Source organism: Mustelus asterias, chromosome X (genome assembly GCF_964213995.1).
Source record: "Mustelus asterias chromosome X, sMusAst1.hap1.1, whole genome shotgun sequence".
NCBI classification, from domain to species: domain Eukaryota; kingdom Metazoa; phylum Chordata; class Chondrichthyes; order Carcharhiniformes; family Triakidae; genus Mustelus; species Mustelus asterias.
The window spans coordinates 17,026,235-17,314,592 of NC_135834.1; the positions used below are offsets into that span (position 1 = coordinate 17,026,235).

The following is a 288,358-nucleotide window of genomic DNA, read 5'->3' on the forward strand; positions in this document are numbered from 1 at the left end:
CACGGAGCAGGTGAACGGTTTCTCCCCAGTGTGAGTGTGCCGATGATTTACCAGCCTGAACTGGTCATAGAACCCTTTCCCACAGTCTTCACATTTCCACAGTTTCTCCCCGGTGTGTCTGCGCCTGTGTTTCCACAGGCCAGACGATCGGCTGAATCCTTGTCCACACACAGAACACATGTATGGTTTCTCCCTATTGTGAACGGTGCTTTTTCCTTCCATGTTCAAAATCCAATGATATTCAGGTCATAGTAAATTGGGTGAATCTGTCAGATCCTGGTGTGATGTTTGGTTTCAGTTTCCCAACTGCAGATCCTGCCCTTCTAACACTCTGTGAAATTGATTGAAAGCAGAAAAAAGGGAGTGAGAGAGAAACCACAAAAACAGAAAGGCAGGTTGTGAAATGAGATGAATGAATGAAACTGGTAATCTGTGACACTGAGAAAAACACCATCACCTCCAAGTCACATACCGTCCTGTTCTGTCTGACATCCAGTACCGGATAAACAAAGAATTCCTCCAGTTAAATATTGAGAAGACTGGAGCCATTGTCTTCAGTCCACACTACAATCCCCACCCCCATGGACATGGACTCCATCCCTCTCCCTGACAACGATCTGAGGCTGAACCAGACTGTTCAAAACCATGGTGAAAATATTAAATCCAAGGTGAGCTTCCAACCCCATACCCACATCATCACCAAGACCACCTATTTCCACCTCAGAAACATTCCCCGACTCCACCCCAGTTCCAACTCATCTGCTGCTGAAACTCTCATCCATTCCTTTGTTACCTCTAGATTTAACTATCCTAACGAACTGCCGACCGGCCTCCCACATTCAACCTCCCTGTCTTCTTGAGCTCATCCAAAACTCACTAACCCACACCAAGCTTTGTTCAGCCATCGCTCTCTGACCTACAAAGGCTCCAGGTTCAGAAATGTTAAAATTCTCATCCTTCTTTCCAAACTCCTGAACTTCCCTGATTTTAACTGTTTCACCTTTGCTGGCCATACCTTTCGGTGTCAAAACTCTAAACTGTACAATGTCCTCCCTGAGACAAGGTAGACAACAAAAAGTTAGATCATTAAAAGATTATGAGTCACAAATTCAAGATTTTGGGCAAATTAAGTGGATATGAAGAGGAAATTTTACACAGAGTGAAAATGACTAGTAACTTACAATCAAAACGCAGATAATATCCAGGTCCTGATGAATTGAGTGGCTCTGTACGCTTTTGAAGCGATACTCGAGTTTCCTGTTTATTATCTAATATCCTGCAAAAGCGGTATACGGAATTCACTGTCACCCCATAACAGAAATTAAGACACAGATATTTTCTTTGATTAAGTTTTGTGTGTGTAAATCTTCCCCTTATCCCCTGTGAAAGGAGTTTCCAAAGCCATCAGCGTGAGTCAGTCTTTTTGGCTCAATCGAAGAGACTAAATCAAAGTAATGAAGGGATAAATTAAAAGGGGCAGCTCCCAAAAGGGGGGGAACTGCTCGAAACAAAAAACAACGAGGAAAGGAAACTTAAAACATCAAATTAAAATGTGATTAAAGGGGTTGATAACGCACTCCAGATCCTGCGGTGCCCAACAGGCACGGAAGGCCTCCACAATGCCCTTGGACACCACATACTCCCTCTCCAGGGACACCTGGTTTCAATGTGAGTCAATCTTTTTATCAAACAGTTTACGAATACAAAATACATTACACTTTCAAATTACAAACCAGAATACAATACCATCTCACAATAATAAATTATGGAGATGACACCCAATGTAAAACAATAAACATGCCATTTTTAATATAATAGCACAGTAACAAACAGCTAGTAGACAGTGTGAGTTATCCACAACCGGCCTTCCAAGGTTGCAAACACCTCACAACGACTATAAACCAGCAAGCTATAATATAAACACAATACCGACAGCTAACACGCCGTCCTTTAACCAATAACAAACAACTCCCTTACAATAAGAAAGGGGTTCACTAAGTTATCTACAACTTTCCGGGGCTTTGCCCTCCGTATTTTCCTCTTCCGAGGGTTTCACCTCCGGGGCTGTGCTCTCGGGACTGCACTTTCCCTCTGGGGTCACACCATGAAATAATAAATCAACAAACTTATATAAACATGATGCAACAAGTAATAAACCCCTCTTAATACAATAATAAACATCTCTGTTGGAATGAAATAACCATTATGAGTTCTCTGCAACCCTCCAGGGTTCCACCCTCCAGAGTTCGCCTACCGGATTAGCTTGCCTCGAACCGGGAGTGACTTTATCTGAGGGGTACATCGTCCGGGCTACAGACAGTCCACAATGATAAATTATAAATCAATAACTAAGATTAACACAATAATATACCCTCCTTAATAGTGCAACAAACAACTATATTACATTAAAAGTGAATCATCTGCAACCCTCCAGTGCCTTGCCTCCTGGATTTTCCCCTTCCGGGGAGGGGGCAACACTCCGGAGGTACTCTGTCCAGAGGTGACACCTTCAGGATTTTCAACCAGGAGGAATAGGCCACCAAGGAGCTCCTCTGTCCGGACCTTCCCTTCCGGATTCTCGGCCCAGGTGGGGTGGGACCTCTGGGGTACTCTGTCCAAGGACAACCTTCCGGATTTTCCTCCAGGGGATGGGAACAATCTGGGGTTACTCTGTCCGGGGATTTGCCTTCCGGATTTTTCCCGAGCCGGAGTTTACACCCTCCAGGGTTACTCTGTCCAAGAGGACGTCCTCTACGCCATAAATAATACAAAAAAAATGAGAAAGTAATAAACCAACAAACTGATACAATACTGAGACCTAATAATACAATAACAGACAATCCCTTCACAACAACAGAGTCCATTTGAATTAACAATAGAGTCCATTGTAAGTTATCTTGCAACATTCCAGGGGTTTCACCTTCCAGGGCTTCAGGCTTACACCTTCCAAGATTGCAAATGGTTCATCCAAATACTTCCAAGGTTCCATCCCACCAGGCCAGAACTCCCAGGGTTACACCTCCCTGAATTGCACCTTCCAGGGTTGCACCTTCCTGACTTATATTTTCCTGGGCACACTTTCTTGAGTTATGCCTTCTGGGACACACAAGTCTCACATCGAACATCACCTCACACATTTGTGATCCAGCCGGGGACAAATGTTCTTGCACGAGTCCCAAACAAGACCCTTTGACCCTTAGACAGGAATCAAAGGGAGGCCCAGGAGGAGGAATTTACTGAGGCAGAGGGGTGGTTTTGACTCTGCTTCATGGAGATTGCTGTCGCCAGATGTCAAAGCAACAAATAATTCCAACTAACACCAGTACTGGGAACTAAACTCTCACTCTTTCCATAGAGAGAGACACTCCAAGCACAGAATGCAATGCAAACAGGGCGAGAAACATCGGCCACAGCAGCACCCAGCGCCATCAGTGAGAGTCCAGGAGCTTGGAGCAAAATGATCGCGCATGCGCCCTGCTGCACATTGCCCCTATAAAGATGGCGGCCGGTAACCTGGGTTTGAAGCCGTCATTCCGCAGCTCTTGCCGCGGGACCAAAAGGTACTTACCAGAGTTTCTACCTCAGTACTGGGTGTTTATGAAGCCTCTTCAACCGCTCCACTGCGTCTGTTACCTCCCTAAATGCGCAATTTCTCTCCAATATTGGAGCCAAAGTGACTTCCAACCGCCATCTGGTGTATTGCAACAGCGCATGCGCTACTCTCCACTCACGACCGCGTCTGCGCAGGTGTGTGTGTGTGTGTGTGTGTGATCGAGTCGATTCCCATTCGCCCTGAATGCTGGGTAAGAGCCCTGCCATTGACAGTGAAAACACCTTCAATAGTTTATTAGGATCTATGATCCCATTATAATCGGAGCCAGAGGGCAATGCAATCCAAATTTATCCACCATAGTTATGTCCTGGATGTAATTAACGGCAGAACAAACACCAGTGTATATTAATGGTTTGGATGAGGGAACAAAATGTAACATCTCAAAGTTTGCGGATGATACTGAGCTGCGGGGGAGGCTGAGCTGTCACGAGGATGCAGAGATCCTTCAGCATGATCTGGACAAGTTGGGTGAGTGGGCAAATCAATGGCAGATGCAGTAACATGTGGATAAATGTGAGGTTATTCACTTTAGAAGCAAAAAGAAGAAGGCAGATTACTACCTGAATGGGTGCAAATTGGGAGAGGGGAGTGTGCAGCGGGGCCTGCATGTCCTTGTGTACCAGTTGCTGAAAGGTAAGCATGCAGATGCAGCAGGTGGTGAAGAAGGCAAACGTTATGTTGGCCTTCATTGCAAGTGGTTTCGCATACAGGAGCAGGGATGTGTTGTTGCAACTATGCAGGGCCTTGGTGAGGCAACACCTAGAATATTGTGTGCAGTTTTGGTCTCCTTTTCTGAAGAAGGATGTTCTTGCTCTCGAGGGAGTGCAGCGAAGGTTTACCAGATTGATTCTGGGGATGGCGGGACTGATGTATGAGGAGAGATTGACTAGGTTAGGATTGTGTTCGCTTGACTTCAGATGAATGAGGGAGGAATCTCATAGAGACTTATAAATTTCGAACAGTACTGGACAGGGTAGATGTGGGAAGTGCCACAAGCAAGTGAGGCTAGGAACAGGGAGATTGTACAGCTGAACGCGTGGCTAAAGGACTGGTGCAGGAGGGAGGGTTTCGAATTCATGGATCACTGGGAAGTCTTCAAGAGAGAATGGCACCTGTACAAGAAGGACGGGTTGCACCTAAACTGGAGGGGTACGAATATCCTAGCTGGGAGTTTTTCTAGTGTGGGTCGGGTGGGTTTAAACTAATGTGGCAGGCGGGTGGGGATCAGAACAATAGGTCAATAAGCATAGAGGCTGGGGACGAGGTTGGGGCCAAGACAAGGCTCTCTGAGAGGAAGAGCATTCTGGGGGAGGATGACCTCAGTGGGCCTGGAGGTCTGGAGTGCATCTGCTTCAATGCAAGGAGCATCATGGGCAAGACAGACGAGCTTAGAGCCTTAATGCTTGCACGGAACTTGGATGTGGTTGCAGTGACGGAGACTTGGTTAAAAGAAGGACAGGACTGGCAGCTGAATATTCCAGGGTATAAGTGTTTAAGGCGAGACAGAGGAGGGGCGAGGAGAGGTGGGGGAGTAGCAATGCTAGTTAGGGAGTATATTACAGCGGTACAGAGGGTGGACAATATGGAAGGGTCAGGTAACAAGTCACTGTGGGTGGAGCTCAGAAACAGGAAGGGCGCAGTCACTATGCTGGGGGTATATTTCAGGCCTCCCAACAGCCCACGGGAAGTTGAGGAACGGATATGTAAGGAGATTATGGACAGGTGCAGAAAAAATAGGGTTGTTGTCGTGGGAGACTTTAATTTCCCTTGTATCGACTGGAAATTGCTTAGGGCTGGGGGCCTGGACGGGGAAGAATTTATAAAATGCGTACAGGAAGGTTCTTTGGAACAATATGTTGACAGTCCAACTGGAGAGGGGGCTATACTGGACCTAGTACTGGGTAATAGAAACATAGAAACCCTACAGTGCAGAAGGAGGCCATTCGGCCCATCGAGTCTGCACTGACCACAATCCCACCCAGGCCCTACCCCCACATATTTACCCGCTAATCCCTCTAACCTATGCATCCCAGGACTCTAAGGGGCAATTTTTAACCTGGCCAATCAACCTAACCCGCACATCTTTGGACTGTGGGAGGAAACCGGAGCACCCGGAGGAAACCCACGCAGACACGAGGAGAATGTGCAAACTCCACACAGACAGTGACCCGAGCCGGGAATCGAACCCGGGACCCTGGAACTGTGAAGCAGCAATGCTAACCACTGTGCTACCGTGCCGCCTAATGAGCCCGGTCAGGTGATCAAAGTTGCAGTAGGGGAACATGTGGCAAATAGTGACCACAATTCTGGAAACTTTAGGATAGTAATGGAAAAAGATGAGTGTTGTCCTATGGGTAAGGTACTGAATTGGGGGAAGGCTAACTACAGCCGGATTAGGCAGGATTTGGTGGTTGTTGATTGGGAGAGGCTGTTCGAGGGTAAATCCACATCTGGCATGTGGGAGTCTTTTAAGGAGCAGTTGATAGGACTGCAGGACAGGCATGTGCCTGTAAAGAGGAAGGATGGGAAAGGTAGGATTCGAGAGCCGTGGATAACCAGTGAAATTGTGGGTCTAATCAAAAAGAAAAAAGAGGCATACATGAGGTCCAGGCAGCTAAAAACAGATGGAGCACGGGAGGAATACAGAGAAAGTAGAAAAGAACTCAAACAGGGATTTAGAAGGGCAAAAAGGGGTCATGAAATGTCCTTGGCAGACAGGATTAAGGAGAATCCTAAGGCGTTTTATACATACGTTAGGAGCAAGAGGGTTGTTAGGGAAAGAATCGGACCTCTGAGGGACAAAGGAGGGGAATGATACTTAGAACCAAAGGAAGTAGGTGAGATCCTAAACGAATACTTTGCATCAGTATTCACAAAGGAGAGGGACATGTTGACTGGTAGTGTCTCAGAGAGATGTGTTGACCCGTTAGAAAAAAATCTCAATTACAAGGGAGGAAGTGTTAGGTTCTTTAGGAAACATTAAGACAGACAAATCCCCAGGGCCAGATGGCATCTATCCTAGACTCCTCAGGGAGGCAAGAGATGCAATTGCTGGGCGTCGAACAGAAATCTTTGTCTCTTCACTGGACACAGGTGAGGTCCCAGAGGATGGGAGGATAGCAAATGTGGTCCCATTGTTTAAGAAGGGTAGCAAGGATAACCCGGGTAATTATCGGTCGGTGAGCTTGACGTCCGTGGTAGGGAAGTTGTTGGAGAAGATTCTTAGAGATAGGATACATGCGCATTTAGAACTGAATAATCTCATTAGCGATAGACAGCATGGTTTTGTACGAGGGAGGTCATGCCTCACAAATTTGGTTGAGATTTTTGAGGAGGTGACAAAAATGATTGACAAGGGAAGGGCCGTGGATGTCGTCTATATGGATTTTAGTAAAGCGTTTGGCAAGGTCCCCCATGGCAGGCTGGTGCAAAAGGTTAAATCTCACGGGATAGAAGGTGAGCTAGCTTAATGGGTGGAGAACTGGCTTAGTTGTTGCTTTGTTGCTTTGGAGAAAGGCAGAGGTGTGACTGGTGACAGGATTTTTGGGGTAAGATTTAATTTAAAGTACTTTTTCGCGGGTGTTAGTTATTTATTTAATTGTTTTTAAATTTTGGCGCGAAACCGGCAGTGGCCGCGGGGTTTACTGGGAAGGGTCTGTTGAGTTTTTTTTAGTGCACGGGAGGTTTAAAAGGCAGGCCCCACTATCTAACGGGCAGCGTTGGGAGTGGGCAGTGGTGTGAGAGGGAGCTGAGTGAGAACTGAGGGGCTTTGGCTCATCGGGCTTAGGCAGAAAGGGCGAGCAGGGGTGAGCTTTTTTTTTAATTTATAATTTACTTTTCTCTGTGTACCTCGGAAGAAAGGGTGAAATATGAGTGTTAAGCCAGTGTGGTGCTCGCAGTGCAGTATGGGGGAGGTCCTGGAGGCACCTGGCCTCCCGGACATCCACATCTGTGAGGGGTGTGTCGAGCTGCGGTTCCTGAGGGCCCGTGTTAGGGAGCTGGAACTGCAGCTTGACGATCTTAGGCAGGTGAGGGAGAATGAGGAGGTGATAGACAAGAGCTATCATCAGGTGGTCACACCAGGGCCACGGGAGGAGGCCAAGTGGGTGACAGCCAGGAAGGGTAAAACACGGGTGATTGAGAGCACCCCGGTGGAAGTGCCCCTACATAACAAGTACTCCTGTCTGACTACTGTTGGGGGGGGACAGCCCATCTGGGGGAAGCAGCAGTGGCCGTGTCTCCGGGGTGGAGTCCGGCCCTGTAACTCAGAGGGCTAAGGAAAGGAGGAGGAAGGCAGTATTAATCGGGGACTCGACAGTCAGGGGGACGGACAGGCGATTTTGCGGAGGCAGGCGGGAGTCTCGCATGGTGGTCTGCCTCCCTGGGGCTGGGATCCAGGATGTCGCTGGGCGAGTCCCAGAAATCCTGAGGTGGGAGGGAGAGGAGCCGGAGGTAGCGGTACATATTGGTACCACTGATGTGGGTAAGAAGGGGGAAGGGAACATGAAAAAAGAGTATAGGGAATTAGGGAGACAGCTGAGAAGGAGGAAAGCAAAGGTAGTAATCTCGGGATTGCTGCCTGTGCCACGGGAAGGTGAGGAAAGGAATGGAGTGAGGTGGAGGATGAACGTGTGGCTGAGGGAATGGTGCAGGGGGCAGGGATTCAGGTTCCTGGACCATTGGGACCTCTTTAGGGGCAGGTGTGACCTGTATACTAAAAACGGGTGGCACTTGAATCCCAGGGGGACCAATATCCTGGCAGGAAGGTTGGCTAAGGCTACTGGGGAGAGTTTAAACTAGATAGGTTGGGGGGAGGGGATCAAAGCGACGTGACTGAGAGTGAGGAAGGTAGCTCACAAACAGAGAAGGGTTACAGGCAGTGCAAGAGGGCAGGTGGACTGGGAACAGAGAAGGGGAGAGGTCAGACCATAGGATTGAGAGGTGTCTACTCTAATGCCAGGAGTATAGTGAATAAACAACTAGCTAAAGGAGGAGAGGGCTTGGGAGATGTTAGTAGCGCTTCAACAAACCGGGTCCAGATAAAGGCTGGCATAAAGACACTTTGCCTGAATGCACGAAGCATTCGAAACAAAGTAAATGAGTTGATGGCACAAATCCATACAAATGAATATGATCTAGTGTCCATCACAGAAACGTGGTTGCAGGGTGACCGGGACTGGGAACTGAATATACAGGGTTATCAGGCATTTAGGAAGGATAGACAGGTAGAAAAAGGAGGTGGGGTAGCTTTGTTAATAAAGGATAATATCAGGACGGTAGTGAGAGACGACATAGGCTCTCAGGAGCAAAACGTGGAATCGTTGTGGGTGGAGATGAGGAATAGTAGGGGGAGAAAGACACTGGTAGGCGTGGTCTATAGGCCCCCAAATAATAACTTAGAGGTGGGGAGGGCGATAAACAAGCAAATAATGGATGCGTGCAAAAGTGGAACGGCAATAATCATGGGGGATTTTAACCTACATATTGATTGGTCGACTCAAATTGGACGTGGAGGGCTTGAGGAAGAGTTCTTGGAATGCTGTCGGGATTGTTTCATTGAACAGTATGTTACAGAACCTACGAGAGAGCGAGCTATCTTGGATCTGGTTCTGTGCAATGAGACAGATAGGATTAAGGATCTTCTTGTGAAGGATCCTCTTGGGATGAGTGATCATAATATGGTGGAATTTCTGATACAGATGGAGGGTGAGAAAGTAGGGTCCCAAACCAGTGTCCTCTGCTTGAACAGAGGGGAGTACGATAGGATGAGGGTGGAATTGGCTAATGTAGACTGGGCGAGCAGACTGGTAGGTAGGACAGCTGAGGAACAGTGGAGGATTTTTAAGGAGATTTTTTTAAGTACTCAGCAAAAATATATTCCGGTGATAAAGAAGGACTGTAAGAAAAAGGATAACCGGACGTGGATAACGAAGGAAATAAAGGAGAGTATTAAAATAAAATCAGATGTGTACAGAGTGGCCAAAAATAGTGGAGAATTAGTGGATTGGGAAAGCTTTAAAGAAAAACAAAGAACGACTAAGAAAGCGATTAAGAAAGGAAAGATAGATTATGAAACTAAACTAGCTCAAAATATAAAAAATGAGAGTAAAAGTTTTTACAAGTATATAAAAAGGAATAGAGTGGCTAGAGTGAATGTTGGACCCTTGGAAGATGAGAGGGGGGATTTAATAGTGGAAAACGAGGAAATGGCTGAGACTTTAAATAAGTTCTTTGTGTCGGTCTTCACGGTGGAAGACACAAATAGTTTGCCGAATATTAGAGATCGAGAGTTGGTGGGAGGGGAGGTCCTTAATACAATTACTGTTACTAAGGAGGTGGTGCTTGGTAGACTAATAGGACTGAAGGTAGACAAGTCCCCGGGCCCGGATGGAATGCATCCCAGGGTACTGAAAGAAATGGCTGAGGTAATAGCAGATGTGTTAGTAGTAATTTATCAAAATTCGCTGGACTCTGGGGTAGTGCCGGCTGACTGGAAAACAGCTACTGTTACGCCGCTGTTTAAAAAAGGAAGTAGACAAAAGGCGGGTAACTACAGGCCAGTTAGCTTAACGTCCGTAGTTGGGAAGATGCGAGAGTCCATTATTAAAGAGGAAATAACAGAGCACCTGAATAAGAATGGTTCGATCAAGCAGACGCAGCATGGATTCATGAAGGGAAAGTCGTGTTTGACGAATCTACTGGACTTTTATGAAGATGTCACTAGTGCGGCTGACAGAGGGGAACCGGTGGATGTGGTGTTTTTAGATTTCCAGAAGGCGTTCGATAAGGTGCCTCACAAAAGGTTGCTGCAGAAGATTGGGGTACACGGAGTTAGGGGTAAGGTGTTGGAGTGGATTGGGGATTGGCTATCTAACAGGAAGCAGAGAGTTGGGATAAATGGGTGCTTTTCTGGTAGGCAGTTGGTGACCAGTGGCGTGCCGCAGGGATCGGTGCTGGGGCCTCAATTGTTTACCATTTACATAGATGATCTGGAGGAGGGGACTGAATCTAGGGTATTCAAGTTTGCTGATGACACGAAGTTGAGTGGGAAAGCGAATTGCGTGGAGGACGCGGAAAGTCTGCAGAGAGATTTGGATAGGCTGAGCGAGTGGGCGAGGATCTGGCAGATGGAATATAACGTTAGCAAATGTGAGGTTATCCACTTTGGAAGAAATAATAGTAAATTGGAATATTATTTAAATGGAGAAAAATTACATCGTGCGACTGTGCAGAGGGACCTGGGGGTCCTTGTGCACGAATCGCAAAAACTCAGTCTGCAGGTGCAGCAGGTGATCAAGAAGGCGAATGGAATGTTGGCCTTTATCGCGAGGGGGATAGAATATAAAAGCAGGGAGGTCTTGCTGCAACTGTACAAGGCGCTGGTGAGGCCGCAACTGGAGTACTGTGTGCAGTTTTGGTCCCCTTATTTGCGAAATGATATATTGGCCTTGGAGGGAGTGCAGAGAAGGTTCACCAGGTTGATACCGGAGATGAGGGGTGTAGCTTATGAGTAGAGATTAAACAGATTGGGTCTGTACTCGTTGGAGTTTAGAAGGATGAGGGGTGATCTTATAGAGACATATAAGATAATGAAGGGGCTGGATAGGGTAGAGGTGGAGAGATTCTTTCCACTTAGAAGGGAAACCAGAACTAGAGGGCACAGCCTCAAAATAAGGGGGGGCCGGTTCAGAACGGAGTTGAGGGGGAACTTCTTCTCTCAGAGGGGAGTGAATCTCTGGAATTCTCTGCCCATTGAAGTGGTGGAGGCTTCCTCGTTGAATATGTTTAAATCACGGGTAGATAGTTTTCTGATCGATAAGAGAATTAGGGGATATGGGGAGCAGGCGGGTAAGTGGGACTGATTCGCTTCAGATCAGCCATGATCTTGTTGAATGGCGGGGCAGGCTCGAAGGGCCAGATGGCCTACTCCTGCTCCTATTTCTTATGTTCTTAGCCATAGAAGACAGAGGGTAGCAGTGGAGGGGTCTTTTTCCGGTTGGAGGTCTGTGATTAGTGGTGTTCCGCAGGGCTCTGTACTGGGACCTCTGCTGTTTGTGATATATATAAATGATTTGGAGGAAGATGTAACTGGTGTGATCAGTAAGTTTGTGGATGACACAAAGATTGCTGGAGTTGCGGATAGTGATGAACATTGTCAGAGAATACAGCAGGATATAGATGGGCTGGAAAATTGGGCGGAGAAATGGCAGATGGAATTTAATCCAGATAAATGCAAAGTGATGCATTTCGGTAGATCTAATGTAAGGGGGAGTTATACAATAAATGGCAGAACCATCAGGAGTATAGACACACAGAGGGACCTGGGTGTACATGTCCACAGATCCTTAAAGGTGGCAGCACAGGTGGAGAGGGTGGTGAAGAAGGCATGTGGCATGCTTGCCTTTATTGGACGGGGCATAGAATATAAAAGTTGGCATATGATGTTGCAGCTGTATAGAACGATGGTTAGGCCACACTTGGAATACTGCATCCAGTTCTCGTCACCACACTACCAGAAGGACGTGGAGGCTTTGGAGAGAGTACAGAGAAGGTTTACCAGGATGTTGCCTGGTATGGAGGGTCTTAGCTTTGAGGAGAGATTGGGTAAACTGGGGTTGTTCTCCCTGGAAAGATGGAGGATGAGGGGCGACCTCATAGAGGTGTATAAAATTATGAAGGGCATAGATAGAGTGAACAGTGGGAAGCTTTTTCCCAGGTCGGAGGTGACGAACACAAGGGGTCATGGGTTCAAGGTGAGGGGGGCAAGGTTCAACACAGATGTCAGGGGAACGTATTTTACACAGAGGGTGGTGGGGGCCTGGAATGCACTGCCAAGCAAGGTGAGTGAGGTGGACACGCAGGGATCGTTTAAGACTTATCTAGATAACCACATGAACAGACTGGGAATAAAGGGATACAAAAGAATGGTCTAGTTGGGCACATGAGCGGCGCAGGCTTGGAGGGCCGAAGGGCCTGTTCCTGTGCTGTATTGTTCTTTGTTCTTTGAAGGATGTTCCCGATGGTGGGGGTGTCCAGAACCGGTGGTCACAGTCTGAGGATACAGGGTAGACCATTTAGGACAGAGATGAGGAGACATTTCTTCACCCAAAGACTGGTGAGCCTATGGAATTCATTACCACAGGAAGTAGTTGATGCCAAAACATTGAATGTATTCAAGAGGCGGCTGGATATAGCACTTGGGGCAAATAGGATCAAAGGTTATGGGGAGAAAGCAAGATTTGGCTGTTGGAGGATCAGCCATGATCGTGATGAATGGTGGAGCAGGCTTGGAGGGCCGAATGTTCTCCTCCTACTTCTATCTTCTATGTTTCTGTAAAGGTGAAATATTGCAGATGCTGGATTCTGAAACAAAAACAGAAAATGCTGGAAACCCTCAGCAGGTCTGACAGCATCTGTGGAGAGAGGCTCGAAACGTTTGCTCCACTATCTGTCCACCACAGTTGCTGTCAGACCTGCTGGGATTTTCCAACATTCTCTGTTTCTGTACCTACAGTAAGATGTGAATTTATTGCAGTCGCAGCAGTAAGCGTGAACTAGTGACTTCCCCCATATACCAAACGCGTAAACCATTTCTTGCCAGTAAGAAAGTGCTGATTGTAAATCAAATCCTTTGAATTTTTTTTAAAAAATTGATTGTTAACACACGGGGAAAACTGAGGAACTGGCATTCCACACGTGTAGAATCTGAATTGTCTTCCTCCAGTATGATTGTGCCACTGTTTCAGTACTTTGGACAACCCAGTGATTCCTTTTGCACTTTCAGCAGAGAATGGTGTTTTCAAGATGGGATTTACTCCTGGGTTTCCAGCTCAGACAGGAATCTTGGACGCTCCTGGTACTGAGTTCCACATTCTCAACTCTCTCCAGGTAAATGGAAGCAAAATACACTCTATAATGTCTATCGGAAATTAAAACAAAAAAATGTTGGAGTGCACAGACTAGAAATGTTCGCTGTTATATAATGCACTGATGTTGCCAGATATGCTGAGTATTTTAAACACTTTTTTTAGATTTTTACCTTCAGTTAATGAAGTTGCTCCTGAAATGCATATTAAATGCAACGATAGGACCTGGGTAGACCTGTTGTTGGTGCAGGCATGATGGGCCCAATGGCCTCTTTGTGCACTAGTGATTCTATTCGAAATATCTCTGCGACTGAGTTATATTTATTCTTGTCCATCCACGCAAGTGGAAGCATCTCCCATTGATCCTCCTGTCAAACCCTTTCCTAATCTTTAAGGCCTCAATCAAATTAACACTCACTTTTCTTTTCAGAGGAAACATGTTTGGCATGTCCAATCTTTCTTTATAAAAATGTAATTCCAATTCTGGCATCATTTTAGTGAATCTCCATTCAAACACAACAGATACAGCACCTTCCCTTTCATTTCCTTACTTCCCACATTCCAGTGCCCCAAACACACTTTCCAGATGACACGGTATGATGTTGTTTCTACACCGAGGCGAATAAATTTAGATTGGGTGACTGTTTTATGGAACATAACCAGTCTTCAGACATGATCCTAAGCTTTCAGTCATTTGTCTTTCTGATTATATGGTCCCGTCCCAGTCTGACCCCTCTATTCTTGAAATTCTGCTTTGTTCCAACAAAGTTCATTGGAAACCAATGAAGCAGCATCTCATTTGTGGATTAAGCATTTTATGATCTCAACATTTCACTAATTTCAGATGATAACCACTGGTCCCATTTTGTTCAGACAGTTGGTGTTGGTAATGCTTCCACTGTTACCATTGGTCCCTCCTCAGGACGTATCTTTTGTTTCTTCTCTTGTCCCATTAGTTTATTTATTGGCTCATCACCCAGTGTTGCCTTCCACTATCTTCTCCTTTGTCATTTAACCACTCCAGCCTTCCTTCCTATCACAAGGTTGTTTGTTCTTTCCTCCTCTCCCTCGCTCTTTTCCTTGACTCTGTGCTTGTTTTTGAATCATTAAATCTCTCAATTCTTCTAGTTTGGATAAGCAACCTAAAGCATCCACTCTTTCACTCTTCATAGAAGTTGTTTGACCTGCTGAGTGTTTCCAACATTTTCTGTTTTGAGGTGGGATTGTTTTTGGGTCAGTGGGTCAATTTTCTCTGACTGAACCTTACCTGTTTGAATAGGTGAATGGTGAAAGTTTCAAATAATGAGACACCAGTTTACACCACCATGTTTAACGCAAAATACATTAAAATTTGATTTGGTCATTTTAATATATTCTTTCATGCAATATGAATATCAATTTTAAATCATTTGTTAACCATCCCAATTTGACCTTGAATTCAGTAGCTTGCTTGGTCATTTCAGAGAGCAGTTAAGAGTTAATCATGTTGCTGTGAGTCTCGAGTCCCAGATAGGCTACACTGGGAAAGGACAGCAGATTTCCAAAGCTGTCCAGATGGCGTACTAACTGAGCTATTAACACCAATATATTACCTTGCCCCACCATCTCTCTTTGCAGCCTATCTCATTCTGCCTCTATTTGTTCCTGACCTGTTGCAGATGTGACATTTTCAGTTGTGATGTGAAACCACTAATCTCATTCCACTGATTCTGGTCAATCTGTTTTCTGTATTAGATCAGGATGTCATTCAAGTTTGTTTCAACAGGTTGCAGAAGAGCAACAAGTCTTCATTCCGTGACTGGGAATGGAACTGGCCACGGCAGTGAAAACACCAAAATCTAACCACTACACCACTGTGGGAGCTGTATGTGAGCTTTTTAACCTGGCTTATCCAAGATGCTTTTGACTTTTTTTCTTTCAATTCCGACATTTTTCGCCAGAGAATAGTATCTCCCACAAAATGTTATGTGTAGGTGGAACACAAATTACTACTTCAGCTGGAACATTAAATCAACAGTGAGGTGAAATAGTCCCATCAAACTAACCACTGTGGTTCCTCTGAAACTTGCAAGGTAATGTGGTGATATAAACAGGGCCTAGTTTTAAGGCTGATAAAATTGGATATCCTAAATTAAAGAATTGGGCATATTGAAATCAAACACAGTCAAACCTCAGGCAGGCCAATTGTACAATACACAAATGTGTCTGGGCCTGACCCATCAACCACCCATCAAAGGTCGTTACACTCTACTTGAGACTTAGCAGGAGATCATGGCACCTCATTGAAATGCATCGGTCTATTGTTAGAAGCCCAGATCGGGCCAGACTTTCTGTCACCAAGAGATCCTGTAGAAACCTTACCTGATAACAAGTTCAACAACATGGAGATGGACACCTGGGGGGCGGACCCTGGTGTCCTGTCAGGCAGACATCAAGAAACCCACTGGGTATTGGAACCCCCTTCTGGGACCTCATTGGCTGGAAGCCAGAGAAGTTTCTGGAAAGGCAAGCAGGCTGGGGATAACGGGACACACTCAGAGGCACACTGCAGCGAAGACTGGACAGGGGAGACGGCCGTGACCATTCGGAAGACTGACCAGAGAAGGAAGGAAGGAAGAAGCGGCCATCGAGACTCACCTTCGTGACGACAGACCAGAGGGACTCAGAGAATCGGGCCTGCAGTTTAACCAAACCACCTTTACGGGTAGTATACTTGAATCTGGGTATCCTCTTGTTTTATGTGGGTAATTTAAGGGTTAATAGTGTTATTATTAATAAACTTGTTGAACCTTTACTTGTGTTTGTCCTTTGTCCCTCTTGCAAATAAGGGCACCGGGGTAAAACCTTTGAGTAAGCAAACTGGTTGAAAGTATCTGAGAATTAACAGGTACAACAGTGGCATGGACGATTTGGCCCAATTGCTTATGCTTCCCGCATACTAACTCCAGTTGAACAAAGTTTTTCGGTGTGCGAAACCCACTTTTTTTTAATACTTTTCCAATTCAATCAAATCAAATCCAATTCAGAGTCTCAACAAGTTGAGACATTTCAGATCCAGGCTGACAAGACAGGACGGGAGACCAAAACCACCCTGTCCTGGGCCTGATCTACATGAGTCAAGCTGATTGGAGAAGGGGGAGGATCCTCCTCCAAGACTTGAGCTCATTTGCATCTTAGCCAAAAGGCCGAGATGCCGCTTCTAAAAATTGCTTCATATGAAACATATGAAGCCTCAGCGTAACCTAATGACCTCAACCAAGTGCAGGCGATCCATACTACACTTGATCTTAGCCAAAAGGCGGGAAGTGCGAAACCCACTTATAATCAGTTTTCTGGGCAGTGCACCGCTTTAACTACATAGTCGGCTTGAACCCCCTCACTATACTTACAGAACACACCCCCATACAACTACTGCTGAACGGCCAAATTAAAGATGGGACGGTTAGTCAAAACCGTATTGCACGGTGGACACTGATGTTACAGGGTCGAGACATTGCGGTCAAACACACCCGGGTCCCCACATTCCTGGCAGCCAACCTAAGCTACGGTGGGGAGCCCCATGAATGCCAGGTTCCGGCAATAAAAGGCCCCAAGGGGCCATTTTTGCCAAAACAAAAGGGGAGAGGAGCCAGGGGAATCAGCCAAATCCAGGCTCAGGATAGTTTAAAAATTTTTGTAGATGGGTCATCCATGGTGGAAGAGGGAAACAGGAGGACAGGATGTGGGATATATGTGGAAGACCAAGAAGGCAAGCCCCTGAGGGAGATAGCCTTAAAACTTCCAGCACACATGAGTGCACAAGCTGCAGAACTGGCAGCGATAGCATACGTAGTCAGCCATCCTGAGCTGTTCCCCACACCCGCGGACATACACTCTCATAGAAATCATAGAAACCCTACAGTGCAGAAGGAGGCCATTCGGCCCATCGAGTCTGCACCGACCACAATCCCACCCAGGCCCTACCCCCACTCTGATAGTATGTATGTCTGCAACAGTTTAACAGACTTCATGCCCCTATGGGAAGCAAGGGGATTCATATCTGCAGCTGGGAAACCTCTGCCATCAGCCCCACTGTTCAGATTTATTTTCCAGGCTGCCCAAGACCGGGAGTATGGCATAACCACCGCACCTCCCCACTTGGGAACATAAGGGCGGATGAATTAGCCAAACAGGGTGCGAGAGAGGGGAAATTTTGGCAACCAATAGTTACAGAGCGAATTGAAGCTGCGACTGTTAGTCGGACCAAGGTTGAAGACCTAAAACAAGCCCAGAGCAGTGACCAGGACCTGAAACAAATTCAGGAAGGGGCAAACCCCGCTTCCTTTGAAAAATGGCGGGACGCAATATTGGTACAGGATGGGCTTGTCCTTAAGGACGGCCTATATGTGGTCCCAACCAGGGACCGTAACCAAATCATTTTCCAAAACCACGATGTCCAGGGCCATCAAGGGGCAGGAACTACAAGTGAGCAAATCAAAGGATTGTGTTGGTGGCCAAACCTGAAACAGGATGTGCGGCATTACGTCGATAATTGTATCATCTGTGCACAGAACAATCCTGATAAATATCCCCACAAAGGGGAACTGAGGCAGACTCGCCCTGTGGAAGGTCCCTGGACAAATCTCCAGATTGACTATATTGGTCCCCTACCACCCGGAGTGGGAGGTTACAAATACATCCTGGTCATCGTAGACACTTTTAGTAAATGGGTGGAAGCTTTTCCAACCCGCACTAACACAGCCAAGGTCACGGCTGACATCCTAGTGCAGCGTATATTCACTAGGTGGGGCCTTCCCCGCAGCATCGACTTGGACCAGGGCACTCACTTCACTGCCCAGGTAATGCAACGCGTAATGGAATTGTTCGGGATAAAGCAACAATTCCACATTGCTTACCACCCCCAATCTAGCGGTGTAGTAGTGAGGATGAACCGTACCCTCAAAGATATGATCCATAAGACCGTTCAGCAGAACAATCACTCCTGGAACAAAGTCTTCCCCTTCATATTAATGATAGTGCGCAATTCCGTATCTAGTTCCACCGGATTCACCCCCCATGTCCTCATGACTGGGCGACCTATGCGAGGAATTGAACCTTTACTCGGGCTGGATCTGTCTGGGCCTGAAGTCACGGCCCTCACCCACGAAAATGCCGTGAGAGCCATCCTAGAAAACATACAGGCCGCACAACAGGCTGCAGCTGTTAAGATAGGCAAACGGAAGCAGCAAAGTAAGGCCTATTTTGATGGTAAGGTAAAACCCATCGAATATGAGGTTGGGCAACAGATAATGCTCAGAGTCTTCCAGCCAGGAACGTTCTTGTCCCCCAAATACCGGACCCTATCCAGTGGTAGATAAGGCCAGCTCCTCGGTATACAAGGTCATGGTCGACCACAAGAAAGCCGGGTGGTATCATGTGAACCAAATGAAGGCATTCGGCTCCCAGCAAAATTTGCACCAATACCATGTCACCTTGGAAGGAGTCTTTGAGCCACAAGGAAGCCCCAACCCTCACCCCACAGCACCGGACCTAAACGACGGTCCACAACCTGTACCCCAGGTTATCAACCCCCACCCAGTGTCCCCAGGAACAGCACACGCAACCTCGGACCCCACCCCAATTTACAGGGCTTCAGGAATAAAACCCCGGCCCAGGGGACCCCGACGGAAAGGATGGGGAACCCGCAAACCTTACCCCCTGTGGCGCCCCTGGTACCGGGACTCCCAGAACCGTTTGACCCGGAGCTCACTACCAGAGGTGGGAATGCAGTGGGTACCTGGCAGCCAAAGCCCGCCCATATAGGTTCCCTCCACTAAGAAAGAATCAGGACATTACAGTCCAAATTGTAAATAGCTTTATCCGTCCACTCCACGCATCACCCAATTGAAAAGGGTTTCTTATCTGCCCACATTATACTGCGTCATAATCTTCCGACACACCACAGTTTGGTTGTGAGATGAAGAATCTATTGTTATACTGTGCCATAGTCCTCCAACAACAAGGACACGTGCCACATAGCCAACATTTTATTTTCACGCTCTGCAAACTCCTTACCCCACTACCCTTCGTATGACACTATTGGGCCTTTATTATTCCTTTACTTATTTCTTTGTTTTTTTTAGAAAAAAAGAGAAGTCATACGACATTCTAGTAAAGAAAAGGAAAAGAGAATCAGATATTGATAAGAATTAACAGGTGCTACTTTGATCTTCCCCAGAATGAACTACATACTTCCCTGTTATCTGGGACTCCTTGTCGCAGACCGAACCACAGACACCACATCAACCAAAGACCAGAAGATCAGCCTACGATACCCCGGATATATGTGGTTCACCCCACGCCCGATGGAAGTACACTCGTCAGAGGTCAACCTTTTGGCACCCCTTAGAAACTTTCTGGAAGGGGACTACAGAACAATATCTAAAGAATGTAAACTCTTGCAGAATAAAAGACTTGATTTAGATGCAGCAAAAAGCAAGACTGAAGAAGGCAAAGGTCTCAGAGGCCCGTTCAGCAGCAGAACAGGAAATGCGAATTACACAAAGTGAATTCGATCGCCAGGCAGAGATCACAAGACCTTTGCTTGAAGGAATTAGCAGTACACATGTGCATCACCTTTGTTGCCCGCATGACTATGTTGGTGCCCAGTTGACCTACTACGCTCAGTGTTACCAGTATATGGTTGATTTACAGAAGCAACTTGGAAGTTTTCCAACCATGTTTTCTTCCAACAACAATCAGACTGCTCCGGCTTCTCTATCATCCTAAGCAATTTCGGCAAGGGCCATCCGACATCGGGACAGGCTCTACAATCAAGAGCCTTGATACTCTCCCATCTTGGTCACTTGTCATTTTGTACTGTTTATTGCTTTGTTTTGTATATACCCAATTGACGTATTGTTTCTTGTTGTTTTTAAAATCATTTTACTTCATTTTGTACTGTTTATTGCTTTGTTTTGTATATACCCGATTGCTTATTGTTTTTTTTAATTATTTTACTTCATTTAAATTTGTTATTACTATTGTGGGTTAGGGATGATACTGTCAACGCCAGATTCGGGGTACTTTCTTGTTCAGATGGTTTAGTGAGAATTGTGTGATCCGGTTCGCTGACGTTCATTGGATCAAGAGGAGGGAACGTGGTGAAATAAACAGGGCCTAGTTTTAAGGCTGATAAAATTGGATATCCTAAATTAAAGAATTGGGCATATTGAAATCAAACACAGTCAAACCTCGGGCAGGCCAATTGTACAAATACACAAATGTGTCTGGGCCTGACCTATCAAAGGTCATTACACTCTACTTGAGACTTAGCAGGAGATCATGGCACCTCATTGAAATGCATCGGTCTATTGTTAGAAGCCCAGATCGGGCCAGACTTTCTGTCACCAAGAGATCCTGCAGAAACCTTACCTGATAACAAGTTCAACAACATGGAGATGGACACCTGGGGGGCGGACCCTGGTGTCCTGTCAGGCAGACATCAAGAAACCCACTGGGTATTGGAACCCTCTTCTGGGACCTCATTGGCCGGAAGCCAGAGAAGTTTCTGGAAAGGCAAGCAGGCTGGGGATAAAGGGACACACTCAGAGGCACACTGCAGCGAAGACTGGACAGGGGAGACGGCCGTGACCATTCGGAAGACTGACCAGAGAAGGAAGGAAGGAAGAAGCTGCCATCGAGATGACAGACCAGAGGGACTCAGAGAATCGGGCCTGCAGTTTAACCAAACCACCTTTACGGGTAGTATACTTGAATCTGGGTATCCTCTTGTTTTATGTGGGTAATTTAAGGGTTAATAGTGTTATTATTAATAATCTTGTTGAACCTTTACTTGTGTTGGTCCTTTGTCCACCTTGCAAATAAGGGCACCAGGGTAAAACCTTGGAGTATGTAAACTGGTTGAAAGTATCTGAGATTAACAGGTACAACAGTAACACAGGGCAAATGTTCATCACTGAAAGAACCAAGATGAGGAGGAATTTCTTCAGCCAGAGGGTGGTGAATCTATGGAATTCATTTCCACAGAAGGCTGTGGAGGCCAGATCATTGAGTGTGTTTAAGACAGAGATAGATAGATTCTTGATTGGTAAGGGGATCAAAGGTTATGGGGAAAAGGCAGGAGAATGGGGTTGAAAACTGTATCAGCCATGACTGAATGGCGGAGGAGACTCGATGGGCTGAATAACTTAATTCTGATCCTCTATCTTATGATCACATGACGATCTTAAAGCAAGTGACACATTCAAAATCTTAAACACTTCATTTTTTATCCGTTACTGAACTGTAGTGATAGTTACATTTTCATACGTGAAAAGTCCCTCTTCAGAACTCGGCAAAAACATTATTCAAATTTACTCATCTGAGTGTGAGGGAAAGTTGCCTCATTCGGCTTCTTGTTAAATATTAACTGAATACATTATCTGACAGCCATGTGATATTTACACTTGCCCAAGTTTTAATGATATTCTGCTGAAGCAGTGTTATGGAGAAGCAAAAATTGGGACGAATGCCATTTTATGATCCAAATGTTGGACCAATTTCTGTAACGTGTTGCAAATCTTTTCAGCTGCATTGCACTTCCACAGAACAAGGTGCTGAAGTGCAGCATCACTTCACAGGTCGACATTCTGAGTCGGTGGCTTTGGTCGTGGGCAGGTTTTCATAGTGCACTGGTTATCAGGGCCACTGCCTGGCCTGAAACATTCTCAAAATTCACTGTTCTGATGTTCCCCAACTCAATTAGTATTCTTGAATGTGAACTGAATTCGGTATCATCGAAATATTGAATATTTGTTCTTGACCATTTCTTAGAAAATACACACAGCAAAATTGCTTTTCTGGCAGCAGGTGTTGGGAGGGTGCAGGGCTGGAATTTTGCTGCTTTTCCCTGTCTCACGCACCGTGGAGCTGAGGAAGAGAAAATAATTGATGGTGTTGTTTGAAAGCAATAACTTCGTAGATTTCTAATGGTTTACAGGTCGATACATATGAAGTCTAATAGCATAGAGTCATAGAGGTTTGCAGCATGGAAACAGGCCTTTCAATCCAACTTGGCCATGCCGCCCAGTTTTTACCATTCAGCCAGTCCCAATTGCCCACGTTTGACCCATATTCCTCGAGACCAATCTGTAGCAGGCGATACAGAAACCCTTGCTTTCTGAGACTATTAAAACAAAGTAGATTAGTTTAAAATAGGGACCACAGTGCGCCTTATACATCAAAGGTATCATCACAATGTGCCTCACTTAAATACTATATGAAAGTATTGTCTGTATAAGCACATATATAATCATTTTTGAACAAGGATTATAGATTTAAAACTGTATTTTTGTATTTTCTTGTGAACTTTGGCCAACAAGCAGTTTACTGCTTGGCATAATGGGAAATAAGTTTAATTAGACAGATTAGGCATTCTTTTGGAACAATGAAGCATAGAGTGTATATCCTATTATTCGGGGCAGGCCAGGCAGCTACAAGCTATCAAGGTTTTTGAAGTGAACAGAAAGGTTTAACTTCTAGCTGCAATGAATGGATATCTTCAACCTCCACTGATAAGGGAACAGGAACTAGAAAAGAAAGATGACTGCCTTCTCGTTCCCATGATTGCAGGTGTTAGGTCCGACCCTGGAACCTACCGGATTTGTGTCGGTAAAGTTATTAGGCAACAGTGGGGGGGGGGAAGAATCTCTGGGTTTGATGACCAATTAATTCCCAATTCTGCTAAAAGGTAGAATGCTACAGGCCAAAGTAAATAAGGTGCATTAATATATTTTGACCGTCCAGCTTGGATAGGTTGGGCAGGTGAATCGAATCTTCAGAAATGTATATCTGTTGTCCTCATGTGACGTAACGTCAGAGAGAAGTTGGAATCCTCTGACTGTCTCTCTCCCAATACGTGTTGGTCAAATAAAGAACGTCTTTAACTGCACACTGTCTCTCACAAGTCTTTGTGTTAACTGTGATTGGCTGAATACAAGACCCACCCCCCCCCCCAAACCCCAGTCCCAGTGGGACATTCCGAGGAAATACTGAGGCTCTGGCAGTGCGACACTCCCTCAATACTGACCCTCTGACAGTGCGGAACTACATTGATATTATGCTGGAGAGTCAACCTTGCTTCCTGTGTTAAGTGGCTGATGTGGGACTTGAACTCACAACCTTCTGGGTCAGAGGTGAGAGCTCCCTACTAATGCATGACTCACACAGCAACATTCTGCCACACTGACACTCTCATCAATTGCAGCATTTCATTACAAATATTTATTGAGTGGATTTCAAATTGAACCAGGTTTACAGCTGTGATGTTCAGTTCATACATCAAGGGTGAGAAATGCTGTGGGATGGACACTGAGTCCAGCAGCTGAGAGCGATGAACAGGCTGGGTTTAGTGATCCCAGTTGTGTTCCCGATAATTTCCCTGGGTTCCAAGGCTTGAAGCGACACTCTGGAATATGGGGAGAGTTGGAATTGTCCATCAGAGTAACTGAAGGTATGAAAAATGGAATAATCTAGGGTTAGGAAGGAGAAGGGTGGCACAGTGGTTAGCACTGCTCCCTCACGGCACCAGGGACCCAAGTTCGATTCCTGGCTTGCTTGGGTCACTGTCTGTGTGAAGTTTGCACGTTCTCCCTGTGTCTGTGTGGGTTTCCACTCGGGCTCTGGTTTCCTCCCACAGTCCAAAGATGTGCAGGTTAGGTGAACTGGCCATGCTAAATTCTCCCTCAGTGCACCCAAACAGGCGCCGGAGTGACGATGAGGGGATTTTCACAGTAACTTCATTGCAGTGCGAATGTAAGCCTACTTGTAACTAATAAATAAACTTTACTTTAGAATAGATTCAGTCCTGGATATGGTTTTCAGTTGCAATTGAATCTGTTTTCAGGTAAAGTGTGACTTCGCTGTGTCTCAGCAGGTGATGTGGACAAGTAAATCTCTTCTCACACACGCAGCAGGTGAACGGTCACTCCCCAGTGTGAGTGCTCTGGTGTCTCACCAAATCGGATAAGTGGGTGAATCTCTTCCCACACTCAGAACAGGGGAATGGCTTCAGCCCTGTGTGAATGTGCTGGTGTTTCAGCAGATCAGATGAATGGGTGAATCTTTTCCCACACTCTGTGCAGGGGAACGGCCTCTCTCCAGTGTGAGTGCGCTGGTGTCTCACCAGATCATATCTTCTCTTAAAGGTCTTCTCACATTCAGAGCATTGAAAGGGTCTCCAATCAGAATGAACACGTTGGTGTTCAATGCACTGGGAGGATTGACTGAATCCCTTGCCACACACACAGCAGGTGAACGGCCTCTCCCCAGTGTGGGTGCGTCGGTGTTTCTTGAGGTCGGATGACTGAGTGAAACTTTTCCCACACTCGGGACAGGTGAATGCCTTCTCCCCAGTGTGAACAGACCGGTGTATCTGCAGGTGATGTGGACAAGTAAATCCCTTCCCACACATGGGGCAAATGTACGGTTTCTCCCCAGTGTGAAGACGCCTATGAATCAAAAGGTTGCATGACCGAGAGAATGTTTTCCCACATTCGGAGCAGATGAATGGCCTTTCCCCAGTGTGAACCTGTCGGTGTGTCAGCAGGTGGGATGACATTGTGAATCCCTTCCCACACTCGGAGCAGATAAATGGTCTCTCCCCAGTGTGAATTCGCTGGTGTTTCAGAAGATCGGATGAACAAATGAAAGCCTTGCTACACATGGAGCAGGTGAATGGTCTCTCCCCAGTGTGAATGCGCTTGTGTGTAAGAAGGTGGATTGAAAGAATGAATCTCTTCCCACACACAGTGCAGGGGAACGGCCTCTCCCCTGTGTGAGTATATTGATGTCTCAACAGGTCACTGCTTCTTTTAAAGCTCTTCCCACATTTGATGCATTTAAAATGTCTCTTATCTGAGTGAATTAGTTGGTGGTCAGTGTATTGGGAGGAATGCGTGAATCTCTTCCCACACGGAGAGCTGCTGCATGGCTTGTCCTTGGTATGAATGCTCTGGTGCTCAGCGAGATGCTCTGACTCGCTGAACCTCTTCCCACACACAGAGCAGGTGAATGGCCTGTTGCTACTGCGAGCTCGCTGGCGTGTCAGCATGTTTATTGGCAGAGTCAATCCCTCCAACAGGAGGAGCTGGTGAACGGCCTCTCAGCAGTTCCCAGCTCAGTGTGTCTGTCTCGGTGCTGCCCCAATCACACTGATATTTAAATTGTTTCCCACAGACAAATATTTTCCCTAACACATTCAAAGGACGATGATATCCTGGAGATTGTTTTTACTGTGTCAGATCTTGATGTGATGTTTGATTTGATTTTCCTTTCTGTAAATCCTCCCGTTCTAATATCCTGTAAAATAAATTGAAAACAATTCTCACTCTAAGAACAGACACAAATTCAGAACAATTATAATTTCTGTGGAACATAATTTCCCCAAGTCTCAGTCTTTCACTCTCATAGGGTGAGAAAATAACAATGAAACAACCTCTTTTCATGCCCCTTTCTGCAGGGTTGCACACAGCAATGTCCTGCAGACTGATCAATGCCTAGAGTCTCCAGATTTGGCAGCACGGTGGAACAGTGCTTAGCACTACTGCCTCGCAGCAGTTTACGGGACCCGGGGTCGATTCCCGGCTTGGGTCACTGTTTGTGCAGAGTCTGCACGTTCTCCCCGTGTCTGCGTGGGTTTCCACCGGATTTCCTCCCATAGTCCGAAAGACGTGCTGGTTAGGTGCACTGGCCATGCTAAATTCTCCCTCAGTGTACCTGAGCAGGCGCCGGAGTGTGGCGACTAGGTCAGTTTCACAGTATCTTTATTGCAGTGTTAATGTAAGCCTACTTGTGACAATAAATACATAAACTTAAAACTTGCCCCAAAATGTGTAGATTCGGGGGATTTGCGGGGTGAATACATGGGGATACGGGGTAAACCTGGTTAACAGTCGGTGCAGAGTCCATTGACCGAATGGCCTCCTTCTGCACTGTAGGGATTCTATGAAATCCGGGAGTGGTTGGGAACCGCAGCCAATCTTGGGAGACACCTGAACCGTCCAGGCTCAACCCCGCCCCTCCTTCACTCCGATTGGCTGGAGGACCAACCGCTCTCACACAGTCCTCCTGCCTCGCTCCCGCTTCCTATTGGTCTGGAGCTGCCGTCAATCACCGGGCCATTGTGAACTGTGGCATGCGCAGTGCTGTTCCTCAGCCGAAGGGAGACAGACCCGGGAGAAGTGGATGGGATGGGAGAAGTAGAGCGAGTGGATTGGAGGCTTCATAAACACCCTTCGTAGTCCCCAACTCGCAAATACCGACCAAGCCGGCGCTGGAAGCGACGCCATTTCCTCGCGTTTTGCGCCATTTTGAGAACGGGCTGTGTGTGGTAGAGCGCATGCGCAACCAGTGAAGTCAGTCCCGGCTCAGGCCCGCCCCTCCTCCACTCCGATTGGTTGCAGGACCAGCCGACCCGGCTCGGTTCCCCGTTCCCTCCTTCCTATTGGTCCCACTCGGCTGTCCATCACAGTCCGGGCTTTGTCAGGTCGAGGAAGGGAGAAAGCTTTGATTGCCGGAAATAAATGTTGGAGCTGTTGTGATGGGTTTGGAAATTAGCACAGGAAATAGAATGTGTGGAATGGGGCATGATCAGTTTTGGAAAAAGAGATAAAATAAATTCCATGCAAATTACAATTCGTAGAATTGTCTGCACTGACTGTGATTATGTTTGTAAACTCTTACAGGCCTCAGAAATGAAAGATTTGGAGATGCAGCTGGTGAACAATCTGTTTGCTGTGTGAGTTTAACTCTACATTTTAAGTTCAGACACAGATCTCAAACTGATCTGGGAATGCCTTCCACATTCCTCGCACTTTACTGCTATACCCACTGCTCCATTCCTGAGGAATTGGGATAGTGAGCTTCAAGACAGCAACAGATTTCCAGCAGAGTCCCAGCTGAGACAGTCCTGCCACCGGATTAGAGGCTCCAGGACGTGTGTCTATTTTCTTTTTGATGGTTTGGGAGTCGAGAGAATGAGATTTGAGGCCTCGTCACTGACTCCTTTGTATAGGTTAGTGAGGAATGACCCCACCTCCCCTATTCTGGCTGTCACAACTCTTCACCCCCCCCCACCCCCTCACAATTCTTAACCCCTCTTGCTCCTCAAAACCCTTACATCCTCGGTGTTTCCAGAACTTACCTGGTCTCAGTCTGGGGTCTGTATTGTGTGCTTCAATTTATCTTCTACTCCAGGGAAACCTGCCTGAAGGAAGACAGCAGAGTAACTGAAAATAGATGCGAGTTTCTGGTCTAAGACAGGAGAACATTGGAGACAATTTGCCAGTGGGCTAATGGAAGAGAAGGAAGCAGCAGAGGCAGTTGATAGGATTGTCTCAATCTTATTGACAAAGAAGCTCTATGAGCTCCTCACTCTTGTTGATGGAGGAGACAGGGGAGAGGGAGAGAACTTCAAAAGGAACTGACTGAGATATTAAAAACATCAGACACTGTATTTAACACAAAGCTGATTTATGTGACTTTGACCAAATTCCCCACCAACTCGATTTTCAAGTTTGCTGACGACACCACTGTAGTAGGTCGCACCTCAAACTCTGACGAGACAGTACAGGAATGACATAGAGAATCTGGTGCGGTGACAATAATCTCTCCCTCAATGTCAACAAAATGAAGGGAGATTGTCATCGACTTCAGGAAGCGTAGAGGAGAACATGCCCCTGTCTACATCAACGGGGACGAAGTGGAAAGGGTCGAGAGCTTGAAGTGTTTAGATGTCCAGATCACCAACAACCTGTCCTGGTCCCTCCATGCCGACACTATAGTTAAGAAAGCCCACCAAACGCCTCTACTTTCTCAGAAGACTAAGGAAATTTGGCATGTCAGTTATGACTCTCACCAACTTTTACAGATGCACCATAGAAAGCATTCTTTCTGGCTATATCACAGTTTGGTATGGATCCTGCTCTGCCCAAGACCGCAAGGAACTACAAAAGGTCATGAATGTAGCCCAATCCATCACGCAAACCAGCCTCCTATCCATTGACTCTGTCCACACTTCCCGCTGCCTCGGCAAAGCAGCCAGCATAATTAAGGACCCCACGCACCTTGAACATTCTCTCTTCTACTTTCTTCCATCGGGAAAAAGATACCAAAGTCTGAGGTCGCGTACCAACCGACTCAAGAACAGCTTCTTCCCTGTTGCCGTCAAGACTTTTGAACAAACCTACCTTGCATTAAGTTGATCTTTCTCTACACCCTAGCTATGACTGTAACACTACATTCTGCATTCTCTCGTTTCCTTCTCTATGAACAGTATGTTCTGTTTGTGTAGTGTGCAAGAAACAATACTTTTCACTGAATGTTAACTTAATGTTCGATCAATCAGACGCAGCATGGATTCATGAGGGGAAAGTCGTGCTTGACGAACATGTTGGATTTTTATGAAGATGTGACTAGGGCGGTTGATGGAGGAGAACCGGTGGATGCGGTGTTTTTGGATTTCCAAAAGGCGTTTGATAAGGTGCCCCATAAAAGGCTACTGAAGAAGATTAGGGCACACGGAGTTGGGGGTAGTGTGTTAAAGTGGATTGGGGACTGGCTATCCGACAGGAAGCAAAGAGTCGGAATAAATGGGTGTTTTTCCGGTTGGAGGAAGGTGACTAGTGGCGTGCCGCAGGGATCGGTACTCGGGCCGCAACTATTTACCATTTATATAGATGATCTGGAGGAGGGGACGGAGTGTAGGGTAACGAAGTTTGCAGACGACACAAAGATAAGTGGAAAAGTGAATCGTGTGGAGGACGGAGAAGATCTGCAGAGAGATTTGGACAGGCTGAGTGAGTGGGCGAGGATATGGCAAATGGAGTATAACGTTGAGAAATGCGAGGTTATACACTTTGGAGGAAATAATAACAAATGGGATTACTATCTCAATGGAAACAAATTAAAACATGCTACCGTGCAAAGGGACCTGGGGGTCCTTGTGCATGAGACGCAAAAGCCCAGTCTGCAGGTACAACAGGTGATCAAGAAGGCAAATGGGATGTTGGCCTATATTGCGAAGGGGATAGAATATAAAAGCAGGGATGTCTTGATGCACCTGTACAGGGCATTGGTGAGGCCGCAGCTGGAATACTGTGTGCAGTATTGGTCCCCTTATATGAGGAAGGATATATTGGCATTGGAGGGAGTGCAGAGAAGGTTCACCAGGTTGATACCGGAGATGAGGGGTTTGGATTATGAGGAGAGGCTGAGGAGATTGGGTTTGTACTCGTTGGAGTTTAGAAGGATGAGGGGGGATCTTATGGAGACTTATAAGATAATGCGGGGGCTGGATAGGGTGGAGGCGGAGAGATTCTTTCCACTTAGTAAGGAAGTTAAAACTAGAGGACACAGCCTCAAAATAAAGGGGGGTCGGTTTAGGACAGAGTTGAGGAGGAACTTCTTCTCCCAGAGGGTGGTGAATCTCTGGAATTCTCTGCCCACTGAGGTGGTGGAGGCTACCTCGCTGAATATGTTTAAAACGCGGATGGATGGATTCCTGATCGGTAAGGGAATTAAGGGTTATGGGGATCAGGCGGGTAAGTGGTACTGATCCACGTCAGATCAGCCATGATCTTATTGAATGGCGGGGCGGGCTCGAGGGGCTGGATGGCCTACTCCTGCTCCTATTTCTTATGTTCTTAAATCTAATCACTCTAGTTAATTGTGAATTTGTTGGCGTCTCAGCAGGTTGGATGAGGTGAGGAATCCCTTCCCACACTCAGAGTAGGTGAATAGCCTCTCCCCATTGTGACTCCGCTGGTGTACAGTGAACCCAAACGATGCTTTGAACCCAGACCCACAGTCAGAGCACCTGCATAGTTTATCTTTAGTGTGAACATGTTGGTGGGCCATCAGGCTACCAGAATCTTTAAAACACTTCTCACAGTCTGGGCATTTGAAAGGTTTCTTGTCAGTGTGAACTCGTTGGTGTCTCACCAGCACGGATGACTGAGTGAATGCCATCCCACACTTGGAGCAGGTGAATGGTCTCTCCCTGGTGTGAACTCGCTGGTGTATCAGCAAGTGAGATGACTGAGTGAAACACTGTGGCACAGTGGTTAGCACTGCTTCCTCACAGCGCCAGGGACCTGGGTTCAATTCCTGGCTTGGGTCACTGTCTGTGCAGAGTCTGCACATTCTCCCTGTGTGTGCATGGGTTTCCTCTGGGTGCTCTGGTTTTCTTCCACAGTCCAAAGGTTAGGTGGATTGGTCATGTGAAATTACCCTAGTGTCAGGGGGACCAGCTAGGGTAAATACATGGGGTTATGGGGATAGGGCCTGGGTGAGATAGTGGTCGGTACAGACTCAATGGGCTGAATGGCCTCCTTCTGCACCGTAGGATTCGATGATTCTATGAATGCTTTCCCACACTTGCAGCAGATAAACGGTCTCTCTCCGGTGTGAACTTGCTGGTGTATCAGCAAGTGAGATGACTGAGGGAATGCTTTCCCAAACTTGGAGCATTTGAACGGTCTCTCCCCTGTATGAACTCATTGGTGTACAGTGAGCTCAAATGATGTCTTGAACCCCGACGCACAGTGAGAGCACCTGAATAGTTTCTCTTCATTGTGAATACATTGATGGCGTTTTTAATTCCTGAGAACATTTAAAGTTTTCCCTGCAGTCTGGGCATTTAAAAGGTTTCTCCCGGTGTGAACCCTCTGATGTGTCACCAGATGGGATAACTCAGTGAATCTGTTCCCACACTTGGAGCAGCTGAATGGCCACACCCCAGTGTGAACTGGCAGATGTGCAGTGAGTTGTGATGATCGCCTGAACCCAGCCCCACAGGGAGTTCACCTGAATGGTCTCCCTCCAGTGTGAGTGAGCTGGTGTTTAATGAGGTATGATGACTGCCGGAACCCAGCTCCACCGTGAGAGCCCTTGAATCGTTTCTCGTCAGTGTGACCACGTTGATGGATTATCAATACACCAGAAATTTTAAAGCACTTCCCACAGTCTGGACATTTAAAAGGTCTCACACCAGTGTAAACACGTTGATGGCGCATCATTTCCCCAGAACTTTTATCAAACTTGCAACAGTCTGAACATTTGAAAGGTCTTTCGTCAGTGTGAACACATTGATGGGACATCAGTTCCCAGGAACATTTACAGCACTTCTCACAGTCTGAGCATTTAAAAGATTTTGTCAGTGTAACATCGCTGGTATTTCACCAGGCTATGTGAGGTAATAAATCCTTTCCCACATGTGGAGCAGGTGAACGGTCTCTCTCCAGTGTGGCTATAGCGATGAGCTTCCAGTTCAAATGAATAATTGAATCCCTTCCCACAGTGCTCACATTTCCACGGTTTCTCCCTGTTGCAACGGCATTTATGTTCTGACAGGTCAGATGTTCAGCTGAATTCTCTTCCACACGCAGAACACGTGTACAATTTCTCCCCACTGTGAATGGTGCTTTTTCCTTCCATGTTCAAAACCTGATGATATTTAGTTTACAATAAATTGGGCAAACCCTTCAGTTCCTGATGTGATGTTTGATTCCAGTTTCCTGACTGCAATACCCTATGAAATTGGTTTGAGACAAAAAAAAATGAGTGAGAGAACTGTCAAAAACACAAAGGCAGGTTGTGAAATTGAACTGAATTAATCTGATAATTTGTGAGGCCGGCACTAGGAACAAATGACCATGAAAGCTGCTGGATTGTTGTAAAAACCCAACTGGGTCACTAATGTCCTTCAGGGAAGGGAAGCTGCCACCTGGTCTGGGCCTACATGAGATTCTGGTGTCTGCCACACAAGTGGGAACCGGAGAAACATAGATCGAGATACACCATTAGCGAAGGACAAACATTTCATATATCTATAATGCAATAAAATCTTTGATGGAATCTCCCAAACATCCCCCCAATCTTCACCACCAAGGACCAGGATAGCAGTCTTAATGTGTTTGAAATCAAGTGATGAAGAAGCAAACATTTCCTGTATTTATTATTAGGAAGACTGAAACCATTGCCTTCAGGCCCCGCTGCAAACTCAGCTCCCTAGCCACCGACTCCAGCCCTCTGTGCAGGAAATTCCTGATGTGCAAACATATTGTTCACAACTTTTAAAATCCTATATCCACATCATCACTAAAATGCCACCCTCCCATCTCAACAACATCTCTGCTTTGCAGTCTCAGATCACCTGATGCTGAAACTCTAACCCATTCTATTGTTACCTCTAGATTTACCTATCCTAATGCCCTCCTGGCCGGCCTGCCACATTCAACCTCCCTGTAATCTTGAGGGTATCCAAAACTCTGCTGCCCGTGTGCTTACTCACACCAAGTCTAGTACACCCATCACCTTTGTGCTCTCTGACCTACAAAGGTTCCTGGTGAAGGCGCATCAAAACATTAAAATTCCCATCTCTTATTTCATCCATTGTCCTAACCATCCCTATCTCTGTAAACTCCTGCAGGCGCACACCCTCCGAGATCTCTACACTCATCGAATCCAAATCTCTTCAACATTCCTGATTTTAATCGCTCCACAATCACCAGGCAAGACTGTTCTCTTCCTGTTGGGGAGTACTTCAGCGGTCACGGGCATTTGGCCTCTGATATTCGGGTAAGCGTTCTCCAAGGCGGCCTTCGCGACACATGACGGCGCAGAGTCGCTGAGCAGAAACTGATAGCCAAGTTCCGCACACACGAGGATGGCCTCAACCGGGATATTGGGTTCATGTCACACTATCTGTAACCCCCACAGCCTGCCTGGACCTGCAGAGTTTCACCGGCTGTCTTATCTGGAGACAATACACATCTTTTTAGCCTGTCTTGATGCTCTCTCTACTCACGTTGTTTTGTTTCTTAAAGACTTGATTAGCTGTAAGTATTCGCATTCCAACCATTATTCATGTAAATTGAGTCTGTGTCTTTATATGCCCTGTTTGTGAACAGAATTCCCACTCACCTGAAGAAGGGGCTTGGAGCTCCGAAAGCTTGTGTGGCTTTTGCTACCAAATAAACCTGTTGGACTTTAACCTGGTGTTGTTAAACTTCTTACTGTGTTTAATCGCTCCACCATTGGTGAATGTTTTAATTTGCTTGGGCCACAAGCTCTGGAATTTCCTCCTTAAACCTCTCCACCTCATTTTCCTCCTTTAAGATTCTCCTTAAAACCTCCCTCTTTGACCAACCTGCCTGGAGACTCCTTATGAGTCACGCACCATCCTGACTTGTCTGACATCCAGCACTGGACAAACAGAAATTTCCTTCATTTAAAAATTGGGAAGACTGAAATGATTGTCTTCAATCCCACTACAAACTCCTCTCTCTAACCATCAACACCACCCATCTCTCTTACAAATTTGAGTCTGAACAAAACTGTTCATAATCTTGGTGTCATATTTTAAAGTAAAAAGTTTATTTATTGGTCACAAGTAAGGCTTACATTAACACTGCAATGAAGTTACTGTGAAATTCCCCGAGTCACCACAATCCGGCGCCTGTTCGGGTCGATGCACCTAAGTAGCACGTCTTTCAGACTGTGGGAGGAAACTGGAGCACCTGGAAGAAGCCCATACGGACACAGGGAGAACGTGCAGACTCCACAAAGACAGTGACCCAAGTCAGGAATCGAACCAGGACCCCTGGCGCTGTGAAACAGCAGTGCTAACCACTATGTCACCGTGGCGTCCATGTAATCCATGCAATGAAATAATAATATTTTACCCCAAGCTGAGCTTCTGACCACATATCACAAAGACCAAGTATTTCCACCTCAGTAACTTTGTCTAACTTCACTTCTGCCTCAGCTCATCTGTTGCTGAAACTTTGTTCCCTTGAAACTGGAACATTCACAGCTGCCCACATAAAGATGGTGTAGTCGGGCTAACCAAGGGGGTGTGGGCCACAGCAAGAGAGGAATGAATGGAAAGGGTTAAACAGACAGCACTGTGGTATCCACGCTCACTGCAGGCAGTCAGGACAAAATACAAATAACGACATCTCAGATGGCACTAAAACAGTCACACACCAGGTGGTATCGCTCCAAGCTTTCAGCAACTATAAGAGAATTGATACCAATTATCAAGGCTCCAAAAGGGCGGGAGGAACCATTGCGCTTCTGAAAACTTATCCAGGAGATGGGACAATTAACACCACATCAAAATCAGTTTGACAAACACAACACATCGATATTGTGAACAGGTGGACAGGAGATGCCCACAAAGTGATGAAGGCTGCATCACCCCCAAGGCAATGGAACCGCAGAATGTAATCAAAAACAGAACTGTAACCAATTCAAGGTAACAATCTGATGACCTAATCGAAATGTAACACATTGTAATGTAAAGAAAGGGGTATAAAGAATGTGTAAGACCCAATGCTCAGTAGAGTAGCTCAGAAGCAATCTGTAGTTACAGCCACGAGTTCTGCTCTCCTTCATGCATGTTGAATGAAGCCGTTTTTGTTGAAATTCTGCACGATCTCTGAAGACTCAATTCGTCCATTCCCTCCTCCAGATGGGATCATTCAAAACTATGCTTCCCGTGCCCTTACTCCCACTAAGTCTCATTCATCCAACACCCCTGTGCTCACTGAGCTCTGATGTGGAGATGCCGATGTTGGACTGGGGTAAGCAAAGTAAGAAGTCTCACAACACCAGGTTAAAGTCCAACGGGCGGCACGGTAGCACAGTGGTTAGCACTGCTGCTTTACAGCTCCAGGGTCCCGGGTTCGATTCCTGGCTCGGGTCACTGTCTGTGTGGAGTTTGCACATTCTCCTTGTGTCTGCGTGGGTTTCCTCCGGGTGCTCTGGTTTCCTCCCACAGTCCAAAGATGTGCGGGTTAGTTTGATTGGCCAGGTTTAAAAAAATTGCCCCTTAGAGTCCTGGGATGCGTAGGTTAGAGGGATTAGCGGGTAAAATATGTGGGGGTAGGGCCTGGGTGGGATTGTGGTCGGTGCAGACTCGATGGGCCGAATGGCCTCCTTCTGCACTGTAGGGTTTCTATGATTCTAGGTAAATTGTACCTGTTAATTCTCAGATACTTTCGACCAGTTTACTTACTCCAAGGTTTTACCCCGGTGCCCTTATTTGCAAGATGGACAAACACAAGTAAAGGTTCAACAAGTTTATTAATAATAACACTATTAACCCTTAAATTACCCACATAAAACAAGAGGATACCCCAAATTCAAGTATACTACCCGCAAAGATGGTTTGGTGAAACTGCAGGCTCGATTTGCTGAGTCCCTCTGGTCCGTCGTCACGAAGGTGAATCTCGATGGCAGCTTCTTCCTTCTTTCCTTCCTTCCTTTTCTGGTCAGTCTTCCGGATGGTCAAGGTCGCCTCCTTCGTCGAGTCTTCGCTCCTGGTGTGTCTGAAATTTGTCCCTTTATCCCCCTGCCTGCTTGCCTTTCCAGAAACTTCTCTGGCTTCCGGCCAGTGAGGTCCCAGGAGGGGGTTCCAATAACCAGTGGGTTTCTTGATGTCTGCCTGACAGGACACCAGGGTCCACCCCCAGGTGCCCATCTCCATGCTGTTGCTTACATGTAACCTGTTATCAGATAAGGTAACTGCAGGAACTCTCGGTGACAGAAAGTCTGGCCCGATCTGCGCTTCTAACAATAGGCCGGTGCATTTCAATGGGGTGCAATGATCTCCTGCTCAGTATCAGTAGAGTGCAACGACCTTTGATGGGTCAGGCCCAGACATGTTTGTGTTTTTGTACAATTGGCCTGCCCGAGGTTTGATTGTGTTTGATTTTAATATGCCCAATTCTTTAGATTAGGATATCCAATTTTATCAGCCTTAAAACTAGGCCCTATTTATATTATCACATTTATTTGGTAGCACAAGCCACAAGCTTTCAGAGCGCTGCTCCTTCATCAGGTGAGTGACCTGATGAAGGAGCAGCGCTCTGAAAGCTTGTGGCTTGTGCTACCAAATAAACCTGTTGGACTTTAACCTGGTGTTGTGAGACTTCTTACTGTGCTCACTGAGCTCCACAGACTCCTGGTTGAACAGCACCTCAATGTCAAAATTATCATCCTTGTTTCCAAATCCTATGGTCACCTCTCCCCTCACTACCTCTATAAGTTCTTCAAATCTACATCCCCCCAGATATCTGAACTCATCAAATGCTGGCTGATTGATGTTCTGATTTTAATTTATTGACCGTTTGTGACCATGCGTTTAGCTGCCCAGGCCAAAAGCTCTGGAATTCCCTCCTTGGACCTCTCTGTCTCTCTCACTTATTAATCTTCCAGATTATCTATAATACCTCCCTCCTCGACCAAGCTTTTGGTCACCTGCCCGAATGTCTCCTTATGTGGCTCAGTGACAAATGTTACTTCGTCACATTTCTGTTAAATGCCTTAGAATGTGGCATGGTGGGACTGTGATTAGCACTGCTGCCTCACAACACCAGGGACCCAGGTTCAATTCCAGCCTCAGGTGACTGTGTGGAGTTTGAAAAGATTGAAGAACATTGGGCGGCACGGTAGTCGTGGTTAGCACTGCTGCCTCACGGCGCCCGGGACCCGGGCTCGAATCCCAGCTTGGGTCACTATCTGTGTGGAGTCTGCACGTTCTCCCCGTGTTTGCGTGGGTTTCCTCCGGGTGCTCCGGTTTCCTCCCACGGTCTGAAGATGTGCACAGTAGGTTGATTGGCCGTGCTAAACTGATCTTAGTGTCAGGGTGATTAGCAGGGTAAATATGTGGGGTTACGGGAATAGGGGCTAGGATTGTGGTTCGTGCAGACTCGATGGGCCGAATGGCCTCCTTCTGTACTGTCGGGATGCTATGATTGCCACCAATAAACATGGCGGCCACGCATGCGTGAGATTGTACATTGCCCTTCACAAAGATGGCTGCCACGCATTAACCCTGCAGCATATTCCCCCCATAAAGATGGCTAAACATGGCTGTCGTTAACTCAAGTTTAAGTCGGAACAAACTGCGACCCGATTCCGGGCAAACGAAGGACGGGGAATTCTTTTTCGGGGTTAGCGGTTTTCACAGCATGTTCACGAAGCCTCTCCTCCCACCCGCCAGATCCATCGCTCCCTCCTCTCGCCTTTTTTAGTACTCACCGATCAGCAATCCGAAACAGCAGCATGGCTATTGTTTATACTCCGCATGCTCCACTCCCAGACCCGCCCTGATCCTCATTCATTCCGGTGGGAGGGCCAGCCGCTGCGCTCGGTCTTCCAGCCCCGCCCCCTCTGTTCCTATTGGCTCGCAGCTGCCGTCAATCAGCCAGAAGGCGAAGCAGCTGATTGGATTGCCTCATTCTTCGTGAGAAAGAAGCTCCATGAGCTCCTCACACTTGTTAGAGGTGAGGATGGAGGAAGCAAGGGAGAGACCTTCAAAAGAAACCAACTTGTATTAGAGATAAAGTTAAAGTTTATTTATTCGTCACAAGTAAGCCTTACATTAACACTGCAATGGAGTTACTGTGAAATTCCCCTAGTCGCCACACTCCGGTGCCTGTTCGAGTCAATACACCTAACCAGTACGTCTTTCAGTCTGTGGGAGGAAACCGGAGCACCTGGAGGAAACCCACACAGACACGGGGAGAAGGTGCAAACTCCACACAGTGACCCAAGCCGGGAATCGAATCCGGGTCCCTGGTGCTGTGAGGCTGCAGTGCTAACCACTGTGCCACCATGCGATATTTAAAAAATTCAACACACTTTATTTAGCACAAATCTGATTTATCTAATTCATCCAGAACATTAAAACCTATTTGGGCTGGAGTGTATTCACGTTGTGGAGATGGACTGGGGTGAACACAGTAAGAGTTTTAACAACACCAGGTTAAAGTCCAACAGGTTTATTTGGTAACAAATACCATTAGCTTTCGGAGCGCTGCTCCTTCGTCAGATGGAGTGGAAATGTGCTCTCAAACAGGGCACAGAGACACAAAATCAGGTTACAAAATACTGATTAGAATGCGAATCCCTACAGCCAACCAGATCTTAAAGATACAGACAATGTGGGTGGGGGGAGCATTAGGGCGGCCTTCACGACACACGACAGCGCAGAGTCGCTGAGCAGAAACTGATAGCCAAGTTCCGCACACATGAGGACGGCCTAAACCGGGATGTTGGATTTATGTCACATTATCAGTAACCCCCACAGCTTGCCTCCTGAGCTTGCAGAATCTCACTAGCTGTTCTGTCTGGAGACAATACACATCTCTTTAACCTGTGTTTAATGCTCCCTCCACCCATGTCCCGAGGCATGGTACATTGGGGAAACCATGCAGACGCTACGACAACGGATGAACGAACACCGCTCGACAATCACCAGGCAAGACTGTTCTCTTCCTGTTGGGGAGCACTTCAGCAGTCACGGGCATTCAGCCTTGGTTCTTCAGGTAAGCATTCTCCAAGGCGGCCTTCAGGACACACGACAGCGCAGAGTTGCTGAGCAGAAACTGATAGCCAAGTTCCGCACACATGAGGACGGCCTAAACCGGGATGTTGGATTTATGTCACATTATCAGTAACCCCCACAGCTTGCCTCCTGGGCTTGCAGAATCTCACTAGCTGTTCTGTCTGGAGACAATACACATCTCTTTAACCTGTGCTTAATGCTCCCCCCACCTACATTGTCTGTATCTTTAAGATATGGTTGGATGTAGGGATTCGCATTCTAATCAGTATTCTGTAACTTGATTTTGTGTCTCTGTGCACTGTTTGAGAGCACATTTCCACTCCATCTGATGAAGGAGCAGCGCTCCAAAAGCTAATGGTATTTGCTACCAAATAAACCTGTTGGACTTTAACCTGGTGTTGTTAAAACTCTTACTGTGTATTCACGCCAACAGAGACTGACCAACAAACATGGCTCTGTGCTGGGTGTGATTCACAGCAAAATCCAATTATTGTAGTTAAATGTGAACTCGCTGGTGTCTCAGTAGATGTGGTGGGTGACCAAATCCCTTCCTAGACACAGAGCAGATGAAGGGTCACTCCACAGTGTGAATTCGCTGGTGTACAATGAGGTCTGATGATGTTTTGAACCCATTCCCGCAGCGAGAGCATCTGAACGGCCTCTCATCAGTGTGAACTAATTGATGGGATATTAAGTTCCCGGAACTTTTAAAACACTTCCCACAGTTTAGGCATTTAAAAGGTCTTTCATCAGTGTGAACTCGCTGGTGTTTCCGCAGGCTAGATGAATGACTGAATCTCTTCCCACACTTGGAGCAGGTGAGCGGTCTCTCCCCCGTGTGAGTGCGCTGATGCACACTGAGGTCAGATGACCATCTGAACCCAGTCCCACAGAGAGAGCATCTGAATGGTCTCTCATCAGTGTGAACACGTTGATGGAGCATCAGTTCCCCAGAACTTTTATAACACTTCCCACAGTCTGAACATTTAAAAGGTCTCTCATCAGTGTGGACTCGCTGGTGTGTCTGCAGGTGGGATGATTTAGTGAATCCTCTCCCACACGTGGAACAGGTGAAAGGTTTCTCCCCAGTGTGACTGCGCCGATGAGTTTCCAGCTCAAATGGATATTTGAATCCCTTCCCACAGTCCTTACATTTACACGGTTTCTCCTCAGTGTGACTGTATTTGTGTTTCGACAGGCCAGATGATCGGCTGAATCCTTGTCCACATACGGAACACATGTACGCTTTCTCCCCACTGTGAACAGTGCTTTTTCCTTCCATGTTCAAAATCCGATGACAGGCAGATTACGATAAATGGGGCGACTCTGTCAGATCCTGATGTGATAATTGATTTCAGTTTCCCGACTGCAGATCCTCCCTTCTAATACCCTGTGAACTTGATTTAAAACAGGAAAAAAAGGAGTGAGAGAGAACCCATAAACAAAAGGCAGGTTGTGAAATTGAGCTGAGTCTGTAATTTGTGGGGCTGACACTGGGAAAAAGTGATCATAAAGCTGCTGGATTGTCATAAAAACGCAACTGGTTCGCACATGTCGTTCAGGCAAGGCAACCTGTCACCCACTCTGGACCAACACAAGATCCTGGCCTCTCTGGGAGAACTGGGAGTGTCTTTGGGAGTGGCAGGGGTTGAAGGAGAGGTATCTACATCTCAGCCAGAATCATAGAATCCTTACAGTGCAGAAGGAGGCCATTCAGCTCATTGAGTCTGCACTGACCCACCAATAGACCATCCCATCCAGGCCCTTTCCTGTGTAATCCCATGTATTTACCCTGCAAATCCCCCTAACCTACGCATCTTGGAATGCTAAGGGGCAATTTAACATGGCCAACCGACCTAACCTGTGCATCTTTGGACTGTGGGAGGAAACCCATGCAGACACGGGAAGGACAAGCAAACTCCACACAGACAGTTACCAAGGCCGAAATTGAACCCGGGTCCCTCGCGCTGTGAGGCAGCAGTGCTCACCACTGTGCCACCATTTGACATAATCTGTGAAACCCTCAACCTCCACACCAAGGAGGAGCAGGAGATGAACAGCATCAACTCCAAGTTCTACTTCAAGTCACACACTGTCCTGCTCTCATTATGAAATTGAGCTGAATGACTTTGGTATATTGTGGGAGCAGCATGACAGAAAATTGACCATGCAAACTGCCAGATTGTTCAAACAGTCACAAAAACAGAGAATGCTGGAAACACTCAGCAGGTCTGGCAGAGTCAGCAGAGAGAGGAGACAGATGGCCCAGTGTGGGAGGAGCAGGGGAAGGGAATTTTTTTGCGTTTTTACAATGAATGTATGGAATATAAACTAAAGGTTTAAGATGGAGGAGAAAGGTCACTGTCTGGAGTTGTTGAACTCAATGTTAATTCCTGAGGGATGTCACATGCCCAATCAGAAGATGTGATGCTGCTCCTCCAGTTTGCACTGGGCTTCACTGGCCCAGGATGGACAAGTGGGCATGAGACCAAGGTGCTGAGTTAAAATGACAAGCAAAAGGAAGTTTGGGTTCATGTTTGTGGACTGAAGGAAGATGGTGTGCAAAGTGAAATGCTGCTTAACCTGAAAGGTGCATTTGGGGCATTGAAACGTGAAGAGGAAGGAGATAAAGGAGTAGGTGTTGCACCTTCTGTCATTCCAAGGGAAGGTGCCATGGGAATATGATGGGGATTTGGGTGTGATGGTGGAGTGCACCAAGGTGTCACAGAGAGTGTGGATCCTGCAGAATGCTGAAAAGGGGAGCGAGGGGAAGATGTGTTTAGTGGTGGCATCATGCTGGAGTTGGTGGAAATGGAGGAGGATGATCCGTTGAATGCAGAGGGTAGTGGTGTGGAAAGTGAGGACAAAGGGGAACCCTATCCTGCTACTGGGAAGGAGGAAAGGGTGAGGGCAGAGTTGTGGAAAATGGGTTGGACCCAGTAGAATATCCTGTCAAACATAGGGGATGGGAGTGGAATCACAGTTAAGGGAAAATGCAGACATGTCGGAGGTGCCATTTCCGAAGCTGGCATCATCACAACAGATTTGACAGAGGCGGCAAATCTGCGAGAATGGGATGGAGTGCTTACAGGGAGTGGAAGGTGAGTGGTGAGCTGTCGTCGAGGTAGTTGTGGGCATCAGTGGGTTTGAAATGAACATTAGTGGTCAGTCTGTCACTGGAAATGGAGACAGAGAGGTAAAGGAAAGGAAGTGTTGGAGATGGACCATGCGAAGATGACAGAGGTGTGAAAATCGAAAGCAAAATCAATATTTTGTTTTCCAGGTCCAGGTAAGGGTTGTTGTAAAAAGTCAAATGGTTCACTCATGACCTTCAGGAAAGGAAATGTTATCTTGTCTGGACTGGAACAAGATTCTGAAGGGGAGAAGAGTGGGAGGGAGGGCTGGGAGAGGTAGAGGGTGAGCGAGATAGATTCTAAATCTCTACAACACAACCAAACATTGACAGAATTTCCAAAAACCTCTCATTACACAGCCGAAAAACAGGGTAGCAGTTGTACATGAACATCAGGGCGGCACGGTAGCACAGTGGTTAGCACTGCTGCTTCACAGCTCCAGCGACCTGGGTTCGAATCCCAGCTCGGGTCACTGTCTGCGTGGAGTTTGCACATTCTCCCTGTGTCTGCGTGGGTTTCCTCCGGGTGCTCCGGTTTCCTCCCATAGTCCAAAGACGTGCGGGATAGGTGGATTGGCCATTCTAAAAAAAAAATTGCCCCTTAGTGTCCTGGGATGCATAGGTTAGAGGGATTAGTGGGTGGATATGGGGATAGAGCCTGGGTTGGATTGTGGTTGGTGCAGACTCGATGGGCCGAATGGCCTCTTTCTGCACTGTAGGATTCTATGATTCTATCATCAGCTTCAGGTTCCCCTTGTATTCAGTCCCCAGATCAAACTCCACTCGCTAGACACCCACCCATCCTACCCCCCTGACCCCTGCCTGAGGCTGGACCTGAATGTTTGAACTGATGGGGTCACATTTGACCCTGAGATCAGTTTCCAACCAAATATCCACATCATCACCAAATCCACCTCAATCACATCACCCAACTCTCAGCTCATCCATTCCTTTGTTCCTTCTAGATTTAACCATCCAAACCACTCCCGCCCGGCCTCCCACATTCAACCTTCCTGTAATCTTGAGGTCATCCAAAACTTTTCTGCCCATGTGCTTGTTCACACCAAGTCTTGTTCACCCCTCACCCTGTTCACCCCTCACATTTGTGCTCACTGATCCACAAAGGTTCTTGGTTAAGAATCACCTAACTTTTAAAATTCTCATCCTTATTTTCCTCCATGGTTGTGACCATCCTTATCGCTGAAAACTCCTCTCGCCACACACCCACCTGACATCTCTACACTCACTTAATTCCAGCCTCTTGAAGATTCCTGATATGGATCATTTCTCCATTGGTGACTGTTCTTTCATTTGCCTGGACCACAAGCTCAGGAATTTATTTCTTAATCCTCTCCAGCTCACTTTCATCCTTTAAGATTCTCCTTAAACCTCCCTCTTTAACCAAGCTTTTTGTCAACTGACCTGAACAAAGAACAAAGAACAATACAGCACAGGAACAGGCCCTTCGGCCCTCCAAGCCCGCGCCGCTCCCCGGTCCAGGATTGAATCCTGAATCCAGGATCCTCGCCCAATTTTCCAGCCTATCTACATACCAATATCCTATCCACCGAGCTGTCCCTCACAGCTACGATGCTTTGTTCATCACAACCTATTAACTCACCCCCACCCCCCCATTCCAGACCATGTGATCTCCAGGGAGAGGCGAAAACCCAGAGTGAAAACCCCAGGGCCAATATGGGGAAAAAGAATCTGGGAAATTCCTCTCCGACCCCCTGAGGCGATCGAAACGGGTCCAGGAGATCACAATGGCCCTGATCGGAAAATGCTTCCCAACCCTAGTCATTTCTACTTCCACGAACACCATATGAATTCCCTGCCCCCGAGACAGGTTCCCAACTATCCGCAGTCTCGCTCTGTACTGGCACCAGCAAGATGATCATAGAATGAAGCCTTGAAACGAGAAACAAGGAACAATTAGCCCGCGCCGCTCCCTGGTCCAAACTAGACCACTCTTTTGTATCCCTCCATTCCCACTCCGTTCATATAGCTGTCTAGATAAGTCTTAAACGTTCCCAGTGTGTCCGCCTCCACCACCTTGCCCGGCAACACATTCCAGGCCCCCACGACCCTCTGTGTGAAATATGTCCTTCTGATATCTGTGTTAAACCTCCCCCCCTTCACCTTGAACCTATGACCCCTCGTGAACGTCACCACCGACCCGGGGAAAAGCTTCCCACCGTTCACCCTATCTATGCCTTTCATAATTTTATACACCTCTATTAAGTCTCCCCTCATCCTCCGTCTTTCCAAGGAGAACAACCCCAGTTTCCCCAATCTCTCCTCATAACCAAGCCCCTCCATACCAGGCAACATCCTGGTAAACCTCCTCTGTACTCTCTCCAAAGCCTCCACGTCCTTCTGGTAGTGTGGCGACCAGAACTGGACGCAGTATTCCAAATGCGGCCGAACCAACGTTCTATACATCTGCAACATCAGACCCCAACTCTTATACTCTATGCCCCGTCCTATAAAGGCAAGCATGCCATATGCCTTCTTCACCACCTTCTCCACCTGTGACGTCACCTTCAAAGATCTGTGGACTTGCACACCCAGGTCCCTCTGCGACTCTACACCCTTTATGGTTCTTCCATTTATCGTGTAGCTCCTCCCTACATTATTCCCACCAAAATGCATCACTTCGCATTTATCAGGATTGAACTCCATCTGCCATTTCCTTGCCCAAATTTCCAGCCTATCTATGTCCTTCTGTAGCCTCTGACAATGTTCCTCACTATCTGCAAGTCCTGCCAGTTTTGTGTCGTCCGCAAACTTACTGATCACCCCAGTTACTCCTTCTTCCAGATCATTTATATAAATCACAAACAGCAGAGGTCCCAATACAGAGCCCTGCGGTACACCACTAGTCACAGGCCTCCAGCCGGAAAAAGACCCTTCCACTACCACCCTCTGTCTTCTATGACCAAGCCAGTTCTCCACCCATCTAGCCACCTCCCCCTTTATCCCATGGGATCCAACCTTTTTCACTCGCCTCCCATGAGGGACTTTGTCAAACGCTTCACTAAAGTCCATATAGACAACATCCACGGCCCTTCCTTCGTCAACCATTCTGGTCACTTCTTCAAAAAACACCACCAGGTTAGTGAGGCATGACCTCCCTCTCACAAAACCATGTTGACTATCGTTAATGAGTTTATTCCTTTCTAAATGCGCATACATCCTATCTCTAAGAATCTTCTCCAACAACTTCCCCACCACGGACGTCAAGCTCACCGGCCTATAATTACCCGGGTTATCCTTCCCACCCTTCTTAAATAACGGGACCACATTGGCTATCCTCCAATCCTCTGGGACCTCACCTGTGTCCAGTGACGAGACAAAGATTTGCGTCAGAGGCCCAACTATTTCACCTCTCGTCTCCCTGAGCAGCCTTGGATAGATTCCATCAGGCCCTGGGGATTTGTCAGTCTTTATATTCTCTAACAAACCTAACACTTCCTCCTTTGTAATGGAGATTTTCTCCAACGGTTCAACACTCCCCTCAGAGACACTCCCAGTCAACACATCCCTCTCCTTTGTGAATACCGACGCAAAGTATTTATTTAGGATCTCCCCTACTTCTTTGGGCTCCAAGCATAAGTCCCCACTTTTGTCCCTGAGAGGTCCGATTTTTTCCCTAACAACCCTTTTGTTCCTAACATATGAATAAAATGCCTTGGGATTCTCCTTAATCCTGTCTGCCAAGAACATTTCGTGACCCCTTTTTGCTCTTCTAATTCCCCGTTTGAGTACTTTCCTACTTTCATTGTACTCCTCCAGAGCTCCCTCCGTTTTTAGCTGCTTGGACCTAACATACGCCTCTCTTTTCCTTTTGACCAGTCCCTCAATTTCCCTGGTTATCCACGGTTCTCTAATCCTACCCTTCCTATCCTTCTTTTTTACAGGCACATGCTTGTCCTGTAGCCCTAACAACCGTTCCTTAAAAGACTGCCACATACCAGATGTGGATTTACCCTCAAACAGCCTCTCCCAATCAAGAGCTGCCAATTTCTGCCTGATCCCAATAAAGTTAGCCTTCCCCCAATCCAACACCTTACCCTTGGGACACCACTCATCCTTTTCCATCACTATCCTAAAGCTAACAGAATTGTGGTCACTATTTGCCACATGTTCCCCAACCAAAACTTTGAAGACCTGACCGGGCTCATTCCCCAGTACCAGGTCCAGTATAGCCCCCTCTCTAGTCGGGCTGTCCACATATTGTTCCAACGAACCCTCCTGTACACATTTTACAAATTCCTCCCCATCCAGAGTCCCTGCCCTCAGCGATTTCCAGTCTATACCAGGGAAATTGAAGTCTCCCACTACAACAACCCTATATTTCCTGCACCTATCCAGTATCTCCTGACATATCCATTCTTCCACTTCCCTTGGGCTGTTGGGGGGCCTGTAGTACACCCCCAACATAGTGACTGCGCCTTTCCTGTTTCTAAGCTCCACCCAGAGTGACTCGCTACACGACTCCTCCGAATTGTCCTCCCTCTGCACCGCTGTAATATGCCTGATATCTTCTTATGTCTCAGTGTCAAATGTTACTTTGTAAAAGTTCTGAGAAATTATTTGGAAAGTTTTATTACATTAACGGTACAATATAAATTACTGTCACTGACTTGAAAATATATCAATGTGCCTTATCAATAATGTGGAGATGCCGGCGTTGGACTGGGGTAAACACAGTAAGAGTTTTAACAACACCAGGTTAAAGTCCAACAGGTTTATTTGGTAGCAAATGCCATTAGCTTTCGGAGCGCTGCCCCTTCATCAGATGGAGTGGATATCTGCTCTCAAACAAGGCACAGAGACACAAACAGTGACACAAGGTGTGCCTTGTTTGCAAGCAGATATCCACTCCATCTGACGAAGGGGCAGCGCTCCAAAAGCTAATGGCATTTGCTACCAAATAAACCTGTTGGACTTTAACCTGGTGTTGTTAAAACTCTTAGTGTCCTTATCAATAAGACATTGTAACTCAATGTGAAGCAGTTTGATGGGACAAATTGTTCAATTTTGTCATTGAAAACATTGAAGCACTTTGCCCCCAATAAACATGGCGGCTGCGCATGCACTCTGTTGAACATTGCCCATTGGAATCACAAAGATGGCTGCCGCACATGCGCTCTCTGGCTCATTGCCCCTGACGAAGATGGCGGCCGTTAATTCGGGCCTTTGCCTGGCGACCCGAGGGGCGGCTCCGAAGCTCATTCCCCTTTCGCTGCTGAAGTGAGAATAGGTAGTTTTATTATCTCGGTTTAGGAATGTCCACGGGATGGTCATGAAACTTCCCCGCCCACTCTATTGGCTCTATTCTCCTGCTCCCCCGCTCACCGGCTCCTTTATCCAACCGCTCGCCATTGTTTCATGTCCGTTCCTCGCAGCTCGCGACAGCTCGTAACACGCAGGCTCCAGTCTCAGCCGGGCACTGCGCCTGCGCCAGCGGTGAGAACGGGGCATTTTCTGGGTTTCTGATCCGGTGTCTGCTCAGTCAAGACAGTTCACTCTCCGTTCTCCTCTGATTCCGGTTCCCAAGGAGTTGCTGAAGGTTCACAAAGCTGGAGACTGGGTTTTCTGGTTTGGTTCATTCTCCACCTTCCCCACCTGACAATATTTTCCAAAATCTCCTCTCAGTCCTGCACCTTGCATCATGATGTGAAGATGCCGGCGTTGGACTGGGGTGAACACAGTATGAAGTCTCACAACACCAGGTTAAAGTCCAACAGGTTTATTTGGTAGCAAATACCATAAGCTTTCGGAGCGCTACTCCTTCGTCAGATGGAGTGGAAAGTTTGCACTCAAACAGTGCAAACAGACACAAAATCAAGTTGCAGAATACTGATTAGAATGCGAATCCCTACAACCAGCCAGGTCTTAAAGGTACAGACAATGTGGGAGGAGGGAGCATTAAACACAGGTTAAAGAGATGTGTATTGTCTCCAGACAGAACAGCTAGTGAGATTCTGCAAGCCCAGGAGGCAAGCTGTGGGGGTTACTGATAATGTGACATAAATCCAACATCCCGGTTTAGGCCGTCCTCACGTGTGCGGAACATGGCTATCAGTTTCTGCTCAGCGACTCTGCACTGTCGTGAAGGCCGCCTTGGAGAACGCTTACCTGAAGATCCAAGGCTGAATGCCCGTGACTGCTGAAGTGCTCCCTCACAGGAAGAGAACAGTCTTGCCTGGTGATTGTCGAGTGGTGTTCGTTCATCCGTTGTCGTAGCGTCTGCATGGTTTCCCCAATGTACCATGCCTCGGGACATCCTTTCCTGCCATCCTTTCCATCCATGAGGACGGCCTAAACCGGGATGTTGGATTTATGTCACATTATCAGTAACCCCCACAGCTTGCCCCCTGGGCTTGCAGAATCTCACTAGCTGTTCTGTCTGGAGACAATACACATCTCTTTAACCTGTGTTTAATGCTCCCTCCACCCATATTGTCTGTACCTTTAAGACCTGGCTGGCTGTAGGGATTCGTATTCTAATCAGTATTCTGCAACTTGATTTTGTGTCTGTTTGCACTGTTTGAGAGCACATTTCCACTCCATCTGACCAAAGAGCAGCGCTCTGAAAGCTTATGGTATTTGCTACCAAATAAACCTGTTGGACTTTAACCTGGTGTTGTGAGACTTCTTACCTTGCATCATGTCCAGGGATGAGGTAATTCAGTAACCAGAGTACTGGGATTGAACATAATTATCGTGCCTTTCCCAACCAGTGGGATTCACAATGAAGTCATTGTGGTAATGCTGGGTAGGTAATCCACCATTGATACTCATGTTATTGAACCGGGCGGCACGGTGGTTAGCATTGCTGCCTCACAGTGCCAGGGCCCCAGGTTCAATCCCCGGCTTGGGTCACTGTCTGTGTGGAGTTTGCACATTCTCCCCGTGTTTGCATGTGTTTCCTCTGGGTGCTCCAATTTCCTTCCACAGTCCAAAGATATGCTGGGTTAGGTGGATTGGCCATGCTAAGTTGCCCCTTAGTATCAGGGGGACGAGCTAGGGTAAATGCATGGGGTTATCGGGATAGCGCCTGAGTGGGATTGTAGTCAGTGCAGACTCCTTCTGCACTGTAGGATTCTATGATTCAAAGTTATGATTGGGGATTGGGTTACAATCGGAGGCAATTGCCAAGGTACAGAATTAGTAAATCAACTGATACAGCAACTGGAAAGTACATACCCTCCACCATAGTTCTGTCCTGAATGAAATTAGCAACACTGACAGTTAGATGTGAATTTATTGGATCTTCAGCAGGTGGGGTAAACAGTGATTGATTTTTTTCCCATCAACAGACTGATTAAACAGCCCCTTGTCAAAAAAAGTAAAGTTTAAAAAAAAGTTTATTTATTAGTCCCAAGTAGGCTTACATTCATTCACACTGCAATGAAGTTACTGTGAAAATCCACTTGTCACCACACTCCGGCGCCTGTTCAGGTACACTGAGGGAGAATTTAGCATAGCCAATGCACCTAGCCTGCACATCTTTGGACTGTGGGAGGAAACCGGAGCACCTGGAGGAAACCCACGCAGACACGTGGAGAACATGCAAACTCCACACAAACAGTGACCCAAGTCAGGAATCGAATCCGGGTCCCTGGCACTGTGAGGCAGCAGTGCTAGCCACTGTGCTACTGTGCCGCTAATAGTGGATCAAATGATTTGTACCTTGAACACTGCAATCTTAAACAGTGGGAAAACTGAGTGAATCACCTTGCATATCTGAAGTAAAGGTAAAGGTCGCCATATTTCCAGATGACCATAGGTGCTCTCCACTTTGAGGAGGAGAGCTATCTGGTGGTGATTTAAACTGACAATTGCCACACCTCAGACAAGGAGCAAGGTTGAGAGCCCACTCTGGTTTACGGTGCTGATCTGTCTGCTCCAGGCAGCCTACATGTTGAGAATGTAGAAGCATAATGGACCTGAGGTAATAAATGGGGTGTTTGTTTTGATCTGAGCTAGTGCAGTTTTGTTGGGTTTTCCCTTGCGGTTTCTCTGCCTCTCTCTATCTTCCCCTCTCTTCCTCTTCAGTTCTGGAGGCTTTCAGTCTAGCAGCCCACACACCAACATGTACACCAGTTATTTGCTGATTGGTTTTGAAAAGGTGTTTACGTTTGTGAGCAATATTGTTTAAATTGGAACAAGTAGAGATAGGCTAGCAATTAAGAATTGTATTTTGTCATGTTCAAGTATTTCAATTGGGAAAAGTTACACTAATTACTTTTCTTACAATTAAACTGGATTGTGAAATAAAGTTTGTTTTAACAAAAGCTTCCGAGTTGGTCAATAGAATCACACCTGGAGTGATTTTATGCTCATATGAATACCAAAATCAAAAATAGTTGGAGTTTAGTCTAAAATGCCATGGGGTTTCTGACCTGGTTTCTGCTCAGTCAGACAGTTCACTCTTCATTCTCCTCTGACTCCGGTTCCGAAGGAGTCATAGAGGTTTCCAGCATGGAAACAGGCCCTTCGGCCCAACTTGTCCATGCCGCCCTTTCTTTTTTAAAACCCCTAAGCTAATCCCAATTGCCCGCATTTGCCCCATATCCCTCTATACCCATCGCACCCATGTAACTATCTAAATGCTTTTTAAAAGACAAAGTTGTACCCGCCTCTACTACTACTTCTGGCAGCTTGTTCCAGACACTCGGCACCCTCTGTGTGAAGAAATTGCTCCTCTGGACCCTTTTGTATCTCTCCCCTCTCACCTTAAACCTATGCTCTCTTGTTTTAGACTCCCCGACCTTTGGAAAAAGATATTGACTATCTAGCTGATCTATGCCCCTCATTATTTTATAGACCTCTATAAGATCACCCCTCAGCCCCCTACGCTCCAGAAAAAAAAGTCCCAGTCTATTCAGCCTCTCCTTATAACTCAATTCATCAAGTCCCGGTAGCATCCTAGTCAATCTTTTCTGCACTCTTTCTAGTTTAATAATATCCTTTCTATAATAGGCTGACCAGAATTGCACACAGTATTCCAAGTGTGGCCTTACCAATGTCTTGTACAACTTCAACAAGACATTCCAACTCCTGTATTCAATGTTCTGACCAATAAAACCAAGCATGCCGAATGCCTTCTTCATCACTCTGTCCACCTGTGGACTCCACTTTCAAGGAGCTATGAACATGTACCCCAAGATCTCTTCGTTCTGTAACTCTCCCCAACGCCCTTCCATTAACTGAGTAAGTCCTGCCCTGGTTCAATCTACCACAATGCATCACCTCGCATTTGTCTAAATTAAACTCCATCTGCCATTCGTCAGCCCACTGGCCCAACTGATCAAGATCCCGTTGCAATTGGCGATAACTATCTTCACTGTCCACTATGCCACCAATCTTGGTGTCATCTGCAAACTTACTAACCATGCCTCCTAAATTCTCATCCAAATCATTAATATGAATGACAAATAACAGTGGACCCAGCACTGATCCCTGAGGCACACCGCTGGTCACAGGCCTCCAGTTTGAAAAACAACCCTCTCCAACCATCCTCTGGCTTCTGGCAAGAAGCCAATTTTGTATCCATTCAGATACCTCACCCTGGATCCCGTGAGATTTAACCTTATGCAACATGTGATTATTTATCAAAACTCGTTGCATTCTGGGGTAGTGCCGGTTGATTGGAAAACGGCTAATGTTACGCCGCTGTTTAAAAAAGGAAGGAGACAAAAGGCGGGTAACTATAGGCCGGTCAGCTTAACGTCTGTAGTAGGGAAAATGCTGGAATCCATTATTAAAGAGGAGATAGCAGGGCATCTGGATAGAAATGGTTCGATCAATCAGACGCAGCATGGATTCATGAGGGGAAAGTCGTGCTTGACGAACATTTTGGATTTTTATGAAGATGTGACTAGGGCGGTTGATGGAGGAGAACCGGTGGATGCGGTGTTTTTGGATTTCCAAAAGGCGTTTGATAAGGTGTCCCATAAAAGGCTGCTGAAGAAGATTAGGGCACACGGAGTTGGGGGTAGTGTGTTAAAGTGGATTGGGGACTGGCTATCCGACAGGAAGCAAAGAGTCGGAATAAATGGGTGTTTTTCCGGTTGGAGGAAGGTAACTAGTGGCGTGCCGCAGGGATCGGTACTCGGGCCGCAACTGTTTACCATTTATATAGATGATCTGGAGGAGGGGACGGAGTGTAGGGTAACGAAGTTTGCAGACGACACAAAGATAAGTGGAAAAGTGAATCGTGTGGAGGACGGAGAAGATCTGCAGAGAGATTTGGACAGGCTGAGTGAGTGGGCGAGGATATGGCAAATGGAGTATAACGTTGATAAATGCGAGGTTATACACTTTGGAGGAAATAATAACAAATGGGATTACTATCTCAATGGAAACAAATTAAAACATGCTACCGTGCAAAGGGACCTGGGGGTCCTTGTGCATGAGACGCAAAAGCCCAGTCTGCAGGTACAACAGGTGATCAAGAAGGCAAATGGGATGTTGGCCTATATCGCGAGGGGGATAGAATATAAAAGCAGGGATGTCTTGATGCACCTGTACAGGGCATTGGTGAGGCCGCAGCTGGAATACTGTGTGCAGTATTGGTCCCCTTATATGAGGAAGGATATATTGGCATTGGAGGGAGTGCAGAGAAGGTTCACCAGGTTGATACCGGAGATGAGGGGTTTGGATTATGAGGAGAGGCTGAGGAGATTGGGTTTGTACTCGTTGGAGTTTAGAAGGATGAAGGGGGATCTTATGGAGACTTATAAGATAATGCGGGGGCTGGATAGGGTGGAGGCGGAGAGATTCTTTCCACTTAGTAAGGAAGTTAAAACTAGAGGACACAGCCTCAAAATAAAGGGGGGTCGGTTTAAGACAGAGTTGAGGAGGAACTTCTTCTCCCAGAGGGTGGTGAATCTCTGGAATTCTCTGCCCACTGAGGTGGTGGAGGCTACCTCGCTGAATATGTTTAAAGCGCGGATGGATGGATTCCTGATCGGTAAGGGAATTAAGGGTTATGGGGATCAGGCGGGTAAGTGGTACTGATCCACGTCAGATCAGCCATGATCTTATTGAATGGCGGGGCAGGCTCGAGGGGCTAGATGGCCTACTCCTGCTCCTATTTCTTATGTTCTTATATCATGTGGTACCTTGTCAAAGGTCTTGCTAAAGTCCGTGTGGACAACATCAACTGCATTGCCCTCATCGACCTTCTTGGTTACCCCTTCAAAAAACTCAATCAAATTTGTGAGGCATGATTTTCCACTCACAAAGCCATGCTGACTGTCCCTAATCAGTCCTTTCGTCTCTAAATGCCTGTAGATCCTGCTTCTCAAAATACCTTCCAACAACTTACCCACCACAGATGTGAGGCTCACTGGCCTGTAGTTCCCAGGCTTTTCCCTGCAGCCCTTTTTAAACAAAGGAAGAACATTTGACACTCTCCAATCTTCAGGCACCTGACCCGTAATTATTGGTGATTCAAATATCTCTGCTTGGGGACCTGCAATTTCTTCCCTAGCCTCCCACAACATCCTGGGATACACTTCATCAGGTCCCGGGGATTTATCTACCTTGATGCGCTTTAAGACTTCCAGCACCTCCTTCTCTGTAATATGTACACTCTTCAAGAGATCACTATTTATTTCCCCAAGTTCCCTAACATCCATGCTTTTCTCAACAGTAAATACTGATGAGAAATATTCATTTAGGATCTCACCCATCTCTTGTGGATCCGCACATAGATGACCATGTTGATCCTTAAGAGGCCCTACTCTGTCCCTTGTTACTCTTTTGCCCTTTATGTATTTGTAGAAGCTCTTTGGATTCTCCTTTGCTTTATCTGCCAAAACAATCTCGTGTCCCCCTTTTGCCCTCCTGATTTCTCTCTTAACTCTACTCCTACACCCCCTATACTCTTTAAGAGATTCACTTGACCCCAGCTGCCTATGCATGTCATGTGCCCCTTTCATCTTCTTGACCAGGGCCTCAATATCCTGACTCATCCAGGGCTCCCGACTTCTGCCAGCCTTGCCCTTCACTCTAAGAGGAACGTGTTTACCCTGAACCCTGGTTAACACACTTTTGAAAGCGTGCCACTTACCAGACGTCCCTTTGCCTTCCCACAGACTCCCCCAATTAACCTTTGAAAGTTCCTGCCTGATCCCATCAAAATTGGCCTTGCCCCAATTTAGAATTTTAACTTTTGGGCCAGACCTATCATTCTCCATCGCTATCTTAAAACCAATAGAATGATGGTCACTGGTCCCAAAGTGATCCCTCACTCACACTTCTGTCACCTGCCCTACCTTATTTCCCAAGAGGAGGTCAAGTTTTGCCCCTTCTCTAGTCGGGCCATCCACATACTGAATGAGAAATTCCTCCTGAATACACTCAACAAATTTCTCTCCATGCAACCCTTTAATACTATGGCTGTCCCAGTCAATGTTGGGAAAGTTAACATCTCCGACTTTTCTAAAGATTCACAAAGCTGGAGACTGGGTTTTCTGATTTGGTTCATTCTCCATCTTCTCCACGACAACTAACAATATTTTCCAAAAACTCTTAATCCTGCACCTTGCATCATAATGTGGAGATGCCGGAGTTGGACTGGGGTAAACACAGTAAGAAGTTTAACAACACCAGGTTAAAGTCCAACAGGTTTATTTGGTAGCAAAAGCCACACAAGCTTTCGGAGCTCTAAGCCCCTTCTTCAGGTGAGTGGGAATTCTGTTCACAAACAGAGCTTATAAAGACACAGACTCAATTTACATGAATAATGGTTGGAATGCGAATACTTACAACTAATCAAGTCTTTAAGAAACAAAACAATGTGAATGGAGAGAGCATCAAGACAGGCTAAAAAGATGTGTATTGTCTCCAGACAAGACAGCCAGTGAAACTCTGCAGGTCCACGCAACTGTGGGGGTTACAAATAGTGTGACATGAACCCAATATCCCGGTTGAGGCCGTCCTCGTGTGTGCGGAACTTGGCTATCAGTTTCTGCTCAGTGACTCTGCGCTGTCGTGTGTCGCGAAGGCTGCCTTGGAGAATGCTTACCCGAATATCAGAGGCCGAATGCCCGTGACCACTGAAGTGCTCCCCAACAGGAAGAGAACAGTCTTGCCTGGTGATTGTCGAGCGGTGTTCATTCGGCCTCTGATATTCGGGTAAGCGTTCTCCAAGGCAGCCTTCGCGACACACGACAGCGCAGAGTCGCTGAGCAGAAACTGATAGCCAAGTTCCGCACACACGAGGACGGCCTCAACCGGGATATTGGGTTCATGTCACACTATTTGTAACCCCCACAGTTGCGTGGACCTGCAGAGTTTCACTGGCTGTCTTGTCTGGAGACAATACACATCTTTTTAGCCTGTCTTGATGCTCTCTCCACTCCCATTGTTTTGTTTCTTAAAGACTTGATTAGTTGTAAGTATTCGCATTCCAACCATTATTCATGTAAATTGAGTCTGTGTCTTTATAAGCTCTGTTTGTGAACAGAATTCCCACTCACCTGAAGAAGGGGCTTAGAGCTCCGAAAGCTTGTGTGGCTTTTGCTACCAAATAAACCTGTTGGACTTTAACCTGGTGTTGTTAAACTTCTTACCTTGCATCATGACCAGGAATGAGTTTTGTGGAGAGATTATAGAGATCGGGAGTGTTCTCTTTAGAGCAAAGAAGCTTGAACAGAGCTTTCATGGGGCTGTTCAATATTATGGGGGTGGGGCAGGTGGTTTGATATAACAAGATAGGGAAAAACTGTTTCCACTGATGGGGATCAGTAACCAGAGAACTGGGATTGAACATAATTCTCGTGCCTTTCCCAACCAGTGGGATTCAGAATGAAGTCATTGTTGTAATGTAGGACAAATAGCATAATAATGTTCCTACATCTTATGGTCTATTCCATTGTTCGTTCAAAACTGGACGAATCCCAGCCTCTCACATAATGATGAAACAAAAAGCTGATTTATTTGATTTTTGCACAGAAGTTTAACACCTAACATTGTGTTCGAAATAACCAGACCCCAATAAATACTGTTCAGTCCTGTATGTGATTAGCAACAAAATCCAATCGCTGTAGTTACTTGTGAACTTGCTGGTGTTTCAGCAGACGTGATGACTGAGTGAATCCCTTCCCACACTGAGAACAGGTGAACAGTCACTCCCTAGTGTGAACTTGCTGGTGCACAGTAAGATAAGATGACCACCTGAACCCAGTCCCACAGTGAGAGCCCCTGCACGGTCTCTCATCAGTGTGAACACAGTCGATGAATTTCCAGCACCGGTTGACAATTGAATCCCTTCCCACAATTCTCACATTTCCATAATTTCTCTTCATCATGACTGTGCTTATGTTTTAAAAGGTCAGATAATCGGCTGAATCCTCGTCCACACACAGAAGCCGTGTACACTTTCTCCCCACAGTGAACGGTGCTTTTTCCCTTTCATCATCAAAATCCGATGATATTCAGGTTATGGTGACTCCATCGGATCCTGATGTGATGTTTAGTTTCAATTTCCCAACTGCAAATTCTCCTCTTCTGACATCCTATGAAATTGAATTAAAACAGAAAACAGGGAATGAGAGAGAACCCACAAAAACACGAAGGCAGGTTGTGAAAATGAGCTGAATAAACCTGGCAATTTGTGGGGCCGGCATTCGGAAAAAATGACCACAAAAGCTGCTGACTTGTCGGAAAAAACCAATTGGTTCACAAATGAGCTTCAGGGAAGGGAACATGCCACTCTGGGCCTACACAAGAATCAGGAGGAGAGAGAGAGGGAGTGGGAGCAGAGGGAGAAAGGTGCGGAGGCAAGGGAGAAGGTGTGGAATTTTATAGCCAGAGGTTTCTGACTGTTCACGCCAGCAGGATTTCCCCATCTCACTGCAGTGAACAGGGATTTGACTTGTCTTGATCTCAGATAGAATTTCCCGAACCCACAACCTCCAGCACCTAGAAGGATCAGGGTAGTACATCTATGTCAATACCATCAGCTCCTTCCAAGTAACACATCATCCTAACTGGTCTGACATCCAGTATGGGATGAACAGAAATTGCCTACATTTGAATATTCGGAAGACTCACGCCATTGTCTTCAGTCCACTGCAATCTCCTCTCCATAGCTTCTGACCCCATATCTCTCCCTGGCAAACGTCTGGGGCAGAAGCATACTGATAGCCAATTTGGTGTCATATTTTACCCCAAGTTGAGCTTCCAGGTATGCATGCGCATCAGCAAATGGCAAACAAGCAGTGGCGAGACCTCAGCCTGCGTGAGACACAGTCAAAGTGAGTATGTTTGGGAATTTAAATCAAAGTGGGAAATCAGTACATTGGGGAAAGACCATGAGACCATAAAACCAGAGGACATAGGAGCAGAATTAGGCCACTCGGCCCATCGAATCTGCTCTGCCATTCAATCATGCTTGCTATTTTTCTCATCCCCATTCTCCTGCCTTTTCCCCATCACCCCTGATCTCCTTACTAACCAAGGGCCTACCTATCTTGCTCTTAAAGCACTCAATGACCTGGCCTCCGCAGCCTTCTACGGCAAAGAGTTCCACAGATGCACCACTCTCTGGTTGAAGAAATTCCTCCTCATCTCTGTTTTAAAGGATTGTCCCTTTAGCCTCAGGTTGTGCCCTCTGGTTCTCGTTTTTCCTACTAGTGGAAACATCCTCTCCATGTCCACTCTATCTAGGCCTCGCAGTACCCTGTAAGTTTCAATAAGATCCCACCCTCCCACCTCATCCTTCTAAACTCTAACGAATACAGACCCAGAGTCCTCAACCGTTCGTCACACAACAAGCTCTTCATTCTAGGGATCATTCTTGTGAACCTCCGCTGGACTCTTTCCAAGGCCAACACATCCTTCCTTAGGTATGGGACCCAAAACTGCTCACAATACTCCAAATGGATTTTGACCAGAGCCTTATACAGCCTCAGAAGTACATCCCTGCTCTTGTATTCTAGCCCTCTTGACATGAATGCTAACATTGCATTTGCCTTCCGAACTGTAGACTGAATCTGCACGTTAACCTTAAGAGAATCTTGAACAATGACTCCCAGTCCCTTTGTGTTTCTGATTTCCTAAGCATTTTCTCATTTAGAAAATAGTCTATGTCTCTGTTCCTCCTTCCAAAGTGCATAACCTCACACTTTTCCACATTGTATTCCATCTACCCCATCTTTGCTCACTCTCCTAACCTGTTCAAGTCCTTCTGCAGCCCTCCTGCTTCCTCAATACTACCTGTCCCTCTACATATCTTTGTATCATCTACAAACTTAGCAACAGTGCCTTAAGTTCCTTTTTCCGAATCGTTAATGTATATTGTGAAAAGTTGTGGTGCCAGCATTGATGCCTGAGGCACACCACTAGTCACCAGCTGCCATCCTGAAAAATACCCCTTTGTTCTCACTCTCTGCCTTTTGCCAGTCAGCCAATCCTCTATCCATGCCAGGATCTTAGCCTTAACACCATGAGCACTTAACTTATTTAACAGTCTCCTTTGCGGCACCTTGTCAAAGGCCTTCTCGAAATCTAAATAAACCATGTACACTGGTTCTCATTTCTCTAACTTCCTTCTTACCTCCTCAAAGAACTCTAACAGATTTGTCAGACGTGACCTCCTCTTGACAAAGCTGTGCTGACTCAGTCCTACTTTATCATGCACTTCCAAGTACTCTGCGATCTCATCTTTAATAATGGACTCGAAAGTCTTGCCAATGACCGAAGTCAGGCTAAACGGCCTATAATTTCCTGTCTGCTGCCTCCCTCCTTTCTTAAACAGCAGTGTTACATTAGCTACTTTCCAGTCCTCTGGTACCCTCCCTACCTCCAGTGATTCCTGAAAGATAACCACCAATGCCTCCACAATTTCCTCAGCTATCTCGGTTAGAACCCTGGGGTGTAGTCCATCCGGTCCAGGTGATTTATCCACCTTCAGCCCTTTCAGTTTCCCCAGAACCTTCTCCTTAGTGATGGCCACTACACTCACCTGTGCCCCTTGACTCTCCTGGTGCTCTGGCGTCCCACTGGTGTCTTCCACCGTGAAGACAGATGCAAAGTAGCTATTCAGCTCCTCTGCCATTGCTGTGTTTCCTATTAGAACTTCTCCAGCCTCCTACTAGTGGAAACATCCTCTCCACGTCCACTCTATCCAGGCCTCGCAGTATCCTATAAGTTTCAATAAGATCCCGCCTCATCCTTTTAAACTCCAACGAGTACAGACCCAGACTCCTCAACCGTTCCTCATACGACAAGCTCTTCATTCCAGGGATCATTCTTGTGAACCTCCTCTGGACCTTTTCCAAGGCCAGCACATCTTTCCTTAGATATGGGGCCGAAAACTACTTACAATACTCCAAATGTGGTCTGACCAGAGCCTTATACAGCCTCAGAACTACACCCATGCTCTTGTATTCTCGCCCTCTCAACATGAATGCTAACATTGCATTTGCCGACTGAACCTGCACGTTAACCTTAAGAGAATCTTGAACAAGGACTCCCAAGTCCCTTTGTGCTTCTGATTACCTAAGCATTTCCCCATTTGGAAAATGGTCTATGCCTCCATTTTTCCTTCCAAAGTGCATAACCTCACGCTTTTCCGCATTATATTCCATCTACCACTCCTTTGCCCACTCTCCTAACCTGTCCAAGATCTTCTGCAGCCCCCCCCCCCCCACCCCCTCACCCTGCCGCTTCCTCAATACTACCTGTCCCTCTACATATCTTTGGAAAGAGTTTAGAGTCCACTATTAAAGATGAGATCGCGGAAGTCTTGGATGTGCATGATAAAATAGGACTGAGTCAGCACGCCTTCGTCAAGGGGAGGTCAGGCCTGGCAAGTCTTTAGAGTTCTTTGAGAAGGTAACAAGGAAGTTAGAGAAAGGAGAACAAGTGGACGTGATTCATTTAGATTTCCGGAAGGCCTTTGACAAGGTGCCACATGGGAGACTTTTAAATGGCAGTCGCCTCTGCAGCACCTTGGTGTTAAGGGTAAGATCTGGCATGGCTAGAGGATTGGCTGACTGGCAGAAGGCAGAGAGTGGGGATAAAGGGGTCTTTTTCAGGATGGCAGCCGGTGACTAGTGGTGTGCCTCAGGGGTCGGTGCTGGGACCACAACCTTTCACAATATACATGAACGATTTGGAAGAAGGAACTGAAGGCACTGTTGCTAAGTTTGCAGATGATACAAAGGTATGTCGAGGGACAGGTAATATTGAGGAAGCAGGGGGGCTGCAGAAGGACTTGAACAGGTTAGGAGAGTAGGCAAAGAAGGGGTAGGTGGAATACAATATAGAATTTATATAGAAACCCTACAGAAAGAGGCCATTCGGCCCATCACGTCTGCACCAAACACAATCCCACCCAGGCCCTACCCCCATATCCCTACACATTTACCCACTAATCCCTCTAATCTACACATCTTAGGACACTAAGGGACAATTTTAACATGGCCAATCAACCTAACCCGCACATCTTTGGACTGTGGGAGGAAACCGGAGCACCCAGAGGAAAGCCACGCAGACACGAGGAGAATGTGCAAACTCCACACAGACAATGACCCAAGCCGGGAATCGAACCCAGGTCCCTGGAGCTGTGAAGCAGCAGTGCTAACCACTGTGCTACCGTGCCGCCCCGTACCGTACCATGCTCTTGTGAAAAGAAATAACCAACTAACCTGGTCCAGGTCACTACTGATGGTCTATCGATCATTCTAATGGTGACTACCAGTTCAGATGTGGCTTGAGATATAATGGACATATGCTAGTTCAGTTCAACAATGTGGAAAAATGTGAAGTTTTGCACTTTGGAAGGAGGAATGGAGGCATAGACTATTTTCTAAATGGGAAATGCTTCGGAAATCAGAAGCACAAAGGGACTTGGAATCCTTGTTCAAAATTCTCTTCAGGTTAACGTGCAGGTTCAGTCGACAGTTCGGAAGGCAAATGTAATGTTAGCATTCATGTCGAGAGGGTTAGAATACAAGAGCAGGGATATCTTCTGAGATTGCATAAGGCTCTGGTCAGACCCTATTTGGAGTATTGTGAGCAGTTTTGGGTCCCATACCTAAGGAAGGATGTGTTGGTCTTGGAAAGGGTCCAGAGGAGGTTCACAAGAATGATCCCTGGAATGAAGAGCTTGTTGTATGAGGAACGGTTGAGGACTCTGGGTCTGTACTCGTTGGAGTTTAGAAGGATGGGGATGGGGGTGAGGATCGGGGGGGGGGGGTGGCGGGGGGGAGTGGGGGGGGGGGTTGGGGGGGGATCTTATTGAAACTTACAGGATACTGCAAGGCGTGGATAGAGTGGATGTGGAGAGGATGTTTCCACTAGTAGGGAAAACGAGAACCAGAGGGCATAATCTCAGGCTAAAGGGATTATCCTTTAAAACAGAGATGAGGAGGAATTTCTTCAGCCAGAGAGTGGTGAATCTGTGGAACGTTTTGCCGCAGAAGGCTGTGGAGGCCAGGCCATTGAGTGTCTTTAAGGCAGAGATCGATATGTTCCTGATTAATAAGTGGATCAGGGGTTATGGGGAAAATGCCGGAGAATGGGGATGAGAAAAATATCATCATGATTGAATGGCGGAGCAGACTTGATGGGCCGAGTGGCCTAATTCTGCTCCTGTGTCTTATGGTCAGCTTCCCGGCTGGTCCAGTGGTTAGGATTCGGCATGTTCATCACTGTGGTCTGGATTCAATCCCCAGCCAGAGAGTAACTCTTCTGTGTTGCTGTGTGAACTGACACCATGAAAAAGAATTCTTCGTTGAATGAACCCAGATCTGGCAGCGTCTGTGGAGTGAGAAACAGATTTAATCTTCCAGCTGGATGATCGTTCCTCAGAGCTGGAAAAGTCAGAGATTCAACAGATGGAAAACAAGGGCTTGGCTATGATTCCAAAATATTGCGAGGGGCTCGAGGGGTGAAATGTTTTATGCCAAATTCCAATTAAATTATAACGTGCCAATACCACACCGAGCAATAGTCATCTTAAAGCTTCGCGTCGTCCTGTGGACGTGTTATCTAAGTCGCTGTATGTTACTTCCAGCTTCCAAGGAAGCGTGGATTCAAATTCTATCGCTGCTACACGGCCCATTGTTCAGTGAGTGACATTTTGTTAAGAAGGAAAACGAGAGGGAGGGAAGTTACAGGATGACCTCCGAGGGCAGAATGTTTCCATTCAATGATTTAATACGATGAACACTGGCACATTAACACCGGCTGTAGTGCTGTCCAAATGGTTAAGGCGGTGGATTTGAAATTCATTGCTGTTTTCTCAAGAATATTTTAACCTCACCACTACATTGCTCAGCATTCAATCCTTTAAGTGACTCCAGAATTAATTATTCATTCAATGGAATCAAAACCTTCCAAATATTCCCATCGGTTTTTCCGCATTGCTTCATTTCTGTTCATCAGCGAGAATTCGCCAAAACTCCATCCAGAAATGAATCAAAACTGAACCCAATTGGTGATATTCTTGATTTATGGGTGTTTGTGCCTCCTCAGGTCTCTGTCAGTCTCGGTTGCTGCATGTGCTCCTCTATGTGCATCAATGTGATTCAGTGCCCCGAGAGGATGAAAATATTGTTGCCATCACAAACTGCATTCACTTATTCATAGAGCTTAATGGTAAATGGTACAAAGAATAACAGGTTTGAAAGTTGCGAGACAGCTTGACCCATTCTGACTTTTATTTGGAGTGGATATTGGTTATTGACTCAGCGCCCATATGTTGCACAGCAGAGCACGATTGAAATTTTCACTGATCAACTTTTAAAAAGACAGTGAATTGACTCGTTGTGATGATGGGTTCCAGTTCTTAATCTGCAATCACAGCATCAATCTCTATCAGTTATTGTGAACCCACAATTTCTAATAGGTTGGAAAAATACTGCAGCATGGCCGAATGTATCTCCTTTTATTTGAAATTAATATTCATAGATCTATTTTTATGGTAATTTACTAAATAACAGCAAGACTGCAAAGTTTGGACAATATTTCCCTGTTGCAGGAGGACACAAAATATATCTATGTCGGGAAAATAAGTAGAAGCAGGAATAGAGGGAGTCTATTTCGCTAGGGGGTGGTCTCAAACTTCCGCCCTTTCAGTTGGCACCTACATTTATGAACAAGTTTACAACAAAAATACTACAGCAGTTTAAATTCAGGGCTTTCACTGCCTGGATTCAATTCAATTCCCTGTCTCAATTTTGTGCTAATCGTTGTAACTCAGGTTCAGTTACTGGTTTGAAAAGAGTCTTATTGGACTCGGAACCTTAACTCTGTCTTGCTTCACATTTGTTGCAAGACCTGCTGAGAACTTCCAGTACTTTCTGTTTTCTTTTATTATATCATGAATTACTGGCTGTATCATACAAATGAACACAATAAATAGGAGCAAGGTTAGACCACCCGGTCCATCGAGCTGGTTCGCCATTATATACCATCATGGCTGATCTTGGTCTACAACTTAGTTTTTCCACCAGCGCCCCATATCCCTGAATTCCAGAGAGAACAGAAACCTGTCTGTCCCAACCTTAAATTTGCCCGATGATGGAGCATCAGCAACTGTCTGCTGCAGTGTATTCCAAAAATTCACACCCCTTTGAGTAAAGTAATTTCTCCCTATCTCAGCCCTAAATGATCAGCCCCTTATGCTGAGACTGTGCCACCGTGTGTTAAATTCCCCACCAACAGAAAACAAATCTCAGCCTCCGTCCCATCAAATCCAATCAGAATTGTGTAGGTTTAATATGAGCGCCTGTCATTCTTCAAAACCCCAGAGAATTTCAGCCCAATTTGCTCAGCCTCTCATCACAGGATAAATCACTTGGCCAGGGACTAAGCCAGTGAACCTTCTCTGTACCGTTTCCAATGCAAACAGATCCTTTATTAAATGTGGATACCAAAACTGCACAGAGTATTCAACATGTGGTCTCAACATAACCAACTGAAGCAACATCTCTTTATTCCTGTACTCCCGTCTGTCGGCATTAAAGACTAAAATGTAACTTCCCGTCCTATTTTTTGCTGCACCTACAAGCTATCTTTATGCATTCCTTGCACAAAACGCACGTATTTTGTTTTGAATATCAACATTTAACTTTCTCACCTTTTCAAATATGTCCTGCTCTTTCTATTTTTACGAAGAAGAGAACACCTATTCACTTTCCAAAATTAATCGCGATCTGTTATCGTGCCCACTTATCTCCTCTCACTGTCTCGGTGTCTTCCCTACAGCTCTCATCAGCTTAAATTTCACCGACAGGCTCCGGCAAGAACTGGGTTTGCAACCCATGGTTAAAAAAGGCCTGTGCTCTAACCACTGAGCCGCGACCTAATTACTACAAAGCTCTCAGAGTAATTGTGCAACAGGTTGAGTTTTCAGGGAGAGTATCATAGAAATAGAAACAATTTGGCTAGTATGTTTGATGAATGTGAAAATGTCTGATATGGAAAGCAGGAAGTTAAAACATGCAACTTAAAAGTGGCATAATTTGACATGTGTGTCATGTGATTCTTCTTTATCGTTAATATTACAGCATGGGGCAGCATGGTCGATGCAGGCTTGGAGGGCCGGAGGGTCTATTCCTGTGCTGTATTTTTCTTTGATCTTTGTTCTATCTCTGACTTTTCCAGCTCTGATACAAGTACAACCATCTGGCTCCCTTCACAGATGCTGCGAGGCGTGTTTTCGTTAAATGAAGAATTAAACAAAAAGTTATTCACTCCGTGACTGGGAATCTAACCCGGGGCCATTGCGCTGAATCCTGAACATTGTACCTTCAGCAAAGCTGAAGTGAGAGATTTGCAACAAGGTGATTATCTCTTCTCATTGTTTCATTTCAAATAACTTTTACTGAAGACATAGTAACAATGAGGAATGATGGGAAGCGTACGTAACAGGATTTGAAAGAGTTAGAAAAGCCCAGTCCATCTCCTGGACCGGGAATACAGTCTCAATGTTTGTAATCCTGTTGTTAATATCGGCAGCCAGACAGTTATTCAGCCTGTGTTCCCGTGTGTGCTCTCTGTAGGAGCAACTCCATTCATTCCACACACGCTCCTTTACCCAAACAAATGTTTACATCGGTACTGTCTCTCCTCATTGCTCCTGCCAAAAAGGACACCGTACAAACTCCTGCATTCAATCTGAGCCGTTAGACTTTAGCTGCAAAGACCAAAACTCTACTGCGGCAGCGATGGGTTCGAAACACCGCCTTCACAGAGACTGGAAACTTGACCCAGATAGGTTTCCAATATCCTGCCAGAAAAGACAAGAAAAATTCCTGTGAATTTACTTAGGGCCTTCACTCCAGAAAGGACAGGACACGAGACGAGACTAACATTTCTGTGTTCCACTGGGAAACAACTGATATTGTTTTCACGCTTTGGAAGAGAGCACTGCACACTCTCCTGCATTCAGAGCTGTTCGACTTCAACTGCAAGAAGGAAAACTCAAATTAGTGTTGGCATTCGAACCCACGCCCCCATAGAGACTGATGCCTAAATCCAGCGCCTTAGACCGCTCGGCCACACTACCACGCGGAAGAAGCTGCTCATTATAAGACCATAAGACATAGGAGCAGAATTAGGCCACTCGGCCCGTCGAATCTGCTCCGCCATTCAATCATGGTTGATATTTTTCTCATCCCCATTCTCCTGCCTTTTACCCATAACCCCTGATACCCCTGTTAATCAATTAATTATGTCATTTTCTTGTATTGATGCTAAAATATATCAGAACCGACGGAGTTGGGATGGGCTGTTTGGAACTCGAACCACCAATTTGCTTTATCCACGCTCCTTTTGTTATTTTAATTTTCACGCCAGACCACTTTCAACACAAATTTCTCCTGCAAAATGACACGTTCTGCTTCAACACCAGTAATGTATTCATCACACGCTAGTACAGTGGTTCGCACTGCTGCGTCGCAGCGCCAGAAGTCTCTGTTCGATTTTCAGCTTGGGTCACTGAATGTGTCGAATTTGCACGTTCTCCCCGTGTCTGCGTGGGTTTCCTCCGGGTGCTCCCATTTCCTCCCTCATTCTGAAAGGCGTACTGGTCAGGTACATTGACCTGAACAGGCGCCGGACTGTGGCTACTAGGGGAATTACACAGTAACTTCATTGCAGTGTTAATGAAGCCTTACTTGTGACTAATAAATAAATTTACTTTACAATGACAACATGCAACAAGCACACCACTATAATCATCACTTTCGCTACCGACGGTTCGAAACCGGACAAAAATATTTCCAAATGCTTTTCATTGCAGTGTGAGGATAAAGTTTCATAATTCACTGTCAGTCTGAACAGTAAAATCTGCCCCATTACCATCCAGATTTTACATTGCTTCACCATCTCTATCGACAGCGTTTTGCAGCCTATCACTGTCCTCTTTCCGTGTTTGCTCTTGAAACTGTTGCACATGTGATATTTTCAGCTCTGCTGTAAACTTGCAAACCTCACTTGGCTAATTTTAGTCGATCCGCTTTTGATCAGAGAATGAATCTGGTTATTTTACATAGTTTGGCGAGAGAAACAAGTCTTATTTTCCTGAGCGGAAAGTGAACCCAAACATCACTGGGGGAGTGGTGAACCCAAACCACATGACTACCAGGGTAACTGATGAACTCTGTTTCTCAAACTGACTTACCCTGTATCCCTTTGCTTATTATTTTAATCTCATATAATTTTCACCAGAAACAAAATTCTCCTTCAAAATGTCATACTTGGACGGAACATAAGCGTCTCATTCAGCCAATGACAACACCGATTGAGTTCGCTGGGAAATGAAATCGACAGTAAGGTGAAATAGCCTACAGGATGTTGAAGTTTAAAAGGGTGAGAAGGGATCTGATCGAGGTATATAAAATTCTAAAAGGGATTGATAGAGTAAACGTAGGCCAAATGTTTCCTCTGACTGGGCAATCTCGAACAAAGGGGCACAGGTATCGGTTGAGAGGCGGTAGATTTAAAACTGAGATGACGAGGAACTACTTCTCGTACAGTGTGATGAATTTGTGGACGTCGCTGCCCCATAGCACGGAAGAGTCTGAATCATTAAATGGTTCAATGAGAAGATAGATATATTTCTAATGGAAAAAACGGGTTAAACGAGTATGGGGAACAGGTAGGGAGATGGATTTGAGACCAGGGGGAGATCAGCCATGATCTGACTGGATGGCAGAGCAAGCTCAAAGAGCTGAATTTGCATACTCCTGCTCCTAATTCCTATCTTTCAAAGTGTAAGTTTCAATTTTCAACAGTTTCGCGAACGGTGGCTCGTTGATATAGGTACATGATTCTCGCAAAGTCCACAGGTTTGCGAGCGATTCCAGGTGATAATCTTGGACAAATCCTCATTTTTCTGGTGTTCGGAAAGGCCAAAACGTTGCTTTTGTTCATTTAATTCCCGTGCACACGGCGGGATTGGTTCACATGGGGTTTGGTTTGAGAACCTGAGCTCACACTGCAGGGAATCTATCTGCACAGCACGCTCACAAGCAAATCAAGACATATTTAAAAGGTGACTATGCTTGCGGACATTTGCTTTATCTCTATCACCAATTCAGAGGACCCCATGCTTGTGGGTTCAGACAGAGACTGCATGTATATTGTTACTCATGGGTTGTGCGTGTCTGCCCCAATTTCTGTCTCTCTTTGTCACTGTATACCTGCCTCAGTCTCTTTCACTCAGTCTCTCTGTCGGTGTATCGATCACTGTTCCTTCTTTTGCTCTTAGCTCCCCCTATTCTCTGTTTGTGTGTAACCAAGGTTCACTGGATTGATTTCTGTGATGAGGTGGTTGTCCCGGGAGGAGAGATTCAGTGGGATGAGTCTGTTCCCTCTGGAATTTGGATAAATCAGAGGCGATCTGATTGAAAAGTCTGAAACTGGGAGAGAGGTTGACAGTGTACATGCTGAGAGGCTGTTCCCCCCACTCCTGGGTGGAGTATTTAGAACAAGCGCATTAAGGTGAAAGATGTTAGAGGAGTTTGCAATGTTTGGAAGGAGATGCAGCTAAGAAGTGGAAGATGTGAATGAAGTCATTAATGATTGAGAGCAATGCATTGTAAGCTTGGGGATTCTGTAGGTCAATTAATTGCAAATTTTGTAATCAGGACAACCCGAGACACCCGGTGGAAACACCGTATTTGTCACCATGCATTTTAGGATATGGACTGCTGCGTCCTCCATGTGGCCGGCTACTCAGTGGGAATAAGATGAAACTCTCAACCTCAGGGTCGGGGGAACATTGTTTTAAACTTTTTCCCATTCCAGCTCTCCATTCCTCCAGCAATGTCAAAGTTAGTTTATTAGTCACAAGTAAGGCTTACATTAACACTGCAATGAAGTTACTGTGAAATTCCCCTATTCGCCACAGTCCGGCGCCTGTTCGGATCAATGCACGTAACCAGCATGTCTTTCAGAATGTGGGCGGAACCAGAGGAAACCCACACAGGCACAGGGAGAACGTGCAAACTCCACACCCGGGCCCCTGGCGCTGTGAAGTAGCAGTGCGAACCACTGTGCTATCGCTGCGTTAGTGCAAGTCGAATAGTTTAAAGCTTAATTTAGCAAGACGTTTTCTTCTCATTTTGCGCGAGATTTGAACCCAGATCTGGGAGATAGTGTCAGTAGAAACAATAATCATCCCCATTATCATTTAATCATTCCAGCCTTCCATCCTATCACAAGACCATGTGCTCTTTCCTCCCCTCCCTCCGCCGCCCCCGCCCCCCCCCCCCCCCCACCCCCCGCCCGCCCTATTTTTCATGACTCTGTATTTTCTTTAAACCATTATTCTTCCAGTTTGGATAAGAGATCAGCCACCTGAGACATTCACTGTGTTCCCCTCTCCATTGACACTTGTTTGACCTGCTGAGCGTTTCCGGCATTTTCTGCTTTGAGGTGGGATTTGCAGCAACTGTGATGTCTTGTTTTTGGGTCAGTGTGGATCAGTTTTCTCTGACTGAACCTTACTTGTTTAAATAGTTCAAGGGCAGAGGTGTTAAATAATAACACATCAGGCTATGTCACCTGTTTCACATGAAATGAAACAAACTGAGAATTAATCATTCCTAAAATATTACGAGTGTAATATGTGTTTCGTTGCCAAGGCCAGCATTTCTTGGCCATCCCTATTTCACGTTTAACTGAATATTTTTCTGGGCACTTTCAGAGGGCAGTTAAGAGTCAACCACATTGATGTGGGTCTGGAGTCCCATGGAGGCCAGACTGGGTAAGGATGGCTGATTTCCTTCGACAAAAGGTCCAGGTGAGTTTTTGTGACAGGGAAAACTGTCGAGGGAAAACCAGAGAAAATGGTTGAGGCAGGTACAGGAGCAAAATTTAAAAAGCATTTAGATAAATTCATGGGTTGGAATATATTAGAGGAATATGCTCCAAACGTGGGCAATTCGGATTAATTAGGGAGGCACCATAGTTGGCACGAATCTGTTGGGTTGAATGGCCTATTTCCATGCTGTATTGCTCTATGACTCTGTAATTTTTGAAAGGTTATGGAGAAGGTGCTGGAGAATTGGAGTGGCTTAATATTGTGACATGGCTATGGGCAGAGAGCGTGACTGTGGGATTTGTGTTATATAGGGAGAGAGAGAGAATCCTGTACCGGGAGGGAGGGAGAGATAGAGAATCCTGTACCAGGAGGGAGAGAGAATCCTGTACCGGGAGGGAGGGAGAGAGAGAGAATCCTGTACCAGGAGGGAGGGAGGGAGAGAGAGATTCCTGTAAAAAAAAATTTTTTTTTAAGAAAAATTAAAGCTATATGAACGGAGTGGGAATGGAGGGATACAAAAGAGTGATCTAGTTTGGACCAGGGAGCGGCGCGGGCTAATTGTTCCTGGTTTCTCGTTTCAAGGCTTCATTCTACGATCATCTTGCTGGTGCCAGTACAGAGTGAGACTGCGGATAGTTGGGAACCTGTCTCGGGGGCAGGGGATTCATATGGTGTTCGTGGAAGTGGAAATGACTAGGGTTGGGAAGCATTTTCCGATCGGGGCCATTGTGATCTCCTGGACTCGTTTCGATCGCCTCAGGGGGTCGGAGAGGAATTTCCCAGATTTTTTTTTCCCCATATTGGCCCTGGGGTTTTTCACTCTGGGTTTTCGCCTCTCCCTGGAGATCACATGGTCTGGAATGGGGGGGTGGGGGTAAGTTAATAGGTTGTAATGAACAAAGCATCGTAGCTGTGAGGGACAGCTCGGTGGATAGGATATTGGTATGTAGATAGGCTGGAAAATTGGGTGGGGATCCTGGATTCAGGATTCAATCCTGGACCGGGGAGCGGCGCGGGCTTGGAGGGCCGAGGGGCCTGTTCCTGTGCTGTATTGTTCTTTGTTCTTTGTTCATGAAAGGCTTTGGAGAACGATCCAGAGAATTGGACTGGATTTCGATTGCGGCAGGACTATGGGGAAGAGAGAAGGATTGTGGGATTAATTTCGTACTAATGTAGGACTATGGGGAAAGAGCGGGAGAATGGGATAGATTCCAGACTGATATAAGGGTATAGCCCTAAATGCTAAAGGGACCAAGGGGTATTGTGAGAAAGCGGGAGTGGGATACTGAAAGTGCATGATCAACCATGATCATATTAAATGGTGGCACGGGCTCGAAGGGTCGAATGGCCTACTCTTGCACTTATTTTCTATGTTTCTATGTTTCTATGAAGAGAGCGAGAAAGGTTGGATTAGTGTAAGATTCAAACAGGGCTAATGAGAGACAAAGGAAAAGTGTGATTATTGAAAATGTATATTGGCTATGAGGAGAAAGTGGGACATTAGGATTAATTTGATATATTTACAGGCTATAGTGAAAGAGGGCTAGAGTGGGACAAGTTTATGTTGATAGAGGGATATGTGCAGAGAGAGGGGCAGTGGTGCAAGTTTGACATTGATAAGGGGTTCTGCAGCAGGAATGGGGCAGAGTGTAATTCGTACATTTGCTTCACTTTATTTCAGGTCGCCGTTCTGTTTCGAAACACGTCGGCTGTCATTAATTGTTCTCAAGTCAGTTTTCGCTTTTTTCCTTATCTCAACACTGAGTAAATATGGACATTGCTCGTCTCCACTATCAGCAGCAGACAGACTTCCTGAACCTTTCATGCTTTCCGAAACCTCTCAGTGCTAAATGAGGAATGATTAATCATCCCTGGAACGCCTGACATTAAACGGTGACATTGAGTTCTGAGCAATGACGACGTTATAAACTTTACAAATTTTGGAAACATATTTGTAATATCCGGATTTTCATTGAGCGCCGCCAGCCGGAATAAATTTCCATTTAACATCTCGCAAAGTTTCACTTTCCTTTCCTAATGCATTGTCCCGCGGTTTGCTCCAGTCTTTTATCAGCCCGGGTTGTTCTCTGCACTGCGGAGAACACGTGGAAATGGACATAAATCACTTCTCTCCACAAATGCCACCCCGACTGATCTTTGCTTCACCTCTTCCCACTGCCCCCTGTTATGTATTACTGAAGGCACAAAGGCTGACCTGTCTGCAATTGATGTTTAATTATAATAGTCATTTTCAAACTTGGGGGGGGGGGGGGGGGCAATAAAAACTTATACAGAACCTATTTTCCTGATATAAAGATCTGAATGGTGTCTCCACATTTGGGTACAAAATCTGTTTTCCCCCCACTTCTCTAGCTGAGTGTGACATCAATAATAATAATCATAATAAATGTTAATAATAACCATAAAGGTGCTAACAACAACATTGATCATGAAATTATGAAAAAAATATGAACAATAATCATAATGATGCTAACAAGTATACTAATGATAACTACAATGATAATACAACTAATGATAATATCTTAGCAATAATAACAACAATGGAGTAATAGTTAAAGGTGAAGTCGCTAAAATCCCAGGTGACCATTCTCCAGTTTGAGGGAGGGTGCTGCCTCATGTCTATTTACCCTGATGATCAGCACACCTCAGGCGAGGGGCAATTTGAGAAGCGGGGCCTTCATGAACAACTTCAGCAGATACGAGAATGGAACCTGACTCTGCAGCACGATCCAGCCATCCAGCCAACTGAGCTGAAAATGCTTAGACATCGCCCTGAGGGCAAGGGGCCGAGAACAACTGGAGGAAGCGAAACATTCTCCCGACAGTGAGGGACCGAGCGCGAAAAACATCAGTCACAGCGCGGGTCGCAGAGTTGCCAGTTTATGGAAGATATTTCTTCCAAGATAACAGGCTTGAGAGGCAGCAGGAATATAGAAATCAAAATGATGGAGAAGCAGAACAAGTCAATGAACCTTTTGAACACGTATATTGCCACATTACATAGCATCCAGAAATTGTCAAATTATGTCTGTTATCCCTAAGTCTCAATCAAAGCCTAATAACAAAGAACAAAGAACAAAGAACAATACAGCACAGGAACAGGCCCTTCGGCCCTCCAAGCCCGCGCCGCTCCCCGGTCCAGGATTGAATCCTGAAAGCAGGATCCCCGCCCAATTTTCCAGCCTATCTACATACCAATATCCTATCCACCGAGCTGTCCCTCACAGCTACGATGCTTTGTTCATTACAACCTATTAACTTACCCCCACCCCCCCATTCCAGACCATGTGATCTCCAGGGAGAGGCGAAAACCCAGAGTGAAAAACCCCAGGGCCAACATGGGGAAAAAAAATCTGGGAAATTCCTCTCCGACCCCCTGAGGCGATCGAAACGAGTCCAGGAGATCACAATGGCCCAGATCGGAAAATGCTTCCCAACCCTAGTCATTTCCACTTCCACGAACACCATATGAATTCCCTGCCCCCGAGACAGGTTCCCAACTATCCGCAGTCTCACTCTGTACTGGCACCAGCAAGATGATCGTAGAATGAAGCCTTGAAACGAGAAACCAGGAACAATTAGCCCGCGCCGCTCCCTGGTCCAAACTAGACCACTCTTTTGTATCCCTCCATTCCCACTCCGTTCATATAGCTGTCTAGATAAGTCTTAAACGTTCCCAGTGTGTCCGCCTCCACCACCTTGCCCGGCAACACATTCCAGGCCCCCACGACCCTCTGTGTGAAATATGTCCTTCTGATATCTGTGTTAAACCTCCCCCCCTTCACCTTGAACCTATGACCCCTCGTGAACGTCACCACCGACCCGGGGAAAAGCTTCCCACCGTTCACCCTATCTATGCCTTTCATAATTTTATACACCTCTATTAAGTCTCCCCTCATCCTCCGTCTTTCCAAGGAGAACAACCCCAATTTCCCCAATCTCTCCTCATAACCAAGCCCCTCCATACCAGGCAACATCCTGGTAAACCTCCTCTGTACTCTCTCCAAAGCCTCCACGTCCTTCTGGTAGTGTGGCGACCAGAACTGGACGCAGTATTCCAAATGCGGCCGAACCAACGTTCTATACATCTGCAACATCAGACCCCAACTTTTATACTCTATGCCCCGTCCTATAAAGGCAAGCATGCCATATGCCTTCTTCACCACCTTCTCCACCTGTGACGTCACCTTCAAAGATCTGTGGACTTGCACACCCAGGTCCCTCTGCGTCTCTACACCCTTTATGGTTCTTCCATTTATCGTGTAGCTCCTCCCTACATTATTCCCACCAAAATGCATCACTTCGCATTTATCAGGATTGAACTCCATCTGCCATTTCCTTGCCCAAATTTCCAGCCTATCTATATCCTTCTGTAGCCTCTGACAATGTTCCTCACTATCTGCAAGTCCTGCCAGTTTTGTGTCGTCCGCAAACTTACTGATCACCCCAGTTACTCCTTCTTCCAGATCATTTATATAAATCACAAACAGCAGAGGTCCCAATACAGAGCCCTGCGGTACACCACTAGTCACAGGCCTCCAGCCGGAAAAAGACCCTTCCACTACCACCCTCTGTCTTCTATGACCAAGCCAGTTCTCCACCCATCTAGCCACCTCCCCCTTTATCCCATGGGATCCAACCTTTTTCACTAGCCTACCATGAGGGACTTTGTCAAATGCTTTACTAAAGTCCATATAGACAACATCCACGGCCCTTCCTTCGTCAACCATTTTGGTCACTTCTTCAAAAAACACCACCAGGTTCGTGAGGCATGACCTCCCTCTCACAAAACCATGTTGACTATCGTTAATGAGTTTATTCCTTTCTATATGCGCATACATCCTATCTTTAAGAATCTTCTCCAACAACTTCCCCACCACGGACGTCAAGCTCACCGGCCTATAATTACCCGGGTTATCCTTCCTACCCTTCTTAAATAACGGGACCACATTGGCTATCCTCCAATCCTCTGGGACCTCACCTGTGTCCAGTGACGAGACAAAGATTTGCGTCAGAGGCCCAACTATTTCACCTCTCGTCTCCCTGAGCAGCCTTGGATAGATTCCATCAGGCCCTGGGGATTTGTCAGTCTTTATATTCTCTAACAAACCTAACACTTCCTCCTTTGTAATGGAGATTTTCTCCAACGGTTCAACACTCCCCTCCGAGACACTCCCAGTCAACACATCCCTCTCCTTAGTGAATACCGACGCAAAGTATTCATTTAGGATCTCCCCTACCTCTTTGGGCTCCAAGCATAAGTCCCCACTTTTGTCCCTGAGAGGTCCGATTTTTTCCCTTACAACCCTTTTGTTCCTAACGTATGAATAAAATGCCTTGGGATTCTCCTTAATCCTGTCTGCCAAGAACATTTCGTGACCCCTTTTTGCTCTTCTAATTCCCCGTTTGAGTATTTTCCTACTTTCATTATACTCCTCCAGAGCTCCCTCCGTTTTTAGCTGCTTGGACCTAACATACGCCTCTCTTTTCCTTTTGACCAGTCCCTCAATTTCCCTGGTTATCCACGGTTCTCTAATCCTACCCTTCCTATCCTTCTTTTTTACAGGCACATGCTTGTCCTGTAGCCCTAACAACCGTTCCTTAAAAGACTGCCACATACCAGATGTGGATTTACCCTCAAACAGCCTCTCCCAATCAAGAGCTGCCAATTTCTGCCTGATCCCAATAAAGTTAGCCTTCCCCCAATCCAACACCTTACCCTTGGGACACCACTCATCCTTTTCCATCACTATCCTAAAGCTAACAGAATTGTGGTCACTATTTGCCACATGTTCCCCGACCAAAACTTTGAAGACCTGACCGGGCTCATTCCCCAGCACCAGGTCCAGTATAGCCCCCTCTCTAGTTGGGCTGTCCACATATTGTTCCAACGAACCCTCCTGTACACATTTTACAAATGCCTCACCATCCAGAGTCCCTGCCCTCAGCGATTTCCAGTCTATACCAGGGAAATTGAAGTCTCCCACTACAACAACCCTATATTTCCTGCACCTATCCAGTATCTCCTGACATATCCATTCTTCCACTTCCCTTGGGCTGTTGGGGGGCCTGTAGTACACCCCCAACATAGTGACTGCGCCTTTCCTGTTTCTAAGCTCCACCCAGAGTGACTCGCTACACGACTCCTCCGAATTGTCCTCCCTCTGCACCGCTGTAATATGCTCTCCAACCAATACCGCTACTCCCCCACCTCTTTTGGCCCCTCCTCTGTCTCGCCTAAAACACTTGTACCCTGGAATATTCAGCTGCCAGTCCTGTCCCTCTTTCAACCAAGTCTCCGTCACCGCAACCACATCCAAATTCCTCGTGCGCATTAAGGCCCCAAGTTCGTCTGTTTTACCTGCTACGCTCCTTGCATTGAAGTATAAGCACTCCAGACCCCCAGGCTCAGTGAGGTCGTCCTCCCCCATGTGTATGATCAACAGGAGGACAGCCGGAATTAGCACTCACTCGGCTCACAACGGAATTAAGTCTTGAAGGTATTTACTTTAGATATGAGAGGACTGGCGGAAATCGATTTGCGCAAAGACACGAGAGGATAGCAAGGTAAACAATTAATGGGGGTATTTGAAGGACAGAATTTAACGTGTGGCGGGGTGGCCGTGCAGCGATCTCTTGCCCAGAACAGCATTAAAGAGCGGGAGACGGGATTTAGTCGACGCGGATTCGAGAGAAAGCATCCAACAGTGAGAAAACTGCGGAATTCATTGGTCATTAAGGAATTCATTACAATGCACTGAAGTGATCACATTAAGATCAGGCATACTCACCAAGGTTTTACCAAATGGAAATAACATTTTGCAAAATTTAACTTCTAGTGATGCAGCTTATAAAGTGGATAAAGGGTAACCTGTCCAAGTGGTTTGCATAGATTTCCAGAAGTCATTCGATAAGATGTTCCACAGCCAACTATCATTATGTCCTTTATCCCATGGTCAGAGCTCATTAATATAGAGACATAGTACAGGTTTGGTCAACTGGCAGAAAGATGAAATTTGGGGTAACAGGCGCACTTACAAGTTAGCCGGCTGTAATTAGTGGAGTACTAGACGGATCATTGTATGGGTCCGAATGATGTACCATCTAGATTCATAACTTAGAAATACAGACAGAGACAACGGTAATTAATTGCCTGACTGCATCAACTTAATTGTATCCACGCTGTAAGAAGAAAGCAATAGATTGTAAAGCCTTACAGACAGACCAAACTGCCTAAAGGGTAACAGATACCTCATCTATTGTGGTGATGTTTGAAGTCATTCACTTTAGCAGTAAAAGTATAAAAGCAGATTATTGGTTTTTTTTTGTGTGTGAATTTTTAATTGCTGATTTTCACCACAGGGCCCCTTTCTAAAGTAGTGCTAAATGCTGATCGGCAATTGTACCTGGGAGTCCAGAAGCTGTCATAGGCCTGACAGACTTAGTGCTCATTGTTCCACAGGAGCAGGCTGAGGGTAAGAGAGATTGTGTCTGCATTTTATTTATTTTTCAGTTAAATTTGGCTTAAAAGTCGGAGGTTTTTTTTCAAAACAGGAAGTAGGCCCAGGAGCAGCCTGGGGAAGGTTTAAAAAGGGCTAATTTAAAAAGGAGGTTTTTTTCAAGACAGGAAGTAGGCCCAGGAGCAGCCTGGGGAAGGTTTAAAAAGGGCTTACCTTGGAGGTTTCAGCCTCATTGTTCCACAGGAGCAGGCTGAGGGTAAGAGAGATTGTGTCTGCATTTTATTTATTTATTTATTTTTCAGTTAAATTTGGCTTAAAAATCGGAGGTTTTTTTTCAAAACAGGAAGGAGGCCCAGGAGCAGCCTGGGGAGGTTTTTTGGAGGGTTTAAAAGCAGGCCGCACTTTTGAGTGGGCAGCGTCTGGAGCGGGCAGTGGAGTGAGCAGGGAGCAGAGTGTGAGCTGTAAGGGCTTTGGCTCACAGGGCTTCGGCGAAGGCGAGGAAGGTTGTTTGTTTTTCTTCTGTTACACCCCCTTTTTTGTTTTATCTCCCAAAAACTAAAAAGGACATGGCTGGTATGAGTGGGAGGCCAGTATACTGCATTCGGTGTGGGATGTGGGAGTTCCTGGAGACAACTTGCCTCCCGGAAGTCCATATCTGTGCCAGATGCGTGGAACTGCAACTCCTGAAGGATTGTGTAAGGGAGCTGGAGCTGAGGCTCAATGAACTCAGTTTAGTTAGGGAAAATGAGAGATTGATAGATAAAAGTTACAGTCAGGTAGTGACACCAGGGTCTCGGAAGGAAGACACGTGGGTCACAGTTAGGAGGGGTAATAGTCAGAAGGGTGATGTGCCAGAAAGTACCCCAGTGGCAGTCTCCCATAAAAGAAAGGGATGGGCAACAGATGGGAGAAAGGAAGGGAGTGAGCAGTCTGTGGAGGCATCCCCTGTGGTTGTCCCCCTCCAAAATAGGTATATTGTTTTGGATTCTGTGGAGGGGGATGACCCTCCAGGGGTAAGCCACGAGGACCAGATTGCCTCCACGGAGACAGGCTCAGGGGTCCGGAAGGGAAAGAAGGGGTTTCGGAGAGCGATAGTTGTGGGGGACGCAATGGTTAGAGGCACGGACAGGCGGTTCTCTGGGAGTGAACGAGAATCCAGGATGGTAGTCTGCCTCCCTGGTGCCGGGGTACTGGATGTCTTCGAGAGGGTAGGAAGCATATTTAAAAAGGAAGGTAGTCAAACGGATGTGATTATACACATTGGTGAAAATGATGTAGGTAGGAAGAGCAGGGGGGTCATACGAGAGAAATTCAGGGAGTTGGGTGCTAGGCTAAAAAGTAAGGCCTCCAGGGTAGCAATCTCTGGACTGCTCCCGGTGTCGAGTGCAAGTGAGGCTCAGAACAGGGAGATTCTACAGTTGAACGCGTGGCTAAAGGACTGGTGCAAGAGGGAGGGTTTTGAATTCATAGGTAACTGGGAAATCTTCAAGTCAGGATGGCAACTGTACAGAAAGGATGGGTTACACCTTAACTGGAAGGGAGCAAATATCCTGGCTGGGAGTTTTGCTACAGTGTTTCGGCAGGATTTAAACTAGTGTGGCAGGGGGGTGGGGAACAAAACAGTAGGTCAGTAAATACTGAGGCTGGGGTTGAGCTGGGGGCCAGGGCAAGGCTAGCTAAGAAGACGAGCACTCTGGAGGAGGATGACCTGAGTGGGCCTGGAGGTCTGGAGTGCATCTGCTTCAATGTGAGGAGCGTAACGGGTAAAACAGATGAACTTAGGGCCTTAATGCTTATGCGGAATTTGGATGTGGTTGCGGTGACGGAAACTTGGTTAAAAGAAGGACAGGACTGGCAGCTGAATATTCCGGGGTATAAGTGTTTTCGGCGAGACAGAGGAGGGGCTAAAAAAGGTGGGGGAGTAGCGATATTAGTTAAGGAGCATATTACCGCGGTGCAGAGGGTAGACAACTTAGAGGAGTCATGTACTGAGTCGCTGTGGGTGGAACTCAGAAACAGGAAGGGTGCAGTCACTATGCTGGGGGTGTACCACAGACCACCCAACAGCCCACGGGAAGTGGAGGAAAGGATATGTCAGGAGATTCTGGATAGGTGCAGAAAAAATAGGGTTGTTGTAGTGGGGGACTTTAATTTCCCTGGCACAGACTGGAAAGTGCTTAGAGCTGGGGATCCGGACGGGGAGGAATTTGTAAAATGCGTACTTGAAGGTTCTTTGGAACAGTATGTAGATAGCCCGACGAGAGAGGGGGCTATACTGGACTTAGTTCTGGGAAATGAGCCCGGTCAGGTCTCCAAAGTTTCGGTAGGGGAACATGTGGCAAATAGTGACCACAACTCTGTTAACTTTAGGATAGTAATGGACAAGGATGAGTGCTGTCCTACGGGCAGGGTGCTAAATTGGGGGAAGGCTAACTATAGCCGGATTAGGCAGGAATTGGTGGATGTTGATTGGGAGAGGATGTTCGAGGGTAAGTCCGCGTCTGGCATGTGGGAGTCTTTTAAGGAACTATTGATAAGGCTGCAGGATAGGCATGTGCCTGTAAAAAGGAAAGATAGGAAAGGTAGGATTCGAGAGCCGTGGATAACCAGGGAAATTGAGGATCTGAGGAAAATGAAAAGGGAGGCGTACGTTAAGTCCAGGCAACAGAAAACAGATGGAGCTCTGGAGGAATACAGAGAGAGTAGGAAAGAACTCAAACGGGGAGTTAGAAGGGCAAAAAGAGGTCACGAGATGTTCTTGGCAGGCAGGATTAAGGAGAATCCTAAGGCATTCTGTTCATACGTTAGGAACAAAAGAGTTGTCAGGGAGAAAATCGGACCATTCAGGGACAAAGGAGGGGAATTATGCTTAGAACCCAAGGGAATAGGGGAGATCCTAAATGAATACTTTGCGTCGGTATTCACGAAGGAGAGGGGTGTGTTAACCGGGAGTGTCTCGGAGGGAGGTGTTGACCCGTTAGAGAAAATCTCCATTACAAGAGAGGAAGTGTTAGGTTTTTTAGGGAACATTAAAACTGACAAAGCCCCAGGGCCTGATGGCATCTATCCTCGACTGCTCAGGGAGACGAGAGATGAAATTGCTGGGCCTCTGACGGAAATCTTTGTCGCTTCTTTGGACACGGGTGAGGTCCCTGAGGATTGGAGGATAGCGAATATGGTCCCGTTGTTTAAGAAGGGTAGCAGGGATAACCCAGGAAATTATAGGCCGGTGAGCTTGACGTCCATGGTAGGGAAGTTGTTGGAGAGGATTCTTAGAGACAGGATGTATGTGCATTTAGAACGGAACAATCTCATTAGTGACAGACAGCATGGTTTTGTAAGAGGGAGGTCGTGCCTTACAAATTTGGTGGAGTTTTTTGAGGAAGTGACAAAAACGGTTGATGAAGGAAGGGCCGTGGATGTCGTCTATATGGATTTCAGTAAGGCATTTGACAAAGTCCCACATGGCAGGTTGGTTAAGAAGGTTAAGGCTCATGGGATACAAGGAGAAGTGGCTGGATGGGTGGAGAACTGGCTTGGCCATAGGAGACAGAGGGTAGTGGTCGAAGGGTCTTTTTCCGGCTGGAGGTCTGTGACCAGTGATGTTCCGTAGGGCTCTGTACTGGGGCCTCTGCTATTTGTGATATATATAAATGATTTGGAAGAAGGTGTAACTGGTGTAATCAGCAAGTTTGCGGATGACACGAAGATGGCTGGACTTGCGGATAGCGATGAACATTGTCGGGCAATACAGCAGGATATAGATAGGCTGGAAAATTGGGCGGAGAGGTGGCAGATGGAGTTTAATCTGGATAAATGCGAAGTGATGCATTTTGGAAGAAATAATGTAGGGAGGAGTTATACAATAAATGGCAGAGTCATCAGGAGTATAGAAACACAGAGGGACCTAGGTGTGCAAGTCCACAAATCCTTGAAGGTGGCAACACAGGTGGAGAAGGTGGTGAAGAAGGCCTATGGTATGCTTGCCTTTATAGGACGGGGTATAGAGTATAAAAGCTGGAGTCTGATGATGCAGCTGAATAAGAACATAAGAACATAAGATATAGGAGCAGGAGTAGGCCATCTAGCCCCTCGAGCCTGCCCCGCCATTCAATAAGATCATGGCTGATCTGACGTGGATCAGTACCACTTACCCGCCTGATCCCCATAACCCTTAATTCCCTTACCGATCAGGAATCCATCCATCCGCGCTTTAAACATATTCAGCGAGGTAGCCTCCACCACCTCAGTGGGCAGAGAATTCCAGAGATTCACCACCCTCTGGGAGAAGAAGTTCCTCCTCAACTCTGTCTTAAACCGACCCCCCTTTATTTTGAGGCTGTGTCCTCTAGTTTTAACTTCCTTACTAAGTGGAAAGAATCTCTCCGCCTCCACCCTATCCAGCCCCCACATTATCTTATAAGTCTCCATAAGATCCCCCCTCATCCTTCTAAACTCCAACGAGTACAAACCCAATCTCCTCAGCCTCTCCTCATAATCCAAACCCCTCATCTCCGTTATCAACCTGGTGAACCTTCTCTGCACTCCCTCCAATGCCAATATATCCTTCCTCATATAAGGGGACCAATACTGCACACAGTATTCCAGCTGCGGCCTCACCAATGCCCTGTACAGGTGCATCAAGACATCCCTGCTTTTATATTCTATCCCCCTCGCGATATAGGCCAACATCCCATTTGCCTTCTTGATCACCTGTTGTACCTGCAGACTGGGCTTTTGCGTCTCATGCACAAGGACCCCCAGGTCCCTTTGCACGGTAGCATGTTTTAATTTGTTTCCATTGAGATAGTAATCCCATTTGTTATTATTTCCTCCAAAGTGTATAACCTCGCATTTATCAACGTTATACTCCATTTGCCATATCCTCGCCCACTCACTCAGCCTGTCCAAATCTCTCTGCAGATCTTCTCCGTCCTCCACACGATTCACTTTTCCACTTATCTTTGTGTCGTCTGCAAACTTCGTTACCCTACACTCCGTCCCCTCCTCCAGATCATCTATATAAATGGTAAACAGTTGCGGCCCGAGTACCGATCCCTGCGGCACGCCACTAGTTACCTTCCTCCAACCGGAAAAACACCCATTTATTCCGACTCTTTGCTTCCTGTCGGATAGCCAGTCCCCAATCCACTTTAACACACTACCCCCAACTCCGTTTGCCCTCATCTTCTTCAGCAGCCTTTTATGGGGCACCTTATAGAACGCTGGTGAGGCCACATTTGGAGTACTGCATCCAGTTCTGGTCGCCGCACTACCAGAAGGACGTGGAGGCATTAGAGAGAGTGCAGAGAAGGTTTACCAGGATGTTTCCTGGTATGGAGGGTCTTAGCTATGAGGAGAGATTGGGTAAACTGGGGTTGTTCTCCCTGGAAAGACGGAGAATGAGGGGAGATCTAATAGAGGTGTACAAGATTATGAAGGGGAAAGATAGGGTGAACGGTGGGAAGCTTTTTCCCAGATCAGAAGTGATGATCACGAGGGGTCACGGGCTCAAGGTGAGAGGGGCGAAGTATAACTCAGATATTAGAGGGATGTTTTTTACACAGAGGGTGGTGGGGGCCTGGAATGCGCTGCCAAGTAGGGTGGTGGAGGCAGGTACGCTGACGTCGTTTAAGACTTACCTGGATAGTCACATGAGCAGCCTGGGAATGGAGGGATACAAACGATTGGTCTAGTTGGACCAAGGAGCGGCACAGGCTTGGAGGGCCGAAGGGCCTGTTTCCTGTGCTGTACTGTTCGTTGTTAAAAAATATAAGCAGTTTAAAAGTCTAAGCAGGAGCCCATCCACTATTAGGAGCGCAATCTCATTAACTTCCATATTGATGATTCCAGTGGTCGCGTTGGGTCAGTATTTTCACATCAACTGGATGATACAGTGATACACTAGATTTGCAGTGCCATTTGGAACAAAAATATAATTCGTAAAAATTTTGAGGTTAACAAGTAAAAACGTGCCGTAAACTTGGTTTTGAATGTTATTTTTTTTCTTTGTGGCCACATACATCCGAGAAACTAAATAAATTAAGACATTTGGAAATAGTTGGTATCCAGATTTCTGTTGAAGAAAATTGATCCAAATATTTTTTCCTCTGGATGCTGAAGGCCTCCATGGAATAACTGCAAACCAAATAAATGCATTTGTACAATTCAAATAAAACAGTAAAATCACGCAGTTGGTGCCACTGCTGCTGAAGAGCTAGGCCAAGAAGAAAGCTTAAAAGAAAGGTTCTCTCCTCAATTTTCAGGCCGAGTCAATGGTAAATCCTGTTGAAAAAGTAAGGTTGTGAAAAGCAAAGCCGAAAGCAGCGTGGCTGATGATTTACTGACATAATTAAATTGAGCGAATGTGCCTCATAATGAAATGCAGGCAGTAACAATGCCAGTGGATGTGGCTCAGTGTCTCTGGACCAGTAAACCAGGGTAATTCTCTGCAAATCCGGCTTCAAATCACCACCATCTCAAATAGTGAAACTTGAATTAAAAGTCTATCCATGATCGTGAAAACATTGTTGTTAAAAGAAATCGCATTACTTGGCCTACAGACAAATAGCAATGTGGATGATTCTTAAGTGTCCTCTGAGATGTCGTAGCAAGCCACTCCGTTCAAGGGAAATTATGTGAGAAATAAATTCTGGCCCAACCATTGGACGCCCACAATCCATGAACGAATTAAAAAAAAAACAGCGTTGCAAAGTAATGATTGAAGATTTATCGTCAGAGTGTCTTAAATAATCACATTGCAACTTCTAAAATAAATCACATTTATGCCACGTTGCAATCTGATAACTCCGCACAGATATGGCCTGAAAGTTCTTGTCTCGAAACTTTTTCAATTTTATAATGTATTCAGTTTTGCACTTCGAGTTCAAAATAATGTGAAATGTATTGTTAAGTATTTTAAATGCATTGAAAAGTATGTTTAAGCACGAAAAGTATGTCAATGTGCGGGACAGTTTTAAAGTGCTTAGAAATAATTGAATCATCTTAAAACGCTCACGTTTCTTTAAGCTAAAAGCTGACCCCAATGAGCATGTGTGCGGCTCATGCATTCATGAGATGGTGGCGGGGCTTCATCACAATCTCACCCAACTGCTCAGTTTGACAAATCATTTTGTCTCTGGGCCATGCTGTACACAAACGTTGAAATTATGTAGACAGCCAACGTAACAGACAAATTCGCATTCCTGGCAGCATTCAGTGTGGAATGCCTTTGATTCACTGTCGACCACAAAATCCAGGGCGTTACATTCTCATCGATAAAGGGACTTGGCTTCATTCTGCAATCTGTTTTGCCTCCAGTACATCCCTTTGACATGATACATGTTCCCCAAAAGAACTTAAAAGCATTCCGGAGCAGCTGGCTTCACCTGTTTTCTGTTCAATTAATGCAAAAGATGAGACCGTCTAATTACCTCCCTGGAGTATGATGTCAGGTATAACTGCGCCAATCCTTCAGTCAAGAGCAGAACGCGTTCAGAACCTCTGACAGAAATGAACGGATCACCAAAAGGCCTGCTATTTGCCATTTATTACCCGGTTCTGGCAGCTATCGGGGTTCCAGGTAAACTATTGTGATTACTTATTAGGTGCAGGAAACGCCACTTTACAGCATCAATTGTTCCACTTAAAGGTATCACATTTCCACAATGTGTCACCTTTCTCCCAGTTAATGGAGTATTTCCCAACTTTATCCGTATTATTCTCCTCATTAACTAATCAATGTCTCTCTTTTAACTGTATTTGTGTCACACTTACTCTCTTTTACCTGTATTTGTGTTACACTTACAACCCTATTTTGCCATTTTAAATGTGTAGACTCTCAATTTTGACCATAAAATTTTTTCGCTTTCCGAAGTTGATTTGTCGTTTTTAGTAGTGTAAAGTAACTATGTTAACAGTCCAAGTTCTCTATTAGCAGTATAATATTGCCGCAATAATATTATCATTTCTCACTGTTAGAAACAATAGACCAATTTTTCGCTGCTGGAGGCAGAATAGTATTTTGTTAATGATGTCATTTTCGCTGTTGCTGTATATAAATATGTTAATAATGTTATTTCTCTTTGAGTGGTATAATATTAACCAGTTAAAAATATTGCTTTCTCGCTGATAGTTGTGCAATATTACCCTGTTAATGATGACATTTCTCGCTGTTAGGGTGTAATACTGTAATTTATCACTTCAGTCGTACAATATTATTCTGTTAAGAATGCAATTTATCGCTGTTAGCGGTATTTCCTCCTTTCAATAGCGTAATTTGTCGCTGTTATCCGTATTAGATTGCAATGTTAAAAGCGTAATCTCACACTTGTAATGGTATAATATTACCCTGTTCATAGTGTCATTTCTCGCTGTTGGTAGTATGATATTACCCTGTCAATTATGTGATTTCTCCCTGTTCGTGTTATATCACTCTGCTTATAATGTTGTTTCGTGCTTTTAAACGTATAATACAACTATGTGAAGAGTGTAATTTCTCACTGTTAGAGTTGTAATATTACCCTGTTAATACTGCCATTTAGTAGTCTAATATTGCACTGCCAATATTCTCGTTTAGTAGTCTGATATTGCACTGCCAATTGTGAATAATTAACTGCTCGTGTTAGGAGTATGATTTCTCACTGTCATTGCTTTAATATTAACTTGTTCAAAGTGTCATTTCTCACTCTTAGTGGGATAATATTACCGTTAATAGCGTTATTTCTCTCATTTAGTCGTATAATATTACCCTGCTTGTGGTGCAAATTATTAGCTGTTGGTAGTAGCCTATTGTACTGTTAAGAGCATGACTTCTCACTGTAAGACGTATCATGTTAGCCCGTTAACACTGTAATTTATCGCTATTAGTGACATTAGATTCCATTATTAATTGTGTGATTTATATTTGAGAGTAACATGGTATTACCCTGTTAATAGACTAATTTAGGACTATTAGTGAGACAATAATCCACTTCTGATAGTGTAAGTTCTCTCTGTTATTAGTATGGTATTACCTTGTTAATAGTGTAATTTCTATCTGCTACTGGCATAATATTACCCTGTTAATAGTGTAATTTCTCATCATTAGTGGTGTAACATTGCCATGCTAATAAAGTTTATTTATTAGCTTCACCAATAGGCTTACATTAACACTGCAATGAAGTTATTGTCAAAGTCCCCTAGTCGCCACACTCCGGCGCCAGGACGCTGAGGGAGAACTTAGCATGGCCAATGCACATAACCAGCATGCCTATCGGGCTGTGGGAGGAAACCGGAGCATCCGAAGAAAACCCACACAGACAAACAACGTGTAAGCTCCACACAGACACAGGGAGAACGTGCAAGCTCCACACAGACAGTGACCCAAACCAGGAATCGAACCCGGGTCCCTGGCACTGTAAGGCAGCAACCTTGACTGCGCACCTTGACATTCAGTATAGTGTAACTGCTTACTGTTAGTGGCATGATATTCGCCTGTTAAGGGTGTCATTTCTCTGTTTTTGTAGTATAATATTACACAGATAATGCTGTAATTTCCAATTGTGAGTGATATAAAATTACAACTGGAATGGTGCAATCTCCCACTTTTAATGACATAATAGTACGTTGTTAATAGTGTAATTTCTCACCGTCAGTCGTATAATATCACCCTGTTAACGATGTGATTTCTCATTGTTTGTCATATTGTGTTAAATTGTTCACATTTCTTGGTGTTAGTCGTATGTTACCCTGTTAATAGTATATTTCTTTGTTTAGTATTATTTTATCACGCCGCTAATAGTGTAACTTATTAGCCATCAGTAGTACATCATTGCGCTGTTAATAGTGTTTCTTACTGTTAGATGTATCATATTACCCTGTCAATACTGTTATTTATCGCTATCAGTGGCATAATATTCCACTATTAAAGATGTAAGTTCTATCTATTCGGAATATGGCATTGCCCTCTTAATAAACTAATTTCTCGCTATTCGTGACACAAGAAGCCGCTGTTAAGAGAGTAATTTCTATCTTTTACCAGTATGATCTTACCCTATTAAGAGTATAAATTCTTGCTTTTAGTGATATAATAGTGTAATTTCACGCTATACAGTGGTATGATAGTAAGTTATTAATGTCGTAATTTTTACCTGTTAGTGGCAAAATTACCCATTAATAGTGTAATTACTCGTTGTTAATGGTTTAAAATTACCGTGCTCGTAGTTTAACTTCTCGCTGTGAGTGCTATAATATTACGATGCACATTGTGTCATTTATTTCTTTCTGTTACTGTTATTATATCCGTCTGTTAATAGTGTAGATTGTTGCTTTTAGTAGTATGATATGAACTTTTAAAAGTGTATTTGTTCGTTGCTAGTGCAATCATATTGCCCTGTTGATAATTTGAGTTTTCGTTGATAGTGGGAAATAAACGGCCACGTTCATGGTATCATTTCCAGCTGCTAGTGGAGTAATATTACTTTGCTAATAGTGTCATTCCTTCGCTGTAATGACAGTTTCTTCATGTCGCCCTTATAAATTCTTCCCTTTCATATAGCAACTGCTTTTCTCTAACCCGTTGCCATCCCATCTCTTAAATTACATAACATATCTCAATTATTGCGAACATGCAATGGTTTAAACATGGTTCTAGTCGGCACTGACAGGATTACTTTGGGTTAATTGTCAAGCTGTTCTGACTGCAAGTGTATCTCTGGTGAGCTATTGATACAGCTAGCGAGGGTCAATTATCAAAGTCTGATTCCGAGGAAAATACTATTTTATCCTGCATGCTGCGAGTGTTTAATCACACAGTGAAACTGTCCTTTTATCGTGTTATCGACACTGTTAGTGGGGCGAATTATCATGATGTAATTGCGGTATTACCGTGATCATCCTCTGTTACTGACAGTCCAACTGCAGTTGAATTATCACACTGTAATCGCGGTGGAGCTGTGATTAGCTTCTGTTGTTGACAGTCTGACTTGTTGATTTACTACATTGCAATCCCGGTGTAATTAAGATTCTCTTTTATTGCTGACACGGTAATTCCGTTTGAATAATCAGCCTGTAATAATTGTAAATGTGATTATCTTCTGTTACTGGCGGACTAACCGTTCTTGGTTTATCATATTGTAATCACGGTGCAACTGCGATTCTCATCTGTTGCTGACAGTCTAACTGCGTTTGAGTTATCACACTGTTTGTCAAGGTATGAATGTAGATTAATTGTTTCATTCACACTGTCAGTAACAGAATGATCCCACAAATTAATAATTGACTGAGAGCACAAAGCCAGTGAATGACACACCATCGTATTTAGTGAGTGGATTTGTGAAAAGGACATCAGGAAGCACGGAATTTCAGACAGATGAATGAACAATGGAACATTGCCCGTTCGTGGAAAGTTCCTCATTTACACCAAACTCCCAAAGCAGTGTTTCTGCTCCCAGCCTCAGTGATGAGCCCACCTCTCCTCCGTCTAAATTAGTTATTGCTGACCTTTCTATAGTGGCCATTATTGACTCAAAATTTCCTTCCTTTCATAAAACCATTGAATCCCTACAGTGCAGAAGGAGGTCATTCGGCCCATCGAGTCTGCGCCGACCACAATCCCACCCAGGCCCTATCCCCATAACCCCATGCATTTACCCTAGTTAGTCCCCCTGACACTAAGGGGCAATTTAGCATGGCCAATCCACCTTATCTGCACATCTTTGGACTGGGGGAAGAAAACAGAGCACTCAGAGCAAACCCATGCAAACACGGGGAGAATGCGCAAACTCCACACAGACAGTGACCCAAACCGGAAATCGAACCTGGGTCCCTGGCGCTGTGAGGCAGCAGTATTAACCACTGTGCTGCCGCTTTCATAGCACCTGGCATTATGCCAGACTTTCCCTTCTTCACCACTTCCTCCAATTTAAATGATGCTGCCTAATTGATGGCGTCTCTCCCATTTGCGGCACACGTAATTGATTTAAAATACGCACAATAAGACTAAGCTGATCATTCGTCCCAGCAGCACAATGAAATATGAAGGAAATGCTACATTTAAAGAGAGACCTTTCTCTGAATGATGCATCATTATCTGACAGTTCCAATGGTTTAGATCGACGCCGATTTTCCAGCTCACTATTCGCTCGGAGTTATCTTGATAAATACACCGGAATCCCGAACCCAAATTTAGGAAATGTTCATTGCCACTTGATTCATTTTTGCATGTATGTCTCTTGGAACAAATTTAGTTATCAAAGCTCCCATAGTGAATAATTTTACAATAATTGAATGGAAGAATCCGCTGTTGATCCTTGGCGAAATTTGATCGTGTTCTTCTCAGTTTCCATTGTTGTGTTGCTTGATTTGTTACTTATCCACGTCAATATTTCCAGCAACGCATTGTTGGTGTGTGTTTTTTATCATCTATTTCATGCGGCTATGTTGGTTTCTCTTTGCTTTTGATGCTACTTTTTCTCGGTCAGATGTCATCACGCTATTTGGCATTCCTGTGCCATTGACCTGTCTTATCTTTAAATCGGATGTCAATTATAAATGCAGAGATATCTGCCCAACTCGGGACCACCTGAAAAACAGCATGCCACACAAAGTCTTGTAAAATGGTTACTTGTAATTGCAGATTGAGCTGTAAACTCCCTCTTCCCTTCTCTCCCAAACCCATATATACATTCAATCACTTTCCTGTCTTTCTCTCCCGCTTTGTTGCAGCGAACCTGATGGTGATCGTGATCCTGTCCAGAGGGAGATGCGGTCTCTCCAAATGTATAACTTCCTATTTAGTTTCGATGGCGGTAACAGATCTATCGCTCATTATAACCGCTGTGATATTGAACCGGATAACTGGTATTTATTTCCCAAACAGTTACCTGTCTGTCACACCAGTATGCAGTCTGCGTCTTGTCCTAATATATGCATCTATTGATAGTTCTGCTTGGTTAACTGTGGCTTTCACCTTTGATCGATTTGTGGCCATTTGTTGCCAGAAGCTGAAAATGAAATATTGTTCCCAAAGAATGGCGTTGCGGATCATCGGGACGATCTGCACAATTAGCTGCCTAAATAACACCTTCCTGTATTTCATTTACGAACCTCTGTACATAAGTAACAATTTACCTTGGTTCTGTGACATAAAAGTAATCTATTATACATCACCTGCATGGATCACATATGACTGTATTTTCCACATTTTAACTCCTTGCCTCCCTTTCATTCTGATTCTATTGCTCAATGCTCTGACTGTCAGATACATTCTACTGGCTAGTAAAGCCCGCCGGAGACTCCGGGCCCAGAACAATGGAGAGAATCAGAGTGACCCAGAGATGGAGAAGCGAAAAAAGTCCATTGTTTTACTCTTCTGTGTCTCAGGAAGTTTCATCCTGGTATATTTGCTGTACGTTATGACTTTCCTCTATGTTCAGCTTGGAAAAGTTAGTTACTTTTCAAGTTCCGATATCAACGAATCAACATTCGTTCTTGAGGAAAAAGCCTATATGCTGCAGCTTTTGAGCTCATGTATCAACCCGTTTATCTATGCAGGAACCCAGAGTAAATTCAGAGAGGAGTTAAAGAATGGGGTAAAATATCCAATACGGCAAATTGTTAAATTGCTTAATTAAGTAAAATCCAACTTCAATTGTGCACCAGATTTCATCATTCTCTCTTCTAGTCCAGCCACGTGGTCTTCCATCCGAGATGCTCAGTCAGTCGGTTTCATAGATAAGTTAACTGCCCCTATTTGCTGCATCAATAACAGACGTGCAATCGTGTCAGTGCTGATGACTTGATGGCAGAATACGCACCACAAAAGTTCCAGGTCAAGGCCAGCTCTAACTGGAAAGAAAGTAAGCATTCCTCCTTCTCGCTCAACACTATTAACAACGTGAAATCCCCCACTCTGGGGTTTATCATTAAATATAACTTTAGCTGGCCGGTCACATAAGTTTTGCAGCTGGAAAGACATGTCAAAGGCTGAGAATTCTATCGAGAATAACTCACCTCCTGCTTCCCATTGACTCTCCAGAATCTATAAGCCACGACCAAGGATTGTGTTGGAATAATATGTACTTGACGGGATGCATCCAACAACACCATCCACGTGAATTCAAACCCTTGATAGTTACTCTAATAAACAGTTGACATTCACTCCCTTCACCTCTGGCACACGATGGCTCCAGTGTGTACCATTCACAGGCAACCCTGAAGTAGCACTCCACGGCTTTTTCACCATCATGTTCCATACCCGTTACCTTGAGGCCTTGGAAGGATAAAGAAACAGACACATGACAACACATTTCCATGCAACATCCCCTCTGAGCCACACACCATCCTGACTTGGAGATATTCGCTGGCCTTTTCCATTCACTGAATAAATTTATGGGACTCCTTCTCTCACAGCGCCCTGAGGTACTCACACCGACGGACATTCAAGACGGCGGTTCGCCACCATGTTAGCAAGCACAATTGCGGATAGTTAATCAATTCTAACCTTGCCAGCGATGCTGATGTGACGTAATTGGAAAAGGTAATGTCCGAGGCAAGATCTATGTTACTATATACCTTGTCCTTGCGTGACTGAGTAGTAATTAAGACAGATATCCTGCTTCGTATTTCCCTACCAACTCGTGATCAATAATTGTCATTACTCCTGGTGTGAAAATATGGTTGATAAGGAGGAGCCAAAGGGGAAATCGTGTTTAACTGACTTGCTGGAACTTTTTGAGGAGGTAACAGAAAGGGTCAATGAGGGTAATGCTGCTTAGGTACTATGGTGTACTTTGACTCGAGGAAGGGATTCGGTGCAAAGGCAGAAAACAGTTTTGTGAGAAAAAATATAGCTCATGGAATAAAAGGGGCAATAGCAACGTGGATACAAAATTGACTGATAATAGGAAGCAGAGATTAATGGTGGGTGGAACAGGAAGATTGCTAATGTTATGCTCAAGCGGTCGGTATTGGGACATTGGCTTATATATTAATGACACCGAACTTGGTGTTCCAAAGTGTGTGTGTCGTGCAAAACGTGTGAGTACTTTAGACTGTGAAGAGGATAGTGTTGAACTTCAAAAGGGCAAATAGGTTCGGGGAATGGGAAAATAGATGGCAGATGAGGTTCAATGTGGGGAAGTGTGATGTTCTGCATTTTCGTAAGAAAAATATGGAAAAGATATCATAAGGTGTAAAATTCTATAAGTGATGCTGGAGCAGAGGCATGTGGGTGTATATGTGCATATGTCATTGAAGCTGTTCGGGTAATTATAGGCCAGGATGCTTGACGTCCGTGGTAGGGAAGTTGTTGGAGAGGATTCCTAGAGACAGGATGTCTGCACATTTAGAACGGAACAATCTCATTAATGACAGACAGCATGGTTTTGTAAGAGGGAGGTCGTGCCTTACAAATTTGGTGGAGTTTTTTGAGGGAGTGACAAAAACGGTTGACGAAGCAAGGACCGTGGATATCGTCTATATGGATTTCAGTAAGGCATTTGACAAAGTCCCTCATGGCAGGTTGGTTAAGAAGGTTAAGGCTCATGCGATGCAAGGAGAGGTGGCTAGATGGGGAGAGAACTGGCTTGGCCACAGGAGACAGAAGGTAGCAGTCGAAGGGTCTTTTTCCGGCTGGAGTTCTATGACCAGTGGTGTTCCGCAGGGCTCTGTACTGGGACCTCTGCTATTTGTGATATATATAAATGATTTGGAAGAAGGTGTAACTGGTGTTATCAGCAAGTTTGCGGATGACACAAATTTGGCTGGACTTGCGGATAGCGATGAACATTGTCGGACAATACAGCAGGATAGAGATACGCTGGAAAATTGGGCGGAGAAATGGCAGATGGAATTTAATTCAGATCAATGCGAAGTGATGCATTTTGGAAGAACTAATGCAGGGGGGAGTTATACAATAAATGGCAGAGCCATCAAGAGTATAGAAACGCAGAGGGACCTCGGTGTGCAAGTCCACAAATCCTTGAAGGTGACAGCACAGGTGGAGAAGGTGGTGAAGAAGGCATATGGTATGCTTGCCTTTATAGGACTGGGTATAGAGTATAAAAGCTGGAGTCTGATGATGCAGCTGTATAGAACGCTAGTTAGGTCACATTTGGAGTACTGCATCCAGTTCTGGTCGCCGCACGACCAGAAGGAGTGGAGGCTTTAGAGAGATTGCAGAGAAGGTTTACCAGGATGTTGCCTGGTATGGACGGTCTTAGCTATGAGGAGAGATTGGGTAAACTGGGGTTGTTCTCCCTGGAAAGACGGAGAATGAGGGGAGACCGAATAGAGGTGTACAAAATTATGAAGGGTATAGATAGGGTGAACAGTGGGAAGCTTTTTCCCAGGTCGGAGGTGACGATCACGAGGGGTCATGGGCTCAAGGTGAGAGGGGCGAGATATATCTCAGATATCAGAGGGATGTTTTTTACACAGAGGGTGGTGGGGGCCTGGAATGCGCTGCCAAGTAGGGTGGTGGAGGCAGACACGCTGGCATCGTTTAAGACTTACCTGGATAGTCACGTGAGCATTCTGGGAATGGAGGGATACAAACGAATGGTCAAGTTGGACCAATGAGCGGCACAGGCTTGGAGGGCGGAAGGGCCTGTTTCCTGTGCTGTACTGTTCTTTGTTCTTTGTTCTTTGTTCCTTGGGCAAGTGTAGAGAACAGTTACTAAAAGATGTAGTGCTCTGGGATTTATTGACTGGGGCATAGAGTGCACGCGCAAGTGCGTTATGCTGAACATATATAAGGCACGAGTTCGGCCTCAGCAGGAATGTTGTTACAGTTCTGGGCGCTATGCTATTGAAACGATGAGAACAAATTGGAGAGAGTGCAGAAGAGGTTTACAAGTGTGGCCCCAGGGATGAGAAACTTCAGTTATGAGAATAGACTGAAAAGGTTGGGATTGTTTTCTTGGAGAGAAGAAGGTTAAGAAGACATTTGATAGAGGAGCTCAAAATCATGCGGGGGGTCGTCAGACAAGTTAAGGAGTAAATACACTCCAACGAAAAAAAAACAAGAACGAGAGGATACATATTTAAAGTGATATGCAGAAGAAGAAAAAGTGATGCGAGAAAAAAATGATTTAGCACAGCAAGTTGTTCAGGTCTGAATGAACTGCCTGAAGGTGTGGCGGAGGCAAGTGCAATCGAGGCATTCTAGTGAGCATTAGATCATTGCTTGACTGAAAACAATATGCTGGGGTTCGGGGGAAAGGCAAAGAATGGCATAAAATCATAATGGTCGTTTGGAGAACCGGTGCAAGCACAATTGGCCGATTCAGTGAATGTATATCGCAGTTACTGTTTCTTATATTTGCACATCAAGAAACAGCTCATACTGATGTACCAGCTCATAGAAAAACCTGTCCAGAACCCATGACCTTTTCTCCTAACAATGCAGGGCCATAAAACTAATCCCAGAGTAAACATAAACAACCCAATTTAAGCCGCTTGAGAAACAATTAAAGGACTCCTCTCGAGACAACCCAGTACCATAATGTAAAAACAACTGAATCTAAAAGTCCTGCTTACAACTGCAGAGAACATGTTAAAAAAAACACATTTCTAAATGTACACTAACGTCACGCTCTGGACGTCCCTGAGGACTTAAAGTACAATTAAGTACTGATGATGGTTACCTGTATATGGGTTTGCACATAAGTAAGAGAAAAAAAGTCAATTCCTGCTCATCGATTTTGCTTGGCCTTGATTTAAAGGAAGAATATGGATTCCGACGAAACGCGAGACCATGGTGGGTAGAATAGAGTCATAGAGTCACAGAGGTTCACAGCATGGAAACAGGCCCTTCGGCCCAACTTGTCCTTGCGTCCTTTTTTTAAAAAAAACCCGAAGCTAATCCCAATTGCCTGCATTTGGCACATATCCCTCTATATCCATCGTACCCCTGTAACAATCTAAATGCTTTTTAAAAGATAAAATTGTACCCGCTTCTACGACTACATCCAGCAGCTTGTTCCAGACACTCACCACCCTCTGTGTGAAAAATTGCCCCTCTGGACACTTTTGTATCTCTCCACTCTCACCTTAAACCTATGCCCTCTAGTTTTAGACTCCCGACCTTTGGGAAAAGATATTGACTATCTACCTTGTCTATGCTCCTCATTATATTGTAGACCTCTATAAGGTCACCCCTCAGCCTCCTACGCTCCAGAGAAAAAAGTCCCAGTCTATTCAGCCTCTCCTTGTAACTCAATCCATCAAGTCCCGGTAGCATCCCAGTAAATCTTTTCTGCACTCTTTCTAGTTTAATAATATCCTTTCTATAATAGGCTGACCAGAATTGCACACAGAATTCCAAGTGTGGCCTTACCAATGTCTTGTACAACTTCAACAAGACGTCCCAACTCCTGTATTCAATGTCCTGACGGCTGAAACCAAGCATGCCGAATGCCTTCTTCACCACTCTGTCCACCTGTGACTCCACTTTCAAGGAGTTAGGAACATGTACCCCAAGATCTCTTTGTTCTGTAACTCTCCCCAACACCCTACCATTAACCGAGTAAGTCCTGCCCTGGTTCAATCTACCACAATGCATCACCTCGCATTTGTCTAAATTAAACTCCATCTGCCATTCGTCTGCCCACTGGCCCAATTGATCAAGATCCCGTTGCAATTGGAGATAACTTTCTTCACTGTCCACTATGCCACCAATCTTCAAACCTACTAACCATGCCCCCAATATTCTCATCCAAATCATTAATATAAATGACAAATAACAATGGACCCAGCACTGATCCCTGAGGCACACCGCTGGTCACAGGCCTCCAGTTTGAAAAACAACTCTCTACAACCACTCTCTGGCTTCTGTGTCTGGAAGCCAATTTTGTATCCATTTAGATACCTCACCCTGGATCCCGTAAGATTTAACTTTTTGCAACAACCTACCATGCGCTACCTTGTCAAAAGCCTCGCTAAAGTCCATGTACAAAGAGCAAAGAACAATAGAGCACAGGAACAGGCCCTTCGGCCCTCCAAGCCCGCGCCGCTCCCTGGTCCAAACTAGACCATTCTTTTGTATCCCTCCATTCCCACTCCGTTCATATGGCTGTCTAGATAAGTCTTAAACGTTCCCAGTGTGTCCGCCTCCACCACCTTGCCTGGCAGCGCATTCCAGGCCCCCACCACCCTCTGTGTAAAATATGTCCGTCTGATATCCGTGTTAAACCTCCCCCCCTTCACCTTGAACCTATGACCCCTCGTGAACGTCACCACCAACCTGGGGAAAAGCTTCCCACCGTTCACCCTATCCATGCCTTTCATAATTTTATACACCTCTATTAAGTCTCCCCTCATCCTCCGTCTTTCCAGGGAGAACAACCCCAGTTTACCCAATCTCTCCTCATAACTAAGCCCCTCCATACCAGGTAACATCCTGGTAAACCTCCTCTGTACTCTCTCCAAAGCCTCCACATCCTTCTGGTAGTGTGGCGACCAGAACTGGACGCAGTATTCCAGATGCGGCCGAACCAACGTTCTATACAACCGGAACATCAGACCCCAACTTTTATACTCTATGTCCCGTCCTATAAAGGCAAGCATGCCATATGCCTTCTTCACCACCTTCTCCACCTGTGACGTCACTTTCAAGGATCTGTGGACTTGCACACCCAGGTCCCTCTGCGTATCTACACCCTTTATGGTTCTGCCATTTATCATATAGCTCCTCCCTACATTATTTCCACCAAAATGCATCACTTCGCATTTATCAGGATTGAACTCCATCTGCCATTTCCTTGCCCAAATTTCCAGCCTATCTATATCCTTCTGTAGCTTCTGACAATGCTCCTCACTATCTGCAAGTCCTGCCAATTTTGTGTCGTCCGCAAACTTACTGATCACCCCAGTTACACCTTTTTCCAGATCATTTATATAAATCACAAACAGCAGAGGTCCCAATACAGAGCCCTGCGGAACACCACTAGTCACAGGCCTCCAGCCGGAAAAAGACCCTTCCACTACCACCCTCTGTCTTCTGTGACCAAGCCAGTTCTCCACCCATCTAGCCACCTCCCCCTTTATCCCAAGAGCTCCAACCTTTTTCACCAGCCTACCATGAGGGACTTTGTCAAACGCTTTACTAAAGTCCATATAGACGACATCCACGGCCCTTCCCTCGTCAACCATTCTGGTCACTTCTTCAAAAAACTCCACCAGGTTAGTGAGGCATGACCTCCCTCTCACAAAACCATGCTGACTATCGTTAATGAGTTTATTCCTTTCTAAATGCGCATACATCCTATCTCTAAGAATCTTCTCCAACAACTTCCCCACCACGGATGTCAAGCTCACCGGCCTCTAATTACCCGGGTTATCCTTCCTACCCTTCTTAAATAACGGGACTACATTAGCTATCCTCCAATCCTCTGGGACCTCACCTGCGTCCAGTGACGAGACAAAGATTTGCGTCAGAGGCCCAGCGATTTCATCTCTCGTCTCCCTGAGCAGCCTTGGATAGATTCCATCAGGCCCTGAGGATTTGTCAGTCTTCAAATTCTCTAACAAACCTAACACTTCCTCCTTTGTAATGGAGATTTTCTCCAACGGTTCAACACTCCCCTCTAAGACACTCCCAGTCAACACATCCCTCTCCTTTGTGAATACCGATGCAAAGTATTCATTTAGGATCTCCCCTACTTCTTTGGGCTCCAAGCATAATTCCCCACTTTTGTCCCTGAGAGGTCCGATTTTTTCCCTGACAACCCTTTTGTTCCTAACGTATGAATAAAATGCCTTGGGACAACACCAACTGCACTGCCCTCATCTACCTTCTTGGTTATCCCTTCAAGAAACTCGATGTGCAATGTCCAATGTCCAATGTGTGATAATGTGTGAAGCGATTTTTTTTTAATAAATGGAATCACCGAGCCACTTCATTCCACAAGACCATGCCCTTTTGATGCATTACACAGATTTTATATCACGTTATACTGAAGACCACAATTCCGCTCTTTCGATTTCACCGGGCTCTGGCTCTGATGTATCGCACTAGGCACTGCATTTGGTACATGATAAAAGACAATATCCCAGCTAACCAAGAGTGCCGGAGTACAGCATGCACTGTTCTGATTCATGTATTATCCCCTGTATTAATTATTGCAGCACTAGATCATCGGTGGTGGTGAGTGTGTTCATCGAATTGTTCAGAATAATATCGACCGTCTTGCGTGCTCCTTCAGCGTCTGGGTAAGTGAAGATTATCTCAGCACATTATGGCTTTGACTTTTAAATCTCAGCAGGATCTGGCGAGTCGGAAGGTGAGTTTCACGCCTCTCACAGTCGCCGGCAGGATCCTACAGCCACTGTATTTAAACGGCGCACATGTGTGTTTGTGCATCTCTTTATTTTATTTGTGTTTACACATCCGCATCTGTGTGTGCGTGTGTGTGTGCTTTTCTGTACATGTGTATGAAACACACCAAACTGTTTACAAGTCAATTTCACAAAGATCAATTTTAAATGTCCATGCAGCAGTAAATCCACTTCACATGGCGTGCCTCCTTATCGTACACGTGCATTGATGGTTGAAGAGACCAATCTTTGAGAGTTAGATTGTGCCACAAGTGCCTCAATTAAAAATTCACAGTCACGTTGGAGGCTATGTTTTCTTGGGTTTGTGTCTATTGTCCTTCCGCTGTAACTGATGATACTGGTGACATAAACCGGCCCAAAGGAGGAGTTCGTCTATTACTCCAGCACCCACAAGTGACATCGAGGTGCAATAATCGATATTTGGTGGCTTCATGCTGTTCTTGAACATGGGCTTGAAGCAGAATCTTTGGGCTTCCCACTTGTAGTCTGGTTCCAGCTATCTCACCGGATAGAACGTTCTTGACGACGGGACCATCTTCCATCCTGTGGACGTACTAAAGCCACCAAAAACACATTTGTTCGATGAGTCTAACCGACTTAGGAGCTTTGTCTTTGAGATGACACCACTGACAGCAAATATGGTAATGCAAAAAACACAGCGAAGACAGAAAACAATGTGCATCTTTTCACAATAATTGTAAACCCATATGTTTCACAGCCTTTCAACAATGTGCTAAGAGCACAGACCTTCTGAAGGTTCACTTTTGTCCTCAGAGTCAGGTTGATGTTAATCCATGTACGTATAAAGAATCAGCCAAAGATGACAGATACTGTCCCACTGTATCAAGTAACAGATTGCCTATCACCGTGAAAGTGCCATGTCCAAAGTTATGTAGGTTAGGTGACTTGCCATGGTAAAAGCATCGGTTTAGAGGATAGGCTGGGTGGCGGGGTGGGGTGTGGGGCTGAGTAAGATGATAAAATGAAGTAAAAGTTTATTTATTCGTCACAAGTAAGGCTTACATTAACAAAGCAATGAAGCTACTGTGAATGCACCTAACCAGCACGTCTTTCAGACTGTGGGAGGAAACCCATGCAGACAAGAGGAGAACGTGCAAACTCCACACAGACAGCGACCCAAGCCGGGAATCACATCCGGATCCCCGGCACTGTGAAGCAGCAGTGTTAAGCACGGTGCCACCGTGCCGCCCACATGATGTTTCAGAGAATCGGTGCAGACACGATGAGCCGAATGGCGTCCTGCTGCACTGGAGGGATTCAAGAGATTCCATGGAAACCTGGGTCGCAAAATATGCGAACCACCTTCAGCTGGGTGAAAGTTGTTGGCATCAGCTGCGGAAATACAACACCTTGCCCCACCAATACAGTTTCCTTGAAGCGTTTTGTCAGGAACAACACGTTTAGACGTTGCAGGGACTGTCCACGAATCACTCTGGGCCTTTCAGGCTTTTGGCCCGTTATGCAGTTGCTTTGCGGTTTTATCTGTTGCAAACATTGGCAAATAGCGAGGAGGAAATTCTTAGATTACAGGGCAATACCAACGGGCTGGTCAGATACACAGAACAGTGGCAAATGAAGCTTAACGCTGTAAAGTGTGATGTGATGCAATTTGGGCGAACTGACAATGCGAGGGAATACTGAGTGAATGGTAGAACGCTCGGAAATGCAAAGGATCAGAGGGACCTGAAGGTGCATGTCCAAAAATCACTGAAGGTCTCAGGACAGGTACACAAGATGTTTAAGAAAGCATAGAATCACAGAAACGTTCTAGTGCAGAAGAAGATCATTCAGCCCATTGAGTGTGCAGCGACTCTCCAAAAGAGCCTCCATAATCTTGTGCACCTCCATCAGGTTGCCCATCAGTCTTCTCTGCAGCCACGAAAACAAGCCAAACCTTTCCAACGGCTCTTTATAACTGAAATGTTCCATCCCAGCCAACGTCCTGGTGAATCCCCACTGCAACCCCTGGCTAACCCCTCCAGTGCAAGTACATCCTTTGTATAATGTGCCTGTGGCCTCACCAAAGTTCTGTACAACTCCAACACGACTTCCCGGCTTTTTAAATCCATGTCTCGATTCATAAAGGCAAGTGTCTCATATGCCATTTTCACCATCCTACGAACATGCTCTTCCGCTTTCAGAGATCTATGGACAAACCCGCCAAGTCCCTTTCTTCCAAAGAACTTCCGAGAGGCTTCATTGAACTCTTGTTTCTCATATAACTTCACCAGAAGTGTATCACCTCACACTTTTCAGCGTTAAATTCCATCTGTAACTTATCTGTCCATTTGCCCATCCACTCTACAACTTTTTGTAGACCAAGAGACTCAAGCTCACTCTTAACCACCCGGCCAATTTTTGTGTCATTCACAAACGTATTAATCCTCCCCCTCCCCCAAACCCCGCCCCCACAGAAGCATCTGTGGTGTTTATATAGATTTCAAATAACAGAGGTGCCAGCACAGAGCCCAGTCGTGCGTCTCTGGACACCGACTTCCTGTCACTAAAGTAGCCTTCTGTGATCACCACCTGTCTCCTACAACTGAGCCAATTTTTAAACCGTACAGTGCAGAAGGAGGTCATTCGGCTCATCGAGTTTGCACCGACAGCAATCCTACCCAGGCCGGATCCCTGCATCCCCATACATTTCCCGCTAACCCCTCTCTCATACACATCCCGGGATACAAAGGGGCAATTTAGCTTGGCCAATCAACATAAGCCACACATCTTTGGACTGTGGAAGGAAACCGCTGCACCCGAGGAAGCCCTCACAGACACAGGGAGAATGTGCAAACTCCACACAGACCATGACCCAAGCCGGAATCGATCCCACGTCCCTGGAGCTGTGAAGCAGCAGTGCTAACCACTGCGCCACCGTGCCACCCAAATTATCAAATTTCTCTGTATTCCAAATGCACGTGCCTTCTTTTTGAGTCTCCCATGTGCACCCTTTTCAAAGGCTTTGCTGAAACCCATATAAACAACATCAACTGTGCTACCTTCATCTACAAACCTGGTCAGTTCCTCAAAACATTCAATCAGATGTGTTATCAATGACCTGCCTTTGATGAAGCCATGCTGATTTTCCCTGGTCAAGCTTTGCCCCTTCAAATGGAGTCGGTGCTCTTCTTCAGAATTTTCTTCAATGGCTTGCTCAACACTGACGTGAAATTCACTGGTCCGTAGTTTGCTGATTTAATTTTACAACCCTTCTTAAATAGTGGAAGCATATTATCTGTTCTCCAGTCCTGTGGCACCTCGCCCATGGCCAGAGCGAAATTCACAATTTGGATCAGAGACCCTGAAATCTCCTCCTTTGCATGCCACAGCAGCCTGGGTATAAATCATCCGGGCTTGGAGATTTGTCCACTCTTAAACCTGCCAACATCATTAATACTGTTTCCTTCACTCTGTCAATTTGCTCAAGAACCTCGCAATCTCTCTCCCTGAATTCTAATTTGTCATTCTCATTCTATTGGTTGAAGATGGATGTGAAGTATTTGTTCGACAAGCTCCAAATGTCCTCTGGCTCCACCCACAGTTTGCCCCCTTCGTCTCTGATGGGCCCTTCGCTTTCCCTGGTTATCCTCTCTCCATTGACAGACTTGTATAATTTTTTTTCTCCCTACTTTTACCAGCCATAATTTCCTGTTATGCCCTATTTAATTTCCTAATTGTTTCCTTAAAAGCCACCGGGAACTTCCTGTACATCTAATGTCTCCGCTGATTTGCCCCCCTTATACCTGCTAAAACATTTTCTTTTTGTACTCATCACATCCTGAATATTTCTGGTCGTCCATGGATGTCGATGCTTGCTCCTGCTTCCTATGACGCTGTTGGGAACATGTTGGGCCTGTACCATCCCGATTTCTTTTCTGACCACCGCCCCCACTATCACACCGATCACCCCCGACACCGCCCCCCCCCCCCACACACACACAGCTCTTTTTTAGATTTCCCCAGTAATAGCTGTTCCCAGTCTAACTTGGCCAGATCCTACCTTATTTTACTAGAATCTGCTCTCCCCCAATCAAAAACAATTTTTGCAACATTTTGATTTCTTTGTTGAAAACAAACTTGGAAATTGCACCACGTTGTGATCGTTACCACTAAAATACTCCTCTAACACCACCTGAACAAACTTTCTACCTTTATTCATAAGAATTATACCCAGCACTATCCTTCATTTTTGTGGGTACATTCCGGTCCTACACTTTAATCAACTGTCCTTTAAAAGCCTCCCACATTCCAGACTTGGATTTGCCCTCAATATCTGCGCCCAATCCACGTTCTCCAGTTCTTGGCTAATTTGGATATACATGGCCCTCGCCCAATTAAGCACCCTCACAAGAGGGCCATTCTTCTCCTTATCCATGACTACCCGAATTCTTATGGAATTATGGTGGCTAAGCCCAAAATGCTCCCCCACTGAAACATCGATCACCTGGCACAGTTCATTCCCCAATACCAAGAATATTATGGCCCCCTTCCCTGGTTGGTTTTTCAACACACTGTATCAAAAATCTACCCTGGACACATCGAACGAGTTACTCTCCATCCGAGCCCCTGGCTGTAAGGGACTCCCAGTCAAAATGGGGGAAGTTAAAGTCACCCACCACACGACCTTGCTCTTTTCACAACTTTTCTGTATTTGACTACACAACTGCTCATGTGTCTCCTGCTGAGGTCTATATTACGCTCCCAACATTGTGATTTCACCCTTCCTATTCCCGAGCTCCACCGATAATGCCTCACTACAAGATCCCTCCAGTGTCTCCACCTTCAACACAGCTCCGATATGCTCCCTCCCTAATCAGCAATGCAACTCCCCAAGCTATTTTGTTTCCCCTTCTGTCCCGTCTAAAACAATGATATCCCGGAATGTTAAGCTGCCAGTCCTGTCTCTACTTTAACTATGTCACCATAATTACAATAACATCATTATTCCATGCAGTAATCCAGGCCTCAGTTCACCTGTCTTACCTATTCCACTTCTTGCATTGAAGCAAATGTCCTCAGGACCTGCAATCCAGCCGAACCCGCGGCCTAACCTCTGCCTCCTTTAACTCTGCGCTATGTTTAGCTCAGTCTCGCTCTTCTCCCTGGTCCTTACACCTACTGGCCTATTTTTCCCGTTCCCACCCCCTTGCCACACTAGTTCAAGCCCTCCTGAAAAGGTCTATATTACTGCACATACTTTCTCCTGCATTTTCCACAGTCTATCAGGCCTATCAATGTGGCTGCCTCTTTTTTTATATTCCTAAGCACGACCTAAAATCTTCATTTGATATGTCCATGATATAATCTCTCCTTACTGCAGTAACAGACGCCTGAACGAATAATTCCCTCCTTCCCTTCCTCCCTCTTCTCCATCTCGACTGAAGTTTCTATATCCCGGAATGTTGAGTTGCCAATGCTGCACCTCCCTCAACCATGTTTCTGCTATAGCTACTGTATCACAATTTTCCGTGTCAATCATCACCTCAACTCATCCGTTTAACATGCCGTACTGCTGGCATTAAAGTAGGGACCATCCAGCCTTGCATTACTCCCTGAAACGTAATGCAGTTGTTGTGGTTTATACCTGACAGGGCAAATGAGACGTAAGTACAGAGGTGGAGAATTTCATTGCAACTTAGTCTCTCTCTGCATCTGCCTATTTCTATCTCTCCCTCACCATGCATGTCATTACATCCATTTTCCCCGTTGTCGCCTTTTACATTGCCAAGGTACATTATACCTTGCACATTATAGAGGCAGAATTTCAGAGACTGTAAAGATGTAAAGAGAAAAAATATGTACATGAAAATGTTTGTGTTTTCAATTTTCAAAATATAATTGTGTGAAATTCAGACCTTGGAAACAATAAAAAAATTTAGAAAATCCAAAATGTCATTTGAAGCATACAAATTGTCAAGAAAAAGCAATAGGTCTGAGGATTGGGAGCAGTTTAAAATTCAGCAAAGGTGGACCAAAGAATTGATTAAGAAGGGGGAAAATAGTATGAATGAAAGCTGGTGGGAAACATAGAAACTGACTGTGAAAGTTTATATAGGCATTTAAAGAGAAAATGATTAACAAATACGAATGTAGACTTCATGATAACCGTCATCCCAGTGTACTTAAGGAACTTGCCCTGGAAATAGATGATCCGTTGGTCGTTATTTTCGAAAATTCTTTGGACATTGGACAGGTCGCTATAGATTGGAGGGCAGCTAATGTAAGGGCGCTATTCAAAAAAGTAGGTAGAGAGAAAAAATTGAACTATAGACCAGTGAGCCTAACGTCAGTACCGGGGAAGTTGCTGGAGTCCAATATCAAGGATTTCATAACTCAGCATTGGGAAAGCAATGGTATAATCAGCAAATGTCAGCATGGGTTTACAAAAGGGAAATTATGCTTGACGAATCTGTTGGAATTCTTTGAGAATAGTAGAAGTAACAGAGGGGGACCAGTGTATTGACTTATTTAGACTTTCAGAAGACTTTCAACAAGGTCTCTCACATTACAGACTATTTTGTAAGTTAAAACACATGGAATTGCAGGTAATGCCTTGAGGTGGAAAGAAAGCTGGTTAGCAGATAGGAAGTAAAGAGTTGACATAAGTGTATCTTTTTTGATTGGTAGTCAGTGACAAGTGGGGTACCGCAGGGACCTGTGCTTGGACCCTAACTGTTTGCGCTATACATTAATGATCTGGAAGAGGAAACTAAGATTACTACCTCCAAATTTGCAGCAGATCTAATGCTGTTTGGGAGTGGGAGCTGTGAGGAGGATGCAGAGATGCTTCAGCATGATTTCGACAGGGCATGTGCATGGCAGATGAGTATAATGTGGATAAATGTGAGGTTTTACATTTTGGTAGCGATGATAGGAAGACTCAAGGTTTTTACTTGAATTGGGGCAAATTGAGATAAGTGGATATCAGCGAGACATTGGTGTTCTCGTGCATTAGCCGCTGAAAGAAAGTGCTCAGGTACAGCAGGCGGATGGTATGTTGGCCTTCATAGCAAGAGAATTTGAGTATAGGGGTAGGGATGCTTTGCAGAAACTACATAGGGCGTTGCTGCGACCATATCTGGAGTACTTTATACAGTCTTGGTGTCCTGATCTGTGAAAGGATGACCTTGCTCAAGAGAATGTCCAGTGAAGGTTAACCAGGCTGATTCCTGGGGATGGCAGGTCTGTCACATTAGGTGAGGCTAAATTGGTTAGGATTATATTTACCTGAGTTTGCAAGAATGGGAGGGGAGCTAATAGAAGCTTCTAAAATTCAACAAGGTAAAACATGGTAGGTTCAGAAAGAATGAACCCAATGATGTGGGAGTCCAGAACTAGGGGGTTATAGTTTGAGAATCAGGGGTAAACCTTTCAGAACTGAGGCGAGGAAACATTTCTTCACCCAGAGGGTGCTGAATGTGTGGAAATCACTACCATTGCTAGTAGTTGAGGCCAAAACGTTGTCCGATTTCAGGAAGAAATTAGATTTATCTCTTGGGCCTAACGGGATTCAGAGATATGGCTGGAAGGGGGATATTGAATCCGATGACCAGCCATGAACAAACTGAATGGTGTATCAGGCGCGAAGGGCCGAATAGCCTGCTCCTGATTCTAGTTTCTCTGTTTCTATTGACACACAGGCAGTCACGTCAGGAAGTTTCCACCCAGAAGTAATGTTCCACACCTTAATGATGCAGATCTGGCCCGTCTGCTGGATGCTGTAGAGGACAGGTTCTATTTTAATTTTATTTATTAGTTATAAGTAGGCTTACGTTAATAATGCAATGAAGTTTCTGTGAAAATCTACTAGTCGCCACACTCGTGCGCCTGTTCCGGTACACTACGGGTGAATTTAGCATGGCCAATGCACCAAACCAGCGCGTCATTTGGACTGCGGGAGGAAACCGGAGCAGCCAAAGGAAATCCACACAGGCACGGGGAGAATGTGCAAACTCCACACAGACAGTGACTCGAGCAGGTAATCGAACCCGGGTCCCTGGCGCTGTGAGGCAGCAATGCTGTACGAAAAAGACGGGTGGCACTTGAATCCCAGGGGGACCAATAACCTGGCAGGAAGGTTGGCTAAGGCTACTGGGGAGACTTTAAACTAGAAAGGTTGGGGGGAGGGAATCGTGATGAGGTGACTGAGAGCGAGGAGGTTAGCCCGCAAATAGAGAAGGATTGTAGACAGTGTAAGAGGGAGAATAGACGGGTGATGGAGAAGGGGAGAGCCCAGGCCAAAGGTTTGAGATGTGTCTATTTTAACGCCAGGAGTGTAGTGAATCAAGTGGATGAGCTTAGAGTGTGGATCGATGCTTGGAAGTGTGATGTGGTGGCCATTACGGAGACTTGGGGACAGGGACAGGACTGGGTACTTCAGGTGCCGGGCTTCAGATGTTTCAGAAAGGACAGAGAGAGAGGCAAAAGAGGAGGGGGGGGGGGGAGTGGCACTGCTGATCAGGGATAGTGTCACAGCTGTAGAGAAGGTGGAAGCCATGGAGGGATTGTCTACGGAGTCTCTGTGGGTGGAAGTTCGGAGTCGATAACTTTGCTGGGTGTTTTCTACAGGCCGCCCAATAGTAACAGGGATGTTGAGGAGCAGATAGGGAAACAGATCCTGGAGAGATGTAGTAATAACAGGGTTGTCGTGATGGGAGACTTTAATTTCTCAAACATCGATTGGAATATCCCTAGGGTAAGGGGTTTGGATGGGGCAGAGTTTGTTATGTGTGTTCAGGAGGGTTTCCTGACACAGCATGTGGATAAGCCTACAAGAGGAGAGGCTGTACTCGATCTGGTACTGGCTAATGAGCCTGGACAGGTGTCGGATCTCTCAGTGGGGGAGCATCTTGGGGATAGTCATCATAACTCTATCTGCTTTACGCGAGCATTGGAAAGAGATAGGATCAGGCAAGCTAGGAAAGTGTTTATCTGGGTAAGGGGAAATATGAAGCCATCAGGCAGGAGATTGGAGGCGTAAATTGGAAGGAGGTATTCTCGAGGAGAAGTACCGAAGTAAGATGGCAGATTTTCAAGGAATGTTTGTCTGGAGTTCTGCATGACAACGTTCCGATGAGACAGGGAGGTTACGGGAACCGTGGTGCACGAAAGCTGAGCTGAACCTAGTCAAAAAGAAAAGGAAAGCGTACAAAAGCTTCAGAGAGCTAGGCGATGATAGGGATCTAGATGACTATACGGCTTGTAGGAAGGGACTTAAGGAAATTAGGAGAGCCAGAAGGGGTCACGAGAAGGCCTTGGCAGGTAAGATTAAGGAGAACCCTAAGGCGTTCTATAAATATGTGAAGAGTAAAAGGATGAGATGTGAAGGAATAGGACCTATAAAATGTGAAGGTGAGAAAGTCTGTACAGAACCGGAAGAAATAGCAGAGGTGCTTAATGAATACTTTACCTCGGTATTCACGGTGGAAAAAGACCTGGGTGGTTGTACCACAGGATTGAGGCGGACTGAACAGATTGAGTATGTGGACATTAAGAAAGAGAATGTGTTGGAAATTTTGAATAGCATCAAGATAGATAAGTCGCCGGGACCGGATGGAATGTACCCCAGGTTACTGTGGGAGGCGAGGGAAGAGATTGCAGAGCCTCTGGCGATGATCTTTGCATCGTTGATGGAGACGGGAGAGGTTCTGGAGGATTGGAGGATTGCGGATGTGGTTCCTATATTCAAGAAAGGGAATAGGGATAGCCCAGGAAATTACCGACCGGTGAGTCTAACCTCAGTGGTTGGTAAGTTGATGGAGAAGATCCTGAGGGACAGGATTTATGAACATTTAGAGAAGTTTAGTATGCTCAAAAGTAGTCAGCACGGCTTTGTCAAAGGAAAATCGTGCCTTACGAGCCTGGTGGAGTTCTTTGAAAATGTGACTAAACACATTGACGAAGGAAAAGCCGTGGATGTGGTTTACATGGACTTCAGCAAGGCGTTCGATAAGGTCCCCCATGCAGGACTTCTCGACAAAGTGAGAGGGCATGGGATCCAAGGGGCTGTTGCCTTGTGGATCCAGAACTGGCTTGCCTGCAGAAGGCAGAGAGTGGTTGTCGATGGGTCTTTTTCTGAATGGAGGTCGGTCACCAGTGGAGTGCCCAGGGATCTGTTCTGGAACCCTTGCTGTTTGTCATTTTCATAAATGACCTGGATGAGGAAGTGGAGGGATGGGTTGGAAAGTTTGCCGACGACACGAAGGTTGGTGGTGTTGTGGATAGTTTGGAGGGATGTCAGAAGCAACAGCGTGACACAGATAGGATGCAAGACTCGGCGGAGAAGTGGCAAACAGACTTCAACCCGGATAAATGTGTCGTGGTCCATTTCGGCAGGTCAAGGGTAAGACTCTTCGCAGTGTAGAGGATCAGAAGGACCTTGGGGTCCGGGTCCATAGGACTCTTAAATCGGCCTCGCGGGTAGAGGAGGTGGTTAAGAAGGCGTATGGTGTGCTGGCATTCATCAATCGAGGGATTGAGTTTAGGAGTCGGGAGATAATGATGCAGCTTTATAAGACCCTCGTCAGACCCCTCTTAGAGTACTGTGCTCAGTTCTGGTCGCCTCATTACAGGAGGGATGTGGAAATGATTGAAAGGGTGCAGAGAAGATTTACAAGGATGTTGCCTGAATTGTGTGGCATGCCTTATGAGGATAGGTTGAGGGAACTCGGTCTTTTCTCCTTGGAGAGACGAAGGATGAGAGGTGACCTGATAGAGGTGTACAAGATGTTGAGAGGTATAGATCGGGTGGATTCTCGGAGGCTTTTTCCCAGGGCTGAAATAGTTGCTACGATAGGACACAGGTTTAAGGTGCTGGGGAGGAGATACAGAGGAGATGTCAGGGGTAAGTTTTTCACTCAGAGGGTGGTGGGTGAGTGGAATCGGCTGCTGTCCGTGGTGGTGGAGGCAAACTCGATAGGGTCTTTTAAGAGACTTCTGGATGAGTACATGGGACTTAATAGGATTGAGTGTTATAGGTAAGCCTATATATAAGCCTCGGTGGGTAGCGACATGACCGGCGCAACTTGTGGGCCGAAGGGCCTGTTTGTGCTGTAGTTTTTCTATGTTCTATGTTCTCATGCTAACCATCTGAAATGTGTTCCAGATGGTCGACAACGCAGGTATCGGGCAGCCAATGCAGCCGGGGAGGCACGGTGTCTCATTGGTTATAACTGGTGACTCACAGCGCGTCTGACCGAGGCGGTGGCCCGTTGCAATGATAATCGCTCTATTACCTGGTCCATCCTGTAGCGGTGCATTGGGCTCTGAAATATGCGGTTCCGGTACCTTGACCTCCATGGCTGGGCCCCTCGTCAAAGCTCCATGACAGTCCCCCGCATCGTGGTGGTCTGCTGCGCGCTGCACAACCTGGCGCAGCAGCGGGGAGACTTTTTGTAGGAGGAGGAGAAGGGGGATGAGGTTGACCAGCCGGACATCCCTGTGGAGGGGGAGGCCCAGGAGGATGTGGAGGAGGGGGAGGAGGCCTACTAAGAACCAGAGGATGGAGGGCATGGGGCGGCAAGTATCCAGCAGGGCAACGAGGGAGTCCCTCATCGCCACACGTTTCTCAGACCAGGTAGCGTGACCTGGAACACCCATTACCACTTTTCACTCTCCCGCGCCATGTTAATATCAGTGCGATGGTAGCCCATGTTAGCGAGTTACTGTTGCAGGCATCAGGGTGATGACGACACGTTATGTGGTACAATGTGATGGTACAAAACAGGTCTGAATCTTACTTGAACTTTGCTTGCACGCTGGCCTATGGGCCCACATCTGGGTGGCGGTCGGTGACACAACCCGATTCTGCAGGGCCTCGGGTGGTACAGGGGAGGGGGAGTTTCCAAGCTCTGCTGACTGTGTTCTGGCGACGCCATTACAGCATACGTGACAATAATGGCCATGCATGGCACCCGCAGCTGACAATGTTTTTACTGAGTGCTTTGATTGAAATGGAAGTGGTGGGTATACTACATGCGCCTGGATTTGGCGATCACAGTCGTGGTGCACCGTAGTAACTCCCCCGCGCATAACGACATTCAGAACCCCCTCTGGCTCAGGTTGGTGTACGGGCATCCTGTTGGCTCATAATCAGAGACAAATTAGTCACAACTGTCGGGTGCAATAACATTGATTATTTTAAGTGATTCACAGGTGCTCGTGATATTTAAGAATGTTTAATTTGCTTAACCTGTTCAGACTCGGGCCAAAGACCCCAAGGGGTTTTGTTAAGTTAGCTTAAACCCCACGTTTCACATGTGATTTTAGCATGGGTGAGCGAAGGTTGGGGGTCTCCGGGCGGCTTTCTGCTTTCACGAACGTATCTGTGCTACCCTGTTCATCCCGCTGTCCTTGAGATGCACCCAGTGACAGGAAGAGGGGAGTCAGAAGGCACAGCGATGGCCAGAGTCTCCTGGGTGGAAGGCCCTGGCACGGGAGCTCTAGATTGAGCTCCAAATGCTCCGGCATCACCTGGCGCTGCCAGCCCTGGAGGCCCACATGCCAAATGGTCCTCGAGCCCTTGGCGACGGCCCTCGGACTCGGTGGCCACGTGTCCATGTCAGCAGCATGTGCGCTCTGTGACTGGGCCACGCTCTACAGCCCCAAAGTCATGCCCCGCTGTGAGTGGGCCAAACTCTCGAAGTCCAGACTCATTGCCCGCTCTGTGTTGGCCCTGGCCTGCTTTGTCTCGAGGATGCTCACGAGGCCCTCAGCCATGGACCGCTCGGGACCTGCCGGAGCCACTGTACTCCACGGTGGCCGGTTGCGACTCAGCCATGCTTTGGACCATGCCACCCATGATGATCATTTCCTTCCCCAGCCTTTCCACCTTTGCAGTGTTGCCCTGGGAATCACGCACTAACATGAAATACGTTCTGCACCTGAAAGCTGTGGGACTCCATCAAACATTCTCGCAGTGTCTGCAGTGTTGCCGGCAACCCCTCCTGTATTCCCCGGCTCTGTTGCTGCATCTCCAGCAGTTGAGGGAGAAAAGTATCTCTTCTAAGTTTTAAATGTATTTATTTATGTCACAAGTCGGCTTACATTAATACAACAATGAAGTTACTGTGAAAATCCCCTGGTGGCCACACTCCAGCGCCTGTCGGGGACACTGAGGGAGAATTTAGCATGGCCAATGCACCTAACCAGCATGTCTTTTAGAATGTGGGAGGAAACCGGAGCACCCGGAGGAAACACACGCAGACACGGGGAGAACGTGCAGACTCCACACAGACAGTGACCCATGTCAGGAATTGAACCCGGGTCCCTGGCACTGTGAGGCAGCAGTGCTCACCACTGTGCCATCATGTCGTCCACTTCTGAAATAGTTTCAGCTTCTCAAGTGTGTTTGTACATGAAGGGAGCACTTAGTATGGCCAATGCGCCTAACCAGCACCTGTGTTTGTGTGTTGGAGGAAACCGGAGCACCCGGAGGAAACCCACGCAAACACGGGGAGAACGTGCAGACTCCGCACAGCCAGTGTGACAAACCGGGAATCAAACCCGCTTTACTGGCACCGTGAAGCAGGAGTGCTAACCACCGTGCCTCCCAGGATGCATTGGCTTTCCGATATCTGGACCGACGTCCATATGAGGGCGACATAATCGTTAACCTCCCCTCCAGAGCCGATCGGCATCATTGTAGCGCTGAGCACTCCTCCTCGGTGCCATCTTCCTGGCGTGACTCCCTGTGTGTGCATCGTTTGAGCTTTAATATTTTGCAGCAATTTCAGGGAGGATAATGTTGACGCTGCCTGGTTTCAATAGAGGGGAAGGCAAGAGTTGTTCCACAGATATGGGGGGAGGCGGGGTGGGTGGTTTAGAGGCAGGCGATGTATGGGGAAGTTTGGGAATGAGAGGCCGCAATGTGTGGAAGAAAGGGGGTTTGAGGCAGGTGATGTCTCGGGGGACGGGGAGGCTGTGAGAGGCCGAAATGTTTCGTGGGCGGGTCTGATGAGAGACCGGCGATGTCTGGGGGCGGGGAGGATTTGGGGAGGAAGCCTGCGATGTTCGGGGTGGCAGCTATTTCCATGTGGGTGTTGACGAGGGGTGGAAGCCATGTCCGTGAGGTGGGGAGGTAAACAGAAGATCTAAGGGACACGAAGAGATCGGGTCACATGCGCAATGCTGCCCTGAGCACTCTGCTACCGGCCTCTCTGGCCTCCCTGGCGGTGATTGCGCACAGTGCCGTAAAATACCTCGACTCAGCTCACTGAAAAACGGGAGAGAAAATTCCACCACATATTATTAATCTACGAATATTCACTATTCGATAAGTTGTTGATCTAACATTGCCGCAGTCATTCCAGACTTAGGCTTCGAAACGAACTGGGCTCTTAAAAGGACTGTCATTTTCCAACATGAAAACACAAAGTGCTGAGGGATAGTTCGATGTGAAGCCTCTTGCTAAGATTGTTCTGTACATAACACTGAGAGATAGTTTTATGCGAAGCTTCTTGCTAAGGTTGTTGCGTACATAACAGGGTGTTTAACAAAAGGTGAAGTTCAACAGCAGCCTCGGTTTTAGCAGTCTCTATCAATCCTGACTGATGATAACCTCATCTAAAACCCACAACCATGATAAAAGTGGGGCCAACCCCATATCCAAGGAGGATCGAACGATTTACGTTCAGCTCCTCCGTTGTTTCCACCTTTCCATCCCTCCCTGACCCTCAGCATCTCATCTGGATTTGGTACATGTGCTACTTTGTGATATGAAGTGTTTGATTGAACGGGGTTAACTGAAGCTGTTTGTTGAGTGACTGTGATTAATGTCAGTCTCTATGGATCCAGTCAGTGAAACTGGAGGTTTTCTCTCTTCTATTGATCAGGGATTCTGTTCAATGAGTTATCCCATCGAGTCAGTGGGAGCGTCAACATCGACACAAGAGAGATCAGCGGCTGGAGAGAGAGGGAGAGGGGGGATCAGAATCTGGGGGAACAATGGATTGGAAAGTTGCAACAATGGATCAGAATCTGAGGATGATGTACCGGAATGTTCCAACAGTGGATAAGAATATGGGAATAATGGACTGGAATGTTACAATAATGGACCAGAATCTGGGAACAGTGGACCGGAACGTACCACTCCCACGACCTCTGCCGCCTCTGGTTTTTAGTCTGACTGGCAGTTTTGCCACAAGTCTTTTCTTCCTGTCACATGATGGATATTATCGGCTGTCATTAGGACCACGGATCCGATTCGTATTGTTTGTCATTCACGTGCCTTCGATCCGATCCTGGCTCCCGGTGGTACAATGGTTAGCAGTGCTGATCTATCAGCGCCAGGGAACCGGATTCGATTCCGGCTTGGGTCACAGTCTGTGTGGGTTCTCCACACGTGTCTGAGTGGGTTCCACCCGGGTGTTGCGGTTTCCTCCCACATTATGAAAGACGTGCTGGTTCGGTGCATTGATCCGAACAGGCACCGGACTGTGCCGACTAGGCGAATTGCACAGTAACTTCTTTGCAGTGTTAATGTACGCCTTACTTGTGACGAACAAATAAACTGTACTTTGCTTTACTTTTGGTATCCCTGATAAGTCTCCCTGTCCAGGTATTAATTCCATTACTTATCTTGTCATTTACTTTGCAACGCTACTGTTGCTATTGTTACCGTTGAGTCTCTACAGCCAATAATGAACCTTATACAACACAGATAACTGTTTCAGTGTTTTTGATAGTTCGGATCAGCTGAATTGCTCCGATTGTGGTGTCTGGTAAGTCTCTGTATCAGCTCTTATAATTTAGTCCATGTTTCATTGCATTGTTCTCTTTGTTATTTCAGAATTGGGAACAAGGGCATTGACTTCAGTTGCACTCACAATCTCTGTTTTCTATCCACAGACATCATTCTTGTACCTGAGGCAGGTTCGGAATAATTACAACCTTTGATACTCCGAACCTCCGAGCTGATTACTGACCCCATATCCATTCCACCATTAACCCCATCTACTGTCACCTTCAGAATACCATCTTCCGGCTCCCCCCCCCCCCTCACCCCCCCCCCCCCCCCCCCCACCAAGTTGCTATTGTGAATTGCAGATCCAACTATTTCAATTCTTTGCGGACCGACCTCCCAGTTACAAAGCTGCCAATCAAAGCTCATCCCAAACTCTGTTGTCCATGTACGAACTCTCATCAAATCCCATTTACCCATCATCCTTGTGCCCACTGACCTCTGTCATCAGCTGATCTGGAAATACCTCGACTTTCTCACTCATCTGATCAAATCCGTTCATGAATTGTCCGTCTGATTATCCCACTCTTCATCCATTTTCCAAAATGTTTCTGTTTGTTCACATTTAATAAGAAGTCTTACAACACCAGGTTAAAGTCCAACAGGTTTATTTGGTAGCACAAGCCGCTAGCTTTCGGAGCGCTGCCCCATCAGGTGAGCGGGAGTTCTGTTCACAAACAGGGCATATAAAGACACAAACTCAATTTACAAAATAATGGTTGGAATGTGAGTCTTTGCAGGTAATCAAGTCTTAAAGGTACAGACAATGTGAGTGGAGAGAGCGTGAAGCACAGGTTAAAGAGAGGTGCATTGTCTCCAGACAGGACAGTTAGTGAGATTTTGCATGCTCAGGCAAGTCGTGGGGGTTACAGAAAGTGTGACATGAACCAAAGATCCCGGTTGAGGCCGTCCTCATGTGTGCGGAAGTTGGCTATCAGTCTCTGCTCAGCGACTGTGCGCTGTCGTGTGTCGTGAAGGCCGCCTTGGAGAACGCTTACCTGAAGTTCAGAGGCCGAATGCCCGTGACCGCTGAAGTGTTCCCCAACAGGAAGAGAACACTCTTGCCTGGTGATTGTCGAGCGGTGTTCATTCATCCGTTGTCGTAGCGTCTGCATGGCCTCCCCAATGTACCATGCCTCGGGACATCCTTTCCTGCAGCGTATCAGGTAGACAACGTTGGCCGAGATGCAAGTGTATGCACCGTGTACCTGGTGGATGGTGTTCTCACGTGAGATGATGGCATCCGTGTCAATGATCCGGCACGTCTTGCAGAGGTTGCTGTGGCAGGGTTATGTGGTGTCGTGGTGTCTTTATATGCCCTGTTTGTGAACAGAACTCCCACTCACCTGATGAAGGGGCAGCGCTCCGAAAGCTAGTGGCTTGTGCTACCAAATAAACCTGTTAGACTTTAACCTGGTGTTGTGAGACTTCTTACTGTGTTTACCCCAGTCCAACGCCGGCATCTCCACATCATATTCACGTTTGCACAGAGCCTGAAAGCACACACCCCAGAAATTTCCGAATCCCCAGTCCCACACAGTAACTCTCCCTGACAGCAATCTTCACTGGTGCATCCAATGTGTACCCATGCGATGGCAATCTAGATCCATAAACGTTGCAGCCAAACTGCTGATAAGTTGCAGTGTATCCTGTAATACTCCCATGCTGGGTAGATGTTGTTTCCGGGCTGTATCAAGCTCGTGCTGCGAATGCGAGCAGACACTGAATGTAACATTAAGAAGATGTTTCTATCAACCAGGAGCATCTGATGTGACGTTAGTGCACCTTTATAAATGATTTTTTCCCCCAACCATGTTGTCTGCAGTTGCAAGCAGGCTTTTGGTTTAATTGTTGCTGGGCTGTCTGTTTGGAAATACTTTTATTGTTGCTTCAATTGTTTAAATGGGGTTTTGTTCATTTTTACTCTGGGCCTCAGGTGCTTTACAGGATCCTGTCTGAAAATGCATTGCTCGAGCGAAGAAAAACCTAAGAGTTCATTTTCTGCTTTGGTTTTATAGTCACAAGCTGTCCTGGTTGTGTGGTTGTGTTGTCAAATTGAAAGCAGTGTTTCTCCCTCTCTGCCTGCTATTGGAAATTGGGCTGACAACTGGAATCAAGCCTTCTAGCCTTCCTGGAGTGAAAACGTTGCTGTTGGTGATTGGCTGGTCAGTGTCAGTCTCTCTCTCTCTCTCCCACTCTCTCTCTCTCTCTTCCTCTCTCTCTCTCTCTGGGGTTTTTGGGAGAATTTTCTGACTCCAAGCTTCTCTGTGTGTATATCAAGTGAACTGCAGTATCCAACCAATGGACTAGGTTCCAGAATAACGTAAGCATTCGATTTGTTTTCTGTGCTAAACCCGTGACACGGGTCTTGATGAATGAAGTTTGTTTGGTTGGAACATTGTATACACCTGATAAGGCTTATACAATATCATGGTTGTCCTTTTTCTTGTTTTACTTGGTACAAGTTGTTGCTCATTTGCTTTCCATACATGATAACTGGACTCTTAAATGAACTTTGTTTAATAAAGACTCCCTGGTGGGTCACTTGAATCATACCTGAAGTGAAACATCTCATGGTTGTAATAGGTCTTCCGAGGCACAAGTCAATTCACCAAAACCCCTTTATTTACAAACTCTACCATCAGTACACAGAGTACTAGTAGTTAGCAGTCTATTTTCGGGTGTTTCAGAGGAACTGACAGTCCCGATTAAGTACAAGACAATGACTCTCTGATTGGCCCATCAATAGGATCCTTAATCAGGAAGTTCATACTCCAATACACCAACCCCAATGGCCTGATTGATGTCATTAAAGTGCCGACTCTAGCCAAATTCAAATTGCAAAACTTATGATCGAGCCAAACTTCATAAAACACTTTGGCGTTTCTGACCTGAATTACAACACAAACTTTTAATATTCTCATTCGTCTGTTTCAATTTCACCTCCAATGTGTCACATTTATTTTTCCCAGATCTCTCGAACCTGTACCGTTTGAATATTTGTCCGATTCCATGATTCGAGTGAATTTCTGTCCCTCCTTATCTTAGGATTCTATTTAGTGCTCTGCAGAATCACTGGTGTCAATGTGACAGAGTTCGGAAAACAGGAAGCACTGCAGGTTCTGTTCCTAGTGTCTCCCATGTGGAGCTCCATATTGGTCAGGGGGTGTCAGCAACTCCGACACATGTGTGTGAAACTTGGACTGTGTTTGTCCAATTAACCCCCTATTTATCATTCTTCGCTCAACCTGTGTTCAGCAGCACGAGCAGCTTCCAGTGTTATGAAATATGGTCCAGGAATCGAACTTGCAGCTCAGGTGATTTTGACTGACTCGTGTGATTGGAAAGCTGATAGAGGTGTTATGGATTGGTTTCTGTAGGTTGCTGCTGCATAAATTCGGGGAGGGGGGTGGGGGGCTGTGGAAAGGGGACTTGCTGACCTAGCATTGTGAGAGGTATCGGGACAATCTTCACAGTGCGTCTTCGCCTGTGACATAACCACCAAAATGAGCAGGGGCTGAAGAGGAGGCCGAAGCTCTGTAAAGTGTGAGGAGGTCGGGGGATCTGTCCGACCCACCCTGTGGTGTCCAGAAATTGTGGAATTATCGCTATCATTTATTTTTTTCATTCATGGGATTTAGGCATTTTTGGCGAGGACAGCATTTGTGGCCCATCCCTACTTGCCCTGCTAAACCACTCCAGAGGACTTTTAAGTGTGAACCACATTTTCCATGGTGGGGTTCCAACCGGCGTACCCAGAGCATTGCCCTGGGTCAGTGCATATAGTTGGAGTTGTACAGAACGTAGGTTAGTCCAGAGACAATCGCACTGCACCTTTTTTCATTAGAAGTTTCTGTCTTTCATTTCTATCTTGTACCTCCAATCCAGTAACACAGAGACCGAGGATATTTCTCAGGAGATACAAGTTCGAATGACACCACAGCAGGTGGTGGAGTTTGAATTCTATAAGAAGCACAATTTGGAACTAAATCCTAATGTTAAGAATCATCAGAACTCGGAGCAGATTCGGGCATTCAGCCCCTCAACCCTGCTTCCTGATTCAACACGACCATGATTGATCTCGTCTCAGCCTCCACTTTAATTTATTGGACGTTCACCATGACCATTCAAACCCTGTTTTCAATCTGCTGCCCTTTATCCTAAACCTATCACCCCTCGTGATCGACCCTTTACGAAGGGGAACAGGTGCTTCCTACTCACCCTGTCCATGCACTTCATAACTTACAAACCTCAATCATGTCCCCCCTCAGGGTTCTCTGCTCTGGAGAAGGCAGTCCAAGCCTATCCAGTCTCTCCTTATAGTTCAAACGCTGCATCCCAGGCAACATCCTTGTAAATCTCCTCTGAACCCCTTCTATTGCAATCATATCCTTCCTCTAGCGCGGTGGCCAGAACTGCACACAGTACTCCAGCTGTTGACTAACCGACGCTCTGTACAACTCCAAGAATATCCCCTTCCTCTTATACTCTGTGCCACGACTGACAAAAAATACCCCATGTGCATTCTTAACTCTCCTATTCACCTGCTTTGCTGACTTCAGTGATCTGCGAATAAGTACCCAAGCTCAATTTGTTCCTCTGAGCTGCCCAATGTCCTGCCATTCATTAAATACTCCCTTGTCTTTTGTTTCATTCCAAAGTGCATCACCTCTCAATTATCAGATTTAAATACAATCTTTCACTGTTCTGTCCATCTGACAAACCCATTCATGGCGGCACGGTAGCACAGTGGTTAGCACTGCTGCTTCACAGCTCCAGGGTCCCGGGTTCGATTCCCGGCTCGGGTCACTGTCTGTGTGGAGTTTGCACATTCTCCTCGTGTCTGCGTGGGTTTCCTCCGGGTGCTCCGGTTTCCTCCCACAGTCCAAAGATGTGCGGGTTAGGTTGATTGGCCAGGTTAAAAAAATTGCCCCTTAGAGTCCTGGGATGCGTAGGTTAGAGGAATTAGTGGGTAAAATATGTGGGGTAGGGCCTGGGTGGGATTGTGGTCGGTGCAGACTCGATGGGCCAAATGGCCTCCTTCTGCACTGTAGGGTTTCTATGATTCTATGATTCTATCTCTTCCTGTAACCTACGACCTTCTTAGGAACATAGGAAAATATTAACATGTGAATTAGGAGCAGCAGTAGGCAAATTCCGCCCTTTGAGCCTGCTCCACTATTCAATCAGATCATGGCTGATTTCTTCCTGGACTCAAGTCCACCTCCATTCCTGTTCCCGTATCACTTAAACACGGTTTTGTTAGAAATATATCTATCTCCTTCTTGCAACCAGTTAATGATTCAGACACCGCTGCGCTATGGGGAAGCGAGTTCCACAAATCCACAACCCTCTGCAAGAAGTAGTTCCTCCTCATCTCAGTTTGTCCAGCCCTTTCAGCAGTTTATATACCTCGATCAGATCCCCTCACATCCTTTTGAACTCCAGTGAGTAAAAGTTCAAACTATTTAATCTCTCCTTATCCGTCACCCCTTTCATCCCCAGAATCAATTTGGTGAACCTCCTCTGAACTTCCCCAATGCCACCACATCGTTTTCCAAATAAGGAGCCTAAAACTGGACACGATACTCCAGAGGTGGTCTCACCAACAGCCTATTCAATTGCAAGAATACTTCTCTACTTTTATACACCAGTCGTTTTGCAATAAATGCAAACATTCCATTTGCCTTCTGTATTTCATGTTTTGTCTGCGTACCAACTTTCTGCGATTAACAAATATGAAAAAAAAATGGTGTGCAAAAGAAGCAAATCCGTGTGTTTCCCAAATGGAAACCATGGATGAACAGGGATATCCACTGCTTGCTGAAGTCCAGTTCTGAGGCACTCAAGTCAGGCGACCCTGACCTATGCAATAAAGCCAGATATGATTGATGGAGATCCATCAGAGATGCCCAAAACAGTACCAGATTAAGAGAGAGTCCCAGGCTAGACACACTGACTCCCACCGAATATGGCAAGGTCTGCAAGACATAACAGCCTACATGATGAAGGCAAGTAAAATCGCCGGCACCAATGCACCTCTTCCCGATTAGCTCAACGTATTCTGTGCCCGTTTCGAGTAAAAGGTCAACGGGAGCACGCCCTCCACCCTGGAATCCTCGGACGAACGTATATCCGAGGTCAACATCGCAGACATCAGAGCAGCCTTCTCGAAGGTCAACCCACGGAAAGTGAATTGGTCGGATGGGTTACCGGTCCAGCGCGCATATCCTGTGGTGAACCGCTGGCGGGAGCATTCGCAGACATCTTCAACCTCTCTGCACCATTCTGAGGTCCCTACGTGCTTAACGAAGACGACCATCATCCCGGTACCAAAGAAAAGCCAAGCAGAGTGTTCTAATGACTATCATCCGGTGGCTGTGACATAATTATTATGAAGTGCTTTGAAAGAATAGTCATGACACGAATCAATTCCGGCCTCCCGAATTGCATGGACCTACTGTAATCCGACTAGGGCTGCAAGCGGTCCAAAACAGACGCCATTTACTTGACCCTACACTCAACCCAGGAATACCTAGACAACAAAGACACCTATGTCCGATTCCTATTTATGGACTATAGCTCAGCCTTCAAAACCGTTATTCCTACAAAACTCATCGTATCGGCAAAAAACATCTCCTCCACAGTCATCCTCAACACCGGTGCCCCACAAGGCTGTGCTCTCAGCCCTTTAGTGCACACCATATACATCGATTACTGTGTGGCCAAATTCCCCTCAAACTCGATTTTCAAGTTTGCTGATGACACCACCGTAGTGGGTCACCAGCAAACTTCAAAATCAAGTTGGGCATTGTGGTTGATCAAACCAGGGCAAGACTTACTCAGTTAAAGTAGAGTGTTGGGGAGAGTTATAGAACAAAGATATCAAAAGGGTACAGGTTCATAACTTCTTGAAAGTGGAGTCACAGGTGGACAGAGTGGTGAAGAAGGCATTCGACATGTTTAGCTTCATTGACCAGAACATTGAATACAAGAGTTGGGACGTCTTGTTGAAGTTGTGCAATACATTGGTAAGGTCACACTTAGAATGCTGTCTACAGTTCTGGACACCCTATTATAGAAAGGATATTAGTAAACTAGAAAGAGTGCAGAAAAGATTTACTAAGATGTTACCGGGACTTGACCGTTTGAGTTATAAGGAGAAGCTGGATAGACTGGGACTTTTTTCCCTGGAGCGTGGGAGACTTTGGGGTGATCTTCTCCAGCTCTATATCATAATGAGGGGCTGGATCAGCTGGATAGTCAACCCAATTTCCCAATGGCAGCGGAGTCTAAAACTAGGGGCAGAGGTTAAAGGTGAGGGGGAGAGATTCAAAACGGTTAAGAGGGGCATTTCTTCACAAAGAGAATGGTTAGTGTCTGGAGCAAGCTGCCAGAGGTAGTAGTAGTGGCGGGTGCAATTTTGTAGTTCAAAAAGCATTTTGACAGTTACATCGGTAAGATGGGTATCGAGGGATATGGGCCAAACGTGGGCAATTGGGACTGTCTTAGTTGTTAAAAAAAAGGGCGGCATTGACAAGTTGGCCCGAAGGCCTTGTTTCCATGCTGTAAACCTCTATGACTCAATGATGAGACTGGGTACAGGAAAAAGGTAGAGAATCTGGTGAACTCGTGCGACAATAGTCTCTCCCTCATTGTCAACAAAATGGAGGAGATAGTCATCGACTTCAGGAAGCGTAGTGAAGGACATACCCATGTCTTAATCAATGCCAACGAAGTGAAAATCGTCGAGAGCTTCAGGTTTCTATGTGTCCAGATCACCAACAAACTCCCTCCATTCCGACCAACTTGATAAGAGAGCCCACAAACGCCTCTTCTTTCTCCGGAGGATAAGGAAATTTGGATTGTCCGCTCCGACTCTCACCAACGTTTACAGATGCACCATAGAAAGCATTCTTTCTGGTTGTATCACAGCTTGGTATGGCTCCTGCTCTGCCCAAGACCGCAAGAAACTACAACGATGTTCTCTTCTTTCCTTCCATGTGTACAGTAAACTTTGTCTGTATAGCGCGTAAGATACAATACGTTTCACTCTATACCGATACATGTGACAATAACAAATCAAATAAAATCAAATAAATCAAAGACACCCAGATCCCACTGTCCTCATGCATTTTGAATGTGCTTTTTATTGAAACAATGTTTGCCTTTCTACTTTTTTTCTGCCAAATTGGGTAACCTCACAGTTCGCCGCATTAAAATCCATCTGCCAAATTTTGGTCAATTCTTCTAGCCTATCTATATCGGTCTTTGCATCCCCTTGACCGCCCACTTTCCCAGCTATTTTATTGCTATTCTACAGTCTGTCCCTGCTTGAAGATAGCTTATAAAGATTGGAAGCAATCGAGGTCCGAGGACTGACCGCTGCAGCATCCCGCTAGTTACATTTCGCCAGCTAGAGAAGGAGTCTTTTATCCCGACACTCTGCTTTCTGTCAGTCAGTCAACATTTAAGCCAACTGGTACTCTGCACCCAATCCACTGTGATTTCACCTTGTGGAGCAGTCGTTTATGCTGCACCTTGACAAACGCTTTTGGAAGTCTAACAAAGCTTTAGCAAGGCCTTTGACAATGTATCGCATGGGAGATTGTTGCATAAGGTTAAATCTCACGGGATCCAGGGTGTGGTAGCCAATTAGCTACAGAGTAGGTTTGATGACAGAAGACAGTGTGTGGTCGTGCAGGGCTGTTATTCAAAGTGGAGGCCTGTGACCAGCTGTATGCCTCAGGAATCGGTGCTGAGTCCACTATTATTTATCATTTATATTAATGATTTTGATGAAAATTTAGGAGGCATTGTCAGTAAGTTTGCACATGGCGCCAAGATTGGTGGCATAGTGGACAGTAAAGAAATTTATCTAGGATAGCAACGGGATCTTGATCAATTGGGCCAGTGGGATGATGAATGGCAGATGTAGATTAATTCAGGTAAATGAGTGGTGATGCATTTTGGTAGATCGAAACAGGGCAGGACGTATTCAGTTCACGGTTGGGTGTTGGGGAGAGTTATAGAACAAAGAGATCAAAGGGGACAGATTCATAACTCCTTCAAAGGTGAGTCACAGGTGGACAGGATGGTGAAGAAGGTTTTCATCATGCTTGTTTTCATTGGTCAGAACATTAAATAAAGGAGTTGCGACGTCTTGTTGTATTTGTACAAGACGTTGGTAAGGCCACACTTGGAATACTGTATACAGTTCTGGTCAACCTATTATAGAAACTATATTATTAAACGAGAAAGAATGCAGGAATGATTGACTGGGATGATACAGGGATTTGATATTTTCAGTTACAAGGAGTGGCTGGATTGACTGGGCCGATTTTTTCCCTGGAGCATCAGAGGTTTAGGGATGATCTTATAGAGATCTCAAACATCATGAGGGGCATAGATGACGGAGATGGTCAACATCTTTTTCCAAAGGTAGGCGTGTCTAGAGGGCACAAGTTTAAGGTGAGAGGGGAGCGATACAAAAGGGTCCAGAGGGGTAATATTTTCACACAAAGAATCTTGAGTGTCTGGAACGAGCTGCCAGTGGTAGTAATAGATGCGGACATTTCTTTTGTTTTTTAAAAGTAATTTAGACAGTTTCAGGTGAAAACTGGTATAGAGGGATATGGCTAAACACAAGGACTCCCATAATGGTAACAACTGGGCGACATGGATAATTTGGGCCGAAGTGTCTGTTTCCATGCTGGAAACTTGTATGACTCTATGATATATCACATCAACTGATTCTCCATTATCAATCTTGCTGCTTATGTCCTCAAAGGACTCAAGAACGTTTGTCAAGCATGACTTAGAATCGTAGAATGCGGACAGTGCAGAAGCAGGCCAATCGGCCTGTTGAGTCTTCACTGATTGTCCCACAGTCCATCATACCCAGACCCTATCCCTGTCGTCCCACATATTTACCTCGCTGACCCCCCGAACCTACGCATCCTGGGATACTGAGGGGCAACTTGGCCAATCCACCTAATCCGCACATCTTTGGAGTTCGGGTGAAAACCGGAGCTCCCAGAGGAAACCCACACAGACACGGGGAGAACGTGCAAACTCCACACAGACAGTGACAAAATTGAACCGGGACCCTGGCGCTATGAGGCAGAAGTGCAGAAGCTACTATGTTACCGGGCCATGCTCATTCCTACATGCCACCTCAGAGTGCAGTCCACCTGCCCTTAAGATAGGCTCCAGAGATGTATGAAGCGAGGCTGGAGCTAAAGATCCCACCTCCAACTCAGCAAAAACGCACGATACCAGGGCAGTGAAAAAAATAATGTTTCAGGGGATATTCAAATGAAATCACAAGCAAACACAGACGTACATACACACAGCCGCACCTTTCCAAAACCAGGCTGACAATGGTGGATTGAGCTTTGTCTTTCCAAATGTTCATTCACCTCCTCCTTAATGATTGATTCCTGCAACTTCCACACCAAAGAGGTCAAGCTAGTTTCGATAGGGACAACATGGACATCGAAACACAATCTCTCTCACACATACGTTGATAGAGACAATATAAACACACACACAATCTCTCTCACACACACATATTGACAGAGACAACATATATACACACACACAAACTATTTCTCAAACACACGTATGTTTGAGATATAGAACACGAGATGTAACTGCTTTATTGGTTAAGTATGACATCATGGCTGCAGTAAAAGCAGGACTGTAGAGGAAAAACGGCGGTTGTTCAGCGACATATTGAATACCTCTCATTAAAGTATATTCCTGAGAGGATGAGGAATTATAAAAAGAAGAAAAACGTTCCATGGCTAATCAAGGAGGTCGAAGAGGACATAAAGACAAAAACTAGGACAGACCAAACAGCAAACGCTAGTGCTAAACTGGGGGATTGGGAGAGCTTTCAGGTTCAGCAAAGGGCTACTAAAAATCAAATCAAAAGAGTTAATATGAACTACGAAAGGAAACTAGCAGAAAACATAAACACAGCTACCAAAAGCTTCTATCAGTATTTAAAGAGGACGGGAATAGCTAAAGCAGATGTGGGCCATATAGAGGATATTACTGGTGAGTTATGAATGGGGAACGCAAAGATGGTGGATAGTAAACCAATATCTTGCCTGTCTTCATGGCAGAGAATAGTGAAAAGTTTGCGAAAACGGTAGTTAATTCAAAGGAATGTGGTGCAATAACAATCACGAGGGAGAAGGTATTGAATAAACTAATGGGATTAAAGGCAGATAATTCTCCGGGAACTGATGGCCTGTACCCTAGGGAATTTAAAAAGTTGGCAGCAGAGATAGTGGATGTATTGGTTGTGATATTTCAAAATTCATTCGATTTTGGTAAGGTCCCGGTGGATTGGAAACACTCTAATGTCACGCCTGGGTGTGTCTATAGTTTCTCTCTCGATGTGTGAGAGAAAAAGACTATGTCTATTTTCTCTCCATCGATGTGTGTGTGAGCGAGAGAGATTTTGTGCGTTTCTATATTGTTCCTGTTGATGTGTGTGTATGTGTGAGGAAGCGATTCTGTTTGTGCGTGTCTGTATTGTTCATATCGACGCGTGTGAGAGAGATATTGTGTACGTGTGTCTATGTTTTCTCTCCTGGTGTGCGTGTGAGAGATTGTGTGTGCATGCACGTGTGTTGGTATTGTCTCTGCCGATATCCGTGTGTGTGTGAGAGATCGTGACTGTATGCCTGTATTGTATCTATTGTTGTGTGTGTGAGAGATAGAAAGATTGTGCCTGTGTATATATTGCGTGAGAGAGTATTGTTTGAGCGTTTCTGAGTGTGCACGGTTCTGAGGGAGTTTCAAAACTTCTGAGTATTCTTGGGTTTATTTGTGTGTTTGAATGTGTTTGCTTCTATCAGCAAAGGCGTTTATTTATGTGTGTATGTTTGCGTGTGTATGTGTATGTTTGTGGCTGTGTGTCTAGGTGTGTGAGTGTGATTGTGGTTATACTTGTGTCTGTGTTTGGGTTTGTTTTTGTGTGTATATATGTCGGTGTGTGTGTGTTTATGTCAGTGTGTGTGCGAGTGTGTCTGTATTCGTGCATTGGTGCATGAGAATAATTGTTTATTGTGTGTCATTACAGTCTTGTGTTTATGTTTATGTTTATGTGTGTGCATGCATGTATTAATATTTGTGAGTGCGTCTTAATCTGGATGAGAGTGTTTACTTCGCTTTCCTTCTCAGTTTGTGTTTGGCTTCCTGTGTCTCTTGGAGAGTTTGTGTTTGTTTGTGTGCGTGTGCGTGTTTGCATTTCTTTGTGTTTGTCAAAATAAACCTTACTCAATGCGATGGACAGACCAAGCATGGATGTTTTCTTGTGTAAGGATCCCGACTGCATCACTGTCTGATGAGTCGCAAACAGTGCTGCACATTGTGAAATTATTAGCGAACATCTCCACTTCTTACATTATGTGGAGGGAAGGTCAGTGATGAAGGAGGTGACACAGCGGTGGCACAGTGGTTAGTCCTGCTGCCTCACAGCGCCAGGGACCCGTGTTCAATTCTAGGCTTTGGTCATTGTCTGTTTGGAGTCCACACATTCTCCACGTGTCTGCGTAGGTTTCCTCCAAGTGCTCCGGTTTCCTCCCACGGTCCGAAAAGCGTGTTGGTTTGGTGCATTGGCCATGCTAAATTCTCCGTCAGTGCACCCGAACAGGCGCCCGAGTGTGGTCACCAAAGGATTTTCACAGTAACTTCATTGCAGTGCTAATGCAAGCCTAATTGTGACACTGATGAATAAACTTTAAAAAACTTTCTCTAGCCACTCCTGCAGTGATGTCCTGTGTTGTACAAACCTATGTGTTTTAACTTCTGTAGCGAATAAAGACATATGTTCGACTTTAAATACTTAAACACAATTCATTTTATTTCTGTAGCTACTTAAACAACAGTAAATACGTGCAATGCATCAACCAAATACTCACTATCTGTTACTTTACTCAATTTAAGGTTGACTTCTACCGGCAATTAAAACCTGACCAAGGTTTTGTCATATGGAATCAGCTCTTTGCTCTCTTCTCCCCGATGTTCTATTTCCTAGTGAGCTTGGTCCCTTGGTTCTTCACACTACGTTCTGAACAAGCTCTTCGTGTTCGCATCGTCAAACTCCAAAAGTTCCTTAGTAACCAGCCAACGAACTGATCAGAAAACCCAATTGCATGGTTCGATAAGTCAAACAAATCGAGTCAGGACGGTAGTCTTGGGCACTTCAGACCCCATCATATCTCGGCTTTTTAGTGCATGTTGTTGACATTCCGTTGTCCATATAAGTAACATCGATTCCAAAAATCTGCAAATAACTCCTCCCTACTAAGGAAAAGTTGTTACATCTGACACCTTGTGTCTTTTGATAAGCTCCAGGCTAGCTTGGCCTCAAGAAATCCCAGCAGAGTGAAAAAAACTTTAACCAAGAATCAAGTTCACTTGATTGAAGTTCTTTCAGCATATTGAAAGTTAAGTCTGTACAGGCCATTCAGTTACACCGGGAACAGAGGTGATAAAGCTGCAGCGAACTTCAACGACCATCACCATTTGTCTTTGTGCTAGTTTAAATGAGAAAGAATAGAGAGATTCCCCCATTCTCATTTACTTTTGTTATGTCAGGTTTTTTGATGTTACACTTGGTCAAATACTACATTTGTGTCAAGGACAGTGACTCTGAACTCTAACCTTGATTTAAGATTGTTTTTTCCTCTACATTTTGACAAACCTATATTGAGCTCTGCAGCAGAGTGAACATTTTGGAACCAAAACTGGGCATCATTAAACAGATGATTTCAGAATACGAGCTGGATAGTCATGTGAATGGCGCAGTCTATTATGTTCCTGATGATTGAGAGCTGACTGACGGATCTGGTATCAGAAAACGTCGATTTGTCCTGTTTTGATGCGTATGGGCAGTAAATTCTTGCATTTTTAATTGAAATTTTTCAATGAATGCTCGACTTGCCACTTTAATGGTTCGGGGACAAAGCTAATTCTGGAGCACAAGACTTCTGTGCAATTACTCAATGTTGACATAGCCCATAGTCTTTGACGTAGCCACTGCCTTCAACCATGTCTTGACATAAGGGATCTATGGTGCTCGGGACTTCAGGGAGAGGTCATGATTGATCATCCGCCTTCTGGCTAAAGATGATTGCAGATCTTTCATTCTTGTCGTTTGCACTGATGTGCTGGGCTTCCCCTATCAATTACATTCGGGAATTTTGTAAAGCCCGCCCATCCTTTTTTTGTTGCATTATCCTCCATCATTCAAAGCGGATATCACCATTTCCAGAATTTAGATCTGAACATTTGTGATTAAATCTGGGATTAGTTTAGGGGTTTAAAAAAAATGGGCGGCATGGACAAGTTAGGCCGAAGGGCCTGTTTCCATGCTGTAAACCTCTATTTGGATTTGGGAACGTAATGAAGGTTTAATTTCAAAAGTGCTGTCGATTGTGAGAGTATGAATTTCAGCAGGCTGCTGTGTAGTACAAACTAACTCATGGTCTAGTCTAATATAAACATAGACGGCCCCGTGTTAATAAGAACAGAGGCAAAGTCTAGTGCAGTATTGAATGAGGAAAGGGCCGTTTCTTATGATGTAAACCATTCAGATTTCACTTCCGCCTGCTGACCAAACGCGGTAGTTGCAGCGACTGTGAAAACGCCAATGTCTGTTGCTCTCTGTGATATAAATGGATCACAAATCAGCCCCACTGAGGTACTACTGCATCGTTTCTGCAACAGCTGCTAAAATTTCTGGATGAACTAATTACAGATAAACGACGCTGATTCGCGCACAGTAAGGACAGAAATTGAGCATCGTGGTTCAATATCGGCTAAGGTGACACTGCTCATCTTGTTAAAGAGAGTAATGCGAACCATATGAGTTTTAATTTACACCTCATAGACCAGAGGTAATAGGTTCCTGACATTACTTGAAAGGTAGTGTGGGTATTGCCTCCATGTATTCAGTGCTACGAAACCTATACAATGGTCAAGGAGGTAATATTTAATCAAATGCAGTTTTGCCCTCATTTAGAGCAATATGCAATTCTCCGTGTTGGTGTGTGTGTTTGCATCTGTGTCTCTGTGCCTGTGTCTGCTAATATATTTTGCTGCTCGTGGGCATGCACGTGTGTGTGTGTACCCGTGTGTGTGTGTGTGTGTGTGTGTGCGCGTGCGCGCGCGCGCTTGTGTGTGATTCTGTGTTTATGTACATCGGCTTGTGTGTTAGTTTATGTCTGTATCTGTTCGTGTACATGCACGTGTTTGCGCACGTGTGCATTTGTGCATCTGTTTATATCTTTCATTGCACATCTGCATCTGTGTGTATCTGTCTGTCTCTGTCGGTGCGTGTGTATCTGTCTGTGTGTGTGCCGGTGGGTGTGCCTTTGTTTGGCTGTGCCTATCTGTACCTGTGTGTGTGAAACACATCAAACTGTTTACAAGCCAATTTCACAGAGATCTATTTTAAATGTCATGCAGCAGTCAATCCACTTCAAATGATATGCCTCCTTATGACGCAGCTTTCTGATGGCTGAGGATACCAATCGTTGCGAGGTAGATTCTGCCTCAAATGTCCCAAATTAAAGCTCACAGTGATGCTGTGAGCTGTTATTTCTTGTGTTGGTTTCTACTGTGCTTCCACTGTAATCAGTGATGATTGTCTGAAACAAGCTGCCAGCCACCCCACGGGTGGAGCTGGACTATTACTCTGGCGTCAACTAATGACATCGATGTGCAAAAAGGGTGTTTGGTGGCTTCATGTTCAGCTTCAACATCGGCTTGAAGCAGAAGCTTTGAATTTTCAACTTGTCTGGTTTCATCCTCCCACTCTGTTGTCGTACCAAGCTATCGAAAACACGTCAGTTCAATGAGTGTAACAGACTTTGGGACTTTGCCTTTGAGAGGGCAGCCCTGACATGATATACCGTGATGTGACAAACACAGCGAAGGTAGAAAAATTTGAGTATGTTTCAATGATAACTGTCAGCCCCCCATGTTTCACAGCCTTTTAATAACGTGCTTGGAGCAGAGGCCTTCGAAGTTTCACTTTTGTGCGAAGGGTAAGATTGACGTTAATCCATGTATGTATAATAAGTCAGCCAGAGATGGCAGATATTTCCCCTTGTATCAAGTTATGCCCAAGTACCAGACTGTCCTCCACCATGAAAGCACACGATCCAAAAATGTGTGAGTTAGGCGGATTGCCACATTAAATGCATGGAGTTAGAGGACAAGGTGGTGTGGAGGTCGGGGGTGGCGCGGGCGGGGGGGGGGGGGGGGGGGGGCGGTGGAAGGGGGAAAGGGAGGCGGGGGAGTGCCGGTGGTGGGGGAGGGGTGGGCCAGGGAAGCACGTTCTGTCAGGGAATCAATGCAGTCACGATGGACCAGATGGCCTCCTCCAGCATTGCAGGGATTATGTGGATTCTGTGGAAACCTGGGTCGCAAAATATGCTGAAACACTCGCAGCTGGGAAATATTTATTGTCATCTGTTGCCGAAATAGAAGACCTTGTCCTATAAATAGGGTTCCCTTGAAGATTTTGGTCAGGAAGAACGAGTTTTCGACATTGGAGGGACTGTCCACGAGTCACTCTTGGCTTTCAGGCTTGTGGCGGTTTCGCAGTCGCTTTGCGATGTTATCTGTTGCAAAGACTGACAAATGTGGAGGAGGAAAATCTTAGAGTACTGAGTGAAATCGATGGGCTGGTTAGATGGGCAGAACAGTGGCAAATAGAATTTAGCCCTGTAATGTGCGAGGTGATGCAATGGGGTGAACTAACAAGGCAAGAGAATACAGAATAAATGGTTGGGCGTGAGGAAGTACAATTCACTTCCCTGAGCACACTGCGTTTAGTTAAAGGCTTGCAAGTGCTGGATCCCGCACATTTATATTAATGATTTGGATGAGAATATAGGAGGCATGGTTAATAGGTTTGCAGAAGACACTAAGATTGGTGGCATAGTGGACAGTGAAGAAATTATCTCCAATTGCAAATGGATCTTGATCAATTGGCCAGTGGGCTGACGAATGGCAGATGGAGTTTAATTTAGACAAATGCGAGGTGATGCATTTTGGTAGATTGAACCAGAGCAGGACTTACTCAGTTAATGGTGGGGCGTTGGGGAGAGTTACAGAACAAAGAGATCCAGGGGTACATGTTCATAGCTCCTTGAAAGTGGAGTCACAGGTGGACAGAATGGTGAAGAAGGCATTCGGCATGCTTGGTTTCATCGGTCAGAACATTGAATACAGGAGTTGGAATGTCTTGTTGAAGTTGTACAAGACATTGATAAGGCCACACTTGGAATACTGTGTGCAATTGTGGTCACCCTATGAGAGAAAGGATATTATTAAACGAGAAAGAGTGCAGAAAAGATTTACTAGGATGCTACCGGGACTTGATGGATTGAGTTATAAGGAGAAGCTGGATAGACTCGGACTTCTTTCTCTGGAGCGTAGGAGGCTGAGGGGTGATCTTCTAGAGGTCTATAAAATAATGAGGGGCATAGATCAGCGAGATGGACAATATCTTTTCCTCAAGGTCGAGGACTCTAAAACTAGAGGGCATAGGTTTAAGGTGAGAGGGGAGAGATACAAAAGTGTCCAGAGGGGCAATGTTTTCACACAGAGGGTGGTGAGTGTGTCTGGTGCAAGCTGCCAGAGGTAGTAGTAGTAGGGGCGGGTCGAATTTTATCTTTTAAAAAGCATTTAGATAATTACATGGGTACGATGGGTATAGAGGGATATGGGCCAAATGCGTGCAATTGGGTTTTTAAAAAAAGGGCGGCATTGACAAGTTGGGCCGCAGGGCCTGTTTCCATGCTGTAAACCCCTATTTACCTTCTTGGGTGGGAAGAAACGCAAGTGAAGTATGTATGACGTAACAATTCAAGGGCAGCCAGCATTCCTGTCAACAGCAGGAAACCATCGGGAACCTGGAAGGACAGAGAGATGGCAGAAGATTGAAAGAATTATTGCGCGAAGGTTGACTGATGTCTGAAAGCTTGTGAGGTCTTAAAGTGGCACCTTATTACCTTGGAGTCTCATCAAGAAATGATCTCACCAAACGAAGCCGGCATGCACTGGGATAGGTGAGTTTGACAACAGCGGTGTTGTGATCTAAACTACCTGGCTGAAATTCTGAAAGATGATAAATTAACACGGGCATACTGACAAGGGAACTGTAGCGCACAACATTAAGTTGGCAACAGTGAATGGGTCGCTTTGCAGGCTGTTAGAGACGTGTTAGCTTCTCTTTGCAAGGCACTAGTTAAACGGCGACGCTCGTTGCATATCTAGTAAACAATGGGCACATCCAGTAACAACACTGCTTGCAGTATTTTGGACCGAATCCCTTCATCACAGTGCTCATGGCCTTTTTGGACGAACATGAAACAATATAAATTAAAGTGCTTTCAGGGGAAGGGTACTCACAGCATAGGGACAACAAATGCCTGTGGGCTCCGACCTGGGAGACATGCAATCAGGACAGCCAATTATCTACGATGAGATTGTTCTTGATAGCTGAGAATGTGGTGAATCAATGGATGGCGCAAATATACTAGAGAGCATAAATCATACTGTTCATGTGGACAACAGTGGTCAGGTGGTGAGTTGTGAATGTTGAACAGTCAGAAACATGTGTTTCCCGTTCATCGCGATTCCCTCTCATGTAAGTCATGCACAGGAGCAGCAGTTAAATCCAATGCTCGTGGAACTTCCGTAAACTTCAGAGGAAGTGAAAGGAGTTTCAGAGATTTCCAAACAAGCAAATCTGTGGCACCTCCCACCAGCACGGCCACACTCACGCTGGAGTATGGACACAAGCGAATATTATCGGAGATTCATTGTTGTGAGCAAAACAGAGGCTCAAATTAGCATCTGGCAGAGGCAGTGACAGTTGAGGAATCTTCCAGTTGTATGCCCAAAAACGGCCCAAATTGCCGAGGCCCCGGCTGATTAGGCACATCTCGATTCATGGTAATTCGTAGGGGCTGAGGTAGGAACGTGACTTGAATTGAAAAGTTTATGGTTCACCCATGCGGCTTCATTCAGGTCAAGAGTGCATGCTGGACTCTGGCTTGAGAAGTTAAATGAAGGGTAGGCAATAAGTGCTAACCTTACCAGCTATGCCAACGTCACATGAAGAAAGTGTTCTGCTACTATGACGCATCAGGCGCTAATTCTAGTTCTCTGCTGGTTTCCACTAGGCTGATGGGACCGACCAGACCTTCGTCAGTACGGACCAGGGAACTTGAAAGTGGCAGTTTAAAAATGGAATTGTATAGGAAGCAACGCCTCATACATTCTTAAATTCACGCGTTAAAAAAATCTAAAAGCGAGTGTGTCTTTACAAGGCGACTGTGTGGACAAGAAGTGATTTTTAAAAATTTATGATAAATTTCACGTTGACATACAACCAATAGCTGAGGCTAGATTTTTCTATTTCCACTTGTAAACAATTTACCAATTAGACTCAGTTGATATTTCACCCCATTCTTTATCTCCTCTCTGAATTTCCTCTGCGTCCCTGCATAAATAAATGGATTGATGCAGGAACTCAGGAACTGGAGCATGTATCCACTTTCCTCGAGAATAAATTTCGATTCACTGAAATCAGAACCTGTGGAATAAGTAATGTTTGCAATTCGGACATAGAGCACTGTTACAAAAAATAACAAATAAAGCAGGATGAAACTGCCTGAGATGGCAAAGAGTAAAACCATCGATTTTTTCCGCTTCTCCATCTCTGGGTCACTCTGAATCTCTCCATGGTTCTGGGTCCGGAGTCTCCTGCGGGCTCTATTGGCCGCCAGAATGTGTCTGACGGTCACAACATTGAGCAATAAAATCAGAATGAATGGGAGAAAAGGAGTTACAATGGAACGAATCCAGTCATAAGCGGCCCATGCACGAGATGTATAAAACATTAATTTTATGCTGCAGTACCAAGGTACATTGTTAATGATGTACATAGGCTCGTATATAAAATACATAAATGTATTTTTTACGCAGCTCAGTGTGGACACAATCCCTATAACCAGTGCTGCAGTTCTCTGTGTGCAATATCTCATTTTCAACTTCTGGCAACAAATTGCAACACATCGATCGAAGGTAAAAACAACAGTTAACCAGGCGGAACTATCAATGGCGGCATAAATGAGGGAAGCTCGGAGACTGCATAACGGTGTGATTGACAAGAAACTGGAGGGGAAATAAATCCCAGCAATCCGGCTTAATATCACAGCAGTGATCATAACGAGGAGATCCGTCACTGCCATTGACACCAAGTAATAAATGATACATCCAGAGAAACCGCATCTTCTTCGAGACAGGATCACAATCACCGCCAGGTTGGCTGCAACAGATGGAAATATAGGAATAGATAATGAGGTAACGTATATTTGGGAGAGGGTGAAAGAAGGAAAAACTCAATTTGAGGACTCAACAAAATTGTGGGTTAACAAACTTCCGTGTGAAACTGAAATATGAGAACTTGATCATGAGTTGGAGCTTTCTCCTTCAGGAGGATAAATATTTCTACATTTTAAATCATAAAATATTAGACTTATATTTGAATGCTCAATTATATAATCAAGCCCAACAATTTGCGCCGCAAACTGATTGACCTGGGAGCATCGAATCGTCACAAAAATATATTGCCCAGCAGTAATTATAGAACCTGGTGATATGAACATTGAGAAGGAAATCAATGATATTTTAAACTGAGCATCCAAAATGTCGCAATCCAATGAATTACTGCAAAAAAAGGTGCAATTCTTGAAAATTCCGCAGCGAACTTGCGGTAGTTTTTAGAGACTGGGAATCGAAGCAATGGGTTTTGGACAAATTCACCAAACGGCCAAAGTTACCCTGCTTATATATCGGTCAACATCTTGGCGCTTTAAACCCATACAATCAGTTAATTATTTAAATTATTCGATCTTTCCAATTAGTGTATCATTTATAGGGATTACTCCATCAACGTCAATATATAATTCGTCTACATTTACCTCGTGATAACAATGTCATAATTCACGTGCGGTAACAACGGCACAAACACAATTGTAACCACATTTGCATTGTTATAACAGTTTACGAAATGGCATATGTGGACTGTCTTAGGAGCGCAATCTAACAACAATTGCATGTTGATGACCTTGTGATATTTCAGCGAGCCGAACAGTGCGAATAACACACAGAACTGATTTTTAAATTGTTGGCGGTGTGATAATGTACCTCCGGACAGAACCAATATCATCGCAGATATGATTTTACACTGTAATAGCAACGTGCTTAGTCGTTTAATATAAAGCATGTATTTTGGTCCAATAACTCAGGCCCCGTAATTAAGCCCACAACAAAAGATCTTAACATTCACACTTCCGTAATAGTTTGCTGATTTAATATCAGTAATTAGGTCAATAACAAGCAGAACTGCATTTATGTCGTCAGCTGTTATCGGCAAAACGTGAAAAATTATAGAATCAAAATAAGGAAGTTATGCATTTTAATGGGCAAGACAGCAAAATTTTAAAAAAACAGGAAGAACAACAGAGTCAATGCAGAACCTTCGGAAGTTGAAGTAATTGCGTCGTTAAAATTACAGTAAAGCAAATGGGATATTATGCCAGTTAAAAGCAGGAAAGATCTCGTATGTGGACAGAAATTATTAGTAAAACGGGTGGAGGATTCAGCAGTGATTCACGCCGTGACTAACTAACTAGAAAACTTTACCTGGAACGCCGACAGCTGCAAGCACGGGATAGTAAATGACAAACACGAGACCCGTGGGTATGACGTGCATTATTACCAGAAGTTCTCAGTGCGCTTTGCACTGCAATGGGAAATAACTGACACTTTTATACTTAATACAAGGCTTTAGGGAGATAATTAGGTTGGTTTGCGATGTGATATTAATTCTATTTATTGCAATAAGAACAGCTGTTTCTGAATTGATGGAATGGATTTTTCTTCAGGGATCTGAGTGAATTGCCCAGAGACTACAGGATTATTCTCGTACAATTTCTTCACAAAACAAAAATAACAGTCTGTGTTTAAGGGTGTACCTGGAAGCAGAGACGTTCACTATTGATTCCACTCAGAAATATGCTGTGTTCTTTGGTTACAGCAAGAATTCCAATCTCCGCTGCTGCATAATGGTCCGGGAATGCATCAATCATGTTCAACAGGCAGGAAGGTTCCTGGCGAAGACCGCAATGTCATGCGACAAAGAATCAGGCAATTTTACGAAATTTGAAGCAAAGGCACAGAGTGATATCGGCCCATCGGCTCTGCGCTGGCCGAAAAACAAAACCCACACCTGAACCAACTTTTAAGAATTGGTCCATGGTCAAAGTAACCAAAGCACTTGAGGTGCAAATCCAGACAACTTTTTTTAAATGATAGCGGCTCCAGAAACATCCAACCCACTTGGAAGAAGAACAATTTCCTTACATTGCACTTCCAATTTCTACCTATCACTTTAAGCTGATGACCCCCAGACACTAAAGGAAAACAAATACACCCTTAATACCAACTCTATCTACGCGCAACACGTTTTGTTGCACTTCAATCAAATTTCAGCTCAGCCTCCTCTGTTGCAAGGAGTACAACAGCAGTTTATTCAACCTTGATAACTTCGTGATAACTTCGTGATAACTCCGTGATAATTGCCCCTCTGGACCCTTTTGTATCTCTCCCCTATCACCTTAAACCTATGCCCTTTAGTTTTAGACCCTTACTTTTGGGAAATGATGTTAACTATCCAATTGATCTATGAGCCTCATTATTTAATAGACCTCCAGAAGATCATCCATAAGTCGCCTACGCTCCAGGGGAAAAAAGTCCCAGTCTATCTAGCCTCCCCTTCTTACTCAAACCATCAATTCCCGGTATCATCCTCGTAAATCTGCATTCTTTCTCGTTTAATAATATCCTTTCTCTCATAGGGTGTCCAGAACTGGGCACAGTATTCCAAGTGTGGCCATACGAATTTATTGTACAACTTCAACAACACATCCCAACTGCTGCATTCAATGTTCTGACCAATGAAACCAAACATGCCGAATACCTTCTTCACCACTCTGTCCACCTGTGACTCCACTGATGAACCTGTACCCCGAGATCTTTTGTTCCATAGCTCTCCCCAACGCCTTGCTATTAACTGAGAAAGTCCTGCCCTGGTTCGATCGACCAAAATGCATGACCTCGCATTTATCTAAATTAAACTAGATCTGCCATTCATCAGCCCACTGGCCCAATTAAACAACACCCCGCTGCAATCCTTGACAACCCTCTTCACTGCCCACTATGCCACCAATCGTGGTGTCATCTGTCAACTTACTAACCAGGCCTCCTAAATTCTCATCCAAATCATTATTATAAATCACAAATAACAGTGGACCCAGCACATAAGAACATAAGAACATAAGAAATAGGAGCAGGAGTCGGCCATCTAGCCCCTCGAGCCTGCCGCGCCATTCAATAAGATCATGGCTGATCTGACGTGGATCAGTACCACTTACCCGCCTGATCCCCATAACCCTTAATTCCCTTACCGATCAGGAATCCATCCATCCGCGCTTTAAACATATTCAGCGAGGTAGCCTCCACCACCTCAGTGGGCAGAGAATTCCAGAGATTCACCACCCTCTGGGAGAAGAAGTTCCTCCTCAACTCTGTCCTAAACCGACCCCCCTTTATTTTGAGGCTGTGTCCTCTAGTTTTAACTTCCTTACTAAGTGGAAAGAATCTCTCCGCCTCCACCCTATCCAGCCCCCGCGTTATCTTATAAGTCTCCATAAGATCCCCCCCTCATCCTTCTAAACTCCAACGAGTACAAACCCAATCTCCTCAGCCTCTCCTCATAATCCAAACCCCTCATCTCCGGTATCAACCTGGTGAACCTTCTCTGCACTCCCTCCAATGCCAATATATCCTTCCTCATATAAGGGGACCAATACTGCACACAGTATTCCAGCTGCGGCCTCACCAATGCCCTGTACAGGTGCATCAAGACATCCCTGCTTTTATATTCTATCCCCCTCGCGATATAGGCCAACATCCCATTTGCCTTCTTGATCACCTGTTGTACCTGCAGACTGGGCCTTTGCGTCTCATGCACAAGGACCCCCAGGTCCCTTTGCACGGTAGCATGTTTTAATTTGTTTCCATTGAGATAGTAATCCCATTTGTTATAAGCACCGATCCCTGAGGCACACCGTTGGTCACGGGTCTCCAGTTTGAAAAGCAACCCTCCACAACTGCCCTCTGTCTTCTGTCATCAAGCGAATTTTGTATCCAATTGGTTACCTCCCCTGGATCCCGTGCGTTTTAACCTTATGCAACAACCTATCTTGCGGTACCATTAACATTGGGTGGCTGTGTGGATTTTGCACGATTGCGCCACTGTGGGGGTTAAAAGGGGTGCAATTTTCACATGGCAAGCAATTGCCTACGAGTTCCAAATGTTTCTCGCATTTCGTATAATCCCAGTGCAGAAGAACGTCATTCGGCCCTTCGAGTTTGCAACGACTCTCCGATTCACCATCTGACCTAGCCCTCCATGCCGCCCTGTACTCGTAACCCCAGACATTTATCATGGCCTATCGATCTAACTGCAAACTTTGTTTCTCTAAGAGGAAACCGGAGTGCCTGATGGAAACCCCTATAAACACGGGGAGAAGGCCAGAATTGAATCAGGTCACTGTCGTTCTGAGGAATAGAAGGAGTCAATGGGAGACGTGGAATTTGCTGTACATATCAGTCAATATTCCAACTGAATGATCATTCTTTGTGCACAGAGCACCAAAGTCGGATTCAAAATAAAATCCCTCCATATACATAATGGCCAAACGCTTCACATAGCAATTGCTGGGAACAGAGAACATCGATGTTTGAATTTGAAATTACACATGGGGAGAATTCATTTTCTTTCCTGAGTCAATTATTGTTTTCATGGGAAAAGATATGGGATCTGCTCCTGTATCCTTTACGGGTACTCTTAAGAAACTGTTGCATATTTGGCCTGAAAGAGAACCGCAGAGTAATTGACATTAAGCCCCCAGTGGTCTCAGAGCAAACGAATTCCTATGGAATTCTGCGGCATGTGCTGAAACAAGGCTCTGTATTTTCCGAAATTTTGGCAAAGTATTTCAATTACTGGGGAACTCCACTTAAACTCTTCTCCAGCACTTGTTCCAAGTCCAAGTCGAGCATATTTCAGAATCTATTATGAAAAAAAGATACAGCAGGCCACTTGGCTCAGTTGAGGATAAGCAGGTTGAGGCAAAATGCTTTGCTGCAAGGAAATTCATACTTAACCAAGTTCTTGGACGAATCCACGGGTGCTGTGGATCAAGGAAAACCGGTAGATGTACTGTGACTATTTTGAAGCAGATATTTTTGATGGTACCTCATCAAAGATTATTAAGGAAAATTAAACTCATGGTATAGAGAGTAATGTATTGACACGGATAGGATATTGGCTGTCCAACAAGAAGCAGAAAGAATGGTTCATTTTCAGTCAGTAAGATGTAACAATTGGTGTGTCACAGTAATCAGTGACGGGACCTTAACTGATTAAAATAAAAGATAGGTAGGGAAGTAAGCAAAAGAAGGGAAGGAAATTACAAAGATATGTAGAGGAGAAGGCTACTAAGATAAGTAGGGAAGTAAGCTCCAAAGATAGGTCGGGAAGTAAGATCCAAAGATAGGTCGGGACGTTAGCTACAAAGGTATGTCGGAAAGTAAGCTCCAAAGATAGGTCGGAAAGTAAGCTAGAAAGATAGATAGGGAGGCAAGCTATAAATTTAGGTCGGGAATTAAAATGAAAAAAAAAAGATATGTAGGCAAGTAAGCTACAAAGATAGGTAGGGAAGTAACCTAGAAAGATAGGTAGGGAAGTGAGCTCCAAAGATATGCAGGGAGGCACGATACAAAGATATGTAGGGACGTAAGCTACAACGATAGGGAGGGAAGTAAGCTACAGAGTGCGGTAGGGAAGTAAACTACAAAGATTGGTAGGGAACTAAACTACAGAGATCGGTAGGCAATTCAGCTTAATAGATCGTTGGGGAAGTAAGCTCCAGAGATAGGTAAAGAAATAAGCCACAAAGATAGGTAAGGAAGTAAGATACAAAGATAAGTAGGGGAGTAAGCTACAAAGGTAGGCAGGGAAGTAAGCTAGAAAGATAGGGATGGAAGTAATCTACAAAGGTAGGCAGGGAAGTAATCTACAAATATAGATAGGGAGGTAAGCTACAAATATAAGTAGGGAAGTACGTTTCAGAGATAGGTAGGGAAGTACACTAAAAAGATAGGTAGGGAGCTAAGCCACAGCGATAGCTAGGTAAGTAAAATGCATAGAGCGGTAGGGAAGTAAACTGCATAGATAGGTCGCGAAGTAAGCTACAAAGATTGGTTGGGAAGTAAGCGATAGAGATAGGTAGGTAAGTAAGCTACATCGATCGGTAGAGAAGTAAGGCACAGAGATAGGTATGGAAGTAAGCCATAAAGATAGGTAGGGAAGGAAGCTACAAATATAGGTCGGGAAGTAAGCTATAAAGATAGGTAGGGGAGTAAACTATAAAGATAGGTAGGGAAGTAAGCCAAAAAGAGAACATAAGGAGGCTCCAAAATATACATGTAGGTGAAGTGGATGGGTAGAAATTTGGCAAATTGAACACAATGGGGAAAATGCGACATTGACCATTTTGGCAGGAAGAATTTCAAAGAGGAATATTGTATAAAGAATGAGAGATTGTGGAGCTCTAAGATGTAGAGAGATCTGGCTACAATAAATGAATCAAAAAAGGTTGTTAGGCAGTTACAGCAAGTCACTAAGAAAGCTAATAGAATGTTAGCTTTTATGGCGAGAGGAATTGAATATATAACAATGGAGGTTATGTTTCAGTTGTAGAGGGCTAGTGATAGATACCACATTTGGAGTGCTGTGGGCAGTGTTGGTCGCCTTACGTAATGAAGGATGTAAATGCATTGGGCGCAGTTCAGAGCAGTTTTATCAAATTAATACCTGGAAAGATTGTGTTGTCTCATGAGGAAGGAGTAGACAGGCTAGATATGTATCGACTGGACTTTAGAAGAGTAAGGGGCGACCCGATTGAAAAATATAAGACCCTGAGGGATCGTGCCACGGCGGATGTGGACAATCTAGGACTAGAGTCAATGTTTATAAATATGGGTTCGCCCACTTGAAACGGAGATGAGGCCAGATTTTTTCAATCAGAGCGTCGGAAATGTTTGGAACTCTGTCCGTGAAATAAAATAGTGGAAGTTGAGTTTTAAATATTTTTAAGGTAAAGTGGATAGATTTGCGGTAAACCATAGAGTGAGCGGTCATGTGGATTAAGCGGGGTGTAAATCTCAGGTTAATATCAGAGCAGCGCTAATTGTATTAATGTACAGAGCAGGCTCGATGGTCTGAATGGCCTACTCCAGTCAGTTTTTTGTTTGTGTTTTCCTATAGTGACATATTTCCCTCCAAATGTGAAATAATTCCATATTCTCCCATTCTACAAGAGTCCAACGGAATTCTCCCTACCCTCCTGCCGCGGAAGCGGAGCAGGCGAGGGGCGGACAACGGAAATGCCCGTCGATCTCGGGCTGCAATTTCTGTTCTCGCTCGAGCGAGGAGGTAAAATCCCGCCTCGGGTTTCTGAACCTGGAGTGCATTTTGTCAAGGTTTGTCCCCTTTGGCTTCCCAGACCAGTGGCCAACTGGTATCTTTACTTTACCACAAGGAATATTTTCTAATATCCATCCAGTCCACCCACATAGATAAGTCAGTACAAAGGCGCTTCACGTCAACTCAGTCTGGAAACTTCTCCAAACTTAATTTCCTTCACGATTTATTTACCATCAAGACTTCATACGTTGCAATTTTCTTTTCATTATCGCAGAGAGTTCCAACGAATCATAACTGGCATGGAGTCCTGTCTAATTACATTGGCTGTTTGACTGTCCAATCAGACTCGCTAACTGAATAAACAACAAAGTGTTGGAGAAACCCGACGAATCTGTGAGCACTTTTCAGTGTTTATTTTTATTATTTCAGATCTCCAGCAAGCACAGCATTGTGCTCTTATTTTACCAATTTAACAAGGCTTCCGATATATCGTTGGATGTAAGATAGTCTTCCTGCGGTGCACTAACACGATAAATAGTTTGCAATTACATTTCAGACATAATTGTTGATTCAGTGTCATTCCCGACCTAATCTGAAGGGCATGGGCCTTATCTGCTGAAAATGCATTCAGAAGAAACCCTCAACATCCCAGGAATTAACCTTCTGAAGCGCCTCAGAATAAGCTTCAATACAAATATATCCCTCTTTAATACGGAGACCCAAATGAGCACAGCACGATAGATGTAGTGTGACGAACACCCTGGATAGTAGTAACCAGATTTCTCTCTCCCTTTACAATAAATTGTCCTTACATTGTCCTTATGAACTGTATTTTGTGATTGAATGTTCGCTATTTGTCATCCATGTACTAGAATATTCCAATCCCTCTGTACTAGAGCGGTCAATCGTTTCTGTCCATATGAATAGTGCTCTATTTTTTCTTTCTTCCTGCTGGGTCATCTGATAATTTTGCACATGAGAATCCACCTTCCAATGTATTCCTACGCGCTCAGCCAGGCTTTATACATTTCAAGATATTGTGTGTCCTTCTCGCGACTTCCGTTCCTCTCAACTTTGTAGCATCAGCGACGTTTTCCAGACACTCGCTCCCACCAAGAATCAGAGGCAATCTGGGATATTGCAACCAGTAGGATCAGTATTTCTAAAGCGACTTCATTCATGATCTTGTGAAACAGCCCATCTGGTCCACGGAGCTTGTCAACCATGAATCCCATTTGTTTTCCGAGTACATATTGTGCGCTGATGGATTATGTAAGTTCCTCATCTGTACATTTTTTCCATTATTCTTCACAAGAGTTGCGTTTCTTATACCGCGATTAAAGATGCACGCTAGTTTTGTGATTGCAATTTTTCACATTATTAATTTCCCACTCTCACTCTGGAAGCGAAAAAAGTTAACATTAGCTTTCCCCCTTCATTTTCCGCGAGTCTAAGTGTTAAACGGGCGCGAATACGGAAACTTTTCACCCCATTTTCCAGTGAGCTGAATTAAGTTAATTTATGGCACTCTAACGCCAGTTGGAGGCTTGCCGAACTTCATCCCACCACAGTGGCTGGCAGAGTACTCAGGACACTAGGACGCATGCGTATACAGGGAGATCGGTGTATCTACTCCGCCCCCCCCCCCCCCCCGCCCTCTCCTCGTACCAGCCTGTCACCGCCCTCTGGGACATCGCCGGGATTTCACAATCCCCGGACTCGCCAGGCTCACACCCCCTTGGACATCGCCGGTCTCGCAGCCCCCAGAGATCCATCAGCCGACCCTGGTAATGGTGGACGGGCTGGAGGCACAGCACGCCTTGGCTGTCGACCTCGTCAACTTAGCCCAGTCTCACACGCCCTTCACCCTACTCTGATGCCGCTTGGATTCACGGGAGGGATGGGGTGCACAAGGGCGGTGGAGGGATGGAAATTTTGAAGAGGGTTGGAGGGGGCGTGTGGAGGGCGGTGGGGGGCTGACTAGGTATGTGGAGGAGGCGGGGTGGGGGGCTGAGGGCTGTGCAACGTCTGCTGGAGTGTGGTGGGCGGATGGGGGTCGCAGCCGCCAGACCGCACGGCAGCAGGTGAGTGAACCTTGCCATGAAGAGTGACTCCCTTTCCGCCCTGCCTGCCGGGCTCTCGCCATCACCGCCTGTCCGCCATCCTCTGGCCTCTCACTACCTCCTCCTCCACGTCATGTGGTTGAGGCTCAATCTTCAGATGGGCTCTCCGCCGTAGGTTTGTGGAGCACACAGCACACAAGTGGTCCAGGTAGCGGAGCCACCGCTTGAGGAACTAATGCACCCCTCCACGATTGACCACGTGGCAGCGTTGGACACATTATAGTGGTTCAAAAGGCCGCCTCAGGCTCTGGCGTCCACACGAGCGTCATCAGCCAAGCCCTTACCGGTTATCCCTTGACCCCATGAGCTCTCCCCGTAGCTTGAGCTGGTTCTCCAACAACCCGGGGATGTCTAAACTCCGGAGATTCCAGCTATCGTGCATGCTCCCTGGGTGGCGCACACACACATGCGTGATATTTAGGCGGTGGTCACAGGCAATCTACACGTTCAGGGAGTGGAACCCTTTCTACTGGTGAAGCACAGTCCCTGACCTAGGTGGGACCGCAGGGTAATGTGCGTGTCATCTAAATACCCTGCGCATGGGGCATGGCAGTGATGTAACCAGCCAGGGCACTCCCCGAAAATTTTATTTATTTGTTAATGTAACCAACCATTATTCCCCAATATCTGTATTTATAATTGTAACCATTCAGGACTCCCCCAGAAAATCTATTTGTAATCATAAACATCCAGGACTGTCCAAAGTCAATATTTAGAATTTTAACCATCCAAGCTTCCCCCAGAATCTGTATTTGTAATTGTAACCATCCAAGGCTACCGCAGAATCTATATTTATTATTGCAATCATCCTGGACTCTCCCGGAATCTGCATTTATGATTGTAACCACGCAGGACTCCACAGAAACTCGATGTATCATTGGAACCATGCAGGTCTCCCCCAGAATCTGTAATTATAATTGTAACAATCCAGGTCTCCCTCGGTTCTGTATTTATTATTGTAACCATCCAGTGCTCCCCCAGAACTGCATTATAATTGTACCCATTCAGGGCTTCTCCAGAATTTGCATGTATAAGTGTAAGCACCCTGAGCTCCCTCGGAAAATGTATTTTTATTGTAACCTGCCAGGACTACATAGAACATAGAACAGTGCAGCACAGAACAGGCCTTTCGGCCCACGATGTTGTGCCGAGCTTTGTCTGAAACCAAGATCAAGCTATCCCACTCCCTATCATTCTGGTGTGCTCCATGTACCTATCCAATAACCGCTAAAATGTTCCTGAAGTGTTCGACTCCACTATCACTACAGGCAGTCTATTCCACACCCCAACCACTCTCTGAGTAAAAAACCTACCTCGGACACCCTTCCTATATCTCCCACCATGAACCCTATAGTTATGTCCCCTTGTAACAGCTCCATCCACCCGAGGAAATTGTGTTTGAACGTCTACTCTATCTATCCCCCTCATCATCGTATAAACCTCTACTAAGTCGCCTCTCAACCTCCTCCGCTCTAAAGAGAAAAGCCCTAGCTCCCTCAACCTTTCCTCATAGGACCTACCCTCCAAACCAGGCAGCAATTTGGTAAATCTCCTTTGCACTCTTTCCAGTGCTTCCACATCCTTCTTATAGTGAGGTGGCCAGAACTGCACACAATGTTACAAATGTGGTCTCACCAAGGTCCTGTACAGTTGCAGCATAACCCCACTTCAACTCAAACCCCCAGTTAATAAACACTAACATAGCATAGGCTTTATTTACGGCTCTATCCACTTGAGTGGCAACCTTTAGAGATCTGTGGATATGAACCCCAAGATCTCTCTGTTCCTCCACATTCTTCAGAACCCTACCTTTGACCCTGTAATCCACATTTAAATTTGTCCGACCAAAATGAATCACCTCGCATTTATCAGGGCTAAACTCCATCTGCCATTTTTCAGCCCAGCTCTGCATCCTATCTATGTCTCTTTGCAGCCTACAACAGCCCTCCACCTCATCCACTACTCCACCAATCTTGGTGTCATCAGCAAATTGACTGATCCACCCTTCAGCCCCCTCCTCCAAGTCAGTTATAAAAATCACAAATAGCAGAGGACCAAGCACTGATCCCTGTGGCACACCGCTGGCAACCGGTTTCCAGTCCGAAAATTTTCCATCCACCACCACCCCCTGTCTTCGATCAGTTACTTATCCAATCGGCCAAATTTCCCTCAAACCCACACATCCTTACTTTCTTCATAAGCCGACCATGGGGGACCTTATCAAACGCCTTACTAAAATCCATATATATGACATCAACTGCTCTACCTTCATCGACACTCTCAGTTACCTCCTCAAAAAATTCTATCGCATTTGTGAGGCAAGACTTACCCTTCAGGAATCCATGCTGACTATCCCGGATTAAGCTGCATCTTTCTAAATGGTCGTAAATCCTATCCCTCAGGACTTTTTCCATTAACTTATGTTTCAGATAAAGCTCGGCACAACATCGTGGGCCGAAGGGCCCGTTCTGTGCTGTACTGTTCTATGTTCTATGTTCTTACCGACCACCGAAGTAAGACTAACTGGCCTATAATTACCAGGGTCATTCCTATTTCCTTTCTTGAACAGAGGAAAAACATTCGCCACTCCCCAGTCCTCTGGCACTATCCCCGTGGACAGTGAAGACCCAAAGATCAAAGCCAAAGGCTCTGCAATCTCATCCCTTGCCGCCCAAAGTATCCTAGGATATATTTCAGCTGGCCCAGGGGACTTATCGACCTTAACTTTATTCAAAATTGCTCGTACATCTTCCCTCCGAACATCAACCTCCTCCAGCCTATTAGCTTGTAACACCTTCTCTTCTTAAAAAACATGGCCCCTCTCCTTGGTGAACACTGAAGAAAAGTATTCATTCATCACCTCTCCTATCTCTACTGACTCCATGCACAAGTTCCCACTTATCTCCTTAGCCGGCCCTAACCTCACCCTGGTAATTCTTTTATTCCTCACATAAGAGTAAACAGCCTTGGGGCTTTCCTTGATCCGACCCACCAAGGTCTTCTCATGCCCCCTCCTAGCTCTCCTAAGCCCTTTTTTCAGCTCATTCCTTGCTAACTTGTAACCCTCAATCGAGCCAACTGAACCTTGTTTTCTCATCCTTACATACGCTTCCCTCTTCCTCTTGACAAGACATTCAACCTCTTTTGTGAACCATGGTTCCCTCACTCGGCCATTTCCTTCCTGCCTGACAGGGACATACCTGTCAAGGGCACGCAGTATTTGTTCCTTGAACAAGTTCCACTTTTCATTTGTGCCTTTCCCTGACAGTTTCTGTTCCCATCTTATGCTCCATAATTCTTGCCTAATCGCATCATAATTACCCCGCCCCCAATTATAAACCTTGCCCTGCCGTATGGCTCTATCCCTCTCCATTGCAATAATGAAAGACACCGAATTGTGGTCACTGTCTCCAAAGTGCTCTCCCACAACCAAATCAAATACTTGACCCGGTTCATTTCCCAGTACCAAATCCAATGTGGCCCCACCTTTTGTCCGCCTATCCACATATTGTGACAGGGAACCCTCCTGCACACACTGTACAAAAACTGCCCCATCCGAACTATTCGACCTCTCAAGGTTCCAATCAATATTTGGAAAGTTAAAGTCCCCCATGACAACTACCCTGTGACCTCTACACCTATCCATAATCTGCTTTGCAATTTCTTCCACCACATCTCTATTACTATTTGTGGGTCCATAGAAAACTCCTCACAACGTGACCGCTCCTTTCCTATTTCTAACTTCAGCCCATATTCCCTCAGTAGGCAGATCCCCTTTGAACTGCCTTTCTGCAGCCGTTAAATTCTCCCTGATTAATAATGCTACTCCTCCACCTCTTTTACCAGCTTCTCTACTCTTACTGAAACATCTATACCCCGGAACGTCCAACAACCATTCCTGTCCCTGTTCTAACCATGTCTCCGTCATGGCCACAACATCATAGTCCCAAGTACGAATCCACGCTCCAAGTTCACCTATCTTATTTCGGATGCTCCTTGCATTGAAGTAGACACACTTCAACCCACCTTCCTGTCTGCTGGTACACACCTGCGACCTTGATACCTTTCCCATTACCTCACTACACTCACTGACTTCTGGACTGCAACTCCTTTTCCCATCCCCCTGACAAATTAGTTTAAACCCCCCCGAAGAGCCGGAGCAAATTTCCCTCCCAGGATGTTGGTGCCCCTCTGGTTCAGGTGCAACCCGTCCTGTTTGTATAGGTCCCACCTTCCCCAGAATGTGCTCCAATTATCCATGTCGCTGAAACCCTCTCTCCTACACCATCCCTGCAGCCACTTGTTTATCTGCACTCTCTCAGAATCCGTATTTATTATTCTAAACATTCACCAAGCCCTCGATTTTTTTGAGTTTTGAAACTGAGTCTAGTTGCCTGTTGCCCTATCTTTCGAGGGTTTTCACAGTAAATTCATTGCACTGCTAATGTAAGCCTATTTGTGACACAAGTCAATTATCTTTAAAACTTTAAACTTTAATTGTGTGAGCATCCAACATTCACTGCAAACGGAGTTTTTGAACTTGCGATTGTTCAGCGTTTCCCCAGACTGAGCGCCAAGGTTCAGAACGTCCCGCGTCCCCTGATTGTGTTTAAATTTGTTCTTGTCCTGTAACTCCATCCTCTCACTCCCCGTGCCCACTCCCAGAATATCCGTTCAATATTGCGATTACCCAGGAATCCACCCACAGCCTGTGTGAACGTTGATACCACCCGTAATTCCCACGTGTCCCGCGTTTAAAATTGTGAGCATTCAAGATTCCCCCAAATTCTCTCCCAATTACTCAGATTGAGACTGTCCAGGATTCAATCGAAACCCTCTTCAAACGTTTGATTAACCAGGATCACTGCAGAAAATGTGGTTAGAGTTGTTCCTGCCCAGAAATAGGAAACCTCCGCCGAGCTACATTGAGTCAAGCTGGAGAGTCCAGGTTATTCTGCACGTTTTCAAATAACTTGTTACTCCCTTCTTAAAGTAAAAAACCCAATTCTAAGAATGGATCAAGCACACCCAAATCTAATCCCTTCTTTCTCCAAAAACACATTCAAAGTCCAATTGAATCCAATTCATGGTCCCCACAGGGGAGACAAACATGAATGAAGCTGACACGATGCGGCTTTGCACCCCACCTTGGGCTTGATCTCGACTTCATCTGGCCAAAAGGCCGAGAAGTGATCGTGATTCCGGTTTCACCGCTCAGCCTCACTCGCTCGGTTCATTGGCCTCGTTCAGTTTTTCATTTGGCCTCGCTCACTCAGTCTTTTTGATCTCGCTCGCTTAGTCTTTTCATCCTCGCTCGCACGGTATATCGCAAGTGTAATGTAAGGCACACAGGTGTCAGGCAGTGCCAGTTTCCAATAAGAGATAATCTAACTTCTCCCCATCACATTCGGTGGAATCACCATCGCTGAATCCCACACTTTCAACAACCTGGGCGCTTAAAACTGGCCATAATCTGACTGGGCCAGACGTTTAACGCAGAGGCTGTAGGATCTTACCGGAGACTGTACATTTGGAGGCGTGAAACTCACCGTCTGTCTCGCCAAAGCCTGTCTGCGATTTAAAAGTCAAAGCCACAGTGTGCTGAAATACTGTTCACTTGCCTGGACGTGCTCTACTCAAGAAACACTCAAGAAGGCTGATACCATCTTGAACAAGTTCGATGGGCATTCTTAGCACTACCGTAAATATTCAAAATTGTGCTTTTTAGAAATGACATGACCTAATCCGGCAATTATTAATACAGAGGCGAATGCATATAACCAGCACAATGCATGTTGTACTCAGGCACTCTATTTAAACAGGGAGTCTATTAAATAGGGTCTTTTATTATGTAACTGAAGTAGTGCCCAGTGTGATAAATCAGAGTCACGGCCCAATGAAATAGAAAGAGCCTGATTGTGCACTGCAGTATACTGTGAAAAAAGCCTGTGTATTACAATAAAAGGGCATGGCCTCGTGAAGTAAAGTGAGCTCATGAACCAAAGAAAACTCATTGCACTCATTGCCGATTAAAGTGGACATTCTGGCACCCATGGTCTCGCATTCTGCCATGGTCAAAATTCTTATTTTATTAAGATCGACAAAAATGTACAGCAGGAATTGAGCCATTTTGTTCTGTTACTGACACCCAAACACTAGCATAGGTCACCATAATCGAAACCTGATTGTACTTTCAATTCTCAGGGACCTCCTGAGAAAGGAATCAGCTGGCACATCAGCGTGAGCTCTTTCTTGCTGTAGAAATATTAGGAAGAGTGACTGACTTGCACATTCACAGAATCGGCCTATCATGTTCGCGCCGCCTCTCTGACGAGCATTATATCTGAGTGCTGTTCCTCTTTCTTCCCCCCGAACCGCAGCATATTGTTGCTATTCAAATAATGATCTAATGCCCTCCTGAATGCCTCGATTGAATCTACCTCCAAAACACATCCAGGTAGTGCATTCAGACCGGAATCACTTGTTGTGTCAACACGTATATTTTCCTCACGTCACATGTGTTTCTGCTGCAAATCTCTTTAGATTTGTGCCCTCTTCTTGATCGTTTTACGTGGGAGAGCATTTACTCCCTACCTTCTCTCTCCATCCCCTCATGATAATAGTGAGGGATGACATAGACTCTGAGGAACAAAACGTGGAATCGTTATGGGTAGAGATAAGGAATAGTAGGGGGAGAAAGACACTAGTAGGCGTGGTCTATAGGCCCCCAAATAATAACGTTGAGGTGGGGAGGGCGATAAATAAGCAAATGATGGATGCGTGCAAAAACGGAACGGCAATAATCATGGGGGACTTCAACCTGCATATTGATTGGCTGACGCAAGTTGGAAGGGATGGGATGGCGGAAGAGTTCTTAGAATGCTGTCGGGATAGTTACCTTGAACAGTATGTTACAGAACCGACGAGGGTACGAGTTGTCTTAGATCTGGCAATGTGTAACGAGGGAGGTAGAATTAAGGACATTCTTGTGAAGGACCCTCTTGGGTCAAGTGATCACAATATGGTCGAATTTCTGGTACAAACGGAAGAGGAGAAAGGAGGGTCCCATACCAGTGTCCTCTGTTTGAACAGAGGGAAGTACGATAGGATGAGGGCTGAATTGGCTAAGGTGTACTGGGAGAGCAGATTGGTAGGTAGGACAGCTGAGGAACAGTGGAGGATTTTTAAGGAGATCGTTTTCAGTACTCAGCAACAATATATCCCGGTGATAAAGAAGGACTGTAAGAAAAGGGATAACCAGCCGTGGATAACGAAGGAAATTAAGGAGAGTATTAAATTAAAGACAGATGCGTATAGAGTGGCCAAAAATAGTGGAGAATTGAAAGATTGGGAAAACTTTAAGAAACAACAGAGAACGGCTAAGAAAGCGATAAAGAAAGGAAAGATAGGTTATGAAGCTAGGCTAGCTCTAAATATAAAAAATGATCGTAAAAGCTTTTCCAAATATATAAAAAGCAATTGAATGGCAAGAGTGAATGTTGGACCCTTGGAGGACGAGAGGGGAGATTTAATAGTGGAAAATGAGGAAATGGCTGAAACTTTAAAGAAGTTTTTTGTGTCGGTCTTCACGGTGGAAAGCACAAATAGTTTACTGAATATTAACGATAGAGGGTTGGTAGGAGGAGAGGTACTCAATACAATTAATGTTACCAGGGAGGCAGCGCTTGGTAGACTAACGGGACTGAAGGTGGACAAGTCCCCGGGCCCGGATGGAATGCATTCCAGGGTACTGAAAGAAATGTCAGAGGTAATAGCGGATGCGTTAGTGGTTATTTATCAAAATTCGTTGGATTCTGGGGGAGTGCCGGCGGATTGGAAAATGGCTAATGTTATGCCGCTGTTTAAAAAAGGAAATAGACAAAAGGCGGGTAACTACAGGCCAGTTAGCTTAACGTCTGTAGTTGGGAAAATGCTGGAATCCATTATTAAAGAAGAAATAGCAGGCCTTCTGGATAAGAATGGTTCGATTAAGCAGACGCAGCATGGCTTCATGAGGGGAAAGTCGTCCTTGACGAACTTGTTGGATTTTTATGAAGATGTGACTAGTGCGGTTGACGGAGGGGAACCGGTGGATGCGGTGTTTTTGGATTTCCAAAAGGCGTTTGATAAGGTGCCTCACAAAAGGTTGCTGAAGAAGATTGGGTCACACGGAGTTGGGGGTAGGGTGTTAGCGTGGATTGGGGATTGGCTATCCGACAGGAAGCAGAGAGTTGGAATAAATGGGTGCTTTTCTAGTTGGCGGATGGTAACTAGTGGCGTGCCGCGGGGATTGGTACTGGGGCCTCAACTATTTACCATTTATATAGACGATCTGGAGGAGGGGACTGAGTGTAGGGTAACAAAGTTTGCAGACGACACAAAGATAAGTGGAAAAGTGAATCGTGTGGAGGGCGTAAAAGGTCTGCAGAGAGATTTGGACAGGCTGAGTGAGTGAGCAAGGATCCGGCAGATGGAGTATAACGTTGACAAATGCGAGGTTATTCATTTTGGAGGAAATAATAGCAAATTGGATTATTATCTAAATGGAAAAAAATTACAACATGCTGCTGTGCAAAGGGACCTGGGGGTCTTTGTGCATGAGATGTAAAAACCTTGTCTGCAGATGCAACAGATGATCAAGAAGCCAAATGGGATGTTGGCCTATATCGCAAGGGGGATAGAATATAAAAGCAGAGATGTCTTGCTGCATCTGTACAGGGCATTGGTGAAGCCGCAGCTGGAATACTGTGTGCAGTATTGGCCCCCTTATTTGCGGAATGATATATTGGCATTGGAGGGCGTGCAGAGGAGGTTCACCAGGTTGATACCAGAAATGAGGGGTGTTGATTATGAGGAGAGACTGAGCAGATTGGGTTCGTACTCTTGGAATTTAGAAGGCTGAGGGGGGATCTTATAGAGACCTATAAGATAATGAAGGGGCTGGATAGGGTAGACGTGGAGAGATTCTTTCCACTCAGAAAGGAAGCTAGAACTAGAGGGCACAGCCTCAAAATAAAGGGGGGTCAGTTTAGGACAGAGTTGAGGAGGAACTTCTTCTCTCAGAGGGTGGTGAATCTCTGGAATTCTCTGCCCACTGAAGTGGTGGAGGCTACCTCGTTGAATATGTTTAAATCATGGATAGATGGATTCCTGATCGGTAAGGGAATGAGGGGTTATAGGGATCAGGTGGGTAAGTGGAACTGATCCACTTCAGATCAGCCATGATCTTATTGAATGGCGGGGCAGGCTCGAGGGGCTCGATGGCCTACTCCTGCTCCTATTTCTGATGTTCTTATGTTCTTATGATTTTCAACACCGCTATCAAAACTCCTGTTAAACTTCTTTTCTCCAAGGAGAACAGTTCCAACAATTTCAATCTATTCTTATAGCTGAGGTTTCTCATTCGTTTCTTGCAAAGCTCTTCTTCACTCTTTCCTCGGTGTTCAGTCCCTTCCGATAATGTGGCGAACAGAACTGTAATAAATTCCTGCTAAGGTCTAACTAGTGTCTTCTATATGTTCAGCCTAAGACCCTTGCTCATGTACTCCGTGCCCCATTTATGAGTTTCAGAGCGCTACATGTTTTCTTAACTGTTCTCTATACATGCCCTGCCACCTTCAATGATATATGCACATATAAACCCAGTTGCCTCTGCTCCGGCATCCCGTTTAGAATTTTACCCCTTATTTTAAATTGTCTTTCCATGTTATTTCTACATATCAAAATGCAACACTTCACAACTCCTTGCATTGACCTTCATCTGCCACCCATCTGCCCACTCTGCAAAAGTATCTGTCATTTTGAAATCCTCCACTATCCTCTTCACAATTTACAATACTTCCATGTTTTGTGCAATACACACGCTTTGGCACTATCCCTGCAGACCAAGATCATTGATATATAAATATATCAGAAAAAGCAAGTGCTCCAATACCGATCGCTGGGGCGCACCATTCCAAGTCTTTTTGTTCCATCCACCATTACTCTACTTCCGATTATTAAGTCAATTTTGTATCCAGGTTGCCATTGTCCCTTTTATTCCACGGGCTCTATTTTTCTCACAAGTCCATTGTGCGCAATTATATCTAATGCCTTCTGAGAGTCAAACTACACAGCATCAGCAGCATTACCCTCATTGACATTTTATGGTACCTTGCCACTGAAAAATGCAAAAACTCTAGACTCACTCCATCAGCATATGTCTCTACCTTTAGCAACACTGACAACATATAATGCTGCTTTAAAAAAGACAACTGAATAATACTGATGAACCGTACTGACAGCTAATACACTTAATATTTATGAACTGTACTCATTAATTTATTGTCAATGATTAATAGAGTGGTAATATTAAAATGTAACTGGGTTCTTCCATTGATTCTTGGTGTTGCACTTTGGAGCTGTGTCGGATCCAACGAAATAAAGGCAATCCAGTACATGAAAACAAAAACTTCAGCGAGGCGCAGGTGCATTTATATATTTGTGACAATAACTTAATTAATGCAGAGTTTCAAACCGACTAATTATCTCCCTGAAGTCTGCAATCGTGTATAAACATGAACAATTTTGGGGTGTTGCAGAACACACTCAGTGCCTTTAGTCGAAATGCACGGGGTACCACAAGGTCTGGTGTTTGCCATTTACTATCCCATCATTGCAGCTGTCGGAGTACCTGGTAAGCTATTCAATTTAGGTCGTTAGTAGCTGTGTCAGTCATCGTGACACAGCGTTAATTCTACCATATAGCAGTCGCACTTATCCACGGTACAGATTGTCTTTGCTAATGTCCTGAGACATATTTCTACAATTCACTGATGTAATGTCTTTTCTTCAACCGCTATAATTCCTCCTCGTTTTCACCATCTTTAGCTTAACACTTTTAGCGTATGTATTCATAACTTGAATATTATGATTACAAACAAAGAACAAAGAACAAAGAACAGTACAGCACAGGAAACAGGCCCTTCGGCCCTCCAAGCCTGTGCCGCTCCTTGGTCCAACTAGACCAATCGTTTGTATCCCTCCATTCCCAGGCTGCTCATGTGACTATCCAGGTAAGTCTTAAACGATGTCAGCGTGCCTGCCTCCACCACCCTACTTGGCAGCGCATTCCAGGCCCCAACCACCCTCTGTGTAAAAAACGTCCCTCTGATGTCTGAGTTATACTTCGCCCCTCTCAGCTTTCTCCTCTAACATAGTATTCTGGCATAAATTATAGGATCTTCCAGAAAGTTCCATTGTTACCAGCATATCTTTTTCGCATCAACCTGCATTATCTGTCCTCTTTAACAATATTGTACTTCTTTGTGACCAGTTACATCTATTTGTGCTAATTTTATTGTTGTTTTCCCGTCTTACGTTGTAAATCTATCGTGGTGCTGTTACTGTTGGTAAATTCATATACTGTGAACAGGGTGGAAATTGAATTTCATTGCGTTGTTCACAAAGCTATTGTGTTGTGGTACCTGTTAATTCTCAGATACTTTCAACCAGTTTACTTACTCCAAGGTTTTACCCTGGTGCCCTTATTTGCAAGGTGGACAAAGGACAAACACAAGTAAAGGTTCAACAAGTTTATTAATAATAACACTATTAACCCTTAAATTACCCACATAAAACAAGAGGATACCCCAGATTCAAGTATACTCCCCGTAAAGATGGTTTGGTTAAGCTGCAGGCTCGATTCTCTGAGTCCCTCTGGTCTGTCGTCACGAAGATCAATCTCAATGGCAGCTTCTTCCTTCTCTGGTCAGTCTTCCAAATGGTCACAACTGCCTCCCTCGTCGAGTCTTCGCTGCAGTGTGCCTCTGAGTGTGTCCCTTTATCCCCAGCCTGCTTGCCTTTCCAGAAACTTCTCTGGTTTCCGGCTAATGAGGTCCCAGGAGGGGGTTCCAATACCCAGTGGGTTTCTTAATGTCTGCCTGACAGGACACCAGGGTCCACCCCCCAGGTTTCTTGATGTCTGCCTGACAGGACACCAGGTTCCGCCCCCCAGGTGTCCATCTCCATGTTGTTGAACTTGCTATCAGATAAGGTATCTACAGGAACTCTTGGTGACAGAAAGTCTTGCCCGATCTGGGCTTCTAACAAGAGACCGATGCATTTCAATGAGGTGCCATGATCGCCTGCAAAGTCTCAAGTGGAGTGTAACGAACTTTGGTGGGTGGTTGATGGGTCAGGCCCAGACACATTTGTGTATTGTACAATTGGCCTGCCTGAGGTTTGACAATGTTTGATTTCAATGTGCCCAATTCTTTAATTTAGGATATCCAATTTTATCAGCCTTAAAACTAGGCCCTGTTTATATCACCACAATCCCTCCTCTTGATCCAATGAGTGTCAGCGAACTGGATCACACAATTCTCACCAAACCATCTCAACAAGCAAGTACCCCGAATCTGGCGTTGACAGTATCATCCCTAACCCACAATAGTAATAACAAATTTAAATGAAGTAAAATAATTAAAAAAACAATAAGCAATCGGGTATATACAAAACAAAGCAATAAACAGTACAAAATGACAAGTGACCAAGAAGGGAGAGTATCAAGGCTCTTGGTTGTAGAGCCTCTCGCGATGTCGGATGGCCCTTGCCGAAATTCCTTAGGACGATAGGGAAGCCGGAGCAGTCTGATTGTTGTTGGAAGAAAACATGGTTGGAAAACTTCCAAGTTGCTTCTGTATGGGTATGTGGCATGTGTCCTTGTTGTTGGAGGACTATGGCACAGTATAACAATAGATTCTTCATCTCACAACCAAACTGTGGTGTGTCGGAAGATTATGACGCAGTATAATGTGGGCAGATAAGAAACCCTTTTCAATTGGGTGATGCGTGGAGTGGACGGATAAAGCTATTTACAATTTGGACTGTAATGTCCTGATTCTTTCTTAGTGGAGGGAACCTATATGGGCGGGCTTTGGCTGCCAGGTACCCACTGCATTACCACCTCTGGTAGTGAGCGCCGGGTCAAACGGTTCTGGGAGTCCCGGTACCAGCGGCGCCATAGGGGGTAAGGTTTGCGGGTTCCCCATCCTTTCCGTCGGGGTCCCCTGGGTCGGGGTTTTATTCCTGAAGCCCTGTAAATTGGGGTGGGGACCGAGGCTGCATGTGCTATTCCTGGGGACACTGGGTGGGGGTTGATAACCTGGGGTACAGATTGTGGACCGTGGTTTTGGTCCGGTGCTGTGGGGTGAGGGTTGGGGCTTCCTTGTGACTCAAAGACCCCTTCCAGGGTGACAGGGTATTGGTGAAAATTTTGCTGGGAGCCGAATGTCTTCATTTGGTTCACATGATACCACCCGGCTTTCTTGTGGTCCACCATGACCTTGTATACCGAGGGGCTGGCCTTCTTGGTCTTCCACGTATATCCCGCATCCTGTCCTCCTGTTTCCCTGTTCCACCATGGATGACCCACCTACAAAATTTTTTAAACTGTCCTGAGCCTGGGTTTGGCTGATTCCCCTGGCTCCTCCCCCTTTTGTTTTGGCAGAAATTGCCCCTTGGCGTCTTTTATTGCCGGAGCCTGGCATTCATGGTGCTCCCCGCCGTAGGTTAGGTTGTCTGCCAGAAATGTGGGGGTTATAGCTGCTTGTCGGGCCGGTCCTTCAAGGGGCATGGGTCGGGGTCCATCGTCGGGGAACCGCTGAGATGGTCGTGTGGGGTGGTTGGGTGGTGCCCTACAGTTCCGGGCGAAATGGTTGCGTTGCCCGCAGGTATAACATTGTGCTTGTGGGCCTGGGCCTCTGGCCTCAGCTCGATATCGTTCTCGGTGTCGGGGGTTGGGCCTATGTCTGTGCGGCCTTGTGGTTCCCTGTGTCGGCGATCAGCAATAGTGTATGGGTGTGTGGGGTGTGCTGTTCCTCTGAAATTTGGTGGTGCCCTACAGTCCCGGGCAAAACGGTTGGGTTGCCCACAGTTATAACACTGTGCTTGTGGGGGTGCATATCTGGGATTGATTTTATTTTGTTCCCTGTACCTGGGGTTGGGAATATATCGGGGTTCTGCACGGGGCTGCGGTCTTCTGTATCGATGATTGGCAGGGGTATAAGGGGGTGAGTGCCCTGAGTTTCCCTGTCTCCTGTTTCCACCGCCCCCTTCGTTACGCCAAACTGGGGCTGGGTCTGTGTGGATTGGGTTCATCTTTCCGTGTTTTGTGGGCTTGGGGGTGTCTGTTTGTCTGACTTCCCGTTCCCACACACGAGTCATTTAGCGGATGGCCCAGGCTTGTGTGTGTGTATTATCATCGGGATCAAAATTCTCACAGGCTTTCCGACTCCCCTCAGTGGCGGGTGCTATCAGGGTCCGGATCCATGTGGGCCGGTGGTGTGCATTTAATTGGACTCAATTTAATTGGCCAAAAACCGCAACACATTGGTTCCATAGTCGGCCGGCATAGGCTGTCGGGTGCTCCCCTCTCTTTTGTTGGCAGTTATTTAAGCCTTGTACCGTCATCCCTATTGTAGCCTATGGCGGCCAGAATGGCCGCCATCATTTCTGGTAGGGTTCCCCCGGCCACGTTCTGGGGTTCGGGTAGGGCGGAACGAATGGCAGGACTTAAACATAACAGAATAAGTTTAACCTCTTCTGCCTCGTCTCGGCCGTTTAAAACACGATATTGGGTGACCTGGTCAAAGAGAGCATGTGGATCCCCGAAGGGTTCGAATACTCCAATCACTTTAGCTATGTCAGTGAGCTGTGTCATGGCGTATGGAGTTACATAAGTCACATTGTGGTTCTGTCTGTCCTGTCGTTGGGTGGTGACCGGATTCATCGGTACAGGAACCGGATTAGTGACTGGGCTTTTTGGGATGTTACAAGGACTAGGAGCTGAGACTGAGTTCCCCCAGATGGGGGCTGGATTAGGTGGTGCCGTTGGTTCCACTACCGGGAAGGGAGGTGGGGGTCCCCAGTCGGCAGTGACGCTAGCTGTTGCATAATGGCAGGCATCCTCTTCTAAATCCCCCCACTCTACCCCTGGGTCACTATCCCCTGTTTCGGTCGTGTATGCACACATTACCCCCCTTTTTATGGCCAGTTGTGCTTTTAAATCTTCAATCTCGCGCAGGCGTTTGGAGTGGTCTGTTGCACGGGCTGTATTTACATTTCCTGCTTGGTGCAAAACTTTTACTGCAGCCTGTAGGTCGCTGCATTTACGTTTAACTTCCTCCACCTGTTGCAGCGCAGCCTCTCTCTCACGGAGAGCACGCCGTGCCTTTTGGCAGGCTTTATCACATTGAGCCTGGAATTGGCTCATGTGTATCATGTTAATCTCGTTCCTTTCTTCTCCTGTGCTTACCTCCGCTTCCAATTGTTGTATGCGCGTGGTCTTCCATCGGGCGCAGTTAAATCTGAGGATGGTTAGGTACACTATCATAAGTAGGATTCCTATTACGGCCAGTTGTGACAGAATGCAGACCCATGGGTGGATTTGGACATTTGAACCCCAATCCCAGAGGTCCTCCCATGCAGCATGACTGGCCATGATTATTTCCTTTTAGGATTCGTCACTTGAGTGTAGGTAAGGGATCGGGGTAGGGGTCCGGTTTTAACTAAATCCCCTCCCGTAGATTTTACCCAAATTCCCCAGACTGTTCTAGTTCTAACTACACAGTTTGTCGACCTTGTGTTACAGACACCGGTTTTATGGCCCAATTTACTGGTTGAATCTGTCTTAGTCCTTCACTCACTTAAGACTGGCCGTCACGTGGGGCATCTGCCCTCTTAATTCAGGCTCAGACGGAGTATTGGAGAATACCGGGTTGAAGGTTCGACTTCGGAGCAACGTATTACTTCTTATCGAAGTCCCATCTGGGGTGCCACTGTTGTACCTGTTAATTCCCAGATACTTTCAACCAGTTTACATACTCCAAGGTTTTACCCCGGTGCCTTTATTTGCAAGGTGGACAAAGGACAAACACAAGTAAAGGTTCAACAAGTTTATTAATAATAACACTATTAACCCTTAAATTACCCACATAAAACAAGAGGATACCCCAGATTCAAGTATACTACCCGTAAAGATGGTTTGGTTAAACTGCAGGCACGATTCTCTGAGTCCCTCTGGTCTGTCGTCACGAAGGTCAGTCTCGATGGCAGCTTCTTCCTTTTCTGGTCAGTCTTCCGAATGGTCACAACTGCCTCCCTCGTCGAGTCTTCGCTGCAGTGTGCCTCTGAGTGTGTCCCTTTATCCCCAGCCTGCTTGCCTTTCCAGAAACTTCTCTGGTTTCCGGCCAATGAGGTCCCAGGAGGGGGTTCCAAAACCCAGTGGGTTTCTTAATGTCTGCCTGACAGGACACCAGCGTCCACCCCCCAGGTTTCTTGATGTCTGCCTGACAGGACAGCAGGGTCCACCCCCCAGGTGTCCATCTCCATGTTGTTGAACGTGTTATCAGATAAGGTATCTACAGGAACTCTTGGTGACAGAAAGTCTTGCCCGATCTGGGCTTCTAACAAGAGACCGATACATTTCAATGAGGTGCCATGATCTCCTGCTAAGTCTCAAGTAGAGTGTAACGACCTTTGATGGGTGGTTGATGGGTCAGGCCCAGACACATTTGTGTATTGTACAATTGGCCTGCCTGAGGTTTGACAGTGTTTGATTTCAATATGCCCAATTCTTTAATTTAGGATATCCAATTTTATCAGCCTTAAAACTAGGCCCTGTTTATATCACCACAGTGTGCAGATAACAAACAAATGTTATTGTGGTGTAAATATAGTTGTATGATGGCCTCAACATTCTTCTTGCGAATAAATACTCACATTTTTGATGCAATGCCATGGCGTACTATGGCCATTGTTGTTGCGGGTGACTCCAATTGCAATCACGGTGTATATGTAGATTCCATATACTATTAGCTTTGACAGTGACTAAATAATACCCACCAAGGATTCAGTGAATTGGTGGATTGAGAATTTAATAATTTTCGACTGAATTCTTTTCGTAAATTTATTGAAGGGACTTAATTAAGCACCAATGTGTTTGCATATATAACAGATATATTTTACTTGACCTCCTGTGGATGAATTTTGTTTGCCTCTCAATCACAGAGCACAGTGTTTATGGTCTCAGTCTCTCACACTCAATGATTCAGCCCGGCATATCTCTTCAATATTAACTGATCCTGATGTGTCCAAGTTGACAACTGCTGATACCAGATTACCTTCTGCTCACACTTGGTAATGTCTGTGACTGATTGCCAGAGATATTATTTTTTCCACATTGTATGAGACATCTCAAATGTTGTAAAAACTTGCATTCAAGTTAGCATACTTGTTTTTCAATTCAAGTATCCAATATATGATAAGTTTAGTTGTTTACCCCAAAAGCCGAGTGGAGCACCGCATAGGTCTTACATTGCTGAAGGGTCATTCACCCAATGGGACCTCATCATTTCCCATTTCCAATGACCTGGAATGACACCAAAGATCGCAATGCATTTCCTTGGGAAATTGAAAGATTTAGCTCTACATCCCAAACATGTGTTCCACAAAGTCGGGAAACGCAACACATCAATTCTCATCCCTCCCTTGCAGATTGGTGTTGACCAAGTTGACTGTTGACATTCACACCAGTGAATGATTTCACATTAGTTACTTGAAATCAATCACTTCTAATACTAAGTGCATCATAATCCGTTGTTACTTTCGTTTCCACACTTATTGTTCGCAGTTTTGCTGCAGAGATGCTTATAAATACTCCGTTTTTCTGTTATTGTTCTGCTGATGTGATATACAACTTTGCATTCGAGTTTGTTGTGTTTTCGATTTCTTCTTTCACCCTTTTATGTCTCCTTGGAATATTTGACGAGAACATGACATTGTAAATCCTTATTTGTAATGTACCCCACAGTGCTCAAACTTGGAAATAATAATCCCGAGAGTAAAGCATGACTTTCACTTTATTCTGACGTGTCAAACTCTCAGATTCCTGTGTTGAACGTTTTATTCAGCCCAGACTCACAATGGTCTCCCTCTCTTTCTATTATAGCTAACATGGCAGTGATTGTGATCCTGTCTCGAACAACATGTGGTGTCTCCCGATGTCTAACATACTACCTGGTGTCCATGGTGGCTACAGATCTCTTGGTGGTGGTGACGGTTGTCATATTAAACCGGATCGCTGGGATTTATTTTCCAATCAGTTTCCTGTCCATCACACCAGTATGTGGTGTTCGTGCTTCCTTAAACTTTGCAGCCATTGACAGCTCTGCCTGGTTAACTGTCGCTTTTACATTTGATCGATTTGTGGCCATTTCTTGTCAGAAGTTGAAAATAAAATATTGCACTGAGAAGGTGGCAGCACGGGTTATAGGAATTGTATTCGCACTGTCCTGCATGAAGAATATATCCACATATTTTGCTTATACACCGATATACATAATCAATAATGTACCATGGTTTTGTCGTGTAAAAGATATATATTACACATCACCGGCTTGGGCCGCATATGATTGGATTCCATCCATTTTAACCCCCGGCTCCCATTCATTCTGATTTTGCTGCTAAATGCTCTGACTGTCAGAAACATTATAGCGGCCAACAGAGTCCGCAGCAGACTCCGGGTCCAGAACAATGGAGAGAATCAGAGTGACCCAGAAATGGAGAAGCGGAAAAAATCCATTGTTTTACTCTTTGCCATCTCCGGAAGCTTCATGGCATATAGTTACATGGCATTAACATTCTTCTTGCGAATAAATTCTCACATTTTTGCTGCAATGCCATGGCGTACTATGGCCATTGTTGTTGCGGGTGACTCCAATTGCGATCACGGTGTATATGTAGATTCCATATACTATTAGCTTTGACAGTGACTAAATAATACCCACCAAGGATTCAGTGAATTGGAGGATTGAGAACTTAATAATTTTCGACTGAATTCTGTTCATAAATTTATCGAAGGGACTTAATAAACACCAATGTGTTTGCACATATAACAGACATATTTTACTTGACCCCCCCCCCCCCCCCCCCCCGCAATGGATGAATTTTGTTTGCCTCTCAATCACAGTGCACAGTGTTTATGGTCTCAGTCTCTCACACTCAATGATTCAGCCCGGCATATCTCTTCAGTGTTAACTGATCCTGATGTGTCCAAGTTGACGACTGCTGGTACCAGATTGCCTTCTGTTCACACTTGGTAATGTCTGTGACTGATTGACAGAGACATTATTTTCTCCATGTATGAGACATCTCAAATGTTGGAAAAAACATGCATTCAAGGGAGCATACTTGTTTTTCAATTCAAGTATCCAATATATGATAAATTTAGTTGTTTACCCCAAAAGTCTAGTGGAGCACCGAATGGGTCTTACATTGCTGAAGGGTCATTCACCTAATGGGACCTCAGCATTTCCCATTTCCAACGGCCTGGAATGACACCAAAGATCGCAATGCATTTCCTTGGGAAATTGAAAGATTTAGCTCTACATCCCAAAAATGTGTTCCACAAAGGCGGTAAACGCAACTCATCAATTCTCATCCCTCCTTTGCAGATTGCTTTTGACCAAGTTGACAGTTAACATTTACACCAGTGAATGATTTCGCATTAGTTACTTGAAATCAATCACTTCTAATGCGAAGTGCTTCATAATCCGTTGTCATTTTCGTTTCCACATTTATTGTTCGCAGTTTTGCTGCACAGATGCTTATAAATACTCCGTTTTTCTGTTATTCTGCTGATGTGATATACTACTTTGCACTTGAGTTCGTTGTGTTTTCGATTTCTTCTTTCACTCCTTTATATTTCCTTGGAATATTTGACGATAACATGACATTGTAAACCCTTATTTGTAATGTCCCTCACTGTGCTCAAACTTGGAAATAATAATCCCGAGATTGAAACATGACTTTCACTTTATTCTCACGTGTCAAAGTTCTCAGATTCCTGTGTTGAACGTTTTATTCAGCCCAGACTCACAATGGTCTCCCTCTCTTTCTATTATAGCTAACATGGCAGTGATTGTGATCCTGTCTCGAAGAACATGTGGTCTGTCCAGATGTATAACATACTACCTGGTGTCCATGGCGGTTACAGATCTCTTGGTTGTGGTGACGGTTGTCATATTAAACCGGATCGCTGGGATTTATTTTCCAAACAGTTTCCTGTCCATCACACCAGTATGTGGTGTTCGTGCTTCCTTAAACTTTGCAGCCATTGACAGCTCTGCCTGGTTAACTGTCGCTTTTACATTTGATCGATTTGTGGCCATTTCTTGTCAGAAGTTGAAAATAAAATATTGCACTGAGAAGGTGGCAGCACGGGTTATAGGAATTGTATGCGCACTGTCCTGCATGAAGAATATATCCACATATTTTGTTTAAACCTATATACATAATCAATAATGTACCATGGTTTTGTCGTGTAAAAGATATATATTACACATCACCGGCTTGGGCCGCATATGATTGGATTCGATCCATTTCATTCTGATTTTGCTGCTAAATGCTCTGACTGTCAGAAACATTATAGCGGCCAACAGAGCCCGCAGGAGACTCCGGATCCAGAACAATGGCGAGAATCAGAGTGACCCAGAAATGGAGAAGCGGAAAAAATCCATTGTTTTACTCTTTGCCATCTCCGGAAGCTTCATCCTGTTATATCTTCTGTTCTGCGTATCCATCCTCTATGTCCGAATTGCAGAACTTACTTATTCCACAGGTTCCGATTTCAGTAATGCTACATTTGTTCTCCAGCAGAGCGGATATATGCTTCAGTTACTGAGTTCCTGCATCAACCCTTTCATTTATGCAGGGACCCAGAGTAAGATCAGAGAGGAGTTAAAGAATGGAGTGAAATATCCATTTAACATAATTGTTAAACTATTTTCTTTAATTAAATAGGCCAATCCAACATGTCCCCATACTCTTGCTATCATATCCATGTCGAGTATAAGATTGGTTAGTAAGCGTTGAATTCTGCATTAGTTAGTTTTGTAATGTTTACTAGTTATTTCCCAGCTCTGTATCTTGTCGCTCGCTGAGCCTTTGAGCATTCTGATCCCTCATTCTCTAACTGATCCTCCTCTTCGCCTTCACCTATTTCCGTCTTTCTCTTCCCCTCCTCTTTTTCTCTTCGTCCCCTGTTCCTCTTCTGCTCCTTTACACTTTCTCCTTCACTCCTCTTCTATTCTTCCCATCTGTTTCTCCTCGTCACATTCTTTCATACTATGAGAACGTCGCTGACAACGGCAGCATTTGTTTCCCATCGTCGCTTGCCATTATTGAGAGAGAGTTCTGGTGTTGATTTGATTTGATTTATTATTGTCACATGTATTAGTAAACAATGAAAAGTATTGTTTCTTACGCGCTGTACAGCCAGAGTATACCGTTCATAGTGAAGGAAACGAGAGAGTGCAGAATGCAGTGTTACAGTCATAGCTCGGGAGTCGAGAAAGATCAACTTAATGCAAGGTCGGTCCATTCAAAAGTCTGATGGCAGCAGGGAAAAAGCTGTTCTTGAGTCGGTTGGTCGGTGACCTCAGACTTTTGTATCTTTTTCCCGACGGAAGAAGGTGGAGGAGAGAATGTCCGGGTTGCATGGGGTCCTTAATTATACTGGAGCCGGTGTAGGGAGATCCCTAGCTCTGGAACTGCAGTGCCGGCTGGTGTTTATGGCCTGGCTGGGCACCAACATCGTTCCACGATGTGCACACTTTTTTACGGTCTGTCAATTGTTCAAACTCATGCCACGGCAACATTTGGTAAATGCAGCTTTGCCGCCACAGATCCATGTCAGCTTTCAGAAGCTGAGAAATACCTGGCATTGTATTGTGTTTATTGTATTGTATTGTGTCGGCATTGTGTTTATATTATCCCTTGCTGGTTTATAGTCGTTGAGAGTTGTTTGCAACCTTGGAAGGCCTGTTGTGGATAACTCGCAATGCATACTAGCTGTTTGTTACTGTGCTATGTTGTTTGTGCTATTGTATTAAAATTTGCATGCTTATTGTTGATACTGTGTTATATCGGGTATTAATCTCTATAATTTATTATTGTGAGATGGTACTGTATTCTGGTTTGTAATTTGAAAGTGCAATGTATTTTGTGTTTGTGAACTGTTTGATAAATAAAAAGATTGAAACACTCTGATGGTTTTTGGTAACTCATTTTATAGGGGATGAGAGAGGGAGCATTTACACAGACAAAACTCAAATCAAAAGAAATGTTTGTCTCTTAATTTCTATTCTCGACTGACATTGATGATTTTCTTACAGGATATTTGAAGATCAGGATTTAAAGGTGGAAATCTCAAACCAAACATCAGATCAAAATCTGAGAGTCACCTGAATGATCAGAACCTGAATGTAAGTGGTGTAGCACGGTTGCACAGTGTTTAGCACCGCTGCTTCACAGTGCCTGAAACCTGTGTTTAATTCTGGCTTCGGTTGTCTGTCCATGTGGAGTTTGCACATTCTCCCTGTGTCTGTGTGGGATTCTTACAGGTGCTGTGCTTTCCTACCACACTCCAGTGCGGGTTATGTTGATTGACCATGGTAAATTGCCCCTTTGTGTCCAAGGGGCAATTTGTGTCGGTTAGGCGAATTTCTGGGTTAAATATGTGGGGTTATGGGGATAGGGCCTGGGTGAGATGCTCTCATGATGTAGGTTCGATGGACTGAATGGCCTCCTGAACTGTAGGGATTCTATGATTCTAAGCATGCCTGCAGAAAATGATTCGAACGGAGTGGTTAGTACTGCTGCCTCACAGCGCCAGGGACCTGGGTTCGATTCCATCCTCGGGTCACTGTCTGTGTGGAGCTTACACGTTCTCCCCGTGTCTGCGTGGATTTCCTCCGGCTGCTCCAGTTTTCTCCCATAGTGCAAAGATGTGCTGGTTCGGTTGATTGACTATGCTAAATTATACATTTGTGTTAGGGGGAATTAGCAGGGTAAATATGTGGGATTACAGGCTCGATGGGCCAAATGGCCTCCTTCTGCACTGCAGGGATTGTATTCTATGATCTGTGCGACTGGGAATTGGAAGATCAATGTCATGGACGGATTTGAAAAGAAGGTTGTGCATTTTATATTGAGTTGTTGTTTAACCGGGAGCCTGTTTAAGTCGTGAGGACAGGATGGGTGAGTGAAGATGATATTCGGCAACAGAGGTGTCAATAATATGGAGAGATGGTGGAATTGTGGTTATTGAACTGGACATTAGGCTGTGGTGTGACCATCTTTCAATGTCTAGGACACTGATAGTGTATTTATTCCAGGACACACATTTCACTAGACTCAGCTGCCTTGACCTGTTTTAACATGACTGCTATTTCATTAACGTTTATTTTTTGAAGTACTTGTATCACCTCATTATATGGACCCTAACTGTACCTTATTCCAGATGCTATTTTTTCACACACTGCCCCTTACTCTGAGCACCGGCAATCTACTTCCCAGTTTCCTCTGATCGCACAGTTTTGTTTTTCCATTGCTGCCTCACAGCAGCTGAAATACTCACCAAATAACCAGCCTCTTCCTCTGCAGCAGGGCAAGACCACTTTCTGAAGGGTTAGCAAGTGAAAGAAATCAAAAGAGAATCTCTTTCCCCTAATTACTGATCCAAATTCCCAAATATACTCACTCTGGTTGTGTCTCAGGATGAGGTCTCACACTGCTTGTGTATCACTTATTGATACAGAAACCTGGCTGGAAACTCAGCTTGGGAGAAAATAGGACACCAAACTTGTGAGCATTCTCAGAGAGTTGAAAGTATTTATGTTCATCCAGTACTGGGTGTCAGACTAGTCACGACGAGGAACTTGGAGGTGATGTTGTTCACATACACCTGCTACCCTTCTCTTTCTAGATGCTGTATGTTGAGCGGTTGAAGATTATGTCAGAGATCTGCTCAAATTGTAGAGATGGAAAATTCCACACCTGCTTCCTGCACCTTCATCCTCATATACCCTTCTCCTCCTTGAGGCATGGTGGCACAGTGGTTAGCGGGTTGAATTCCCAGCTTGGGTCACTATCTGTGTGGAGTCTGCACGTTCTCTCCGTGTCTGCGTGGGTTTCTTCCGGGTGCTCCGGTTTCCTCCCACAGACTGAAAGTTGTCCTGGTTAGGTGCATTGACCCGAACGGGCGCCGGAGTGTGGCGACTCGGGGGATTTCACAGTAACTTAATTGCAGTGTTAATGTAAGCCTTACTTGTAACTAATAAATAAACAAACTTTTCTCTTTCTCTCTCTTTCTATTCCCATTGAGGTCAGAGTCTTGTGTAGGCTCAGACTGAGTGGCAGGTTCTCTTGAAGAACATTAGTGATCCAGTTGGGTTTTTACAACAATCCAGCAGCTTTCATGGTCATTTTTTCCGAGTGCCGGCTCCACAAATCACCAGATTCATTCAGCTCAATTTCACAACCTGCCTTTGTGTCTTTGTGGGTTCTCCCTCACTCCCCTTTTTCAGTTTTAAATCAATTTCACAGGGCATCAGAAGGGAAAGATTGCAGTCGGGAAAGAGAAACCAAAAAAACACATCAGCATCTGACAGAAGTGGCCAATTTATCGTAACCTGAATATAATTGTATTTTGAACATGGAAGGAACAAGCACTACTCACAGTGGGGAGAAACCGTACACATGTGTGTGGACGAGGCTTCAGCCAATCATCTGGGCTGTCAGGACATAAAACGTAGTCACAGCAGGAAGAAACGCTGGAAATGCGGGGATTGTGGAAAGGAATTCAAATACCAGTCTGAGCTGGAAATTCATCGATGGTGTCACACTGGACAGAAACCATTAACCTGCTCTGAGTATGGGATGGGATGCACTTGGTCATCTGACCTGCTGATACACCAGCAAGTTCACACAGGGGAGAGACCATTCACCTGCTCCATGTGTGGGATGGGATTCGCTCTGTTATCCATCCTGGTGATCTATCAGCGCACTCACACTGGTGAGAAGCTGTTCACCTGCTCCGAGAATGGGAAGGTATTCATTGAGTTATCTAATCTTCGGAGACATTGGCGAGTTCACAATGATGAGAGACCTTTTAAATGCCAGGACTGTGGGAAGTGCTTGAAATGTTTTTTTTCTCACTTTTTGCCAGTGATTCCATGTACCTTCAATGTGTTCACAACGATGGGAGACCGTTCAGGTGCTCTCACTGTGGGACTGGGTTCAGGAATTCATGTAATCTCACTCTACACCGGCGATCTCACACTGGCGAGAAACCATTCCCTTGCTCCAATTGTGGGAAGATATTCCCTCGATCGTCTGACCTGCTGAGACACCAACGAGTTCACACTGGGGAGAGACCGTTCACCTGCTCTCTGCGTGGGAAAACATTCATCCGGTTATTTTGCTTTCTGACACACCAGCGAGTTCAGACTGGAGATAACCTGTTCACCTGCTCCAAATGTGGGAAGGGATTCACTCGGTCATCCACCCTGCTGAATCACCAATGAGTTCAGACTGATGAGAGACCTTTTAAATGTCCAGAGTGTGGGAAGTGCTTTAAATGTTCTGGGGAACTCACATCCCATCAACGTGTTCACACTGACAAAAGACCTTTCAGATGCTCTCACTGTGGGACTGGGTTCAGACAATCATCTAGTCTCACTGCAGGCGAGCGAATTCACACTGGGTAAACACCATTCTCCTGCCCTGAGTGTGGGAAGAGTTTCACTTGGTCATCCAGCCCGGTGAGACACCAGCGAGTTCACAAGTAAGTACATCGTTTGGATTTTGCTGTTGCAACATCCATGACTGATCTATGTTCATTGGAGTCTGTTTCTGCCAATGTTAATCATAGAATCATAGAAGAGTCATAGAAACCCTACAGTGCAGAAAGAGGCCATTTGGCCCATCGAGTCTGCACCGACCACAATCCCACCCAGGCCCTACCCCTATATCCCTCCATATTTACCCGCAAATCCCTCTAACCTTTGCATCTCAGGACACTAAGGGGCAATTTTAGCATGGCCAATCAACCTAACCCACACATCTTTGGACTGGATCTTTAATCTCCATAGTGCGAGGAACACAGGAATTAGGAGCAGAATTGGCAAATTCAGCCCTTCGAGTCTGCTCCGCCATTCAACCCAATCACAGCTGATTTCTTTCTGGTCACAAATCCAACTCCCCAAGTGATTCCCATATCCCACTTTCCCTTTTATTAAATTAGAAATATGTCTATCTGCCTCTTGAAACCATTCAAGGATTCAGGCAAGTTCTACAAATTCCAGGAATCACAAGAATGATTACTGGAATGAAGAGCTTGTCGTATCAGGAATGGTTGAGGACTCTGGGTCCGTACCCGTTGGAGTTTAGAAGGACGAGGGGGGACCTTATTGAAACTTACAGGATACTGTGAGGCCTGGATAGAGTGGACGTGGAGAGGATGTTTCCACTGGTAGGAAAAACTAGAACCAGGGGGCACAACCTCAGGCTAAAGGGACGATCCTTTAAAACAGAGATGAGGAGGAATTTCTTCAGCCAGAAAGTGGTGAATCTGTGGAATTCTTTTCCGCAGAAGGCTGTGGAGGCCAGGCATTGAGTGTCTTTAAGACAGAGATAGATAGGTTCTTGATTAATAAGGGGATATGGGGTTATGGGGAAAAGACAGGAGAATGGGGATGAGAAAAGTATCAACCATGATTGAATGGCGGAGCAGACCTGATGGGCTGAGATGCCTCATTCTGCTCCTATGTCTTGTGGTCTTATAAGAGGAAACATTTGGGCTACACTTACTTCATCAATCCCTTTTAAAATGTTATCTACGGATATTAGATCCCCTCTCATCCTTCCAAACTCCAGCGAGTACAAGTCCAAATATTTAATCTCTACTCGTACATCAACCCTTTCATCCCGGAATCAATCTGGTGAACCTCCTCTGGACTGCCTCCAATCCCACCGCATCCTTCCTCAAATAAGGAGACCAAAACTGAACACAGAGATGTGCTCTCACCAACACCCTATACAATTGCAGCAACACCTCTCTACTTATACTCCAGTTCTTTTGCAATAAATGCAAACATCCCATTTGCCTTTTTAATTACATGCTGCACCTGCATGCCGACTTTCTGCGATTCATGGACATAGGCACCCAGATCCCTCTGCCCGGACGCATTTTGAATCTGCTTTCCATTTGGCTAATAATTTGCCTTTCTAATTTTTCTGCCAAAATGGATAACCACACATTTATCCACATTGAACTCCATCTGCCCTTTTGTGGCCCATTTTCCTAGCCTATCTATATCCGCCTGTAGAATCGATGTATCATCTTCACTTCCTGCTTTCCCACCTATTTTAGTATCATCCGCAAATTTTGCTATGTTACACTCTGTCCGTGCTTGCAGGTCATTTATATAGATTGTAAACAGTTGATGTCCGAGGACTGACCACTACGGCACCCCGCTATTTAGATTTTACCATCCAGAGAAGGACCCATTTCTCCCGACCCTCTGCTTTCTGTCAGTCAGCCAATCCTCAATCCAATCTAGTACTCTACCCCCAATCCCCTGCGATTTTACCTTCTGGATCAATCTTTGATGTGGCACTGTGTCAAATGCTTCTGGAAGTCTAAATATACCATATCCATAGGCTCCCCACTATCCACCTTGCGAATTACGTCCTCAAAGAACTCAAGCAAGTTTGTCAAGCATGACTTACCCTTCATAAAACCATGCTGACAATGGTGGATTGAACTTTGTCTTTCCAAAGGCTCAGTCATCTCCTAATCAATGATTGATCCCAGGAACTTACCCACCACAAAGGTGCAGTTTTAGGTGTTAATATCCTGGGTGAGCATCAAATACATCAGCTTTGCTTTAATTTTTGAATGACCCCCATCTTTATGTGGGCAAAATTCTGGTCATGTTGTTGTTGTGTAACATTCATCATTTTGATCCCTGCCTCTCCCATCTCCTTCTCTATTTCCTCCCAGAGACATTTGTATGGGCTCAAAACAGTTGGCAGGTTCCATTTCCTCAAGGACATCAGTGAACCAGTTGGGTTTTTACAACAATCCAGCAGCTTTCATGGTCACTTTATCCGAGTGCTGGCCCCACAAATTATCAGATTCATTCAGCTCAATTTCACAACCCGCCTTTGTGTTTTTGTGGGTTCTGTCTCACTCCCTTTTTCCTGTTCTAACTCCATTTCACAGGGTCTTGAAACGGAAAGATCTGCAGTCAGGAAACTCAAACCAAACATGATATCAGGATCTTACAGAGTCGCCCAATTTATCGTAACCTGAAGATGATCAGATTTTGAACATGTGGGGAGAAACCTACACGTGTTCCGTGTGTGGGCAAGGGTTCAGCCGATCAACTGAGCTGTCAGGGCACAAACACAGTCGCATTGCGGAGGGAATTGGTAATGTGGGATTAATTTGCTATTTCCAACAACCTGGCTAAGGAGGTTTACAACATCTTTTAAATATGAAATAAATTCTTCAAAGAGCGAATCAAGTTAACAGGTTACCCACGTTTTGGGGTAATAACTTCAAGCTTTCAGCCTGTTACACTGAGCTAATTGTGAGAATCTGTTCAATTGCTAAAGTTAAGCTTTCTCCTCTTGCTATTACTTATTGCTAATTTCTGTTAATTGACACTTTGCTTTTGATCTTTCTGACTTGTGACCTTTCTACCTTCAATAGATTAATATATCTTTTGAATTCACCATCTGAAGTGTTCATGCTTGTTTAGTCTTATTGAATCTGAATTGATTTACAATTGGGGATTTATTGAAAACAACGTAAATCCCATAAATTGACTGAATCAGTGGAAGTGGAAATGGTCACAGTGACCAGTCTCTGTAACAGGTTGTACAGTGAGGGGAATTAGATTGTATATTGATTGGGGAAAATGATCAGAATAATGACCTTTTAAATAATCCATGTGGAGCAAATTGTATAAGAAGCTCAAACCACACTCTGCATGTCACTGGGTCAGGGAAACTGTTAATTTTCACACAATGTGCATGGACACTGCAGAAACTCCTGTGCCTGTTTCAATATTGATTTTCCTGACATAAGAGTTTTCAAAACGGAAAGGGAGAAATCTCTGGATCATTAAGAAACAGAAGGAAATTGTTACTATCCATGTTGATGTTTGATAAAGGCTGGCACTGGAGTGACGGATCGAATGGCCTCCTAATGAGCTATGTCATTTTACAATTCCATTGTTAGATCAATGTCTTGACAACACCCTGAAATATCCCAGCCCAATTTTAATCATGAGGGAGATGATCTTGATGTTCAACATGACTACACAGTTTGACAGTTTCTCTGGAAGTCACTTTGACTGCAGTGTAGTATTTCTGTAGTGTGGGGGAAGTGTGACAGTGGCTGTTCACCTGTTGTGTGTGTGGGAAGAGATCTGGTCATTCCTCCAATCTGTGGAAGCACAAGTGAGTTCACAAGAAACTACTTGTTAATGATTGGGTTCTGCTATTAATCATATCCAGGAGTGAACACTGCTCACTACTGTCTGTCCTGTTAATGTTAGTAAACTGCGTCCCAGTTAGATGCATTCATAGTCACCCAAAAATTCAAATAAATTAGCTGTGTCGAGTCTTGCTAATGTCCCTAAAACAAGTTAGTTCCTTTTGAAGGGCTCTCCCTTTCCCCTGTCTCCTCCATCCTCACCTCCAAAAAGTGTGAGGAACTCTTAGAGCGTCTTTGTCACTGAGATTGAGAAAATCCTATCAGCTGTCTCTGCTGCTTCCTCCCTTCTACTAGTACACCAGGATAAACTGTTTCTAAAGATGCTCCTTGTCTGAGCCCTGAACCCACATCTTTCTCCAGTTTTTCCCTATTTCCCCTCAGTGCTCATCTTGTCCATGAGCCCCGCCGTCTGCTCCATCGATGCTATTCTCGCTAAACTGCTGTTCATCCATCTTGATGGCCACTGATATTGCTCATGTTATTCTCTCTCAACTTTGACACCTCCCATCTCTTTTCCTGTGTCAGGCTAATTGCGGCTGAACCTCCTCATTCCAGCCTTTTTCTCTCAGACTATTCCAAAACTATCCGACCCCTCTCACCCTCCAGCCACTGTAAATCCAGAACATGGTGCTGTTTTGAAAATTCATCATGGATGTGACAAAGGCAGCAGTTGTTGCCCACCCTGATTGTACTTCGAATTGAGTTTTTTTGCTCAGTCATTTCTGAGGGCAGTTGAGAGTCACCCACATTGCTCTTGGTCAGGAGTCACATGCAGGCCAGACCAGGTAAGGATGGCAGATTTCCTTCCCTTATATGGATTAGTGATCCATATTAGGGAAGCAATCAAAGTTTATCAAACGGGCGGCACGGTGGCACAGTGGTTAGCACTGCTGCCTCACAGCTCCAGGCACTTGGGTTCAATTCCCGGCTTGGGTCCCTGTCTGTGTGGAGTTTGCACGTTCTCTCCGTGTCTGCGTGCGTTTCCTCCGGGTGCTCCGGTTTCCTCCCACAGTCCAAAGATGTGCGGGTTAGGTGGATTGGCCATGCTCAATTGCCCCTTAGTCTCCTGGGATGTGTAGGTTAGAGGAATTAGCAGGGTAGATGTGTGCGGTTCCAGGGATGGGGTCTGGGTGGGATTGTTGCCAGTGCAGACTCGATAGGTAGAATGGCCTCCTACTGCACTGTAGGGTTTCTAAACATGATCAGCATCATTAGAACAAGCTTTCCGTTCCAGATTTATTTATTAAATGGGTGGCACGGTGGCACAGTAGTTAGCACTGCTGCCTCATAGCGCCAGAGATCCAGGATCGATTCCAGTCTGACAGAAATACAGGCCGTTATAATTCACAGAACACAAGAATTACACACAATACAATGAATCACTGGACAGAAAGTATATAGACAGCAAGAACAATGATAGGTGTTTCATAGAAATAATTTTGAATATAATCACTGATTTGTGACACCGACAGCAGCAAGGAATGGGGTAGTGAATATTATGTAAATTATAAATTACCCACAGAATCTGAAGTTGAGTTGGAATATTCCAGAACCGATCTCATTGCTGTGAGATCCAATGATCGAAGTTTATACTGTCAAATACTGATCTAAACAATGAAAGTATCACCTAGATGTGGGTGGAGGAAAGTCTCCAGCGAGACAATTAAACCATACACTGAGTGACATTGATTACAGTCACTGAGGAAACAAGGTGACTTTTTTTGTATTGGAAAGTATCGTTAAAAACAACGAGACAGACAGAGACCTTCCTGATGAGGGACACAGCACATCATTGCAACAGACAAGTTTGAAGCTTCAACCATCTTCAGCTAAAAGTGCCGAGTGGTTGATTCATCTCGGCCTCCTCCTGAGATCCCACTATCATAGATCTTGGTCATCACCCGATTTGATTCGCTTCACCAGAAATGAAGAAACAGCTGGAGGCATTTTATACAGAAAACAACATGAACCCTGACAGTGTCCAGGCTGGAGTATTGAAGATTAGTTTTCCAGAACTCGCCGCTTTGCCAAGTCATTCCAGCACAGCGACAACACCAGCATCTACCCAACAATTTTCCCAGGTTTATCCTGACCACACAAAAGCTGGAAACATCCATCCAGGCAATTCGCACCAATCGGTCAATTCTCAGTCATCAGCAAAGAGGAGGAATGTGTCATCGACAGTGCAGAATGTATTCAGAAGTAATGTGCTCATTGATACTCAGTTTGGGTTCTGCCAGGATCACTCACCCTCAAATGGCATTGCCAGCTAAATTCCTGAGGTGTGCCCCTCATATCAAGGCAGAATTTGATCTAGTTTGGTATCAAAAAGCCCAAGTTCCATTGAAATAAATAAGAATCTGGTGAAAACTCTTGCTGCGAAGATTCAAATGTAGCACCAAGGAGGATGGGTGTGGTTAGTCAACATCAGTCACAGAATCATAGAATCATACAGCACAGAAGAGGCCATTCAGCCCATAGAGTCCACACCGACACATTAGAAGCAACTGAACTCCCACCTAATCCCATCTGCCAAACCTGGCCCATAGCCCTGAATGATACGATGTGCCAAGTGCTCGTCCAGATACTTTTTTAATGGATGTGGGGCAACAGTCAGTTCAGTCCCAGGACATCGCCGCAGGGGTTTCTCAGGGGAATGTCCGAAGCTCAATCATCTTCCGCTGCTTTGGCAATAATGTTACTCTAACATAAATTCAAAGGTGGAGATGTTCACGACAAATGCACAATTTTCAGAACAATTATCAACTCCACATTACTGAAAGAAGACGTGAGTTCAGACTGAAGGCAGGAGAATGGTGGACACAGTTTGTCCCCGTCGGCTACTGAAGGGAGGAAGCAGCAGAGACATTGGATAGGATTGTCTCAATCTCTGTAACAAAGAAGCACCAGGAGCTCCTCACACTTGTTGGAGGTGAGGATGGGGGCGACAAGGGAGAGGGAGAGACCTTCAGAAGCAATTAACTTGTATTCGAGATATTAAAATGATTCAACACTCTGTGTTGAACATGAAGCTGATTTATTTAACTTTTAAGAAGAATATTAGCACCTATAACTGGTCTTGGGTTTAAGAACATCAGCAGATAGAGATCTCACCGGACATGGTTCAGTTCTGGGTGTGGTTAACTGTAAATCGAATTATTGTCGTGACTTGTGAATTTTCTGGTGTGTCAGCAGATGGGATGACTGAATGAATGCCTTTCCACACTCAAGGCAGGTGCATGGTTTCTCTCCAGTGTGAACTCGTTGGTGTGTCCGCAGGTTGGATGAGGTGGCGAACGTCTTCCCACAATCGGAGCAGGTAAACTTTCTCTCTCCAGTGTGAACTCGCTGGTGTGTCCGCAGATTGGATGACCGAATGAAACCTTTCCCACAGTCAGTGCAGATGAATGGCTTCTCCCCGGTGTGAATTCTCTGGTGCAGAATGAATTCAGATGACTGCCTGAATCCAGTCCCACAGTGAGTGCATCTAAATAGTTTCTCGTCAGTGTGAATACGTTGATGGCAAATCAGGTTCCCAGAACTTTTAAAGCACTTCCCACAGTCTGGGCATTTAAAAGGTCTCTTTTCACCGTGAAATCGCTGATGTGCCAGCAGGTGACATGAATACCGGAATCCCTTCCCACACTGGGAGCAGGTGAATGGTTTCTCTCCAGTGTGAACTCGCTGGTGTGCAGTGAGTTGAGACGATTTCCTGAACCCAGTTCCACAGTGAGAACACCTGAATGGTCTCTCATCAGTGTGAACATGTTGATGGCGTATCAGGTCCCTGGAACTTTTATACTGCTTCCTGCAGCCTGGGCAACGAAAAGGTCTCTCATCAGAGTGAACTCGCTGGTGTCTCAGCAGGTGGGATGACACAGTGAATCCCCTCCCGCACGTGGAGCAGGTGAACGGTCTCTCCCCAGTGTGACTGCGCCAATGAATTTCCAACTCCGATGGGGATTTGCATCCCTTCCCACAATCCCCACATTTCCATGGTTTCTCCCTTTTCTGACTGCATTTATGTTCTGACAGACCAGATGATTGACTGAACCCTCGTCCACACACAGAACAAGTGTACGGTGCAATTCTGTCAACGGTGCTTTTTCCTTCCATGTTCAAAATCTGACGATATTGATGTGATGTTTGGTTTCTGCTTCTGAACTGCAAATCCTCCTTTTCCAATACACTGTGAAATTGATTTAAAACAGAAAAAAAGGGAGTGAGAGAGAATCCATGAATCACAAAAGCAGGTTGTGAAATTGAGCTGAATGAACTTGGTAATTTACTGGGCTAATGTTACGAAAACGTGACCATGAAAACAGCTGGAGGAACAGCAGATGAAACTGAGGGATTATACATCTCTACAATGCAACCAGAACTTGACAGAATTTCCCAAATCTTCAACCTCCAGAACCTAGAAAGACTAGGGGAGAAGGTGTATGTGAAAACCATAATCTCCACGATCCCCTCCAAGGCACACACCGTCCTAACTTGTCTGGATATCCAGTACTGGATAAACAGAATTTCCTGCATTTGAATATTGGGAAGACTGAAGCCAGTTCCCTCGACAAATGCCACTTGCTAGTCCCCGACTCCACCCCTCTCCCTGAAAACTGCCTGAGTCTGAACCGGACTGTTCACAATCATACTTGACCCAAAAATGGGCTTCCAACCACATCCTCACATCATCACCAAGGCTGACGATTTCCACCTCAGTAACATCACCTGACTCCACCCTGGAATATTTTCCACCCACCCACTATGTGTGACCATACAAAAATCTAATTCCAGCCCCTTAAACATTCCTGATTTTAATCACTACACCATTGTTGACTGTTCTTTCATTTCCCTGAGCTGCAAGCTCTGAATTTCGTCCTTAAACCTCTCCACCTCACTTTCCTGCTTCAAGATTCTCCTTAAAACCTCCCACTTTGGTCACCTGCCCAAATAACTCTTCATGCGACTCAGTGTCAAATGTCACGATCTCACACTTCTGTGAAATGATTTGTGAAGTTTTATGACGTTAAAGACACAATATAAATACAGATATAGTCACTGCCTTGGACATACAGGGTTGTTTTGCCTCATCAACCCGACATTCTGACGCAAGAGTGTGAAGCAGTTTGATTGACAGGTTGTTCTCACATTGCCCCTGCAAAGATGGCAGCCACGCATGCGCTCGACAGCAGATTGCCCCCAATAAAGATGGCGGCCCTCAACCCGGCTCAGAAATGCGAGAAATCTGAGGCCGCGCTCAACATAAACGGGAGAACTGACAACCAGGGAAGTCTTTTTCGGGGTTTGGAGTTTACACAACATTTTTACGAAGCCTCTCCGCCCACCCTCCAGATCCATCGCTCCCTCCGATCCGCCATTACACTCACTTACAGATTGGACATCAGAGCACTCTGTCCCCAGCGTGATTATTCACACTGCGCATGCTCTATTCACAGTTCCGCCACCCATTGACTCCGATTGGTTGGAGGAGCAGCCGCTCCCGCTTGGTCCTCCAGTTCCGCTCCCCCTCTCTTCCTATTGGTCCGGAGCTGCTGTCAATCAGCCGGACATTGTGATGGTTTCAGATGGTGAGAGCAGCTCCAGACTCAGGCTGACTTGCTGATTATTGGCAGCATTTTCTGTTTGGGAATTAGTTCCCCTGTGTCCGGGGCTGAGGGATTCACACTCATTTCCCCAGGACACTCATTAACACTGCAACTTTACAGGAGAAAGTGCCCGCTTTAATCCCTCCTGTGAACTTTGTTTTTCGAATTATCCAAATTGGAAAATTGTCGAAATGATATGTCCCTTGAAAAGTAGAGAACTGGGACATCCTGTATCCAAACACATCCCACCCTGTTCACACTGAGAATCCCAGAGTGGAGAACTGGGTCATCCTGGGTTAGCAATGCTGTCTCACAGCACCAGGGACCGAGGTTCAATTCCTGCTCCGGGTCACTGTCTGTATGGAGTTTGCATGTTCTCCCTGTGTCTGTGTGGGTTTCCTTTGGGTGCTGTGCTTTCCTCCCACAGTCCAAACATGTGCGGGTTAGGTTGATTTGCTATGGTAAATTAACCCTTACTGCCAGGAGTATTAGCAGGGTAAATACGTGGGGTCTTGGGGGTGGGGCCTGGGTGGAATTGTCGTCAGTGCAGACTCAATGGGCTGAATGGCCTCCTCCTGAACCCTATAGGGATTCTATGGCTCTATGGGAACTGGGCCATCTTATCTCCCAACAAATCTCACCCTGTTCACAGTCAGAATCCCAGGATGGAGAACGTGACATTATGCCTACTGTGTTCATACTGTCTGAGAAATTGGAGGAAATTACTGCTAATCCAGTATTGGGTGTGGGCGAAGCAGTTTGAGAATTTAGTAACAGTGGAGGCATGGAGAGGGATGGGGTGAGGTAGAGCTGGGTGATGTCAGCGTACATGTGAACACTAACACGGTGCTTTTGGGTGATGTCAATTCGTGGCAGCATGTGGATGAGAAATAAAAGGGACCAAGGATAGATGCTGGGGGAAAAGAAGTGCAAGGACTGGAGAGGAAAGGAAGTTTAGACATGGGGGGTGCTCATTTGAAAAGATGGTTGGGTTGAATGATTTTTAAGATGGGTGACGACACTGGATGTAAAGGTGAGGGGGACAATGTCAGAAGAGCAAAACAACATGAACAATATCAGCTAACAGGGGAAATTGGATGGTTCTCAGTTTAGTGAGAATAGGCTCATGGGAGCAGAAGCTGGGTCCCATAGACAAGGTGAGCACTGAGAGGACGGAAGTGGAGATAGGAGAGAAACTGGAGAAAGTTGTAGGTTCAGCACTCAAGGGGTAATGTTCGAAACAGTTTGTCCCAGTGTGCTAGTGAAAAGCAGGGGTGAAGGAGCAGAGCCAGCTGGTGGGATTTTCTCAATCTGAGTAACAAAGAAGCTCCATGAGCTCCTCACACTTGTTGTTGGAAGTGAGGATGGAGGTGACAGGGAAGAGGGAGAACCCTTCACGTGGAGCTAACTTGGGTGAGAGATAATAAAAAGACTGAACAGACTGTATTTTACATAATGCTGATTTATTTGACTTAATCCAGAATGTTAGCACCTGTAACTAGTCTGCAGTTGATGAACATCAACAGAAACAGATCCCAAAGAACATGGTTCAGTCCTGGTTGTGACTGACAGAAAAATCCAAACACTATAGTTATTTGTGAATTCGCTGGTGTTTCAGCAGGTTGTACGAGGTAATGAATCCCTTTCCACACTCAGAGCAGGTGAAAGGCCTCTCCCCGGTGTGAAATCGCTGGTGTCTCAGCAGGGTGGATGAATGAGCAAATCTTTTCCCACACTCTGAGCATGTGAATGGCCTCACCCCAGTGTGTATACGTTGGTGTCCCACCAGGCCAGATGTGGTCGTAAATCCCTTCCCGCACTCGGAGCAGGTGAATGGCCTCTCCCCAGTGTGACTGCGCTGATGAACAGTGAGGTCATATGATGTCTTCAAACCAGCCCCGCAGTGAGTGCACTCGAACGGTCTCTCATCAGAGTGAACATGCTGATGGCGTGTTAGTTCCCCAGAACTTTTAAAACACTTCCCACAGTTTGGACATTTGAAAGGTTTCTCATCAGTATGAACTCGCTGGTGTTGCAGCAGGCGAGATGACTGAGTGAATCCCTTCCCACACTCGGAGCAGACGAAGGGTCTTTCCCCATCGTGAATTCTCTGGTGTTCCATCAAGTGGGATGAAGTAATGAATCCCTTCCCACACACGGAGCAGGTGAACGGTTTCTCCCCAGTGTGAGTGTGCTGATGATTTACCAGCTTGAACTGGTCATAGAACCCTTTCCCACAGTCTTCACATTTCCACAGTTTCTCCCCGGTGTGTCTGCGCCTGTGTTTCCACAGGCCAGACGATCGGCTGAATCCTTGTCCACACACAGAACACATGTATGGTTTCTCCCTATTGTGAACGGTGCTTTTTCCTTCCATGTTCAAAATCCCTGATATTCAGGTCATAGTAAATTGGGTGAATCTGTCAGATCCTGGTGTGATGTTTGGTTTCAGTTTCCCAACTGCAGATCCTGCCCTTCTAACACTCTGTGAAATTGATTGAAAGCAGAAAAAAGGGAGTGAGAGAGAAACCACAAAAACAGAAAGGCAGGTTGTGAAATGAGATGAATGAATGAAACTGGTAATCTGTGACACTGAGAAAAACACCATCACCTCCAAGTCACATACCGTCCTGTTCTGTCTGACATCCAGTACCGGATAAACAAAGAATTCCTCCAGTTAAATATTGAGAAGACTGAAGCCATTGTCTTCAGTCCACACTACAATCCCCACCCCCATGGACATGGACTCCATCCCTCTCCCTGACAACGATCTGAGGCTGACCCAGACTGTTCAAAACCATGGTGAAAATATTAAATCCAAGGTGAGCTTCCAACCCCATACCCACATCATCACCAAGACCACCTATTTCCACCTCAGAAACATTCCCCGACTCCATCCCAGTTCCAGCTCATCTGCTGCAGAAACTCTCATCCATTCCTTTGTTACCTCGAGATTTAACTATCCTAACGAACTGCCGACCGACCTCCCACATTCAACCTCCCTGTCTTCTTGAGGTCATCCAAAACTCACCAACCCACACCAAGCTTTGTTCAGCCATCACCTCTGTGCTCACTGACCGACAAAGGCTCCAGGTTCAGAAATGTTAAAATTCTCATCCTTCTTTCCAAACTCCTGAACTTCCCTGATTTTAACTGTTTCATCTTTGCTGGCCATACCTTTCGGTGTTAAATCTCTAAACTGTACAATGTCCTCCCTGAGACAAGGTAGACAACAAAAAGTTAGATCATTAAAAGATTATGAGTCACAAATTCAAGATTTTGGGCAAATTAAGTGGATATGAAGAGGAAATTTTACACAGAGTGAAAATGACCAGTAACTTACAATCAAAAGGCAGATAATATCCAGGTCCTGATGAATTGAGTGGCTCTGTACGTTTTTGAAGCGATGCTCGAGTTTCCTGTTTATTATCTAATATCCTGCAAAAGCGGTATACGGAATTCACTGTCACCCCATAACAGAAATTGAGACACAGATATTTTCTTTGGTTCAGTTTTGTGTGTGTAAATCTTCCCCTTATCCCCTGTGAAAGGAGTTTCCAAAAGCCGTCAGCGTGAGTCAATCTTTTTGGCTCAATCGAAGAGACTAAATCAAAGTAATGAAGGGATAAATTAAAAGGGGCAGCTCCCAAAAGGAGGGGAACTGCTCGAAACAAAAAACAACGAGGAAAGGAAACTTAAAACATCAAATTAAAATGTGATTAAAGGGGTTGATAACGCACTCCAGATCTTGCAGTGCCCAACAGGCACGGAAGGCCTCCACAATGCCCTTGGACACCACATACTCCCTCTCCAGGGACACCTGGTTTCAATGTGAGTCAATCTTTTTATCAAACAGTTTACGAATACAAAATACATTATACTTTCAAATTACAAACCAGAATACAATACCATCTCACAATAATAAATTATGGAGATGACACCCAATGTAAAACAATAAACATGCCATTTTTAATATAATAGCACAGTAACAAACAGCTAGTAGACAGTGTGAGTTATCCACAACCGGCCTTCCAAGGTTGCAATCACCTCACAACGACTATAAACCAGCAAGCTATAATATAAACACAATACCGACAGCTAACACGCCGTCCTTTAACCAATAACAAACAACTCCCTTACAATAAGAAAGGGGTTCACTAAGTTATCTACAACTTTCCGGGGCTTTGCCCTCCGTATTTTCCTCTTCCGAGGGTTTCACCTCCGGGGCTGTGCTCTCGGGACTGCACTTTCCTTCTGGGCTCACACCATGAAATAATAAATCAACAAACTTATATAAACATGATACAACAAGTAATAAACTCCTCTTAATACAATAATAAACATTTCTGTTGGAATGAAATAACCATTATGAGTTCTCTGCAACCTTCCAGGGTTCCACCCTCCAGAGTTGGCCTACCGGATTGCTTGCCTCGAACCGGGAGTTACTTGATCCGAGGGGTACATCGTCCGGGCTACAGGCAGTCCACAATGATAAATTATAAATCAATAACTAAGATTAATACAATAATATAGCCTCCTTAATAGAGCAACAAACAACTATATTACATTGAAAGTGAATCATCTGCAACCCTCCAGTGCCTTGACTCCTGGAATTTCCCGTTCCGGGGAGGGGGCAACACTCCGGAGGTACTCTGTCCAGAGGTTACACCTTAGGGATTTTCTACCAGGACGAAGGGGCCACCGAGGAGCTACATTGTCCGCACCTTCCCTTCCGGATTCTCGGCCCAGGTTGGGTGGGACCTCTGGGGTACTCTGTCCGGGGACAACCTTCCGGATTTTCCTCCAGGGGATGGGAACAATCTGGGGTTACTCTGTCCAGGGATTCGCCTTCCGGATTTTTCCCTAGCCGGAGTTTACACCCTCCAGGGTTACTCTGTCCAAGAGGACGTCCTCTACGCCATACGTAATCCATTAAAAATGAGAAAGTAATAAACCAACAAACTGATACAATACTGAGACCTAATAATACAATAACAGACAATCCCTTCACAACAACAGAGTCCATTTGAATTAACAATAGAGTCCATTGTAAGTTATCTTGCAACATTCCAGGGGTTTCACCTTCCAGGGCTTTTGCCTTCAGGCTTACACCTTCCAAGATTGCAAATGGTTCAGCCAATACTTCCAAGATTCCATCCCGCCGGGCCAGAACTCCCAGGGTTGCATCTCCCTGAATTGCACCTTCCGGGGTTGCACCTTCCTGACTTATATTTTCCTGGGCACACTTTCTTGAGTTGTGCCTTCGAGGACACACGAGTCTCAACTCGAACATCACCTCATACATTTGTGATCCAGCCGGGGACAAATGTTCTTGCACGAGTCCCAAACAAGACAGATGGAAACACCCTTTGACCCTCAGACAGGAATCAAAGGGAGGCCCAGGAGGAGGAATTTACTGAGGCAGAGGGGTGGTTTTGACTCTGCTTCATGGAGATTGCTGGCTTGGAAACTGTCGCCAGATATCAAAGCAACAAACAATTCCAACTAACACCAGTACTGGGAACTAAACTCTCACTCTTTCCATGGAGAGAGACACTCCAAGCACAGAATGCAATGCAAACAGGGCGAGAAACATCGGCCACAGCAGCACCCAGCGCCATCAGTGGGAGTCAAGGAGCTTGGAGCAAAATGATCGCGCATGCGCCTTGCTGCACATTGCCCCTATAAAGATGGCGGCCGTTAACCCGGGTTTGAAGCCGTCACTCCGCAGCTCTTGTCGCGGGACCAAAAGGTACTTACCAGAGTTTCTACCCCAGCACTGGGTGTTTATGAAGCCGCTCCACTGCGCCTGTTACCTCCCCAAATGCGCAGTTTCTCTCCAATATTGGAGCCAAACTGACTTCCAACCGCCATCTGGTGTGTTGCAACGGCGCATGCGCTACTCTCCACTCACTACCGCGTCTGCGCAGGACTGTGTGCGTGTTGTCGAGTCGATTCCCATTCTCCCTGAATGCTGGGTAAGAGCCCTGCCATTGACAGTGAAAACACCTTCAATAGTTTATTAGGATCTATGATCCCATTATAATCGGAGCCAGAGGGCAATGCAATCCAAATTGATCCACCATAGTTATGTCCTGGATGTAATTAACGGCAGAACAAACACCAGTGTATATTAATGATTTGGATGAGGGAACAAAATGTAACATCTCAAAGTTTGCGGATGATACTGAGCTGCGGGGGAGGCTGAGCTGTTACGAGGGTGCAGAGATCCTTCAGCATGATCTGGACAAGTTGGGTGAGTGGGCAAATCAATGGCAGATGCAGTAACATTTGGATAAATGTGTGGTTATTCACTTTAGAAGCAAAAAGAAGAAGGCAGATTACTACCTGAATGGGTGAAAATTGGGAGAGGGGAGTGTGCAGCGGGGCCTGCATGTCCTTGTGTACCAGTTACTGAAGGTAAGCATGCAGATGCAGCAGGCGGTGAAGAAGGCAAACGGTATGTTGGCCTTCATTGCAAGTGGTTTCGCATACAGGAGCAGGGATGTGTTGTTGCAACTATCCAGGGCCTTGGTGAGGCAACACCGAGAATATTGTGTGCAGTTTTGGTCTCCTTTTCTGAAGAAGGATGTTCTTCCTCTCGAGGGAGTGCAGCAAAGGTTTACCAGACTGATTCCGGGGATGGTGGGACTGATGTGTGAGGAGAGATTGACTAGTTTAGGATTGTTTTCGCTTGACCTCAGATGAATGAGGGACGAATCTCATAGAGACTTATAAATTTCGAACAGGACTAGACAGGGTAGATGCAGGAAGGATGTTCCCGATGGTGGGGGTGTCCAGAACCAGTGGTCACAGTCTGAGGATACAGGGTAGACCATTTAGGACAGAGATGAGGAGACATTTCTTCACCCAAAGACTGGTGAGCCTGTGGATTTCATTACCACAGGAAGTAGTTGATGCCAAAACATTGAATGTATTCAAGAGGCGGCTGGATATAGCACTTGGGGCAAATAGGGTCAAAGGTTATGGGAAGAAAGCAAGATTCGGCTGTTGGAGGATCAGCCATGATCATGATGAATGGTGGAGCAGGCTTGGAGGGCCGAATGTTCTCCTCCTACTATGTTTCTGTCAAGGTGAAATATTGCAGATGCTGGATTCTGAAACAAATCAGAAAATGCTGGAAACCCTCAGCAGGTCTGACAGCATCTGTGGAGAGAGGCTCGAAACGTTTGCTCCACTATCTGTCCACCACAGTTGCTGTCAGACCTGCTGGGATTTTCCAACATTCTCTGTTTCTGTACCTACAGTAAGATGTGAATTTATTGCAGTCGCAGCAGTAAGCGTGAACTAGTGACTTCCCCCATACACCAAACGCGTAAACCATTTCTTGCCAGTAAGAAAGTGCTGATTGTAAATCAAATCCTTTGAACTTTTTTTCAAAATTGATTGTTAACACACGGGGAAAACTGAGGAACTGGCATTCCACACGTGTAGAATCTGAATTGTCTTCCTCCAGTATGATTGTGCCACTGTTTCAGTACTTTGGACAACCCAGTGATTCCTTTTGCACTTTCAGCAGAGAATGGTATTTTCAAGATGGGATTTACTCCTGGGTTTCCAGCTCAGACAGGAATCTTGCACGCTCCTGGTAATGAGTTCCACATTCTCAACTCTCCCCAGGTAAATGGTAGCAAAATACACTCTATAATGTCTATCGGAAATTAAAACAAAAAAATGTTGGAGTGCACAGACTAGAAATGTTCGCTGTTATATAATGCACTGATGTTGCCAGATATGCTGAATATTTTAAACACTTTTTAGATTTTTACCTTCAGTTAATGAAGTTGCTCCTGAAATGCATATTAAATGCAACGATAGGACCTGGGTAGACCTGTTGTTGGTGCAGGCATGATGGGCCCAATGGCCTCTTTGTGCACTAGTGATTCTATTCGAAATATCTCTGCGACTGAGTTATATTTATTCTTGTCCATCCACGCAAGTGGAAGCATCTCCCATTGATCCTCCTGTCAAACCCTTTCCTAATCTTTAAGGCCTCAATCAAATTAACACTCACTTTTCTTTTCATAGGAAACATGTTTGGCATGTCCAATCTTTCTTTATAAAAATGTAATTCCAATTCTGGCATCATTTTAGTGAATCTCCATTCAAGCACAACAGATACAGCACCTTCCCTTTCATTTCCTTACTTCCCACATTCCAGTGCCCCAAACACACTTTCCAGATGACACGGTATGATGTTGTTTCTACACCGAGGCGAATAAATTTAGATTGGGTGACTGTTTTATGGAACATAACCAGTCTTCAGACATGATCCTAAGCTTTCAGTCATTTGTCTTTCTGATTATATGGTCCCGTCCCAGTCTGACCCCTCTATTCTTGAAATTCTGCTTTGTTCCAACAAAGTTCATTGGAAACCAATGAAGCAGCATCTCATTTGTGGATTAAGCATTTTATGATCTCAACTTTTCACTAATTTCAGATGATAACCACTGGTCCCATTTTGTTCAGACAGTTGGTGCTAGTAATGCTTCCACTGTTACCATTTGTCCCTCCTCAGGACGTATCTTTTGTTTCTTCTCTTGTCCCATTAGTTTATTTATTGGCTCATCACCCAGTGTTGCCTTCCACTATCTTCTCCTTTGTCATTTAACCACTCCAGCCTTCCTTCCTATCACAAGGTTGTTTGTTCTTTCCTCCTCTCCCTCGCTCTTTTCCTTGACTCTGTGCTTGTTTTTGAATCATTAAATCTCTCAATTCTTCTAGTTTGGATAAGCGACCTGAAACATCCACTCGTTCGCTCTTCATAGAAGTTATTTGACCTGCTGAGTGTTTCCAACATTTTCTGTTTTGAGGTGGGATTTGCAGTGTCTTGCTTTTGGATCAATGGGTCAATTTTCTCTGACTGAACCTTACCTGTTTGAATAGGTGAATGGTGAAAGTTTCAAATAATGAGACACCAGTTTACATCACCATGTTTGACGCAAAATACATTAAAATTTGATTTGGTCATTTTAATATCTTCTTTCATGCAATGTGGGTATCAATTTCAAAGCATCATTTGTTAACCATCCCAATTTGACCTTGAATTGAGTAGCTTGCTAGGTGATTTCAGAGAGTAGTTAAGAGTTCATCATGTTCCTGTGAGTCTGGAGTCCCAGATAGGCGACAGTGGGAAAGGACAGCAGATTTCCAAAGCTGTCCAGATGGCGTAATAACTGAGCTATTAACACCAATATATTACTTTGCCCCACCATCTCTCTTTGCAGCCGATCTCATTCTGCCTCTATTTGTTCCTGACCTGTTGCAGATGTGACATTTTCAGTTGTGATGTGAAACCACTAATCTCATTCCACTGATTCTGGTCAATCTGTTTTCTGTATTAGATCAGGATGTCATTCAAGTTTGTTTCAACAGGTTGCAGAAGAGCAACAAGTCTTCATTCCATGACTGGGAATGGAACTGGCCATGGCAGTGAAAAAACCAAAATCTAACCACTGCAACACTGTGGGAGCCGTATGTGAGCTTTTTAACCTGGCTTATCCAAGATGCTTTTGATTTTTTTCTTTCAATTCAGACATTTTTCGCCGGACAATAGTATCCCCCACAAAATGTTATGTGTAGATGGAACACAAATTAATTCTTCAGCTGGAACATTAAATCAACAGTGAGGTGAAATAGTCCCATCAAACTAATCACTGTGGTTCCCCTGAAACTTGCAAGGTAACACAGGGCAAATGTTCATCACTGAAAGAACCAAGATGAGGAGAAATTTCTTCAGCCAGAGGGTGGTGAATCTATGGAATTCATTTCCACAGAAGGCTGTGGAGGCCAGATCATTGAGTGTGTTTAAGACAGAGATAGATAGATTCTTGATTGGTCAGGGGATCAAAGGTTACGGGGAAAAGGCAGGAGAATGGGGTTGAAAACTGTATCAGCCATGACTGAATGGCGGAGGAGACTCGATGGGCTGAATAACTTAATTCTGATCCTCTATCTTATGATCACATGACGATCTTAAAGCAAGTGACACATTCAAAATCTTAAACACTTCATTTTTTATCCGTTACTGAACTGCAGTGATTGTTACATTTTCACACGTGAAAAGTCCCTCTTCAGAACTCGGCAAAAACATTATTCAAATTTACTCATCTGAGTGTGAGGGAAAGTTGCCTCATTCGGCTTCTTGTTAAATATTAACTGAATACATTATCTGACAGCCATGTGATATTTACACTTCCCCAAGTTTTAATGATATTCTGCTGAAGCAGTGTTATGGAGAAGCAAAAATTGGGACGAATGCCATTTTATGATCCAAATGTTGGACCAATTTCTGTAACGTGTTGCAAATCTTTTCAGCTGCATTGCACTTCCACAGAACAAGGTGCTGAAGTGCAGCATCACTTCACAAGTCGACATTCTGAGTCAGTGGCTTTGGTCGTGGGCAGGTTTTCATGGTGCACTGGTTATCAGGGCCACTGCCTGGCCTGAAACATTCTCAAAATTCACTGTTCTGATGTTCCCCAACTCAATTCGTATTCATAGAAATCATAGAAATCATAGAAACCCTACAGTGCAGAAGGAGGCCATTCGGCCCATCGAGTCAGCACCGACCACAATCCCACCCAGGCCCGACCCCCACATGTTTACCCGCTAACATACACATCTCAGGACTCTCAGGGGCAATTTTTAACCTGGCCAATCAACCTAACCCGCACATCTTTGGACTGTGGGAGGAAACCGGAGCACCCGGAGGAAACCCACGCAGACACGAGGAGAATGTGCAAACTCCACACAGACAGTGACCTGAGCCGGGAAATCGAACCCAGGACCCTGGAGCTGTGAAGCAGCAGTGCTAACCACTGTGCTACCGTGCCGCCCCAACTGCTTTTTGAATGTGAACTGAATTCGGTATCATCGAAATATTGAATATTTGTTCTTGACCATTTCTTAGAAAATACACACAGCAAAATTGCTTTTCTGGCAGCAGGTGTTGGGAGGGTGCAGGGCTGGAATTTTGCTGTTTTTCGCTGTCTCACGCACCGTGGAGCTGAGGAAGAGAAAATAATTGATGGTTTTGTTTGAAAGCAATAACTTCGTAGATTTCGAATGGTTAACAGGTCGATACATATGAAGTCTAATAGCATAGAGTCATAGAGGTTTGCAGCATGGCAACAGACCTTTCAATCCAACTTGGCCATGCCGCCCAGTTTTTACCATTCAGCCAGTCCCAATTGCCCACGTTTGACCCATATTCCTCGAGACCAATCTGTAGCAGGCGATACAGAAACCCTTGCTTTCTGAGACTATTAAAACAAAGTAGATTAGTTTAAAATAGGGACCACAGTGCGCCTTATACATCAAAGGTATCATCACAATGTGCCTCACTTAAATACTATACGTAAGTATTGTCTGTATAAGCACATATTTTTGAACAAGGATTATAGATTTAAAACTGTATTTTTGTATTTTCTTGTGAACTTTGGCCAAAAAGCAGTTTACCCCTTGGCATAATGGGAAATAAGTTTAATTAGACAGATTAGGCATTCTTTTGGAACAATGAAGCATAGAGTGTATATCCTATTATTCGGGGCAGGCCAGGCAGCTACAAGCTACCAAGGTTTTTGAAGTGAACAGAAAGATTTAACTTCCAGCTGCAATGAATGGATATCTTCAACCTCCACTGATAAGGGAACAGGAACTAGAAAAGAAAGATGACTCCCTTCTCGTTCCCATGATTGCAGGTGTTAGGACCGACCCTGGAACCTACCGGATTTGTGTCGGTAAAGTTAGTAGGCAACAGTGGGGGGAAGAATCTCTGGGTTTGATGACCAATTAATTCCCAATTCTGCTAAAAGGTAGAATGCTATTGGCCAAAGTAAATAAGGTGCATTCATATATTTTGACCGTCCAGCTTGGATAAGTTGGGCAGGTGAATCGAATCTTCAGAAATGTATATCTGTTGTCCTCATGTGATGTAACGTCAGAGAGAAGTCGGAATCCTCTGACTGTCTCTCTCCCAATACGTGTTGGTCAAATAAAGAACGTCTTTAACTGCACACTGTCTTTCACAAGTCTTTGCGTTAACTGTGATTGGCTGAATACAAGAGCCCCCCGCCCCCCCCGCCCCCCCCCCCCGCCTCCCCCGCCCCGCCCTGCCCCCCGCCCCCCCGCCCCCGCCCGCCCCCGCCCGCCCCCCCCCGCACGCACCCCCCCGCCCCCGCCCCCCCCCCCGCCCGCCCGCCCCCCTCGCCCCCCCGCCCCCCCGACCCCCTCCCCCCCGCCCCCCTGGGTTCCAAGGCTTGGAGCGACACTCTGGAATATGGGGAGAGTTGAAATTGTCCATCAGAGTAACTAAAGATATGAAAAATGAAATAATCTAGAGTTAGGAAAGAGAAGGGGGCGGCGTGGTGGCACAGTGGTTCGCACTGCTGCCTTCGAGCACCAGGGACCCAAGTTTGATCCCTGGCTTGCTTGGGTCTCTGTCTGTGTGAAGTTTGCACGTTCTCCCTGTGTCTGTGTGGGCTTCCTCCAGGTCTCCGGTTTCCTCCCACAGTCCAAAGATGTGCAGGTTAGGTGAACTGGCCATGCGAAATCCTGCCTTAGTGCACCCAAACAGGCGCGGGAGTATGGCGACGAGGGGGCTTTCACAGTAACTTCATTGCAGTGCGAATGTAAGCCTACTTGTGACTAATAAATAAACTTTACTTTCGAAAATATTCAGTCTTGGATATGGTTTTCAGTTGCAATTGAATCTGTTTTCAGGTAAAGTGTGACTTCGCTGGTGTCTCAGCAGGTGATGTGGACAAGTAAATCTCTTCTCACACACGCAGCAGGTGAACGGCCACTCCCCAGTGTGAGTGCTCTGGTGTCTCACCAAATCGGATGAGTGGGTGAATCTCTTCCCACACTCAGAACTGGGGAATGGCCTCACCCCTGTGTGAATGTGCTGGTGTTTCAGCAGATCAGATGAATGGGTGAATCTTTTCCCACACTCTGTGCAGGGGAACGGCCTCTCTCCAGTGTGAGTGCGCTGGTCTCTCACCAGATCATATCTTCTCCTAAAGGTCTTCTCACATTCAGAGCATTGAAAGGGTCCCCAATCAGAATGAACACGTTGGTGTTCAATGCACTGGGAGGATTGACTGAATCCCTTGCCCCACACACACAGCAGGTGAATGGCCTCTCCTCAGTGTGGGTGCGTCGGTGTTTCTTGAGGTCAGATGACTGAGTGAAACTTTTCCCACACTCGGGGCAGGTGAATGACTTCTCCCCAGTGTGAACAGACCGGTGTATCTGCAGGTGATGTGGACAAGTAAATCCCTTCCCACACGCGGAGCAAATGTACGGTTTCTCCCCAGTGTGAAGACGCCTATGAATCAAAAGGTTGCATGACCGAGAGAATGTTTTCCCACACTCGGAGCAGATGAATGACCTTTCCCCAGTGTGAACCTGTCGGTGTGTCAGCAGGTGGGATGACATTGTGAATCCCTTCCCACACTCGGAGCAGATAAATGGTCTCTCCCCAGTGTGAATTCGCTGGTGTTTCAGAAGATCGGATGATCAAATGAAAGCCTTGCTACACCTGGAGCAGGTGAATGGTCTCTCCTCGGTGTGAATGCGCTTGTGTGTAAGAAGCTGGATTGAAAGAATGAATCTCTTCCCACACACAGTGCAGGGGAACGGCCTCTCCCCTGTGTGATTATACTGATGTCGCAACAGGTCACTGCTTCTTTTGAAGCTATTCCCACATTTGATGCATTTAAAATGTCTCTTATCTGAGTGAATTAGTTGGTGGTCAGTGTATTGGGAGGAATGCGTGAATCTCTTCCCACACGGAGAGCTGCTGCATGGCTTGTCCTTGGTATGAACCGCTCTGGTGCTCAGAGAGATGCTCTGACTCGTTGAACCTCTTCCCACACAGAGAGCAGGTGAATGGCCTGTTGCTACTGCGAGCTCGCTGGCGTGTCAGCATGTTTATTGGCAGAGTCAATCCCTCCAACAGGAGGAGCTGGTGAACGGCCTCTCAGCAGTTTCCAGCTCAGTGTGTCTGTCTCGGTGCTGTCCCAATCACACTGATATTTAAATTGTTTCCCACAGACAAATATTTTCCCTAACACATTCAAAGGACGATGATATCCTGGAGATTGTTTTTACTGTGTCAGATCTTGATGTGATGTTTGATTTGATTTTCCTTTCTGTAAATCCTCCCGTTCTAATATCCTGTAAAATAAATTGAAAACAATTCTCACTCTAAGAACAGATACAAATTCAGAACAGACAATTATAATTTCTGTGGAACATAATTTCCCCAAGTCTCAGTCTTTCACTCTCATAGGGTGAGAAAATAACAATGAAACAACCTCTTTTCATGCCCCTTTCTGCAGGGTTGCACACAGCAATGTCCTGCAGACTGATCAATGCCCGGAGTCTCCAGATTTGGCAGCACGGTGGAACAGTGCTTAGCACTGCTGCCTCGCAGCAGTTTACGGGACCCGGGGTCGATTCCCGGCTTGGGTCACTGTTTGTGCAGAGTCTGCACGTTCTCCCCGTGTCTGCGTGGGTTTCCACCAGATTTCTTCCCATAGTCCGAAAGACGTGCTATTTAGGTGCACTGGCCATGCTAAATTCTCCCTCAGTGTACCTGAGCAGGCGCCGGAGTGTGGCGACTAGGTCAGTTTCACAGTATCTTTATTGCAGTGTTAATGTAAGCCTACTTGTGACAATAAATACATAAACTTAAAACTTGCCCCAAAATGTGTAGATTCGGGGGATTTGCGGGGTGAATACATGGGGATACGGGGTAAACCTGGTTAACAGTCGGTGCAGAGTCCATTGACCGAATGGCCTCCTTCTGCACTGTAGGGATTCTATGAAATCCGGGAGTGGTTGGGAACCGCAGCCAATCTTGGGAGACACCTGAACCGTCCAGGCTCAACCCCGCCCCTCCTTCACTCCGATTGGCTGGAGGACCAACCGCTCTCACACAGTCCTCCTGCCTCGCTCCCGCTTCCTATTGGTCTGGAGCTGCCGTCAATCACCGGGCCATTGTGAACTGTGGCATGCGCAGTGCTGTTCCTCAGCCGAAGGGCGATCGACCCGGGAGAACTGGGTGGAATGGGAGACATGATGTGGAGATGCCGGCGTTGGACTGGGGTAACCACAGTAAGAAGTCTAACAACACCAGGTTAAAGTCCAACAGGTTTATTTGGTAGCAAAAGCCATTAGCGTTCGGAACGCTGTTCCTTCGTCAGGTGGGTGGAAGTTCTGATCACAAACAGGGCACAAAGACACAAGCTCAATTTACATGAATAATGATTGGAATGTGAGTATTTACAGCTAATCAAGTCTTAAAGGTACAGACAATGTGAGTGGAGAGAGCATTAGGCAACAGTTAAAAAGATGTGTATTGTTTCCAGACAGGAAAGTTAGTGAGATTTTGCAAGTCCAGGCAAGTCATGGGGGTTACTGATAGTACTTGTACTCATGTCACACTATCAGTTATAACAATGGACCCAGCACTGATCCCTGTGGCACACCACTCGTCACAGGCCTCCGCTCAGAGAAGCAATCCTCCACTACCACTCTGTGGCTTCTTCCATTGAGCCAATGTCTAATCCAATTTACTACCTCTCCATGTATACCTAGCGACTGAACCTTCCTGACTAACCTCCCATGCGGGACCTTGTCAAAGGCCTTACTGAAGTCCATGTAGACAACATCCACTGCCTTCCCTTCATCCACTTTCCTGGTAACCTCCTCGAAAAACTCTAATAGATTGGTTAAACATGACCTACCACGCACAAAGCCATGTTGACTCTCCCTAATAAGTCCCTGTCTATCCAAATATTTGTAGATCCTATCTCTTAGTACTCCTTCCAATAATTTACCTACTACTGACGTCAAACGTACCGGCCTATAATTTCCCGCATTACTTTTTGAGCCTTTTTTAAACAACGGAACAACATGAGCTATCCTCCAATCATCCGGCACCTCACCCGTGGATACCGACATTTTAAATATATCTGCCAGGGCCCCTGCAATTTCAATTCTAGTCTCCTTTAAGGTCCGAGGGAATACCCTGTCCGGTCCTGGGGATGTATCTACTCTGATTTGCTTCAAGACAGCAAGCACCTCTTTCCCTTTAATCTGTATATAAGATGAAACTCTTAACCTCAGGGTCGGGCGACATTGTTTTAGTTTTTCCCATTCCTGGGTAAACTCCAGCTCTTCATTCCTCCAGCAATGTCAAAGTTAATTTATTAGTCACAAGTAAGGCTTACATTAACACTGCAATGAAGTTACTGTGAAATTCCCCTCGTCGCCACCGTCCGATGCCTATTCGGATCAATGCACCTAACCAGCACATCTTTCAGAATGTGGGAGGAAACCGGAGGAAATCCACGCAGGCACAGGGCGAACGTGCAAACTCCACACTGTGATCGACGCTGGGAATGTGAACCCGGGTCCCTGGCACTGTGAAGTAGCAGTGCGAACCACTGTGCTATCGCTGCTTTAGTGCGAGTCGAACAGTTTAGTGCTTAATTTAACAAGACGTTTTCTTCTCATTTTGCGCGAGATTTGAACCCAGATCTGGGAGATAGTGTCAGTAGAAACAATAATCATCCCCATTGTCATTTAATCATTCCAGCCTTCCATCCTATCACAAGACCATTTGCTCTTTCCTCCTCCGACCACCGCCCCCTCCCCCGCCTCCTATTTTTCTTGACTCTGCATTTTCTTTAAACCATTATTCTTCCAGTTTGGATAAGAGATCAGCCACCTGAGACATTCACTGTGTTCCCCTCTCCATTGACACTTGTTTGACCTGCTGAGCGTTTCCGACATTTTCTGCTTTGAGGTGGCATTTGCAGCAACTGTGATGTCTTGTTTTTGGGTCAGTGTGGATCAGTTTTCTCTGACCGAACCTTACTTGTTTAAATAGTTAAAGGGCAGAGGTGTTAAATAATAACACATCAGGCTATGTCACCTGTCTCACATGAAATGAAACAAACTGAGAATTAATCATTCCTAAAATATTACGAGTGTAATATGTGTTTCGTTGCCAAGGCCAGCATTTCTTGGCCATCCCTATTTCACGTTGAACTGAATATTTTTCTGGGCACTTTCAGAGGGCAGTTAAGAGTCAACCACATTGATGTGGGTCTGGAGTCCCATGAAGGCCAGACTGAGTATAGATTGGCCTATTTCCATGCTGTATTGCTCTCTAACTTTATAACTTCTTGAAGGGTTATGGAGAAAGTGCTGGAGAAGTGACTTAATATTGTGACATGGCTATGAGCAGAGTGCGTGACTGTGGGATTTGTGTCATATTCATGAAAGGCTATGGAGAACGAGGCAGAGAATTGGATTGGATTTAGATTGCGGCAGGACTATGGTACGGAGAGAGAGAAGGATTATGGGATTAATATCGTACTAATGTAGGACTATGGGGAAAGAGCGGGAGAATGGGATTGATTCCTGACTGGTATAAGTGCATAGCCCTGAATGCTAAAGGGACCAAGGGGTATTGTGAGAAAGCGGGAGTGGGATACTGAAAGTGCATGATCAACCATGATCATATTAAATAGTTGCACGGGCTCGAAGGGTCGAATGGCCTACTCTTGCACTTATTTTCTATGTTTCTATGTTTCCCTGAAGAGAGCGAGAAAGTTTGGATTCGTGTAAGATTGAAACAGGGCTAATGAGAGACAAAGGAAAAGTGTGATTATTGAACATTTGTATTGGCTATGAGGAGAAAGTGGGACATTAGGATTAATTTGATATATTTACAGGCTATAGTGAAAGAGGGCAAGAGTGGGACAAGTTTATGTTGATAGAGGGATATGTGCAGAGAGACAGAGGGGCAGTGGGCCAAGTTTAACATTGATAAGGGGTTCTGCAGCAGGACTGGGGCAGAGTGTAATTCATACATTTGCTTCACTTTGTTTCAGGTCACCGTTCTCTTTCGAAACACGTCGGTTGTAATTAATTGTTCTCAAGTCAGTTTCCTTTTTTTTCCTTATCTTAACATTGCTCGTCTCCACTATCAGCAGCAGACTTCCTGAACCTCTCATGCTTTCCGAAACCTCTCAGTGCTAAATGAGGAATGATTAATCATCCCTGGAACGCCTGACATTAAACGGTAACAATGAGTTCTGAGCAATGACGACGTTATGAACTTTACAAATGTTGGAAACATATTTGGAATATCCGGATTTTCATTGAGCGCCGCCAGCCGGAATAAATTTCCATTTAACATCTCGTAAAGTTTCACTTTCCTTTCCTGATGCATTGTCCCGCGGTTTGCTCCAGTCTTTTATCAGCCCGGGTTGTTCTCTACACTGCGGAGAACACGTGGAAATGGACATAAATCACTTCTCTCCACAAATGCCACCCCGACTGATCTTTGCTTCACCTCTTCCCACTGCCCCCGTCATGTATTACTGAAGGCACAAAGGCTGACCTGTCTGCAATTGATGTTTAATTATAATAGTCATTTTCAAACTTGGCCGGGGGGCGGGGGGCGGAAATAAAAACTTATACAGAACCTATTTTCCTGATATAAAGATCTGAATGGTGTCTCCACATTTGGGTACAAAATCTGTTTTTCCCACTTCTCTAGCTGAGTGTGACATCAATAATAATAATAATCATAATAAATGTTAATAATAACCATAAAGGTGCTAACAACAACATTGATCATGAAACTATGAAAAAAATGAACAATAATCATAACGATGCTAACAAGTATACTAATGGTAATTATAATGATAATATAAGTAATGATAATATCTTAACAATAATAACAACAATGGAGTAATAGTTAAAGGTGAAGTCGCTATAGTCCCAGGTGACCATTCTCCAGTTTGAGGGAGGGTGCTGCCTCATGTCTATTTACCCTGATGATCAGCACATCTCAGGCGAGGGGCAATTTGAGAAGCGGGGCCTTCATGAACAACTTCAGCAGATACGAGAATAGAACCTGACTCTGCAGCACGATCCAGCCGTCCAGCCAACTGAGCTGAAAATACTGAGACATCGCCCTGAGGGAAAGGGGCTGAGAACAACTGGCGGAAGTGAAAAATTCTCCCGACAATGAGGGACCGAGCGCGAAAAACATCAGTCACAGAGAGGGTCGCAGAGTTGCCAGTTTATGGAAGATATTTCTTCCAAGATAACAGGATTGAGAGGCACCAGGAATATAGAAATCAAAATGATGGAGAAGCAGAACAAGTCAATTAACCCTATATTTGCTCTACGGATTTTGAACGTACTCTTCGCTATATTGCCACGTGGCATAGCTTCCAGAAATTCTCAAATTATGTCCGTTATCCCTAAGTCTCAATCAAAGCCGAATGTGTATGGTCAACAGGAGGACAGCCGGAATTAGCACTCAGTCGGCTCACAACGGAACTAAATCTTGAAGGTATTTACTTTAGATATGCGAGGACTGGCGGAAATTGATTTGCGCAAAGACACTAGAGGATAGCAAGGTAAACAATTAATGGGGGTATTTGAAGGACAGAATTTAACGTGTGGCGGGGTGGCCGTGCAGCGATCTCTTGCCCAGAACAGCATTAAAGAGCGGGAGACGGGATTTAGGAGACGCGGATTCGAGAGAAAGCATCCAACAGTGAGAAAACTGCCAACCATTCGGTCATTAAGGAATTCATTGGTCATTAAGGAATACATTACAATGCACTGAAGTGATCACATTAAGATCAGACATAGTCAACAAGGTTTTACCAAATGGAAATAACGTTTTGCAAAATTTCAATTCTAGTCATGCAGCTTATAAAGTGGTTAAAGGGTAACCTTTCCAAGTGGTATGCATAGATTTCCAGAAGTCATTCGAAAAGATGTTCCACAGCCAATTATCATTATGTCCTTTATCCCATGGTCACAGCTAATATCCGCAGTCTAAAAGTCTAAGCAGGAGCCCATCCGCTATTAGGAGCGCAATCTCATTAACCTCCATAATGATGATTCCAGTGGTCGCGTTGGGTCAGTATTTTCACATCAACTGGATGATACAGTGAGACACTAGATTTGCAGTGCCATTTGGAACAAAAATATAATTCGTAAAAATCTTGAGGCGAACAAGTAAAAACGTGCTGTAAACCTGGTTTTGAATGTTATTTTTTTTCTTTGTGGCCATATACATCCTAGAAAGTAAATAAATTAAGACATTTAGAAATAGTTGGTATCCAGATTTCTGTGAAAGAAAATTGATCCAAATATTTTTTCCTCTGGATGCTGAAGGCCTCCATGGAATAACTGCAAACCAAATAAATGCATTTGTATAATTCAAATAAAACAGTAAAATCACGCAGATGGCGCCATTGCTGCTGGAGAGCGAGGCTGAGAAGAAAGTTTAAAAGAAAGGATCTCTCCTCAATTTTCAGGCCGAGTAAATGGTAAATCCTGTTGAAAAAGTAAGGTTGTGAAAAGAAAAGCCGAAAGCAGCGTGGCTGATGATTTACTGACATAATTAGATTGAGCGAATGTGCCTCATAATGAAATGCAGGCAGTAGCAGTGCCAGTGGAAGTGGCTCGATGTCTCTGGACCAGTAAACCAGGGTAATTCTCTGCAGATCCGGCTTCAAATCACCACCATCTCAAATGGTGAAACTTGAATTAAAAGTCGATCCATGATCGTGAAACCATTGTTGTTCAGATAAAATCGCATTACTTGGCCTACCTGTGCCTCCAGACAAATAGCAATGTGGATGATTCTTAAGTGTCCTCTGAGATGTCGTAGCAAGCCACTCCGTTCAAGGGAAATTTTGTGAAAAATAAATTCTGGCCCAACCATTGGACGCCCACAATCCATAAACAAATGTTTTAAAAAACAGCGTTGCAAAGTAATGATTGAAGATTTATCGTCAGAGTGTCTTAAATCATCACGTTGCAACTTCTAAAATAAATCACTTTTATGCCACGTTGCAATCTGATAACTCCGCACAGATATGGCCTGAAAGTTCTTGTCTCGAAACTTTTTCAATTTTATAATGTATTCAGTTTTGCACTTAGAGTTCAAAATAATGTGAAATGTATTGTTAAGTATTTTAAATGCATTGAAAAGTATGTTTAAGCACGAAAAGTATGTCAATGTGCGGGACAGTTTTAAAGTGCTTAGAAATAATTGAATCATCTTAAAACGCTCACGTTTCTTTAAGCTAAAAGCTGACCCCAATGAGCATGTGTGCGGCTCGTGCTTTCATGAGATGGTGGCGGGGCTTCATCACAATCTCACCCAACTGCTCAGTTTGACAAATCATTTTGTCTCTGGGCCATGCTGTACTCAAACGTTGAAATTATGTAGACAGCCAACGTAACAGACAAATTCGCATTTCTGGCAGCATTCAGTGTGATATGCCTTTGATTCACCATCGACCACAAAATCCAGGGCGTTACATTCTCATCGATAAAGGGACTTGGCTTCATTCTGCTATCTGTTTTCCCTCCAATGCATCCCTTTGACATGATACATGCTCCCCAAAAGAACTTAAAAGCAATCCGGAGCAGCTGGCTTCACCTGTTTTCTGTTCAATTAATGCAAAAGATGAGACCGTCTAATTACCTCCCTGGAGTATGATGTCAGGTATAACTGCGCCAATCCTTCAGTCAAGAGCAGAACGCGTTCAGAACCTCTGACAGAAATGCACGGATCACCAAAAGGCCTGCTATTTGCCATTTATTACCCGGTTCTGGCAGCTATCGGGGTTCCAGGTAAACTATTGTGATTGCTTATTAGGCGCGGGAAACGCCACTTTACAGCATCACTTGCACCACTTAAAGGTATCACATTTCCACAATGTGGTTACCCTTTCTCCCAGTTAATGGAGTATTTCCCAACTTTATCCGTATTATTCTCCTCATTAACTAATCAATGTCTCTCTTTTAACTGTATTTGTGTCACACTTACTCTCTTTTACCTGTATTTGTGTTACACTTACAACCCTATTTTGCCATTTTAAATGTGTAAACTCTCAATTTTAACTATAAAAAATATTCGCTTTCCGAAGATGTTTTGTCGTTTTTCGTGGTGTAAAGTAACTATGTTAACAGTCCAAGTTCTCTGTTAGCAGTATAATATTGCCGCAATAATATTATCATTTCTCACTGTTAGAAACAATAGACCAATTTTTCGCTGCTAGAGGCAGAATAGTATTTTGTTAATAATGTCATTTTCGCTGTTGCTGTATATTAACATGTTAATAATGTTATTTCTCTTTGAGTGGTATAATATTAACCAGTTAAAAATATTGCTTTCTCGCTGATAGTTGTGCAATATTACCCTGTTAATGATGACATTTCTCGCTGTTAGGGTGTAATACTGTAATTTATCACTTCAGTAGTACAATATTATTCTGTTAAGAATGCAATTTATCGCTGTTAGCGGTATTTCCTCCTTTCAATAGCGTAATTTGTCGCTGTTATCCGTATTAGATTGCAATGTTAAAAGCGTAATCTCACACTTGTAATGGTATAATATTACCCTGTTCATAGTGTCATTTCTCGCTGTTGGTAGTATGATATTACCCTGTCAATTATGTGATTTCTCCCTGTTCGTGTTATATCACTCTGCTTATAATGTTGTTTCGTGCTTTTAAACGTATAATACAACTATGTGAAGAGTGTAATTTCTCACTGTTAGTGTTGTAATATTACCTTGTTAATACTGTCATTTAGTAGTCTAATATTGCACTGCCAATATTCTCGTTTAGTAGTCTGATATTGCACTGCCAATTGTGAATAATTAACTGCTATTGTTAGGAGTATGATTTCTCACTGTCATTGCTTTAATATTAACTTGTTCAAAGTGTCATTTCTCACTCTTAGTGGGATAATATTACCGTTAATAGCGTTATTTCTCTCATTTAGTCGTATAATATTACCCTGCTTGTGGTGCAAATTATTAGCTGTTGGTAGTAGCCTATTGTACTGTTAAGAGCATGACTTCTCACTGTAAGACGTATCATGTTAGCCCGTTAACACTGTAATTTATCGCTATTAGTGACATTAGATTCCATTATTAATTGTGTGATTTATATTTGAGAGTAACATGGTATTACCCTGTTAATAGACTAATTTAGGACTATTAGTGAGACAATAATCCACTTCTGATAGTGTAAGTTCTCTCTGTTATTAGTATGGTATTACCTTGTTAATAGTGTAATTTCTATCTGCTACTGGCATAATGTTACCCTGTTAATAGTGTAATTTCTCATCATTAGTGGTGTAACATTGCCATGCTAATCAAGTTTATTTATTAGCTTCACCAATAGGCTTACATTAACACTGCAATGAAGTTATTGTCAAAGTCCCCTAGTCGCCACACTCCGGCGCCAGGACGCTGAGGGAGAACTTAGCATGGCCAATGCACATAACCAGCATGCCTATCGGGCTGTGGGAGGAAACCGGAGCATCCGGAGAAAACCCACACAGACAAACAACGTGTAAGCTCCACACAGACACAGGGAGAACGTGCAAGCTCCACACAGACAGTGACCCAAACCAGGAATCGAACCCGGGTCCCTGGCACTGTAAGGCAGCAATGGTAACCACTGCGCACCTTGACACTCAGTATAGTGTAACTGCTTGTTGTTAGTGGCATGATATTAGCCTGTTAAGGGTGTCATTTCTCTGTTTTTGTAGTATAATATTACACAGATAATGCTGTAATTTCCAATTGTGAGTGATATAAAATTACAACTGGAATAGTGCAATCTCCCACTTTTAATGACATAATAGTACGTTGTTAATAGTGTAATTTCTCACCGTCAGTCGTATAATATCACCCTGTTAACGATGTGATTTCTCATTGTTTGTCATATTGTGTTAAATTGTTCACATTTCTTGGTGTTAGTCGTATGTTACCCTGTTAATAGTATATTTCTTTGTTTAGTATTATTTTATCACGCCGCTAATAGTGTAACTTATTAGCCATCAGTAGTACATCATTGCGCTGTAAATAGTGTTTCTTACTGTTAGATGTATCATATTACCCTGTCAATACTGTTATTTATCGCTATCAGTAGCATAATATTCCACTGTTAAAGATGTAAGTTCTATCTATTCGGAATATCGCATTGCCCTCTTAATAAACTAATTTCTCGCTATTCGTGACACAAGAAGCCGCTGTTAAGAGAGTAATTTCTATCTTTTACCAGTATGATCTTACCCTATTAAGAGTGTAAATTCTTGCTTTTCGTGATATAATACACTGTTCATGGTGTAATTTCACGCTATTCAGTGGTATGATATTAAGTTGTTAATATCGTAATTTCTACCTGTTAGTGGAAAAATTACCCGTTAATAGTGTAATTACTCGTTGTTATTGGTTTAAAATTACCGTGCTCGTAGTTTAACTTCTCGCTGTGAGTGCTATAATATTACGATGCACATTGTGTCATTTATTTCTTTCTGTTACTGTTATTATATCCGTCTGTAAATAGTGTAGATTATTGCTTTTAGTAGTATGATATGAACTTTTAAAAGTGTATTTGTTCGTTGCTAGTGCAATCATATTGCCCTGTTGATAATTTGAGTTTTCGTTGATAGTGGGAAATAAACGGCCACGTTCATGGTATCATTTCCAGCTGCTAGTGGAGTAATATTACTTTGCTAATAGTGTCATCCCTTCGCTGTAATGACAGTTTCTTCATGTCGCCCTTATAAATTCTTCCCTTTCATATAGCAACTGCTTTTCTCTAACCCGTTGCCATCCCATCTCTTAAATTACATAACATATCTCAATTATTGCGAACATGCAATGGTTTAAACATGGTTCTAGTCGGCACTGACAGGATGACTTTGGGTTAATTGTCAAGCTGTTCTGACTGCAAGTGTATCTCTGGTGAGCTATTGATACAGCTAGCGAGGGTCAATTATCAAAGTCTGATTCCGAGGAAAATACTATTTTATCCTGCATGCTGCGAGTGTTTAATCACACAGTGAAACTGTCCTTCTATCGTGTTATCGACATTGTTAGTGGGGCGAATTATCATGATGTAATTGCGGTATTACCGTGATCATCCTCTGTTACTGACAGTCCAACTGCAGTTGAATTATCACACTGTAATCGCGGTGGAGCTGTGATTAGCTTCTGTTGTTGACAGTCTGACTTGTTGATTTACTACATTGCAATCCCGGTGTAATTAAGATTCTCTTTTATTGCTGACACGGTAATTCCGTTTGAATAATCAGCCTGTAATAATTGTAAATGTGATTATCTTCTGTTACTGGCGGACTAACCGTTCTTGGTTTATCATATTGTAATCACGGTGCAACTGCGATTCTCATCTGTTGCTGACAGTCTAACTGCGTTTGAGTTATCACACTGTTTGTCAAGGTATGAATGTAGATTAATTGTTTCATTCACACTGTCAGTAACAGAATGATCCCACAAATTAATAATTGACTGAGAGCACAAAGCCAGTGAATGACACACCATCGTATTTAGTGAGTGGATTTGTGAAAAGGACATCAGGAAGCACGGAATTTCAGACAGATGAATGAACAATGGAACATTGCCCGTTCGTGGAAAGTTCCTCATTTACACCAAACTCCCAAAGCAGTGTTTCTGCTCCCAGCCTCAGTGATGAGCCCACCTCTCCTCCGTCTAAATTAGTTATTGCTGACCTTTCTATAGTGGCCATTATTGACTCAAAATTTCCTTCCTTTCATAAAACCATTGAATCCCTACAGTGCAGAAGGAGGTCATTCGGCCCATCGAGTCTGCGCCGACCACAATCCCACCCAGGCCCTATCCCCATAACCCCATGCATTTACCCTAGTTAGTCCCCCTGACACTAAGGGGCAATTTAGCATGGCCAATCCACCTTATCTGCACATCTTTGGACTGGGGGAAGAAAACAGAGCACTCAGAGCAAACCCATGCAAACACGGGGAGAATGCGCAAACTCCACACAGACAGTGACCCAAACCGGAAATCGAACCTGGGTCCCTGGCGCTGTGAGGCAGCAGTATTAACCACTGTGCTGCCGCTTTCATAGCACCTGGCATTATGCCAGACTTTCCCTTCTTCACCACTTCCTCCAATTTAAATGATGCTGCCTAATTGATGGCGTCTCTCCCATTTGCGGCACACGTAATTGATTTAAAATACGCACAATAAGACTAAGCTGATCATTCGTCCCAGCAGCACAATGAAATATGAAGGAAATGCTACATTTAAAGAGAGACCTTTCTCTGAATGATGCATCATTATCTGACAGTTCCAATGGTTTAGATCGACGCCGATTTTCCAGCTCACTATTCGCTCGGAGTTATCTTGATAAATACACCGGAATCCCGAACCCAAATTTAGGAAATGTTCATTGCCACTTGATTCATTTTTGCATGTATGTCTCTTGGAACAAATTTAGTTATCAAAGCTCCCATAGTGAATAATTTTACAATAATTGAATGGAAGAATCCGCTGTTGATCCTTGGCGAAATTTGATCGTGTTCTTCTCAGTTTCCATTGTTGTGCTGCTTGATTTGTTACTTATCCACGTCAATATTTCCAGCAACGCATTGTTGGTGTGTGTTTTTTATCATCTATTTCATGCGGCTATGTTGGTTTCTCTTTGCTTTTGATGCTACTTTTTCTCGGTCAGATGTCATCACGCTATTTGGCATTCCTGTGCCATTGACCTGTCTTATCTTTAAATCGGATGTCAATTATAAATGCAGAGATATCTGCCCAACTCGGGACCACCTGAAAAACAGCATGCCACACAAAGTCTTGTAAAATGGTTACTTGTAATTGCAGATTGAGCTGTAAACTTCCTCTTCCCTTCTCTCCCAAACCCATATATACATTCAATCACTTTCCTGTCTTTCTCTCCCGCTTTGTTGCAGCGAACCTGATGGTGATCGTGATCCTGTCCAGAGGGAGATGCGGTCTCTCCAAATGTATAACTTCCTATTTAGTTTCGATGGCGGTAACAGATCTATCGCTCATTATAACCGCTGTGATATTGAACCGGATAACTGGTATTTATTTCCCAAACAGTTACCTGTCTGTCACACCAGTATGCAGTCTGCGTATTGTCCTAATATATGCATCCATTGATAGTTCTGCTTGGTTAACTGTGGCTTTCACCTTTGATCGATTTGTGGCCATTTGTTGCCAGAAGCTGAAAATGAAATATTGTTCTCAAAGAATGGCGTTGCGGATCATCGGGACGATCTGCACAATTAGCTGCCTGAAAAACACCTTCCTGTATTTCATTTACGAACCTTTGTACATAAGTAACAATTTACCTTGGTTCTGTGACATAAAATTGATCTATTATACATCACCTGCATGGATCACATATGACTGTATTTTCCACATTTTAACTCCTTGCCTCCCTTTCATTCTGATTCTATTGCTCAATGCTCTGACTGTCAGATACATTCTACTGGCTAGTAAAGCCCGCCGGAGACTCCGGGCCCAGAACAATGGAGAGAATCAGAGTGACCCAGAGATGGAGAAGCGAAAAAAGTCCATTGTTTTACTCTTCTGTGTCTCAGGAAGTTTCATCCTGTTATATTTGCTGTACGTTATGACTTTCCTCTATGTTCAGATTGGAAAAGTTAGTTACTTTTCAAGTTCCGATATCAACGAATCAACATTCGTTCTTGAGGAAAAAGCCTATATGCTGCAGCTTTTGAGCTCCTGTATCAACCCGTTTATCTATGCAGGAACCCAGAGTAAATTCAGAGAGGAGTTAAAGAATGGGGTAAAATATCCAATACGGCAAATTGTTAAATTGCTTAATTAAGTAAAATCCAACTTCAATTGTGCACCAGATTTCATCATTCTCTCTTCTAGTCCAGCCACGTGGTCTTCCATCCGAGATGCTCAGTCAGTCTGTTTCATAGATAAGTTAACTGCCCCTATTTGCTGCATCAATAGCAGACGTGCAATCGTGTCAGTGCTGATGATTTGATGGCAGAATACGCACCACAAAGGTTCCAGGTCAAGGCCAGCTCTAACTGGAAAGAAAGTAAGCATTCCTCCATCTCGCTCAACACTATTAACAACGTGAAATCCCCCACTCTGGGGTTTATCATTAAATATAACTTTAGCTGGCCGGTCACATAAGTTTTGCAGCTGGAAAGACATGTCAAAGGCTGAGAATTCTGTCGAGAATAACTCAGCTTCTGCTTCCCATTGACTCTCCAGAATCTAAAAGCCACGACCAAGGATTGTGTTGGAATAATATGTACTTGACGGGATGCATCCAACAACACCATCCACGTGAATTCAAACCCTTGATAGTTACTCTAATAAACAGTTGACATTCACTCCCTTCACCTCTGGCACACGATGGCTCCAGTGTGTACCATTCACAGGCAACCCTGAAGTAGCACTCCACGGCTTTTTCACCATCATGTTCCATACCCGTTACCTTGAGGCCTTGGAAGGATAAGGAAACAGGCACATGACAACAGATGGGGGCGGCGCGGTAGGACAGTGGTTAGCACTGCTGCTTCACAGCTCCAGGGACCTGGGTTCGATTCCCGGCTTGGGTCACTGTCTGTGTGGATTTTGCACGTTCTCCTTGTGTCTGCGTGGGTTTCCTCCCGGTGCTCCGGTTTCCTCCCACAGTCCAAAGATGTGCAGCTTAGGTTGATTTGCTATGCTAAAATTGCCCCTGAGTGTCTTGAGATGCGTAGGTTAGAGGGATTAGTGGGTAAATACATGGGGTAGGGCCTGGGTGGGATTGTGGTCGGTGCAGACTCGATGGGCCAAATGGCCTCTTTCTGCACTGTAGGGTTTCTATCATGCCTTCTCTGATTTCCATGCAATATCCCATCCGAGCCACACACCATCCTGACTTGGAGATATTCGCTGGCCTTTTCCATTCACTGAATACATTTATGGGACTCCTGCTCTCACAGCGCCCTGAGGTACTCACACCGACGGACATTCAAGAGGGCGGCTGGCCACCATGTTAGCAAGCACAATTGCGGATAGTTAATCAATTCTAACCTTGCCAGCGATGCTGATATGACGTAATTGGAGAAGGTAATGTCCGAGGCAATATCTATGTTACAATGAACCTTGTCCTTGCATGACTGAGTAGTAATTAAGACAGATATCCTGCTTCGTATTTCCCTACCAACTCGTGATCAATAATTGTCATTACTCCTGGTGTGACAATATGGTTGATAAGGAGGAGCCAAAGGGGAAATCGTGTTTAACTAGCTTGATGGAACCTTTTGAGGAGGTAACAGAAAGGGTCAATGAGGGTAATGCTGCTTAGGTACTATGGTGTACTTTGACTCAAGGAAGGGATGAGGTGCAAAGGCAGAAAACAGTTTTGTGAGAAAAAATATAGCTCATGGAATAAACGGGGCAATAGCAACGTGGATACAAAATTGACTGATAATCGGAAGCAGAGATTAATGGTGGGTGGAACAGGAAGATTGTTAATGTTATGCTCAGGCGGTCGGTATTGGGACATTGGCTTATATATTAATGATATAGAACTTGGTGTTCCAAAGTGTGCGTGTTGTGCAAAACGTGTGAGTACGTTAGACTGTGAAGAGGATAGTGTTGAACTTCAAAAGGGCCAACAAGTTCGGGGAATGGGAAAATAGATGGCAGATGAGGTTCAATGTTGGGAAGTGTGATGTTCTGCATTTTCGTAAGAAAAATATGGAAAAGGTATCATAAGGTGTAAAATTCTATAAGTGATGCTGGAGCAGAGGCACGTAGGTGTATACGTGCATATATCATTGAAGCTGTTTGGGCAAGTGTAGAAAACAGTTACTAAAAGATGTAGTGCTCTGGGATTTATTGACTGGGGCATAGAGTGCACGCGCAAGTGCGTTATGCTGAACACATATAAGGCACGAGTCCGGCCTCAGCAGGAATATTGTTACAGTTCTGGGCGCTATGCTATTGAAACGATGAGAACAAATTGGAGAGAGTGCAGAAGAGGTTTGCAAGTGTGGCCCCAGGGATGAGAAACTTCAGTTATGAGAATAGACTGAAAAGGTTGGGATTGTTTTCTTGGACAGAAGGTTAAGAAGACATTTGACAGAGAAGCTCAAAATCATGCGGGGGGTCGTCAGACAAGTTAAGGAGTAAATACATTCCAATGGAAAAAAAACAAGAACGAGAGGATACATATTTAAAGTGATATGCAGAAGAAGAAAAAGTGATGCGAGAAAAATATGATTTAGCACAGCAAGTTGTTCAGGTCTGAATGAACTGCCTGAAGGTGTGGCGGAGGCACGTGCAATCGAGGCATTCTAGTGAGCATTAGATCCCTGCTTGACTGAAAACAACATGCTGGGGTTCGGGGAAAAGGCAAAGAATGGCATAAAATCATAATGGTCGTTTGGAGAACCGGTGCAAGCACAATTGGCCGATTCAGTGAATGTATATCGCAGTTACTGTTTCTTATATTTGCACATCAAGAAACAGCTCATACTGATGTACCAGCTCATAGAAAAACCTGTCCAGAACCCATGACCTTTTCTACTAACCATGCAGGGCCATAAAACTAATCCCAGAGCAAACATAAACAACCCCATTTAAGCCACCTGAGAAACAATTAAAGGACTCCGCTCGAGACAACCCGGTACCATAATGTAAAAACAACTGAATCTGAAAGTCCTGCTTACAACTGCAGAGAACATGTTAAAAAAACACATTTCTAAATGTACACTAACGTCACGCTCTGGACGTCCCTGAGGACTTAAAGTACAATTAAGTACTGATGATGGTTACCTATATATGGGTTTGCACATAAGTAAGAGAAAAGAAATTCAATTCCTGCTCATAGATTTTGCTTGGCCTTGATTAAAACGAAGAATATGGATTCGGATAAAACGCGAGACCATGGTGGATCGAATGTCCAATGTGTGATAATGTGTGAAGCAATTTTTTTTTGCAAATGGGATCACCGAGCCACTTCATTCCACAAGACCATGCCCTTTTGATGCATTACACAGATTTTATATCACGCTGTATTGAAGACCACAATTCCGCTCTTTCTACTTCACCGGGCTCTGGCTCTGATGCTTCGCACTTGGCACTGCATTTGGTACATGAGAAAAGACAATATCCCAGCTTACCAAGAGTGCCGGAGTCCAGCATGCACTCTTCTGATTCATGTATTATCCCCTGTATTAATTATTACAACACTTGATCATCGGTGGTGGTGAGTGTGTTCATCGAATTGTTCAGAATAATATCGATATTCTCGAGTGCTCCTTCAGCGTCCGGGTAAGTGAAGAGTATCTCAGCACATTATGGCTTTGACTTTGAAATCTCAGGCAGGCTCTGGCGAGTCAGAAGGTGAGTTTCACGCCTCTCACAGTCGCCGGCAGGATCCTACAGCCACTGTATTTAAACGGCGCACATGTGTGTTTGTGCATCTGTTTCTTGTCTTTCTGTTTACACATCCGCATCTGTATATGTGTGTGCGTGTGTGTGTGTGTGTGTGCTTTTCTGTACATGTGTATGAAACACACCAAACTGTTTACAAGTCAATTTCACAAAGATCAATTTTAAATGTCCATGCAGCAGTAAATCCACTTCACATGGCGTGCCTCCTTATCGTACACGTGCATTGATGGTTGAAGAGACCAATCTTTGAGAGTTAGATTGTGCCACAAGTGCCTCAATTAAAAATTCACAGTCACGTTGGAGGCTATGTTTTCTTGGGTTTGTGTCTATTGTCCTTCCGCTGTAACTGATGATACTGGTGACATAAACCGGCCCAAAGGAGGAGTTCGTCTATTACTCCAGCACCCACAAGTGACATCGAGGTGCAATAATCGATATTTGGTGGCTTCATGCTGTTCTTGAACATGGGCTTGAAGCAGAAATTTTGGGCTTCCCACTTGTAGTCTGGTTCCAGCTGTCTCATCGGATAGAACGTTCTTGACAACGTGACCATCTTCCATCCTGTGGACGTACTAAAGCCACCAAAAACACATTTGTTCGATGAGTCTAACCGACTTAGGAGCTTTGTCTTTGAGATGACACCACTGACAGCAAATATGGTAATGCAAAAAAACACAGCGAAGACAGAAAAAAATTAGTATCTTTTCACAATAACTGTAAACCCCCATGTTTCACAGACTTTCAACAATGTGCTAAGAGCAGAGACTTTCTGAAGGTTCACTTTTGCCCTCAGAGTCAGATTGATGTTAGTCCATGTACGTGTAAAGAATCAGCCAAAGATGACAGATACTGTCCCACTGTATCAAGTAACAGATTGCCTATCACCGTAAAAGCACCATGTCCAAAGATATGTAGGTTAAATGACTTGCCATGGTAAAAGCATCGATTTAGAGGATAGGCTGGGTGGCGGGGTGGGGTGTGGGGCTGAGTAAGATGATAAAATAAAGTAAAAGTTTATTTATTAGTCACAAGTCAGGCTTACATTAACACTGCAATGAAGCTACTATGAAATTCCCCTAGTCGCCACACTCGGGCGCCTGTTCGGGTCAATGCACCGAACCAGCACGTCTTTCAGACTGTGGGAGGAAACCCATGCAGACAAGGGGAGAACGTACAAACTCCATACAGACAGCGACCCAAGCCGGGAATCGCATCCGGATCCCTGGCACTGTGAATCAGCAGTGTTAAGCACGGTGCCACCGTGCCGCCCACATGATGTTTCAGAGAATCGGTGCAGACACGATGAGCCGAATGGCGTCCTGCTGCACTGGAGGGATTCAGACATTATATGGAAACATAGGTCGCAAAATATGCTAACCACTTTCAGCTGTGTGAAATTTATTGTTATCAATTGCGGAAATGCAGCATCTTGCCCCACCAATACAGTTTCATTGAAGCGTTTTGTCAGGAACAACACGTTTAGACGTTGCAGGGACTGTCCACGAATCACTCTGGGCTTTTCAGGTATTTGGCCCGTTATGCAGTTGCTTTGCGATTTTGTCTGTTGCAAACATTGGCAAATAGCGAGGAGGAAATTCTTAGATTGCAGAGCAATATCAACAGGCTGGCCAGATACACAGAACAGTGGCAAATGAAGCTTAACGCTGTAAAGTATGACGTGATGCAATTTGGGTGAACTAGCAATGCGAGGGAATACTGAGTGAATGGTAGGACGCTAAGAAATGCAAAGGATCAGTGGGACCTTGAGGTGCATGTCCAAAAATCACTGAAGGCCTCAGGGCAGGTATATAAGATGTCGAAGAAAGCATAGAATCACAGAAACGTTCCAGTGCAGAAGAAGATCATTCAGCCCATTGAGTGTGCAGCGACTCTCCAAAAGAGCCTCCATAATCTTGTGCACCTCCATCAGGTTGCCCATCAGTCTTCTCTGCAGCCACGAAAACAAGCCAAACCTTTCCAACGGCTCTTTATAACTGAAATGTTCCATCCCAGCCAACGTCCTGGTGAATCCCCACTGCAACCCCTGGCTAACCCCTCCAGTGCAAGTACATCCTTTGTATAATGTGCCTGTGGCCTCACCAAAGTTCTGTACAACTCCAACACGACTTCCCTGCTTTTGTAATCCATGTCTCCATTCATAAAGGCAAGTGTCTCATATGCCATTTTCACCATCCTACGAACATGCTCTTCCGCCTTCAGAGATCTATGGACAAACCCGCCAAGTCCCTTTGTTCCAAATAACTTCTGAGAGGCTTCATTGAACACTTCTTTGTCATATACCTCCACCAGAAGTGTATCACCTCACACTTTTAATCGTTAAATTCCATCTGTAACTTATCTGTCCATTTGCCCATCCACTCTATAACTCTTTGTCTACCAAGAGACTCAAGCTCACACTTAACACTCGGCCAATCTTTGTGTCATTCACAAACTTATTAATCCTTCCCCTCCACAAAAGCATCTCTGGTGTTTACATAGGATTCAAATAATAGAGGTGCCAGTGCAGAGCCCAGTCGTACGTCTCTGGACACCGACTTCCTGTCACTAAAGTAGCCTTCTGTGATCACCACCTGTCTCCTACAACTGAGTCAATTTTGAAACCCTACAGTGCAGAAGGAGGTCATTCGGCCCATCGAGTCTGTACCGACAGCAATCCTACCCCGGCCGGATCCCTGTATCCCCATACATTTATCCGCAAACCCCTCTAGCCTACACATCCCAGGACACAAAGGGACAATTTAGCTTGGCCAATCAACCTACGCCGCACATCTTTGGACTGTGGGAGGAAACCGGTGCACCCGAGGAAGCACTCACAGACACAGGGAGAATGTGCAACCTCCACACAGACCATGACCCAAGCCGGGAATCGATCCCACGTCCCTGGAGCTGTGAAGCAGCAGTGCTAACCACTGCACCACCGTGCCACCCAAATTATCAAATTACCCTGTGTTCCAAGTGCATGTGCCTTCTTTTTGAGTCTCCCATGTGGGCCCTTTTCAAAGGCTTTGCTGAAACCCATATAAACTACATCAACTGCACTACCCTCATCTACAAACCTGGTCAGTTCCTCAAAACATTCAATCAGATGTGTTATCAATGACCTGCCTTTGATGAAGCCATGCTGATTTTCCCTGGTCAAGCTTTGCCCCTTCAAATGGAGTCGGGGCTCTTCAGAATTTTCTTCAATGGTTTCCTTAACACTGACGTGAAATTCACTGGTCCGTAGTTTGCTGATTTAATTTTACAACCCTTCTTAAATAGTGGAAGCATATTATCTGTTCTCCAGTCCTGTGGCACCTCGCCCATGGCCAGAGCGAAATTCACAATTTGGATCAGAGACCCTGAAATCTCCTCCTTTGCATGCCACAGCAGCCTGGGTATAAATCATCCGGGCTTGGAAATTTGTCCACTCCTAAACCTGCCAACATTTTTAATACCGTATCTTTCACTCTGTCAATTTGCTCAAGAACCTCACAATCTTTCTCCCTGAATTCTAATTTTTCATTCTCATTCTATTAGGTGAAGATGGATGTGAAGTATTCGTTCAACAAGCTACAAATGTCCTCTGGCTCCACCCACAGTTTGCCCCCTTCGTCTTTGATGGGCCCTTCGCTTTCCTTGGTTATCCTCTCTCCATTGACATACTTGTATAATATTTTTTTTCTCCCTACTTTTACCAGCCATAATTTCCTGTTATGCCCTCTTTAATTTCCTAATTGTTTCCTTAAACGCCACCGGGAACTTCCTGTACATCTAATGTCTCCGCTGATTTGCCCCCCTTGTACCTGCTAAAACCTTTTCTTTTTGTATTCATCACATCCTGAATATCTCTGGTCGTCCATGTATCTCTATGCTTGCTACTGCTTCCTGTGACGCTGGTGGGAACATGTTGGGCCTGGACTATCCCGATTTCGTTTCTACCACCGCCCCCACTATCACACCCACCACCCCCGCCCCCCGCCCCCCCCCCCCCCCCGCCCCAACCCGCACACACACACACACACACGCTGCTCTTTTTTAGATTTCCCCAGTCATAGCTGTTCCCAGTCTAACTTGGCCAGATCCTACCTTATTTTACGAAAATCCGCTCTCTCTCAATCAAAAACATTTTTTGCAACATTTTGATTTCTTCGTTCAAAACAAACTTAAATTGCACCACGTTGTGATCGCTACCACTAAAATACTCCTCTGACACCACCTGAACAAACTTTCCACCTTTATTCATAAGAATTATACCCAGCACTGTTCCTTCACTGTTAGACTCTGGACATATTCACCTATAAAATTCTCCTGTGCACAATCAAGAAGTCCATTTCAACCAGTGAAGAACAAGAACAAAGAGCAAGCAAATGTACAGCACAAGATAGGTTCTTTGGCCCTCCAAGCCTGTGCCAATCATAATACCCTCAGTAAACTCAAAAAAAAACTTCTACCCTTACTCGGTCCATATCCATTTATTCCGACCCTATTCAAGCAACCACCCAGATGCCTCTTAAATGTTGCTAATGTGCCTGCGTCTACCAGCTCCTCTGGCAGTGCGCTCCAGGCACCCACCAATCTGCGTGAGAAACTTACCCTGCACATTTCGCTTAAACTTTTCCTCTCTCACCTTGAACCTGTGCCCCCTTGTAATTAACACTTGCAGCCTTGGAAAAAGTCTCTGACTCTCTACCCTGTCTTTGCCTCTCATAGTCTTGTCAACCACTATCAGGTTTCTCCTCAGCCTCCGTCTTTCCGGTGAAAACAATCCTAGTTCTTTGAAACTCTCCTCATTGCCAACATCCTCGAGACCAGGCAACATCCCGGTGAGTCTTTCTTGCACTCTCTGAAAAGCTTCCTCGTCCTTCTGGTGGTGTGGTGACCAGAAATGTACGCAATTCTCTAAAAGTGACCTAACCAAGGTTTTAAATAGCTGCAACATGATTTCCCACGTGTTGTACTCATTGCCCCGCCGATGAAGACAAGCATGCCATATGCTTTCTCAATCACCTTGGTGAATACTGATACAAAGTACTCATTAAGGTTCTCACCCACTTGATGTGACTCCACTCATAACGTCCCTCCATTGTCCTTGAGTTCTTGTGGATATGGACCCACAAGCTAATGAGGCTAAGAACAGGGAGACTGCACAGCTGCACGCGTGGCTAAAGGACTGGTGCAGGAGGGAGGGTTTCGAATTCGTGGATCACTGGGAAGTCGTCAAGAGAGGATGGCACCTGTACAAGAAGGACGGGTTGCACCTGAACTGGAGGGGTACGAATATCCTTGCTGGGAGTTTTGCTAGTAAGTGTTGGCTGCTTGAAAAACTCCGGCTCAGAGTTGATGAGCTGGAGTCTGAGCTTCAAACACTGAGGCACATCCGGGAGGGGGAGACTTACCTGGACACTGTGTTTCAGGAGGCAGTCACACCTGTCAGAGTAAATAGTTTAAATCCTGCCAGTGGCCAGGGACAGCAGGGTGTGACTGCAAGTCAGGCAGGTAAAGGGAACCAGCAGTCAGGAACTCAGGAGCCTCAGCCCTTGACCCTGTCCAACAGGTACGAGGCACTTGCTCCCTGTGTGGATGGCAAACAGGGCTGCAGGAAGGATGAGTCAGCTGACCAAGGCACCATGGTTCAGCAGGCCATTCAAGGGGAGGAAGTAAATATGCATGTTGTAGTTGTAGGGGATTCTATTATCAGGGGGATAGATAGTATCCTTTGTGAGCAGGATAGAGTGTCCCGCATGGTATGTTGCCTGCCCGGTGCTAGGGTGCGGGACATCTCTGACCGACTTGAAAGGATACTGGAGAGGGAGGGGGAGGATCCAGTTGTTGTGGTCCATGTTGGTACCAACAACATAGGCAAGTCTAGGAAAGAGGACCTGTTTAGAGATTATAAAGAGCTAGGATTCAAATTAAAAAACAGGTCCTCAAGGGTCATAATCTCCGGATTACTGCCCGAGCCACGTGCAAATTGGCATAGGGAGGCAAGAATAAGGGAAGTTAACACGTGGCTGAAACAGTGGTGTGGGAAAGAGGGGTTCTTTTTCATGGGACACTGGCATCAGTTTTGGGGCAGGGGGGACCTATACCGTTGGGATGGTCTCCACCTGGACCGAGCTGGGATCAGTGTTCTGGCGAAGAGAGTAAATAGGGTGGTCAATAGGACTTTAAACTAGAGATTGGGGGGCGAAGGGAAAGTCAGGGAACCAAGAGGTGAAGGAATCAGTGGGAAGCGTAGCTGCTTAGGATTACAAAAAATCACGAAAAGACAGCGCTCAGGAGAGGTTACGATAGTCCCCATCTCACAAAATATGACACAGTGTCTGGAAAGGCTCAGTAAACCAAGGTCCACCACACTACGAAAACAAAAAGAGACGGTCAAGAGGGAATTAAAGGTGCTATATTTAAATGCCCGCAGTGTCCGGAACAAGGTAGATGAGCTTGTGGCCCAGATTGTGACTGGCAGGTATGATGTGGTAGGCATCACAGAGACGTGGTTGCAGGGGGTTCAGGACTGGCAGTTAAACATCCAGGGATTCACAACCTATCGAAAAGACAGAGAGGTGGGTAGAGGGGGCGGGGTTGCCTTGTTAATTAGAAATGAAATTAAATCAATAGCACTAAACGACATAGGGTCAGACGATGTGGAGTCTGTGTGGGTAGAGTTGAGGAACCAAAAAGGCAAAAAAACCATAATGGGAGTTATGTACAGGCCTCCTGACAGTGGTCAGGACCAGGGGCACAAAATGCACCACGAAATAGAAAGGGCATGTCAGAAAGGCAAGGTCACAGTGATCATGGGGGATTTCAATATACAGGTGGACTGGGTAAATAATGTTGCCAGTGGACCCAAAGAAAGGGAATTCATTGAATGTTTACAGGATGGCTTTTTGGAACAGCTTGTGATGGAGCCCACGAGGGAACAGGCTATTCTGGACTTAGTGTTATGTAATGAGCCAGACGTGATAAAAGATCTTAAAGTAAGGGAACACTTAGGAAGCAGTGATCATAATATGGTAGAATTCAGTCTGCAATTTGAAAGAAGGAAGGCAGAATCAGATGTGAAGGTTCTACAGTTAAATAAAGGTAATTACAGGCGCATGAGGGAGGAACTGACAAAAATCGACTGGAAGCAGAGCCTAGTGGGAAAGACAGTAGAACAGCAATGGCAGGAGTTTCTGGGAGTAATTGAGGACACAGTGCAGAGGTTCTTCCCAAACAAAAGAAAGGTTATCAGAGGGGGGATTAGGTAGCCATGGCTGACAAAGGAAGTCAGGGAATGCATCAAGGCAAAAGAGAGAGCCTATAATGTGGCAAAGAGTAGTGGGAAGTCAGAAGATTGGGAAGGCTATAAAAACAAACAGAGGATAACAAAGAGAGAAATAAGGAAGGAGAGGATCAAATATGAAGGTAGGCTAGCCAGTAACATTAGGAATGATAGTAAAAGTTTCTTTAAATACATTAAAAACAAACGGGAGGCAAAAGTAGACATTGGGCCGCTCCAAAATGACGCTGGTAATCTAGTGATGGGAGACAAGGAAATAGCTGAGGAACTTAATAAGTACTTTGCGTCAGTCTTCACAGTAGATGACATGAGTAATATCCCAACAATTCAGGAAAGTCAGGGGGCAGAGTTGAATATGGTTGCCATCACAAAGGAGAAAGTGCTAGAGAAACTAAAAGGTCTGAAAATTGATAAATCTCCGGGCCCAGATGGGCTACATCCTAGAGTTCTAAAGGAGATAGCTGAAGAAATACTGGAGGCGTTAGTTATGATCTTTCAAAAGTCACTGGAGTCAGGGAAAGTCCCAGAGGATTGGAAAATCGCTGTTGTAACCCCACTGTTCAAGAAGGGAACAAGAAAAAAGATGGAAAATTATAGGCCAATTAGCCTAACCTCAGTTGTTGGCAAAATTCTAGAATCCATCGTTAAGGATGAGAGTTCTAAATTCTTGGAAGTGCAGGGTCGGATTAGGACAAGTCAGCATGGATTTAGTAAGGGGTGGTCGTGCCTGACAAACCTGTTAGAGTTCTTTGAAGAGATAACAAATAGGTTAGACCAAGGAGAGCCAATGGATGTTATCTATCTTGACTTCCAAAAGGCCTTTGACAAGGTGCCTCACGGGAGACTGCTGAGTAAAATAAGGGCCCATGGTATTCGAGGCAAGGTACTAACATGGATTGACGATTGGCTGTCAGACAGAAGGCAGAGAGTTGGGATAAAAGGTTCTTTCTCAGAATGGCAACCGGTGACAAGTGGTGTCCCGCAGGGTTCAGTGTTGGGGCCACAGCTGTTCTCTTTATATATTAACGATCTAGATGACGGGACTGGGGGCATTCTGGCCAAGTTTGCCGATGATACAAAGATAGGTGGAGGGGCAGGTAGCATTGAGGAGGTGGGGAGGCTGCAGAAAGATTTAGACAGTTTAGGAGAGTGGTCCAAGAAGTGGCTGATGAAATTCAACGTGGGCAAGTGCGACGTCTTGCACTTTGGAAAAAAGAATAGAGGCATGGACTATTTTCTAAACGGTGACAAAATTCATAATGCTAAAGTGCAAAGGGACTTGGGAGTCCTAGTCCAGGATTCTCTAAAGGTAAACTTGCAGGTTGAGTCCGTAATTAAGAAAGCAAATGTAATGTTGTCATTTATCTCAAGAGGCTTGGAATACAAAAGCAGGGATGTACTTCTGAGGCTTTATAAAGCACTGGTTAGGCCCCATTTGGAGTACTGTGAGCAATTTTGGGCCCCACACCTCAGGAAGGACATACTGGCACTGGAGCGGGTCCAGCGGAGATTCACACGGATGATCCCAGGAATGGTAGGCCTGACATACGATGAACGTCTGAGGATCGTGGGATTGTATTCATTGGAGTTTAGGAGGTTGAGGGGAGATCTAATAGAAACTTACAAGATAATGAACGGCTTAGATAGGATGGACGTAGGGAAGTTGTTTCCATTAGCAGGGGAGACTAGGACGCGGGGGCACAGCCTTAGAATAAAAGGGAGTCACTTTAGAACAGAGATGAGGAGAAATTTCTTCAGCCAGAGAGTGGTAGGTCTGTGGAATTCATTGCCACAGAGGGCTGTGGAGGCCGAGACGTTGAGCGTCTTCAAGACATAAATTGATAAATTCTTGATTTCTCGAGGAATTAAGGGCAATGGGGAGAGAGCGGGTAAATGGAGTTGAAATCAACCATGATTGAATGGTGGAGTGGACTCGATGGGCCGAATGGCCTTACTTCCGCTCCTATGTCTTATGGTCTTATGGTCTTATAGTGTGGTTCGGATGGGTTTAAACTAATGTGGCAGGGGGGTGGGGATCAGAACAATAGGTCAATAAGCATAGAGGCTGGGGACGAGTTTGGGGCCAAGACAAGGCTCTCTGAGAGGAAGGGCATTCTGGGGGAGGATGACTTCAGTGGGCCTGGAGGTCTGGAGAGCATCTGCTTCAATGCAAGGAGCGTCACGGTCAAGACAGATGAGCTTAGAGCCTTAATGCTTGCGCGGAACTTGGATGTTGTTGCAGTGACGGAGACTTGGTTGAAAGGACAGGACTGGCAGCTGAATATTCCAGGGTATCAGTGTTTTAGGCGAGACAGAGGCGGGGCGAGGAGAGGTGGCGGAGTAGCAATGCTGCTTCGGGAGCATATTACAGCGGTACAGAGGGTGCACAATATGGAAGGGTCAGGTAACGAGTCACTGTGGGTGGATCTCAGAAACAGGAAGGGTGCCGTCACTATGCTGGGGGTATACTACAGGCCTCGCAACAGCGGACGGGAAGTTGAGGAACGGATATGTAAGGAGATTCTGGACAGGTGCAGAAAAATAGGGTTGTTGGAGTGGGAGATTTTAATTTCCCTCACATAGACTAGAAATCGCTTAGGGCTGGGGGCCTGGACGGGGAAGAATTTATAAAATGCGTACAGGAAGGTTCTTTGGAACAATATGTTGACAGTCCAACTCGAGAGGGGGCTATACTGGACCTAGTACTGGGGAATGAGCCCGGTCAGGTCATCAAAGTTGCAGTAGGGGAACATATGGCAAATAGTGACCACAATTCTGTAAACTTTAGGATAGTAATGGAAAAAGATCAGTGTTGTCCGATGGGTAAGGTACTGAATTGGGGGAACATTAACTACAGCCGGATTAGGCAGGATTTGGTGGCTGTTGATTGGGAGAGGTTGTTCGAGGGTAAATCCACATCTGGCATGTGGGAGTCTTTTAAGGAGCAGTTGATAGGACTGCAGGACAGGCATGTGCCTGTAAAGAGGAAGGATCGGAAAGGTAGGATTCGAGAGCCGTGGATAACCAGTGAAATTGTGGGTCTGATCAAAAAGAAAAAAGAGGCATACATGAGGTCCAGGCTCTTCACTGGACACAGGTGAGGTCCCAGAGGATGGGAGGATAGCAAATGTGGTCCCGTTATTTAAGAAGGGTAGCAAGGATAACCCGGGTAATTATAGGCCGGTGAGCTTGACGTCCGTGGTAGGGAGGTTGTTGGAGAAGATTCTTAGAGATAGGATATATGCGCATTTAGAACTGAATAATCTCATGAGCGATAGACAGCATCGTTTTGTACGAGGGAGGTCATGCCTCACAAATTTGGTTGCGTTTTTTGAGGAGGTGACAAAAACCATTGACGAGGGAAGGGCCATGGATGTCGTCTATATGGATTTTAGTGAAGCGTTTGACAAGGTCCCTCATGGCAGGTTGGAGAAAAAGGTTAAATGTCACGGGATAAAAGGTGAGCTAGATGGATGGAGAACTGGCTTAGCCATAGAAAGAAGTTTAACAACACCAGGGTAAAGTCCAACAGGTTTATTTGGTAGCTAAATAAACTATTCCCAGTTAGAAATCGAGTGACCAAATAAACCTGTTGGACTTTAACCTGGTGTTGTTAAACTTCTTACTGTGTTTACCCAGTCCAACGCCGGCATCTCCACATCATGAATAGCCATAGAAGACAGAGGGTAGCAGTGGAGGGGTCTTTTTCTGGTTGGAAGTCTGTGACTAGTGGCGTTCCACAGGGCTCTGTACTGGTACCTCTGCTGTTTGTGATATATATATAAATGGTTTGGAGGAAGATGTAACTGGTGTGATCAGTAAGTTTGCAGACGACACGAAGATTGCTGGAGTTGTGGTTAGTGATGAACATTGTCAGAGAATACAGCAGGATATAGATAGGCTGGAACATTAGGCGGAGATATGGCAGATGGAATTTAATCCAGATAAATGCGAAGTGATGCATTTCGGTAGATCTAATGTCAGGGGGAGCTATACAATAAACGGCAGAACCATCAGGAGTATAGACACACAGAGGGACCTGGGTGTACAAGTCCACAGATCCTTAAACGTGGCAGCACAGGTGGAGAGGGTGGTGAAGAAGGCATATTGCATGCTTGCCTTTATTGGATGGGGCATAGAATATAAAAGTTGGCATATGATGTTGCAGCTGTGTAGAACGATGGTTAGGCCACATTTGGAATACTGCATCCAGTTCTGGTCGCCACACTACCAAAAGGACGTTGGAGAGAGTACAGAGAAGGTTTACCAGGATGTTGCCTGGTATGGAGGGTCTTAGCTATGAGGAGAGATTGGGTAAACTGGGGTTGTTCTCCCTGGAAAGACGGAGGATGAGGGGCGACCTAATAGAGGTGCATAAAATTATGAAGGGTATCATAGAAACCCTACAGTGCAGAAGGAGGCCATTCGGCCCACCGAGTCTGCACCGACCACAGGCCCTACCCCCACATATTTTACCCGCTAATCCCTCTAACCTACACATCCCAGGACTCGAAGGGGCAATTTTTTAACCTGGCCAATCAACCTAACGCGCACATCTTTGGACTGTGGGAGGAAACCGGAGCACCCGGAGGAAACCCACGCAGACAATGTGCAAACTCCACACAGACAGTGACCCGAGCCGGGAATCGAACCCGGGATCTGTGAAGCAGCAGTGCTAACCACTGTGCTACCGTACCGCCCATAGGTATAGATAGGGTGAACAGTGGGAAGCTTTTTCCCGGTCGGAGGTGACGAACACAAGGGGTCACGTGTTCAAGGTGAGGGGGGCAATGTTCAACACAGATGTCAGGGAGACGTATTTTACACAGAGGGTGGTGGGGGCCTGGAATGCACTGCCAAGCAAGGTGATTGAGGGGAACACGCTGGGATCGTTTCAGACTTATCTAGATAGCCACATGAACAGACTGGGAATAGAGGGGTACAAAAGAGTGGTCCAGTGGGCACATGAGCGGCGCAGGCTTGGATGACGAGAGAGGGGATTTAATAGTGGGAAATGAGGATATTGCTGAAACTTTAAAGAAGTTTTTTGTGTCGGTCTTCACGGTGGAAGACACAAATAGTTTACCGAATCTTAACGATAGAGGGTTGGAAGGAAGAGAGGTACTCAATACAATTAATGTTACCAGGGAGGCAGTGCTTGGTAGACGAACGGGACTGAAGGTGGACAAGTCCCCGGGCCCGGATGGAATGCATCCTAGGGTCCTGAAAGAAATGTCAGCGGTAATAGCGGATGCGTTAGTGGTTATTTATCAAAATTCGTTGGATTCTGGGGTCGTGCAGGTGGATTGGAAAACGGCTAATGTTACACCGCTGTTTAAAAAAGGAAATCGACAAAAGGCGGGTAACTACAGGCCGGTTAGCTTCACGTCTGTAGTTGGGAAAATGCTGGAATCCATCATTAAAGAAAAAGAAAAGATGAATACTTTTCTTCAGTGTTCACCAAGGAGAGGGGCCATGTTTTTGAGGAAGAGAAGATGTTACAGGCTAATAGGCTGGAGGAAATAGATGTTCGGAGGGAGGATGTACTGGCAGTTTTGAATAAACTGAAGGTCGATAAGTCCCCTGGGCCTGATGAAATATATCCTAGGATTCTTTGGGAGGCAAGGGGTGAGATTGCAGAGCCTTTGGCTTTGATCTTTGGTTCCTCACTCTCCACGGGGATGGTGCCAGAGGACTGGAGAGTGGCAAATGTTGTTCCTCTGTTTAAGAAAGGGAATAGAAATGACCCTGGTAATTATAGACCGGTTAGTCTTACTTCGGTGGTTGGTAAATTGATGGAAAAGTTCCTTAGGGATGGGATTTACGACCATTTAGAAAGATACGGATTAATCCGGGATAGTCAGCACAGATTCGTGAAGGGCAAGTCGTGCCTCACAAATTTGATTGAATTTTTTGAGGAGGTAACTAAGTGTGTTGATGAAGGTAGGGCAATTGATGTCATATACATGGATTTTAGTAAGGCGTTTGATAAGGTACCCCATGGTCGGCTTATGATGAAAGTGAGGAGGTGTGGGATAGAGGGAAAGGTGGCCGATTGGATAGGTAACTGGCTATCTGATCGAAGACAGAGGGTGGTGGTGGGTGAAAAGTTTTCGAACTGGAGGCAGGTTGCTAGCGGAGTGCCACGAGGATCAGTGCTTGGTCCTCTGCTCTTTGTGATTTTTATTAATGACTTAGAGGAGGGGGCTGAAGAGTGGATCAGTAAATTTGCTGATGATACCAAGATTGGTGGAGTAGTGGATGAGGTGGAGGGCTGTTGTAGGCTACAAAGAGACATAGATAGGATGCAAAGCTGGGCTGAAAAATGGCAAATAGAGTTTAACCCTGATAAATGTGAGGTGATTCATTTTGGTAGGACTAATGGAAATGTGGATTACAGGGTCAAAGGTAGGGTTCTGAAGACTGTGGAGGAACAGAGAGATCTTGGGGTCCATATCCACAGATCTCTAAAGGTTGCCACTCAAGTGGATAGAGCTGTGAAGAAGGCCTATAGTGTGTTAGCTTTTATTAACAGGGGATTGGAGTTTAAGAGCCGTGGCATTATGCTGCAACTGTACAGGACCTTGGTGAGACCACATTTGGAATATTGTGTGCAGTTCTGGTCACCTCACTATAAGAAGGATGTGGAAGCGCTGGAAAGAGTGCAGAGGAGATTTACCAGGATGCTGCCTGGTTTGGAGGGTAGGTCTTATGAGGAAAGGTTGAGGGAGCTGGGGCTTTTCTCTCTGGAGCGGAGGAGACTGAGGGGAGACTTAATAGAGGTTTATAAAATGATGAAGGGGCTAGATAGAGTGAACGTTCAAAGACTATTTCCTCGGGTGGATGGAGCTATTACAAGCGGGCATAACTATAGGGTTCATGGTGGGAGATATAGGAAGGATATCAGAGGTAGGTTCTTTACGCAGAGAGTGGTTGGGGTGTGAAATGGACTGCCTGCAGTGATAGTGGAGTCAGATACTTTAGGAACATTTAAGCGGTTATTGGATAGGCACATGGAGCACACCAGGATGATAGGGAGTGGGATAGCTTGATCTTGGTTTCAGATAAAACTCGGCACAACATCGTGGGCCGAAGGGCCTGTTCTGTGCTGTACTGTTCTATGTTCTATAAATAGCAGGCGATCTGGATAAGAATGGTTCGATTAAGCAGACGCAGCATGGATTCATGAGGGGAAAGTTGTGCTTGATGAACTTGTTGGATTTTTATGAAGATGTGACCAGTGCGGTTGATGGAGGGGAACCGGTGCATGCGGTGTTTTTGGATTTCCAAAAGGCGTTTGATAAGGTGTCTCACAAAAAGTTGCTGAAGAAGATTGAGTCACACGGAGTTGGGGGTAGGTTTGTTAGCGTGGATTGGGGATTGGCTATCCGACAGGAAGCAGAGAGTCGGAATAAATGGGTGCTTTTCTGGTTGGCGGATGGTAACTAGTGGCGTGCCGCAGGGATCGGTACTGGGGCCTCAACTATTTACCATTTTTATAGACGATCTGGAGTAGGGGACTGAGCGTAGGGTAACAAAGTTTGCTGACAACACAAAGATAAGTGGAAAAGTGAATCGTGTCGAGGGCATCAAAGGTCTGCAGAGAGATTTGGAGAGGCTGAGTTAGTGGGCGAGGATCTGCCGGATGGAGTATAACGTTGACAAATGCGAGGTTATTCACTTTGGAGGAAATAATAGCAAATTGGATTATTATCTAAATGGAAAAAAATTACAACATGCTACAGTGCAAAAGGACCTGGGGGTCCTTGTGCATGAGACACAAAAAACCAGTCTGCAGGTGCAACAGGTGATCAAGAAGACAAATGGGATGTTGGCCAATATCGCAAGGGGGATAGAATATAAAAGCAGAGATGTCTTGCTGCATCTGTACAGGGCATTGGTGAAGCCGCAGCTGGAATACAGTGTGCAGTGTTGGTCCCCTTATTTGCGGAACGATATGTTGGCCTTGGAGGGAGTGCAGAGAAGGTTCACCAGGTTGATACTAGAGATGAGGGGTGTTGATTATGAGGAGAGACTGAGCAGATTGGGTTTGTACTCGTTGGAATTTAGAAGGCTGAGGGGGGATCTTATAGAGACTATAAGATAATGAAGAGGCTGGATAGGGTAGAGGTGGAGAGATTATTTCCACTTAGAAAGGAAGCTAGAACTAGTGGGCACAGCCTCAAAATAAAGGGGGGGGGTCAGTTTAGGACAGAGTTGAGGAGGAACTTCTTCTCTCAGAGGGTGGTGAATCTCTGGAATTCTCTGCCCACTGAAGTGGTGGAGGCTACCTCGTTGAATATGTTTAAATCACGGATAGGTGGATTCCTGATCGGTAAGGGAATTAGGGGTTATAGGGATCAGGCGGGCAAGTGGAACTGATCCACGTCAGATCAGCCATGATCTTATTGAATGACGGGGCGGGCTCGAGGGGCTAGATGGCCTACTCCTGCTCCTATTTCTTATGTTCTTATGTTCTTATGTTCTTTGTTCTTTGTTCTTTGAGTGGGCCTACTCTTTCTCTTGCTCCCCTCTTGTCCTAATTTATGCGCAGAAATCTTTGGAATTCTCCCTGATCCTGTTTACTGACGACATTTCGGGGCCCATTTTAGCCCTCCTAATTACACGCTTAAGTTCCATTCCTACTTTCACGATATTCCTCAAGGATGTTGTCAGTTTTTAGACGCCTGGACCTGTTCATGTTTCCTTTCGGCTAAGCTTACAATTTCCTTGTCATCCATGGTTCCCGAAACCTGCCATTTCTATCCTTCATTTTTGTGGGGACCGGAATGGTCCTACACTTTAATCAACTGGCCTTTAATAGCCTCCCACATTCCAGACGTGGATTTGCCCTCAATACCTGCTCCCAATCCACGTTCTCCAGTTCTTGGATAATTTGGATATACATGGACCTCGCCCAATTAAGCACCCTCACAAGAATGGCCAATCTTCTCCTTATCCATGACTACCCGATTTCGTATGGAATTATGCTGGCTGAGCCCAAAATGCTCCTCCACTGAAACATCGATCACCTGGCCTCGCTCATTGCCCAATACTAAACATATTATGGTCCCCTTCCCTGGTTGGCTTTTCAACAGACTGTATCAAAAATCTACCCTGGACACATCGAACGAGTTACTCTCCATCCGAGCCCCTGGCTGTAAGAGACTCCCAGTCAAAATGGGGGAAGTTAAAGTCACCCACCACACGACCTTGCTCTTTTCACACCTTTTCTGTATTTGACTACACAACTGCTCATCTGTCTCCTGCCGGCTGCTGGGAGGACTATATTACGCTCCCAACATTGTGATTTCACCCTACCTATTCCTGAGCTCCACCGATAATGCCTCACTACAAGATCCCTCCAATGTCTCCACCTTCAACACAGCTCCGATATGCTCCCTCCCTAATCAGCAATGCAACTCCCCCAGCTATTTTGTTTCCCCTTCTGTCCCGTCTAAAACAATGATATCCCGGAATGTTAAGCTGCCAGTCCTGTCTCTACTTTAACTATGTCACCATAATTACAATAACATCATTATTCCATGCAGTAAGTAGGGAAGTAAGCTCCAAAGATAGGTCGGGAAGCAAGCTCCAAAGATAGGTCGGGACGTTAGCTACAAAGGTATGTCGGGAAGTAAGCTCCAAAGATAGGTCGGAAAGTAAGCTAGAAAGATAGATAGGGAGGCAAGCTATAAATTTAGGTCGGGAATTAAAATGAAAACAAAAGATAGGTAGGGAAGTAAGCTACAAAGATAGGTAGGGAAGTAACCTAGAAAGATAGGTAGGGAAGTAAGCTACAAAGATAGGTAGGGAAGTGAGCTACAAAGATAGGTACGGAAGTAAGCTACAAAGATAGGTAGGGAAGTAACCTAGAAAGATAGGTAGGGAAGTAACCTAGAAAGATAGGTAGGGAAGTAAGCTACAAAGATAGGTAGGGAAGTAAGCTACAAAGATAGGTAGGGAAGTAACCTAGAAAGATAGGTAGGGAAGTGAGCTCCAAAGATATGTAGGGAGGCACGATACAAAGATATGTAGGGACGTAAGCTACAACGATAGGGAGGGAAGTAAGCTACAGAGTGCGGTAGGGAAGTAAACTACAAAGATTGGTAGGGAACTAAACTACAGAGATCGGTAGGCAATTCAGCTTAATAGATCGTTGGGGAAGTAAGCTACAGAGATTGGTAAAGAAATAAGCCACAAAGATAGGTAAGGAAGTAAGATACTAAGATAAGTAGGGGAGTAAGCTACAAAGGTAGGCAGGGAAGTAAGCTAGAAAGATAGGTATGGAAGTAATCTACAAAGGTAGGCAGGGAAGTAATCTACAAATATAGATAGGGAGGTAAGCTACAAATATAAGTAGGGAAGTACGTTTCAGAGATAGGTAGGGAAGTACACTAAAAAGATAGGTAGGGAGCTAAGCCACAGCGATAGCTAGGTAAGTAAAATGCATAGAGCGGTAGGGAAGTAAACTGCATAGATAGGTCGCGAAGTAAGCTACAAAGATTGGTTGGGAAGTAAGCGATAGAGATAGGTAGGTAAGTAAGCTACATCGATCGGTAGAGAAGTAAGGCACAGAGATAGGTATGGAAGTAAGCCATAAAGATAGGTAGGGAAGGAAACTACAAATATAGGTCGGGAAGTAAGCTATAAAGATAGGTAGGGGAGTAAACTATTAAGATAGGTAGGGAAGTAAGCTAAAAAGAGAACATAAGGAGGCTCCAAAATATACATGTAGGTGAAGTGGATGGGTAGAAATTTGGCAAATTGAACACAATGGGGAAAATGCGACATTGACCATTTTGGCAGGAAGAATTTCAAAGAGGAATATTGTATAAAGAATGAGAGATTGTGGAGCTCTAAGATGTAGAGAGATCTGGCTACAATAAATGAATCAAAAAAGGTTGTTAGGCAGTTACAGCAAGTCACTAAGAAAGCTAATAGAATGTTAGCTTTTATGGCGAGAGGAATTGAATATATAACAATGGAGGTTATGTTTCAGTTGTAGAGGGCTAGTGACAGATACCACATTTGGAGTGCTGTGGGCAGTGTTGGTCGCCTTATGTAATGAAGGATGTAAATGCATTGGGCGCAGTTCAGAGCAGTTTTATCAAATTAATACCTGGAAAGATTGTGTTGTCTCATGAGGAAGGAGTAGACAGGCTAGATATGTATCGACTGGACTTTAGAAGAGTAAGGGGCGACCCGATTGAAAAATATAAGACCCTGAGGGATCGTGCCACGGCGGATGTGGACAATCTAGGACTAGAGTCAATGTTTATAAATATGGGTTCGCCCACTTGAAACGGAGATGAGGCCAGATTTTTTCAATCAGAGCGTCGGAAATGTTTGGAACTCTGTCCGTGAAATAAAATAGTGGAAGTTGAGTTTTAAATATTTTTAAGGTAAAGTGGATAGATTTGCGGTAAACCATAGAGTGAGCGGTTATGTGGATTAAGCGGGGTGTAAATCTCAGGTTAATATCAGAGCAGCGCTAATTGTATTAATGTACAGAGCAGGCTCGATGGTCTGAATGGCCTACTCCAGTCAGTTTTTTGTTTGTGTTTTCCTATAGTGACATATTTCCCTCCAAATGTGAAATAATTCCATATTCTCCCATTCTACAAGAGTCCAACGGAATTCTCCCTACCCTCCTGCCGCGGAAGCGGAGCAGGCGAGGCGCGGACAACGGAAATGCCCGTCGATCTCGGGCTGCAATTTCTGTTCTCGCTCGAGCGAGGAGGTAAAATCCCGCCTCGGGTTTCTGAAACTGGAGTGCATTTTGTCAAGGTTTGTCCCCTTTGGCTTCCCAGACCAGTGGCCAACTGGTATCTTTACTTTACCACAAGGAATATTTTCTAATATCCATCCAGTCCACCCACATAGATAAGTCAGTACAAAGGCGCTTCACGTCAACTCAGTCTGGAAACTTCTCCAAACTTAATTTCCTTCACGATTTATTTACCATCAAGACTTCATATGTTGCAATTTTCTTTTCATTATCGCAGAGAGTTCCAACGAATCATAACTGGCATGGAGTCCTGTCTAATTACATTGGCTGTTTGACTGTCCAATCAGACTCGCTAACTGAATAAACAACAAAGTGTTGGAGAAACCCGACGAATCTGTGAGCACTTTTCAGTGTTTATTTTTATTATTTCAGATCTCCAGCAAGCACAGCATTGTGCTCTTATTTTACCAATTTAACAAGGCTTCCGATATATCGTTGGATGTAAGATAGTCTTCCTGCGATGCACTAACACGATAAATAGTTTGCAATTACATTTCAGACATAATTGTTGATTCAGTGTCATTCCCGACCTAATCTGAAGGGCATGGGCCTTATCTGCTGAAAATGCATTCAGAAGAAACCCTCAACATCCCAGGAATTAACCTTCTGAAGCGCCTCAGAATAAGCTTCAATACAAATATATCCCTCTTTAATACGGAGACCCAAATGAGCACAGCACGATAGATGTAGTGTGACGAACACCCTGGATAGTAGTAACCAGATTTCTCTCTCCCTTTACAATAAATTGTCCTTACATTGTCCTTATGAACTGTATTTTGTGATTGAATGTTCGCTATTTGTCATCCATGCACTAGAATATTCCAATCCCTCTGTACCAGAGCGGTCAATCGTTTCTGTCCATATGAATAGTGCTCGATTTTTTCTTTCGTCCTGCTGGGTAATCTGATAATTTTGCACATGAGAATCCATCTTCCAATGTATTCCTACGCGCTCAGCCAGGCTTTATACATTTCAAGGTATTTTGTGTCTTTCTCGCGACTTCCTTTCCTCACAACTTTGTAGCATCAGCGACGTTTTCCAGACACTCGCTCCCACCAAGAACCAGAGGCAATCTGGGATATTGCAACCAGTAGGATCAGTATTTCTAAAGCGACTTCATTCATGATCTTGTGAAACAGCCCATTTGGTCCACGGAGCTTGTCAACCATGAGTCCCATTTGTTTTCCGAATACATATTGTGTGCTGATGGTTTATGTAAGTTCCTCATTTGTGCATTATTTTTTCCATTATTCTTCACAAGAGTTGCGTTTATTATACCGCGATTAAAGATGCACGCTAGTTTTGTGATTGCAATTTTTCACATTATTAATTTCCCACTCTCACCCTTTACAATAAATTGGCCTTACATTGTCCTTATGAACTGTATTTTGTGATTGAGTGTTCGCTATTTGTCATCCATGCACTAGAATATTCCAATCCCTCTGTACCAGAGCGGTCAATCGTTTCTGTCCATATGAATAGTGCTCGATTTTTTCTTTCGTCCTGCTGGGTAATCTGATAATTTTGCACATGAGAATCCATCTTCCAATGTATTCCTACGCGCTCAGCCAGGCTTTATACATTTCAAGATATTTTGTGTCTTTCTCGCGACTTCCTTTCCTCACAACCTTGTAGCATCAGCGACGTTTTCCAGTTAACATTAGCTTTCCCCCTTCCTTTTCCGCGAGTCTCAGTGTTAAACGGGTGCGAATACGGAAACTTTTCAGCCCATTTGCCAGTGAGCTGAATTTAGTTAATTTATGGCACTCTCACGCCAGTTGGAGGGTTGCCGAACTTCATCCCACCACAGTGGCTGGCAGAGTGCTCAGGACACTAGGACGCATGCGTATACTGGGAGATCGGTTCATTTACCGCCCCCATCCCCCCGCCCACCCCCCCCCCCCCCGCCCCCGTCCACCCCCCGACGTACCAGCCTGTCACCGCCCTCTGGGACATCGCCGGGATTTCACACTCCCCGGACTCGCCAGGCTCACACCCCCTTGGACATCGCCGGTCTCGCAGCCCCCAGGGATTCATCAGCAGACCCTGGTAATGGTGGACGGGCTGGAGGCACAGCACGCCTTGGCTGTCGACCTCGTCAACTTAGCCCAGTCTCGCACGCCCCTCACCCGACTCTGATGCCGCTTGGATTCATGGGAGGCATGGGGAGCACAAGGGCGGTGGAGGGGTGGAAATTTTGAAGAGGGCTGGAGGGTAGTTGGGGGCGTGTGGAGGGCAGTAGGGGGCTGATTAGGTGTGTGTGGGGGGGAGGGGGGTGGGGGGCTGAGGGCTGTGCAACGTCTCCTGGAGTGTGGTGGGCGGATGGGGGTCGCAGCCGCCAGACCGCACGGCAGCAGGTGAGTGAACCTTGCCACGAAGATTGACTCCTTTTCCGCCCTGCCTGCCGGGCTCTCGCCATCACCGCCTGTCCGCCATCCTCTGGCCCCTCATTACCTCCTCCTCCACGTCATGTGGTTGAGGCTCAATCTTCAGATGGGCTCTCCGCCGTAGGTTTGTGGAGCACACAGCACACAAGTGGTCCAGGTAGCGGAGCCACCGCTTGAGGAACCAATGCACCCCTCCACGATTGACCACGTGGCAGCGTCGGACACATTATAGTGGTTCAAAAGGCCACCTCAGGCTCTGGCTTCCACACTAGCGTCACCAGCCAAGCCCTTACTGGCTATCCCTTGACCACCATGAGCTATCCCCGTAGCTTGAGCTGGTTCTCCAACAACCCGGGGATGTCTAAACTCCGGAGATTCTAGCTATCGTGCATGCTCCCTGGGTGGCGCACACACACATGCCTGATATTCAGGCGGTGGTCACAGGCAATCTAGACGTTCAGGGAGTGGAACCCTTTCTATTGGTGAAGCACAGTCCCTGACCTAGGTGGGAACCGCAGGGTAATGTGCGTGTCATCTAAATACCCTGCGCATGGGGCATGTCAGTGATGTAACCAGCCAGGGCACTCCCCGAAAATTTTATTTATTTGTTAATGTAACCAACCATTATTCCACAAAATCTGTATTTATAATTGTAACCATTCAGGACTCCCCCAGAAAATCTATTTGTAATCATAAACATCCAGGACTGTCCAAAGTCAATATTTAGAATTTTAACCATCCAAGCTTCCCCCAGAATCGGTGTTTGTTATTGTAACCATCCAGGACTATCGCAGTATCTATATTTATGATTGTAATAATCCTGGACTCTCCCGGAATATGCATTTATAATTGTAACCAGGCAGGACTCCACAGGAACTCGATGTATCATTGGAACCATCCAGGTCCTCCCAGAACCTGTAATTATAATTGTAACAATCCAGGTCTCCCTGGGTTCTGTATTTATTATTGTAACCATCCAGTGCTCCCCCAGAAACTGCATTTATAATTGTACCCATCCAGGGCTTCTCAAGAATTTGCATGTATAAGTGTAAGCACCCTGAGCTCCCTCGGAAAATGTATTTTTATTGTAACCAGCCAGGACTCTCTCAGAATCCATATTTATCATGTCTCCGTAATGGCCACAACATCATAGTCCCAAGTACGAATCCACGCTCCAAGTTCACCTATCTTATTTCGGATGCTCCTTGCATTGAAGTAGACACACTTCAACCCACCTTCCTATCTGCTGGTACACACCTGCCTCCTTGATACCTTTCCCAGTACATCACTACACTCACTGACTTCTGGACTGCAACTCCTTTTCCCATCCCCCTGACAAATTAGTTTAAACCCCCCCGAAGAGCCGGAGCAAATTTCCCTCCCAGGATGTTGGTGCCCCTCTGGTTCAGGTGCAACCCGTCCTGTTTGTATAGGTCCCACCTTCCCCAGAATGTGCTCCAATTATCCATGTCGCTGAAACCCTCTCTCCTACACCATCCCTGCAGCCACTTGTTTATCTGCACTCTCTCAGAATTCGTATTTATTATTCTAAACATTCACCAAGCCCTCGATTTTTTTGAGTTTTGAAACTGAGTCTAGTTGCCTGTTGCCCTATCTTTCGAGGGTTTTCACAGTAAATTCATTGCACTGCTAATGTAAGCCTATTTGTGACACAAGTCAATTATCTTTAAAACTTTAAACTTTAATTGTGTGAGCATCCAACATTCACTGCAAACGGAGTTTTTGAACTTGCGATTGTTCAGCGTTTCCCCAGACTGAGCGCCAAGGTTCAGAACGTCCCGCGTCCCCTGATTGTGTTTAAATTTGTTCTTGTCCTGTAACTCCATCCTCTCACTCCCCGTGCCCACTCCCAGAATATCCGTTCAATATTGCGATTACCCAGGAATCCACCCACAGCCTGTGTGAACGTTGATACCATCCGTAATTCCCACGTGTCCCGCGTTTAAAATTGTGAGCATTCAAGATTCCCCCAAATTCTCTCCCAATTACTCAGATTGAGACTGTCCAGGATTCAATCGAAACCCTCTTCAAACGTTTGATTAACCAGGATCACTGCAGAAAATGTGGTTAGAGTTGTTCCTGCCCAGAAATAGGAAACCTCCGCCGAGCTACATTGAGTCAAGCTGGAGAGTCCAGGTCATTCTGCACGTTTTCAAATAACTTGTTACTCCCTTCTTAAAGTAAAAAACCCAATTCTAAGAATGGATCAAGCACACCCAAATCTAATCCCTTCTTTCTCCAAAAACACATTCAAAATCCAATTGAATCCAATTCATGGTCCCCACAGGGGAGACAAACATGAATGAAGCTGACACGATGCGGCTTTGCACCCCACCTTGGGCTTGATCTGGACTTCATCTGGCCAAAAGGCCGAGAAGTGATCGTGATTCCGGTTTCACCGCTCAGCCTCACTCGCTCGGTTCTTTGGCCTCGTTCAGTTTTTCATTTGGCCTCTCTCACTCAGTCTTTTTGATCTCGCTCCCTCATTCTTTTCATCCTCGCTCGCACGGTTGGCCTCGCTTGTTCGCTCGGTCGGTCTTGCTCATTTGCTTATTCAGTCGGTCGGTGGGCTTCAGGTATTCGATCAGTCTCTCTCGGTCGCTTAGTCAGTCTTGCTCACTCAGCCAATTGGCCTCGCTCGCTCAGTCGGTCAGTCTCACTGACTCGGTCTGTCGGTCGGCCTCACTTGCTCAGTCGATCGGTCTCACTCTTTCCGTCGCTTGGCGTTACTCACTTCACTCAGCCTCTCTTGCACGCTCGGTCAGTCAGCCTTGCTTGGTTGGTGATTCTGCCTCGCTCTCACGATCAGTCAGTCCGCCTCAGTTGAACAGTCGGTCTCACTCAGTCAGTCATCCTGGATCACACAGTTGGTGAGACGGCCTCTCTCGGTCAATCAGCCTTGCTTGCTCGGTTGGTCAGTCGGCCTCATTCTTTCTGTCGATTGGTCTCAAAGCACGCTTGAAGGGTCGACCTCTCTCAGTATGCATCACTCTGTATGGACAGTCAGTCCATCATTCTTGCTCAGTTTGTCAGCAGAACCCGCTCTCTGTCACTCTGTCTCACTCTGCATCTCCCTCTCAGTCTCCGTCTCCCTTTATGTCTCTGACTCCTTCCCTGTCGCCCTTTGTCTGCTTCTCTGTCTGCACCTCCGTCTCTGTCTCAGTCTCTCGCACTCTTGCTGTCACTCCCCCTGTCGCTCTTACTGTCACACTTCGGTGTCTCTCTCCCCTCACTGTCTCTTTCTCTCTTCTTTCTCTCTCTCTCTGTCTCTTTCTCTGTCTCTCTCTCTGTCGCTCTCTCTGCCGCTCTCTCTGTCACTCTCTCTGTTGCTCTCTCTGTAGGTCTCCCCATGCATGCACGGTGGCATAATGGTCAGTACTTCTGACTCACAACACCATGGCTCCAGGTTCGATTCACGGCTTGGGCCACTGTCTATGCTCTGGTTTCTCCCAAAGTTCGAAAGACGTGTGGGTTAGGTGCATTGGCAATGTTCAATTCTCGCTCATTATACCCGAACAGCGCCAGAGAATGGTAACTATGGCACTTCCACAGTAAGTGCATCGCAATGTTAATGTAAGCCTACTGGAGGTACTAACAAATAAACTCTGTGTCTCTCTCTGTCTTTTCCTCCTTCTGCCTTTCGCTTTTACTGTTTCCATCGCTCTCAGTCTCTCTCTCTCTCTCTCTTGTTCAGTCTCGCACTCTTTCCCATCACTCCTACTCTCTCTCGGCCTCTGTCCGTCTGTCTGTCTCTCTCTCTGTATTTGTTTGTCTCTCTGCCCCTCTCTATCTCTTTTCTGCTCCCTCTCTCTCTTCGGTCCTCCCTCTCACTCCCTCTCCCTACCCCTCTCCCTCCTTCTCTGTCCCCTCTCCTTCACTCGATCACTCCTCTATTTCCCGTCTCTCTTTGCTCTTTCACTCCTCTCTATCTTTCTCGCTCCTTCGCTCCCCCTCTCTCTCCAACTTTCTCTCTTTGTCAGACCCCCCCCAACTCGACATTTCACCTGGATTGACCGCGCCACCGCCCCCCGCCCCACCACCTATTAAACTGTGATCCCTGCCTTGTGGCGGGAGCTGGTGTACTGCGCCTGCGCGTGCACAATCTGTGACCTCAGCTCTTCTACCCCTTCTCCATTCTTGCCCTTTAACTCTGATTGGAGGATGATTGAGCAACTGTGTGAGGGATATAGGTGATGAACAGGCTGACGTGCCAATGCGAGGGCAGAGATTCTGGGAGGCTGGTGAGAAATTGTGATGAAGCGCAATTTGGCTCACCATTTGGAGAGGAGGAATGGTGCACGATCGATTTCTATGCAATCTGAGCCAGGAACCAGAGTAATGGACAGGTGGAGAAAACAGTTGGAGAGCAGAACAGCTGAGCAGTGACTCATGTGTCTAATCAGTGTGAGGGTGATTGCGGATTTACAGTTTGAATGTCCACTTGGAAGAGAGAGAGCCCTTGTGGGTGGGATTCCCCCTGAACTTTCAATTAATTGACTAATCGTAGTAAAGGGAAGTTTCAGCACATTTTACAACTGCTGTCTGCATTGCGTCTGTGTCACTGCATATACCATAGTCTTTGTGCAGCAACTCAGGAGCTGCAGCATAATGCCAAATTCTATAACAAACCGATGAAACACTGCAGAAAAATACCCTAACCAGGAAATCCGGTTATATATAGCATAAACCATGAACATTGACCAGAAAAGGATGAAATTGGCTGAGATAACAAACAGTAAAATGATGGATTTCTTTTGATTCTCCATCTCTGGGATTCTCCCCACTGCTGTGAGCCCGGAGCGGGCTCTGCTGCTCATTAAAATGTGTCTGGCGGTGAGAACATTGAGCAACAGAATCAGGATGAATGGGACACATGCGTTTAGAATGTTGTAGAGGAACTGGATTGTTACCCAGACCGGAGATTCCACAGCAGTGGCTGTTACGTCACAAAACCAAGGGTCGTTCACAAGTTTATACTTGCCCATTAACGTAAAATACCAGAAAATGTTATTTAAACAGCTGAGCACATTCACTGTTCCGAGAACCACAGCCGTCATTTTCTCGCTGCAATATTTACTTTTCAGCTTCAGGCAGCAAATGGCCACAAATCGATCAAAGGTGAAAGTGACGGTGAACCAGAAAGAACAGTCAGTGGCTGCATGCAGCAGGATGGCGTGGATATGACACACGGGGATGGACTTCAGGAAATAAAACTGTTCCATTAAGGTGATGGGAATGTGTCTCAATATCAGGTTTGATTTTGATTTGATTTGATTTGTTTTATTATTGTTACATGTATTATCAAACAGTGAAAAGTATTGTTTCTTGCGCGCTATACAGACAAAACATACCGTTCATAGAGAAGGAAACGAGAGAGTGCAGAATGTAGTGTTGCAGTCATAGCAAGGGTGTCGAGAAAGATCAACTTAATGCAAGGTAATTCCATTCAAAAGTCTGGCAGCAGCAGGGAAGAAGCTGTTCTTGAGTCGGTTGGTAAGTGACCTCAGACTTTTGTATCTTTTTCCCGAAGGAAGAAGGTGGAAAAGAGAATGTCCTGGGTGCGTGGGGTCCTTAACTATGCTGGCTGCTTTGCCGAGGCAGTGGGAAGTGTAGACAGAGTCAATGGATGGGAGGCTGGTTCGCGTGATGGATTGGGCTACATTCACGACCTTTTGCAGATCCTTCCGGTCTTGGGCAGAGCAGGAGCCATACCAAGCTGTGATACAACCAGAAAGAATGCTTTCTATGGTGCATCTGTAAAAGTTGGTGAGAGTCGTAGCTGACATCCAAATTTCCTTAGTCTTCTGAGAACGTAGAGGCGTTGGTGAGCTTTCTTAACTATAGTGTCGGCATGGGGGGACAAGGACAGGTTGTTGGTGATCTGGACACCTAAAAACTTGCAGCTCTCGACCCTTTCTACTTCGTCACCATTGATATAGACAGGGGCATGTTCTCCTTTATGCTTCCTGAAGTCGGTGACAATCTCCTTCGTTTTGTTGACATTGAGAGAGAGATTATTGTTGCCGCATCACTTCACCAGATTCTCGATCTCATTCCTGTGCTCTGTCTCGTCATTGTTTGAGATCCGACCCACTCCGGTGGTGTCGTCAGCAAACCTGAAAATCGAATTCGAGGAAAATTTGGCCGCACAGTCATAGGTGTATTAGGAGTATAGTCGGGGGCTGAGAACACAACCTTGTGGTGCAAATGTGTTGAGGATGATCGTAGAGGAGGTGTTGTTGCCTGTCCTTACTGGTTGTGATCTGTGAGTTAGGAAGTTCAGGATCCAGTGGGCCGGTGCCGAGGCTCAGGCCACGGAGTTTGGAGATGAGTTTCGTGGGAATAATAGTGTTGAAGGCTGAGCTGTCATCAATAAATGGGAGTCTGACATAGGTATCCTTGTTATCTGGGTGTTCCAGCATTGAGTGCGGGACCAGGGAAATTGAATCTGCTGTGGACCTGTGCGGCGATCTGCAAACAGCAGTGGATCCAGGTAGTCCAGGAGGCTGGAATTGATCCGTGTCATGACTAACCTTTCGAAGCACTTCATATTGATGGATGTCAGTGCCACCGGCGATAGTCATTAAGGCATGCTGCTTGGTTTTTCTTAGGTACCAGGATGATGATCGTCTTCTTGAAGCAGATAGGGACCTCAGATTGTTGTAAAGAGAGGTTGAAAATGTCTGTGAATACCTCCACCAGCTGATCCGTGCAGGATCTGAGTGCACGTCTGGGTATCCCATCCGGGCCTGTTGAACAAAGAACAAAGAACAAAGAAAGTTACAGCACAGGAACAGGCCCTTCGGCCCTCCAAGCCTGCACCGACCATGCTACCTGACTTAATTAAAACTCCCTACCCTACCAGGGACCATATCCCTCTCTTCCCATTCTATTCATGTACTTGTCAAGGCGCCCCTTAAAAATCACTACCGTATCCGTTTCCACTACCTCCCCCGGCAATGAGTTCCAGGCACCCACGACCCGCTGTGTAAAACATCTGCCTCGTACATCTCCTTTAAACTTTGCCCCGCCAACCTTAAACCTATGCCCCTAGTAAGTGACTCTTCCATCCTGGGAAAAAGCTTCTGACTATCCACTCTGTCCATGCCTCTCATAATCTTGTCGACTTCTATCCGGTCTCCCCTCAATCTCCATCACTCCAGTGAGAACAAACCAAGTTTCTCCAACCTCTCCTCAGAGCTAATGCCCTCCATACCAGGCAACATCCTGGTAAATCCTTTCTGTACCCTCTCCAAAGCCTCCACATCCTTCTGGTAGTGTGGCGACCAGAATTGAACACTATAATCCAAGTGCGGTCTCACTAAGGTTCTCTAAAGCTGCAACATGACTTGCCGATTTTTAATTTCCATACCCCGGCTCATGAAGGTCAGCATGCCGTATGCCTTCTTCACTACCTTCTCCTCCTGCATTGCCACTTTCAGTGACCTGCGTACCTGTACACCCAGATCCCTTTGCCTATCAATACTCTTAAGGGTTCTGCCATTTACTGTATATTTCCTATCTGTATTCGACCTCACATTTGCCCGGATTAAACTCCATCTGCCATCTCTCCGCCCAAGTCTCCAACTGATCTATATCCTGCTGTATCCTCTGATGGTCCTCATCGCTGTGTGGAAATCCACCAACCTTTGTGTCATCTGCAAACTTACTGATCAATCCAGTTACGTTTTCCTCCAAATCATTTATATGTATATTACAAACAGCAAAGGTCCCAGCACTGACCCCTGAGGAACACCACTTGTCACAGCCCTCCATTCAGAAACACACCCTTCCACTGCTACCCTCTGTCTTCTTTGACCGAGCCAGTTTTGTATCCACCTTGCTAGCTCACCTCTGATCCCATGCAACTTCACCTTCTGCACTAGTCTGCCATGAGGGACCTTGTCAAAGGCCTTACTGAAGTCCATGTAGACAACATCCACTGCCCTACCCTCATCGATCATCTTTTCCACTTCCTCGAAAAACTCGATCAAGTTCGTGAGACACGACCTCCCCACAGTTGCTTTCTGTGGATTGACCTTCAAGAAAGCTGCTCTGACAGCTGCAATGTTGACCCCAGATACAGGTTCATCCAGGGCTTCCAGGGTGAAAGGCATGCTCTCGCTGACCTCTTGCACAAAACGGGCTTAGAATGCATTGAGCTCATCAGGGAGGGGTGCTTAGGAGCCGGGGATTTTACATGCCTTCATCTTGTCGCCTGTTATGTGTTGCAGACCTTGCCATAGTTGGCGGAGGTCAGTGTGGTTAGCCTGGAACTCTAGCTTGGTCCGGTGTTATCTTTTGGCATCATTGATAGATCTCCTTAGATCGTATCTGGCTTTCTTCTATAGGTCAGTGTCGCCTGACGTGAACGTCTCAGACCTGGACTGCAGCAAGCAGTGGATATCCCTGTTCATCCATGGTTTCCGGTTGGGGAGCACACGAATTTGCTTCTTTGGCACACAGTCTTCTACATACTTACTCATGAAGTCAGTTACTGAAGTGGCGTATTCGTTCAGGCTGGTCGCAGAGTTTATAAATACAGACCAGTCCACTGACTCCAAGCAGCCCCGTCGGAGATCATTCGATTCCTCAGACCAACATTGCAAGACTCTGATGGATTCTCCCGTTTCAGTTTTTGCTTGCCAGCCGGGAGCAGGAGCACAGCCTTGTGGTCTGATTTACCAAAGTGTGGGCGGGCGATAGAGCGGTAGGCATGTTTGATATTTGTGTAGCAGTGGTCTCGGATGTTTTGGCCTCGAGTGGAGCAGGACACGTGTTGGTGGTAACTTGGTGGTACGCTCTTGAACTTGGCCTGATTGAAGTCCCCGGCCATGATGAACAAGGCCTTGGGATGTTTCTTCTCAAGACCAGTCGTAGTGGTGTATATTTCGTCCAGCACGATCGATCTTCAGGTTCGCATGGGGTGGGATGTAAAGTGCCATCAGGATAACGGACGTGAACGACTGGGGAAGGTAATAGGGGCGGCATTTTAGCGTCTATTCTCGGCCTGGGGAGCAGAAAGTTGCCAGTGTTGCTACGTCTAAACACCACGAGGTGTTTAGGAAGCAAACCCCACCTCCCCTAGCCTTGCCTGAGGCCACTGTGCTGTCCATTCGATGGATTGAGAAGCCCTCTGGTTGTAGGGCACTGTCCGGTGAAGCAGGAGTGAGACACGTCTCCATGAAACAGAGGACACAGCAGTCCCTCAGATCTCTTTGGAAAGTGAGTCTGGTTGTAAGTTCGTCCCGCTTGTTTTCCAGAGACTGGACATTTGCAAGAAGTAAGCTGGGGAGGGGGGCCTTGGGACCGCGTTGTTTCACTGTCACCTCGACCTACTGGTCGAGGATAACGACCAGTAGATCCCGCAGTGTCATGGCTACCAGGTAACACGTAACACTTTTGGACCGACCGCCGCTTCTGCTCTTCAGGTTCACAAATGTGATTATGTTCACTGAAAGGAATGCAAATAAATAATTAAGTTGTACATCGGGCTGGCGAAGTAACTATCGCTTTGAGTGAGGTTTATTTTGACAAACACAAAGAAATACAAACTCGCACACACACACACAAACACACACAAACTCTCCGAAAGACACAGGAAGCCAAACACAAACTGACAAGGAAAGCGAAGTAAACACTCTCATCCAGATTAAGACGCACTCACAAATATTAATGCATGCATGCACACACATAAACATAAGCATAAGCATAAGCTTAAGAGTGTAAGGACACACAATAAACAATTATTCTCATGCACCAATGCACAAATACAGGCACACTCGGACACACACTGACATAAACACACACACACCTACATATATACACTCAAAAACAAACCCAAACACAGACACAAGTATAACTACGCCCACAAGCAACGACACCCACACACCTCGACACACAGCCACAAACACACACATACACACGCAAACATACACACATAAATAAACGCCTTTGCTGATAGAAGCAAACACATTCAAACACACAAACACACTCAAGAATACTCAAAAGTTTTGAAACTCCCTCAGAACCGTGCACACTCAGAAACGCTCAAACAATACTCTCTCACGCAATATACACACAGGCACAATCTTTCTATCTCTCACACACACAATAGATACAATACAGGCATACAGTCACGATCTCTCACACACACGGATATCGGCAGAGACAATACCAACACACGTGCATGCACACACAATCTCTCACATGCACATCAGGAGAGAAAATATAGACACACGTACACAATATCTCTCTCACACGCGTCGATATAAACAATACAGACACGCACAAACACAATCGCTTTCTCACACATACACACACATCAACAGGAACAATATAGAAACGCACAAAATCCCTCTCGCTCACACACACATCGATGCAGAGAAAATAGACATAGTCTTTTTCTCTCACACATCGAGAGAGAATCTATAGACACACCCAGGCGTGACATTAGCGTGTTTCCAATCCACCGGGACCTTACCAGAATCGAAGGAATTTTGAAATATCACAACCAATGCATCCACTATCTCTGCTGCCAACTTTTTAAATTCCCTTGGGGACAGGCCATCAGTTCCCGGAGAATTATCTGCCTTTAATCCCATTAGTTTATTCAATACCTTCTCCCTGGTCATTGTTATTGCACCACATTCCTCTGAATTAACTGCCGTTTTCGCAAAGTTTTCACTATTCTCTCCCATGAAGACAGGCAAGATATTGGTTTACTATCCACCATCTTTGCGTTCCCCATTCATAACTCACCAGTAATATCCTCTATATGGCCCACATCTGCGTTAGCTATTCCCGTCCTCTTTAAATACTGATAGAAGCTTTTGGTAGCTGTGTTTATGTTTTCTGCTCGTTTCCTTTCGTAGTTCATATTAACTCTTTTGATTTGATTTTTAGTAGCCCTTTGCTGAAACTTAAAGCTCTCCCAATCCCCCAGTTTAGCACGAGCGTTTGCTGTTTGGTCTGTCCTAGGTTTTGTCTTTATGTCCTCTTCGACCTCCTTGATTAGCCATGGAACGTTTTTCTTCTTTTTATAATTCCTCATCCTCTCAGGAATATACTTTAATGAGAGATATTCAATATGTCGCTGAACAACCGCCGTTTTTCCTCTACAGTCCTGCTTTTACTGCAGCCATGATGTCAGACTTAACCAATAAAGCAGTTACATCTCGTGTTCTATATCTCAAACATACGTGTGTTTGAGAAATAGTTTGTGTGTGTGTATATATGTTGTCTCTGTCAATATGTGTGTGTGAGAAAGATTGTGTGTGTGTTTATATTGTCTCTATCAACGTATGTGTGAGAGAGATTGTGCTTCTATGTCCATATTGTCCCTATCGAAACTAGCTTGAACTCTTTGGTGTGGAAGTTGCAGGAATCAATCATTAAGGAGGAGGTGAATGAACATTTGGAAAGACAAAGCTCAATCCACCATTGTCAGCCTGGTTTTGGAAAGGTGCGGCTGTGTGTATGTACGTGTGTGTTTGCTTGTGATTTCATTTCAATATCCCCTGAAACATTATTTTTTTCACTGCCCTGGTATCATGCGTTTTTGCTGAGTTGGAGGTGGGATCTTTAGCTCCAGCCTCGCTTCATACATCTCTGGAGCCTATCTTAAGCACAGTAAGAAGTCTCACAACACCAGGTTAAAGTCCAACAGGTTTATTTGGTAGCAAATACCATAAGCTTTCGGAGCGTGCTGCTCCTTCGTCAGATGGAGTGGTTATCTGTTCTCCAACATTGCTATCTTAAGGGCAGGTGGACTGCACTCTGAGGTGGCATGCAGGAATGAACGCGGCACGGTAGCATAGTAGTTAGCACTTCTGCCTCACAGCGCCAGGGTCCCGGTTCAATTTTGTCACTCACTGTGTGGAGTTTGCCCGTACTCCCTGTGTCTGTGTGGGTTTCCACTGGGAGCTCCGGTTTTCACCCGAACTCCAAAGATGTGCGGGTTCGGTGGATTGGCTAAGTTGCCCCTTAGTATCCCAGGATGCGTAGGTTAGGGGGGTCAGCGAGGTAAATATGTGGGACTACAGGGATAGGGTCTGGGTATGATGCATTGTCGGACAATCAGTGAAGACTCAACAGGCCGATTGGCCTGCTTCTGCACTGTCCGCATTCTACGATTCTAAGTCATGCTTGACAAACGTTCCTGAGTTCTTTGAGGACATAAGCAGCAAGATTGATAATGGAGAATCAGTTGATGTGATATATCATAGAGTCATACAAGTTTACAGCATGGAAACAGATACTTCGGCCCAAATTATCCATGTCGCCCAGTTTTTACGATTATGGGAGTCCTTGTCTTTAGCCATATCCCTCTATACCAGTTTTCACCTGAAACTGTCTAAATTATTTTTAAAAAACAAAAGAAATGTCCGCATCTATTACTACCACTGGCAGCTCGTTCCAGACACTCAAGATTCTTTGTGTGAAAATATTACCCCTCTGGACCCTTTTGTATCGCTCCCCTCTCACCTTAAACTTGTGCCCTCCAGACACGCCTACCTTTGGAAAAAGATGTTGACCATCTCCATCATCTATGCCCCTCATGGTATTCCAGATCTCTATAAGCTCATCCCTAAACCTCTGATGCTCCAGGGACAAAAACGGCCCAGTCAATCCAGCCACTCCTTATAACTCAAAATATCAAATCCCTGTATCATCCCAGTCAATCATTCCTGCATTCTTTCTCGTTTAATAATATAGTTTCTATAATAGGTTGACCAGAACTGTATACAGTATTCCAAGTGTGGCATTACCAACGTCTTGTACAAATACAACAAGACGTCGCAACTCCTTTATTTAATGTTCCGACCAATGAAAACAAGCATGACGAAAACCTTTTTCACCATCCTGTCCACCTGTGACTCAACTTTGAAGGAGTTATGAATCTGTCCCCTTTGATCTCTTTGTTCTATAACTCTCCCCAACACCCAACCGTGAACTGAATACGTCCTGCCCTGTTTCGATCTGCCAAAATGCATCACCACTCATTTACCTAAATTAATCTACATCTGCCATTCATCAGCCCACTGGCCCAATTGATCAAGATCCCGTTGCTATCCGAGACAAATTTCTTTACTGTCCATTATGCCACCAATCTTGGCGTCATGTGCAAACTTACTAACCATGCGTCCTAAATTTTCATCAAAATCATTAATATAAGTGACAAATAATAGTGGACTCAGCACCGATTCCTGAGGCATACAGCTGGTCACAGGCCTCCACTTTGAATAACAGCCCTGCACGACCACACACTGTCTTCTGTCATCAAACCTACTCTGTAGCTAATTGGCTACCACACCCTGGATCCCGTGAGATTTAACCTTATGCAGCAATCTCCCATGCGATACGTTGTCAAAGGCCTTGCTAAAGCTTTGTTAGACTTCCAGAAGCGTTTGTCAAGGTGCAGCATAAACGACTGCTCCACAAGGTGAAATCACAGTGGATTGGGTGCAGAGTACCAGTTGGCTTAAATGTTGACTGACTGACAGAAAGCAGAGTGTCGGGATAAAAGACTCCTTCTCTAGCTGGCGAAATGTAACTAGCGGGGTGCTGCAGCGGTCAGTCCTCGGACCTCGATTGCTTCCAATCGTTATAAGTTATCTGCAAGCAGGGAAAGACTGTAGAATAGCAATATTTGCGGATCATACTAAAATAGCTGGGAAAGTAGGCTGTCAGGAGGACTTTACAGACCGATAGAGATAGGCTCGAAGAATTGACCAAAATTTGGCAGATGGATTTTAATGCGGCAAAGTGTGAGGTTATCCAATTTGGCAGAAAAAAAGTAGAAAGGTAAACATTATTTCAATAAAAAGCACATTCAAAATGCATGAGGACAGTGGGATCTGGGTGTCTTTGATTTATTTAATTTTATTTGATTTATTATTGTCACATGTATCGGCATAGAGTGAAACGTATTGTATCGTATGCGCTATACAGACAAAGCTTACTGCACACATGGAAGGAAAGAAGAGAGTGCAGAACATAGTTGTAGTTTCTTGCGGTCTTGGACACAGCAGGAGCCATACCAAGCTGTGATACAACCAGAAAGAATGCTTTCTATGGTGCATCTGTAAAAGTTGGTGAGAGTCGGAGCAGACAATCCAAATTTCCTTATCCTCCGCAGAAAGGAGAGGCGTTTGTGCGCTCTCTTAACTATTTGGTCGGAATGGAGGGACCAGGACAGTTTGTTGGTGATCTGGACACCTGGAAACCTGAAGCTCTGAACGATTTTCACTTCGTCTGCATTGATTGCAAGGGGCCTTAATGCGCACGAGGAATTTGGATGTGGTTGCGGTGACAGAGACTTGGTTGAAAGAGGGACAGGACTGGCAGCTGAATATTCCAGGGTACAAGTGTTTTAGGCGAGACAGAGGAGGGGCCAAAAGAGGTGGGGGAGTAGCGGTATTAGTTGGAGAGCATATTACAGCGGTGCAGAGGGAGGACAATTCAGAGGGGTCGTGTAACGAGTCACTCTGGGTGGAGCTTAGAAACAGGAAAGGCGCAGTCACTATGTTGGGGGTGTACTACAGGCCCCCCAACAGCCCAAGGGAAGTGGAAGAATGGATATGTCAGGAGATACTGGATAGGTGCAGGAAATATAGGGTTGTTGTAGTGGGAGACTTCAATTTCCCTGGTATAGACTGGAAATCGCTGAGGGCAGGGACTCTGGATGGGGAGGAATTTGTAAAATGTGTACAGGAGGGTTCGTTGGAACAATATGTAGACAGCCCGACTAGAGAGGGGGCTATGCTGGACCTGGTACTGGGGAATGAGCCCGGTCAGGTCTTCAAAGTTTTGGTAGGGGAACATGTGGCAAATAGTGACCACAATTCTGTTAGCTTTAGGATAGTGATGGAAAAGGATGAGTGGTGTCCCAAGGGTAAGGTGTTGGATTGGGGGAAGGCTATCTTTCGTGGGATCAGGCAGAAATTGGCAGCTCTTGATTGGGAGAGGCTGTTTGAGGGTAAATCCACATCTGGTATGTGGCAGTCTTTTAAGGAACGGTTGTTAGGGCTACAGGACAAGCATGTGCCTGTAAAAAAGAAGGATAGGAAGGGTAGGATTAGAGAACCGTGGATAACCAGGGAAATTGAGGGACTGGTCAAAAAGAAAAGAGAGGCGTATGTTAGGTCCAAGCAGCTAAAAACGGAGGGAGCTCTGGAGGAGTACAAAGAAAGTAGGAAAGTACTCAAACGGGGAATTAGAAGGGCAAAAAGGGGTCACGAAATGTTCTTGGCAGACAGGATTAAGGAGAATCCCAAGGCATTTTATTCATACGTTAGGAACAAAAGGGTTGTCAGGGAAATAATCGGACCTCTCAGGGACAAAAGTGGGGACTTATGCTTGGAGCCCAAAGAAGTAGGGGAGATCCTAAATGAATACTTTGCGTCGGTATTCACAAAGGAGAGGGATGTGTTGACTGGGAGTGTCTCGGAGGGGAGTGTTGAACCGTTGGAGAAAATCTCCATTACAAAGGAGGAAGTGTTAGGTTTGTTAGAGAATATAAAGACTGACAAATCCCCAGGGCCTGATGGAATCTATCCAAGGCTGCTCAGGGAGACGAGAGGTGAAATCGTTGGGCCTCTGACGCAAATCTTTGTCTCCTCACTGGACGCAGGTGAGGTCCCAGAGGATTGGAGGATAGCTAATGTGGTCCCGTTATTTAAGAAGGGTAGGAAGGATAACCCGGGTAATTATAGGCCGGTGAGCTTGACGTCCGTGGTGGGGAAGTTGTTGGAGAAGATTCTTAGAGTTAGGATGTATGCGCATTTAGAAAGGAATAAACTCATTAACGATAGTCAGCATGGTTTTGTGAGAGGGAGGTCATGCCTCACTAACCTGGTGGTGTTTTTTGAAGAAGTGACCAGAATGGTTGACGAGGGAAGGGCCGTGGATGTTGTCTATATGGACTTTAGTAAAGCGTTTGACAAAGTCCCTCATGGTAGGCTAGTGAAAAAGGTTGGATCTCATGGGATAAAGGGGGAGGTGGCTAGATGGGTGGAGAACTGGCTTGGTCATAGAAGACAGAGGGTGGTAGTGGAAGGGTCTTTCTCCGGCTGGAGGCCTGTGACTAGTGGTGTTCCGCAGGGCTCTGTATTGGGACCTCTGCTGTTTGCGATTTATATAAATGATCTGGAAGAAGGAGTAACTGGGGTGATCAGTAAGATTGCGGACGACACAAAACTGGCAGGACTTGCAGATAGTGAGGAACATTGTCAGAGGCTACAGAAGGATATAGATAGGCTGGAAATTTGGGCAAAGAAATGGCAGATGGAGTTCAATCCTGATAAATGCGAAGTGATGCATTTTGGTGGGAATAATGTAGGGAGGAGCTACACGATAAATGGAAGAACCATACAGGGTGTAGAGACGCAGAGGGACCTGGGTGTGCAAGTCCACAGATCTTTGAAGGTGACGTCACAGGCGGAGAAGGTGGTGAAGAAGGCATATGGCATGCTTGCCTTTATAGGACGGGGCATAGAGTATAAAAGTTGGGGTCTGATGTTGCAGATGTATAGAACGTTGGTTCGGCCGCATTTGGAATACTGCGTCCCGTTCTGGTCGCCACACTACCAGAAGGACGTGGAGGCTTTGGAGAGAGTACAGAGGAGGTTTACCAGGATGTTGCCTGGTATGGGGGGGCTTGGTTATGAGGAGAGATTGGGGAAACTGGGGTTGTTCTCCTTGGAAAGACGGAGGATGAGGGGAGACTTAATAGAGGTGTATAAAATTATGAAAGGCATAGATAGGGTGTACGGTGGGAAGCTTTTCCCCGGGTCGGTGGTGACGTTCACGAGGGGTCATAGGTTCAAGGTGAAGGGGGGGAGGTTTAACACAGATATCAGAAGGACATATTTTACACAGAGGGTCGTGGGGGCCTGGAATGTGTTGCCGGGCAAGGTGGTGGAGGCGGACACACTGGGAACGTTTAAGACTTATCTAGACAGCTATATGAAGGGAGTGGGAATGGAGGGATACAAAAGAGTGGTCCAGTTTGGACCCGGGAGCGGCGCGGGCTAATTGTTCTTTGTTTCTCGTTTCAAGGCTTCATTCTATGATCATCTTGCTGGTGCCAGTACAGAGCGAGACTGCGGATGGTTGGGAACCTGTCTCGGGGGCAGGGAATTCAGATGGTGTTCGTAAAGCAGAAGTGGAAATGAATAGGGTTGGGAAGCATTTTCTGATCAGGGCCAGTGTGATCTCCTGGACTCGTTTCGATCGCCACAGGGGGTCGGAGAGGAATTTCCCAGATTTTTTTTCCCCATATTAGCCCTGGGGTTTTCACTCTGGGTTTTCGCCTCTCCCTGGAGATCACATGGTCTGGAATGGGGGGGGTGGGGGTGAGTTAATAGGTTGTGATGAACAAAGCTTCGTAGCTGTGAGGGACAGCTCGGTGGATAGGATATTAGGATGTAGATAGACTGGAAAATTGGGCGGGGATCCTGGATTCAGGATTCAATCCTGGACCGGGGAGCGGCGCGGGCTTGGAGGGCCGAACGGCCTGTTCCTGTGCTGTATTGTTCTTTGTTCTTTGTTCTTGATTATTAAGACATTGGTATGTCCTTCACTATGCTTCCTGAAGTCGATGACGATCTCCTCCATTTTGTTGACAATGAGGGAGAGACGATTGTCGTTGCACGAGTTCACCAGATTGTCTATCTTTTTCCTGTACCCAGTCTCATCATTGAGTCATAGAGATTTACAGCATGGAAACAAGCCCTTCGGACCAACTTGTCAATGCCGCCCTTTTTTTAACAACTAAGACAGTCCCAATTGCCCACGTTTGGCCCATATCTCTATACACATCTTACCGATGTAACTGTCAAAATGCTTTTTGAAATACAAAATTGCACCCGCCACTACTACTACTACTGTCAGAGGCTACAGAAGGATATTGATAGGCTGGAAAATTGGGCAAAGAAATGGCAGATGGAGTTCAATCCTGATGAATGCGAAGTGATGCATTTTGGTAGAAATAATGTAGGGAGGAGCTATACGATAAATGGCAGAACTATAACGGGTGTAGATACGCAGAGGGACCTGGGTGTGCAAGTCCACAGATCCTTGAAGGTGACGTCACATGTGGAGAAGGTGGCGAAGAAGGCATATGGCTTGCTTGACTTTATAGGGCGGGGCATAGAGTATAAAAGTTGGGTCTGATGTTGCAGATGGATAGAACGCTGGTTCGGTCGCATTTGGAATACTGCGTCCAGTTCTGGTGGCCACACTACCAGAAGGACGTGGAGGCTTTGGAGAGAGTACAGAGGAGGTTTACCAGGATGTTGACTGGTATGGAGGGGCTTAGTTATGAGGAGAGATTGGGTAAACTGGGGTTGTTCTCCCTGGAAAGACGGAGGATGAGGGGAGACTTAATAGAGGTGTATAAAATTATGAAAGGCATAGATAGGGTGAACGGTGGGAAACTTTTCCCCAGGTCGGTGGTGACGTTCACGAGGGGTAATAGGTTCAAGGTGAAGGGGGGGAAGTTTAACACAGATATCAGAAGGACATATTTTACACAGAGGGTGGTGGGGGCCTGGAATGCGCTGCCAGTCAAGGTGGTGGAGGCGAACACACTGGGAACGTTTAAGACTTATCTAGATAGCCATATGAACGGGGTGGGAATGGCGGGATACAAAGGAATGGTCTGGTTTGGACCAGGGAGCGGCACGGGCTTGGAGGGCCGAAGGGCCTGTTCCTGTGCTGTACTGTTCTTTGTTCTTTGTACCTCTGGCAGCTTGCTCCAGACACTAACCATTCTATTTGTGAAGAAATGCCCCTCTTGACCGTTTTGAATCTCTCCCCCTCACCTTAAACCTATGCCCCTAGTTTTAGACGCTGTTACCATTGGGAAATTGGGTTAACTATCCAGCTGATCCAGCCCCTCATTATGCTATAGAGCTGGAGAAGATCACCCCTAAGTCTCGCACGCTCCAGGGAAAAAAGTCCCAGTCTATCCAGCTTCGCCTTATAACTCAAACCGTCAAGTCCCGGTAACATCTTAATAAATCTTTTCTGCACTCTTCCTAGTTTACTAATATCCTTTCTATAATAGGGTGTCCAGAACTGTCGACAGCATTCTAAGTGTGACCTTACCAATGTCTTGTACAACTTCAACAAGACGTCCCAACTCCTGTATTCAATGTTCTGGTCAATGAAGCTAAACATGTCGAATGCCTTCTTCAGCACTCTGTCCACCTGTGACTCCACTTTCAAGACGTTATGAACCTGTACCCTTTTGATATCTTTGTTCTATAACTCTCCCCAACACTCTACTTTAACTGAGTAAGTCTTGCCCTGGTGTGATCTACCACAATGCCCAACTTGATTTTGAAGTTTGCTGGTGACCCACTACGGTGGTGTCATCAGCAGACTTGAAAATCGAGTTTGAGGGGAATTTGGCCACACAGTCATCGGTGTATATGGTGTGCACTAAAGGGCTGAGAACACAGCCTTGTGGGGCACCCGTGTTGAGGATGACCGTGGAGGAGATGTTTTTGCCTATACGATGAGTTTTGTAGGAATAACGGTTTTGAAGGCTGAGCTATAGTCCATAAATAGGAATCGGACATAGGTGTCTTTGTTGTCTAGGTATTCCCGGGTTGAGTGTAGGGTCAGGTAGATGGCGTCTGTTTTGGACGGCTTGCAGCCCGAGTCGGATTATAGCTGATCCATGCAATTCGAGAGGCCGGAATTGATTCGTGTCATGCCTATTCTTTCAAAGCACCTCATAATAATTATTTCACAGCCACCAGATGATAGTCATTATGACACTCTGCTTGGCTTTTCTTTGCTACCGGGATGATGGTCGTCTTCGTTAAGCAGGTAGGGATCTCCGAATGGTGCAAAGAGAGGTTGAAGATGTCTGCGAATGCCCCCGCCAGCGGTTCAGCGCAGGATATGCGTGCTGGACCGGTAACCCATTCGACCAATTCACTTTCCGTGGGTTGACTTTCGAGAAGGCTGCTCTGATGTCTGCGATGTTGACCTCGGATATACGTTCGTCCGAGGATTCCAGGGTGGAGTGCGTGCTCCCGTTGACCTTTTACTCGAAACGGGCATAGAATACGTTGAGCTAATCGGGAAGAGGTGCATGGGTGCCGGCGATTTTACTTGCCTTTATCATGTAGGCTGTTATTTCTTGCAGACCTTGCCATATTCGGTGGGAGTCAGTGTGTCTAGCCTGGGACTCGTCTTAATCTGGTACTGTTTTGGGCATCTCTGATGGATCTCCATCAATCATATCTGGCTTTATTGCATAGGTCAGGGTCGCCTGACTTGGATGCCTCAGAACTGGACTTCAGCAAGCAGTGGATATCCCTGTTCATCCATGGTTTCCATTTGGGAAACACACGGATTTGCTTTTTTTGCACACCATTTTTTTCATATTTGTTAATCGCAGAAAGTTGGTACGCAGACAAAACATGAAATACAGAAGGCAAATGGAATGCTTGCATTTATTGCAAAACGACTGGTGTATAAAAGTAGAGAAGTATTCTTGCAATTGAATAGGCTGTTGGTGAGACCACCTCTGGAGTATCGTGTCCAGTTTTAGGCTCCTTATTTGGAAAACGTTGTGGTGGCATTGAGGCAGTTCAGAGGAGGTTCACCAAATTGATTCTGGGGATGAAAGGGTTGACGTATGAGGAGGGATTAAACAGTTTGAACTTTTACTCACTGGAGCTCAAAAGGATGTGAGGGGATCTGATCGAGGTATATAAACTGCTGAAAGGGCTGGACAAACTGAGATGAGGCGGAACTACTTCTTGCAGAGGGTTGTGAATTTGTGGAACTCGCTTCCCCATAGCGCAGCGGTGTCTGAATCATTAACTGGTTGCAAGAAGGAGATAGATATATTTCTAACAAAACCGTGTTTAAGTGATACGGGAACAGGAATGGAGGTGGACTTGAGTCCTGGAAGAAATCAGCCATGATCTGATTGAATAGTGGAGCAGGCTCAAAGGGCGGAATTTGCCTACTGCTGCTCCTAATTCACATGTTAATATTTTCCTATGTTCCTAAGAAGGCCGTAGGTTACAGGAAGATATGACTGGGTTTGTCAGATGGAAAGAACAGTGAAAGATTGTATTTAAATCTGATAATTGAGAGGTGATGCACTTTGGAATTTAAAAAAAGACAGGGGAGTATTTAATGAATGGCAGGACATTGGGAAGCTCAGAGGAACAGATTGAGCTTGGGTACTGATTCGCAGATCACTGAAGTCAGCAAAGCAGGTGAATAGGATAGCTAAGAATGCATATGGGACAACTGTCGTCAGTCGTGGCACAGAGTACAAGAGAAAGGGGATATTGTTGGAGTTGTACAGAGCGTCGGTTAGTCAACAGCTGGAGTACTGTGTGCAGTTCTGGTCACCGCGCTAGAGGAAGGATATGATTGCAATGGAAGGGGTTCAGAGGAGATTTACAAGGATGTTGCCTGGGATGCAGCGTTTGAACTATAAGGAGAGACTGGATAGGCTTGGGCTGCCTTCTCCAGAGCAGAGAACCCTGAGGGGGGACATGATTGGAGCTTATAAATTATGAAGTGTATGGACAGGGTGAGTAGGAAGCACCTGTTCCCCTTAGTAAAGGGTCGATCACGAGGGGTCATAGGTTTAGGATAAAGGGCAGCAGATTGAAAACAGGGTTTGAATGGTCATGGTGAACGTCCAATAAATTAAAGTGGAGGCTGAGACGAGATCAATCATGGTCGTGTTGAATCAGGAAGCAGGGTTGAGGGGCTGAATGCCCGAATCTGCTCCGAGTTCTGATGATTCTTATCATTAGGATTTAGTTCCAAATTGTGCTTCTTATAGAATTCAAACTCCACCACCTGCTGTGGTGTCATTTGAACTTGTATCTCCTGAGAAATATCCTCGGTCTCTGTGTTACGAGATTGGAGGTACAAGATAGAAATGAAAAACAGAAATGAAAAAAGGTGCAGTGCGATTGTCTCTGGACTAACCTACGTTCTGTACAACTCCAACTATATGCACTGACCCAGGGCAATGCTCTGGGGACGCCGGTTGGAACCCCACCATGGAAAATGTGGTTCACACTTAAATGTCCTCTGGAGTGGTTTAGCAGGGCAAGTAGGGGCGGGCCACAAATGCTGTCCTCGCCAAAAATGCCTAAATCCCATGAATGAAAAAAATAAATGCTAGCGATAATTCCACAATTTCCGGGCACCACAGGGTGGGTCGGACAGATCCCCCGACCTCCTCACACTTTACAGAGCTTCGGCCTCCTCTTCAGCCCCTGCTCAGTTTGGTGGTTATGTCACAGGCGAAGACGCACTGCGAAGATTGTCCCCATACCTCTCACAGTGCGAGGTCAGCAAGTCCCCTTTCCACACCCCACCCCCCTCCCCGAATTTATGCAGCAGCAAACAACGCAACCTACAGAAACCCATCCATAACACCTCTATCAGCTTTCCAATCACACGAGTCAGTCAAAATCACCTCAGCTGCAAGTTCGATTCCTGGACCATATTTCATAACACTGGAAGCTGCTCGTGCTGCTGAACACAGGTTGAGCGAAGAATGATAAATAGGGGGTTAATTGGACAGATACAGTCCACGTTTCACACACATGTGTCGGAGTTGCTGAAACCCCCTGACCAATATGGAGCTCCACATGGGAGACACTTGGAACAGAACCTGCAGTGCTTCCTGTTTTCAGAACTCTGTCACGTTGACACCAGTGATTCTGCAGAGCACAAAATAAAATCCTAAGATAAGGAGGGACAGACATTCACTCTAATCATGGAATCGGACAAATATTCAAACGGTACAGGTTCTAGAGATCTGGGAAAAATAAATGTGACACATTGGAGCTGAAATTGAAACAGAAGAATGAGAATATTAAAATTTTGTGTTATAATTCAGGTCAGAAACTCCAAAGTGTTTTATGAAGTCTGGCTAGATCATAAGTTTTGCAATTTGAATTTGGATCGGGTCGGCACTTTAATGACATCAATCAGGCCATTGGAGTATGAACTCCCTGATTAAGGATCCTATTGATGGACCAATCGAGAATCATTGTCTTGCAGTTAATTGGGAGTGTCAGTTCCTCTGAAACACCCGAAGAAACACTGCTAACTACGAGTACTCTGTGTACTGATGGTCGAGTTTGTAAATAAAGAGATTTTGGTGAATTGACTTGTGCCTCCGAAGACCTATTACAACCATGAGATGTTTCACTTCAGGTATGATACAAGTGACCCACCAGGGAGTTTTTATTAAACAAAGTTCATTTAAGAGTACAGTTATCATGTGTGGGAAAAAAAAATGAGCGACAACTTGTACCAAGTAAAACAAGAAAAAAGACAACCATGATATTGTATAAGCCTTATCAGGTGTATGCAATGTTCCAATCAAACAAACTTCATTCATCAAGACCCGTGTCGTGGGTTTAGCACAGAAAACAAATCGAATGCTTACGTTATTCTGGAACCTAGTCCATTGGGTGGATACTGCAGTTCACTTGATATACACACAGAGAAGCTTGGAGTCAGAAAATTCTCCCAAAAACCCCAGAGAGAGAGAGAGAGAGGAAGAGAGAGAGAGAGAGTGGGAGAGAGAGAGAGAGACTGACACTGACCAGCCAATCACCAACAGCAACGTTTTCACTCCAGGAAGGCGAGAAGGCTTGATTCCAGTTGTCAGCCCAATTTCCAATAGCAGGCAGAGAGGGAGAAATACTGCTTTCAATTTGACAACACAACCACACAACCAGGACAGCTTGTGACTATAAAACCAAAGCAGAAAATGAACTCTTAGGTTTTTCTTCGCTCTGGCAATGCATGTTCAGACAAGATCCCGTAAAGCACCTGAGGCCCAGAGTAAAAATGAACAAAACCACATTTAAACAATTGAAGCAGCAATAAAAGTATTTCCAAACAGACAGCCCAGCAACAATTAAACCAAAAGCCTGCTTACAACTGCAGACAACATGGTTGGGGGAAAAATCATTTATAAAGGTGCACTAACGTCACATCAGGTGCTCCTGGATTGATAGAAACATCTTCTTAATGTTACATTCAGTGCCTGCTCGCATTCGCAGCACGAGCTTGATGCAGCCCGGAAACAACATCTACCCAGCATGGGAGTATTACAGGATATACTGCAATTTATCAGCAGTTTGGCTGCAACATTTATGGATCTAGTTTGCCATAGCATGGGTATACATTGGATGCACCAGTGAAAATTGCTGTCAGGGAGAGTTACTGTGTGGGACTGGGGATTCGGAAATTTCTGGGGTGTGTGCTTTCAGGCTCTGTATAAATGTGAATATGATGTGGAGATGCCGGCGTTGGACTGGGGTAAACACAGTAAGAAGTCTCACAACACCAGATTAAAGTACAACAGGTTTATTTGGTAGCACAAACCACTAGCTTTCGGAGCGCTGCCCCTTCATCAGGTGAGTGGGAGTTCTGTTCACAAACAGGGCATATAAAGACACCACGACACCACACAACGCTGCCACAGCAACATCTGAAAGACTTGCCGGATTATCGACACGGATGCCATCATCTCGCGTGAGAACACCATCCACCAGGTACACGGTGCATCCACTTGCAACTCGGCCAACGTTGTCTACCTGATACGCTACAGGAAAGGATGTCTGGAGGCATGGTACATTGGGGAGACCATGCAGAGGCTACGGCAACGGGTGAATGAACACCGCTCGACAATCACCAGGCAATAGTGTTCTCTTCCTGTTGGGGAACAATTCAGCGGTCACGAGCATTCGGCCTCTGATCTTCAGGTAAGCGTTCTCCAAGACGGCCTTCACGACACACGACAACGCAGAGTCGCTGAGCAGAGACTGATAGCCAAGTTCCACACACATGAGGATGGCCTCAACCGGGATCTTAGGTTCATGTCACACTATCTGTAACCCCCACGACTTGCCTGGGCTTGCAAAATCTCACAAACTGTCCTGGCTGGAGACAATACACGTCTTTTTAACCTGTGCTTAACCCTCTCTCCACTCACATTGTCTGTACCTTTAAGACTTGATTACCTGTAAAGACTTGCATTCCAACCATTATCTTGTAAATTGAGTTTGAGTCTTTATATGCCCTGTTTGTGAACAGAACTCCCACTCACCTGATGAGGCACGGTAGCACAGTGATTAGCACTGCTGCGTCACAGCTCCAGGGACCTGTGTTCGATTTCCGGTTTGGGTCACTGTCTGTGTGGAGTTTGCACATTCTTCTCATGTCTGCGTGGGTTTCCTCCGGGTGCTCCAGTTTCCTCCCACAGTCCAAAGATGTGCGGGTTAGGTTGATTGGCCATGCTAAAAATTGCCCTTAGTGTCCTGAGATGCGTAGGTTAGAGGGATTAGTGGGTAAATATGTAGGGACATAGGGGAGGGCCTGGGTGGGATTGTGGTCGGTGCAGACTTGATGGGCCGAATGGCCTCTTTCTATACTGTAGGGCTTCTATGATTTCTATGATGAAGGGGCAGCGCTCCGAAAGCTCGTGCCTTGTGCTACCAAATAAACCTGTTGGACTTTAACTTGGTGTTGTTAGACTTCTTATTAAATGTGAATAAACAGAAACATTTTGGGAAATGGATGAAGAGTGGGATAATCAGACGGACAATTCATGAACGGGTTTGATCAGATGAGTGAGAAAGTTAAGGCATTTCCAGATCAGCTGATGACAGAGGTCAGTGGGCACAAGGATGATGGGTAAATGGGATCTGATGAGAGTTCGTATATGGACAACAGAGTTTGGGATGAGCTTTGATTGGCAGCTTTGTAATTGGGAAGCTGGTGTGCAAAGAATTGAAATAGTTGGATCTGCAATTCACAATAGCAACTGGGGGTGCGGCGGCGGGGGGGCGGGGGGGAGCCGGAAGATGGTATTCTGGAGATGACAGTAGATGGGGTTAATGATGGAATGGATATGGGGTCAGTGATCAGCTCGGAGGTTAGGAGTATCAAAAGTTGTAATAATTCTGAACCTGCCTCAGGTACAAGAATGAGGTCTGTGGATAGAAAACAGAGATTGTGAGTGCAACTGAAGTCAATGCCCTTGTTCCCAATTCTGAAATAACAAAGAGAACAATGCAATGAAACATGGACTAAATTATAAGAGCTGATACAGAGACTTACCAGACACCACAATGGGAGCAATTCAGATGATCCGAACTATCAAAAACACCGAAACAGTTATCTGTGTTGTATAAGGTTCATTATTGGCTGTAGAGACTCAACGGTAACAATAGCAACAGTAGCGTTGCAAAGTAAATGACAAGATAAGTAATGGAATTAATACCTGGACAGGGAGACTTATCAGGGATACCAAAAGTAAAGCAAAGTACAGTTTATTTGTTAGTCACAAGTAAGGCTTACATTAACACTGCAAAGAAGTTACTGTGAAATTCCCCGAGTCGCCACAGTCCGGTGCCTGTTCGGATCAATCCACCGAACCAGCACGTCTTTCATAATGTGGGAGGAAACCACAACACCCGGGTGGAACCCACTCAGACACGTGCAGAACCCACATAGACTGTGACCCAAGCCGGAATCGGATCCGGGTCCCTGGGGCTGATAGAGCAGCACTGCTAACCATTGTACCACCGGGAGCCAGGATCGGATCGAAGGCACGTGAATGACAAACAGTACGAATCGGATCCGTGATCCTAATGACAGCCGATAATATCCATCACGTGACAGGAAGAAAAGACTTGTGGCAAAACTGCCAGTCAGACTAAAAACCAGAGGCGGCAGAGGTGGTGGGAGTGGAACGTTCCGACCCACTGTTCCCAGATTCTGGTCCATTATTGTAACATTCCAGTCCATTATTCCAAGATTCGTATCCACTGTTGGAACATTCCGGTACATCATCCTCAGATTCTGATCCATTGCTGCAACTTTCCAATCCATTGTTCCCCCAGATTCTGATCCCCCCTCTCCCTCTCTCTCCAGCCGCTGATCTCTGTTGTGTCGATGTTGACGCTCCCACTGACTCGATGGGATAACTCATTGAACAGAATCCCTGATCAATAGAAGAGAGAAAACCTCCAGTTTCACTGACTGGATCCATAGAGACTGACATTAATCACAGTCACTCAACAAACAGCTTCAGTTAACCCCGTTCAATCAAACACTTCATATCACAAAGTAGCACATGTACCAAATCCAGATGAGATGCTGAGGGTCAGGGAGGGATGGAAAGGTGGAAACAACGGAGAAGCTGAACGTAAATCGTTCGATCCTCCTTGGATATGGGGTTGGCCCCACTTTTATCATGGTTGTGGGTTTTAGATGAGGTTATCATCAGTCAGGATTGATAGAGACTGCTAAAACCGAGGCTGCTGTTGAACTTCACCTTTTGTTAAACACCCTGTTATGTACGCAACAACCTTAGCAAGAAGCTTCGCATAAAACTATCTCTCAGTGTTATGTACAGAACAATCTTCGCAAGAGGCTTCACATCGAACTATCCCCTCAGCACTTTGTGTTTTCATGTTGGAAAATGACAGTCCTTTTAAGAGCCCAGTTCGTTTCGAAGCCTAAGTCTGGAATGACTGTGGCAATGTTAGATCAACAACTTATCGAATAGTGAATATTCGTATATTAATAATAATATGTGGAGGAATTTTCTCTCCCGTTTTTCAGTGAGCTGAGTTCAGGTATTTTACGGCACTGTGCGCAATCACCGCCAGGGAGGCCAGCGAGGCCGGTAGCAGAGTGCTCAGGGCAGCATTGCGCGTGTGACCCGATCTCTTAGTATACCTTAGATCTCCTGTTTACCTCCCCACCTCACGGACATGGCTTCCACCCCTCGTCAACACCCACATGAAAATAGCTGCCACCCCGAACTTCGCAGGTTTCCTCCCCAGATGCACCCCACCCCCAGACATCGCCGGTCTCTCATCAGACCTGCCCACGAGACATTTCGGCCTATCACAGCCTCTCCGTCCCCCGAGACATCACCTGCCTCAAACCACCTTTCTCCCACACATTGCGGCCTCTCATTCCCAAACTTCCCCATACATCGCCTGAGTTTAATTTTCCTTAATAACCTTTGATGAGGAACCATCAAAAATATCTGCTTCAAAAATAGTCACAGTACATCTACCGGTTTTCCTTGATCCACAGCACCCGTGGATTCGTCCAAGAACTTGGTTAAATCTGAATTTCCTTGCAGCAAAGCATTTTGCCTCAACCTGCTTATCCTCAACTGAGCCAAGTGGCCTGCTGTATCTTTTTTGCATAATAGATTCTAAAATATGCTCGACTTGGACTTGGAACAAGTGCTGGAGAAGAGTTTAAGTGGAGTTCCCCAGTAATTGAAATACTTTGCCAAAACTTCGGAAAATACAGAGCCTTGTTTCAGCACATGCCGCAGAATTCCATAGGAATTCGTTTGCTCTGAGACCACTGGGGGCTTAATGTCAATTACTCTGCGGTTCTCTTTTAGGCCAAATATGCAACAGTTTCTTAAGAGTACCCGTAAAGGATACAGGAGCAGATCCCATATCTTTTCCCATGAAAACAATAATTGACTCAGGAAAGAAAATGAATTCTCCCCATGTGTAATTTCAAATTCAAACATCGATGTTCTCTGTTCCCAGCAATTGCCATGTGAAGCGTTTGGCCATTATGTATATGGAGGGATTTTATTTTGAATCTGACTTTGGTGCTCTGTGCACAAAGAATGATCATTCAGTTGGAATATTGACTGATATGTACAGCAAATTCCACGTCTCCCATTGACTCCTTCTATTCCTCAGAACGACAGTGACCCTGATTCAATTCTGGCCTTCTCCCCGTGTTTGTGGGGGTTTCCATCAGGCACTCCGGTTTCCTCTTAGAGAAACAAAGTGTGCAGTTAGATCGATAGGCCATGATCAATGTCTGGGGTTACGAGTACAGGGCGGCATGGAGGGCGAGGTAAGATGGTGAGTGGGAGAGTCGTTGCAAACTCGAAGGGCCGAATGACGTTCTTCTGCACTGGGATTATACGAAATGCTAGAAACATTCGGAACTCGTATGCAATTGCTTGCCATGTGGAAATTGCACCCCTTTTAACCCCCACAGTGGCGCAATCGCGCAAAATCCACACAGCCACCCAATGTTAATGGTACCGCAAGATAGGTTGTTGCATAAGGTTAAAACGCACCGGATCCAGGGTGAGGTAACCAATTGGATACAAAATCGGCTTGATGACAGAAGACAGAGGGTGGTTATGGAGGGTTGCTTTTCAAACTGGAGACCCGTGACCAACGGTGTGCCTCAGGGATCGGTGCTGCGCCCACTGTTATTTGTGATTTATAATAATGATTTGGATGAAAATTTAGGAGGCATGGTTAGTAAGTTTACAGATGACACCACGATTGGTGGCATAGTGGGCAGTGAAGAGAGTTGTCAAGAATTGCAGCGGGGTGTTGATCAATTGGGCCAGTGGGCAGATCGAGTTTAATTTAGATACATGCGAGGTGATGCATTTTGGTCGATCGAACCAGGGCAGGACTTACTCAGTTAATAGCAAGGCGTTGGGGAGAGCTATGTAACAAAGAGATCTCGGGTTACAGGTTCATAAGTGGAGTCACAGGTGGACAGAGTGGTGAAGAAGGTATTCGGCATGTTTGGTTTCATTGGTCAGAACATTGAATACAGCAGTTGGGATGCGTTGTTGAAGTTGTACAATAAATTCGTATGGCCACACTTGGAGTACTGTGTACAGTTCTGGACACCCTATGATAGAAAGGATATTATTAAACGAGAAAGAATGCAGATTTACGAGGATGATACCGGGAATTGATGGTTTGAGTAAGAAGGGGAGGCTCGATAGGCTGGGTCTTTTTTCCCTGGAGCGCAGGAGACTTATGGATGATGTCCTGGAGGTCTACAAAATAATGAGGGGCATAGATCATTTGGATAGTCAACATCATTTCCCAAAAGTAGGGGTCTAAAACTAAAGGGCATAGGTTTAAGGTGATAGGGGAGAGATACAAAAGGGTCCAGAGGGGCAATTATCACGGAGTTATCATGACGTTATCACGAAGTTATCAAGGTTGAATAAACTGCTGTTGTTTTCCTTGCAACAGAGGAGGCTGAGCTGAAATTTGATTGAAGTGCAACAAAACGTGTTGCGCGTAGATAGAGTTGGTATTAAGGGTGTATTTGTTTTCCTTTAGTGTCTGGGGGTCATCAGCTTAAAGTGATAGGTAGAAATTGGAAGTGCAATGTAAGGAAATTGTTCTTCTTCCAAGTGGGTTGGATGTTTCTGGAGCCGCTATCATTTAAAAAAAGTTGTCTGGATTTGCACCTCAAGTGCTTTGATTACTTTGACCATGGACCAATTCTTAGAAAGTTGGTTCAGGTGTGGGTTTTGTTTTTCGGCCAGCGCAGAGCCGATGGGCCGAACGGACTCACTCTGTGCCTGTGCCTCAAATTTCCTGTAATTGTCTGATTCATTGTCGCATGACATCGGGGTCTTCGCCAGGAACCTTCCTGCCTGTTGAACATGATAGATGCATTCCCGGACCATCATGCAGCAGCGGAGATTGGAATTCTTGCTGTAGCCAAAGAACACAGCATATTTCTGAGTGGAATCAATAGTGAACGTCTCTGCTTCCAGGTACACCCTTACACACAGACTGTTATTTTTGTTTTGTGAAGAAATTGTACGAGAATAATCCTGTAGTCTCTGGGCAATTCACTCAGATCCCTGAAGAAAAATCCATTCCATCAATTCAGAAACAGCTGTTCTTATTACAATAAATAGAATTAATATCACACAGCAAACCAACCTAATTATCTCCCTAAAGCCTTGTATTAAGTATAAAAGTGTCAGTTATTTCCCATTGCAGTGCACTTAGAACTTCTGACAGAAATGCACGTCATACCCACGGGTCTCGTGTTTGTCATTTACTATCCCGTGCTTGCAGCTGTCGGCGTTCCAGGTAAAGTTTTCTAGTTAGTTAGTCACGGCGTGAATCACTGCTGAATCCTCCACCCGTTTTACTAATAATTTCTGTCCACATACGAGATTTTTCCTGCTTTTAACTTGCATAATATCCCATTTTCTATCCTGTAATTTTAACGACGCAATTACTTCAACTTCCGAAGGTTCTGCATTGACTCTGTTGTTCTTCATGTTTTTTTTAATTTTGCTGTCTTGTCCGTTAAAATGCATAACTTCCTTATTTTGTTTCTATAATTTTTCACGTTTTGCCGGTACCAGCTGACGAAATAAATGCAGTTCTGCTTGTTATTGATCTAATTACTGATATTAAATCAGCAAACTATTACGGAAGTGTGAATGCGAAGATCTTTTGTTTTGGGCTTAATTACGGGGCCTGAGTTATTGGACCAAAATAAATGCTTTATATCGAATTAATAAGCACGCTGCTATTACAGTGTAAAATCATATCTGCGATGATATTGGTTCTGTCCGGAGGTAAATTATCAGACCGCCAACAATTTTAAAAATCAGTTCTGTGTGTTATTCGCACTGTTCCGCTCGCTGAAATATCACATGGTCATCAACATGCAATTGTTGTTAGATTGCCTTTCTAAGACAGTCCACATATGCCATTTCGTAAACTGTTATAACAATGCAAATGTGGTTACAATTGTGTTTGTGCCGTTGTTACCGCACGTGAATTATGACATTGTTATCACGAGGTAAATGTAGACGAATTATATATTGACGTTGATGGAGTAATCCCTATAAATGATACACTAATTGGAAAGATCGAATAATTTAAATAATTAACTGATTGTATGGGTTTAAAGCGCCAAGATGTTGACCGATATATAAGCAGGGTAACTTTGGCCGTTTGGTGAATTTGTCCAAAACCCATTGCTTCGATTCCCAGTCTCTAAAAACTACCGCAAGTTCGCTGCAGAATTTTCAAGAATTGCATCTTTTTTGCAGTAATTCATTGGATTGTGACATCTTGGATGCTCAGTTTAAAATATCATTGATTTCGTTCTCAATGTTCATATCACCAGGTTCTATAATTACTGCTGGGCAATATATTTTTTGTGATGATTCGATGCTCCCAGGACAATCAGTTTGCGGCGCCTTCTTAAACCGTTGGGCTTGATTATATAATTGAGCATTCAAATATAATAGTCTAATATTTTATGATTTAAAATGTAGAAATATTTATCCTCCTTAAACAGAAAGCTCCAACTCATGATCAAGTTCTCATATTTCAGTTTCACACGGAAGTTTGTTAACCCACAATTTTGTTGAGTCCTCAAATTGAGTTTTTCCTTCTTTCACCCTCTCCCAAATATACGTTACCTCATTATCTATTCCTATATTTCCATCTGTTGCAGCCAACCTGGCGGTGATTGTGATCCTGTCTCGAAGAAGATGCGGTTTCTCTGGATGTATCATTTATTACTTGGTGTCAATGGCAGTGACGGATCTCCTCGTTATGATCACTGCTGTGATATTAAGCCGGATTGCTGGGATTTATTTCCCCTCCAGTTTCTTGTCAATCACACCGTTATGCAGTCTCCGAGCTTCCCTCATTTATGCCGCCATTGATAGTTCCGCCTGGTTAACTGTTGTTTTTACCTTCGATCGATGTGTTGCAATTTGTTGCCAGAAGTTGAAAATGAGATATTGCACACAGAGAACTGCAGCACTGGTTATAGGGATTGTGTCCACACTGAGCTGCGTAAAAAATACATTTATGTATTTTATATACGAGCCTATGTACATCATTAACAATGTACCTTGGTACTGCAGCATAAAATTAATGTTTTATACATCTCGTGCATGGGCCGCTTATGACTGGATTCGTTCCATTGTAACTCCTTTTCTCCCATTCATTCTGATTTTATTGCTCAATGTTGTGACCGTCAGACACATTCTGGCGGCCAATAGAGCCCGCAGGAGACTCCGGACCCAGAACCATGGAGAGATTCAGAGTGACCCAGAGATGGAGAAGCGGAAAAAATCGATGGTTTTACTCTTTGCCATCTCAGGCAGTTTCATCCTGCTTTATTTGTTATTTTTTGTAACAGTGCTCTATGTCCGAATTGCAAACATTACTTATTCCACAGGTTCTGATTTCAGTGAATCGAAATTTATTCTCGAGGAAAGTGGATACATGCTCCAGTTCCTGAGTTCCTGCATCAATCCATTTATTTATGCAGGGACGCAGAGGAAATTCAGAGAGGAGATAAAGAATGGGGTGAAATATCAACTGAGTCTAATTGGTAAATTGTTTACAAGTGGAAATAGAAAAATCTAGCCTCAGCTATTGGTTGTATGTCAACGTGAAATTTATCATAAATTTTTAAAAATCACTTCTTGTCCACACAGTCGCCTTGTAAAGACACACTCGCTTTTAGATTTTTTTAACGCGTGAATTTAAGAATGTATGAGGCGTTGCTTCCTATACAATTCCATTTTTAAACTGCCACTTTCAAGTTCCCTGGTCCGTACTGACGAAGGTCTGGTCGGTCCCATCAGCCTAGTGGAAACCAGCAGAGAACTAGAATTAGCGCCTGATGCGTCATAGTAGCAGAACACTTTCTTCATGTGACGTTGGCATAGCTGGTAAGGTTAGCACTTATTGCCTACCCTTCATTTAACTTCTCAAGCCAGAGTCCAGCATGCACTCTTGACCTGAATGAAGCCGCATGGGTGAACCATAAACTTTTCAATTCAAGTCACGTTCCTACCTCAGCCCCTACGAATTACCATGAATCGAGATGTGCCTAATCAGCCGGGGCCTCGGCAATTTGGGCCGTTTTTGGGCATACAACTGGAAGATTCCTCAACTGTCACTGCCTCTGCCAGATGCTAATTTGAGCCTCTGTTTTGCTCACAACAATGAATCTCCGATAATATTCGCTTGTGTCCATACTCCAGCGTGAGTGTGGCCGTGCTGGTGGGAGGTGCCACAGATTTGCTTGTTTGGAAATCTCTGAAACTCCTTTCACTTCCTCTGAAGTTTACGGAAGTTCCACGAGCATTGGATTTAACTGCTGCTCCTGTGCATGACTGACATGAGAGGGAATCGCGATGAACGGGAAACACATGTTTCTGACTGTTCAACATTCACAACTCACCACCTGACCACTGTTGTCCACATGAACAGTATGATTTATGCTCTCTAGTATATTTGCGCCATCCATTGATTCACCACATTCTCAGCTATCAAGAACAATCTCATCGTAGATAATTGGCTGTCCTGATTGCATGTCTCCCAGGTCGGAGCCCACAGGCATTTGTTGTCCCTATGCTGTGAGTACCCTTCCCCTGAAAGCACTTTAATTTATATTGTTTCATGTTCGTCCAAAAAGGCCATGAGCACTGTGATGAAGGGATTCGGTCCAAAATACTGCAAGCAGTGTTGTTACTGGATGTGCCCATTGTTTACTAGATATGCAACGAGCGTCGCCGTTTAACTAGTGCCTTGCAAAGAGAAGCTAACACGTCTCTAACAGCCTGCAAAGCGACCCATTCACTGTTGCCAACTTAATGTTGTGCGCTACAGTTCCCTTGTCAGTATGCCCGTGTTAATTTATCATCTTTCAGAATTTCAACCAGGTAGTTTAGATCACAACACCGCTGTTGTCAAACTCACCTATCCCAGTGCATGCCGGCTTCGTTTGGTGAGATCATTTCTTGATGAGACTCCAAGGTAATAAGGTGCCACTTTAAGACCTCACAAGCTGTCAGACATCAGTCAACCTTCGCGCAATAATTCTTTCAATCTTCTGCCATCTCTCTGTCCTTCCATGTTCCCGATGGTTTCCTGCTGTTGACAGGAATGCTGGCTGCCCTTGAATTGTTACGTTATACATACTTCACTTGCGTTTCTTGCCACCCAGGAGGATAAATGTGCGGGATCCAGCACTTGCAAGCCTTTAATTTAACGCAGTGTGCTCAAGGAAGTGAATTGCACTTCCTCACGTCCAACCATTCATTCTGTATTCTCTTGCCTTGTTAGTTCACCCTCATTGCATCACATCGCACATTACAGGGCTAAATTCTATTTGCCACTGTTAAGACCATAAGACCATAAGACATAGGAGCGGAAGTAAGGCCATTCGGCCCATCGAGTCCACTCCACCATTCAATCATGGTTGATTTCAACTCCATTTACCCGCTCTCTCCCCATAGCCCTTAATTCCTCGAGAAATCAAGAATTTATCAATTTCTGTCTTGAAGACGCTCAACGTCTCGGCCTCCACAGCCCTCTGTGGCAATGAATTCCACAGACCCACCACTCTCTGGCTGAAGAAATTTCTCCTCATCTCTGTTCTAAAGTGACTCCCTTTTATTCTAAGGCTGTGCCCCCGCGTCCTAGTCTCCCCTGTTAATGGAAACAACTTCCCTACGTCCATCCTATCTAAGCCGTTCATTATCTTGTAAGTTTCTATCAGATCTCCCCTCAACCTCCTAAACTCCAATGAATATAATCCCACGATCCTCAGACGTTCATCGTATGTCAGGCCTACCATTCCTGGGATCATCCGTGTGAATCTCCGCTGGACCCGCTCCAGTGCCAGTATGTCCTTCCTGAGGTGTGGGGCCCAAAATTGCTCACAGTACTCCAAATGGGGCCTAACCAGTGCTTTATAAAGCCTCAGAAGTACATCCCTGCTTTTGTATTCCAAGCCTCTTGAGATAAATGACAACATTACATTTGCTTTCTTAATTACGGACTCAACCTGCAAGTTTACCTTTAGAGAATCCTGGACTAGGACTCCCAAGTCCCTTTGCACTTTAGCATTATGAATTTTGTCACCGTTTAGAAAATAGTCCATGCCTCTATTCTTTTTTCCAAAGTGCAAGACCTCGCACTTGCCCACGTTGAATTTCATCAGCCACTTCTTGGACCACTCTCCTAAACTGTCTAAATCTTTCTGCAGCCTCCCCACCTCCTCAATACTACCTGCCCCTCCACCTTTCTTTGTATCATCGGCAAACTTGGCCAGAATGCTCCCAGTCCCGTCATCTAGATCGTTAATATATAAAGAGAACAGCTGTGGCCCCAACACTGAACCCTGCGGGACACCACTTGTCACCGGTTGCCATTCTGAGAAAGAACCTTTTATCCCAACTCTCTGCCTTCTGTCTGACAGCCAATCGTCAATCCATGTTAGTACCTTGCCTCGAATACCATGGGCCCTTATTTTACTCAGCAGTCTCCCGTGAGGCAGCTTGTCAAAGGCCTTTTGGAAGTCAAGATAGATAACATCCATTGGCTCTCCTTGGTCTGCCCATCTAACCAGCCCACCGATATCATGCATTAATCTGAGATTTTCCTCCTCCACATTTGTCAGTCTTTGCAACAGACAACATCACAAAGCAACTGCGAAACCGCCACAAGCCTGAAAGCCAAGAGTGACTCGTGGACAGTTCCTCCAACGCCTAAAACTCGTTCTTCCTGATCGAAATCTTCAAGGGAACCCTATTTATAGGACAAGGTCTTCTATTTCCGCAACAGATGACAATAAATATTTCCCAGCTGCGAATGGTTAAGCATATTTTGCGACCGAGGTTTCCACAGAATCCACATAATCCCTACAATGCTGGAGGAGGCCATCTGGTCCAACGTGACTGCACTGATTCCCTGACAGAACGTGTTCCCTGGCCCACCCCCCCCCACCACCTCCACCACCAGCACTCCCCCGCACCCCTCTCCTACCCCCCGCCCCACCCCCGCCACCCCCTACCTCCACACCACCTTGTCCTCTAACCCCATGCATTTAATATGGCAATCCGAAGAACTCACACATTTTTGGATAGTGTGCTTTCATGGCTGAAGGGCAGTCTGGTACTTGGGCATAACTTGATACAAGGGGGAATATCTGCCATCTCTGGCTGACTTATTAGACATGATGTGGAGATGCCGGCGTTGGACTGGGGTAAACACAGTAAGAAGTTTAACAACACCAGGTTAAAGTCCAACAGGTTTATTTGGTAGCAAAAGCCACACAAGCTTTCGGAGCTCTAAGCCCCTTCTTCAGGTGAGTGGGAATTCTGTTCACAAACAGAGCTTATAAAGACACAGACTCAATTTACATGAATAATGGTTGGAATGCGAATACTTACAACTAATCAAGTCTTTAAGAAACAAAACAATGTGAGTGGAGAGAGCATCAAGACAGGCTAAAAAGATGTGTATTGTCTCCAGACAAGACAGCCAGTGAAACTCTGCAGGTCCACGCAACTGTGGGAGTTACAAATAGTGTGACATGAACCCAATATCCCGGTTGAGGCCGTCCTCGTGTGTGCGGAACGTGGCTATCAGTTTCTGCTCAGTGACTCTGCGCTGTCGTGAGTCGCGAAGGCCACCTTGGAGAACGCTTACCCGAATATCAGAGGCCGAATGCCCGTGACCGCTGAAGTGCTCCCCAACAGGAAGAGAACAGTCTTGCCTGGTGATTGTCGAGCGGTGTTCATTCATCCGTTGTCGCAGCGTCTGCATAGTTTCCCCAATGTACCATGCCTCGGGACATCCTTTCTTGCAGCGTATCAGGTAGACAACGTTGGCCGAATTGCAAGAGTATGTACCGTGTACCTGGTGGATGGTGTTCTCACGTGAGATGATGGCATCTGTGTCGATGATCCGGCACGTCTTGCAGAGGTTGCTGTGGCAGGGTTGTGTGGTGTCATGGTCACTGTTCTCCTGAAGGCTGGGTAGTTTGCTGCGGACAATGGTCTGTTTGAGGTTGTGCGGTTGTTTGAAGGCAAGAAGTGGGGGTGTGGGGATGGCCTTGGCGAGATGTTCGTCTTCATCAATGACATGTTGAAGGCTCCGGAGGAGATGCCGTAGCTTCTCCGCTCCGGGGAAGTACTGGACAACGAATGGTACTCTGTCCACTGTGTCCCGTGTTTGTCTTCTGAGGAGGTCGCAGCAACCTGGTGTTGTTAAACTTCTTATTGACTTATTATACATACATGGATTAACGTCAATCTTACCCTTCGCACAAAAGTGAAACTTCGAAGGCCTCTGCTCCAAGCACGTTATTAAAAGGCTGTGAAACATGGGGGGCTGACAGTTATCATTGAAACATGCTCAAATATTTCTACCTTCGCTGTGTTTGTCACATCACGGTATATCATGTCAGGGCTGCCCTCTCAAAGGAAAAGTTCCAAAGTCTGTTACACTCATTGAACTGATGTGTTTTCGATAGCTTGGTACGTCCACAGGATGGGAGGATGAAACCAGACAAGTGGGACGTTTAAAGCTTCTGCTTCAAGCCGATGTTGAAGCTGAACATGAAGCCAACACCCTTTTTGCACATCGATGTCATTAGTTGACGCCAGAGTAATTGTCCAGCTCCCCCCGTGGGGTGGCTGGCAGCTTGTTTCAGACAATCATCACTGATTACAGTGGAAGCACAGTTGAAACCAACACAAGAAATAACAGCTCACAACATCACTGTGAACTTTAATTTGGGACGTTTGAGGCAGAGTCTATTCCTCAAGGATTGGCCTCCTCAGCCATCAGAAAGCTGCGTCATAAGGAGGCATGTCATTTGAAGTGGATTGATTGCTGCATGACATTTAAAATAGATCTCTGTGAAATTGGCTTGTAAACAGTTTGATGTGTTTCACACACACAGGTACAGATAGGCACAGCCAAACAAAGATACACCCACCGGCACACACACAGACAGATATACACGCACCGACAGAGACAGACAGATACACACAGATGCAGATGTGCAATGAAAGATATAAACAGATGCACAAATGCACACGTGCGCAAACACGTGCATGTACACGAACAGATACAGACAGAAACTGACACACAAGCCGATGTACATGAACACACAATCACACACAAGCGCGCACGCGCACACACACACATACACACACGGGTGCACACACACGACACGTGCATGCCCACGAGCAGCAAAACACATTAGCAGACACGGACACGGGCACAGAGACACAGATGCAAACACACACACCAACACGGAGCATTGCATATTGCTCTAAATGAGGGCAAAACTGCATTTTGATTAAATATGACCAACTTGACCATTGCATAGGTTTCATAGCACTGAATACATGGAGGCAATACCCACACTACCTTTCAAGTAATGTCAGGTACCTATTACCTCCTGTCTGTGAAGTGTAAGTTGAAACTCATATGGTTCGCATTATTCTCTTTAACAAGATGAGCAGTGTCACCTTAGCCGATATTGTGTGCAGCTCTGGTCAATTGTGTGCAGTTCTGGTCACCTCACTATAAGAAGGATGTGGAAGCGCTGGAAAGAGTGCAGAGGAGATTTACCAGGATGCTGCCTGGTTTGGAGGGTAGGTCTTATGAGGAAAGGTTGAGGGAGCTCGGGCTGTTCTCTCTCGAGCGGAGGAGGCTGACGGGAGACTTAATAGAGGTTTATAAAATGATGAAGGGGATAGATAGAGTGAACGTTCAAAGACTATTTCCTCGGGTGGATGGAGCTATTACAAGGGGGCATAACTATAGGGTTCGTGGTGGGAGATATAGGAAGGATATCAGAGGTAGGTTCTTTACGCAGAGAGTGGTTGGGATGTGGAATGGACTGCCTGCAGTGATAGTGGAGTCAGACACTTTAGGAACATTTAAGCGGTTATTGGATAGGCACATGGAGCACACCAGGATGATAGGGAGTGGGATAGCTTGATCTTGGTTTCAGATAAAGCTCGGCACAACATCGTGGGCCGAAGGGCCTGTTCTGTGCTGTACTGTTCTATGTGCTATGTTCTATGATATTGAACCACGATGCTCAATTGCTGACCTTATTGTGCGCGAATCAGCATCGTTTATCTGTAATTAGTTCATCCAGAAATTTTAGCAGCTGTTGCAGAAACGATGCAGTAGTACCTCAGTGGGGCTGATTTATGATCCATTAATATCACAGAGAGCAACAGACATTGGCGTTTTCACAGTCGCTGCAACTACCGCGTTTGGTCAGCAGGCGGAAGTGAAATCTGAATGGTTTACTTCATAAGAAACGGCCCTTTCCACATTCAATACTGCACTAGACTTTGCCTCTGTTCTTATTAACACGGGGCCGTCTATGTTTATATTAGACTAGACCATGAGTTAGTTTGTACTACACAGCAGCCTGCTGAAATTCATACTCTCACAATCGACAGCACTTTTGAAATTAAACCTTCACTACGTTCCCAAATCCAAATAGAGGTTTACAGCATTTCAAACCCCTAAGATAATCCCAGGTTTAATCCCAAATGTTCAGATCTAAATTCTGGAAATTGTGATATCCGCTTTGAATGATGGAGGATAATGAAACAAAAAAGGATGAGCGGGCTTTACAAAATTCCCGAATGTAACTGATAGCGGAAGCCCAGCACATCAGTGCAAACGACAAGAATGAAAGATCTGCAATCATCTTTAGCAGAAGGCGGATGATCAATCATGACCTTTCCCTGAAGTCCCGAGCACTATAGATCCCTTATGTCAAGGCACGATTGAAGGCAGTGGCTACTTCAAAGACTATGGGCTATGTCAACATTGAGTAATTGCACAGAAGTCTTGTGCTCCAGAATTAGCTTTGTCCCTGAACCATTGAAGTGGCAAGTCTAGCATTCACTGAAAACTTTCAATTAAAAATGCAAGAATTTACTGCCCAAACGCATCAAAACAGGACAAATCGACGTTTTCTGATACCAGATCCGTCAGTCAGCTTTCAATCATCAGGAACATAATAGACTGTGCCATTCACAGGACTATCCAGCTCGTATTCTGAAATCATCTGTTTAATGATGCCCAGTTTTGGTTCCAAAATGTTCACTCTGCTGCAGAGCTCAATATAGATTGGTCAAAATGTAGAGGAAAAAACAATCTTAAATCAAGGTTAGAGTTCAGAGTCACTGTCCTTGACACAAATGTAGTATTTGACCAAGTGTAGCATCAAAAACCCTGACATAACAAAAGTCAATGAGAATGGGGGAATCTCTCTATTCTTTCTAATTTAAACTAGCACAAAGACAAATGGTGATGGTCGTTGAAGTTCGCTGCAGCTTTATCACCTCTGTTCCCGGTGTAACTGAATGGCCTGTACAGACTTAACTTTCAATATGCTGAAAGAACTTCAATCAAGTGAACTTGATTTTTGGTAAAGGTTTGTTTCACTCTGCTGGGATTTCTTGAGGCCAAGCTAGCCTGGAACCTATGAAAAGACACAAGGTCTCAGACGTAACAACTTTTCCTTAGAAGGGAGGAGTTCTTTGCAGACTTTTGGAATCGATGTTCCTTATATGGACAACGGAATGTCAACAACATGCTCTAAAAAGCCGAGATATGATGGGGTCTGGAGTGCCCAAGACCACAGCCCTGACTCGATTTGTTTGGCTTATCAAACCATGCAATTGGGTTTTTTGATCAGTTCGTTGGGTGGTTACTAAGGAACTTTTGGAGGTTGACGATGCGAACACGAAGAGCTTGTTCAGAAGGTCGTGTGAAGAACCAAGGGACCAAGCACACAAGGAAATAGAACATCGGGGAGAAGAGAGCAAAGCGCTGATTCCATATGACAAAACCTTGGTCAGGTTTTAATTGCCGGTAGAAGTCAACCTTAAATTGAGTAAAGTAACAGATAGTGAGTATTTGGTTGATGCATTGCACGTATTTACTGTTGTTTAAGTAGCTACAGAATAAAATGAATTGTGTTTAAGTATTTAAAGTCGAACTTATGTCTTTATTCGCTCCAGAAGTTAAAACACATCGGTTTGTAGAACACAGGACATCACTGCAGGAGTGTCCAGAGACAGTTTTTTAAAGTTTATTCATTCGTGTCACAATTAGGCTTGCATTAGCACTGCAATGAAGTTACTGTGAAAATCCTTTGGTCGCCACACTCGGGCGCATGTTCGGGTACACTGAGAGAGAATTTAGCATGGCCAATGCGCCTAACCAACACATTTTTCGGACCGTGGGAGGAATGCGGAGCACTTGGAGGAAACCTGCGCAGACACGTGGAGAATGTGCAGACACCACACAGACAATGACCAAAGCCTGGAATTGAACACGGGTCCCTGGCGCTGTGAGGCAGCAGGGCTAACCACTGTGCCACCACTGTGTCACCTCCTTCATCACTGACCTTCCCTCCATCATAATGTCAGAAGTGGAGATGTTCGCAATAATTTCAAAATGTGCAGCACTATTTGCGACTCATCAGACAGTGATGCAGTCGGGATCCTGACACAAGCAAACATCTGTGCTTGGTCTGATATATCGCAAGTGTAATGTAAGGCACACAGGTGTCAGGCAGTGCCAGTTTCCAATAAGAGATAATCTAACTTCTCCCCATCACATTCGGTGGAATCACCATCGCTGAATCCCACACTTTCAACAACCTGGGCGCTTAAAACTGGCCATAATCTGACTGGGCCAGACGTTTAACGCAGAGGCTGTAGGATCTTACCGGAGACTGTACATTTGGAGGCGTGAAACTCACCGTTTGTCTCGCCAAAGCCTGTCTGCGATTTAAAGGTCAAAGCCGCTGAAATACTGTTCACTTGCCTGGACGTGCTCGAATCAAGAAACACTCAAGAAAGCTGATACCATCCTGAACACGTTCGATGGGCATTCTTAGCACTACCGTAAATATTCAAAATTGTGCATTTTAGAAATGACATGACCTAGTCCGGCAATTATTAATACAGAGGCTAATGCATATAATCAAAACAATGCATGTTGTGCTCAGGCACTTTATTTAAACAGGGAATTTGTATTCTATTCTGTAACTGAAGTAGTGCCCAGTGTGATAAATCAGAGTCACGGCCCAATGAAATAGAAAGAGCCTGATTGTGCACTGCAGTATACTGTGAAAGAAAGCCTGTGTATTACAATAAAAGGGCATGGCCTCGTGGAGTAAAGTGATGTCATGAACCAAAGAAAACTCATTGCACTCATTGCCGATTAAAGTGGACATTCTGGCACCCATGGTCTCGCATTCTGCCATGGTCAAAATTCTTATTTTATTAAGATCGACAAAAATGTACACCAGGAATTGAGACATTTTGTTCTGTTATTGATATCCAAACACTAGCATAGGTCACCATAATCGAAACCTGGTTGTACTTTCAGTCCTCAGGGACGTCCTGAGAAAGGAATCAACTGGCACATCAGCGTGAGCTCTTTCTTGCTGTATAAATATCAGAAACAGTGACTGACTTGCACATACACAGAATCCGCCTATCACGTTCGCGCCGCCTCTCTGACGAGCATTATATCTTAGTGCTATTCCTCTTTCTTCCCCACGAACCGCAGCATATTGTTGCTATTCAAGTAATGATCTAATTCCCTCCTGAATGCCTCGATTGAATCTACCTCCAAAATACATCCAGGTAGTGCATTCAGACCGGAAACACTTGTTGTGTCAACACATATATTTTCCTCACGTCACATGTGTTTCTGCTGCAAATCTCTTTAGATTTGTGCCCTCTTCTTGATCGTTTTGCGTGGGAGAGCATTTACTCCCTATCTTCTCTCTCCATCCCCTCATGATTTTCAACACCTCTAACAAATCCTCCAAGGAGAACAGTTCCAACCATTTCAATCTATTCTCATGGCTGAGGTTCCTCATTCCTTTCTTGCAAAGCTCTTCTGCACTCTTTCCTAGGTGTTCACTCCCTTCCAATAAAGTGGCGAACAGAAAAGTAATAAATTCCTGCTGAGGTCTAACTCGTGTCTTCCATACGTTCAACCTAAGACACTTGCTCATATACTCCGTGCCCCATTTATGAATTTCAGAGCGCTACATGTTTTTTTAACTGTTCTCTATACATGCACTGCCACCTTCAATGATATATGCACATATACACCCAGTTGCCTCTGCTCCGGCACCCCTTTTAGAATTTTACCCCTTATTTTAAATTGTCTTTCCATGTTTTTTCTACATCTCAAAACGCAACACTTCACACGTCCTTGCATTGACCTTCATCTGCTACCCATCTGCCCACTCTGCAAATGCATCTGTCATTTTGAAATCCTCCACTATCCCCTTCACAATTTACAATACTTCCATGTTTTGTGCAATACACACACTTTCGCACTGTCCCTGCAAACCAAGATCATTCATATATATATCAGAAAAAGCAAGTGCTCTGGGGCGCACCATTCCAAGTCTTTTTGTTCCATCCACCATTACTCTACTTCCGATTATTAAGTCAATTTTGTATCCAGGTTGCCATTGTCCCTTTTATTCCACGGGCTCTATTTTTCTCACAAGTCCATTGTGCGCAATTATATCTAATGCCTTCTGAGAGTCAAAGTACACAGCATCAGCAGCATTACCCTCATTGACATTTTATGGGACCTTGCCAATGAAAAATGCAAAAGCTCTCGACTCACTTGCCTCTTTCCTCCCATCAGCATATGTCTCTACCTTTCACAACACTGACAACATATAGTGCTGCTTAAAAAAAGACAACTGAATAATACTGATCAACCGTACTGACAGCTAATACACTTAATATATTTTTAACTGGACTTATTAATTTATTGTCAATGATTAATAGAGTGGTGATATTAAAATGTAACCATTGATTCTTGGTGTTACACTTTGGAGCTGTGTCAGAGCCAAAAAAATAAAGGCAATCCAGTACATGAAAACAAAAACTTCAGTGAGGCGCAGGTGCATTTATATGTTTGTGACAATAACTTAATTAATGAAAAGTTTCAAACCGACTAATCATCTCCCTGAAGTCTGCAATCGTGTATAAACATGAACATTTTTTGGGGTGTTACAGAACACACTCAGTGCCTCTCGTCGAAATGCACGGGGTACCACAAGGTCTGGTGTTTGCCATTTACTATCCCATCATTGCAGCTATTGGAGTACCTGGTAAGCGATTCAAGTTAGTTAGTTAGTAGGTGTGTCAGTCATCGTTACACTGCGTTAATTCTACCATTTAGCAGTAGCTCTTATCCACGGTACAGATTGTCTTTCCTAATGTACTGAGACATATGTCTACAATGCACTGATGTCATGTCTTTTCTGCAACCGCTATAATTCCTCATTTTCACGATCTTCAGCTTAACACTTTTAGTGTATGTATTCATTAACTTGAATATTATGATTACTTTCCTTTCTAACATAGTATTCTGGTATAAATTATAGGATTTTCGAGAAATTTCCATTGTTACCAGCATATCTTTTTCGTATCAACCGGCATGATGTGTCCCCTTTAACAATAGTGTGCTTCTTTGTGACCAGTTACATCTATTTCTGTTAATTGTATTGTTGTTTTCCCGTCATACATTGTAAATCTATTGTGATGCTGTTACTGCGCGTAAATTTATATACTGTGATCAGGATGGAAATTAAATTTCATTGCGTTATTCACAAAGCTATTGTGTGCAGATAACAAACAAATGTTATTGTGGTGTAAATATAGTTATATGATGGCATCAACATTCTTCTTGCAAATAAATTCTCACATTTTTGATGCAATGCCATGGCGTACCATGGCCATTGTTGTTGCGGGTGACTCCAATTGCGATCACGGTGTATCTGTAGATTCCATATACTATTAGCTTTGACAGTGACTAAATAATACCCACCAAGGATTTAGTGAATTGAAGAACAGAGAATTTAATAATTTTTGACTGAATTATTTTCGTAAATTTATTGAAGGGACTTAATTAAGCCCCAATGTGTTTGCAAATATAACAGATATATTGTACTTGACCTCCAATGGGTGAATTTTGTTTGCCTCTCAATCACAGAGCACAGTGTTTATGGTCTCAGTCGCTCACACTCAATGATTCAGCCCGGCATATCTCTTCAATATTAACTGATCCTGATGTGTCCAAGTTGACGACTGCTGATACCAGATTGCCTTCTGCTCACACTTGGCAATGCCTGTGACTGATTGCCAGATATATTATGTTCTCCACATTGTATGAGACATCTCAAATGTTGTAAAAACTTGGATTCAAGGTAGCATAATTGTTTTTCAATTCAAGTATCCAATATATGAAAAATTTAGTTTTTTACCCCAAAAGCCGAGTGGAGCAACGAATAGGTCTTACATTGCTGAAGGGTCATTCACCTAATGGAACCTCATCATTTCCCATTTCCAATGGCCTGGAATGACACCAAAGATCGCAATGCATTTCCTTGGGAAGTTGAAAGATTTAGCTCTACATCCCAAACATGTGTTCCACAAAGTCGGGAAACGCAACACATCAATTCTCATCCCTCCGTTGCAATTGGTGTTGACCAAGTTGACTGTTGACATTCACACCAGTGAATGATTTCACATTAGTTACTTGAAATCAATCACTTCTAATACTAAGTGCATCAGAATCCGTTGTTATTTTCGTTTCCACACTTATTGTTCGCAGTTTTGCTGCACAGATGCTTATAAATACTTCGTTTTTCTGTTATTGTTCTGCTGATGTGATATACAACTTTGCATTCGAGTTTGTTGTGTTTTCGATTTCTTCTTTCACTCTTTTATGTTTCCTTGGAATATTTGACGATAACATGACATTGTAAATCCTTATTTGTAATGTACCCCACAGTGCTCAAACTTGGAAATAATAATCCCGAGAGTAAAGCATGACTTTCACAATATTCTGACGTGTCAAACTCTCAGATTCCTGTGTTGAACGTTTTATTCAGCCCCGACTCACAATGGTCTCCCTCTCTTTCTATTATAGCTAACATGGCAGTGATTGTGATCCTGTCTCGAAGGACATGTGGTCTGTCCAGATGTATAACATACTACCTGGTGTCCATGGCGGCGACAGATCTCTTGGTTGTGGTGACGGTTGTCATATTAAACCGGATCGCTGGGATTTATTTTCCAAACAGTTTCCTGTCCATCACACCAGTATGTGGCGTTCGTGCTTCCTTAAACTTTGCAGCCATTGACAGCTCTGCCTGGTTAACTGTCGCTTTTACATTTGATCGATTTGTGGCCATTTCTTGTCAGAAGTTGAAAATAAAATATTGCACTGAGAAGGTGGCAGCACGGGTTATAGGAATTGTATGCGCACTGTCCTGCATGAAGAATATATCCACATATTTTGCTTATACACCGATATACATAATCAATAATGTACCATGGTTTTGTCGTGTAAAAGATATATATTACACATCACCGGCTTGGGCCGCATATGATTGGATTCGATCCATTTCGTTCTGATTTTGCTGCTAAATGCTCTGACTGTCAGAAACATTATAGCGGCCAACAGAGCCGGCAGGAGACTCCGGATCCAGAACAATGGCGAGAATCAGAGTGACCCAGAAATGGAGAAGCGGAAAAAATCCATTGTTTTACTCTTTGCCATCTCCGGAAGCTTCATCCTGTTATATCTTCTGTTCTGCGTATCCATCCTCTATGTCCGAATTGCAGAACTTACTTATTCCACAGGTTCCGATTTCAGTAATGCGACATTTGTTCTCCAGCAGAGCGGATATATGCTTCAGTTACTGAGTTCCTGCATCAACCCTTTCATTTATGCAGGGACCCAGAGTAAGATCAGAGAGGAGTTAAAGAATGGAGTGAAATATCCATTTAACATAATTGTTAAAATAATTTCTTGAATTAAATAGGCAATCCAACATGATCCGATATTCTTACTTTCATATCCATGTCGAGTATAAGATTGGTTAATAAACGTTGCATTCCGCATTAGCTAGCTTTGTAATGTTTACTAGTTATTTCCCAGGTCTGTATCCTGTCGCTCGCTGAGCCTTTGAGCATTCTGATCCCTCATTCTCCAACTGATCCTCCTCTTCGCCTCCATCTATTTCCCTCCTTCTCTTCCCTTCCTCTTTTTGTTTTCGTCTCCTGTTCCTCTTCTGTTCCTTTACACTTTCTCCTTCACTTCTCTTCTATTCTTCCCACCTGTTTCTCCTCGTCGCATTCTTTTGTAATATGAGAATGTCGCTGACAACGGCAGCATTCGTTTCCCATCGTCGCTTGCCATTATTGAGAGAGAGGTGGTTTTATTCAATTTGATTTGATTTATTATTGTCACAGGTATTAGTATCCAGTGAAAATATTGTTTCTTCCGCGCTGTACAGGCACAGCATACCGTTCATAGTGAAGGAAACGAGAGAGTGCAGAATGCAGTGTTACAGTCATAGCTCGTGGGCCGGAAAGATCAACTTAATGCAAAGTCGGTCCATTCAAAAGTCTGATGGCAGCAGGGAAAAAGCTCTTCTTGAGTCGGTTGGTCGGTGACCTCAGACTTTTGTATCTTTTTCCCGACGGAAGAAGGTGGAGGAGAGAATTTCCGGGGTGCATGGTCCTTAATTATACTGGAGCCGGTGTAGTGAAGTCCCGAGCTCTGGAACTGCAGCGCCGGCTGGTGTTTATGGACTAGCTGGACACCAACATCGTTCCACGATGCGCAAACTCTAATGCGGTCTGTCAAATGTTCAAACTCATGCCGCGGCAACATCTGGTAAATGCAGCTTTGCTGCTACAGATCCATGTCAGCCTTCAGAAGCTGAGAAATACCTGGCAATCTTGCCATCTTCTGCTTATGTGTCGACGTATCTGCCACAGCTTCCGTGAACTGACACGAATGGATTTGACCCCGGATTAAACCAATGTCAGTAACCACTAACTTCGCTGTATTCGAGTTTCGAGGTGGTGTGTGTTCTGGAAACTATTTGATTGCTGCATTGAAAGTCAATTTCTCTGCCGCATTTGGAAGGCTACTGCGCCGGTCCAGCATTTGGCTGCATTTCTTAATGTCCTTTCATAGAGATAGAGGTGTCATGAGTTGGCGGCATGTTCACTTGACTACTCATTTGGTGTTCCACATGAATTCTGGTGCGCAAGTGAAGAGTATATTTTCAGCTACACAACGGGAGCTTGCCCCTTTATGGCCTCTCTTTCAGTATTTGGAGCTTTGAACCCGCCCAACCATTCGTAATGACGTGCCCTGTCTCTTTGCCACCCGACTCAAACGTCTCTCTATTCACGCGCTGCAGGACGTCCATGCAGAACATCTCCAATCCGGTGCTCGGCCTGTCTCTGCGTTAAATATCTCCTTTTCACCGGGAATTCCTAAATTTCCAGCAGTTATAAATCATAGATTAGATCATAGATCATTGATCCCCTAAAGTGCAGAAGGAGGCCATTCGGCCCATCGAGTCTGCACCGACCACATTTCCACCCAGGCCCTATTCCCGTAACCCCACATATTTACCCGACTAATGCCCCGAAGACTAGGGTCAATTTAGCATGGCTAATCAACCTGACCCGCACATCTTTGGACTGTGGGAGGAAACCGGAGCACCCAGAGGAAACCCATGTAGACACGGGGAGAACGTGCAAACTCCGCACAGACAGTGACCCGAGGCCGGAATTCAACCCGGGACGCTGGTGTGTTGAGGCAGTAGTGCTTACCACTGTGCCACCGTTCTCGAAATTAAAAATAAACACACAACAGGAGTTCAATCATCGTAGAGGCCCAGCTGAGGATCATGGTGCCACAGATATGACTCCAACTTGAGGATATTCACTTATAAATGTGCAGGGCTCATACATGCTTCACCAGCACCTTCCCAAAGATGGGAATTCACCATTGACTGCCAATACGTCAGCCAGGCCATCTCTGCTGTGGGACGTCCTCTTAAATCGCCGCATTTAAGGCTGAAAGATCAATATTTTGCGCTGAAATGACTAGTCATTGAAAGGGAGATTCAGGTGACGGATCCAGTTTCAGCATTGCAGGCAGTGAGTCCAGCACAGATTTTCTCACCTATTCTGCTATAGCAATCCAGCTTTTCACGTCTTGTGTAGAATATTTCCCCAAGAAACCCCTCTGACCACTGACAACTTGTAACAACACATCATGGGACCCACCAGTAAGCCTGGACGTACCATTACTTCAGCCGTGTGTTAGGTTGTTTGTCCCGACGCAAAGTATTCATTTAGGATCTCCCCTACTTCTTTGGGCTCCAAGCATAAATCCCCACTTTTGTCCCTGAGAGGTCCGATTATTTCCCTGACAACCCTTTTGTTCCTAACATATGAATAAAATGCCTTGGGATTCTCCTTAATCCTGTCTGCCAAGAACATTTCGTGACCCCTTTTTGCTCTTCTAATTCCCCGTTTGAGTTCTTTCCTACTTTCTTTGTACTCCTCCAGAGCTCCCTCCGTTTTTAGCTGCCTGGACCTACCATACGCCTCTCTTTTCTTTTTGACCAGTCCCTCAATTTCCCTGGTTATCCACGGTTCTCGAATCCTACCCTTCCTATCCTTCTTTTTAACAGGCACATGCCTGTCCTGGAGCCCTAACAACTGTTCCTTAAAAGACTCCCACATGCCAGATGTGGATTTACCCTCAAACAGCCTCTCCCAATCAAGAGCTGCCAATTTCTGCCTAATCCCACTAAAGTTTGCCTTCCCCCAATCTAACACCTTACCCTTGGGACACCATTCATCCTTTTCCATCACTATCCTAAAGCTAACAGAATTGTGGTCACTATTTGCCACATGTTCCCCTACCGAAACTTTGAAGACCTGACCGGGATCATTCCCCAGTACGAGGTCCAGTATAGCCCCCTCTCTAGTCGGGCTATCTACATATTGTTCCAAAGAACCCTCCTGTACGCATTTTACAAATTCCTCCCCATTCAGAGTCCCTGCTCTCAGCGATTTCCAGTCTATACCAGGGAAATTGAAGTCTCCCACGACAACAGCCCTATTTTTCCTGCACCTATCCAGTATCTCCTGACATATCCGTTCTTCCACTTCCCTTGGGCTGTTGGGGGGCCTGTAGTACACCCCCAACATAGTGACTGCGCCATTCCTGTTTCTAAGCTCCACCCAGAGTGACTCGTTACACGACCCCTCTGAATTGTCCTCCCTCTGCACCGCTGTAATATGCTCTCCAACTAATACTGCTACTCCCCCACCTCTTTTGGCCCCTCCTCTGTCTCGCCTAAAACACTGGTACCCCGGAATATTCAGCTGCCAGTCCTGTCCCTCTTTCAACCAAGTCTCTGTCACCGCAACCACATCCAAATTCCTCGTGAGCATTAAGGGCCTAAGTTCATCTGTCTTACCTGCTACGCTCCTTGCATTGAAGTATAAGCACTCCAGACCTCCAGGCCCAGTGAGGTCATCCTCCCCCAGAGTGCTCTTCTTCTTTGCCAGCCTTGTCCCAGCCCCATGCTCGTCCCCAGCCTCTACACTTGTTGACCTAATATTTTGATCCCCTCCCCCCTGCCATACTAGTTTAACCCCCCCCCCCCCGAACTGCACTAGCAAAACTCCCAGCCAGGATATTCGTGCCCTTCCAACTTAGTTGTGACCCGTCCTTCTTGTACAGGTGCCATCCTCTCCTGAAAACTTCCCATTGATCTAGGAAAATGAAGCCCTCCCTCCTGGACCAGTCCTTTAGCCAAGCATTCAATTTTACTAACTCCCTATTCGTAGCCTCACTGGCACGAGGCATTGGGAGCAGCCCAGAGATGGCCACCCTGGAGGCCATACTTTTTAGCCTATTTCCCAACTCCCTGAATTGCTCTCGTAGGATCCCCCTGCTCTTCCTATCTACGTCATTTGCACCAATGTGTACAATGACATCCGTTTCTTTATCTTCCCCTTTTAATATGCCTCCTATCCGCTCGGAGACATCCATGACCCCAGCACCAGGTAGGCAGACTACCATCCTGGAGTCCCGTTCGCACCCACAGAATCGCCTGTCCGTGCCTCTAACCGACACATCCCCCACCACTATTGCTCTCCTAACCCCTCTCTTTCCTTTCCGGGCCACAGAGCCTGACTGTGTGCCAGTGACCTGGTCACTGTGGCTTACCCCTGGAGAGTCATCCTCCCCCACACTATCCAAAACAATATACTTGTTTTGGAGTGGGACAACCACAGGTGACCCCTCCTCTAATTGCTCACTCCCCTCCCCTCTCACACCTGTCGCCGAGCCCTTCCTATTATGAGAGACAGCCACTGGAATACTCTCTGGTACGTTACCCTTCTGACATTTACTCCTCCTAACTGTGACCCACGTGTCTTCCTCCCGACGCCCCGGTGTAACTAGTTGCCTATCACTCATGTCAATTATTCTCTATTAAGTAAAGTAACTGTTAGTGAGTATTTGGTTGATGCATTGCACGTATTTACTGTTGTTTAAGTAGCTACAGAATAAAATGAATTGTGTTTAAGTATTTAAATTCCAACTTATGTCATTATTCGCGACAGAAGTTAAAACACATATGTTTGTGCAACACCGGACATCACTGCAGGAGTGCCAAGAGACAGTTTTTCTTGAAAGTTTATCCATTAGTGTCACAATTAGGCTTGCATTAGCACTGCAATGAAGTTACTGTGAACATTCTTTGGTTGCCACACTCCAGGAGCCTGTTCGGGTACACTGAGGTAGAATTTAGCAAGGTCAATGCACCGAACCAACAGGTTTTTCGGACTGTGGGAGGAAACCGGAGCACTTGGAGGAAGCCCACGCAGACACGTGGAGAATGTGCAGACAGTGACCAAAGCCTGGAATTGAACGCGGGCCCCTGAAGCTTGAGGCAGCAGGGCGAACTACTGTGCCACCGTAGAGGCCAAAAGCTATTTGCCTCCTTCATCACTGACCTCCCCTCCATCAGGATGTCAGAAGTGGAGATGTTCGCTAATAATTTCACAATGTGAAGCACTATTCGTGACTCATCAGACAGTGATGCAGCCGGGATCCTTACACAAGCAAACATCTGTGCTTGGTCTGATATATCGCAAGTGTAATGTAAGGCACACAGGTGTCAGGCAGTGCCAGTTTCCAATAAGAGATAATCTAACTTCTCCCCATCACATTCGGTGGAATCACCATCGCTGAATCCCACACTTTCAACAACCTGGGCGCTTAAAACTGGCCATAATCTGACTGGGCCAGACGTTTAACGCAGAGGCTGTAGGATCTTACCGGAGACTGTACATTTGGAGGCGTGAAACTCACCGTTTGTCTCGCCAAAGCCTGTCTGCGATTTAAAGGTCAAAGCCGCTGAAATACTGTTCACTTGCCTGGACGTGCTCGAATCAAGAAACACTCAAGAAAGCTGATACCATCCTGAACACGTTCGATAGGCACTCTTAGCACCACCGCAAATATTCAAAATTGTGCATTTTAGAAATGACATGACCTAATCCGGCAATTATTAATACAGAGGCTAATGCACATAATCAGAACAATGCATGTTGTACTCAGACACTCTGTTTAAACAGGGAATTTGTATTTTATTCTGTAACTGAAGTAGTGCCCAGTGTGATAAATCAGAGTCACGGCCCAATGAAATAGAAAGAGCCTGATTGTGCACTGCAGTATACTGTGAAAGAAAGCCTGTGCATTACAATAAAAGGGCATGGCCTCGTGGAGTAAAGTGATCTCATGAACCAAAGAAAACTCATTGCACTCATTGCCTATTAAAGTGGACATTCTGGCACCCATGGTCTCGCATTCTGCGATGGTCAAAATTCTTATTTTATTAAGATCGACAGAAATGTACACCAGGAATTGAGACATTTTGTTTTGCTATTGATACCCAAACACGAGCAAAGGTCACCATAATCGAAACCTGGTTGTACTTTCAGTCCTCAGGGACGTCCTGAGAAAGGAATCAACTGGCACATCAGCGTGAGCTCTTTCTTGCTGTATAAATATTAGAAACAGTGACTGACTTGCACATACACAGAATCCGCCTATCACGTTCTCTGACGAGCATTAGGTCTCAGTGCTATTCCTCTTTCTTCCCCACGAACCGCAGCATATTGTAACTATTCAAGTAACAATCTCATGCCCTCCTGAATGCCTCGATTGAATCTACCTCCGCAACACATCCAGGTAGTGCATTCAGACCGGAATCACTTGTTGTGTCAATCCGTATATTTTCCTCACGTCACATGTGTTTCTGCTGCAAATCTCTTTAGATTTGTGCCCTCTTCTTGATCGTTTTACGTGGGAGAGCATTTACTCCCTATCTTCTCTCTCCATCCCCTCATGATTTTCAACACCTCTAACAAATCTCCTCTTAACCTTCTTTTCTCCAAGGAGAACAGTTCCAAACATCTCAATCTATTCTCACAGCTGAGGTTTCTCATTCCTTTCTTGCAAAGCTCTTCTGCACTCTTTCCTAAGTGTTCACTCCCTTCCAATAATGTGGCGAACAGAAAAGTAATAAATTCCTGCTGAGGTCTAACTAGTGTCTTCGATATGTTCAGCCTAAAACACTTGCTCATATACTCCGTGCCCCATTTATGAATTTCAGAGCGCTACATGTTTTTTAACTGTTCTCTATACATGCCCTGCCACCTTCAATGATATATGCACATATACACCCAGTTGCCTCTGCTCCCTTTTAGAATTTTACCCCTTATCTTAAATTGTCTTTCCATTTATTTCTACATCTCAAAACGCAACACTTCACACGTCCTTGCATTGACCTTCATCTGCCACCCATCTGCCCACTCTGCAAATGCATCTGTCATTTTGAAATCCTCCACTATCCTCTTCACAATTTACAATACTTCCATGTTTTGTGCAATACACACACTTTCGCACTGTCCCTGCAAACCAAGATCATTCATATATATATCAGAAAAAGCAAGTGCTCCAATACCGAACTCTGGGGCGCACCATTCCAAGTCTTCTTGTTCCATCCACCATTACTCTACTTCCGATTATTAAGTCAATCTTGTATCCAGGTTGCCATTGTCCCTTTTATTCCACGGGCTCTATTTTTCTCACAAGTCCATTGTGCGCAATTATATCTAATGCCTTCTGAGAGTCAAAGTACACAGCATCAGCAGCATTACCCTCATTGACATTTTATGGGACCTTGCCAATGAAAAATGCAAAAGCTCTAGGCTCACTTGCCTCTTTCCTCCCATCAGCATATGTCTCTACCTTTCACAACACTGACAACATATAGTGCTGCTTAAAAAAAGACAACTGAATAATACTGATCAACCGTGCTGACAGCTAATACACTTAATAATTTTTTAACAGCACGTATTAATTTATTGTTAATGATTAATACAGTGGTGATATTAAAATGTAACTGGGCCCTTCCATTGATTTTTGGCGTTCCACTTTGGAGCCGTGGCAGCTCCAAAAAAATAAAGGCAATCCAGTACATGAAAACAAAAACTTCAGTGAGGCGCAGGTGCATTTATATGTTTGTGACAATAACTTAATTAATGAAAAGTTTCAAACCGACTAATCATCTCCCTGAAGTCTGCAATCGTGTATAAACATGAACATTTTTTGGGGCGTTACAGAACACACTCAGTGCCTCTAGTCGAAATGCACGGGGTACCACAAGGTCTGGTGTTTGCCATTTACTATCCCATCATTGCAGCTATTGGAGTACCTGGTAAGCTATTCAAGTTAGTTAGTTAGTAGGTGTGTCAGTCATCTTTACACTGCGTTAATTCTACCATATAGCAGTCGCTCTTATCCACGGTACAGATTGTCTTTTCTAATGTACTGAGATATATTTCTACAATTCACTGATGTCATGTCTTTTCTTCAACCGCTATAATTCCTCCTCATTTTCACCATCTTTAGCGCAACACTTTTAGTGTATGTATTCATAACTTGAATATTATGATTACTTTCCTTTCTAACATAGTATTCTGGCATAAATTATAGAATTTTCGAGAAATTTCCATTGTTACCAGCATATCTTTTTCGTATCAGCCGACACTATGTGTCCTCTTTAACAATATTGTGCTTCTTTGTGACCAGTTACATCTATTTCTGTTAATTGTATTGTTGTTTTCCCGTCTTACAGTGTAAATCCATTGTGATGCTGTTACTGGGGTAAATTCATAGACTGTGATCAGGATGGAAATTAAATTTCATTGCGTTGTTCACAAAACTATTGTGTGCAGATAACAAACAAATGTTATTGTGGTGTAAATATAGTTATATGATGGCATCAACATTCTTCTTGCAAATAAATTCTCACATTTTTGATGCAATGCCATGGCGTACTATGGCCATTGTTGTTGCGGGTGACTCCAATTGCGATCACGGTGTATCTGTAGATTCCGTATACCATTAGCTTTGACAGTGACGAAATAATACCCACCAAGGATTTAGTTTATTGAAGGACAGAGAATTTAATAATTTTTGACTGAATTATTTTCGTAAATTTATTGAAGGGACTTAATTAAGCCCCAATGTGTTTGCACATATAACAGATACATTTTACTTGAGCTCCAATGGATGAATTTTGTTTGCCTCTCAATCACAGAGCGCAGTGTTTATGGTCTCAGTCGCTCACACTCAATGATTCAGCCTGGCATATCTCTTCAATATTAACTGATCCTGATGTGTCCAAGTTGACGACTGCTGATACCAGATTGCCTTCTGCTCACACTTGGCAATGTCTGTGACTGATTGACAGATATATTACGTTCTCCACATTGTATGAGACATCTCAAATGTTGTAAAAACTTGGATTCAAGGTAGCATAATTGTTTTTCAATTCAAATATCCAATATATGAAAAATTTAGTTTTTTACCCCAAAAGCCGAGTGGAGCAACGAATAGGTCTTACATTGCTGAAGGGTCATTCACCTAATGGAACCTCATCATTTCCCATTTCCAATGGCCTGGAATGACACCAAAGATCGCAATGCATTTCCTTGGGAAGTTGAAAGATTTAGCTCTACATCCCAAACATGTGTTCCACAAAGTCGGGAAACGCAACACATCAATTCTCATCCCTCCCTTGCAGATTGTTGTTGACCAAGTTGACTGTTGACATTCACACCAGTGAATGATTTCACATTAGTTACTTGAAATCAATCACTTCTAATACTAAGTGCATCATAATCCGTTGTTACTTTCGTTTCCACACTTATTGTTCGCAGTTTTGCTGCACAGATGCTTATAAAT

The 288,358-nt window shown here is 45.1% G+C and overlaps 4 protein-coding genes and 1 pseudogene across 7 annotated transcripts in view; all 5 read right to left on the bottom strand.

Moving 5' to 3' along the window:
- LOC144481860 (uncharacterized) overlaps positions 1 to 3,690 on the bottom strand; it is a 6,733-nt gene extending 3,043 nt beyond the window's left edge. Inside the window, exons 1-3 of the mRNA XM_078201008.1 lie at positions 3,569 to 3,690; positions 1,182 to 1,276; positions 1 to 331 (exon numbers count right to left, since the gene is read on the bottom strand). The exon at positions 1 to 331 is cut by the window's left edge and continues 236 nt beyond it. Coding sequence (XP_078057134.1) covers positions 1 to 222 — 222 coding nt within the window. The 5' untranslated portion in view covers positions 223 to 331; positions 1,182 to 1,276; positions 3,569 to 3,690. The remainder of the gene's footprint in view (positions 332 to 1,181; positions 1,277 to 3,568) is intronic.
- An 18,044-nt stretch (positions 3,691 to 21,734) lies between these two features.
- On the bottom strand, positions 21,735 to 27,111 carry LOC144481950 (uncharacterized). Of its 3 annotated transcripts, none has more exons than XM_078201131.1 (2): positions 26,782 to 27,111; positions 21,735 to 25,818 (listed from the first exon to the last, which is right to left on the bottom strand). In XM_078201131.1, exon 2 carries the CDS (start codon positions 25,568 to 25,570, stop codon positions 24,443 to 24,445), a length of 1,128 nt encoding a protein of 375 aa, XP_078057257.1. In that variant the 5' UTR covers positions 25,571 to 25,818; positions 26,782 to 27,111; the 3' UTR covers positions 21,735 to 24,442. The 3 variants fall into 3 exon arrangements, with proteins under 3 accessions (XP_078057257.1, XP_078057256.1, XP_078057255.1); XM_078201130.1 differs by having other exon boundaries at positions 26,578 to 27,111; XM_078201129.1 differs by having other exon boundaries at positions 26,569 to 27,111.
- A 2,941-nt stretch (positions 27,112 to 30,052) lies between these two features.
- LOC144481820 (uncharacterized) lies at positions 30,053 to 37,878 on the bottom strand. 2 transcript variants are annotated; one of them, XM_078200974.1, is made up of 3 exons: positions 37,567 to 37,878; positions 35,680 to 36,029; positions 30,053 to 32,047 (listed from the first exon to the last, which is right to left on the bottom strand). In XM_078200974.1, exon 3 carries the CDS (start codon positions 30,658 to 30,660, stop codon positions 30,181 to 30,183), a length of 480 nt encoding a protein of 159 aa, XP_078057100.1. In that variant the 5' UTR covers positions 30,661 to 32,047; positions 35,680 to 36,029; positions 37,567 to 37,878; the 3' UTR covers positions 30,053 to 30,180. The 2 variants fall into 2 exon arrangements, with proteins under 2 accessions (XP_078057100.1, XP_078057099.1); XM_078200973.1 differs by lacking the exon at positions 35,680 to 36,029.
- LOC144481861 (uncharacterized) lies at positions 37,870 to 182,080 on the bottom strand. The gene is made up of 5 exons (XM_078201009.1): positions 181,997 to 182,080; positions 180,248 to 181,138; positions 177,946 to 178,043; positions 176,217 to 177,137; positions 37,870 to 39,969 (listed from the first exon to the last, which is right to left on the bottom strand). The coding sequence occupies exons 2-5, from the start codon at positions 181,028 to 181,030 to the stop codon at positions 39,450 to 39,452; spliced, it is 2,322 nt and encodes a 773-aa protein (XP_078057135.1). The 5' UTR covers positions 181,031 to 181,138; positions 181,997 to 182,080; the 3' UTR covers positions 37,870 to 39,449.
- A 9,593-nt stretch (positions 182,081 to 191,673) lies between these two features.
- On the bottom strand, positions 191,674 to 192,607 carry LOC144481862 (uncharacterized; annotated as a pseudogene).
- Between the last annotated feature and the right edge of the window lie 95,751 nt (positions 192,608 to 288,358).

What these genes read in the sequence shown, in the direction of transcription:
- LOC144481950 (XM_078201131.1), bottom strand. Translation starts at nt 25,570, where the DNA reads ATGCTGACACGCCAGCGAGCTCGCAGTAGCAACAGGCCATTCACCTGC.
- LOC144481820 (XM_078200973.1), bottom strand. Translation starts at nt 30,660, where the DNA reads ATGTGCAGACTCTGCACAGACAGTGACCCAAGCCAGGAATTGAACCCA.
- LOC144481861 (XM_078201009.1), bottom strand. Translation starts at nt 181,030, where the DNA reads ATGGAAGGAAAAAGCACCGTTCACAATAGGGAGAAACCATACATGTGT. An exon ending in GAGAATCTTGAAGCAGGAAA is followed by an intron (nt 177,138 to 177,945) that starts GTGAGGTGGAGA and finishes CACCGTTGACAG; the next exon opens with AATTGCACCGTACACTTGTT. An exon ending in ACACACCAGAAAATTCACAA is followed by an intron (nt 39,970 to 176,216) that starts GTCACGACAATA and finishes TCATCGGCGCAG; the next exon opens with TCACACTGGGGAGAAACCTT.